General features: G+C 42.4%; 4 protein-coding genes across 5 annotated transcripts in view; 3 read left to right on the top strand and 1 right to left on the bottom strand.

Moving 5' to 3' along the window:
* The first annotated feature begins 13286 nt into the window (after window positions 1-13286).
* Window positions 13287-66791, top strand: ZC3H12C (zinc finger CCCH-type containing 12C). Its single transcript, XM_030199381.1, is given in 6 exon segments — window positions 13287-13475; window positions 25552-26312; window positions 47743-47882; window positions 52895-53129; window positions 61727-61833; window positions 65015-66791. Coding segments are annotated over 6 exon segments (2823 nt in total). The 3' UTR covers window positions 66406-66791.
* Window positions 66792-107463: 40672 nt separating this feature from the next.
* RDX (radixin) lies at window positions 107464-196047 on the top strand. 2 transcript variants are annotated; one of them, XM_030200277.1, is made up of 14 exons: window positions 107464-107719; window positions 125527-125605; window positions 141672-141755; window positions 150374-150469; window positions 164123-164397; window positions 170690-170773; window positions 171077-171223; window positions 172327-172423; window positions 175678-175841; window positions 176297-176427; window positions 180829-180989; window positions 181422-181514; window positions 182104-182346; window positions 193634-196047. In XM_030200277.1, exons 2-14 carry the CDS (start codon window positions 125594-125596, stop codon window positions 193796-193798), a joined length of 1752 nt encoding a protein of 583 aa, XP_030056137.1. In that variant the 5' UTR covers window positions 107464-107719; window positions 125527-125593; the 3' UTR covers window positions 193799-196047. The 2 variants fall into 2 exon arrangements, with proteins under 2 accessions (XP_030056137.1, XP_030056138.1); XM_030200278.1 differs by lacking the exon at window positions 107464-107719 and adding an exon at window positions 107783-108010.
* A 5976-nt stretch (window positions 196048-202023) lies between these two features.
* On the top strand, window positions 202024-242701 carry FDX1 (ferredoxin 1). The gene is made up of 4 exons (XM_030199382.1): window positions 202024-202284; window positions 226220-226344; window positions 234887-235016; window positions 242120-242701. Exons 1-4 carry the CDS (start codon window positions 202121-202123, stop codon window positions 242232-242234), a joined length of 534 nt encoding a protein of 177 aa, XP_030055242.1. The 5' UTR covers window positions 202024-202120; the 3' UTR covers window positions 242235-242701.
* A 37742-nt stretch (window positions 242702-280443) lies between these two features.
* LOC115469595 (rho GTPase-activating protein 20-like) overlaps window positions 280444-288358 on the bottom strand; it is a 24420-nt gene continuing 16505 nt past the window's right edge. Inside the window, 1 exon segment of the mRNA XM_030202390.1 lies at window positions 280444-283291. Within this exon segment, the coding sequence (XP_030058250.1) occupies window positions 281397-283291 (1895 nt within the window). The 3' untranslated portion in view covers window positions 280444-281396.

The following is a 288358-nucleotide window of genomic DNA, read 5'->3' on the forward strand; positions in this document are numbered from 1 at the left end:
AAACATCTGGAGAAATTTGATTCTTTGTTCCATAAATAGACTCCATAATATACAAATGTTGAAGGTGCCTCCTTATCTTGCAAAAATACAAAGAACTTGTCCAATCCTCTTTTGAGGATTGTAACTCTTGGGGCGGTGGGAGGGATTTTGTGCCTAATCACTCCTTCCATCTACAGAAATCTCCTGTGAGAAAGAAGCAGGATTAATTCATGAACACAAGCTTAGGATTGCTTGGGGTATCTACAAATTGTCTGTTATCCTGTCATGAAGAAAGATACAAGAGTTACTAATGTTATGTGACAGATTAGCAAGCACTGCTGGATCAGATGCAGTCTTGATGTAGACTGGTTCAGACAGTAATCAGCGGTCACTCTTTTGCATATTATTTCCCTCAAAACAGATTTCAAGAGGGAGGAAGTGGTGTCACCGCATGAGATGGCAGCCTAGTCCTTTCGCTCCTTACCCACGCCAATCAGCAAGTAAGGCCTGGGCTTGCCGCGTGTCGCTGACGCACCTTTCCCAATCCGATTCCAATTCTGCCTTGTTTTTGGTGGAATCACGGCTACCTCCCTCCCAAAAGAAGGGTATTTCCACTGAGCTTAAAAAACTACTTTCATCTATACAATCGGACATAAAAGCTTCCAAAGAAGAAATTCTAAAATGTATTGAAATGCTCAGCACTGACCTTCATGAGCTTGGGGGGAGAGATTAGGATATCCAGCTGAAAATGGATGAGCGTGGGGACTCACTCTCAACACATACGTCCAAAATCCAAGAGTTAGGAAAACAGTATGATGATCTTTCCTATAAATTAGACGATTTGGAATACAGAGGACGCTGAAACAATCTCCATTTTCGTGGCGTACCGGAGGGTGGGGTGACAGAGGATATTCCGGCCGTTGTTAAAGCTCACTGCGTTACCCTGTTGGGGGTCTGAACTGAGTGCTGCACCGATTGAATTGGAACGTGCTCACCACTCGATAGCCCAGCATACAGACGGGAGACCAAGAGACATTGTAGCACGATTCTTTAAATAAGTGGACAAAGACGGTCTTAACACGTGCTTGCCAGATGCAGGATTTGGAGTACAATGGCACTCGAGTGGCTGTGAATCAAGACATCTCTCAATTTACGTTGCAACAGCGGAGGGGGTTGAGACCAGTATTGGAGATTCTGAATAAGGAACAGATTCACTACAGATGGGGGTTTCCATTCTCCCTAAACTTCATTTGGCAAGAAAAGAATCATCGCGTACATTCACTGACTGGAGCCTGGAAACTACTACAGACGGCTGGGTTGGTTACTTCATTGATCCCTCAGACAAGGCTGGCTCCCGCAACTAAGGCTAAACTCCAGAAATGGCAGAGAGTTTCAGACTGTTCTAAAAAGCGTTTGTAATATGATGATGTTGTCTTGCTGGACTGGAATTGACTCTGGAGGCCTTTGTAGGGGGGGAAGGCTTTTGTTTTCCCTTTCCTCCCCCCCTCTCAATGGGGGTCCGAGGGATTTATGTGTGAGTGGAATAGCGGAATTTGGTTTGGTTTGGGGTATAGGCGTAGAGTGAGGGTTTGTAACTGGATGTATGTTGAGATAGGAGAGGAATATGTTTGGACGGATAGGGGAAGGGGGGTGGTATGTATGGAAGGTGGGGTTCTTAGAGATAGGATGTGTTGGGTTGGGATTGAAGTATCATGGGCTGATAATTTGTACTATTTGGGGGAGATACTACTTGGAGTTTGTATGTAGGGGGTGGGGGGATGTTTGAACGGGGCTGCTGGGAGAGTGGGGGGTCGATTCCTCATTATCCCATTCGGGGGGGGATCTATCTTCCTCTTGTTTGGTGTGATTTATGTGGGGGGGAGGGATAGAAGGGTGGGAGGGTATTGGGGCTTGGGAGGAGATGGGGAGGTGGGGTACAGGGCTTATAGATATTTAAGGGTTCCCACAGGGTTAGAGTTCCAAAAATTGTACATTGCTACAACTGTTACTTATGTGCTCTTGTTCTCTTCTAATGACAGCTGATTTAAAGGTTTTATCTTACAGTATTAAAGGTCTCAATATGCCTCAAAAGCGTCAAAGGTTTTTTAAGGAATTGGCACAGCATAGACCACATATAGTCTTTTTTACAGGAGACACACTGTTGGGTCCACGAAAGACTTCTTTCTTATGAAAGCTATCCCACAGCTTACGTGGATTCTTCTAGGAGGAGGGAAGTAGCTATCTTGGTCCGTGCATCGTTGCCAGTTCGGATAATTAAATCTAAACGGGACCTGGAGGGGCGATTCCTATTCTTACACACTAATATCAACTGTAGTGTCTATTTATGCACCTAATGAACACAGGGGGGTTTCTTTGCCCATTTGAGGGATTCTCTTTCTTCCTTTATGCAAGGTTCTTTGACCATTGGTGGAGATTTTAACGCTGTGGTAGATTCTGCTAAAGACCGATCAGGAGGCTTCACGGTTGCTGACAATAAGTTGTCAGCAGATTTGACTTTTTATATATTATCTAGACTCTTTAGATATATGGCGTCTTTCCAATCTGCGTGTAAAAGACTACACATCTTACTCACCAATGTATGATTCCTACTCACGCATTGACTACATTGTTTTTAGATACCAAACTGGTGGAGAGTGGGCCAGAAGCTGGTATCAGTAGTATAACTAACTATTTCAGATCATGCACCGATCTGGGTGACGTTGCCTTGTCTTATGGAGGAGGTTAAAAGTAAACTTTGGACTTTAAGTACTACCTTGTTGAGGGAGGCCAAAGTGGTAGGAGGGTATAAGAAAGTGTTGAAAGTGGATCTGGACAATAACAGGGATTCATACCCATCCGTGGAGATAGTTTGGGATACAATGAAGGCGGTGTCCCAGGGGTATTTCTTGCTAGTAAGCGTGTGCATCTACAGAAGAAGCAGTTGGCTAGCTGTTTAGAGAAAATTCAGTATTGGGAGGCTATTCATAAAGAAAATGGTTTGCCAGAGGCACTGCAGGAATTGCGTAACCTTTAGGCTCTACTTGGGTCTCCATTTACTCTGAACAACTCAGACTGCTGCAAGAGCGTTATAAGATACATTCATATGAATTTACTAACAAAGTGGGGCGTGCTCTTGCATTTCGGTTGTAAACAAAAAGTTGACTGTACGATTGTACACTTTTGAGGCAGTGCAGGAAAGATACTAACTACATCTTCCCAGATACGCTTACATTTCCAGGAATTTTATCAATCTTTATACTCGCAAGAATCTCACCCAATTCCAGAAGCTATAGCAGAGTGCTTAGCCTCTTGTCATCTGCTCTCGCTTATCTCTGAGCAAGCGGCGGACTTGGATAGGTCAGTGACTCCACTTGAGGTCCATCAGGTTATTAAGGATTTACCGACACAGAAATCTCCTTGGTTAGATGGCTTTCTGAACGAGTTCTATAAAAATTGCTTTAGAGATGGCTCCGCTACTTTCAGACCACTTGAACCACCAGTGTTCGGGGACGCCTTTGCCGCCCTCTATGATGGAGACCTGGATAGCAGTGATACCTAAACCAAAGATCATACTCAGTTCTTAATGCAGATGTTAAGATACTAGCTAAAGTTTTAGCGAATCATTTGGCGTGTGTATTGCCATCTCTTAATTCACCCTGCTCAGGTGGGGTTTGTGGCTCATAGGCTATGGATAATATCCGGAGGACTCTAGACTTGCTGTATCTCTCTAAAAGAGACAAGATCCCCATGTGCCTTCTCAGCCTTGATGCTGAGAAGGTGTTTGATAGTCCACTGGCCATTTATGTACCAGGCTATGCAGTGTTTTGGGATAGGCCCAGAGTTTCTTGGCTGGATTCAAGCTTTTTATCACTCTCCCCAAGTGTTTATCTGGATCAATGGGGGCAACTCTGCACTCTTCCCATTATTTAGGGGCACCTGACAGGGCTGTCCTTTATCTCCTATGCTTTTCGCGATGGTGGTGGAGCCCTTTGCTGCGTCAGTGCGGTTGAACTTGGATATATCTGGTCTTTGTTTTGCTGGCCGAGATAATAAAATGGCTGTCTTTGCTGATGACATATTGTTGTTTTTAACTCGGTCATTGACGTCTTTTCCCAACCTCTTGCAGGCTATCGGCGCCTATTCTGCCGCTTCTGGATTTAAGGTCAACATGAATAAATCAGAGGCCTTGAATATCATTTTGCCTGCACGAGTAGTGGAGTCTTTGAAGTCCTCCTCATTTCATTGGACCACAAAGGGGCTATTCTATTTAGGGGTGTACTTATTTTCCACTAACTACTCTGGCTTAATTAGAGCAATCTCTGTGGACTTGGAGAGATGGCAAGATTTGTCCCTATCCTGATTTGGGAGGATAGTGACCATTAAAATGAACATACTGTCATGCTTGCTTTACCTATTCCAGATACTCCCGCTGAAGATGTCGAGGGGGTACCTCTCTACATTACAAGATCGCATTACTAGATTTATCTGGACTGGCAAACGCCCGAGGTTACCAATGATTGTTAAATGATGTTATACAATGGTGTTCCTTAATGCCACAAGGGTACCTGTAGCCATAGAACTTAGTCCAGCTCCAGCTAACGCGCTTCCATCTGTTTCCCCCACTGGTTCTTCCAGCTGCATCCAAGCATAGAGTAGGAAACACTGCCAGGTCTCCCTCAATGACAGGGAAACGCAAATCACACACTTCATATCTACCTGCATGCTCCTTGGCAGGAAGGAGAAACTGCTGGGATGAGAAGGGGCTACTTGATCTTCGGGACTCAAGGAAACCCCATTTGCACTCCTGTCCCTTAGCCCTGGAGACGCCGAAGAAAGTCACTTCCTTTCCGGCGCAACTCCATATTCTTCCAGCATCAGCTGGACCAAGGCAGTCAATCCACTGGAGGCAGGAGGAACTCCTCTGGTTTTAGGCCATCTCTTCTTCCCCATTATATCGAGAAATATTCCAGTCAGCGCTTAGAGGTAAGAGAACCGCTCCCAACACTGCTGCCTACGGTGCCATCGTGGATCAAGCAGGCAGACACTGCATGGAAGTCGCTATTCCCTTTAAGCTGCGCGGCTGTGCAGCAGTTCTAGCTCATTGTGCAGCTGACAGTACCAAGACCTGCTCAGACTATCTTCCTCACCGCCTTGCCACCCACCGCTACTGTTGCTGCTGCTTCCCCAAACCAGCAGCAGTGACAAAACAAGACAGCCATTACATGACCTCTCTGTACCATACCTTCAGCTGCTGATCTGCCCCTTCCTACATCACTTTTTGTTGTGGGTCGGAGCCAGCAGCCATGGGTATGGTAGAGTGAAGTCACTGTGTTCTGCATGTGCAAAAGGAACATGTTTTTGTTAGTATTGACTGCGGAATAGATCAGTATTAATCTGGCTTATTTAGTTTTCTAATAGGTGTATCTGAAGTGTTTGTTGTGCTTTTCCTAGGTAGGTCCTTGTTGTGCAACTTGTAGATGTTACTGCTATTTTGGTATGTTGGAATTTCTCTGTAGGTCCTGAGTGACATATGTAGTGTTTGTATTACTTCACACTATGGCTGGCATTGGATTTACACCACACCCTCCTTAGTAATAGCTCAAGGCAAGTTACATTCAGGTACAGTATTGGGCTCATTTTCGAAAGAGAAGGACGCCCATCTTTCGACATAAATCGGAAGATGGACGTCTTTCTCTCAGGGTCGTCCAAATCGGTATAATCGAAAGCTGATTTTTGGGTGTCCCCAACTGCACTCCGTCGCAGGGATGGCCAAAGTTCAAGGGGGTGTAGCGAAGACGGGACCTGGGCATGCCTAACACTTGGACGTCCTTGACCCCTAATGGGAAAAAAAGAAGAACGTCCCTGACGAACACTTGGACGTTTTCACCCGGACCTGTTTTTATTACGACTAAGGCACAAAAAGGTGCCCGAAATGACCAGATGACCACCGGAGAGAATCGGGGATGACCTCCCGTTACTCCCCCAGTGGTCACTAACCCCCCTCCTACCCTCAAAAAAAAATCTTTCAAAATATGACGTTCCAGCCTCAGATGTCATACTCAAGTCCATGACAGCAGTGTGCAAGTCCCTGGAGCAGTTTTAGTGGGTGAGTGCACTTCAGACAGGTGGACCCAGGCCCATCCCCCCCCCTTACTGTTATGTTTGTGGCGGAAACAGCAAGCCCTCCAAAACCCACCAGAAACCCACTGTACCCACATCTAGGTGCCCCCCTTCACCCTTAAAGGCTATGGTACTGGTGTACAGTTGTGGGTAGTGGGTTTTGGGGGGCTCAGCACACAAGGTAAGGGAGCTATGTACCTGGGAGCAATTTCTGAAGTCCACTGCAGTGCCCCCTAGGGTGTCTGGTTGGTGTCCTGGCATGTCAGGGGGACCAGTGCACTACAAATGCTGGCTCCTCCTACGCCTAAATGGCTTGCATTTGGTTGTTTCTGACATGGACGTCCTTGGTTTCAAAAATCGCAGAAAATCAAACGACCATGTCTAGGGATTTCCATCTCTAAGGATGACCAAATTTAAGGATATGGACGTCCCTGCCAGTATGTTCGAAATGAAAGATGGGTGTCCATCTTGTTTCAGAAATACCCCACCCCTGGATAGGGACGTTTTGTGAGGACGTCCAAATCGAAACATGGACATCCCTTTCGAAAATGCCCCTCTATGTATTTTCATGTCCCTGGATGGCTTACAATTTTTTTTATATCTGAGGCAGTGGAGGGTTATGTGACTTGTCCAATATCTTGAGGGACATCAGTAGGATTTGAACCCTGGTTCTCAGCCTGCTGCTCTACCTGTTAGATATGGCTAATACAGATAAATATTCCTTTGTTTGGCATTTTAAGATTGTGTCAGCCAGAGGTGATGGTTCTTTTGGCAGGACAGTGGTAGAGGGAGCTGTGTCTTCTGCTTGCCCACAGGGATAGAATTTTAGATCAGTCCACACTGACAGAATGTTCCATCAGGATAGAAATGAGGGTGAAATTTGTTCATAGCTGCTAATTTCCTTGATTCTTGCTAGACCAGTTCACATTCCTCAAACCAGTGCAGCTCCCACATAGGAAGATGGTGGCTTTTGGGGTCCTCTTCGCGTTTTGTCTTGTTAATCTGTATGTCTGAGGAGACTACTGGTACTGCAAAAAGTTATTTATTTTTGGTTGGGGGGAGGTATTCTCAGGGTTGTATAAATATAAATAAATATCTATACAGATTATGTATAGTTTTCTGTTTATTGACTTGTGCGTACTGACAATTTCCAGACTGTACTATTCCTTACACTGATGTCTGCTCTGCCACCTCATAGGGTGACATAACCTGTTGGTCTTGACTGGTGTAGCAGGAATTGAGGAAAGAACAAAATTTTACTTTGCTGGCTATTCTTATCTTTCCTTCTCATCCTTATTGTTGATTATTTTTCATCCTTTTCCACATTTTTCTTTGGAAATTTTCTTTTTTTTTTTTATAAATTGATGGAGACGGAACCCACGGGGACAAACTTTGTCCCTGTGTCATTTTCTACTCTTATCTTCCCAGCCAAACATTAATGGACCCCCCCACACACACACACACACTATTGATCAGCTCTACTCATTACCCCCTCTTTATAAAGCCACTCCTAATTTCTCCATCTACTCACACAGTACTCTGACCAAGCATGCCATGACCAAAAAACTCCGTTGTGCAATGCTTTTATTATGCACTTTTAAACCCAAAATTTTTGAAATTGCCATAGTTATTGATAAATTTCAAAACTATACATTAGACAGTTTTTAGTATAAATTCCGAGGGGTCTGTTTACAAAGCAGCGCTATCGGCTGACCATGCGCTAGTGCCGACACATCCCATGCAAAATGGCTTACCACCTTATTTTCGAAAGAGAAAGACGCCCATATCTCGACCCAAATTGGGAGATGGGCGTCTTTCTCCCGTGGGCGCCCAAATTGGTATATTCGAAATCCAATTTTGGGCGTCTTCAACTGCACTCCGTCACGGAAACGGCCAAAGTTGATGGGAGCGTGGCGGAGGTGTGGTGAAGGCGGGACTGGGGCGTGTTTATCGGCCGAGGAGAGATGGGCATCCTTGGCCAATAATCGAAAAAAGAGGCGTTTTTCGAGGCCTCCAGAGAGATGACTTCTCATTTATCTGGAAAAAAAGACCCCCACGAGTTAGAAGGGAAGTCATGTATCAACCAAGAGAGCGAGGAGGGATGGGGGTCCCCTCTGTTGCTTTGTACTTCCAGGCAGCACATCTCAGAGCAATAGCTGCTTGGTTTACAGGTACGGAGAAATGAAGTATAAAGATAGAGCGGGGCTGGATGGGCCCCTTCCCGCTTAGGGCTATACCATGGCTAGCTAAACAGGAGTTGGATGAGCTAATCAAAGGATGTCCACCACTGATGCAGTGGCCTCTGCTTACCTGGAGTAAGGTTTGAGAACAGTTTTTTCCGGGGTGTAGTTTTTTTCGGCACATGTATCTTAGATTTGCTCCACATTTTGCACCAGGGGGGCAAGATAGGGCGTATTGTAATTGGGAGGATATGGGACTATGTACATTAGGCCAAATGTGGGAAGAGGGTAAGACGATACTTTTTGAAGAGTTTTGCAAAGAGCATGGGCTATCCCCCCTACAAGCCTTCCAATACTACCAAGTGCAAGACTTTATAAAGCGGAGGGCAAGGGAAGAGCTTAGTTTATCGGAAACCAAGATAGAACTGGGAATGGTGAGGGGGGAGGAAAGGGCAGTATATCAAGACTTTATGAAGCGCTACTTTTATATTCCAACCCAGTAGAACACTATTTAGCTAAATGGAATGAAGCCCTGGGGGAGATATTCCTGCTAGTTTCCAGCAGTGGAAACTAGCATTTAGATCTCTGCTTAAAGTCTCGATCTCTAGTACCATGATTGAGAATGGACATAAAATATTATACTGCTGGTACTACATTCCACATCGCATTGCAAATATGTTTAGGGGAAGTTCAGCTACATGCTGTCGGCAATGCGATGCAATAGGAGACATGTTCCACATTTCACGAACATCTTCCGCACACTAGTACAGTGAGTGATAAGTCACTTGGATTACTGTAACACCCTGTACGCAGGTTGCAAAGAACAGACCATTAAAAAACTCCAGCCCAGAACACCGCAGCCAGACTCATTTTTGGAAAAACTAATGCGAAAGTACGAAGCCCCTAAGAGAGAAACTGCACTGGTTCCCGCTCAAGGAACGAATTGAGTTCAAGATCTGTACAACCGTTCACAAAATCATCCATGCAGATGCCCCACTCTATATGTTAAACCTAGTGGACTTACTGCCCAGAAACGCCAAAAGATAGGCCCGCAAATTCCTCAATCTGAACTTCCCCAGCTGCAAAGGAATTAAATACAAACAGTCATATGCCACTACTTTTGCGTACAAAAGCACACAGATTTGGAACGCATTACCCATGACCCTGAAAACCATGGACAATCAAACCAACTTTCACAAATCGTTGAAGCCACATCTCTTCAACAAAGCCTACAAAAGACATCCTTAATGAAACAAATCCTCCCTTAAACCACTCAGATTCATCAAACACCTCTCACACGACCTTACCTAACACCTTCCCTTCTAAATCCTCATCTACCTTCAGCCTACTATTGACTGTATTTAAGATCATGTAATGACTACATTACATTAACAATCTGTAAGCCACATTGAGCCTGCAAAAAGGTGGGAAAATGTGGGGTACAAATGCGATAAATAATTTGGTGGGCTTGCACACACACTCAAACATACTGGGCTGCACTATTGAAATTCTTGTCTGAGGTTACTGGGGTGACCTACCCAATGAAAATGGACCACTGTCTGCTACAGTTTAAACCTAAAGAAATCCAAAACCCAATACATCAGTTTGCTGGACAACTATTTGTGGCAGGCAAGCTGGTGTTGGCAGCGGCCTGGAAACAACCGTCGCTGCCAGGTCTTCAGAAAGTCTTGCAGAAACTGGACTATATCTGCCTAATGTCAAAACTTACAGCATTACGGACTGGCTGCCTAGTGCAACATCAAAAGGTTTGGAAGCCTTATGAACGATGGTTATCCTCACAGCACACTCCGGGACAGTAAAGTACAAGATAACATAGAGTGGGATAGAGCGGCCTGGGGAGGGGAAGGGGGAGGGGGAGGGGGGGTTCTTGAAAAGAAAGAGAGGAACCAGCAATGTGAAACTGATTTGGAATTTTGATTAGCAATGTGGTTGTATTAGAAATGTTTTACACTCTGGCATGTTTATGTATGAAAATAATAAAATATATGGTTAAAAAAAAAAAAAAGAGGCATTTTTAGCGTGAATTTGGGTCACTTTTTTGGACCCTGTTTTTTCACGAACAAGTCCCAAAAAAGTGCCCTAAATGACCAGATGACCACCGGAGGGAATCGGGGATGACCACCCCTGACTCCCCCAGTGGTCACTAACCCCCTCCCACCCAAAAAAAACCAACTTTAAAAACTTTTTTTTTTCCAGCCTATATGCCAGCCTCAAATGTCATACCCAGCTCCATCACAGCAGTATGCAGGTCCCTGGAGCAGTTGTTAATGGGTGCAGTGGACTTCAGGCAGGTGGACCCAGGCCCATCCCCCCTACCTGTTACACTTGTGGTGGTAAATGGGAGCCCTCAAAACCCACTGTACCCACATCTAGGTGCCATAAGTGCTATGGTAATGGTGTAGAGTTGTGGGTTTTGGGGGGGGGGGGAATTTGGGGGGCTCAGCACCCAAGGGAAGGGAGCTATGGACTTGGGAGGTAACTTTTTTTTTTTTTTTTTTTAATTGTTACAAATGCCCCATAGGGTGCCCGGTTGGTGTCCTGGCATGTGAGGGGGACCAGTGCACTATGAATCTTTGCCCCTCCCACGACCCAATGCCTTGGATTTGGTCGTTTTTGAGCTGGGCGCCTTCAGTTTCCATTATCTCTGAAAAACGATACCGCCCAGCTCAAATCCGCACAAATCTGATGCATTTGGCTGGCACAAACTGTATTATCGGAACAAAGATGGACGCCCATTTTTTTTTTTTTTTTCGAAAATACGGTTTGTCCCGCCCCTTCACGTACCCGTTCTCGGAGATAGACACCCATGGAGATGGGTGTTCACGTTCGATTATGCCCCTCTTATTAAAGCAGAGCGCTAGTGTGATGTTTGTTTCATATTTGTTTTGTTAGTCCATTAGAAAATTTAACATTAACTGAAGTTTAATTTCTTTTATTGGTGTTCAGTACAGAAATACACAACAGCTCACAACATAGCAACAGACATTAATAAGAAGCAAAGCCAGAGCTCAGCCTACCAAGAAACAAGGTTAACACTCAGTTATGAAAAGAGAGAAAGAAAAGAGAAGAGGGAAGGGGAGCTGGGGGATATATACATTAACTGAAGTTTTGCCTGGTAGAGAGATTCAGCATTTGAAATGTGTTTTAACTGTTGACTCATCTGTTAAAGTGAATGCATAGAATTGCCACTTTTGTTTCAATTTGTTTTACCCTTATGGATAAAATCCATGTGCCACTTCATGAGATTTTTTCTTTTTGATGGTATTTATAAAATGCATGCATTGTTTACTGTTTCTCAGGGCCATTCAGTGCAGTATGATAATGTACTCTATGGAAACAAGTGCATATAACCTTTCAGCACTAGACAATAATATTTTCGCATTCCTTAATACATTTTACAATATTTTATTTTGGTCCTAAATCCTCCTATTTTATTGCACGACTGTGTTTTATTTTGGTGATGGAGCATTGTGGCTGCTGCCTTCTAGAAATAACATTTTTTTTTTAAAGTTTGATTTTCTTGTTCAAAATGGGAAGCCTGTGGCTGATTTTTATTTAACTGATTAGCTCTTTTAGATACCCACCCAACTTTTACTACTTTAGAATAATTTTTCTTTGTTTTGTGAATTAGAAACAGTGAGCAAAAACTGAAGTCTGCACCAAGCCAGGTGTTTCTTGTTGGCAGCCTGTTCTCTAATGACTCTGGCTCTCATACAGCAGCTGCCTACTAGCCTCCTTTGTATTGCCCATTGTTGCTGCACACTCCTTGTTAATGCACATGCTGCCCGGGGCAGATCCTAAGAATGACATCAACTTGCTTATCTAGGAAGCCTACAAACCTGACGCAGGGCCTTGCATCTGCCCTGGCCAACTAATTGTAAAGTAGCAGACCCATGATTGGCTGGCTTTCTGTTCTGTAATAGATTAAGCAAAGACATTGCCCTTCCATCTGTTCAACTATTCATTGTTCTACTTGTCTGCCTGAGAGTCTGCTGCTGAAACCCTGATAAGGAGCTGCTGCCAGAGCTGCTGCAAGAAACTAAATATCACCGTTTTCCTCCTAACGTGAGTATTGTAAAAAATCTCTCCTTGATTCTAGGACAGAAATTACTTATTTTTCTCTCTGTAAATTAAAATATACACATTCAAAATATTTTAAACTGCATGCTGGATAAAAATGATCATAACAACTGAAGTTCATGGATGAATCTGGAGTGATTTTTAGATCCCCCCTCCCATACTATGTATGTAGAAAAGGTCATTAACTTTTGCAGAAACTTTAAAAGAGGTTGTACAGCACAACCATACTGCTAGTAAAGGACATGCAATGCGTCCTCAAATTACAATATTGGTTTAATTCTGTTCACTTTGTGTAATGGGTTAGGCTTTTTAGAGGCTTGGTTTTCTGTAAGTTTTAATTTGATGACTTAAGACATTGGAGCAGGTTGAGAATGTCATGCCAGGATTGTCTGAACACAAATTTGGAAATATAAAGAAATCATATATTTTAATTTGTTGTAACTGCTTTTGAGCAGTCTCAGGTGACCAATAAATTGAAATATAACTGTGAAATTATAAACATAATTTATATTGTTTGAGGCAAAACCTTGAAGCCACCAGAGACTTTCACACAATAGAAATGTTGAATTACTTAAAATCAACATGTTCATCTAGCTTTCAGTGCTCTAGCAAAAATACCTTTTTTGCCTCTTTCTGCAAAGATGGTTGAGGGTAGTTTTTTTGGAACCATTTTTACTTCTAGTGCAGATTGCAGATTTTATGTAAATGTGCAGCACACATGGTATAGTAATATACTACTTATTGTAGGATAGGCAAAATTAGATCATATTTAAATATGTGCCAGTATTTCAAGACTCTTGGGGTGTGGGGGGAACTGAGGGAGAAGGAGAAAGACAAAGACCCTCGTATCAGTTAGGAGGGAAAGAGGGCATAAAAAGGGTTAAAAGAGGTTTGCATTTCTACCACATGCGCTATTGTGTGAACATATGCATAAGTCTATTGAAAGTTTTCAGAAGATGGGCAGGCCACCAGTTGCTGGTCTCCTGCAGTTCCAGTAGACATCTGTTGCCCCAGAACATTAACCAATCTGTTCAATGGAACATCCTTCCTTTGTTAGATGGCTATGCAGACAACAGCACTCACTAGAATACAGTGGTAGCTAAATACACAGAAACTGCAGCATTGTGTGATTATTACATATTCATTATTTTTATTGCATTGTTTCTGTGCCATGAACAAGGAAATGAACATTTTGGGAAAATATAGACTAACTTGAACCTGTGGGATAGGATCTTCAATGCCATTTTATCACAATGTACAAAAGCCCTGTACATACGCCTGGCATGTAAAATTTTTACAAAACAAATATGATTTGAAACAAGGTTGGAATGCATATTTTTCCCAATCTTAGTTCTGTGTTGTAGTAAAATTAAGGCCATCCTCCTATAGAGGACTTCATGAAGATGGGCATACCTGTGCTATTCATTTGCCAAAATGTATGCATATCTGCTCTTAGCCATGTTATTGTAAGTGACCGACTGTCAATAAGTAGCAAGAGGTTTTTTTTGTGTGTGTTTTCTAACTTCTTCCCTTCTCTGAACTTATTACCTAAAAGCAGTAAATAAGTGTAAGGGACTGTAAGTTTTTTGTACTTGTAAAATCTATTCACTACCTACAAATTGCAAAGATAGTTAATGGGCATCATTGTATTTCCTTGCAGTGTTTAAGCATAATTTTTGAAAATGCCAAATATTACAATTTTTTAGGAATGTTGGTTTTAAAACTTGCAGTGATTGCTCTTGAAGAAGGCTGTTCAAATGAAGTACACATTTTGGCATTTATTTTAGTTTTCAGTCTTATATTCTTTACTGCTTTAGATGTAGCAGTTTAACTACTTCAGCAGTAAAAGCAGCTCTTCTAAAAGCATTAGGGATGTCACTGCTTCACGAAGCTATTGTGAAGCTAAAATAACATATATGAAAACATTTGGTATTTTAGTTGCTTTAAAAAAAAAAATCAAGGTAATCTTTTATGTAGTAATAAAAATGAGATTTTAATTGAGTGATCTTCAAAAGATGCAGCTGAAAAGTAATATGAAATACATCAGCCTCAACTTGAAGAAATATATTGGTGCTATCCTTAGAGCAGTTGTTTATTTGGGGTTTAGCACCGATTTTAATCTCAGCCCTTTTAAACTAGAGAATTACTAGTGAAAAGTGCTGCACTTTCAAACTTGAATGCTAGCTGATGACCTTTACAATAAAGGATGAAGCATCAATCTTGGGCATATTCCTTGTACATTTTGCTCGGCTGTTAAACTAACGCTGCCAAAGCTCTGGTAGCATTAGTGCAACACCTGAGCAAAATGTACAAGGAAGATGCCCAAGATTGATGCTTCATCCTTTATTGTCGAGGTTGTACCTCATGAACTAGCGTTCAAGTTTGAAAGTACAGCACATTTCACTATTAATTTTCTAAGGACTGTGGATAAAATCTCCTTTGCGGAGGAAAAAATGGTAATGGATAAGTATGTCTCACACTAATCTTAGCGCTTTTTACAAAACCACACTTGCGATTCACGTGCGGCAAATGAGAGGAAGCCCACAGGAATTGAATGGGCTTCCTGTCATTTGCCGCACCGGGAATCGGTATCCTGGCTTTGTAAAAGAATCCCTTAGTACAGTGGGCATGTTAATGAGTCATACATATTTATTTCAGATGCAGGAGAATACACAAAATTTTAGCACAGTTCCTTCCTGCTTAGCATAGAGTCTTCATTTCATTCCTATAGGCAGTGTACCGTGTTTCCCCGAAAATAAGACACTGTCTTATATTAATTTTTGCTCCCCAAGACCTGCTAGGTCTTATTTTCAGGGAAGGCCTTATTTTTTGGGGAAACATCGGGTCGCTCCCAGAACTAACCTCTTAAACGCTTCCTTTCACCATTCATCTTCGCACTCGCAGCAGGGCAGGCCACTCCTTCCTTCCATGTCCCGCCCTCGCCTGACGTAATGTAACGTCAGGCGAGGGTGGGACACGGAAGGAAGGAGTGGCCTGCCCTGCTGCTTGCTGCAAGTGCGAAGATGAATGGTGAAAGGAAGCGTTTAAGAGGTTAGTTCCGGGAGCGACTAAGGGCAGGGGGAGCCGGCGATCTCGGGTGGGGGGGGGGGTGACCCCGATGTTTCCCCGAAAAATAAGGCCTCCCCTGCTAGGTCTTATTTTCGGGGGAAGCCTTATATTTTCAAATTGCAGCAAGACCTCTACTAGGTCTTATTTTCGGGGAAACACGGTAAAAGGCGAGTGTGTGGTGTGGTTTTTTTTGTTTTGTTTTAATGCTTCCAGTTTACTTCAATGGGTAGTTCAATAGGAAGGTTAAAAAAAAAAATCTCCCAAAAAAATTGAAATTCTGAAATTGGGAGCCTATTGAAATGAGGCTTCCAGTTGGGGGGGGGGAATGCACAGACCCGAGTCCTAGGGTCCAGATTCAAGGACCAAGACACCCTTACTCATTCCACTCCAACTCAGCTAACTCATCCACCCAGCCCACCCTTACTTATTCCACTCCAACTCAGCTAACTCATCCACCCAGCCCACCCACACACCAGTGGATATTGATGGTGAGAGTGAATGGGTAGGATTTTGAATGGCAGTGGGGACTTGAAAGTTAATTTACACCTTCACTTCCACCTCTGACTACTGAAGTTAAATTTAACTTCGATTATAACTTTACTTCCATCTTAATGCACATTTTTACTATTTTTTCAGTTGAATGAACTGAATATTGTGTACTATGTATTTTGTTGTTTCACTTTGGATACAGGTACTGTGGATGTGTTAGAAAAAAATATGCATCAGCAGATTGATTTTTTTTTTTTTAATAGTGTTAATTCCAGTCCTAGTGTTTATATAATACATTCAGTTTTACAAAGCTGTGCTAGTGTTTTTAGCTCGCAGTAAAAATCAGCTGGCGGTAAATGCCAAGACGCCCATTATATTCCTATAAGGCCCCCTCATTTTGTTTGTTGGTGATGAGTTCATAGATGTGACTGTTTGTGTTTGCTTTATCAGATCATTTTGCATTTGTGATAACTTTATTGGACCCATAACATATTTATTGGAAATGAAAAAGTGTATTCTGCTATAACTGAATATATTTATTAATTAAAATCAATGTAAGTTAGATCATTTTGTCATATGAAGCAGCATCTTGCTTTTCAAAGCTGGAAGAAAGAATCCTGAGTTCGGAGAAGGTGTAAACAAGCTTTAACTAAAATCTAATTGTTGGCCCTTTAAAGTAAAATAAACCCATTGTTAATGGCAACTGATAGGAAATGCAAGGTATCTGCAGATGCCAAAGACAACTCTTCTAAGGAACAGCTGCAGCAAGTTTCACTCGGCCAGTCCCGAGGGAAATGAGCTGAACACAGATGCCATCAAGTGTATGTAGAACCACAGGATTTGCATGATGTCTAGAGGCTGAGAATGGAACTATTTATAGACAGACAAATTTGAAAACCCTTTCATGTGGAGTGCTAATTGAGGGACGGTAAGTATTTCCCCATTATTTTGATGCTAGATTGTGACCAGCAATATTAAATCTTCATGTCTCTCTAGTTATATTTTGTATAACCATCTTAAAGGTAAGCTTGTTCTCTTCTTAGTTGCTGTTCTGTTTGATAAACTTATGATGTGAATTACTCTTTGTAATGTGCTGCTGTGCACTTGTATAAAGAAACAGGTTAGGAGACCTAAGTAATTCAAATGACTGCTATATTTTTCACATAACTAATTCGAAATTACATTTAGTATTGCACTGCATTTTATCAGCATATTTATTGGAAAGATGTACTTTATATGAGACATTCCTAAACTTTATGGGCAATTTTTAGATAATGGAATAGTTTATAATTTCTTATCCCAAAAGAAGGGGAATTACTCTTCATGTCCAGGGGTATTAAGATATTTCATAACAAATAGGTTTAAAAGAAAAATGTTAAAATTTTTAAATATCCAAAAATAGGTTCTAATACTTAAAAGAAAATTACATCTACTGTTAAACTAATCTGAAGCATATTATCTTAATGCTATCGTTACCGTAACATGTAAGTTTACCTAAACTTTTTCAGGCAAGATTAAAATTGTTCTTCATTTAATATACATCCTCAAGTCAGAGCAGATTGTAGTAGTTATGGAACAATGATGACGGATCTTCCAGATTGGTTTGGCAGTCGCATTGTTCTCAGAGGGTAAGCCAGACGCACTTTAAGTCTGTCTCTTTTCATGGGCTTTTGTTCATACTAAATTATTCTTTCACTGTGATAGCATGCATGATGGCATGTTAAAGTAGTGCATCCTAGCAACTAAAGGATTGTTGCTAGGCAGCCTGGCTTCCAATAGGTTTTTCTTAAGATACACTTTTGGTGGAAGTGCTGCTGAAAGCCTGAATTAATTTAGAATTGTCTATCCTTTTATTGGGATGTTTAGTGGCTAGTTGCAAGGGATGGCATACATATTCAATACCATGTTGTCTTTAATAAAAATTAGATTTTTTTCATAAAATCTAACATATAGATCCTTCACTGATCTATTGCTTCAGAAATCTTATGCCACTTAACTCATGTCATCTACTTAAGGTAACAGATATATTTTAATTTAGCAATATCAAAATAAAAATAAGATTGGCGCAGTTTAAATTTCTACCTTACAATTAAATTGTTTTTAGCTTTGTAGTGCCATACTTCAAAGAATCCAAGATTGTGTTCAAGCCACTTGTACCTAAAAGTCTGAAAGATGGGACAAGCTTTTGTAGCTAATCATTGAAAATTTGGTCAAACATATCAGTGGTTTGTGGTAAATTTCTAGAGTACTGTCAGTTATATAATGTGTGTATAAGGTTGCAAGCAACGTGGCCACGTCACACCATTTTTGCAAAAACGTCATTGGCTACCAGTACAATACAGGGCTAAATTTAAAACTCTGTGTCTGATCTTCAAGGCACTTACAGGACATGGCCCTGAGTACCCGAAGAATAGGATGATCCTCCACACACCGCCAAAGACACTAAGGTCCTTCCAAGGATTATCACTAACCACACCCTCTCCAAAAGACACTACATGATGTAATACCCATAAGCAAGTCTTCTCAGGAGTAGCCCCAACACTATGGAATGCACTGCCTGAAAGGCTGTGCTTAACACAAGACTCTCTACTTCAGGAAGCAGGTGAAAGCTTGGCTCTTTGACCAGGCCTTTAACTAACTTTTTAGTCTAACACACAGAAGGAGTGACTCAGCCTGCACATACTGCAGCAGGACATGTTCATCCACTCCTACCCTAGCTGAGATTAATATTTAACCATCTCTCTGACCTCGTGCAACTTTCTTTAAATCGGCCACCTTACTTTCTTACTCTCTTACCTATCTATATGTTACATCTTTGCTTTACCCTTCACTGTCAATTAAAATGTTCTATTACATATTGTGTTGACATTGTAAGTAGTATACCATGCCATACTTTATATTGTTTGAATATTTTTACTGTTGTAATTGCCTATTGCTTATGTTTGATCTATTCTTATTGTACACCGCCTTGAGTGAATTCCTTCAAAAAAGCGGTAAATAAATCCTAAATAAAATAAATTATTTTAATTTTATTTATAAAAACTTGCACTTGTCTAGGAAATCGACATGTGTTATGCTTTAAAATTACTAAAGGTATCCTATTCACTTTTATTTCTGGGTCTTGGCGCAAATAGAAATTTGTCAGTATGGAAAATAAAACTATTTGTGTCCTCTTATTTGCCTGAGGATCTATTTTGTTCTAGGACATGGTTATAAATATAGGGGCCGTTTTGCTAAATTGCGGTAAAAGGGGCCCTGCACTAGCAGTGGTGGCCATTTTTGTCGTACGCCAGGTCCCCTTTTACTGCAGTGGGTGAAAATAGCCAAAAATGAAATGGTTGTGCAGCAAGTTCGCACTTGTGCAGCTATTTCAGGGAGGGGAGCACTTACCAACTCCCACTGAGTTTTCAGTAAGGGCTTCTGTGCTAACCTGATGGCAACCAGGAGAGCATTCGATGCTTCGCGATTACTGCCGGATAACTCCCTGCAGCAATATTTTCCCCCTTTAGTAAAAGGGCCCCATAGTGCTGTGTACTGAAATGATTGACTTCATTGTAGTGTGCTGGTCTCAAGGTTAAGTTTTTAACCTTGGACAGACTTTCAATAATTGCTATTGCTGTATGTATCTGACATTTCACCCTAGAAATGGTGTGGTAATGGAATTGCCTTGTTTTGCATTCTGCCTCTTTTTATAAGATTACCTACAGGACTTCCACACTAGTTTGTTTTAGTACGTTTTTAGGATTTAGTTCCTGCCTTTTTAGTAATTCAAAGTGAATTACATTCAGGTACAGTAACTATATTCCTGTCTTCAAAGGGCTTTACATTCCGTGTCCATCCGAGACAGTGAAGGTTTAAAAAAATTCCCAAGGTCATAAGGTGTGTTAATGGGATTTCAATCCTGGCTTGATTTTTTTTTTTTTTTTTTTTAGGTTTTATAAGTAAGACTGATCACTACAAGCTTTTAGCTTTCAGAGCTTTTGAGACTAAATGAATTGCTAATTTCTAAAGTAGAAAAATATGACCTATAAAATACCCATACAATTTTGTTTTAGCACTCGTCAATTAAATTAAAACATCCTTATCCTGTTATGGTTTATGACCTCTGTCAGCAGATGGAGGCAGACTTGAAGATTCTGATGACATTGATAATGGCAGGTGGTGAAGACTAGTATTTATTTATTTTCCTCCAGCAGATGGTGCAGGTTGACTGGTTAAACAGGCTAGTTCAGAAGAAATCCTTTCCTCCTGAGGTGCAGTCCACAGCTTAGAGTACTTTAGGTTGAGCCTTGGCCTAGCATTGCTCCCAGAGACTGGTCCATGGACCTCTCTCCAGTCTAGTGCAGAGGTGTATTTCCTTCCAGGGCCTCAGGCTCTATCCCATAGGCTTCATGTGTGAGGCCAGTCTGCGGTAAAATTAAGGGGCCTGATCCCCGAAGGATGAGTAGTTTTCCTCTCTCTCTCTCTCTCTCTGTGTCTCTCCCCGACTTTGCTTTATCCTTGGGATGCCTCTTCCCCCCCCCCCCCCCCCCCCCCAAAAGAAAGAGGAGGAGTATATACTTTTTTTTCTGTCAGCTTTGCCTGCCTGTTTCAAAGGGGTTTTTACTTTAATTTAAAAAAGGTAAATTCTTTTAGCAGGTGCCCTCGCAATCCTCCTTGATGCAACAAAGACATCTTGTAGAGGTTGAGAAGCAGGCTCCTGCAGCTCCTCTGAAGCTTATTTTCGTAGGAATGGTGGCTATTTTGTTCTCAGACTGCCAGAATCAGGCTCGATGAAGTTTGCTTCAGAGTCCTTTGGAATTGAAGGCTACAGGGCTCTTTTCTTCCTTCACAGGGGAGGGAGTAATTTTGCTTCAGGGCCGTTGGAGTTTCCCCTGAGGGTAAAGTTACTTGGGGGCCCTAGCCTGATCGGTAAACCCAGCATGGGTTTACAAGCAACCCAGGCTGCTCGGTGAGGGCTCTGATCATGTATGGGGGTTAGTCTCACCTCTGTCCTCCATGGAGGACATGTGACTTCTAGATATAGAAGTTTCCTCCTGAGGGATGCCTCCCTGGACAGAGCAGAGCAGTCCCTGGAGGAAGACGTCTGGTGGTGAGACTCTCATAAGGAAGAACTGGCTTCCTTACTTGAGCAGGTCTCTTTGGCTCTCTTGCTCACCTGGGAGGAGTCTATAGATGTATATTTATGTTAATAAGACTTGATATACTGGATATTCCAAAGTGACAGGATCTAAGCAGCCTACATTAAAATCAATAACATAAAACCATAAAGTACCACCATCAGGTACAGGACATAAATTCACTCGAAGAACATGACAACAAGTCAGGCACTGTATACAAGGTTTCGACACAGAGCTGCTATAAACCTTAGCTAAAGGCCTGCTGGTAGTAGTATTTTTTTTTTTTTTTTTGAGTGTTTTGAATTTAGAAAATGATTCTTCACTTTGAATATTTCCTGGCAGATTATTCCAGAGCATAGGGGTCAAATAAGAGAAAGCAGACTGGCATGTAGACTCATAATGTATCTGCTTAGGAGTAGGAAGAATGAGTTGGTTAGCATCCAAAGCCCAAAGGTAACATGATGGAGTATAGGGGATAACTAAGGTTGACAAATAAGTAGGGTCATCTGTGTGGTAAATCTTATGAGCAAGTGTGAGAACTTTGAAAATAATACGATATATGACAGCAAGCTAGTGTAGGTAAGAAAGTAATGGTAATGCATGATCAAACCTTTTGGCTTTACAAAGAAAATGTGCTGCGCAATTCTGTAAAGTTTGAAGTCTCTTGACTTGTACAGAAGGAAGATCAGCATAGAATGAATTACAGTAATCCAGGCGGGAAGTGATAAAAGCATACAAGACAGTGTGTGAAGATTTCAAGTCCAGGATAGAGTGGACTGATTGCAACATATGAAGTGTTGAAAAACCAAGTCTGATTACTTCCAAAATTTGCTTAGTTAAGGATAATTCAACTTCATAATGTTTCACTACCATTTTGAAATTTCTGTTATAAGACTTTGTATTTCGAATTACTATGTAAGCCGCATTGAGCATGCATTGTGTGGGAAAGCGCGGGGTACAAGTGTAATAAATAAATAATTGAGAATTGAAACATACGCCTAGGTAGGGAAAGGAAGGTGCTGGTTGAATTGGAAGATCAAAGAGAATCAGGGAATTAGGCTGAATGAATGAGCCAGAGGGGATCCTGTTCTTGAAGGTCTCCGTAAACCACCCAGGGTCTTCCCGTTTTCATCGAGCCTTCTCGTAAATGGTATTAACATAGTGGAAGATTCCAGATGGGGTTCTCGGGAATACTAAACTCTATGGGCAGACTCTGGGTTAATCCAAGCTGACTCTGAAGTAGAGTTGAGGCTGGTGACCTCTCAAATGACTCAGCTGCTTGAACGCCTGGGCTGGACAGTGAACTAAGCCAAGAGTCAGCTAGTACCCTAGGTTAGAGTACCTTGGAATTCTTTTCAACACCAAACATGGTATGGTGTTTCTACACCGAGAGTGCATGTTCAAGTTATGGGCACAGAAAAGGTCATTTGTGTAGCAGTGTGCCCTGGGTTTGGGACTGTTTGCAGCTTCTGGGCTCCATGGCAGTGACGCTCGATGTAGTGCTAATATATGACATCTGTTTAGTAGTCGCTGTTGTCATGCTGGTCTCCCAAGCCCCAACAATTTGAGATTTAGCTCTGGGCTAACAGGAGGCATATGGTGGGACTGTCTCCAAACCATCTTATTCACAGGTACCCTGGGAACTCTCCAGATGGGTTGGCACTTACCACAGATAAGGAGTCTGCTGGGTTGGGGTGCCCATTAACTGTTGCATGGTTTATGGGCATGGGTCTCCACAGGAACCCACCTAGAATATAAATCGTCTGAAACCCAGGATAGTTCACATGGCACTTAAGCATTTCACATTGAAGCTGATCAGACAGCTTGAGGTGTCAGGCAAGTGCACAGGGATCTTCTTATTGTCAGATGGACTCAGCTTGTCTTGAGATAGGGGTGGGGGAGTTATTCAAGCCAGCCCAAAGAGCTGATACACCCAGCAGTCGGCTCTGCCTGATCTGTGAGATCCAACAGCTAGCATTGCCATCAAGACTTTGTGCCCCATATATGATGGTCCAGTCCCCTTCTTGGCCCTAGTGAAGGTATCTGAGTTGCAAGCTCTGTCTTGCAGGGATCCCTACTTTTCTGGTTCAGATGAGGCTGTCTCTCTGTGAATAAGACCCTTCCTGCGAAAGGTGGTCTCTCCCAATTTCATGTGACCCTAGTAGAGGGCCTTCCAGTTTTTTGAAGTGGAGACATTCTGAGGCCTCAGAAACTCTATAGACTTGCATCAGTATTTGAAGGTGACCAATTCCTTCTGCTTGTCAAACAGATTTTTTTTTGTACTGTTTCAGAATCTGCATAGGGGACAATCAGTACCTAAGTCTTCTGTGGTGCATTAGATTAAGCTACCATTGAAGTGGATTATAACATTCATGGGAGAGTGGTTCCAGTGGTCCTCAAGGCCCATTTCACTCAGACTCAGTGTCCTGGGCAGAGGTATGAGCTTTGTTGCACCTGAGTATACCTGCAAGGTGTGGCGTAGTTATTACTATATTCCTTTATGAAAAAACAGCACCACGGGCCTTTAAAAATGGAACACAGTTCTTTAATGAATGAGCCTTGACAAAAAGACCCGACACGGGCCGTGTTTCGGTGACTAGCACCTGCGTCAGGGGTCTACATAGAATACAAAACATAGAAATAATATATTTTTAAAATTTTTTTAACATATAATGAATAAAACCAAAGATTAATATTTAGACTCATCAAGCATACATATATAAGCCTATATAAACACCTAAAGCATTTAATATTTTAACATTGCATTTAATATTTTAACATTCTCATATATTATTATATAGTAATTTGAAAATAAATGGATAATTAATCAAAACAAAAATGGTAACTCACCACAGTGTTTGGACTGGTCTAGTAAGATAAGGAAGATTACATTTATTCACACCCAAATTTCATTGATTCTTGTTAGACTAGATTCAAGGCCTGACCTGGAAGACTGTCATATGGGATCTCTTTTGGGCTTAGCCTATTGTCTCTGTGTGGTTTATGTAGCTCATGGGGATTGGTGTTTCATGATATATCCCACAATGGTTTCAATGTTTAAATTGGTGTATGGCAAGGTGGGCATGAATTTGCTTCAGCAGCAGCATACTGAAAAATTTCAGGCTGCACCAGCCCTTAAATTGGTGGTGTCAGGTGGGGGGTGGGGAGGGCGCCTCAACCTGTTGGTTTGAACTAGCGGAATTAAAGGAAAGGAAATTAGCAGGTATGAATACATTTCTCCTTAAATGTGCATACTGGACATATATAGATGTTTTTAATATATGAAAATGGTGTGTTAACTCTTCTAAAATAATTTTATATAGGACTCGTAGGTCAGTGGTTCTCAACCCAGTCCTCAGGGCACACCCAGCCAGTCATGATATCCACAATGAATATGCATGAGATAAATTTGCATGCACTGGCTACTTGGTATGCAGATCTCTCTCTCTTGCATATTCATGGTGGGATATCCTGAAAACCTGATTGGCTGGGTGTGCCCCAAGGACTGGGTTGAGAAGCACTGACTTAGTCCCTTCAGAATAAAAGATTTTTAAATATTTTTTACTTTAATGTATATGTACGTGGTATACTTAACCTCTGGGGAAAGTGTGTCTGTTGAGGATCATGCTGTTGCTGTGTTTTAGGTGCTCATTCTGTGTACGCATGTTGGCAGTGTTGTGAAACCAAGGACAAGCACAGGAGCCTGGGCATAAAATGCTCCTGTAGATTTACACCCCAGCAAGACCAGATACTTGATCAAGAAAAGGAAGGGGTTTCTTTTGCTGCTTTCAGCTAATCAGATTTTTCAAATTGAGTTTTATTTCTGTTGACTAGAACTATTTTGATAATTTATGCTATACAAATTAGATTTGTGTATGTTTTGGTTAAATTGCACTTATTTATTTACTGAGATTTATTAACTGCCTTTATGAAGAAATTCACCTAAGGCGTTATACAGCAGTTTAACATAAAACGTATAGTCCTGTTAATAGCATAAACAATAGTAAAATGACCGAATATAAGAACACAGTCAATAAGGTAAACTTGGAAATTGAAACCTAGTAATAGGGCTAACATGACGGTTTCAAAAATATCCTCATTTAAGAGCACTACAGAACAATCATATATCTTAGCCCCTCAAAATCAGCAGTCCAACGGACCTTCTCTTCTGCTAGTGATCTACTCCCCATCGACTTCAGTTCGCTTCCTACTTCTCCTACTGGTTGATAAGTGATTTAGTTTGTTACAAAACAACTGGTACTTGCTTACTCAGAATAAGTAGTTGTCATTCATTGCGTACTGTGGTTCATATGCCACAACTAACGTCAGTTTTAGCAGAGGTGTTTACAAATGGAGAGCCTGCAACTAGTCTGTGAACAAGAAGGACTTAATACAAATGGATATTTCAGGCTGTATTTTGACTATAAGTTGAAACAATGTCTAACAGTTCTGTCATCCCTTTACAAACCTAAAACATTTTTCTTTTGCCCTAGGAATAGAGAAAACACTATCAGTAATACTGGAAAAACAGCAAGACGGAGTCGAGTACATGCAGCAGCTTCATGGGCTTGAAGGACCATTTGGAAGAAGACCTAGGCCATGTTTATGTGGAAAGCACTGATGCATGCACAAGTGCAAATGTGCCTTGGCCCATGGTAGAGAAACCAACAATGGATAAAGTTAACTCCAGAAAGGTGGATGCAGATAAAGATGCTTCTGAAGAGACTAGCAGTTCTAGTTGTGAGTCAGAAGAGAGCACAAATTCTGATAATGAGCCTGAACAATCGGGTGGCATTTCAACTGAACCAAGTCAGGTAACTAAGGCTCACAGACAACTGTGCAGGTCTCGGTGTTTGGAGCCTCATATACTGAAACATAAAATATTACAGGATTTCAAGACGGAGGAAACATATGAGACACTTAAAGAAATAAAGAAGCCACTCGATGTGGTAAAAGAATACCAAACCAAATTGGAATTTGCACTTAAATTAGGTTACTCTGAAGAACAAGTTCAGCTTGTGCTTCATAAACTCGGTACAGATGCTTTAATCAATGACATTTTGGGTGAACTTGTCAAACTTGGAAATAAGAGCGAAACTGATCAGCCTATTAGTGGCAGTAGCAATAGTACAGTAATGCGGGAAGCATCTTCCATAGAGTCTCAGAGGTCGGAATCCCCCATACAAGAAGAGGTGATAGATGACTATGATAACCTGAGACCAATAGTCATCGATGGCAGCAATGTTGCAATGAGGTATGTGCAGAGGCTAGATGTATATTCAGAATCTAAAGGAATATCTTAAACATAGTCTTCTGTGGAAAAAAGAATTTTTAATTTTTGACTTTGCAGTATATCCTTTAAAAATAACAGGAATCTGGTTTGTATGAATCTATTGAACTCTGTAAACTTTGGGGTGTGGTATGATTCTAAGCAGTTTTCACATCTGTATGATGTAAAGAATAAGAGCTGATTTCTAATTTCTAGAAGTTAACGGTTGCAGATTTTTTTTTTTTTTGAGATTTGTCTTGGTATTAAAATGCTTAACCAAATGACACACACATGCTACTTCTCATGAAACTTTTGCCCCCAGCTGTAAATTATATCCATGCAAAAATAGGGCATACAAGATCAGAACAAGTGGGGAATGTTTTGACCTAGAAGAGAATGCGAAGGGAGAGGTCTGATTTGCAAATAATAAAATGAAACAAAATATGATGATGATATCAAACCACATCAGATGTGACTGCCCAATTTCAAGATGGCTTCTACAACTACAGGGTATCACTGTCCCACAGCAAATAAATACTAATTAGCAGTACACAGAACAAGTGTTAAGAAACTTGCAGTTCAGTCAGTAGGTTTCACCCCTTGGGTGTGAGCTGAGGACACTGAACCTTATTGGCAACAGAATGTTGTGCCGTAGTTTTACATATTTGACTATCTGATCTGAATGATCCCTTGCACGTCTTAGAGAGAGTGCAAAATTTTGTCTTGTTTTCTCGCTCTAGGAAGGCAAAATGGCTTTCATACCTTTATTAGAAAAGATGTGACAAGCATCTGGTTTATTCAGACTGAAAACTGCATGGAGCACTGTCACCATATCCATTTGTAATCACAGATTCATAGCACCTCAGACATCATTTTCAAAAAAAGGTTCACTGACCTGTCAAGTTCAGGTGCGAACCTGTTTGGAGAGAGTAAAAACAGTGGACCTTGTCTATTGGACCACCACTTCTCCCATCTCAGAAGGATTAGAGTCAGTTCCACACAGAGCAACCTTTACCTAATGAACATTTCCAAGAGTTGTCTGTCCCAGATCCCAATGATTGAAATTTTAAGCATATGAGCAGAGATGCTGTATGTTGTGTACTGCCACCTGGTGTAAGGTGGTGGCTGGTTGATTTATTTATTTATTGATTGCATCCAAAGTAGAGAATGACACAGGGATGGGGACAAACTTTGTCCCTATGTCATTTTCTACTTTGAAGCCTGTTAATGAACTGGACTGTTATTTATGTTTGAGTGATGCAGACAATGATGTTTTGCAAAAAAACTAGCAAAATTTGCATGGGGGATGCTGTATATTCTGCTACCAGCACATCTTCTAAGAAGACATTTTCTATTGAAGGAAGGATTGTGGAAGACAGGAGAGCTAGACAGTGCTTCACAGGGGGTATTTCTCCCCTTTAGGGCATACAGAACGGGTTGTATTTTGTACCCCTGGACATTTTAACAGGGTGGATTAGGATTCCTTGGGGTCATAGAAATCATCTATTGTTGGGGTTGGAAGGGTAGAGGGTGGTGCTGAGGAGGGTTATTATAGCTGCTCACTGTTTATTATTGTTTTCTACTTGTAATTTATACACAATAGTTGCACAGCATATTGTTCCTTTTTATATTTTAATAAAAAGATTTAAATATAAAATCATAATCGAGGCTTCTGCAGATGGGGACAGAGAGAGAACTTGCAGGGATGGAGACAGAACCCACAGGGATGGGATGGGGACAAACTTTGTCCCCCGTGTCATTCTCTAATCCAAAGTTAATGGTCAATCTTGGTGAGTCTTTGCTATAAGATTTTCTTGTTGGGAGAGGCTATTTTTACAAATTACTGGCCCCCAATAATTTTTGACTTCTTGTTCCTCTAGGTTGTCAAGGACAGTTGCAAATTATGGCTTTAAAAAAATTACTTTAACTTGCCTGGTCCAAAGGATAAGTCAAGGGTTTTATACATCAGGGGACACTCATGTCAAAAATCATCTTTTTATGCCTGTGATTAGTTAAACCTGTTACACTTAGGGGAAGTGACAGATTTTTTATATGGGTTTGGTTCCCAAAAAAGAATCCTAGACATAAAGGAACATATATAGAGTCATATTTTCAAAACACTTAACTTACAAAGTTACATAGAGAGGCATTTTCGATATGATGTCTAAGACTGACTTTGGATGTTTTGCTCAGAATGTCCAAAATTCAAGTGGGGTATTATAGCCATTTTGGGGGAAAAAATAGATGTTTTGGTGTTTGGAAAATGGCTATTTGCTAGATGTTTTTGTGCTCTGTGCGTTTATATTTGGGTCTATTTTCAGGGGGGGGGGGACATCCAAGTGAAAAATGCACAAAATCAAGCCATTTGGATGTAGGAGGAGCCAGCATTCTTAGTAGGATGTCCACACAGACATCGCAGAGCAGTAGGACACCCTAGGAGGCACTGCAGTAGACGTCTCACCTTTGCCCCTTAGTTGTATGATGAGCCCTCCAAAACCCACCAAAAACTTACTGTATCCAACTATACACCACTACAATAACCCTTACGTCTGCAAGTGTCACCTATATGTGGGTACAGTAGGTTGTTAGTGGGTTTTTTTTGGGGGGGGGGGCTGACACATTCCACCACAAATGTAACAGAGTGGATTATGAGTCTGGGTCCCCTTCTCCACAGTGCACTGCACTCACCACTGGGTGACTCCAGGGACCTGCCCGCTGCTCTAAGAGGACTAGCCATAACATTTGAAGCTGTCATAGGCAGGTATGTACTGTTTCTTTCACCTCTTTGAGGGGTGGGAAGGGGTCAGTGACCACTGGGGGGAGTAAGGGGTCATCTGGTCATTTAGGGCACTTTTTTGTTGCTTAGTCATTATTAAAACAGGTCTAGACCAAAATATCTTAGTTTTACTCCTGGACGTTTGTTTTGTACCATTAGGGCTGAAAAACGTCCAAGTCTTAGGAATGCCCAAATCTTGTCCTTAATATGCTCCCTTGAGATTTGGACACATTGCAGACAAACTGCATAGATAAATGTCTGCAAAATGGGTTTTGAAAATACCGATTTGGACGTTTTGGTGAGAAAAACGCCCAAATGCTGCTTCATACCGCTTTTTAGACGATTTTCTCTTTTGAAAATGAGCCCCATAGTCAATAAGATGTCTAAGATTTCCATAAGCACCATCCTCCTAAATCAAGGAGGTTGTTTGGCTGGCTCTTCTTGATCTCAGTGAGTCTTACACCCTCCTAGATGCATAAGTTCAGTGACTTGCATGTATCATATAGGAATGCAACTCTTCTAATAACGTGTTTCTTTGGCATAGGCTCAATATACAGATCTTCACATATCATCTAGCAGTTGTTGCATATCTGTGTTTCTCAAGCCGTTCCTGGAGTAGCCCTTAGCCCGCCTTGTTTTCAGGGTATCTGCAATGAATATGTATGAGAGAGATTTGCATACACTGCCTTCATGTCATGCATGTTCGTTGTGGATATCCTGAAAAGTGTATGGGCAAGAGGGACACTTCAGGTACAATTTAAAAAATGCCAGCCTATCTTCAGAGACTGAAATTGCATGTTTTTCTTTACCTATGTGATTGACCAATTTAAGGAAACATCTCAAGCAAAAACAAATTAATCCAAGAACAGTTATTTTATTTAGGTGTTACAGTTATTAGGTTTCTTCATTAACTTCAAGTAGTCTCTTATCTCAACCAGAGTTTAGTTTATTAGCTTTCTACACTGCTATTCAGTTTATAATAAAGATCAATCACATAAAATACACAAAAAATCCACAGTTCAGAGTCTGAGATGAACACACAAGAGTCAGACTGATAATGGATCACAGAAAAAGAAAAACAAGAAAATGCTGTCTTGATCCAGCCAGCACTTTCCCCATCATTGTTATACGCCTGAGGGAAAAAGGAGGTTCCAGCCTACTTTGAACTTGGTGACAGGCAATTCTGGGGTTTGATGCAGAAAATTTGCATTAGAGCCATGCACTTGTGCTTTTGTTAGACGTGCAAGGGAAATGCCCAATTTTGCTTGACTATGCAGTGACAAATTATATGCAAATAGGATCTGTGCCAAAACCTGTGCACTAATCGGAATATACCAGAAACCTTCCCCTGGATTCTATAAAGGTTGCTCAAATTTGGGTGCTCCAGTGGAGGAGTGGCCTAGTGGTTAGAGCACCAGTCTTGCAAATCCAGAAGTGGCCGGTTCAAATCCCGCTGCTGCTTCTTGTGATCTTGGGCAAGTCACTTAACCCTCCATTGCCTCAGGTACAAACTTAGATTGTGAGCCCTCCTGGGACAGAGAAATATCCAGTGTACCTGAATGTAACGCACCTTGAGCTACTACTGAAAAAGGTGTGAGCAAAATCCAAATAAATAAATAGTGGCTTTAACAAGCACTTAATTGACACTAATAATTGCACTTTTCTATATCTATGGGTGCCTAAATTGGATCATGTGCAACTCAAAAGGGGATGTGGTCATGGGAGAGGCGTGGGAGGGTCAAGGGCATTCACAAGACTTAGGTACAATGTAAAAAAAAAAATTGTAGATCTGCATCCAACTTGCATGCCAGAATTTAAACCAGGTTACTGCAGACATAAGTCCTCATGCCCAAAGTTGGGTGTGGAAGTCCGTGTTATGTACTATTCAATAAAGGACACTCATCCCAGAGTGGCCTTTATTGAATATTTCTATGCTGGGATTTTTCCCGGTGCCTAACTTTTAGTGGTATTTATAAAATCTGGCCCATTGCACACAAGATTCTGCGCTAAAGACAGCTAGTGTTGGGCACATGTCTGAGCAGAAAAGCATGAGTACACATCTGCACATATGCTTGAATGCTATGCATAACATATTTTGTGATGCTGATATTTATGCACAGAATATCATTCAGCTCATGCACAGGTGTTGCTGAATTTTTTTTCTTTTTCTGCTCAGACCTGTGCATGGCTGTCCAAATGTCAAAAGAAAGCACAAAGAGCCTTCAAAATCAGGACAAAAGTTCCTTTAATCACACAGCTTGGACAAGTCTTGGACTTTGTTCTGTAATTTGAGCCCTCTCTGTGCTCTGCTGTAGTTTCCCTCCCCATTCTCTCTTCCATCACACTCTCTTTATTGAGGCCATAAAAAGTTGGCAAGTTCCATAGGCTCACATGGAAAAGAGCAGGCATTTAATGATACTGCAGAAGAATGAACTAACTCTTCTACATCTCTTCGGATTTGGCATTGAAGCTCTTGCATGGTACTCAGCCTTAGTCTTTTGCAAACTTTTCTGCATCAAGGCGGAATTGCTGCTAGCATCGTTACCATTGATTTTGATATTCTGTGCACTGGTGTCTGATGCACGTGTTTGTGCAGGGGTTAGCTTCTGTACCAAGTATTTTTCTCCATCAAAGCGCCCATAGAATTTCACAGTGCTAACCCTCTGCTACTGTATGCACACGCTTTCTGCACCAGCTGCTCAGATAGCAGATTTCGTAATAGGGTATTTGAAAGGGTGGGAGCTAAACAAGGAAATGCAGTGTAGTGAGTAGTCTAAATTGAATCCTTATTGGGGAAGGAATTCTTAACAAATTTGTTAAGAACAATGCAGCCAAATGGAAGTATGGGGAATCTGAAGATTAGTTTAAAATTGAATACCAGAATAGAAGGCTCTGTGTTAGTAATAGTATCTTAAACTTAATTGGAAAGAAATTGGGAGCTGATGATGTATGTACAGCAGGGATTGTCCTTGGTTGTAGTGTTCTGTAGTAATTGTAGCAGCTTTACAGACATGACCTTAATACAAACACAACAAATTACAGTAGATACAATTGAGGATTAAGGTATGAATTAAAATTTGAAGTTCTTTAGCCCCAAGAAAAACTTTGCCTGATGTCAAATATGTTCTGTAAAGAACCAATACTTATGAACAGCGACTTGAGCATTAAGAGATAATGAGGAATCCAAATGAAAACCTAATGTAGTATATAATGAAATGGGATAATCTTGAGTAGAGGGGCTAATTGAGGGAAAGGCTGCTTCTTGACTAATCTTAAACCTTCAGGCTTCAAAGGGACTGTGCTAGATATGATTTGGGCTATTACTTATCTCCCCAGTGATTGGGCCTTTTGACATCGTAATCACAACAAAATTGAAAATATAATCAGCGGATAGCACATACGAGACAAGCCTAATAAAACCTTAGTCTGAGTAGATTCAAATTTCCCAAAGTGTGTAGTACTGTATTTGCTCCAAAAAAGAACTGTGAGACTCTTTGTGGTTCTTTCATTCTAGTTTGACCAAAGGCTTTTCCTAAATCCTGAACCTCAAACCAGGCCTAGGGATCTTATATATCAAATGCAGGTAGAAATGTCATAATAAATAAACGAAACAGGCAGGTACAGGTGGGCAGACTGGCTAGGTCAAAGATGTGCCCATTTCTTTGAATAGCTGGGTTCCCTGATCCCTTCAGGAGTGGGGGTAACAAAACTGTCTTAATATAGACAACCAGATAGGGATGTTTGACATGAGCAAACAAGTCCTTCATCTTTTTTTGAGATGATAGGGTTTTGAACTGGATTGTATGTCATGGGATGGACTTTAGAGTTGCATACTTGTCTGGGAAAGACAGCATCCTGATAGTTGGTCAGTCATCACCTTCTAGAACATGGACAGATTCGTCTTCTGGTTGGATTTGTCCAGCTAGATGTTGTTGGAACAGTCCTAAATAGAAAGGTTTAAGTCTTGTTTACATTTGATATCCCACATACTCTGAGTACAAGCAGGCATGATATTCTCATGTAGGTGATGTCATTCACAGAGCCCACTGCAGACACTACCATAATGCACTGTTGCTTTAAAAACTTTAAGGCAGTGCCCCCACCACAAATGCGCGGGTTCCTTCCCATCTGACACTTAAACAAGGGACCAGCAGTCTAGTGTTTTCCACGAAGCAGAGAGATTGGGTTTCTAATCTTTTCAGCACACCAAAATTTACCTTTTGGTGCCTTTCCTTTTTCAGGGTATTTTTCCTCATATTCTTTTTCTTTATTAATATTGTTCAATTTATTGAGCTTTTTTTCCCCAAAATATTTTTCACATTTTTCTTTCTTGGCCTTTGGAGCTTCTAAGCCCTTTTGCCCAGGAAGTATCAACCTTTTTCGGGTACGAAACTACTTGAGTTTCCTTGGCCATTAAGCCTTTTGATTCATGATAGGGATCACCTTTGGTCACCAGAAATCAGATAATGCCAATGTAGCCCTTTTAGCTTATCAAGCTTTGTTAAATGCATTGTTGCATCAGTGAGCTGTTAAAAAAAACACATTATTATAAATATCAACTCTTTTTGTATATGGTAGTAAATGTGGTAAGTTGTCTCATTTAATTAAAACTGGAAGAGGATCCACAAGGATTTTGCAGCTGGCTGCTGGTATGGATTGATTTACCACCTCAGATTCGGAGATAAATCATATTTTTACACAGTTTTTGAAGCAAAATAGTTTTTGCAGTTAATGGCAAATCATTTAGTGAATGTTTGGCCCTCCATCAATGGAATTCTCCCAAGTGGGTTTTGTCCAGGGTAGAACAACAACTACAAATATTTTTAGTTTTGTTAGAAGCAGTACAGAAACATAAGTTGTCTTTTATACTTATAAGGTTTGACGCTAAAAAAAGCGTTTGATCACATATAATGGAGTTTCCTTTTTAAGGTTTTATCAGCGTATGGAATTGAATGTTTTTTCTCAGATGCAGTGCATGTTCTGTACTCTTAATTCCAGGGCTGTTATGTGGATGAATGAGGTTGTTTTCCAGTCTTTTCTGGTCTGTTGGGGTACTCATCAGTGTTGTCCCTTATCTCCTTTAGTATTTGTTTTGACTTTATATTCCCTTATTTGAGAGATCTTAACGACACTGGCAGTTGCTGGGATGATCTTCAAATCACTGGAGTTTAAACTTTCCAAGTTCACGGATGATTTATTGGTGCTCCTGACTAATCCCCAACAATCACTGGAGACGTGTTTTAAGGATTATAGGGTTCCAATTGAATTTGCAGAAATACCTAGCATTGGCTTTTTCAGTACAGATACACCAGGGTTGGGTAGGTCCATTTCCTTTACAGTGAACTAACGGTTCTTTTCGGTACTTAGGGATTCAGCTTTCTATGAAACCATCAGATCTTAATTTTTCCCATTTACTTGGGTTACATGACAGGATAAATCTTTTTTAATATGGTAGAATTTCCAAGATGACTTTTTTCCTTTGCAGATGCTTCCTCTGAAACTGTCGAGGAAGGATCTCTGCACCCTATACTGGCATCTCTCTCATTTTTTGCTAGGGAGGTAAGAAACCTAAGCTCTCTATATATAATTGGGTAATTTGAAGCAGGGTGGGCTAGGTTTACTGGATTTATATCAGTATAATTAGGCTTGTCTTGCTCGACATTTGGTTTTTGGATAAAGAGGACTATGCGCCTGTGCAGGTAGAGGCAGAATTGTTCGCACCTTGGCATTTTAAATTTTTGTTTTAATTGCCTGTGAAGGTTCTTCCTTCAGTCTTGAGGGGCAGCATCTTATTAACTCCTTTGAAGAAACTTTGGCTTGACATGTCAAAACATTGGGGATTATCTCCTCATATTTCTGCTGTTTTGCCTATTTGGGGAAATGCAGAATTTTTACCTGGGTTGAAGAATGGAACCTTTCGTAGGGGGGTAGTGTTGGGGTTCTCGTTTCTGGAACATGTATTATGTCCAGATGGCTCTCGTTGCCCTATGGGATTTGAGGAGGAAGAGCACTTTGGTTTAGTTGGCAGATGTCTTCACCTATCATCAACCATGCCATTATGTTTCTACCTTGGACAAAGCTGCACTCATTGCTCAGCATAGGGTTAAGATAAATTCCTTCCTGGCTATGCGTCTGTATCTGTACTTTTTAAAACAATTTAGAATCTGTCCTCACTTTAAAAAAATAAAAAGCTTTGTTGTTGTCTGAGGTGGGGTGCGGATTTGCATAAACCACCTGAATCAGTAAATTTGGGTACTAGGTTGCAAGAATCCCCACTTTGACAATAGCGGCGGAATAGGGAATGTCAATTTAGGGGGGTGTCTGTTTCTATGCTGCTGCCAGAGCAAGTCAAGCCACAGTTACAAGGGCTTTGCCCCAGGTATTTGCTAGTTCAGTAAGACCACATTTAGGGATCTTATTCTACAATTGCTTTGAGTTTATACACCTTGACCCAATATTTTTGAGCTTTGAGGTAATACCACTTTCTCCGAGGACAAGCAGGCTGCTTGTTCTCACTGATGGGTGACGTCCACGGCAGCCCCTCCAATCGGAAACTTCACTAGCAAAGTCCTTTGCTAGCCCTCGCGCGCCCGCGCGCACCGCGCATGCGCGGCCGTCTTCCCGCCCGAAACCGGCTCGAGCCGGCCAGTCTTCTTTTGTCCGCACTCGGTACGGTCGTGTTTTCGCCGTGTCGAGCCCCGGAAAGTCGACCTCGCGCGTCCAATTTATTTTGAGCGTGTTTTTTTCCTTCGGGAAAGTTTCTCTTAGTCGGGAAGTGCTCCGGAAACCCCCCGCCGGGTTTCGTGTAAATCCTCCCCGTACTTCCAGCTTTTTGCCCCGGTAAGTTTTCTTTCGTCGTCGGGGTAGGCCTCTTTTTGGCCTCGGTCGAGATTTTTCTCCCTCTAAATTTTGGTGCTTCAAATTTCGCCATTTCGGCTTTTGATTTCGCCGGCGTGATTTTTCCGCCCATGACATCGAAGCCTTCCAGCGGCTTCAAGAAGTGCACCCAGTGCGCCCGGGTTATCTCGCTCACTGATCGACACTCGTCGTGTCTTCAGTGTCTGGGGGCCGAGCACCGCCCTCAGAACTGCAGTCTGTGTTCCCTGCTTCAAAGGCGGACTCAGGTAGCGAGACTAGCCCAGTGGAACGTGTTGTTCTCGGGCTCTTCGTCGGCATCGGCACCGGGATCTTCGAGTGCATCGACGTCGTCAGCGTCCAGACCATCTTCCTCGGCCGCCCCTGCATCGAGTGCATCGAGGCATCGGGCCTCTGCATCGGCGCCGAGACATCGGATAGCTGCATCGACGTCGGTGGTACCAGGACCTCGTCTGCTGATGTCGTCGGACGGTGGTGCATCGGGTGGAGTGCAGGTGAGGGCTGTCCATTCCCCTGCTGGTGGCGGTGAGCCCTCGGGTGGGTCTCCGCCTACCCTGAGGGCTCCTGCGGTACAGCCCCCCCGAGATCGACCTTCTTCAGTCTCGGCCCCGAGGAAGCGACGGATGGATTCGACGTCCTCCTCGTCGGTGCCGGGGAGCTCCAGTGACATGCTTCGGAAGAAATCGAAGAAGCATCGACACCGGTCTCCTCCCCGTGTCGGCACCGAGAGCTCTGGGTCGCCGAGGGATTCGGCACCCAGCAGGCATCGGCACCGAGAGGACCGCTCACCCTCTGTTCAAGAGGTGTCGATGCGCTCCGCTCTGGACAGCCCGGAACAGCCTCCACGCCCGGAACAGGTACTGACGTCGACGCCTGCATCGACCTCTCAGCCTTTCTCTGCAGCCACTCTAAACGAGAGCCTCCGGGCCGTTCTCCCAGAGATTCTGGGAGAGCTGTTGCGCCCTACCCCTCCGGTACCGGCGGTGCTTGCGCCTCCGGTACCGTCGAGCGTGGCGCCGGCTGGCCCATCGCCCAGGTTGAGGTCCCCGACGTCGGTACCGCGTGCGGTGCCGACCGCGGCCACCTCCCAGGAAGGCTCCCCGACCACGTCGGCGGAGGGAGCTTCGCCGATGCGGGCAAGGGAGTCTACCTCTCGACGCCCCCATCGTGGACGGGGTTCCACGGAGTCGAGCAGGGCGAGGTTGCAGACACAGGTCCGGGAACTCGTGTCTGACACCGAGGGTGAGGCCTCGTGGGAGGAAGAGGAAGATCCCAGATATTTCTCTGACGAGGAGTCTGAGGGTCTTCCGTCTGATCCCACTCCCTCTCCTGAGAGACAGCTTTCTCCTCCCGAGAGTCTGTCTTTCGCTTCCTTTGTCCGGGAGATGTCTACGGCCATCCCCTTCCCGGTGGTTGTGGAGGACGAGCCCAGGGCTGAAATGTTTGAGCTCCTGGACTATCCTTCTCCACCTAAGGAAGCGTCCACTGTTCCCTTGCACCATGTCCTGAAGAAGACATTGCTTGCGAACTGGACCAAGCCATTAACTAATCCCCACATTCCCAAGAAGATCGAGTCCCAGTACCGGATCCATGGGGACCCAGAGCTGATGCGCACTCAGTTGCCTCATGACTCTGGAGTTGTGGATTTGGCCCTAAAGAAGGCTAAGAGTTCTAGGGAACATGCTTCGGCGCCCCCGGGCAAGGACGCTAGAACCTTAGACTCCTTTGGGAGGAAGGCCTACCATTCCTCTATGCTCGTGTCCAAGATCCAGTCCTACCAGCTCTACACGAGCATACACATGCGGAACAATGTGCGGCAGTTGGCGGGCTTGGTTGATGCTCTTCCCCCTGAGCAAGCCAAGCCTTTTCAGGAGGTGGTCAGGCAGCTGAAGGCGTGCAGAAAATTCCTGGCCAGAGGAGTTTATGACACTTTTGATGTTGCGTCCAGGGCCGCTGCTCAAGGTGTGGTGATGCGCAGGCTCTCATGGCTGCGTGCCGCCGACCTGGAGAATAGAATCCAGCAGCGGATTGCGGACTCGCCTTGCCGTGCGGATAACATTTTTGGCGAAAAAGTCGAACAGGTGGTAGAGTCTCTCCACCAGCGGGACACCGCATTCGACAAGTTCGCCCGCCGGCAGCCTTCAGCTTCTACCTCTACAGGTAGACGATTTTTCGGGGGAAGGAAGACTGTTCCCTATACTTCTGGCAAGCGTAGGTACAATCCTCCTTCCCGACAGCCTGCGGCCCAGGCTAAGCCCCAGCGCGCTCGCTCTCGTCAGCAGCGTGCGACTCAGCAAGGCCCCGCGGCTCCCCAGCAAAAGCAAGGGGCGAGCTTTTGACTGGCTCCAGCAGAGCATAGCCGACATCCAAGTGTCAGTGCCGGGCGACCTGCCTGTCGGAGGGAGGTTGAAAGCTTTTCACCAAAGGTGGCCTCTCATAACCTCCGATCAGTGGGTTCTCCAAATAGTCCGGCAAGGATACACCCTCAATTTGGCCTCAAAACCTCCAAATTGTCCTCCGGGAGCTCAGTCCTACAGCTTCCAGCACAAGCAGGTACTTGCAGAGGAACTCTCCGCCCTTCTCAGCGCCAATGCGGTCGAGCCCGTGCCATCCGGGCAAGAAGGGCTGGGATTCTATTCCAGGTACTTCCTTGTGGAAAAGAAAACAGGGGGGATGCGTCCCATCCTAGACCTAAGGGCCCTGAACAAATATCTCGTAAAAGAAAAGTTCAGGATGCTTTCCCTGGGCACCCTTCTCCCCATGATTCAGCAAAACGATTGGCTATGCTCTCTGGACTTGAAGGATGCCTACACACACATCCCGATACTGCCAGCTCACAGACAGTATCTGCGATTTCAGCTGGGCACACGCCACTTCCAGTACTGTGTGCTACCCTTTGGGCTCGCCTCCGCGCCCAGGGTGTTCACAAAGTGCCTAGCTGTGGTAGCAGCGGCGCTTCGCAGGCTGGGGGTGCACGTGTTCCCATATCTCGACGATTGGCTGGTGAAGAACACATCCGAGGCAGGAGCCCTGCAGTCCATGCAGATGACTATTCGCCTCCTGGAGCTACTGGGGTTTGTGATAAATTACCCAAAGTCCCATCTTCTCCCAGTGCAGAAACTCGAATTCATCGGAGCCCTGCTGGATTCTCGGACGGCTCGCGCCTATCTCCCAGAGGCGAGGGCCAACAACTTGTTGTCCCTCGTCTCGCGGGTGCGAGCGTCCCAGCAGATCACAGCTCGGCAGATGTTGAGATTGTTGGGCCACATGGCCTCCACAGTTCATGTGACTCCCATGGCCCGCCTTCACATGAGATCTGCTCAATGGACCCTAGCCTCCCAGTGGTATCAGGCCGCTGGGGGACTAGAGGACGTGATCCACCTGTCCACGAGTTTTCTCGAATCCCTGTATTGGTGGACGATTTGCTCCAATTTGACTCTGGGACGTCCCTTCCAAATTCCTCAGCCACAAAAAGTGCTGACCACGGATGCGTCTCTCCTGGGATGGGGAGCTCATGTCGATGGGCTTCACACCCAAGGAAGGTGGTCCCTCCAAGAAAGCGATCTACAGATCAATCTTCTGGAGTTGCGAGCGATCTGGAACGCTCTGAAGGCTTTCAGAGATCGGCTGTCCCACCAAATTATCCAAATTCAGACAGACAATCAGGTTGCCATGTACTATGTCAACAAGCAGGGGGGCACCGGATCTCTCCCCCTGTGTCAGGAAGCCGTCAGCATGTGGCTCTGGGCTCGCCGTCAAGGCATGGTGCTCCAAGCCACATATCTGGCAGGCGTAAACAACAGTCTGGCCGACAGGTTGAGCAGGATTATGCAACCTCACGAGTGGTCGCTCAATTCCAGTGTGGTGCGACAGATCTTCCAGGCGTGGGGCACCCCCCTGGTGGATCTCTTCGCATCTCAAGTAAACCACAAGGTCCCTCAGTTCTGTTTCAGACTTCAGGCCCACGGCAGACTGGCGTCGGATGCCTTCCTCCTGGATTGGGGGGAGGGACTGCTGTATGCTTATCCTCCCATCCCTCTGGTGGGGAAGACTTTGTTGAAACTCAAGCAAGACCGAGGCACCATGATTCTGATCGCTCCTTTTTGGCCGCGTCAGATCTGGTTCCCTCTTCTTCTGGAGTTATCCTCCGAAGAACCGTGGAGATTGGAGTGTTTTCCGACCCTCATCACGCAGGACGAAGGGGCCCTTCTGCATCCCAACCTCCAGTCTCTGGCTCTCACGGCCTGGATGTTGAGGGCGTAGATTTTGCCTCTTTGGGTCTGCCAGAGGGTGTCTCCCGTATCTTGCTTGCTTCCAGAAAAGACTCCACCAAGAGAAGTTACTTCTTTCATTGGAGGAGGTTTGCCGTCTGGTGTGACAGCAAGGCCCTAGATCCTCGCTCTTGTCCTACACAGACCCTGCTTGAATACCTTCTGCACTTGTCTGAGTCTGGTCTTAAGACTAACTCCGTAAGGGTTCACCTTAGTGCAATCAGTGCATACCATTACCAAGTGGAAGGTAAGCCGATCTCAGGACAGCCTTTAGTTGTTCGCTTCATGAGAGGTTTGCTTTTGTCAAAGCCCCCTGTCAAGCCTCCTACAGTGTCATGGGATCTCAATGTCGTTCTCACCCAGCTGATGAAACCTCCTTTCGAGCCACTGAATTCCTGCCATCCGAAATACTTGACCTGGAAGGTCATTTTCTTGGTGGCAGTTACTTCGGCTCGTAGGGTCAGTGAGCTTCAGGCCCTGGTAGCCCAGGTCCCTTACACCAAATTTCATCACAACAGAGTAGTCCTCCGCACTCACCCTAAGTTTCTGCCAAAGGTCGTGTCGGAGTTCCATCTGAACCAGTCAATTGTCTTGCCAACATTTTTTCCCCGTCCTCATTCCTGCCCTGCTGAACGTCAGCTGCACACTTTGGACTGCAAGAGAGCATTGGCCTTCTACCTGGAGCGGACACAGCCCCACAGACAGTCCGCCCAATTGTTTGTTTCTTTTGATCCCAATAGGAGGGGAGTGGCTGTAGGGAAACGCACCATATCCAATTGGCTAGCAGATTGCATTTCCTTCACTTACGCCCAGGCGGGGCTGGCTCTTGAGGGTCATGTCACGGCTCATAATGTTAGAGCCATGGCTGCGTCGGTAGCCCACTTGAAGTCAGCCTCCATTGAAGAAATTTGCAAAGCTGCGACGTGGTCATCTGTCCACACATTCACATCTCATTACTGCCTGCAGCAGGATACCCGACGCGACAGTCGGTTCGGGCAGTCAGTTCTTCAGAACCTGTTTGGGCTTTAGGATCCAACTCCACCCCCCGAGGGCCCTGTTTGTTCTGTTCCAGGCTACACTCTCAGTTAGTTGGTAAATTTTTTAGGTCAATCTCAGTTATGTCCTCGCCGTTGCGAGGCCCAATTGACCAATGTTGTTGTTTTGAGTGAGCCTGGGGGCTAGGGATACCCCATCAGTGAGAACAAGCAGCCTGCTTGTCCTCGGAGAAAGCGAATGCTACATACCTGTAGAAGGTATTCTCCGAGGACAGCAGGCTGATTGTTCTCACCAACCCGCCCGCCTCCCCTTTGGAGTTGTGTCTTCCCTTGAAGTGTATTGTCTTGCTACATACTGGACTGGCCGGCTCGAGCCGGTTTCGGGCGGGAAGACGGCCGCGCGGGCGCGCGAGGGCTAGCAAAGGACTTTGCTAGTGAAGTTTCCGATTGGAGGGGCTGCCGTGGACGTCACCCATCAGTGAGAACAATCAGCCTGCTGTCCTCGGAGAATACCTTCTACAGGTATGTAGCATTCGCTAAATATGTATGTGTCCCCCTGTGAACACAATCTCCAGCATTTGTACCCCATTTTTGGAAACCTTGTATTTATGTAACCTCACTAGGGTTTACATAGAAACACAGAAAATGGCAGCTAGTAAAGATCATATGACCTATCCAATATGTCCATCATACAACTACTGAGCTCTGCAATACCTTCCTTTCCCTCAGAGGTCCTCTGTGCTTGTCCCATACATTTTTGAATTAAGATAGTCTTAATCTCCCAACACCTCCACTGGAAGGCTGTTCCGTACATCCACCATCTTTTCTGTAAAGAGATATGTGTATGGATTACACCTAAGTCTACCCTCTTTCAGTTCATTCGCTGTACAAGATGTTGTGCCCCCTTTTACTTTGTGTATCTGTTCAAATACTGTTGCCTACTGTTTCTTTACCTACTTTATTCCCAGATCTCTCTCCCATTTAATTGTGTGCACTTGTTCTGTGTAGGCATATTAGGATACTGCAAATCTTTGTCATCCCTTGATTTATCTACAAGGTCATTATCACATACTTGAAGGAGGCCTTCTCCAAAAATTTGGGGTTATTTAAATTAAAACTAGTCACTTATATGAAACCTATTAATTAAATGCTAGACAATCATATCAAATATTTTTTTATTTATTACAAATGATTAAACATAGACACATGAAACCATTCATTCATCTCCAGCCTGTTTAGAGGGCTAGGTTGTTGATGAATGAAATGGTTTTATGTGTCCATGTTTAATGATTTGTAATACATAAGAAATATTTGATATGATTATCTAGCATTTAATAGGATTAAATTTTATCTACCAGACCCTTGACCATTCTTCTAGCGTTTGGAGAGCCCTTCTCATAGTTTCTACTCTCTCCAGGGTATACACTCTATTGGCTATCTTCATGTCATTATGAACAAGACCAACAAACAAAATTGCCATGCCAGTTTAGCACAGGAGTACAACCCAATTAAGGCCATGAAGAACAGTGTCAACATTTCTGATCTCCAGTTTTTTATGTTCAACAAAGGACAAAATATTCCTTCTTCCACCCTCCACCCAAACCCAAGTAATAAACTAACACAACACAACACAACCCACTCAAATGTTATCGGCAGTGATGATGGCCCAATGTAAAACAAAAATGAGTAAATGGAGAAAAGGAACTTTACTCAAGGATGCAAACCTTTTCCCATTTGGAAAGAATGCCCAAATAGGATGCTCTTATACCCTCCATTTCTCCTATAAAATGCACCTTGTTAATCCAGTGCAAAACTAGGAGGAATAGAGGAGACTTCCATTGCTGTGCCACCAAAAGTCTTGCTGCACTAGGTGCATGAGTAATAAAAACATGTTGCACAGAAGTAAAGGTCATAACTATACGACCAAACAAAAACTGCCAGATCCCATGGAACAGCACAACACAGCCAAAATGAAAGGCGAGCCTGAATTGCCTCCAATGCTTGCAGAGAAGTTCTTTGTCCATGACTTACAAAATTGCTTAACTGTAATAGTTGGCTTACAGTAGAACAATAACCACAAAAACCACCTTTCTCCCCACTGGGACTTGTCCTTTCTTTTTTCATCCTTAAGCTTGACTGGATGGGAAACTGAGGAGCTCTCAGGCCACAACTGTGTGTAAAGGCCAGTATCTCTTTCTGAGCAGAATTTTTAAATTGAGATAAATATCTGCTAGATTATTGGGAAACTGAGTGTTGGTTTTTTTTTTTTTTTTTGGGGGGGGGGGGGGGGGTTGCATTATTGCTGTTTGTCTAGCAAATCAGTGCCAAGATTAGGTTTTGTGTTATAGTTCAATGTAGGCAACTATTTTTGTCTCAGCATAATGACATTGCTTTCTGGATTTCTAACAAAATCATGCCAGTATACTACACCAATACCAAAGGAAGAGGCTTAGCTCAGGAAGGTCTATACAATCTACAGGCATGACTATATAATGCCTTATTTGCACAGTGAAGCAGAGTGCCTTCATTTCCTCAGAAGCATGAAAATTTCTACACTAGATACTTGGGGGGGAGATTCAGTGCAACTGTGCAACCTTCTGTTCTATCACAAAAGTTTTACATTTTACACAAAATTTATTAGCAATGACTGGAAAGAGGCTTGGGGAAAAGGTTGTCATTATAGACTGGTTACATTTGTGACCAAACTGGATACATGTATACTGGGTTCCAGAAGGAGCTATGGCTGGGGCTCTGGATGCGGCAAGTAGACTAGCTGTTGGAGAGAGGGGAGTATGGGAAAAAACCCACACAACCTCCAGGTAGAAACAGTAGACGACTCGTGCTGTAGCTTAATACAGCAGAGCTTCCCAAGCATGTCTCGACACCACAGCCATTTGGGTTTTCTGGATATCCACAGTGACTGTGCTTACGAGAAATTTGTATATGATTACAATCTCCAGGCAGAGACATGCATTGTAGTGCAATCTGTAAGGACAGTAACATTTTGGGCAGCAGCACAATTTGTTGGTGTGTGCCATCGCCCATACACAAACATACACAGTCATTAATAGTGATGGTGAATTGCAGAGCTAGATATAGGCATGCAGAACTGTAAACACTAGCATGTGCTCAATTCAACAATTGTTTATTGATATATCGATATGAGAGCATACAAGTCTTAATTGCAGACAAGGTACGTTCTAAACCCTGGACAGAGGTCGGTTCCTTATATAGGGAATTTGGCATCTTGAGCACAAAAGGATCAAAAGAATACATAAAAAGATTCATTATTACAGGAGCATAGGTTAGTTTTACTAATGACTGCATTGTCTCCGTGATAGTCTCCTTCACCCCTTGATCATCAGATTAGCCATAATATATTGGAGTCATAAATTGCTCCCAAGTTAAGATACAAATGGCTTACAATGTTTTTTTATCCTAACACCTAACAGCTTACCCTGCTCTTCAAAGTTAAACAATGAAGTAATACTCAGTAACAACTTGGTCATACTGACTAAATTCAAACCTACTATTAAAATATATTTCTAAGTTAGAATATTTTCCACAGTTCTTCCCCTCTGGCCTGTACTCTCACTACAGAGAGTTATGGACCACTTATGGATTCTATTAAAAATTTGCCAACTTCAAATTCAGTATCAACAGCTAGTTCTGGTATCATCATATTGTGGGACTGAACAGCATACAATTGAGGTGCTGTGGCTGTAGCCATACATTTAAGGACAGAAAGACACAGGCATCAGCAGCGAAACAATACCAATCACAATTATTATTACCAGTATTTGAATTATTTTTCTCCCCCATGAGCCTATATCAGGTATCCAGCCAAACAACCAAGACCAATTCCAACCTCCAGATAAGTCACCCTTTGGAATGTGGACCAGCTGCGCAGAGTTCTTCAACATCTGGTAGTTGTCATCGGTGTACACACAGCACTTAGTCATTCACCACTCCACAGACTCCCCCTTGGGCTGCCAGCAGATAGTCCAGTGCCATCCTATTCTCTAAGACCATTTTCCTAGTTTTGCTTAGCTTTTAACTTTTAATTCTAATGAGGTTTTGGTTAAGGTGGAGTCACAAGGAGAAACCTTCTTTGTTTTGTAAGTTTTGAGGAAAATAATTTTTATTCTTTAAACCTAACAGCTGTTAAAACATTTAAAGGCTTGAGATGGTACTGGGGTTTTGATGATGGTTAAAACTAGGTAAATGGGTGGATTCTTTTTTTGCAGTTTCCCTTTTGTCTTTTATTTCCTGTTCTGGATTGTTAATATGTGTATAGTGGAATGGTATTTCCTTTGGACTCCCTCATAATATTGTGGTTTGAGGCTTACGGGTCTGTAATTTCCCAAATCAACCCTGGAACCGTTTTAAAAAACCGTTGTTATATTGGCCACCCTCTGATCTTCAGGTACTACAGACAATTTTAATGACAGATTACTAACAACAGATCTGTAATTTCATGTTTTGAGTTTTCTGAGGACCCTTGGATACATGCTATCTGGTCCAGGTGATTTACTATTCTTTAATTTGTCGATTTAGATCAGTACGTCTTCCCAGTTCACTGAGTTTCGGTTCCTCTGTATCATCACACTTGAAAACCATTTCTGATACAGGTAGATCTTGCATCTTCTTCCATAAAGACCGAAGCACAAATTCATTCAGTCTCTCTGCTGTGTCCTTGTCCTCCCTGAGTGCCCCTTCACTGTTCATGATTTAACGGTCCCACAGATTCCCTCGCAGGCTTTCTGCATCGTTTCTCTTGATATTCTCTTTTAGCCACCTTTATCAATGCTTTGCATCTAACTGGCCAGTTCTTATATTGTTTCTTCTTTTATGTCCTTTTTCCATTCTTTGAAAGATGTTCATTTGGCTCCAATAGCCTTCTTCACTTCACTTTTTAAGCTTACTGGTTGTCAAGGATCATATTTAAAATTTACTAATGCAAGCTCACAATTTTATTTATTTATTAGGATTTATTTACCACCTTTTTTTATGGAATTCACTCAAGGCGGTCTACAGTAAGAATAAATCAAATATAAGCAATAGACAATTCGAAGTATGGCATAGTATACTACTTACAATGTCAACACAATACATAATAAAACATTTTAATAGACAGCGTAGGGTATCAGCAAAGACGAAACCTATAGATAGGTTAGAGAATAAGAGGAGTTAAAAAAAAAAAAAAGGGGGGACTAATTTAAAGAAAGTTGCACATGAGGTCAGAGAGGTGATTAAATATCTCAGAGTAGGAGTGGATAAACGTTGGGAAGGGATATCTATCAAATATTGAATAAATCACCAATGCACAAAAAATCGGTCACTGCATCCCCTCACTACCCTTTTCTGAGGACTGAGCATAACAAGAAAACCCTTGCTGGGGGGCCCCTATCTTAGGAGCCAGATCTCTGTGATTGCAAATGGAATCCCAGCTTTTTCACTTGAATCATGTCACATATTGATTATTGACCTTGGCACTAATTAATAGGCATCTTAACTTCTCAGATTAATCATCTGAAGTTTCAATAATCCTTGGAAAATAATCTGATTGATCTAAGGTTTTTACAACATGGTCTATCGTACCCCAGCCATTCTTTATTCTTTTATCTACCCTAACCCAAAACACAGATAATGTTGCTATCCTTGTAGACCTGTCTGTGAAACACACCAACACTGATGCATAAACAATCTTAACTTGATAAAGAATGTCCAGTTGCACCCGTTAGCCATTTCCTTTAGGTCCAACCTAGAAAAGCATTTCTTAAGGCATTGGACGGCCACCAGAGATGACATCACCAGTGTCATCCAGAGGAGGAGGGCTGCCATGCAGTGCTAAATTGCCTCTGAGGCTGTTGCTAAGGTAACTCCATACAGCTGAATTCCAGCATATCTGTTGATCCATATAGTAGTTGAGGAATAGCCTAGTGATTACAGCAGTGGGTTGAGAACCAGGGAAAGCCAGGATTCAAATCCCACTGACTTTCGTTGGGACCTTGGGCAAGTCATTTCACTTTTCACTGCTTCAGGGGACAGGAAAATACCCACTGTATCTGAAGTTCAACTCTTTGAATTAGCAAAGATAAAGCTGAACTAACCCCAAATATAAATGTTTGGCGGTTCTTGTAAATTGCGGATTTGGGGATTTGACATAAATTATGTGATTGTTAAAGTTTTATGTTGCATGTGAACGTCAAATATTACAAAATTAAAGTTGATTACAAGCATTTTTGAACATTTTGGTTTTGTTGAAATGCACTTAAAGTATATTATTATAAAAGCTCAAGGACTATTGTACTGTATGCCTTGGTAACTTAAATGATACACTGTATGACTGCTGTCCATTTTGAAAGCTTCTAGCTTCATAGTATTTAATAATGCAGCACTAAATTGAAACAACTCAATAGCACTCTTTATACTCATTTATCGCAGTTTAATGAAAGAGCAGAAAACAATTGTAATATAATTCTGTTATGTTTCAGTCATGGGAACAAAGAAGTGTTTTCTTGCCGAGGAATAAAACTGTCTGTAGATTGGTTTTTGGAAAGAGGTCATAAAGATATTACAGTGTTTGTACCTGCATGGAGAAAGGAGCAGTCAAGACCCGATGCCCTCATCACAGGTAAGCATGGCCTGTTTTTAAAGACCACTTTATTCTAATGTGTTTTCTTGCAACAACATTGCAATACAAATTCCTAGGAAGTATAGAAACCTCAAAGGGAGATTAATACTGGATCAGATTCATCCAAAGTATAGAGTATTCATCACAATTTTGTTCCATTCCTGCCTTTTTGCAGGTGCTTTCACGAGTAAGTCTGATTGTACCTTGATGGAGATTTGTTTCAAGTATTTAAATGTCTGTATCATATGTCCCCTGTCCCTTCTTTCATCTAGAGTATACAAATTTAGGTCTTTCCATCTCTTCTCATACATCTTTTGGTGCAAACGTCATACCATTTTTGTCACCTTCCTCTGGACCACTTCTAGTCTTTTTACATCCTTTGCAAGAAACAACTTCCAAAACTGAACACAATACTCCAGATGGGGCGTCAATTGTACAGGAGCATCAGCACCCTCTTTCTTCTGGTTACGCCTCTCTCAATGCAGTCTAGCATCCTTCTGGCTACGGCCACCACCTTGTTGCACTGTTTTTTGTTACTTTAAGATCCTCGGACACCATCACCCTGTCTATGCATATCAGCCTCTCGCCTTCTAGGACATACAGCTCCCTTCGATTTCTACTCCCCAAATGCATCACTTTGCACTTGGGTCCAATGTTTGGCAGTTAAAATTTAATGCATTCTTCTAACTTTTGCAGATCCTTTTTCATGTTTTCCACTCCCTCCGAGGTATCGACTCTTACAAATCTTAGTATCATCCACAAAAAGGCAAACCTTCCTTTTAACACTTTGGCAATTTTGCTCACAGATATATTGAACAGAATCGTCCCCAGCATTGATCCTTGAGGCACTACATAACTCATGTTCCCTTCTTCCAAGTGAATTCCATTGACCACTAGCTGCTGGTGTCTGTCAGCCAGTTTCTTCTTTTTTTTTAATATTTGTTTTATATTGAAAATTTTCATATTGAGAAGCAATTCTTACAGATAATACAAGAAAAAAATGGCAGATTAAATATAAAATGAAAATTACAGACCACAATTAGGAGGATTCTAAGAATAGAAAGACAATAACACAGGACTCTGAATAAGAAAAATAAGGAATTCTAAGAGTTCTTTGTCAGCCAGTTTCTAATCCAGTTCTCCTCTTTGGTGCCTAACGTTAGCCTGTCAAGTTTATTCAAGAGCCTTCTATGAGGAATCGTGTCAAAGGCTTTGCTGAAATCCAAGTAGGTTCATCTAGCACACATCCTCTATCCACTTCTCTTGTCACCCAGTCAAAGAATTTGGCATGATTTACCTTAGATAAAACCATGTTGCCTTGGATCTTATATCCCATTGGATTCCAGGAAATTCACTATCCTTTCCTTCAGCAAGGATTCCATTTCTTTTCCAATAACTGAAGTGAGGCTTACTGGCCTGTAGCCCTCAGTGATAACTTTCCACCTCAGTTTGTTAATTTGAAATCCACTTCTTTCAGTAATTCTATGCACCTTATAATAAATAATTATTAAAATTTATATAATAAATAATAATTAAAACTTACACCTCCTAAAGACACTAAATTCTTTTAGGGAGCTCTCACAAAATGTCAAAACTTCTAATCTCCCATAAATGATAAATATACCGCAAACCTCAGCAGTATCGCTCACTGATTCATGTCTTAATTCAGCAAGAATTACATACACCTCCTAATCGGTGTGTGGTAATAATTTTCTAATATCAAATTTTAGACTTAAATATTTATATCTTTGTTTTCTTTTATAGTTTGTATCAAAAATATTTCAACTTTAATCAATTCTTATAATTTCAATAGATGCTTAAATTGCAATACTCATCTCAAAGATGTACTTCTGCTGGGAAAATGTGTGGATTGATTAATGTTGACATTGTTCTAAGCAGGGGGGTATGCCTTGATACTGCTGAAAAGCGAAACATAGTCACTTTCCCAACCCACTCGTGTTGCAACTATTCTTCCAGGAGATACTCAGGTGCAGGTCCAAGGAGACCCTACTACACTCAAAGGCATAGGGGTCCTCATATTTGCTCTTCCTAGTCTGCCCAGGGCCCTCGCTTCCACCCAAAACACCAGAGCACTTAGAAGTCATAGTCAGCTTCCCAGTCAAAACAAGAGATGAGTTTTTGACTAGCTCCGAGAGTATAGCACAGTAAAATAACCGTTCCAAATGACTTAACAATAGGAAAGATGCTGAATTTTTTTCCAGGAAAGGTGGCCCCTTGTAACCTTCATTGTGGGTTCTCAAAATAGTCCATATGGATTCTACCCTTCATTGGCAAAGACCCTCTCATTCAGATACATCCCAGCAACCACCAATATCGCGTTCTGCCTTCTATCAGCTCTCAAGGTTTTTACAAAGTGTCTAGCAGTAGTTGCAGCATCACTATGCAGACTGGAAGTCCGTGTGTTTCCCTACCTGGAAGATTGGCTAGTAAAGAGCACATCAAAGGAAAGAGCTGAAGAATCCATGTCCATCTGCTTCCTGTCCAAAGATTGGAATTCATAGGAACCCTGCTAGACTTGGTTCAGGCCCAGTGCATAGATGCCCTAGTCCGCATTGCACTTCAGATACGCCAGAACTGGCAGGTCCCAGCTCGATAGATGTTGACATTGTTGAGCCACATGGCCTCCACTGTCCATGTGATATGGCACATCTCCATTTGAAACTGGATGAATGGACTCTAGCTTCCCAATGGTCACAGGCCACTGGAAACCTGGCAGATATTACTGATGTCACTCTTGCGCTGCAGGAGTTGCTTTTTTACTGGACTGTTTGACCCAATTTGACACAGGGACTTCCATTCCAAATTCCTCCTCCCTGCAAGATATTGACAACCGATGCATCCAACCTAGGTTGGGGAGCCCATGTAGGAGCGTTCCACACTCAAGGTCACTAGTCCTCTCAGGAGACTCAATTGTGCGTCAATTTCCTGAAGCTATGGGCAGTATGGAACTCTCTAAAGGCTTTCAGAGATCAGATCATGCACAAAATTGTTCTCATCCAAACAGACAACCAGGTTGCAATGCACTATATCAACAAGAAAGGAGGCACAGGATCGTACCTCTCTTGGGTCAGAAAGAATTTGAGTTGTGGACTTGGGCATACAAACACAGTGTAGTGCTCGGAGCCCATGTCAGGGAAGGACAGGCTGAGCAGGGTGATGCAACCACACAAGTGGTCACTCAACATGAGCATAGCCTGGAAGATCTGAGAGTGGGGCACCCCCTCGGATCTCTTTTCCCTTTATTTGAACAACAATGTCCCCAGGTACTGTTCCAGACTGAGACCATACAACAGACTCGGATGCTTTCCTCCTTCCTTTGGGAACAGGTCTTCTGTATGCATATCCACCCATACCTCTGTGGAGTGGAGGAGTAGCCTAGTGGTTAGTGCAGTGGACTTTGATCCTGGGGAACTGAGTTTGATTCCCACTGCAGGTCCTTGTGACTCTGGGCAAGTCACTTAACCTTCCATTGCTCCTGGTACAAAAATAAGTACCTGAATATATGTAAACTGCTTTGAATGTAGTTTCAAAAACCTCAGAAAGGCGGTATATCAAGTCCCATTTCCCTTTCCCTTCCCTTTCCCTCTTTTAGCAAAAACTTTGCTGAAACTCAAAACAGGACAGAGGGACCATAATCTTTATTGCTCCCTGTTGGTAGAGGCAGATCTGATTCCCTCTACTTCTTGTGTTGGCCTTCAAAGATCTGTGGAGGCTGGACTGTTTTCTAACCCTCATCACTTCTGCATCTCAACCTCAAGTCCCTCTAAACCTCACAGCTTTAAGTGTTGAGAAATTAGTAATTGACTCTCTTCACTTGCATGAGGGTGTCTCCTATGTCCTGCTTGCTTCCAGAAAAGATTCTACTAAAAGGTCTTATGACTTCAAATTGGTTTGCCATCTGGTATGAGGCAGGGCCCTAGATCCTTTTTTTTTCTGTTCTACACACAAATTCTTGAGCACCATCTGCACTTTCAAGTCTAGCCTCAAGAGCAATTCTGTCAAGGTTCACAGTATAATTGGTCCTTACTATCGATATGTGGAAGGTAAGGCCATCTCAGTACAGCCTCTGTTTGATTCATGAGAGGTTTGCATTTATCCAAGCCCCAGTCAAACCTCCCACAGTGTAGTGGACTCTCAGTGTTGTTTTCACCTAGGTAGAACCACTCGATATCTACCACCTGAAGTTTTGACCTGGAAGGTTTGATTCTTAGTGGCAGTCACTTCAGCCTGCAGAGTCAGTGAGTTTTAATCTCTAGTAGCTGATCCACTTTACACAAGATTTCATCACAGCAATAGTTCTTTGCACACATTCTAAGTTCCTTCCTAAGATTGTGTTGGAATTCCATCTTAATCAGTCGGTTGTTCTGCCAACATTACTACTACTATTAAATATTTCTATAGTATTCTTCCCAAAACCTCATGCCCATCCTGGCTAAAACGCACTGTATACTGTTGGACTGCAAGAGAACCTTTGCCTTCTATCTGAAGCAGAGTAAAGCTGATAAAACAGGCCACCAAGCTTTGATCTGATTGAATTTCTGTTGCAATTTCTTTCTTTGGAATATATAACCCAAGTTATTAGGCAATATGGAAGACTAAAAAACTTGGATATGAGCAAGTAGACAGTAATTTTTGCACCTGAAATTAATGAATTCTGCAATAAAATAAACAGTAACCTACAATTATGAAAACTTTCAGCAGTTTTCATTAGATCCTAGTGATAATGTATGGGTAAAGGGCAAATGACCACACTTTTTCTTTATTGGATGCCTACCTGCATGCATAACGTCCATAAGTATCCTATGAATCTTTTAAAGCTTTTAGGTAGGGGGTATCATCGGAATATACTTCTAGCATTTCACCAACAGTATGATGCTATGTAGTGTGAGTGAAACAAAATCAAATTTCCAGCTGCAGCTATGTAGACTTTGTTTTACAAATTTATATATCCTTGACCTAATTTGTTGAACTGTTACCTTTCTTCATATTAGATCAAGAAATCTTGCGTAAACTAGAAAAGGAGAAAATTTTGGTGTTTACTCCATCTCGTCGGGTTCAGGGACGGAGAGTCGTGTGCTATGATGACAGATTCATAGTGAAATTGGCCTTTGAATCAGATGGTATCATAGTTTCTAATGACAACTACAGAGATCTTGCAAATGAAAAACCTGAATGGAAGAAATTCATTGATGAACGGTTACTGATGTATTCATTTGTCAATGACAAGTAAGTAATTAGTGTAATTTACTGAAAAAAAAAGAGGGTGAGCAAGTCTGCTGTTGACTCATTTGATAAGATTGTTTAGTCAATCAGGCACTAACTGGATAATTCTATAACAGCCCACCTAGGTTAGGAGGGTAAGAAGGCACTTATGTGTCTCAATAAAATAGCATAAATCCTGCAGAAACTGAACCTAGATTGAAGGCACAGGCATTACACCTTCTCGAGAGCAGGTATAAATAGATGCACATTTTTATGCACACATCATGACATCACCCATTCTCCACCTAGACTCTGTCCCAGAACAGACCTGTACCAAATGCATGTCCAAGTGCACATGATCTTGCCATTGCATGTACTTATACAATGCTGCTTATAAAACTACCCCACATGTAAATGTGTATTTTGACATACATGCTCAAAAATAACTATAAAATCACCCCTAAATGTAGCATTGATCTGTTTTCTTTTAACTCTGTATAGATACAGATTTTTGCGTTCTAATGTCTCTGCCAGTCTTGCAGACAGTTTGTTTTATCAGAAGCATCTGTACATCTTGGTATTTCACTCTTAAAATAGTAAGATTACTCACCGGAGCAGTTTGGTGAAATTGCCTTAATTGCTATAAATGGGAGATTTCTTAATTGTATCTACATATTCACTTCTGTTATAGCCATTTACATAGTGTGCCCAGGAGGGAAGAGCTAGGATGACTGTATTATATTAATTTGTTTTAGTGTTGGGGCCAGGTAATTTGATCATTAGGATGGGTGTCTGTTAAGTATGAGAATTGCTTGGTCACATGCTCACTTAGATATGATTGCAGCTTGCTCCTTCCCAGCACTTTCTAAAATCATACATATGGGTACCAACTACATAGATAAGTGGTGAAGGGGAAGTTCTGAAAGCCAAATTTAGGCAGAAAATTGAAATCATTATTATTAGCATTTGTATAGTGCTACCAGATGCACACAGCGCAGCACTCATCCAGAGCCTTTAGGGCAGCAGCATCCTAAGAAATTTTCCTGTTCATGTGCAGAACCCCAGAGGCAGTCAAAGCTCTGGTATCTCAATGTGTGAATAGATGATAGTGCAGGGAAAGAGGGATTTAGATTGTGTTAGGAACTGGGCAACATTCTGGGGAAAAGGGAATCTGTTCCAAATGGAGGAGATCCACCTTAACCAGGGTAGGACCAAGCTGCTTGTCCTACCATTGAAAATTTGATCGCAAGTGGTGGATAAGAGAAGTGAGAGAGCAGATACTCATGATTGTATGGTTTGGAATAATGTATCTTCAAAGTTTTGCCAGTGTCTTTTGAAGTTCATATATCCTGCTTGAGAGGTTATGGTAAAGGCTGAAATAACCCAAATATATTTAAATAAAGACTAGACAAATAACGGATTACAAATTATCCCATCAACTGCTACACAGATTGTAAATGCAACCAAAACATACTTGTCTGTATTTAAATGCCAGAAGTCTAAAAACATAAAATTGGAGATTCAGAAGGTAGGGCACTAAATGAAGAAGTAGATATAATAGGCATCTCAGGGATCTAGTTGAAGGAGAACAACCCTATGGGACCACTAATTCCAGCATACAAATGTATTGAATGAGAAGGTGGATTTTCTTTGTGAAGGAGTGGTGTTATATGTTTGGGAAGACAGAGAATCAAAACAGGATGAAAGTCCTGCAGAAAACAAAATAGTCTGGAATCTTTATGGATAGAAACTCCATTTGTGATAGAGAAAGAATGTAGTGGTCACAGAAATTCAAATAAAGAAGACTAACAAGCCTAGTAACATTGAGAGATTTCAATTAATGAGATATGCTAGAGAAGTATAATTTCTAGATGCCATAAATGACTACTTCATGGAGCACCTGGTCCTGGAGCTGACAAGAGGGGAAACTACTTTATATCTAGTCCTCACTGAAACCGAGGACCTGGTGTGAAGGGGATACAGTGGTGGAGCTGCTTGGCAATAGTGATCGCAATATGATTAAATTTGACATACTCACAGGAAGGAGGACACTAAAGAAAATTACTGCTGTAACATTTAATTTAAAAAAGGAAGATTATGATAAATTGAGAATTAAAATATACTAAGAAGAGCAGTTACTAGGGTCAAAACTTTGCATTCACCATGGCCATTATGTAAAAAGACCATCTTTGGAAGACGAGAATAAATTTCATCCATCCAGAAAAGGTTGCAAGAAGACCAGGTGACTGCCAGTGTGGTTTAATAGTGAAGTGGAAAAGGTAGGGAAAGCCAAAAGGACATATATTAGATAATGGAAATCAAATCCTAATGTGGAAAATATAGATGAGAAGCACTAGCAAGTTGGATATAAGATAAGGCGGGTAGGCAAAAACTTTAAGAAGCTTAATGTAGAGGCAAAACCTAGGTAGATGACCTTTAACATGGACAAGTGCAAAATGATGCACATAGAGAAAATAATCCCAATTGCTGATATGAAATGCTGGATGTCAAGTTAGAAGTCACCAGCCAGGGAAAGACCTTTGAGTCATTGTGGATAATGTATTGACATTTTCGGCCTGGTATGCAAATAGGATGTTGGGGATTATTTGAAAAGAAATGGAGAATAAATAGAATATCGTGCTCTGTTGTACTTCCATGATTCCGTTGTACTTGAGTATTGCGTTCACTTCTGGTCACCCCATTTCAAAAAAGGATATAGCAGAGCTAGAAGAGGTTCAGAGAAACAAAGAAAAAAATGTAGGCAAATAAGGAACATATGGCTTATCCAGTCTGCCCATCCTTCCTATCTACTCTCCCTATCACTCCCTTAGATATCCTATGTATTCGTCCCAAGCTCTCTTGAATTTGGATACTGTTTTCATCTCCACCACTTCCACTGGGAGGCTGTTCCACGAACTTACCACCCTTTCTGTGAGGAATTATTTCCTCTGGTTATTTCTAAGTCTACCCCCTTTCACCTTCATACTATGCCCCCTCATTTCATAGCTTCCTTTCAGTTGAAAGAGACTTGCCGCCTAGATATTTAAATGTGTCTATAATACCTCACCTCTCCCACCTTTCTTCCAAAGATCTTGTCTGTCCCCATACCTTTTATGACAGACCACTGACCATTTTAGTAGCCGCCCTCTGGACCAACACCATCCTGCTTATATGTACATAATATTCTCAGTGAGGTCTCACCAGAATGTCTTATACAGGGGCATCATCACCTCCTTTATCCTACTGGCCATTCCTCTCCCTATGCACCAAGTATCCTTCTAGCTTTCGCCATCGCTTTGTCTACCGGTTTGGCCACCTTAAGATCATCACATACAGTCATACCCAAGTCCTGCCCCTCTCTTGTGCACAAAAGTTCTTAACCCCTTAAACAGGTTTTTGAAACCCAAATGCCAAATGCATGACCCTGCATTTTATTTTATTTTTTTTTACATTAAGTGTAAGCTGCCAAATTCCAGACCATTCCTTTGCTTTGCTAAGCCCCTTCCCCATATTGTCCACACAGTCAGGGGTATGTACCCTATTGCAAATTTTGGTTTCACCTGGAAAGAGGCAAACCTTACCATAAAGCCCTTCAGCAATATTTTCTTACAAACATGTTAAAAAGAACTGGCCTAAGAACCAAACCTTTCGGCACACCACTTTCTTTTCCTCAGAATGAGCTCCATTTACCACTACCCACTGTTGCCTAGCACTCAACCAGTTCCTAACCCAGTAAGTCACTTTAGGGCCCATACCAAGGGCACTCAATTTATTAGTCATCTATGCGGAACCATGTCAAAGGCTTTGCTAAAATCTAAATACACCACATCTAGCGCTATTCCAACTCTCTGGTCACCCAAAGAAATTAATCAGATGTGTCTGACAAGACCTGTCTCAAGTGAAACCATGTTGCTTCAGGTCCTGATTCCAAAAACTTTACTATTCTCTGTTTTAAAAATGTTTCCATTAATTTACTTGCTTCTGAAGTCAGACTTACCGGCCTGTAGTTCTCAACCTATTCCGCTTTTGTGGAGAGGGACCGCTCTCGACTCTAAAGAAGCAGCAGAGCTGCTAGAACTTCTTCAGTACCCTGGGATGTATGCTATCTGGCCCCATTGCTTTGTCCACCTTTAGTTTAGCCATTTCCTCAAGAACACAGTCCTCTAAACGTTGTTCAGAGACTACTACCACCCCTCCCTTCCTATTTGTTTGTCTTCCGTGGTCCTACTCCCAGCCCTTCAGCTGTGAACATTATTTAAGTAATTGTGCCTTTATCAGCTTCTACATATTCCTCCCTTTCACCTTTAGAGTATCACAATGCCACTTTTGCATTTCCTCCTATCACTAACATATCTTTAAAAAATGTCTTGTCCACACCCCCCCCCCCCCCCCCCCCATTTTACCATATTGGCTGTTTTTTCTTCCATATGCATCTTTGCTTTCCTGACTACTTTACTAGCTTCTCTTAGCTTTTCCTCTTAATTTTACTTCCTTACAAAAAGGTTTGTTGCCCTTGCAGTAGCTCTGTTTTGCCCAATGCTTTCTAACTTCTTCCAGATGTTCTCATCTAGACAGCAATTCCTTGAGGTAATCCCCCATCTGAATAAAGTTAGTTTTTTTTTTGAAGTCTAGAACCTTTACTTTTGAATGAACCCTCTCCACACCTATCTTATTATTAAACCACACCATTTGGTGATCACTGGATGGCACCTATAACATCAGAAACACTCCTCATTATAGTAAGCATTAAGGGCCCGATGCATAAAGCTTATCGTGCTGTTAATGTTTGGTTTAGACTGGTTCTATTATTATTATTAGCATTGTATAGCGCTACCAGATGCATGCAGCGCTGAACACCTGATACAAAGAGAGAGTCCCTGCTCAAAAGAGCTTACAATCTAAGTAATACAGATAAACAAGACAGTTACGGGTGAGGGAAGTAATGGGTGAGAAGGGAGGAAGGGACAAGGGGAGGGCAATTGTGGCTAGGAGCTAAAAGCAGTAGTGGAAAGGTGGGTTTTCAGCATAGATTTGAAAACAGGTTCTAGCCAGTTTAAAGCAAATGTTATTTTGCGATTAATGCAAAAAAGGGTTTTCTGTGGCTGTAACATGTGTCGTTTGTTAGCCACCGAGAACCCCATGCAGATGAGCTCCTTAGTATTTTAATGAGCATTCTGAGCGATGCAAAGCTCCAGAGTGCCTAGCTGTAATGAGCTAATTTTATGGCTGCTCTGGAGCTGTTGGAAGAGGAAGGAAACGCGAACAGTCACACCCCCTGGACTCAACACTGGACCCCCCCGCACCCTTCCCGGCACCTCCAACAAAATTCCCTGGTGATGGTGGACCTCAGACCCCCCCCCCCCCCCCCCCCACTGCCTTCTGACCACCCCCTCCCCAGAAAATAACCTTGGTGGTCTAGCAACTCCTCTTCCTCCTCCCCTTCCTAAGTATTTAACCCTGCCCGGTGCCATTTTGAAAACAGCAGTGCCAAGGCAGAAGGGAAGGAGCTGTTGCTTCTGCCCAACTCTTTTTAAGGTACCAAAGAGGACAAGGGAGGAGAGAGTTGGGTCGCTAGACCAAAGTCATTTGCTGGGTAGGCCGGGGGGGTGTGGTCCACTAGACCACCAGGGATTTTTGTCAGTGAGGTCTGAGAATTTACCTGGGAATTTTGTCAGGGGTGCAAAGGGGTTGGTGTGGGGGGTCGGGGTCCGGTGCATCAGAGATGTCAAATGCATTTGACAGCACGGGCTTTCAAACAGCGAGCAATTCACAAAGGGAGATCTGTGCATCTCATTTGCATGCGATCTCCTTTGTGCATCGCTCACTGTGCAACTTGCTAAAGTTTAGCGAGGCAGCCCTATTTGTGCATCGGGCCCTCAGTCTAGTATGACCCCATCCTGCATGGGTTCTATTACCAACTGCTGGAATAGTTCCCACTGTAGAGAATCCAGGATCTCCCTGCTTCTAAAGGATCTTGCAATAGGGATACCCCAGTCAACACCTGGCATATTAAAGTCACCTATTAGTAGTGCTTCCCTTTCATAGCTATATTTTGAATGTTTTCAATTAAGTCTCTGTCCATTGTAAATACATTTGTCATTCCCTCTTTCCAGATTAACCACAGTTCCTGCAATTGTATAGCTTTAATATTATCTTTAACATATAATGCCACTCCCCCACCCTTCCTTCCTACCCTGTCTTTCCTGAACAGATTATAGCCCGTTATAACTATATCCAGTCATGGTTCTCTGTGAACCATGTCTCTGTGATTGGCTCTAAATCCAAATGAGCCATCACAGCCTCAAGATCTAAAACCTTATTTCCCATACTTAGGGCATAAGTATATACTGCTTTCCAGATGTTGCCTCTTTTCCCCATTTGTGTAGAGGTATTTAATTTACTTGGGGGCTTTGATCACCCTGCCCAAATGATTCTAGTTTAAAGCCCTGTTCAGTAGGTTAGACAGTCTCCTACTGAAAACAATTCTTCCCTTCTTTGACAGATGGACACCATCTCTGCTCTGCAGCCCTTGGAAAAAGCATCCCATAGTCCAGGAAGCCAAAATGCTCTTCATGACACCATGTGCACAGACACATACTCATCTCCAGGATGCAGTCTTCTCTGCCTTTACCTTATCCTCAACAGGGAGAATTGATGAGAATACCACCTGTCTGCTTCACCTTCTCTCTGAGCCATTAAGTCACTTTTGATTCTTTCAGAGGGGTACCTAGCAGTATCATTTGTGCCAATGTGGATAAGCAACATTGGATAATAGTCATTTAGGCTTGATGAATCTTGGCAAGCTCTCTGTAACATCTTAAAATGTTGGCACCTGGTAGACAGCACGCCTCCTGGGACATCATGTCTGGTCTGCAGATGGACGCCTCTGTACCCCTCAGAAGAGAATTGCCAACCACCACTACCTTTCACCTTGTAGCAGTCACTGATCCAGCAAGTTTGGGGATTTCAAGCTCTGATTTCTTCTCTCTGATGCTCTCACCTCCTCCATTTCCAGGGCTGCATATTGGTTCTTCAGTTTGAGGGCAGGTGGAGTCATGGTATCAATCCTGCAGGATCTTATGATCTGAATCCAGTTGTCCTCTTTCAGCACAGCTGCTTCTTCCTTCACTGCTGGAAATCTTTTCATGAAGCATTTCATGAATGTAGTTCTCATTTTTGCAGATGGTTCTCAACCTTAACACTTCCTTTCTCAGGTCTCTTACTTTCGTGAGGGCTTCAAGGGTTACAAAAATAATGGCCCCACCTCCGTTAAAAGCTAATGAAACAGGTTAGGGTTCTTAAGCTTGAAAGAGAGACTGAGAGGGAATATGATAAAAATTTATAAAATCACAAGTGGTATGGAATAGTTAAAATAAAAAAAAAATAATTGTTTAACCTTAGAAACAACACTATAATACAAGAGGATGTTAAATAAAACTAACAACCAGAGGTTTAAAAACAAATCGTAAGAAGTTTTTTTTTTTTTTTTTTTTCATGCAGCACACAATTAAGCTGTAAATGTTTTTGCTAGAGAACGTTTTCCTGACAAGTAACAAGTTTAAAATTATATTCTTGGGGGAATTCCACGCTAAAAAAATTTTTTGAACATTTAGTGCACACTTTTAAAATTCTGTATGCTTTATTTGTAATTTTTGTGCTGAATTCCTACAGCAATAAGTCTGGTCTCTTCTAGGCTTGAAATTCTTCCCTCCCAGGCTTTTCCCTCCTTGGGCTTAACCCTTCCCAGCAATATCACTTTCCAGGTGCCACTCACCCTAGCTCATTCTCTCACCCCAATTTAGCTTGAACCCCCTCCCCCTCCTCTGGTAGGTTCAGCCTCCTTCCTTTTCTTTCTTTCTCCATTCTGCCTCTCCCGTTAACTCCCCCTCCCCAGCAAGATTACCAATTTAAATAGCCCCAAGGTCTCTCCCCTCCACCAGCACATCCCTCCCTCCCCTCCCCCCTTGAAAAAAAGAAAGAAAGAGAATAATCATAGAGCAAGAGTTGGAACGGCTGTACATCAGGTTGCATCATTATCCTGGGTTGGACTTGAAGCTACATGGTTAAAATGAGATATCTGACCCAGGATGGTAGAGGATGACAACACCCAGTGTACAGTTGTTCACTACCTCCTCTTGGGGAAGGTGTTCATGAGAGCCTCCAATTGGCACAGAATTCCCTCAAAGGAAAAAAAAAACAGGTTTGTACAAGTTCTTGGGGGGAAAAGTCCATAGAAAAAAATTAGCCAGGTGGACTTGGGCAAGCTATTAAATGAGCTATAAGAAATAAATCTACCTTTTCAAATCTGCTGTGTAGTTGTGATTTTCAAGTCTTTATCATAATGTGCCTTATTTTTGCAAACAGCCAGCCCCCTACTGCTATTGCTTTTAATTTCTCAAGTTCACTTTATCTGAATTAGTGTACTTAATTTGGCTTTGTCCTCTTAATTGAAAATATTGCCTATTTTTTTCTTTTTATGAAACATTGCTCTCTGTTGAATGCTTTAGAATAAAATGTAGTAAGTGACCTATATAATTTCATGTTTGCTGTAAAAGATCAATCAGTCGTAAATCTGACCTCTAAAAGCCTTCATTTTAATTCTTTTCATTGACATTCTATAGATTTATGCCTCCTGATGATCCTCTTGGCCGTCATGGTCCAAGCCTTGATAATTTTCTAAGGAAGAAACCAGTTGTTCCTGAACATAAGAAGCAACCATGCCCATATGGTGGGTGACCTGTTTTGAATAATTTTACTTATGTTAGCTTTGTTTTTGGCATAGAGAGGAGCTGTGAAACACTAGGGCCTATAGTTGCTAGTTCTGTCACTCATTGTGCAACCTTGAGTAAGTCCCTAACGTTACTGTACTCAACTTCTGGATACAGAAAAATAATGTACTTTATATTGAACAACATTAAGATAACTTAAATCTGAGATTTTTTTTAAATTTGATTTTATTTTTGAAGAGTCATATATCAGGATAGGTAATGTAGCCTGAACCTAGGATATGAAAGGAACCTGATCCCAGTTCCAGTAACCCAAAACATTAGTAGTGAGTTTATTTCTTTCCACACTATGATGTAGGCTGGATTATTTGTTCTTATCAGTACCCCTTCAGTAACCTTTTGCCAAATGTAGATTTGTTTTTGCTAGTATACTCTTTAAAGATTTGCACACAAGGCAATGTCCTATACAGGCTGCTTTGATCTTTGTTTTGTCATACACAACATGCATCTCAACTTCACTCTTTGATAAAGTATGCATTTTACAGTCTCGTGAAATGAGCCATTTTCAAATTTATTTATTTTTTTTCAACTTGAAATTTTCATCAAAGTTTAAATTGGGGGTTCTCAACCAGTCCTAGAGGCACACCCATCCAGTCAAGTTTTTAGGTTATCCACAGTGAATTTGCATGAGATAGATATCAGATCTGTATTATGCATATTCTTTGTGGACATCCTGAAAACTTAACTGGTTGGATATGCCCCAGGGGCTGGATTGAGAACCACTGGTTTAAATGATATAGCTGTATTCATAACAGGTGCTCCATGACAAACATCATTATCCCATTACATAGAGCTATGTAATATCAAACCTCCAAGTTAGTTAACTATAACATCCAACCTTTCAGTCCCCCAACCCTAGCTATCAAAATATCTCAAAATTACATTCTATCATTTTTCAGATTTACGCAAACAGCCGTGATGGAATTTAATAACACATTTACAAGGAAAATTCAACTTGAATAATCCCCCCAAGCTGGTGAACCTGAGAACACATTTCTAAAAACTGTTTCCTTCTCTTCTGAATCGTTCGCGCAACATCTGAATAAATTCTAATCACACAATTAAGAAACTTCACATTCTTTTTCAAAAAGAAATAACCACAATATCCAGTCTTTACCTAGTCCAAATTTGAAGCTTACTGTGTCAAAGTTGCTAGTAAACCTCCCTGAACATTGCCCTCAATAAATCATGTCACAGAGAGCTCGTTAAAATTAGTATCTTGTCCTGTTGTGCTAGTTGTTCCATAGTTTGCTTTACAAAAGGAGATAAATAATAAGCTTTAGCAATAGTTAGACAAGACTGTTCAGGTATATTCAAAATTTTAAAAAAAAACTGTTTCTTCAAAGTCATAACAGGAGCAGTTGATTATAGTTTGGAAAAATTAGCAAATCGAAGAGACCTCCAACAAATTATTTTCTAAACTTTATATTTTATGATGTACTAAAGTATTATCAGCAAATAAAAACAGAATGGTGGTGGCCAGAAACTTGTATTAACATCTGTAATAGCATTTTGCACTCCCTTTTCCTTAGATTCCACTCTTATGTTCAATCTGTGTCAAAGCACCCATTTGGGACTGAATGTAAGAATCTAATGTCTCGAACTTGGTGAAAATAGATTGGTCCATTTTTGCCAAAGTTGTCCCAGATCACATCTATTGTAATTAAAGAAGGTTTCAGGAGACAAGCTAGAATTTGTTCAGTTCTCCGTCCACCTGTTTAGACCCCAAATCCCAAGAGCTGCATTCTATCAAGTCCTTTGATCCACAATGCCACTGGAGGCAGATTGAACTCAACCTTCATGCAGCAGGAGTTGTCCTGGCATCAGGGTATCCAGACCTACATATAGATTTGTGCTTATGTTTTATTTTTAGAATAAGTTGTTCTTAGATTTCAATCAGTCTCTCTCTCTCTCTCTCTCTCTCTCTCTCTCTCTCTCTCTCTTTTATATCTTGATGTTTTATTTTGTAAATTGCCTTATGTGTTCTGGAAAGGGTGGTGTATTAAATCCAATAAACCAGTAATAGCTCAGGGCAAGTTACATTCACGTATAGTAGATATTTACCCTGTCTGTAGAGCAGGAGTTTTTAACCTAGTCCTCGGGGCACACCCAGCCAGTCAGGGTTTTCAGAACATCCCCATTGAATTCAGTGGAGATATCCTGAAAACCCCGACTGGCTGGGTGTGCCCCGAGGACTGGGTTGAAAACCTCTGCTCTAGAGGGCTTACAATCTAGGTCTGTACCCTAGTCAGTGGAAGGTTAAATGACTTACCCAAGATCACAAGGATTTGAGCCCTGGCCTCCCTTGTTTTCAGCTTGCTGCTCTAAACTTTAGGTTTTTCCTGGGGATACTGTAGAAGAAGCATTCACAGCCTCTGGAAGAAGAGGTCCCAGATGCACAACAGTTACACTTAATAGCCAAACATAATACCCATTATTACAGAGTCCTGAAAGGAGAACTGGTGCATGGCCCCAGGTTGAAGACATTCACTATGATGACTGATTTAAGTGATTTGGAAGGTTGTATAAAATTGGAGAAAATGATAGGGGCCCTTTTACTAGGCAACAGTAAATGGGGGCCTGCACTAGTGTCGGCACTGAGGCCCCCTTTTACAACAGTAGGTAAAAAGCTGTCTTTTATTTAAAAAAAAAAAAAAAAAAAAAGGATGTGTGGTAATTGAACCACTTGCCGCACAGCCATTTCAGGTGGAGCACTTAACCGCCATCCATTAAGGTGGCAGTAAGGGCTCCTGCGCTAACACGGTGGTAACCAGGCATCATGAGGCACTGCCCGATTACCGCCGAGTAAACACCGTCACTAGAAAAATAGAAAATATTTTTGTAGCGCTGAAAATGGCGCACACTGGGATGGGAATTACCATTGGGCTGCTGCAGTAGCCCGGTGGTAGTTCCTGTTTGGCACACGGTAAGCCCACGGTTGGCTTACCACTGGCTGCTTAGTAGATGGGCCCCATAGTTAAGAACCAAGAATTATGGCATTAGAGTCTAGCAGACCAGGATGCCCAAAGGAGCAGAAAGAAACTGTTGGGCTGGGCCAAAAAATAAAGCTAAAACCATGGTGTACTGAAAATTATATGACACTTTTGTCATCTTGTTTTACAGGAAAGAAATGTACCTACGGACATAAGTGCAAATACTATCATCCAGAAAGGGGTAATCAGCCTCAGCGATCTGTAGCTGATGAACTTCGTGCTATGTCTAGAAGCACAGTGGCCAAAGCTGCAAGTGAAGGAGGACTGGTAAAAAGTAATAGTGTTCCTTCAAGTATCAAAATTGATAGCACTTCTGATGTAAAACGTACTGCTCCAAAGAGGCAATCTGATCCTAGCATAAGGACTCCAGTCTACCAAGACTTGGAAGAGAAGCTTCCCACCAAAAACAAGTTGGAAACCAGGTCTGTACCTTCTTTAATTAACATACCAAATCCTTCAACTGCAAAACCCCAAAGTACTGCACCTTCAAGCAATGGCATTCCTTCTGCAGTCCATTTTCCACCTCAAGAACAAAGACAACAGGGACAATATCCCCAAATAATGATGGGAACCAAAAATCATGGAAGCATGCTTTATGACCAGTACCCAAAATGTGATTCACCCAGGGACGTAGGATATTTGTCTGTAATGAATGCGTATTCACACCTTAGTATTTCTGGACCACGAAGTCCTGAAAGACGCTTTTCTTTAGACACAGATTACAGGATTAGTTCAGTGGCCTCTGACTGTAGTAGTGAAGGAAGCATGAGCTGTGGCAGCAGCGATTCATATGTGGGTTATAATGATCGGTCTTATGTTAGTTCTCCTGATCCACAATTAGAGGATAATTTGAAGTGTCAACATGTGCAGCCTCACAGTCGCCTTAATTCACAACCCTTCATGCCAAGTTATCATGATTCTTTAACCAGAGTGCAAAGTTATGGCCATGAGGAACCAAAGCATCATAAGCCTCCATATACCTACATGGCTGTTCATCTGTCGCATCCTGTTGTTGGTACATGCTCTAGTTGCCCCAATGATTATCCTGTTTCTCAGGGTTCACCACATTCCAAAAATATGCATATGGGGAGATCCCTAGTATCCACGAGGATAGAGAGCATCTCGGATTCTCGTTTGTGTGAAAGCTCTCCTTTAAGACACAGGAAACCTTATTCAAGCCAAGATGGGATTGGAAGTTGGGAAAGGCACAATTATGGTATTGATGTATATGGTTATCGCCAGACTTATTCCTTGCCTAGTAACCCTTCACAGCCATGTTATGAACAGTTTGCCTTCCAAAGCTTACCGGAGCAGCGAGATCAGATATGGAGGATACCTTTCTATGGAGGACCACAAGAACCTCAGAGATATCAGGATACCCGGGAAAAGGTTTACATAAATCTTTGCAACATCTTCCCAGCTGATCTGGTGAGGATTGTTATGAAAAAGAATCCTCATATGATGGATGCTCAGCAACTTGCTGCAGCCATTTTGGTGGAAAAATCACAGCTAGGGTATTGAGAGATGATGCATCTATGTGGTGTTCATTATTTTTCTGGTGTTCAGCTCAAATGCTGAGGGCAGTTTGCTACAGTAGCATTTGTGATCTTCTTCTCAGCAAGAAGATTTATAGTAATCCATTTATGTGAGAACTGTATCATGAATACTTAATCCCATGATTCAAGGTATCACGTTATTTTTGCATTCTAATTTGAAACATTTTAACCTCAAATTCTTGCAAAGTTGTTTTTCTGACTAGTTCCATTCAAGCTTCAGTGAAGGTATCTGGCTTGTTTCCTTATTTTGGTATTTGAAACTTTGGTTTACATATAGCACTTTTGTATTCTTGCTTACTCCACCTGCTTATTTGCTTTGGGTACTCTTCCAGCTGCAAGGGCCTGACTAATTTAAAGTAAGTTAAGAGTATATTAGTAAACCTATATTTTCAAGTCAAGTTTAATTTGTACATTTCACAGCAATTAAGTTATTTATTCTTGCATGGACTACTTTGTGCTATATAATCATTATTTATATAAGACAAAGTTTTTAATATAGCACTGATTTTATTTTCATTTTTTATTTTTATAGTCATGGAAATTACTCATTGGTAAAATGGGTAGTAGATTTAGTTACTTACCATATGGCACTTTTATGTAGTTTTGTTTTAATATGGTTGACTTGAGAGCAGATGCAATCAATATTAAGGTAACAAAAATCAATTATGTATGTTTAAGACAAGAGTCTTATGATGGGGGGAGGTTATAGAATTATCTAGTTTTCCCATACTTTTAATAGAATTGGGCTTTGAAGATTAAAATTCCATTCTGCTGTTGGTCACATCGTGTAGACGTTCCCATATTGATACATCATTATGCTGGATACAATGAATTTACAAGATATATTGATATATCTTTAGATATAAATGAACATTTTTAATTTTATTAAACATACCATTTTAAAGTAGCCCCAGCCTTTATTGAGACTGGTCAGAGACTGTTCTGTTTGAAAGTATGTAATATTTAATTGATGATGCACTAAAGTAATAAATGGGGATTTAAGTACTAATTTAAACAGTTCTGTAAGATACTGTAGACTTTCCTTGAGGGCTTTTTTTGTTGTGGGGTGGTGGGATGGTAGTGTTGTACTAGAACTAATTCTTGCCATTAATACTTTTCAGTTTAAAAACTGTCAACTCTGTTTCAGAAAGGGATATTTCTGGTACTTGTCGTGGGTTTTGTTAGTTGCTCTTAAATATTGTAGAAGTCTTCTGTAAGTTTTACAGTTTGTCATTGATAAGCAGTGGGATATTATTTTTGCAGCTGCTCATTGCCTATAACATTAATATACTCTGAAGTCCCTTTTTGCCTGTTAGAGTTCTCTGAAGACACTCTAGGTCCATGGTTTGCAACCCAGTCCTCAGGGACCACCTGACCAGTCAGGTTTTCAGGATATCCACAATGAATATGCACAAAATGTGGTCCTGCACCTGCTCCATTGCATGTGTTCTGTCCTTGCAAAGTATTCCTAACACAGACAGTTAGTATAAAGCAGCATATAGAACATCACTATGAGAAGACTCAGAACTCTTGAACCAAAATCATCTTTAATGCAGTAATTAAACAAGGAAAAATAACTTAGTTCAGATGTACTGGACAAGAATTTTTGCCTCGCAAACTTGGAGTCTGTTCTTCAACCAGCTCTCTCTCGGGCAAAAGAGACTGGGAGAATTTCAGCCACAGGGTAAAATTTATATTGGTGAAATCTGGATAGAGTCACTGTAGCTTGAAGGGATCATACAGCATAAGCAATTTCAATTCACAGAAGAAACATGCTGCAGATTAGAGTTGCCAGACAGTGAAAAATTTCATGCTGGGAAAGTATTTTAGTTGAGTTTTATTAGCGCTTGCTATACCGCCTTTGCCAACTCAGCAGATTAAATTGGTTTACAAAAAAAATCAAAAACAAGTCTAAGTAAACAGGAACTACAATATTTTAGAAAAGATAAAAGCCATCCATACAAGCTACAATCAGGGGAAAGACTGGTTCAGGGCAAGGGAAAGGAGAGGGGGGAAGGGAGAAGAGGGACAGGTAAGGTACTTCTGGAAATGAAATCGTCCAAAAGAAAAGAAACCCAGGGCTTCTTTTACAAAGCCGCACTTGTGATTCTCGGTGCGGCAAATGAGAGGAAGCCCATTCAGTTCCTGTGGGCTTCCTCTCATTTGCCATGCGGGAATCGCTAGCATTGCTTTGTAAAAGAAGCCCCCAGTTAGTTGGTACCTAAATAAATAAAGTAAAAAGCCAGGTCTTTAAGGCTTCTTTAAATTTATCGTATGATGATTCACATCTAATTTCTTTTGGAAAAGAGTTCCAATGAAAGCAGGCGGAGAAAAAGAAAGCACAGTGACATGTGAATTCCAAGCTGGCCTTTTTTGGTGTACGGAGAACCAAATGGTGATAAGTAGCCCAAAAATAGCAATGCCAAAAACAGCTATGTGAGGAGTGGTGTGGGGGTTCCTGTCCATCTGCCCCTTCTCCGTCTGTCCTCACCCACCCACCCCCCACGGCAGGTAGTCACTGCCTCGCCCATGCTGTGCTTACTTTGCTGCCTCCTCCTCCTCCTCACCCCTCCAGCCTGGGACTTGATGATGAATCTGAGGACATAGGCATGAATAAGAGAAGCTATTGGAGCCCCAGACTGAGGCTTGAAATGCAAAGAGCTCAGTAGCCAGAACTGGAAACAGCTGCCCCCCCCCAAAAAAATAAAATGCACACACGCGCTAAAGGTAACCGAAAAATCCACGACCACTGAAAATTTTACACAACTGACTTTAAAAACCTGCCCAATTGGAAAACTACATAGTTGGCATCTCTGCTACAGATGACTTTTACAGACCCAATGGAGAGAGAGGGAGCAACTTACCCAGCAAACTTAGAGAACAAGGCAAGCCAATAAAAAGAGACCCATAAGACACAGAGAACTGGACGTGCTCTGAAAGAGCCTACTACAGGGAACTACAGGATTACAGGGATTTGAAGTCCTGTTATATGTAATCCTATCATCTGCTTCCATGCAAATGGAGGCAGAACAGCATTCAAATATCTCTTATTCATATTCATTGTGGATATCCTTAAAATCCCACTGGCCAGGTGGGCCCTAGGACTGAGTTGAAAACCGCTGCTGTAAATCACTATTTAATAGTTAATGTTTTTGTATACGTATTGCAATTTGAAAGCAAGGCCCTGAATAACCAGAAAGTACCTTTTGCTGTTGATACAAATTGTATCTTTTTAATTAACATGATTTTATTTTGTAGATCTATTTTATTTTGTAGATCTAGGTGAAAGTGAGGTAACTGGGACTAGTCTTTTGGGCAACATTTTATCCCCTTATTTAAAAAAAAAAAAATGTATGGTTGTCAGATTTAGAATAGGGTAGAAGAAATGTTGCTTGTTGCTTCCTTTAGAAGAAATCTATATGGCATAGTATCCATAATTTTAGTTTTTTTTATTTTCCTAAACCACAAATTTTAGCATTCTCTAATGACAAGCATAGGCAATGGAGCCACATACATGGGCCTTGTTCCAGAGCTTTGAAGGAATTTCTGCTGATTTTTCCTTATTGCTGAATCCATGGGTGCTGTTCCCCACCTTCTACTCCCACAGGAAGAGGATGCTTTTGAACTGTTTCACCGGAAATATTTGCCTCAAGTGGGTTTTTTTTTCTTCCAGTGAATGCTATTTCTTTAACTTCCCTTCCTTCTACTAGTATCCTATTTAGGGTTTTTCACATTCATTTACATTTTTTAACATTGGTTTCTCACCATGGTAGCCCTGTCAAATATTTTCTTGACCTATGTTTTCTGTGAAGATTTGGTTTTTCTAACCATAGCCAAGGAAAAAACCAGAGACTTTTAGGAGTTTCTGAAATGCTTAAAGAAGTTCTCTCTCATAAATCATCAGATCAAGTGCTATAAGTAACTTGGGACCAGATTATATCATTTCAGCTTCTGCATAAGGGTGGTATTGAGTGACCAGTGTAATTCCAGCTCAAAGCTGGGTCTCCAAACCTAAGGAGAAGGCTGAGAGATCTGTCCATGGCTGGGCTGGTGGCCAGATCTCATCAAAAAAGTTCAGCCAAATCAATTCCTTGAATTAAGGATAAGCCCAGCTTCCACCACTTTCCCTAAGTCACTTCAAAGGTCTGAAAACCTTGGCACAGGAATTGAAGCTGGCAAGCACCAAGACTGAAATCAAGACATTAGTGTTCCTCCTTGGTACTCATAATGTGATGTGGCAATACCTGACGGACGCACCAGATCCCTGTTTCAAGGTAGAGTCATGTACTTTTCTTCAAACAATATCTCCATACTACATCTTCAGTTTGTGTTGCCCTCCTGCCAGAAGGATTTGAGGATGTTCATATTAAAAATACAATACACACCAAACAAAAAAAAATACATTATAAGACAATAATGCATTAACAATATCAAAACTATATCAATAGTCCTCTATACCCCTCTTCTCACCAGGAGTTGGGATGATAAATAACAAACCAAATCACTTACCCATAGTGCACCTTAACCATCCCTCTTCAGTCCTGCAGTTCCCCAACCCATTCTTATCCCTAGCAACACTCAGAGCAAAGGCAGACAAGATTATCTTGGAGGCATTAGATTAACATCTTGTACAGTGAGTCCACCTGCATTTTGACAATGGGTGGTGTTGAATAATTTGCCTCAGTGATATAATCAGAGTGCCAGATGCATCACTGTAGACACTAGGCACAGGCTGCACTTAAGTCTCGTTGCCCTTGATACAGTGAGCTTTGCTAGTTTCCTTTCAGTCTCTGTCCCTAGAAAATGTGTTGTGTTGTGTTTTTGTTTTTTCGCTTTTTATTTTTCTATTTTTTATCAAATCTGGGTTATCCCCACTTTTTGTACTTTGGCCAACCTGTTCATAAAATTTAAGAAGAGTTAAATTTGGGGGATTCTTGATGAGTCTCTAAATCTGGCATATCTGTGAAGAGTAGTACTTGAACATGATTGATTTCTATATATCCTGAGTCCTTTCAAATATTAACCCCCCCCCCCCCCCCCAAAAAAAAAAAAAAAACATTCTTCCCTTCCCAGCTAAAGATGTTTTCTTTCCCACCTATGTGCAGAGGATGACCAAGGTGTAGCCCCTTTAAAGGACTCAAAAGAGCCTGTGACTCAGCCTACTGAAAGACATGGATACACTTAAGGAGTTGGAGGTAATGTCTGTTCACCCTCCTCATGTCTTTGGGGCTCCCTTGAAGAACACTCAAATATGGTGCTTTTGTTAGTAAGCACTATAATGCTTGCAGATTTGAACAAGGTCTAGCTAATTCACCATATTTATACTAATTGAACCCACTTTCAAAAAGTGTAAGATGTATGCCTCTCTCACCAGGTTTAAGTCTCTATAGTTCATTGGGAAGTGTCTGTTTAAAAATGCTGGGTTCTTATGCATAACTGAATCTTAGATCAGTATAGTAAGTTACTTGTACATTTTGGAGGATGACATGGAAATTTCCGCTCTCATCCTAGAGGAAGTACCCTCATTGCCAGAGGAGAGGAGTATGAGATGCATCCAGTGCAGTTGGCCTGTGCTGATAAAGAGTAGCCTTTTTGTTGGAAGCAGCACTTCCAAACCTAAGGCTCAAGGACTCATCAGCATAAACAAAGAAGCCAAGAACCCCATTTGACCACCTAAACCAGTGTTTAGTTTTTAGCTTACATTTTCAGTTTTTAAGGCGTGTTCAGGGTCGATTACAAATTGAAGGAAATGCAAAACAAAAGTTGTTTACTATTTATGTTTTTATAATTCAAACTGACAAAAACTAAATATACATTACCTCCGGCAAGGCCAGTACATCAATAATTTTGAGTTGACTGGGTCCGAAGTAAATAGTGAGCCTTCTATTTTGTATGTCAAATAATTTACTTGTAGGTAATGAAGGTGTGATCTCTCGTACACCATTAGCCCCTTTTAGCCTATGAAAACTGGTTCCTCTGAGTTACTGAACATAAGAATTCCCAAAGTAGATCACACCAAAACACCATTTGGCCCAGTACCTTGTTTACAACAGTGGCCAGTCCAGGATAGGTACCTGGCAGGATCCCAAAAAGTAGATTCCATGCTGCTTACCACTGGGGAGAAGCATTGGATTTCCCTGTTTACATTAGTAATGGTTTTTGAATTTTTCCTCCATGAACTTGTTAAAACCTTTTTTAAGCCCAGCTATGTTAACTTCTTTTACTGCTTGCTTGCATACATACTTATATATTATTTGTATACCACCTGAAAGTTAATTAAATCTATTGAAGAAGAAAGCCTTTTAAACCCTTTTCACCCTGAACCACAAGACACATCTCTTCCAAAAGGTCAGCCCCAATACTGTAAATATCTAAATAAAATTAAGGAAATAGCCAGGTCTTTAAAGCTTTTCTAAAACTGCCATCCTCTTGCAATGAATTCCAGAGCTTAATTATGCTTTGAAAAACACTTTCTCTGAGATGGTTGCAAGCTGATTCCTTTTGGAAATCTCTTCAAATTGCTCAAAAGAGCATTGAGGCTCTCCCTACTTTATTGTAACTTATCTAGAGCACTTTTTGTGTGTCTTCTTGCAAATTCTCCCATTTCAAATTGTGCTCGCTGAACATACAACCCATCCTGGACTTGAGGGATGATGTAGATGAGCTACTTTCCCAGTAGAGAATTGCACGGGGACAGAAATTACACCCATACCCACCCATACCTGCTAAGATCCATTCTATTCCCACTATTAATCTCCTCCATCCCCACCCATATTGCAGGAGTCAACACTATTATTTACTTGCAGCCATCTATTTCTTCCCAACCCCAACAGTCTCCCATGGTTTTTTTGATGGTATTCACTTTTCAACCAATGAATGCTCCAACTGTCTGTCTGTCTGTGTCTCTCTCTCTCTCTCTCTCTCTCCCCCCCCCCCCCCCCCTCTCGTACTGGTGCTTCAACTACCTCTCACTGCATTCCAAGCCTTATTCTGGAGTTACTATTCATTTTGATTACACTCCCACGGAAATCCTATGGCAACTTCTTCCGTATCCACAGGAATCCCTTGGGATTCCTGGAATCCTCATTCCCATGCAGCTCTCTACTTCCCAGAGCCACTAGTTTCAGCAAGAAAAATCATTCTATGTCACCCTCATTAAGATGAGGGTAGTTCTAAATCCTCTGAAGTGTTGTGAAGACTTTTGGAAATTGAGTGGCCAGTAAAAATGTCCTGGCTCAGGCAGACACAGCCAAGCATTCATCTTCCTGAACAAGTACAGAAACATAGAAAGTGACACGAGGCCACTGCTATGTTCACCTTAGAGATCCTCTGTGTTTCTTTTACTTTCTTGACTTTAGATATCACTATCAATAAGACTTGTATACCGCTATATCCCCTGTAGGGTTCAACTTGGTTTACAAAACAGAAGTTAGAAAGTATACCAAATAACACCCACACCCCCAATACCTCCTGCTTCTATATTATTTATTTGTCAAATAGGAACATTTTAATTTTTTTCTAGAAGATCGGACAAGATGATTCTAATCAACTATAAGCAGGCAGGCTATTCCATACTGAAATTATAAAAAAGGGATATAAAGTACTAGAGATACGCAAGTACCGAATGCCTCGTATGCAAGGAGGTTGAAACATTAACGAACTATAAAACCTGGATGAGAAACAACGTAAAGAAGGTTGCAGTAAATCATTTAGTAATTGAGGTTAATCCATACACCAGACACTGAGGCTCATTTTCAAAGCACTTAAACTTACAAAGTTCCATAGGTTACTATCCAGCATATTTTTGAAAAAGAAAGATGCCCATATTTCGACCCAAATCGGGAGATGGGCGTCTTTCTCCCGTGGGCGAACAAATCGGTATAATCGAAAGCCGATTTTGGTCGTCTTCAACTGCACTCCATCGCAGGAATGAACAAAGTGGATGGGGGGCATGTCAGAGGCGTGGTGAAGGCGGGACTGGGGCGTGGTTATTGGCCGAGGAGAGATTGGCGTCTTTAGCTGATAATTGAAACAAGAAGGGCGTTTTTGACGAGAATTTGGTCCGCTTTATTTGGACCCTTTTTTTTTTCAGGTCCAAGTCCCAAAAAAGTGCCCCAACTGACCAGATGACCACCGGAGGGAATCGGGGAACACCTCCCCTGACTCCTCCAGTGGTCACTAACCCCCTCCCACCAAAAAAAACCCCACTTTACAAACTTTTTTTTCCCAGCCTGTATGCCAGCCTCAAATGCCATACCCACCTCCATGACAGCAGAATGTGTTCTATCCTCTGACAGCCTTTCCCTGGTTCTGATGTGGCTCTCGGGTGAGTGTGACACCTTTTCTGTTATGCGCACTGCAGAGTCACATCAGCAATGCATTGTGGTGGGTGTGTAGGGTATTGGGCTCCGTGATTCCACTAGCTTGTGTTAAATGCTCACGATGTTGGTAGTTGGTAGGCTCTACTCTCATGGTGCTTTTCCCTCTGCTTACTGGGTCAGGGTGTGCCCTGTTTTGTTTCCGGTAGTCCATGAGGTAGTGGCCATTTTTGTACGCCAGTTTTAGCTCCCTTTCATGTGATACCCACGTTACTGAAAGTGGGCATTGTACAGCATTCTGCCAGCTCTGACTTACTGCTAATCTCAGTACCATGGAGACTCTTTGCCAGTGGGGCACAACCTCTGATCTGCAGTTAACTGTGAGTAAACATGCTTATTCCAATAAAGGAATAAGCATCCCGAAGACCAGTATTGAGAGTAAACATTATTTTTTCTGACACAATAGTATTTATTTATTTATCTGTTTGTTGCATTTGTATCCCGCATTTTCCCACCCATTTGCAGGCTCAATGTGGCTTACATTGTTCTGTCATGGCTATCGCCATTCCAGAGTAAAAGATACAATTGGTAATTACATAACGAACATGGGAGACATAGTGAAAATTAAGCAATCAGGTATAAAGAGATTACATTTGGAATAACAGATAAAGCGGTAATGCATTAAAGTTCATATGATGGATCGTTGTGGTATGCTCTGTTGAAGAGGTAGGTCTTCAGTGATTTCCGAAAGTTGGTTAGGTCGTGTATTTTTTTCAACACTGACCCAAATAAGCCAGTGTCACTTAACTTTCCCAATAACAAGCTGTGATGTACGTCAAAAGCTGCTGAGATGTCAAATTGAAGTAGAATGACTTGCTGACCCAAAATTTTTTTTCACATAAGATGTTAAGATTAGTAGTAGTAGTATCTCTGTGCTATGTGCCGGAGGGAAACCAAACTGACAATAGCGTACGCATAAAACTCTTTCCAAATAAGCTGCAAACAGTTTACTTACAAGAGTTTCCATCAATTTTGTAAAGAAAGGAATATGGTCTAAAACTCGCAGGAAGAGAAAGATCCAAACTAGGTATCTTAGGAAAAAGCGTCAAAACTATTCTTCCCATATCACCAGCTAAAAGACCTAACCTCAGTAGAGCATTAACAGGTGAAGTTAACTAACCCAACAAATAAGTAGGACATTCATCCAAAGAGCAGTGAGAACGTGACAGTTTTCTTAACAAAGATTCCACATTTTCCTTCATACCCACAGAAAGAGAGTTCCAACATTGGTCCACTTTTATTTCATAAATATCTAACTGACTAACCCCCTTCTCAAGGTCTATTTGAATTACTTTATGATCAAAATAATCATCCAGTTGTTGTGCTGGAGGAGAATGAGGCTGACCAGAATTATTTAATGATAAAGGGCTGGTTCCCATCCTTACCTGCTCCACTAGGAGGCTGTTCCACACATCCACCACCTTTTTCTGTATTTATTTTCATAGACTACTTCTGAGTCTATCCCCTTTAACCCTCAACTTCCTTTCAGTTTACAAATGCCTGCCTCCTGTTCATTTATACCATGGAGTTATTTAAATGCCTCTGCCATATCTCCCCTCTCCTGTCTTTTTTCCAAAGTATGATTATTTAGACCTTTGTCACCATATGCTTTATGGTGACCACTGATCATTTTGGTAGCCACCCTCTAGACCTGTTTATATCCTTTTGAAGGTGTAATCTCCAGAATTGTATACAGTACTCTAAATGAGGTCATATCAGAAACTTGTACAGAGGCGCTATCATCTTCTTTTTCCTGTTGAGCCACTCCTCTCCTCTCCTTATGCACTCACTCATCCTTCTGGCTTGTGTTGTCACTCTCATTTTGAGCACTTGAAAGCCTTTATCCTAAAAGGCCAGCCCTCAAAGGTCCAAAGATCTCTATATGGATAACAGATTGCATATTTGTCTGCTCATTTAGTTGACCATGGAAACTAGTGGCTGACTGTGGGCTCTGCAGCACTCGGGATACTGTTGTTTATGCCTAGAAAGCTCTGAATATATCTTTTACGCAAATATGACATGGATTCACATGTTCCATGTGTGGCTCATTGCATTGCTGTCATCTTGCAACACTTAAGCAGGTAAGCAGTTTTGCATTTTCATTTTCCCTTATGTAATTAGTATTCCTTTTTGAGTTTGCTAAGACATATCTATCTGTGTTTAGCAGCATTGGTGTATTCATGTTCCTGAAACAAAAATATTCATAGTAAACTTAAAATAACGGTAAAGTGCTGCCTGAAAATTATGTCCAAATACCTTTTGAGTAGGATAAAATTTACACCACTTGTGCAACACTATGTGTTAGAACAAGTAGGATTTGGGTATACATAAATGCCTCTAAAGGCATTGTGTGTGTTTTGATATATCCAATAATCTGAACCATGTTCAGCAAACTTTAATTCAAGAAATGTTCTTTTATACAACTTGTATTCTGGATTTTAAGGTGGTTTGCATTCTTCAGTCCCCTCAAGAAAAAAGGTGGACTGCTATTCATAATAAGCTAGTGCAAGGTTGTTTGGAAAAACAATCCATCTACTTGTGAAAAAATCTTGATTTAGTTGGTCGTTATTGGTAGAACATGTTTTAATGTAGAAAGTGGTATAGCGCTCAAGACATATTTTATAGTGTTTTTTTCCTTCTTGGCTTGCTAAGAGGTACTTCACTTAGTTACATTTCTAACTAGTTTAGGTGCAGCTGTTTTAAAGTTGCAGTAATCATTTTATTTATTTTAGAATTTGTTCAAAATGAGCATTTTTTTTTTCTTGTCGAAGTGACCTTCTGCCATTAGCTGCTGAAGGCCTTTCTGTGTAGGAGAATTCATAGGAGACATTTGTACTGCTTAAAATAATGTCAGAATCTTTATAAAGCAATTAAAGTTGATCTCATTATTTATGCAAGAACTGTAGCAGCTTTTATTATGTATGTGTATTTGTGCATCTTTTAAAGCGAACTGATAGCTGAAAGCATTGAAGCCAATATTCAGAAGAATTATACGGTTAATGACTGAAATTAGCCATAAAACTCTTCTCTTTTAAAACTTTGGAGGCCACTGAATGACCTTTGGCCAAACATTTTGATGTTCGACCAGTAACTATACAGTTATGTAGAGGAGAGCTGAGAACATTCTGGAGAATGCCAATAGTTAACCAGAATGTTCTAATATTAGCACTTTCCAGTTAAGTGTTTGATTTTTGGGCCACAAAAAAGGCTGTTCTAAAATTAACTGGATACTATATCTGGTTATGTTTAGGACTATATATTTATCTGTATAATTCGAGCAAATATTCATGCAAAGATTATCCAGTTATCTTTAAGCAGATATTGGTCTGCTGAATATCTGCACCATTATTAAGCTAAATGGTCTTATCTACTTTGTACTGGAAAAAAAAACCTGTATTTGCTTTGATGTACAAAAAATAATCATTTGATAGCTTTTAATTATGTGCAATGATATTCTAGTGTAAGATGCTTGATATAGTACAAAGGACATACATTGCAGACCAGTATTGACTTTTCCATCCACTTTAAGGCACCTCTATAGAAGTCCCCTTTTATTTTTAAGAAAAGGCAGAGAGGTCCCATGGAGTTCCAAGTCAGTAAAATTTTATGGTCTTGCAGCAGGTGATTCTGGTCTCCAAATGACTACAGCAACCTTACTTCCTTTTAGAGGAAAGACAAAAGCTACAGGAAAAAAGTAATTTTCAAAAGGGGGGGGGGGGGAGGGACACCTTACATAAATTAGCCTTGTGTGGGGTTTCCATGAATCACCTCTGTCTTATATTTTGAAAGTAAAGTAAGGGGAAAGGTGGTACAATAAATGTGTGTGATGGCAAATGAATGTTTTCATTCTGGAAATTGTATGTTTTGAGGAACATAAAACATACTAGTATTTAAGATGTCTGATACTGGGTATGTCATGAATATGTCTTATTATAAAATGTATATATAAACATTAAAAGTAGGTTTTTTTCCCTTGATTTTGGTTCCTGCTTTCCTCCTCTCCACCTCCCTGCAGATTAAACCTACACAGAAAAATGTTCGGAAAATCCCCTTGACCTTACCCTGCATGCCTCCCAGTCCTCTTGGAACCACTTGCTTCTGCTCATTATGGGGCTGTTTTACCAAATGATGGTGAAAGGGCCGTGCGGTGATGTCAGCATGCGGGTTTGCCACGCACCAAGGCTACCTTTTACCGCCACCAGTAAAAGGATTTTTAAAAAATCTATGCCCCTCCCCCCCCCTTGCTAGGCTGTTTAGCTGTTGATGCTACATTGTGCAAAATATTGGTGTGGCCATGGCCCCAAAGGCCCACCCCATTCCGCTGCCTATGGAGAGGGCAACTGCCAATCTTGAGTGCATACTGCCAATATCATGAACTAAAACATTGTAGTGCATACTATCATCAAATAGCATGCACAAAAAAATAAAAGATGGAAAACAAAAATGACAGAAAAATGAGGAGGGAGAGGAAAGCCTGGCCAACAATAGCATCTATATGGTTATAGCACACTATTGCAAAACTGGATTAGTTTGCAGAGTAAGTACAAAACCTAGGTACTTTCCTTAGGTGTGCCATAACCTTGTAAGTATGCTTTATCATGTTTAATAGAGCTATTGAAAAAGAATATCATATTTTCTAAGAATTTTAATATTTTTAAATAACTTTTTAATTTAATGAAACTTGTATAAAATATTTCAAAAGCAAATTTATACTAATACAATATTTTATTGATATATAGATGTAAATATCAAATGTAATGAATCTGTGTAATATGCATATTGTGTAGGTGCATACATAGTATTATGTATTTCATGTCTGTTACTTAAATAGTGAATACACATCTTAAAGAACTATGTTAAGATTGTTGCTTGAGCTTTTATTTGTGCCAGTGGTTGCTAGCCATGGGGCTTGTTTACTGAAGTGTAGTAAGAGTTTGCTTTAACAGTCTAAATTAACATACAAAGGCACACTTGAGGTGGCATTAAGTGCCAGCAAACTAAAAACTAACTGCACACTTGACACCGCATGTTAATTTTTGTCCATACCATGCCCAGTTCCAGCTCCATCCCGTGCTAGACAGTGCAAGATTTTTATTACACTAGCAGTTTCAACATGCAGTAATGGTTAGCACCAGCCTGCACTAATGGTTACCACATGCTAAATCCTATGCTAACTTCTTGTCACACTTCAGTAAACATACCTCTTGTCATATTTGTCAAGTAACATACCACCTAGTTTTTTGTTATAAATATGTATTCTGACCCATCTGTGTTATTTTAGCATCTACACAGTCATACACATGTGATTGGCAAAAATGATGATTTTTGTAATATAGCCTTAATGGTGTGGGTCACTTTTCTTACTGTTAATGCTTTGTCCTTCTACTACCACCTTCTGTTCACATGATATTTTCTTCTGCCTTATGTTGAAGCAATATTTATAAGAGATCTGCTTTATTACATTTGATTGAAGCTCTGAAAGGGTCTTGCCAGCTTGAGCCTTCTGAAGTTAGGGTCTGCTGGTACAGTATATTGTAACTGATTCTTGTTTTTCTTAGCAAGAGGAAGGAAAATAGGCAGTAGCTCTCTACAGTCTTAACATATCTAGACATTGCAGTGCCCTAACTGAAGAAAGCTATCTGGTATCTGAAAAGAAATAATTGAGTGAAAGCCTTAATCGGGCATAACAAATATTCTGAGACAATAGTTTGTGGAATTGATCAAATGCTAGCAGTAGGAGTGAAGGTGTCTGAGACTCCTTGCCATATCAAATAAAAATGTAACTGGTTTACAATAGTTATAGCAGCATATTGTTACACGAAATTGCTGTGTCTGTATTACTGTGAATATTAAAAGCAGAGCATTGTGGAATATTAACGGAACATTGATCCATGTTTAGAAGTAATAACCAATAAATGTTTAATTTGTTACTACTTTAATAGATCATTTATTTCCTTTCTAAGTTTTGTAATGCTGTTGAGCCATGAAAAAAAAAAAAACATTGCTTCTGAAAAGAGAGAGTTATAGTGTAAACCATACATGGTAGCAAGTGTGCATAAAATCCATTTGTTAGGTCTTTTCAACTAGTCTTAGGGGGTAGTTCTATAAAATGGCACCTAAATGTAGGCACAACAAAGAAGCGCACTTAGTGCCAATTCTATAACGGCATTAAGGCGTTCCTAGCCCGCTTTGGTGTACCAAAACATAGGCGCAACAGTTTACCCCAGGTCAATGGCAGGAATAAGCTGGTGTACCTAAGAGCGCCTTGCAATGCGTGCATCTGATACAATTTTGTAAGGTGCAGCATAGCTAGGCAGAAGCACCCATGTCATGCCTATGCTCTACCCACTGGTACAGCCTATTTGCTGTTATGCACCATGGGCTAGATTCTATTTATAACACCTAAAAAATCAGCACCAAGAAAAATACACCTAGGCATATTCTATAAATGATGCCTGAAGTTAGACGCGATTTATAGAATATTCCTAAATTTAGGCATAGTTGCCCAGCACCCATTTCGGCTATATTTAGTCACGGCCACTTAAGTCAATTAAAACCTGGTATAAATGCCGATGCCTAAGTTACACACGGAACTGGCATATTCTATAACACTGCGTGTAAATTCTAGGAACACCTACGTCCCTCCCATGGCCACACCCCTTTTTCAGATCTGCGTCTTAGAAATTATGCACATCACTTTATAGAATACACTTAGAAAGTTGTGCATGTAAATTCTAATTAAAGCTAACTAGTGGCAATAGTTGCTTGTTAAGCGCTTGGCACTGATTGGCTTTATTAAGCCAATTAAGTTGAACCCCCAACTCAAATTGCACTACATAGAATTTGGGGGCATGTGTCTAGCGCACCAAGTTTATAGAATAGCACCTAGCATATGTGTATAAATAACAATTTGTGATATCGTTCATGCATGTAAGTACACCTATTCTATAAATTAGTATGTGTAATTAGTGCCTAAAATTAGGCACCTTTTATTGAATTGTCCTTTTAGTTTTTTATAGGGAGCCATATAATTGTCCAATTAAAAATGAGTTTTATAGTTATAATTATATATACATACACATAATATATATGTATTCTTAAGGAGAAATATCTAAGTTTTATAGTTGTAATACACACATAATAGCTATTGTAAAGGAGAAAAATCTAATTTGTACAGTAATGACTTTTTCACATCCGTAAATCAGTTGTCTATATTACTGATTTATGTTGGTCTGTGTTGTGCAGCACACAACTGAAATAATATATATTAATGCTTATGTACATCAAGGTACATATAAATTGCATATTATTTAACAAGGACTTTCTGTCTTTATATGTGCTCAGCACTGTTCCTGGAATATTTTACAGTTTGTGTTCTCTACCACATGTAGGTTAAATCAGTGTTTTCAAGCTGGTCCTGGAGTATCCGTTCCCTGTCACCACATAGCCAGTTTGGCTTTCAGGATATCCAGAAAGAATATGCATGAGAGAGATTTGTTTGTAATTTTGTGGATATCTTTAAAACCAGTACCCCTGAACCAGCCTGGAAAACACTGGGCTAAACGTTTTGTGTTGTTTTAGGACTAAAGCAATAGGCATTATTCAAAAAAATTATATATATTTTCTTTGCATACAGCATGGGGAAAGTACTTTTTCATTTAGCCGCAGAGCCTTATACAGTCTTCCATTCCTCCAATTAAGTCTAACCAGTGGTGTTACCAGTACTTTGCTAAAAGAAAATTCTGTTTTGAACTTGGAAATAAAGATTAACAAAAAGCTGTGATTCTAACTTTTTATTGGATTAAGTACTAGCCTTCAAGCGTTCTGCTCCCTTTAACTCCAGTGCTTTTGCAACTTAATTGTTGATCTTTTATTTTTTTTTGTATCGAAAGGGACTAATATGCAATTGTAGTGCATTATTAATGTTTTCAATAAAAACAGTTACTGTATATATCATGCAAAATCTTTTCTAGATTTGGATTCAAATTTGCTCCAAATTTTTACTTAATTTCTTTCAAAACATATTTTTTAAACAAAAATCTGCCATGTTTTTATACTTCATATAATACAGTAAGGTAAAGCAACCTTAGATCGTACGTAAAACTTATGGGATACTATGGTTTGTAAGCCATTAGTTTTAGATACTTTAAATTTTTTTGTATTTAAGAGATGATCATATTTAATAGACTTCTTGGACCAGTAATGTAGCCTAAAGGTTTATGGGAACTTTTTGCTGCATATAATTCCCATTTCTGATTTCAGTATTGTTGTACAATAATATATGTGTATAAATATATGTAGTATGTTCTTCCACTGCCAAATGTTTGTTTTTGTGCATCTATATGTGGTGCCACAACTGAAATGTGCTACAACAGATTTATTTCAGATTTTAACCAGAAATCTTAAACATGTACCTGAATTCTACTGTTAATAAATAAAGAAAAAAATGCTTACTCTTTGTTTTTTTTTTAATTGACTTAAGAAAATACTTGGAGCATCTCATTAATAGAACTTGTAGGTAAGTTCGATTTTCAGATCTCTTCTGTGATTAATTGTGAAACCTTATGTTTAGCATGTAGTAAAGCAAATCAAGAAACCAAGTTTGGTTACCTGTGGAGAGAAGTGCTGAAATCAGTAGAAGACATAAGAATATAACAGTAGCCATACTGGGTCAGGCCCATGGTCCATCTAGGTCAGGCCATACTGGGTCAGGCCAATGGTCCAATATCCTGCTTTCAGCAGTGGCCAATCCCAGTCACGAGTAACTGGCAGAAATCCAATTAGCTGCAGCATTGCATGCTGCCAATCCCAGAGCAAGTGGTGGCTTTCCCCATGGCCATCTTAATAACAGACTATGGACTTTTCCTCTAGGAACTTGTCCAAATATTTTTTAAACCCAAATACACAAACTGCTGTTACCACATCTTCCAGAAACAAGTTCCAGAGCTTAACTATTCTTTGAGTGAAAAATATTTCCTCCTGTTTGTTTTAAAAGTATTTCCATGTAATTTAATTGTGTCACCTGTTGTTTGTACTTTTTTGAGAGAGTGAAAAATGGATTCAATTTTACCTACACCACTCAGAATTTTGTAGACCTCAATCATATCACCCCTCAGCCATCTCTTTTCCAAGCTGAAAATACCTAAGCTCTTTAGCCTTTCTTCATTTGAGAGGAATTCCATCCCCTTTATCATTTTGGTAGCTGTAATTTGAACCATTTCTAATTCACTATATCTTTTTTTGAGATACGGCGACCAGAACTGAATGCCGTACTCAAGGTGAGGTTTTATTTTATTTTATTTTTGTTACATTTGTACCTCGCTCTTTCCCACTCATGGCAGGCTCAATGCGGCAGGCAATGGAGGGTTAAGTGACTTGCCCAGAGTCACAAGGAGCTGCCTGTGCCGGGAATCGAACTCGGTTCCTTAGTTCCCCAGGACCAAAGTCCACCACCCTAACCACTAGGCCACTCCTCCATCATAAAGCGATACAAAGGCATTATTATATCTTATTTTGCATCCCTTTCCTAATAATTCCTAGCATCCTATTTGCTTTTTTGGCTGCTGCCCATGTCATGTCTATGCTCTGCCCACTGGTACAGCCTATTTGCTGTTATGCACCATGGGCTAGATACTATTTATAACACCTAAAAAATCAGCGCCAAGAAAAATACACCTAGGCATATTCTATTAACGATGCCTAAAGTTAGACTTGATTTATAGAATATTCCTAAATTTAGGTACAGAAAGCACAGCACCCATTTCCTGCGGCTATATTTAGTCACGGCCATTTATGCCAACTAAAACCTGGTATAAATGCCGATGTCTGTTACGCACGGAACTGGCATATTCTTTGGCATTATATAAAATCCCCTTTCCCTTTCACTGTGAGAGCATATGGGGAAAGAAGGAAGGAAGGTGGGTGATTAACCCCTGTAGCAAGTTTGGATTCCGGCTGCTAACCAACACATTAAAACAAATTGGTTATGTTTCCTTTATTCAGAGGGATGTTTGCCATAGCAAGAAGGGTCATGAGACAGATCACTGACAATCAGATGCCTCTTTTCCTCTCATGAGCTACTTGCCTGACAAAGGGAGCCTACAAGGTTATATAGGCAACAACAGCTTACATCAGAAGGTCAGCTAACCATTCTATTCAAAGAAATCAATGTTAGCAAAAATACGAAAGAAAAGGGACTTTGACCATTAGCTAAAAACAGGTGGTTTTCAGAACAGAAAAACATATCAAATACATATGTTTCCTCAACCGTTGATAAAAAAAAAACAATTACTAATATCTTCTTATCTAACTAAAACATTTTATATGCTGCATGTGAACTGAAAAAGAAAACAATTATCAATAGTATGGCTTATTTAAAGATATGCACCTTGCCTTGAGAAGCTTATTCTCCTTCATGGAGCCTCTCAACTTCAAGCAATTTGGTTCACATCAGGGGCGTAGCCAGACCTCAGCAGGAGGGGGGGGGTCCAGAGCCCGAGGTAGAGGGAACAGTTTAGCCCGTCGCTGACCCAACCCCCCCCCCCCACGCCACTTTTGACCCCCCCCCCCTTCCTGCCGCCGCCAGGTACCTTTGCTGTCGGGGGTCCCCAACCCCTGCCAGCTGAAGTCTTCAGCGCTGGTCTCCGGCACATTCGCTGAACTGTTTCTGTGAGTCCTGATGTCCTGCGTGCACACGTGCAGGACGTCAAAAGTCAGGACTCGCAGAAACAGATCAGTGAATGCGCTAAGAGCTGCACATTCCTCTCTGGCAATTTTCTAACATTTTTCAGTCTAGAAATGTTGACCCCCAAATTTTCCAAGGCCACAATTTCTTCCTCTTGTCCATATGATATCCTCTAGGACTCATTTTTGACAACATCCATCATAAGGGTCTTGTACCGCTACATAGTACCTTTCTTTTATTACATTGCATGGGCTAACCTGTTAGAAAACTTACTAAAGCTAATTACTTTGTGAGCACTTAAACAATGTCCTACAACCAAAATACATATTACAACTACTTCCTAATTTCAAAAACGTATCCCTAACTCCAAAAGCTACAAAATAAGCTATAATCCTTATACAATCCTCTAATGTCATCTATGAGTTTCATCTGCACTGTCTGGAAGGTAAGTACAATGGTCCTCTCCAATTAAGGCGCATACTTTCTTCTTAAGAGGGCAAAACAAAATCATGCAGTTATGTTACTACCTTTAACAATTGTTATCTCTTCTGATAGCTATTTCTATCCATTAAGGGTACAGTTCAAGTTTTCTCAATTATAAGGGGCAAATTGTCTCCTCATTTTGACAATTCTACCAATCTCATTCACTGTTCACATTCTAGCATTCCATTATGTTCTCAGCCTTTATATCCCACATGTCAACACAAAATCAAAATGGGTTACATAGTAAACTTACGGAAAAATTAATTCTTACCTGATAATTTTCTTTCCATTAGTCCCAACAGATCAATCCAGAGACTTGTGGGTTGTGTCCCTCTACCAGCAGGTGGAGATAGAACCTCCGAGGTTTGCTATATGTGGACCTGTGCAGCCAACTGGACCTCAGTATGAACGATACCAAAGCAATGGAATGGACATAATAGAAAACTCTACTGACATTGTCAGACCAATTGCCCAACATACTTCTACCACTTCTATATTTATTTACTTTATTTTATTTTTTTAATCTAACAAAGGAACATTCAGTACAACGGAACCTGAAAAAAACTAACCAACTGCAACAAAACCGCAGACAGTAAACCCGGCGGGGGGGGGGGGGGGGGGGGGTCTCTGGAATGATCTGTTGGGACTAATGGAAAGAACATTATCAAATAAGAATCAATTTTTCCTTCCGTGACGTCCCACAGATCAATCCAGAGACTTGTGGGATGTATCCAAGCAGTCCTCAAGTAGGGCAGGACACCCCCAACCCGGCAGAAATCACTGACGAGCCAAGCACCGCATCCTGCCGAGCTGCCACATCCACCCGATAATGACGAGTGAATGTATGGACCGAAGCCCATGTAGCTGCCCTGCAGATATCTTCCAGAGAAACCAAACGGGACTCTGCATAGGAGGAAGCTTGAGCTCGTGTAGAATGAGCACGAACTTGCAAAGGGGCTTGCCCAATGCCACATATGCCGAAGAGAAGGCCTCCCGCAACCAACGGGCTATGGTGTCTTGGGACCCCATATGACCCTTCTTACTGCCTCCAAAAAGAGCAAAGAGATGGTCAGAAAGACTAAATTCATTTGTCACCTCCAAATACCTGAGAAGAGCCCGTCTTACGTTGAGGCAGCGAAGAGCCCGGAATTGCTCAGGGTAAACTTCCCGGCAGAAGGCCGGCAAATGCAGGGAAACGAGAAACCACCTTGGGCAAAAATAAAGGAACTGTCCTAATCGATACCCCACCTCTGTAAAACGCAGGAAGGGATCTCTGTAAGAAAAGGCCTGCAACTCTGAAATTCTCCAAGTGGAAGTAATGGCTACTAGGAAAATCACCTTCAAGGTGAGATCCTTAATCGTAATCCCCGATGAGGGTTCGAAAGGAGGACGCTGAAGCGCTTTGAGAACTAGATTAAGGTTCCAGGATGGCAGAACTGGCACATGAGGAGGGCGCAAACGATTTAAGCCCCTCAAGAAACGAACCACATCCTGGTGGGAGGCGATGGACGCCCCCTGAAGCCAGCCTCTAAAACATGCCAGAGCTCCCACCTGCATCTTAAGAGAACTCAACGAGAGTGATTTTTGTACAGCCTCCTGAAGAAATGCGAGGATAACCGATATTGAAGCTGAAGCCGCACACCACGAATCGAAGGTACGCCACACCCTAGCATAAGCTATCGAGGTGGATCTTTTCCGAGCCTACAGCATCGTAGCGATAACCGCGTCCGGATACCCTTTTCTTCTCAACCTTGCCCTTTCAAGGGCCAGGCCGTAAGACCAAAGGGGGAGGGATCCTCCATCGTAACTGGCCCCTGCAGCAGGAGACCATCCTGCGCCGGTAGCAGAAAAGGACGATCGAACAGAAGCCTGATCACCCTTGCGTACCAGGGTCGTCTGGGCCAATCCGGGGCCGCTAGGATCACTCGACCGGGATGACTGGCAATGTGAGTCAGTAACCTGCCCACCATTGGCCACGGGGGAAAGGCATAGAACCAGGCCCCTGGGCCAAGGTTGAAGAAGGGCATCGATGCTTTCAGAGCCTAGCTCTCGTCCCCTGCTGAAGAAACGGGGAACCTTCGCATTGAATGCGGTGGCCATTAAGTCCATCTTTGGCATCCCCCAACGGGTAGTTATCTGATCGAAGGCCAGCGGGGAGAGCGTCCACTCCCCAAGCTCCAACTAGTGGCGACTGAGAAAGTCCGTTTGCACATTCTGTGACCACGTTATATGAGCTGCTGTCAAGAAAGAGATGAGTCTCTGCCCAATGGCAGATCAGAGCCGCCTCATGCACTAGGGGTGCACTCCTTGTGCTCCCCCCTGACGGTTTATGTAGGCGACTGCCATCACATTGTCCGAAAGAACTTGACCTGGGCAATCACAGAGACAGAGACTCCCGAAGGGCCAGATGAATCGCCCGTACCTCCAAGCGGTTGATGGACCATGACGCCTCCGTCGAAGTCCAAACATCCTGGGCCGTCTGTTGCAGGCAATGAGCCCCCCAGCCAGACAGTGACGCATCTGTGGTCACTATCTTCCAGTCCGGGGTTGCCAGAGGAATGCTCAACACCAAATTCTTTTGAATGAACCACCAGTGCATGATTGTGTGAAGACGGGCCGAACATGGCACCTGAGCCTCGTAATCCTCCGAGAGCGGAGACCAACAGCTCAGAAGGTGCCACTGGAGGGGGCGCATGTGAGCTCTGGCCCACTTTACCATATCCAAGGTGGAGGCCATGGAACCTAGAACTTGTACATAGTCCCAAGCCGTTGGGTTCGGAGTTTGAAACAGCACTCGTAACTGAGCCTGTAACCGCTGTGCTCGAGCTGAAGGAAGAGAAACTATCCCTGTTTGGGTATCGAAACACAGCCCCAAGTATTCCAGCGTTTGGGAAGGCATTAGGCTGCACTTCGGGATGTAGATCACCCAACCAAGCAACTGAAGCAACCCGACCACTTTGTCGGTTGCCTGCCGACTCTCCTCAAAAGAAGACGCCCGCACAAGCTAGTCATCTAGATAGGGATGGACGTGAATCCCTTCCTTCCTGAGATAGGCCACCACTACTACCAGGACCTTGGAAAAGGTCCAAGGTGCTGTGGCTAGGCTAAAGGGCATCGTTTTGAATTGAAAATGATGACCGATCACTGCAAAGCGAAGAAAGCGCCTGTGGGGAGGCCAGATTGGAATGTGTAAATAGGCCTCTCTGAGACCGAGAGAGGTCAAAAACTCCCCTGGCTGTACTGCTGCGATCACCAATCGGAGGGTTTCCATGCGGAAAAGCCGAACCCGTAAGGACCTGTTGACGCACTTGAGATTTAAGACGGGTCGCCAAGAACTGCCCTTTTTTGGCACCACAAAATAAATGGAGTATTGATCGCACCCTCTTTCTGCTGGGGGTACAGGCTGGATGGCACCCAGCCGTTGTAAGTTGATGAGGGTGTGTCGAACAGCCCGCACCTTGGAGGGACATTTGCCAGGAGATTCCAGAAAAGAGTCTACTATCGGACGAGTCAATTCTAACTTGTAGCCGTCTCTGATAACCTCCAAGACCCATTTGTCGGATGTTACCCTGGTCCACTTCACCAGGAATAGGGACACTCTGCCCCCAATAACCGGCTGGATATGGACCAGGGCCCCATCATTGGGCGGACCTGGCTGTGGGCTGGTTTCTGTTACCGGAAAGGAAGGCCCGCCTGTCACCTTAAAAGGGCTGAGGCCTCTGAGAAGACCTTGCTCTCTGAAAAGAGGCCCCGCGACCTGGATGGTAACGCCGTGTATGCCTAAACTTAGGTCTAGGTTCCGCCAGTCGTACAAATTTGGACCTGTCCTCCGGGAGGCACTGGCCCTTAGTCACCGAGGTCCTTCACAGTCTGTTCTAAGTCTGTCCCAAACAAAAGCTTTCTTCTTTATCACAATCTTGATATGCCCAATAGTGCAGTATTTATATTGTCCCATATTAAAGTTTGATGTTACAGTTATTGTCCAACATCTCTGATCTTCCACCAGAATTTGCATAAACTGCATTTCTCAATACTGGGACAATGAATCATAAACTTGTTGAGGGTCCAGTTTTAGTGTCCATTAAACTTTCTTTAACCTCAATGTTTTCCAAGATGTAGAAATGAAACATAAAACCCGACACAATTGTGTTTTGCCAACTATGGCATCTTTAAGGGTCGTTCATTCATCCCGTACTCATGATTGCCATGCAGCTCGTCTTCCTCCGGCTCCACGATCAGTAGAAAATGTATGGCAAATCCATCACATCCCTCGGCGGCACCTTGAACAGAAACGATTCCTGCCTAAAGGGCTACAGCCGAGCGAGGGCTGCCCAAAGCCCTGCGCTCTACAAGCAGCGCGATCGGTTCTGCTGGACGTCTGGATTTCCCTGCTTCCTCCAAAAGCTGCTGCTGTGTCTTGAGTTCCTGTGCTCAGTTCAGGAAGGGCGCCATCTGTTGCATGCATATATATATATATATATATATATATATATATATATATAATTTAAACCAATAAGCAAAAATGTTCTAAAAAAGGAAAAATCTAATTTCCCTTAGCTATTAAAAAAAAAAACATTTTCCTACTTAGATTATGCACCTTGGCACTCCATTGTTAATTGAGAACCTAAATTAAATCCTAAGATTCTGAGAAGACATTTCATAATTAAATTTTTTTTATATCTGTCCTTAATGTAATAGACTTAGGAACATCCAATAGAGTATTGTTAAAATATAGCAATTTAGCCTTTTGCAGAACTGTTATCTTTTCTCAGAAATATTCCAGTAATCTATACTTACTAATATTCTGAAGCTATATTCCCTTTCTAATTCCTAACATACAAGAAATACAAAGTTATGAAAATGTGTCTGCATGACAAGTAGTAATATGGGCTTTGGGTAATCTTGTGCATAATTTCCTATTGTAGCTATATATTTTAATTGTTATAGCCTTTTGTTATGCTGTAAACATGTTATTTCCTACTAAAATGTAAACCATGCTAACTGATCCTGTTACTTTGTAAGCCACATAGAACCAAACCTGATTTGGATAATGTGAGAGATAAGAATAAATAAGTGAAAATGGAAATTTATGCAACAGGTCTCAGAAGGAAAAGGAGATGACATTTAATATACCATCTTTCTGTGGTTACAATCAAAGTGGTTTACATATTATATATGGGTATTTATTTTGTACCTGGGCAATTAAGGGTTAAGTGACTTTCCCAAGGTCAAGAGAGATCACTATTAAGTTCGTGATTAGGCAGTCACCTAGGGTAGCACTTCTTTTCGGCAGCAGCATAAAGCAGCTCCAGTCAAGGCAAAGCAATAGGTCTATCAACTTCATAATCCTAAAGAATCATCAATGTATACTCTTACTAGTGGGCACTTTCTCAGTTATGTCATTTACCTGGGTAAATGACACACCATCATATCAATTAGCATCTTATAATATCTCCTTTTCTCTAACAACCATTGCAGAACAAAAGCAAAAATCTGTGTTACTAACAATGAGAACTTGAATTTAACTTTCTAGCTGATCATAAAATCTTATAATAGACATTTCTCTCTATGACTACAGCATTTGGCACAGGCATGAAAACTAAGAGATGTGGTTATGTATGAGGAGTGGCCTAGTGGTTAGGGTGGTGGACTCTGGTCCTCGGGAACTGAGTTCGATTCCCACTTCAGGCACAGCTCCTTGTGACTCTGGGCAAGTCACTTAACCCTCCATTGCCCCAGGTACAAATAAGTACCTGTATATGTAAGCCGCATTGAGCCTGCTATGAGTGGGAAAGCGCGGGGTACAAATGTAACTAAAATAAAAAATTAATTTCACAAAATATACAGAAACAGTTGAGAGACTAAATAAATATATAATCCAAAAAAGCTTTCCTAAGCTGATTCAAAGTAAGAAATACTTAGGGGCCCTTTTACAATGTGGGCTTACTGCATGCTAATTTAGGACTACCGCCGGCCCAGCGCAGCTGCCGATGGTAGTTCCGGCTTGAGAGTGCGCCATTTCCAGAGTTATCTTGCCACATGGCCATTTTGTGGGGGGGCGGGGGGGGACTTTTGACCCATGGCAGTAAAGAGGGTCCTGGCACACTTGGAAAAATTACCCCTGCCATTACCGCAGGGTCCTTTTTCCCCACAGCTTAGTAAAAGGACCCCTTCGTGTTTATTCTCAAAAATTCAAAATTTCCAAAGACACTCAAATATATAAAAGATTTTAAAAGCAGTGCCATTTTCAAACAGCCTGACTCACAACCGTGTTCAGAGCATTTAAAAATTGGGCCTCACATGAACACCCGGTGACCCTGATAAAACCAGTATATTCTGGCAAAATGGATCCCATTGGATCAGTTAGAACACTTTAATTAAAGAACTAGAATTTCAAATCAATATTTTAGCTGTGACAAGGCACTTTATTATTTATTTATTACATTTGTACCCCGTGCTTTCCCACTCATCGCAGGCTCAATGCGGCTTACATAGTAAGAAGAGAATACAATCTGTAGTATCATAATCAACAAAGGAGGTATGTGATAGAACAAATGAACAAGGAGTAAATGGGATAAGAGAGAGAGGATGGGGAAAGGTAAAGAAATGGAACAATAAAGGAGAAGTTGGGGAAGAGCATGTAGGTGAGAAGGATTGGAAGGAGATATTTCACTTTTAATTCTTTTACTGAGAAGATTTCTCTGTCATGAAATTTTATTTATAGCATGTAGCTCATTGGAATGTGAAGATTTTCTTGAACAAGGAGGAGGGTGAACAGTGGAGTGCCGCAGTGTACTGGGACCAGTGCTGTTTAACATATTTATCAATGATATGGAAATCGGAACTATGAGTGAGGTGATCAAATTTGCAGATGATACAAAACTATTCAAGGTTAAAACACGTGCGGACTGTGAAATGTTGCAGGAAGACCTTAGGAAACTGGAAGACTAGGCATCCAAATGGCAGATAAATTTTAATGTGGACAAATGCAAGGTGCTGCACATTGGAAAGAATAATCCGAATCATAGTTACGTGGGGGTCAGCACTCAAGAAAAAGATCTGGGTGTCATTGTAGATAATACACTGAAATCTTCTGTTCAGTGTGTGGTAGTGGCCAAAAAAGCAAATAGGATGCTAGGAATTATTAGGAAAGGGATGGTGAATAAGACCAAAAATATTATAATGCCTTTGTATCGCTCCATGGTGCATTCGCATGTTGAGTATTGTATTCAGTTCTGGTCGCTGTATCTCAAAGATTCAAAGAAGAGTGACCAAAATAATAAAGGGGATGGAACTCCTCTTGTATAAAGAAAGGCTAAAGAGTTTAGGGCTCTTCAGCTTGGAAAAGAGACGGATGAGGAGAGATATGATTGAGGTCTACAAAATCCTGAGTGGTGTAGAACGAGTAGAAGTAAATCGATTTTTTTACTCGTTCCAAAAGTACAAAAACTAGGGGATACTTGAGGAAGTTACATGAAAATACTTTTAAAACAAATAGGAGGAAATATTTTTTCACTCAACGAATAGTTAAGCTCTGGAACTCTTGGCCGGAGAATGTGGTAACAGCGGTTAGTGTATCTGGGTTTAAATAAGGTTTGAACAAATTCCTGGAGGAAACGTCCATAGTCTGCTATTGAGACAGACATGGGAAGCAACTGCATCTGTAACGATGCACATAATTTTTAGGAATGCCCACAATCCACCCATGCCCCTCCCATGGTCATGTTCCTTTCGAGATCCATGCGGTCCGATTTACACACACCACTTTATAGAATACGCTTAGTAAGCTATGTACCTAAATCCTAATTAGTGCCAGTTAGTATGATAATTGCTTGTTAACATCCAATTGGCACCAACTGGCTTGTTAACTAATTAAATTCCATGTGCAAATTGGCTAAGCATGCTGATTTGTGCACAGAACTTTAGTTGCTGTTAGAATCCGGGGGAATGTGTGGAAGAGAAGAGCTAGTCAAAAAATATATTAAGGTAAGTAAATACGAGGTATTCCTTTTATTCTTTGTTTCTGTTGATTAACCTTTATTTCTATACATTTCTGGTGAGCACTAAAGTTATTAGTATACTTTAGGGGTATAAAAGTTTGTTTTTTTTTTTTTTTTTTTAAGTAATTTTGTTTAGTTTGCCTTATTGTTTTCAAGATTTTTTTTTTTTTTTTTTTTTTGGGGGGGGGACAATGTTGTCAATAGTGCGTCCCATTATTCAAATAGGGATCACGAAGCTGCGTGTGGCAAAAGGAGGCCTGCACTGGCAGCATGTGTTTTTGACATGCGCCAAGGCCCCCTTTTACTGCAGCAGGTAAAAAGCCAGGTTTTCTTTTTTTTTTCAAGAAATGGGCAAGTGAAGCACGTTGCGTGGCTATTTCGAGAGGGATGCACTTACTGCCACCCATTGAGGTGTTGGTAAGGGCTCCCGCGCTAACCCGGAGGTAACCATTACCGCTGGGTACACACCGGCGCTACAAAAATTGAAAACTTTTTGCAGCGCCGGAAATGGCGTGTGCTGGGGGGAGGGACCTACCGCCAGGCTGCTGTGGTAGCCCGGCGGTACTTCCCTTTTAGCAAGCGGTAAGCCCGCATCAGGCTTACCGCTGCTTCGTAAAAGGGCCCCATAATGTACTATTTGAAGAATAGTGTATGCTCTTGTACAATAATATGTACTATTGACAACAAGATGAAACATGACATTTTAGTTTTTCCTGTCATTTTGGACTAAAAATGACATGAAATGACTTGGGAAGTGTCAGTAACATTTCCCATGTCATTTCAAATGAATGCACATCCTTAATATACGTATGTGTTTGGTGTTAAAATATCTTTCATATCCACTAGAGGGTATGCTGCTGATTCCTAATTTATGTGAACAAGATTTTTCTTCTACGTGACTAATATGCATGTCAGAAGCATTATCATTCTTAGAGAACATTTTGTCCCATTCCCAGCAGCTTTTTTAAACAATGCATGATTTGATGATACACACTCATATTTATGTATTTCTCCGAATCTGTTGTCCATAGGAGATTTTTTTTTTTATGCAGGTTCATGTAAAGTTGCCTGTTTCAGTAAGTTGGAGATCAAGTAGAAATACTCTACGATCTATGTAAATATTATTATTTATATATTTTACAGCAGCCTTATTTTATTTGGATGTGAAATGACAGTAGCCAATCCAGTTCACAAATACGCTACCTGGTCAAAATGGCCCCGACAAAAAAGCTACAAACAAAAAGAGCTCCCGACATAATAGTCCCTGATATAACAGCCACTGTCAAAACGGCCTGCCCACAATATAACCCTTGACAAGTTAGCCCCCCAACAAAAGGGCCCAATCAGGCTGCCAAGAATATGGGACTGCATTTTTTTCCTAATAATCTTACCTTGCCAAACAGGACAAGGTTGGTAAGACTATGAAAATGATGACAATATTTTTTTTAATTAGCATGTTGATAGAAGAATAGTTTCTTTAAATAGCAGAACAGATCATGACTACCAGTTTGTAGCTATAGAATTTTGTTTATTTATATATACTTTATGCAATTGAATAATGGTAGGAGTCTTTATCAGCACTCTGCCAGTGGGCCCAAGTACATGTCACTCATTCTCCCTTATCTTGTAGCACCCTGGCCAACCTATTAACTAGTACACTTGCTTACTCATAATCCTCATTTAAGGTTATTTTCTAGTCATTTGTAAAAGCTCTCAGACTCTGTCCTTCTTGTTCTGATCACAGACACAGGGGTTCTTTTACTAAAGCTTAGTTTGAGTTACCTGCAGCATAGCCCATAGGAATAAGATGGAAATGGGACTTGATATACTGCCTTTCTGAGGTTTTTGCAATTACATTCAAAGCGGTTTACATATATTCAGGTACTTATTTTGTACCAGGGGCAATGGAGGGTTAAGTGACTTGCCCAGAGTCACAAGGAGCTGCAGTGGGAATCGAACTCAGTTCCCCAGGATCAAAGTCCATTGCACTAACCACTAGGCTACTCCTGCTGCAGATAACTCTAAGCTAAGCTTTATTAAAAGGCCCCCATAATCTTTCCTCAAAGTAGTGCCTTTGCAGCATTCCAGTGTTTCTAGGCCCACAACCTCATTTGTTATTTGGCTGAACCTTTTCCAGCCTTACTAAATACATATGGAACTCCATATCCTGGTACATATATGAGCTCATCCTCCAAAGTACAAATATTTAGCCATGTCCCCAAATCTCAGCTTTATCAGACCATTCTGCAGTAGAGAATATAGGCGAGCTTAAAAACACTTTCTACTACTAGCATCTAATCCAAATTCACATAAACACCATACACATATGTCTACTTTGCCTCAATAGGATTTAACACTCACCAATCATCTAATTCCAATTCTGACATCATGAAATTTACCCCTTTTCTGCTATTATCCTTATGCACAGCCCTTGAAGGCTTGCACTTTACCCTCAGTTCAGCAGTGATATTAAAGTCACCTGCTACTACCTTTTAGTAGTCATTAAATTCCATTAACCTGATCTCCCCTCTCCATCTTTTAATAGTTAAGAACATAAGATTAATGAGATAAAGACAACATAGATTTAATCAAGGAAAACCTTGCCTCGCCAATCTACTACATTTCTTTGAAGGGGTGAATAAACCTGTGGCTTAAAGGTGAGGTGAGCCGGTTGATATTGTGTATCTGTATTTGGATAAAGGTTTGGTGAGCCGGTCGATATTGTGTATCTGGATTTTCAAAAGGCATTTGACAAAGTACCTCATGAATGACTTCTGAGGAAATTAGAAAGTCACTTGATAGTAGGTAATGTCCTATTGTGGATTAAGAACTGGTTGAAAGATAGAAAACAGAGAGTAGGGTTAAATGGTCCATATTCTCAATGGAGAAGGGTAGATAGTGGGGTTCCCCAGGGGTCTGTGCAGGGACGGCTGCTTTTTAACATATTGAGGCGTATTTTCAAAGCACTTAGACTTACAAAGTTCCATAGGTTACTGTAGAACTTTGTAAGTCTTAGTGCTTTGAAAATGAGCCCCATTATGATCTAGAGATGGGAATAACAAGTGAGGTAATTAAATTGGCTGATATGAAATTATTCAAAATCATTAAATCGCAAGAGGACCTTATGAGACTGTGTCTGGGCAACCAAATGGCAGATTAAGTTTAATGTGAGCAAATACAAAGTAATGCATGTGGGAAAGAGGAACCCAAACTATAGCTATATAATACAAGGTTCCACATTAGGAGTCACCACCCAGGAAAAGGATCCTAGGTGTCATCATTAATGATATGGTGAAAACCTCTGCTCAATGTGCAGCAGCGGCTAAGAAAGCAAATGTTAGAAATTATGAAAGGAATGGAAAACAAAAATTAGAATGTTATAATGCCTTTATATCACTCCATGGTGTGACCACACCTCAAAAAGTGTGTGCAATTCTGGTCACAGAATCTCAAAAAAAGACCCTTATATAGAGGAATTAGAAATCATACAGAGAAGGGTGACAAAAATGATTAAGGGGATGGGATGACTTCCCTACAAGGAAAGACTAAAGTGGCTAGGGCTCTTCAACTTAGAGAAGACAGCTGAGGAGAGATATGATAGAGGTCTATAAAATACTGAGTGGAGTGGAATGGGTAAACATGAACTGCATGTTTACTCTTTCCAAAAATACTAGGACAAGGGGGCATGCAATGAAGCTACTAAGTAGTAAATTTAAAACAAACCAGGGAAACACATTCACTCAATGTATAATTAGACTCCAGAATTCTAAATCTTCCTCAGGAACCCGAGGGGCCCTTTTACTAAGCTGCGTACACACGTCAATTTTGGCAGGGAGGTTCTACAGAGCTCCATTTCAGAACTAAACCTTCCTCAGGAACCCGAGGGGCCCTTTTACTAAGCTGCGTACGCGTGTCAATTTTGAGCTACCGCGTGGCCCAGGCTGTAATTTCATTTTTTTACAGTCATCCGCTACATATGCTGGAAAATTTTACAGCATGCGGCGCTACTGGGCAGTAATTGGCATTGTACGAGCGCTGATGATTACCACCCAGTTAATGAGTGAGACCTTACTGCTAAGTCAATGGGTGGCGGTAAGGTCTCAGGCCCAAAATGGACACGTGCCATTTTGCCAAACATCCATTATCAGCCCAAAAAAAGGGCCTTTTTTGCAGGTGCACTGAAAAATGGACCGCGCATCCAATACATGCATCTATACTAGCGCAGGGCATTTTTCAGCGCACCTTAGTAAAAGGACCCCCTATATCACTGATGGCTGCAACTGATAATTGGTGTTCTACATTCACCGCATCCAATATACTGTGTTCTTATAAGATGGTGGAGCTTTACGTGATAGTCCGCCTGTGGGCTTATTCATTTTTTAAAAGTGCTCCAATTAATGAGGGTAATTTGCTATGTTTGGGTAAACTGAGAACCACCGCTATACACTAAGACAACTTTTACAAAGCAGCAGTAAGCCCAGCCAGGGTTTACCACATGCTAATCTGGAGCTACCACCAACCCAATGTGGGCACCAGTGGTAGTTCCAGCCCCAGTGTATACCATTTCCCACACTGGGGAAAATAGGGCTGTATTTTTTAGCACAGCGGTAATCGGGCAGCACCGTTTGCTACCCAGTTACCACCGGATTAGCACGGGAGCCCTTACCGCCACATCAGTGGGTGGTGGTAAGTGCAATCTCTCGCATGGCCACAAGGTAAGAGCAATCTTAACCACATGGCCATAGCTATTTTCAGCCTTTTTTCCCACTGTGGTAAAAAGGGGCACAGTGTGTGGCAAAAATGACCCTCACCACTAGCGCAGGCCCCTTTTTACTGCAACTTGGTAAAAGGACCCTTTAATATCTATTCATAGTGTGGTTTTCACTCTCTGGCCTCACACATTAGTATGACTGCCTGGTTTAGAAAACTTTCTTTATATTTGACAGTTCATATGAAAAGCATTCCTGGCTGGTTCACTGGCTGAATGCTGCTGTTTGTCTTTCAAGACTTAATACAATCATGCCTCTTATCTGCCATTTATAAATGATTTACTCTGAGCCATCTTTTTATTTTATTTGCTATATCACTTTTTTTTTGGATAAGCTCTAGTTAACAAGCTATTTTAAAAGATAAAATACCACAGATAAGAAAAACCAATTCATTTGCTTAAATAAGTATTCCTGTTGCAAACTCAAATTAACAGACCTATCATGAGCATATTAAGTCATAAATATAGAGGAAGCACAGTGCTGTGTGATTATAAAGTATCAATATATTCATTTTTAATTTTAATTGTAATGTTTACAAGTTTTTCAGGTGCACAACCAAGTAAACATACTTGTACAGAGAAACTGATCACAAATCAAAAAGAAAGAAAACAAGAATTTCAAAAGAAATAGATAGGGGGTTCTGTTACCAAGCTGTGTTAAGTGCTAGTGCACATTTACTGCCGTTTAAAAGGGCTTACCATGGAATGCAAGTCTGAGATTAGCATACAAAAAAATATTTTCATTTTTATGGTAGAAGGGGCATGTTGGAAATGATTGGCATAAGAGCCCTTACCATCTACAAAATAGGTGTTGGTAAGTTTTACATGCTGATAGCAACTACCTGTGGCCATTATTATTTTAAAAAATGGAAAATCAGCCATTTTACTGCTGTGATAGAAAGTGGCCTTAGCGCGTGGGACAAGGATACACCACAGCCACTTTTTCCTGTACCTTGGTCGAAGGACCCCACAATGGGGTAAATACCATAAGCAGCACTAGTCCACTAATTTAAAGGACCCAGTACTACAACGAAGAAAGTAAAAAAAAAAAAAAAAAAACCCAAGAAACTTACTAAAGCATTTTGGCTGAGATTAGTAATCTATAAACCACTATAGAGCCCAAATAGAGGAATGTACCCCAGAATCTCTCTTAGTAACACACAAGGTGGTCAGATGCTAGAGTTCCCCCTCCCCCCCCCAAAAAAAGCATGTTTAGAATTTTAGGTAGAATGAAGCCCCCAAAATTGGCGGAGTAACAAAAATTGCCTCTGTTGTTTCTGGGTCTCACAAGACAAAGCTGGGAAAACCAATAGCTTAGCACTGATAAATTGCTTTTCCCTATTCGTAAAGTAATATTTAAGGAAAAATAGTCTCTATCAGCACTATTAACCAAAGTCATCACCAGGAGAGAGACCAGACTATCCCAGCAATTCTATTAAATCTAAAGAGTCCGCTGTAATATATCCTGACTCAAGCATCCCCTATGTTTCTTAATTGGTGGATAGTAAACCCAGATAAAACAAAATCTTGCTGAACTTGTAATATCATCCACCAATCTTAACATCATACAAACATCATACGCTTGAGGCATCCACAGCACCAGCAGAGGCTGCATGTGGAACTTTACCTAAGGCAGAACATCCAGAGTTGCTGCCATAGAACTGAGAATCTGAGTCTAATCCCATGCCCACGGGCAGAGATGAGAAAGAAGCCTGAGAATTTGCTGTTTGAGCTTGAGCTGATGTTGCTGAGGCAGGAAAACCTTCCCTGCCTGGGTATTGAAGCACACTTCCAGAAACTCCAGGGTCTTTGAGATGACTCTTGCTGTAATTCACCACCCAACCCAGTGCAGAAAGAAGTGTGTGTGTACTGCGAAGGCTCTCTTGAAAAGGTGCCTGAATTAGTCAATTGTCCAGGTTAAGGATGCACCTGGATCCCTTGCCAGTGAAGAAAAACTACCACCACAACTTTTGAAAATGTGCAAGGTGCAGTGGCAAGGCCAAAAAAGGCATGGCCTTGAATGGAAAATGATCGCCCAGAATCACAAACTGGAGAAATTTCCTGTGAGGAGGCCAAATTAGGATATGAAAATAAGGCTTCTTGAGGTCCAAAGAGGTGAGAAACTTGCCTGGCTGGACCGAAGCTATAACAGAATGAAGAGTCTCCATGTGGACGTGCAGCACTTCCTGAGACTTGTTCACCCCTCTGAGATCCAGAACAGAGTGAAAAGAGACTTCTTTCTTTGGGATGACAAAATAGATGGAATATCGATCCGTACCCCTCTGTGCCGGAGGAACGGGCTGCTTGGCCCCCAGTTGCCTTAGAGGCTTTTAGTTGTCACTACCTGACTCTTTGCAGAACTGCTGCAAGAGGTCAGCATGAAAAGATCTGTGAGTGGCTTTGAAAATTCTAGCTTGTAGCCATAGAGAATGATATTGAAGACCCACTAGTCTGCACTAATGGTTGTCCACTCCTTGTGAAAGCGGGAAAGATGCCCACCTCTGTCTATGTACAAGGAGTGAACCTCGACCCTGGCATTGCGAGGGCTGCGAAGAGGGAAAGGTTCTTCAGGAAGTGGAAAAGGGCTTCTTGCCTCCTTGCAAGGAAGACTGAGACTGAGGAAAGCTAGGTTTTAGAGCAGAAGCAGTAGCCTTTCCTGGTCTATACCTCCATTCTTTTCAAAAACAAGACTTAGTTGCCTGCAGATGAGTCTTAGGCTTGTCCTCAGGTAGCTGCTGGACCTTGGAATCTCTCAAGCCTTTAATAATCTTCTCCAAATCCACACCAAAGAGTAGTTTCTCCTGAAAGGAGACAAGATTTGGATGCCACATCAGCAGCCCAATGCCTCAAGCAAGCCATACCCTTAGCTGACACCCATAGAATATCATAAAGAGCATCTAACAAATAGGATAACCCCGCCTCCAGGGTAAGGAAAAAATCTAGATGCCCTGCATACAAAAGAACAGCAAATTGCTGCCTGAGCATTTAATGCAGCTAGTTGAAAGGCACGCTTCACGGAAGGCTCAAGCTTGCGGTCATGCATATCCGTTAATGCAGTGCTGTCTTCAACAGGGATAGTGGTATATTTAGTAACTGCTGTAATAAGGGCAACCACCTTGGGCAGAGAAAACTGCTCTAAATCAGAAGGCAGAAGGGGATATAATTTGGACATAGCATGAGCCACCCAGAGGTTAGAATCAGGGGTCTCCCGCTGAGCTGCAATGAGCTCCTGCATAGCCTCATGAATATGGAAATACAGGAGGTCTCTTAGTATTCAGCATAATAGATGGAGCAGGACCAGAGGACTGAGAAGCAAGGGCAGAAATGTTTAAAGCCTCCATAGATTTTGTGATCAACAGAGGCAACTCCACTCTCAAAAACAGCCTAGCTATAGTAGGATCATCACCCCTATCTGCCACTGAATGTCCATGCCAGAGCCATCAGCAGAACTAGGACACTTAGAATACATACATAAAACCTCCTCTGAGTCCCAAGAAGGAACATTCTCCAAATCCTGCGAAATGGAAAGTTTTTTTGTTTCTTAGGAAGTTGCTCCTCTAAAGCAACATGAGGGGTAGCAGAGGCAGCTTCAACTTTAATAAAAAGGTCTGATGTAATATAAGAACAAATTCAGGCGAAAACGGCATGGCAGAGACTTCTACCCCTAACAAAACCAACAACCCAGGACATGGTAGTGGGCAAGGAACCCGCTGCCAAAATGGCCGCTGAAGCTTTGCGAAGCACAGGAGTTGTTGACGATAAGCCCAGCAAAACCACCATCCTAGCAGGACCGGACTGAACTCCCAGAGACGGAGTACTGATGACCAAAGTAGGCAAAAGCGGCATGTCCACAGAAGTAAAGCATGCAGGAACCGGTAGCCAAGAGCTTACCCTTGCAGTGCGCACAAGACTTAATAGGCTTAGACATAGAGAATAATAAATATACTCACAGAAAACAGCCAGTCCTATGACCTCCAAGGCACTGAAGTCCCACAATCCTCCCACAGTACAAGCACTCTAAATAATAACTGCAGTTGCTGCCTTTTTTTTTTTTTTTGTAGATACAGGCAGGAGAAAAAGAGAAGGGAAGGCAGAGATAAAGAGGTAGAAAGTGGAAATGGGGGGGGCAGGGAGGGATATAGACCATTAGGTTTACACCTGAGGCATAGGATATTCTCAACTCAAACTCAACTGAACCAGCAAGAAGGAAAGGAGGCCACACAGAAGTCACCACAGCGCACAGCTGTTATTCCGTCTGTTGGAGATAGAGAATACTGGCATGGTTGCTAAGCGCAGGAACTTATGAGGCACAACTCATTAGATCTCTATCTCCACCTGCTGGCGGATGATCACAACCCATTTGTCTAGACTGATCCTTGGGGCATATCGGAAGTATATTATGAGGACATTAAAAAAAAAATCTCATACATATTAATTCTGATACTGAACTGGGCTGTGGCCCTTGAGAACCACGTTTACCCTCCTTTGCCATAGGATATAGGGTACAGTTTTGAGATATTTTCCTTTAGGTATCCAGTGATGCCTAATCAATCTGTGTTTTAAAATGGCATAAAGCAAAACAGAAAAATCATGGCATTTGTGAAAAGTCAGAATTGGATTAAGTACTGGTCTTCTAAGAATCAGAGAGAAAGATATCAAGACCTAAAGTGGCCAACCAGTGAAGGTGGTGGAGGTCATCACTTTGTCTGATTTTGGACATGCTAGAGACAACTGTGGAGGGCATGATAGCAAGGGGTTTAAGAGGAAGCTGTGGTTGGTTTGCACTATGGGAATTTGTATGTTCATTTATCCAGGATGGTAGAAAACCAGAAGAAGAATCTTACCTGGTCAGACTGGATGTGCCATTTAGGTTTTATCTGTTGTTATCTACAAAGTTACTTCAAAAAGTTTAACATTAATAAAAAATACCATATTCTTTTTCCTTTCATTGAAGAACAGACATATACTTTGTTTTGGGAGGCCTGTCTGTACCCATTCCTATACAACTCTGTAAACAAGGGAAATCTGTGTCAATCATGGGTTAATGTTAGTCTGATACAGACAAAGAGTAAGCTTAGAGAGGCTTTTAGAAAACACGGAAGAAGGTGGTAATAATAGATTCTCATATTTCATTTGAAGAAACATACAAAATGCAATCATTTTAGAGTTAAAAAGAAAGTAGATTGAGAACTTTATGTAAGACCAAATAAAGTGACATGTTGAAGAAGATCAACAATTCTTGCCAGTAACTCCAGAACTGGAGCATCCCTTCTCTTCACGTCAAAAGGAAAAATCCAAAAATTAACATGACTGAAACAATAAATATTAAAAATAAAATTCTGCTAGGCAGTGAGTAAGGAGAGAGCTTCTTCAACTCAGGACCCAGGCTGTAGCTTTAAGGAACAGTTATTTGAAATTTTAGAGGAAATGTGTGATTAAGGGGGTTATTTTAGAAGCATTTACATGTGCAGATTGCATACATGTATAAATGGCAACTTCAGAAAGGCACCATTTTAATGTAAAGATCCACACCCACTAGAGATTTTAAGAGGGTGTGGTGAGGTATGGTCTGTGTGTGCCTTGGGTATGACAAAAATCTACATATTGTCACAGCTAGGGAACACTCTGCATGCATTCTCAGGTTCCCTTCTTTGCCTGTACCATTCAGGGAAGTGTTATTTTAAAGAGAGAACTCTGCTGTGACCTGGGAAAATATTTGAGTAAACCACTGTGCAGATTTTGGGAGGGGGGGGGGGGGGGGGTCCTATGTTTTTTAACTGTGAGAATGTCTGTATCTCAAGCAACTATACATGTGACTAGAGCCTGTCAATGACTCTGCAGCTTGGGTTTGAAAGCTAAAAGTGAAAGAATAAAATGAAAGCTGGTGAAGAAGATTTTGTATACAGTGGAGTCTCAATTATCCAATGTAAATAGGACCGAACCATTGTCAGATAAGTGAAAAGTCAGGTAATATGAAAAACAATGGACTCTAAAAAAAAAATGCAAAAGCAAAGGCACAGAGTTCCTGATGTTTTCATGAGCAGATTGGTAATTCACCCATAAGGATTGGGAAATGAGCTGCTGGAAACTATTATGAGAACCCACTCTCCCATGCATCAGATGTTACTGTTAGCCATGGCAGGCAGAGCTCACCGGTCCCAGTGGCCCTTGCACCTACATCAGAAGGAGCCAAAGGTTCTCGAGGATGAAAAAGGAGGCAAGTTTGGAGGAGCCGGCAGCTGGAACCTTAGCGCTGACTGCTATTGATGCAGGTGGCGGTTTAGTGACAAGAGTCTTCTACATCTCAACAGGTACCGTTGATGGCTATGGTGGCAACAGCAGAAGAAGGAACTCTAACAGAACTTTTGTTACTTTCATGTTTATAAACCCACCCCACAGTGCATTCTTTACATGCAATTTGGGAAGCCATAGCTGATCTGGCCAAAGCATCAGTCCCTCCTGTGAATGTGCTGTCCCAAAATGTTACTTTGGTACAATTGCAAGCTGAAAAGATAGCAGCAGACATGGAAAAAGTGGTTAGCTGTGTAGCTAACTTAAAGAAGGATATAAATAACTAAGTCTGTTCAAACTTTATTCATTAAAGACTTGATAAACAACCAACATTTAGAGAACATGCTTAAAATAAGGAATCAATCACAATGGCTTCCTTCTCTGTATAATCACTGTGGAGCTTCAAACAACTCGCATTAAAATATTATGTTTGCTCTCACAGTCCCTCAGTTCTTAAATTCTCAAATCCAACCCTTCATTGCAATAATTTTTCTCTCTTAGTGTCCTCAGTTGTGCACATTACCAAGATTACTGAATGGCAATGGTTCCTGCACACCTTTCTTCATCGGTACACTTTAAAGTGTACCGATGAAGAAAGGTGTGCAGGAACCATTGCCATTCAGTAATCTTGGTAATATGCACAACTGAGGACACTAAAATAAGGAATCTGCATATACAGTGGAGTCATGATGACATCACTGGGGGGGGGGGGGTCTGTTGGATATCCTAGATGATTGGATTAGCGGAGGTTGGATAATTGAGACTGTACTGTATTGCAGTTTAAATGTGTTTAGCGGCGTGCACATGCTTTTATTAGAAATCTTGAGTAGAGAATTGTATTTGCTGTGCTAGTCCACTTTGATGTAATAGTCAACAAGGAAATTTAACCCTTATTTCCACATATTCCCAAATCTAAAATATTGTGAACTTTCTAACAAAGAACCCAAGAAATTACAATGTAATAACTGATTAAAAAAACTGTTCCATTTGAAGCACCTGGTATTGGTCACTTATGGAGGGAAGAGACACTGAGGTATATTTTCAAAGCATGTACTTACAAAGGTACATAGAAACCTATGGAAAGAGTTCCTAATGTGTGCTACGGTGTTTGCTCACCATGGAAATTTAAGCCTATTCTATAAAATGTAGGCGTATTTTTTTCCAAGCAGAATTTTCAGTTACCAGATATAGGGCCCTTTACTAAACCGCGTAGGTCCCTACATGCGCCAAAATGGACCGTGTGGCTCTTGCGGTAGTTTCATTTTTAATGCGCATCCAATACATCTGAAAAATATTTTTGTATTTTCTGGTACGTGTAGTGGACACGCGCAGGTCATTACCACCCAAATTCTTTACTGCTAGGTCTATGGCTGCCAGTAAGGTCTGAGACCCAAAATGTCTTTTTGGGGAAAAAGAGGCCTTTTTTTACAGGTGTGCTGAAAAATGATTCTGCTTGTGCCCCAAACCAGCGCCTACACTACCGCAAACCATTTTTCAGCGTGCCTTTGTTAAAGGACCCTATAGAATCTAGCGCACGTTAGTAACTCTAATTCTGTTTGGCACTCTGTACTGAAAATATAGTACCTTAATTTTTACATTAGGGCATTGAGCACCTCCATACCACGACTAGAGGTACCCAAAACTAGAGATATACATCAGCTACAGCAGGTGCACAATCATACTCAAACTATGGCCTTTCTCCCATCCCAATGCGCCTGTTCTTTAAAGCAGTGGATTGAGGACCGGGATTTAAATCTTGGCATGACAGCCATTGTGCTCTTGGATGTAATTTATGTCTTGTGAGTCAAGTATCAGACTTAGATTGTAAGTTCTTTGGAGAAGGGACTTTCGAATATTAATTATAATAATGTTCTATGTTGCCATGAGCACCATTTGCAAAGCTGGGCTAAAAAAAAAAAGATTCAGCATGTATTTTTCTCATCCCTGGGTGGGAGGATATACCTCAGTAGAAAGGCATTGGGAGGTGGTGGGCCGCAGTCCACGTCCTACTGCCTTCCTAGTAGTTCCTACTGAGCCTTCGTCCTGGATCTTGTGCCAAATTTAATCACGCGCTCCTCTGTGCTTGTTTTTCACGCTCGTGGTGCAGCTGCTGTGTAAGTTCTGGAACACCATTGCAGAGCTGACGCTATTATTTTTTTTCCCCCCTAGCACAAACACTATTCTTCCTATCATCCCCGTCTCAGTTTCTCCCTGATCAGTCAACTTTTCAGTGTTTTCAACATTACAGTTCAGGGACTTGATAAACTCTGCTGAGCGTTGCTAATATTGCCGGGCCATGGAATTTTAAGCCTTTCCATGGCGCCCATTATCCCGCAGCCATGGCTCTCCTCGACCTCCCTACACGTCGGTACATATATAACGGGCGCTGCTGCCGCGCTTCCTGTCGGCTTCGAAGGGGTCAGCGCTGTGCCCCCGCCTTCCTGCCCGCCTCCTGAGCGCCATATTGTGTTGTGTAGCTGTCAGGACCGGCGGCGAAGCCTAGCTTTCCTCTAGCAGTGGAGGAAGTATTTTCTGGCTGGGAAAACGGGGCCGACCACACACATCCTAGGGAAGAGGAGGAGGAGGAGACGAGGGTGGCGCTGCTGCTGCTGACGTAGAGCTCTTGCTGTAACGGATTTTAGGCCGGCCGGAGCTGTCCCTTATTTTTCTTGCAGGTAAGGTTGAGCTCGTGCGTTGCCCTTCCCCCGACTACGTGGCCGGAGCGTGTCCGCGTGGAGGGAGGGCGCGAGGGGGGCTGCAGGCCCCGGCATTATAGCCAGCCTGATTTGAGGCTGGACGTGGCAGTGGCCTGAACCTCAGCCCTGATCTCCTGAGCAAAGGAAGCAGAGTTGCGCCCCTCTTCAATCCCCGGGGGGATTTAGCCAGTGAGCCTGTTGACTGTTCCTCCCGTACCGTGAGAAGACATGACATGACATGACATTCCTTCTGGAAACTACTTAAGAAGGGTTTGTGTCCTGCTGGTTGGTTGGGAGCGAAGTGTAATGGTTTTGTGTTAGTCGAGCAAAAACTGGGAAAGTGCCATGCATTTATTTGATGTAAGAGTTTAGGGGAAAGTATTTTGCTGCTGCTTTTTGACCAGAGAACAGTTAAAAATCAGACACCCATAGTTACGCTACCGTTAGTTGTTGAGACTGCATCAAATATGTAATCTGTAAAGCACGGTATACGTCTCCTATCAGCTATGTATAAACTGATAAATGTAACGCGGCTTAGGAAGTGGGCAGTGACATTTCCATCCTCCCCCACCCCCAGTCACCCACCCACCTCCAAAATACTGGCTGTAACACTGCAAGAAACCATCCTGGGCTGCAAAATTGGAAGAAGACCTGCTTAGTAGTGGACGCAATAGCACTAATAGTTTTCACTGGAGAACCGCAGTTGGTATTTTTCTTCATCCAGTGTTTTAAGTTTCATGCCCGATCTTTGTTTAATATAGTATGTTTCGCAAAGCAGATACGCATTCTTTAACCAAAACTTTGTGAATCAGCCAGGAATGGACAAAGACCTTGGGAGTTGCTCATGTTCAGCAGCAAGGGGTTATTTTAGGTCTGTGTATGAGAGCTAAAACTATGTAATCAGTTTTATTGCTTATCACTTATGAGAAATAAAGTTACTTATAGTCTAATGCTAGATAGTTGGAAGGTTGTTAAGAAAAAAAAGTTACTTTACAAAACAAGATGGTTACCATTTACACTGTTTTTTTCATAGTCTGTACACTAACGTCCCTGTTATCCAGCTTCAGGCTATAACACCCTTGTTTCTCAAAATAAATGTTTGATATGTTTTCTAGGCATTGCCTTTTCAGATGAGTGAGGTTCCCTTATGCCCCTCTTAGGTCAAGCTTGCTAGTAGAATGTGGGATTGTTCTTTTATGTTTGTGCCACACTTGATACACCTATCTGTAGATACAGTCATTGTATCTGCTCTTATCTATGAATTCTGTTTCAGGAGGATTTGGGCTAGTACTGTGGGTTTCTTATTGGGATGGGGATAGTAGAGTTGATAGCCAAATCTTCTCAGGCCCAGACTCTGTCTCTGAGTTGGGAATGGGTTCTGGAGGACCTTTCTTTATGCTTGAGGAAACAGTTGATTCAGAAAGGCCAGTATAATAAGCCATGCGTTAGAGCTGTGTGCTGAAGCTCAGCACAGTGTTTTCCTAATGCAGTGTAAAACAAACAAAAATTAAGTTAATGCTTGATGCAGTAAACAATTCATAATAAAAAATGTGTATTGATATGGAAGTGTATTGTAATTGCCATGGAAACATGGGTATGTTCTAGTGCATCAAGCATTCATTGGCTGTAGTTATTTTTTACAGAGATTGTACTGGAACCTGGAGGAGCCTTGCATGCACCTACACTGCATAGGCGAGTATCAGGTTATGCATATTAGATGTGCATATCTGGAATGCCAAATGTATATTCTGCGCATAAATATTAGTGTGATACGATGTGTTATTTACACATCATTTCACATCTGTATCACCTTCCCCTTTAACACACTGGCCACACAATCACATTTGCATCTCTTCCCCTATCCACTTTTTTCTTTTGCTAGATTATCCCTCTCCTTTTCAGTTAAAAAAAAAGTTGCAGATAGTTTATATTGGCAGAAATTTCTCATTAATATTAGCCACAGAAAAGTGAGCAAGCTTTTTGCTCCTGAAAACAAGTACTAAATCTCCAGCATTAGAAAGCTTTCAGGTCTTGTGCACAGTTCTTTGCATCCAGGTTTTAAAGCAAATTGCGCGCACTAAGCTCTTTTGTACACAGGATACCCATTGCACAGTAAACTACACAGAACTCGTGTGCGTTAAGCCTCCTATGCATTATTGTATTGGCATTTAAAGCTTTAATAAAAAGCATACACTGAAGGAGAACCAGCTCTATGTTTTATACTTAGGCAAACATACTTCTGGTCTCTACCCAGGACCCTTATAATCTCAATCTATCTGTTCTACATTCCTGTTTAGATGCACTTGGTCATTGGCTTTTCCTCTTACCATCTTGTGTTAAAGCCTTCTAAGTCAGTTGTCTTTTGGACCACTGTCTGTTCTTCATTCCCCCCCCCCCCCCCCCCCCCGGTTCCCTCTCTTCAGAGCTCTCTGTTGAAACTGGTTGACACTGAAATATCTGGATGTGATCCCTCACCCATAGTTTTTCCTTCAGTTCCCACATTTCTTCAGTTATGAAATCCTGTTTCTATTCTCTTCGTCTTATTTGTTCTATGTGCAATGACCTGGATAATTCCTGTGCTACACTGTTCTGCTGCCTTGTTTCTTCCTGTCTTGATTAACTGGTCTTCCTAAAATTCTTCTCAAACATTTCCAGACTGTTTAGAATACTGTAGTTCAGTTCCTTTCACATGCCCATGGATCTGACTGTCATGCCTCTCCTGGCGCACCACCTCTGGCATCCCATTCCGTTTTTTGTCCACTTCAAGATCCTCACCCTAACATAGGGTTCTTAACCCAATCCTCGGGACACACCTTGCCAGTCAGGTTTTCAGGATACCCACAATGAATATTCATGAGAGAGATTACCTCCATTGTTTGCAAATTTATCTCATGAATATTTATTGTGTGTGTCCTGAAGACCTGAATGGCTAGGTGTGTCCTGAGGACCTAACACAGAAGGTACTCTATACCGGAACTCTGTATCTTTCTTCAGTCATCACTCCTTATACTCCATCTTGTTTATCGTTTATTCAGATTTGATATGCCGCCTTTCACATAACAACCAAGGTGGTTTGCAGACTATCAGATACAGAAAATAAGAGAGAGGAACTCCATCAAATCATAGGACAGAAAAAAAGGGGTGGGAGGAGAAGGAGACAGGACAAGACGCTCCACTGATCATAGCACATCATGTCAGCCATCAGAGCTCTGAGGAAAAGCTAAAGAGGAAAGATTAGAGCGGCAGGAAACTTTGTATGTGATCAGAACGAAGACCTTGAGGAAGCGAGTTCCAGAGAATAGGGACCCTGAAAAAGAAGGCAGAGTATGGGTAGACTCGAGGCAAGATAAATGGACTGGAGGTGGGGCTAGGCATTGTGTAGTGGCTGAGTGGAGGGTGCCGGAAGGGGCTCAGGGGACTAGAAGTGAAGCAAGATGGGAGGGAATCCCTTAGTGTAGAACCTTATGTTCTACTGTTAGAATCTTGTGCTGAATGCGAAAAGTAATCGGAAGCCAGTGATGCTGAATAAGAGGAGGGGTAATGTCATGGCGGTGAGTATTAGTGAGGATATGGACAGCAGTGTTCTGCACAGTTTGAAGACGTTTTAAGGAGCAGGCTGGGAGACTAAAAAAAAAAAAAGTTACAATAGTCCAGGCGGGTTGCAACAAGAGAGTAAATAAGGGAAATGTATGCAGAATCGTCAATGTAAATATGAAGAGACCGGATTAAGTCTGAGGCAGAAACAAAACAGGCTCTGTCAATAGAAGATCTTGTGTTTTATGTTCATCAGTAGCCTACTGTTTATCACTTCCTCCAATCCATTGCTTTTGCCTGGAATCCTCTCGACATTTGATGTTCTTTTGTACTGCTCCTGATTTATAGAATTCCCTTCTTATCAATCTTCTTACTGAACAATCCATATGTTTTAGCCCTCCCTAAAAGCCCACTTATTTACCTTCACCTTTTCAAATATTTAGGTGACGAGAGGATCACACTGACAGCACACAGTTTGCAAGAATAAACAAGGATGTGTTTGGTTTTTACTCTTGTTATATATCCTCTGTCCTGTCTAGTTTTATGTAGTTTTTTTTAATTGAAATTTTATTTTACACATATATAATCAAACGTTTAGAAAATGAAAAATATAAATATAAATATCTTGAAATATATTCAAGGCAAAAAGAATATCAAAAGTAAAAAAACAAACAATAGTCCTATTGAAATATTAGACCACGAATTACAAAAAGGAGAAGAGGGAGAAAAAGAAAAAGGGAGCCAAGTAATTAAGAAACTTATATCAGAAATGACAAACTAACTTGTAACCCTAAAAAAGCAATGATTAATTTTCTACTTCATTACTGCCATGAGCAACATTGACCAGTTTTTGAGTCCAAAAAAATCCTAATCTGTTCTGGAAGTTGAAAAACCTCTAACTCCTAAATATTGAACACATTTACATGGATATTTCAGCTGGAAACTAGCACCTAGGCTTCTAGCTTCTTGTCTCATCTCCAAAAAATCTCTTGGGTTGCCCAGCCATTGACCTAACGGTAAAGACTCGCATAGTATCTGGGTGGTAATGACCTACGAGCGTCAAGTGGCACTTGGCGCGCGTCCAAAAATTATTTTGCACCATTTTGGCACGCGTTGGGTGTGCGTAGACACTTACACGGGTTAGTATAAGGGCCCCTAAGTTTGTTACGTATTACAGAAATAGAAAGCTACAAGAAGGAAAATCTGCATAGTATGTTTGAAAGTATATTTAATTCAGCTCTTCAACATTTTCCTAATTCTTCAATATGTAGAAATGAGAGAGCTGAGTTGCTTAGATTTTGACCAATATTAAGAGTCAAGCATAGGCTGCTTCATCTTCAGGCAACGGCTTAAACTCCAAGCACCAGCAACTAGAAATTGAGACCTGGCACCTAAGATTAATGTGTCAGCAACAAGAGGTATAGGCAGCAGTGTCTAAGCCTGGACTGGCTAATGACACAAAAGGAGGCAGTAAACTAGTTGAGCAGAGGAAGACAGAACTAGTAGGAGCTATCAAATGACTGAATTAAAAACGAAAATGTGCAAGTTGGAGATAGGGGGTCTAAGAGTCTGATAAATATAGTCCTAGTCATTATCTGACATGTTTTTAGCACTATATCTACATCATAGGCTAGTAAACAATTCAAAATGAATCTGGACCTTTGGAATTGAAACAACAAAAACCAAAATTTAGTTAGGTTTAAAAGAAGTTAAGAGAGCAATAAGGAAAAATAGGAAGGTTTAACAGAAAGGAAAACAAGGGGATTTGGGGTGTTTCTGAAACTAAATCAGTGATTTTCAAACTTTTTCATCTCATGGCACACTTACAAGGTGCAAAAATTGTCAAAGCACACCATCAGTTTTTAAAGATATTTTATCATTTAACAAATGAGTATTAAGATTGTGTTTAAAGTTCAGGGGCCCTTTTACAATGTGCCAGTAAGCCTAGCGTGGGCTTTCGCACGCTAATCTGGAGCTACTGCTGGCCCAACGCCGGCTCCGGCAGTAGTTCCAGCCCCAGTGTGCGCCATTTCCTGTGCTGTGGAAAATAGGGCTGTAATTTTTAGCACAGTGCTAAACTGGTGGTAATTGGGCAGCACCTCGCGCTACTGAGCGCAGGAGCCCTTACCATCACCTCAGTGGGTGGCGGTAAGTGCTTCCTCGCATGGCCACGCAGTAAGAGCAGTTGTACCGCATGGCCCTGGCTATGTTCAACCTTTACCTGCTCCAGTAAAAAAAGTCTGCAGCACGTGCAAAAAATGGCCCCCTGCCACTAGTGCAGGGCACTTTTAGTACAGCTTGGTAAAAGGACCCCTCAATAATTGTAAACATTGTGTTATCTTTATAGCCACAAATATCATGCATTCAAAAACAATTTTAAAGCAAATTCCCCCCCCCCCCCCCCCCCCCCCCTTCCACCCATCATCCTCATTTAAAAATAAATAAATCGTGAAATCTGTGCTTGGTGATTTTTTTTTTCTAGCCCCCCCCCCCTTCATCCACACTCCATCCAGCTTTACTTCAGCCCCCCCCCTCCTCACAACCATCCAGCTAATTTTCAAGCCCCACTCCCTAGCCATATACTCCAGAACTCCTCCCTTTGCACCCATATAAACACGCCCCCTCCCTGCACGTGCCCCTTCCTGCTTCCACACTCCATCCAGCTTATTTTCAAGCCCCTCTCCCTACCCATATACTCCAGCACCCCTCCCTGTTCACACATACACCCTTTCCAGCCCCCTCCTGCGTGCATGCACAAACTCGCCCCATCCAGCCCATGTCCCTGCGTGCACACCTTCCCTGTGCACACACACGCCCCATCCAGCTCCCCTCCCTGCACGTGCACACACGCCCCATCCAGCCCCCCTCCCTGCATGCACATCTCTCTATATAATGAAGTAAAATTGAAAATCACAAAAATAGCTTTAAAAATTATTGCAGCAGGTAGAAACAGCAGTAATAAACTATTTTGTGCTCATTTTTCTAAAGTGTTCTATAGAATACAGTAATAGCCAAATTTCGTTGAGGATATCCTGTTTCTTGTTGGGCTCATCTGTTGAAATCTGGATTTTAGAGCCGCAACAGCTCACTTTACCCAGAACTGATGGAATTCCACAATAAGGTCTTTTAAGACCATATTTTTCCATCTTCTGGCATCAATGTTTATTGACCATTTGATGTTTTCACATATTTTATATAAAGACTCCTGAAGCAGGCCAGTGGCCGAAACGCGGTATGGTGTCGAGCCTTCACCGATAAACTTTCTACCATCGATTGAAGTCTCTAGTTAGTCTGGTCTATTTCTCACTCCTTGTGCACTGTTGTCCGTGAGCAGCATTTAATGTAGGATTTGATTTTCTTTTCCAAGAAATAAGTCCAAATACCATGTGGATTGTAGCAAATAATCCATAAAGCAAATGTACATTAAAATGTAAATATTTTACATCTGAACAGAGGATAGTCTCCAGTAGGAAGAACTAAGTAACTTCAATCTTCAAAGCATTGTGTAAACAAAGGGTAGTTTAATTCTGTTGTCTAATTCTCCAAAATCAAGGGCTGGCAGGTCTCCCAAGACAATGGGGTATGATTCTTGCTGCAGAAGCAAGCAGGCAAAAGGGTAAAGCAACAAGTATGTACTGTCTGCTATCTTCATGTGTTGACTAGATGAGTCTTGGGGCCAGGGTGGATTGAAGTAACATTTTGCTATTGCTGGCAAAATGTCACTTCTGTAAGCTTGAATCTGCCTCAGTATCTCTATCAGCTTCAGTTCATGGAAAAATCTCATATTTCCTTGGTTAGGGAATGCTGGCCTAGAGCACATTGTGCATTATTGATTTATAAATGTGAAGAACCACATCTACTAGATTTTTGAACTGTCTTTTAGATTGTAAGGGCAACTATCTTTGACGGTCTTTTACTAAGCCACATTAGCATTTTTAGCTCCTGGTAGAAATCAGCTGGCGGTAAACGCCGAGATGCTCATAGGCATTTACCACCAGGATTCCTAAAAGACTCCCTTAATGTCTGCAATCATGTGATAAAACAAAGTATCATTCCTAATTTTTTGTACTGTAATTGTAATGTAAAGCCTGTAAAACAAAGGGTTACAGTGTACAGCACAGTAAAATAGAAGGTTAAATTTAATGTAGAATAAATTGTGGGTTGAAGGGAGCAAGAGTAAGTGACAGACAAAGCAGTTCAGTGGGGAATAGTAATAATGGTGAGGCTTAGTCTGCATATACCAAACTGATATGCAGACCCATTGCTGCAGGGGAACCAAATAAAATTGTGATTAGTGGTACAGTTTTATTGAATCCAGCAATTCATGCACAAAACATTCCAGCATGTACAAGCCTGCTGTTTCAACAAGGTCAGAATACTTTGGAATAAAAAAAAAAAAAAAAAGACAAAAAACAAACATAAACCTACTTCCTCCCCACCACCCAAGTAACACTCATGGAGCTATCTGGTCACCCTTCTGCAACCAAAACAAGAACAGGACTGTCTTCGGTCATTCGGTTCTGATCAGACTGAAGAATAGCTCTGGTTAGCTCTATGCAGGAGTTTTTACACCTTATTTTGTATACACAAACAGCTGCATAACAGCCTTCTGAAGTACTGCTGAATAGAGCTTTGTAAATACAGCCCCTCTTTGCTGAGATGAAAACAGAGCTGAAAAAATAATTTGTTTGAGCCCTTTTGTTGCTGTCATTTAGTATGAACAGCTGCCAAGTATGCAGTTTTATTCAGTTGCCAAATGTGGAGCAGTTCCCAAAGCTTGCGTTGTAACTAGCTATAAGTAAACAACAAAGCTTAAATAGAAAACATGACACTAATTAACCATGCACTACAAATCTATTTATACTACAATTGGTGATCCATTTGTTTGTGAATTTTGGCATTATAAGAATTAGTCAATAAAGGCCAGGTGTAACTTAGAATATTAAATAAGTTGTGATTTCTAAGTGAAAATGTTATTTGAACTGGCATGTGGCAATAGCTAGAAAATGCAGGCAAAAGACTAGCTGTTTCATCTTTTTTAGTTTTGGCACATATAGCTTTTTAAAAAATATTTATCAAATTAACTTGCTCATTAGTGTCACTTATTTTACAGCTTAATTAGGCACTAAATAAAATCCATTTTCTGTGACGTGATGCCAACAGATGTGGATAGGTTAGCAAAAGTTTAAAATGTGTACAGAATTTTCAAACCTTTTGCATAAAATTTTGAATTTGTGTACAGAATTCCAGGAGTAGCTCTTTCTAGATTTTTTTTCTCTTATGTTTGATTGGAACATCTGTTCACCACTATGAATTTTGCTTCTTCCCCTGTGGATCCAGTTTTCTCAATAGTAGTGTGGGACTCTTTGTCCATTTTTTGACCCATTACTGTATCTAATTAATTCCAATCTAAATTGTGGTATAGTGCCAGTAGCTGGAGTCAATTTAACATCCAGAGTTGGAGGAAGCCTAATTTGTATCCTTCTACCTTATGTCATTTTTGCCCCATTACAAATTACCTTTTGTGGCCAGACTGGTTGAGAAGACTTTATTTCAACAATTATCAAAATGTTGTGAAGTTAATATTTTCTATGTGAGACAATTCAGGTTTCGGTTAGGGCAGGACAGAGCACAGAATCGGCATTGATGGCTGTGTTCAATGAAATTCTTAATCATATGGATGCAGGAAAAACCGCCAATCCAAATCCCAAAGGGTTGTATAAAGTAATTTATTTATTTATTGCATTTGTATCCCACATTTTCCCACCTCTTTGCAGACTCAATGTGGCTTACAATACATCATGAATAGTGAGAATGCATGAGAAAGTATACATTTAGTAATAGCAGAGAATTTTTGGTAACATGATAATGATAGAACATGGAAGTTTTTTTAACAAGCAGACATATTAAGAGATATTTAGGAAATGTATAAGAATTATAAAGAAAATGTACATTTAGTAATAATAGAGGATCTTGGGTAACATGATAATGAAGAAACATGTTAGTAGTTTGGCAAGCAAATATTGTAGGGGCAATTCTGGATGTGTGTACAGAAATTCATATTTGTTGATCTTTGTTGTATGCCTTGTTGACGAGATGGGTCTTCAGTAGACTTCGGAAGTTGGTTTGTTCATAGGCCGTTTTTAGGTTTTGTGGCAGCGTATTCCAGAATTGTGTGCTCAGGTAGGAAAAGGTTGATGCATGTGTTAGTTTGTATTTAAGACCTTTACAACCTGGGAAGTGAAGATTAAGGAATGTACGGGATGATTTTTGGGCATTTCTGGGTGGTAAGTCTATCAGGTCTGACATGTAGGCTGGTGTGTCTCTGTGAATAATTTTGTGAACTAAGGTGCAAGTTTTGAACGTGATACGTTCTTTGAGTGGGAGCCAGTGCAGTTTTTCTCGTATAGGTTTGGCGCTTTCGTATTTTGTTTTGCCGAATATGAGTCTAGCTGCAATGTTCTGAGCTGTCTGAAGTTTTTTGATTATTTGCTCTTTGCAGCCAGCGTAGAGTGCATTGCAGTAACCTAGATGACTGAGTACCATTGATTGTACCAGGTTGCGGAAGACGGTTCTTGGGAAGAAAGGTCTTACTCTGTTTCCACATTGAATGGAACATCTTCTTGGTTGTGTTTTTCGCGTGACTCTCAAGTGTTAGGTGTCGATCGATGGTAACTCCAAGAATTTTTAGGGTATCCGAAATTGGAAGATTCAGTTTTGGTGTGTCAGTGGTTATTAATTTATTTGTGTTGTATTGCGAGGTATCTTCACTACAGGGGTAGTGTATACATTTCGACCTACTAGTATATGGGCCACTTGAGGGTCAGGATTATTGTCAAGAAGTAAAAATTTGGTCTCATCAATGTTTGTGTAAATTCTTTTCGATTAAATGCCAACAAGTTTTTTTTATTACAAAACATTTTTTTTTTAAATTAACAAATCCAATCCCTTTCCCTCCCAATAACAGCAAATTAAATGGTAAGTGCCACCAAACAGTCTGCAATATTACAAACAAAATTATAAGTTTATCAGCCTACTCCATGCAGGGTGTGAGGCAAGGTGAGCCATAAAGGTTTCCATCGGTCTTAGAATGCTAGTCCTTTTGCGGTGTTAAGATCTTCAATTTGAAGACATTTCAAAAGTAATTGGTCAGTCAGATAACTGCACCATTACTGTAATGTTGGAGGAGCAGGTTGTAGTCAAAAATACAAGATAGTTTTAATACCAAACAAGATTGAGAGAGAATAAAAACTTTTCATGCCTCGCTGCATTGGGTCTCCAAAAACATAACGGCCGAACAGAATAAGAGGATCCACAGTGACTGTACAATTCCATAAAGTGAGTAAATAATCATGTAAGGCCTTCCAGAGACAGGGGTCTCATCAGTATTTAACTTCAGATGATATTGTAACATCCAAGAACTGCTTATCCGACATTGCTGCCTGGATGTCCAACCGCCACCTGAAACTGAACATGTCCAAGACCGAGCTTATCGTCTTTCCACCAAAACCCACTTCTCCTCTTCCTCCACTTTCTATCTCAGTTGATAACACCCTCATCCTCCCCGTCTCATCTGCCCGCAACCTCGGAGTCATCTTTGACTCCTCTCTTTCCTTCTCTGCGCATATCCAGCAGATAGCCAAGACCTGTCGCTTCTTCCTCTTTAACATCAGCAAAATTCGCCCTTTCCTCTCTGAACACACCACCCGAACTCTCGTCCACGCTCTCATTACCTCTCGCCTGGACTACTGCAACTTACTCCTCACCGGCCTCCCACTTAGCCATCTATCCCCCCTTCAGTCTGTTCAGAACTCTGCTGCACGTCTCATATTCCGCCAGAACCGATATACTCATATCACCCCTCTCCTCAGGTCACTTCACTGGCTTCCGATCAGATACCGCATTCAATTCAAGCTTCTCCTTCTTACCTACAAATGCACTCAGTCTGCTGCCCCTCACTACCTCTCTACCCTCATCTCCCCTTACGTTCCCGCCCGTAACCTCCGTTCACAGGATAAATCCCTCCTCTCAGTACCCTTCTCCACCACCGCCAACTCCAGGCTCCGCTCATTCTGCCTCGCCTCACCCTATGCTTGGAACAACCTTCCTGAACCCTTACGCCAAGCCCCCTCCCTGCCCATCTTCAAGTCTTTGCTTAAAGCCCACCTCTTCAATGCTGCGTTCGGCACCTAACCCTTACCGTTCAGTGAATCCAGACTGCCCCAATTTGACTGCCCCGATCGGACCGACCGTTCACTTGTCTATTAGATTGTAAGCTCTTTGAGCAGGGACTGTCTCTCTTTGTTAAATTGTACAGCGCTGCGTAACCCTAGTAGCGCTCTAGAAATGTTAAGTAGTAGTAGTAGTAATGTTATGAACAGCTGATGAAATCAAAGTTATAGATGAATATATTGGAATCAAAACAGTGATATGGTCAGTGTAACAATATTTCCTTAGCGCCTGCAGCAGATGAATCCAGGAACTGGTGAGTTATGTTCATCTACCAGCAGATGGAGATAGGAATAAACAAGACTGAAGGCAGTGATAATAGACGGCCAGCTATCAGTTAGTATATCTCTATATCCAGCAGGTGGTGGATGGCTTCTCGCCAGCAACTGGATTCAAGGGCCTTGAGGGTGCTCCTAGGCTGGGTGGACAGTTGAGCGAGGGGGTGATTGGCTGAGGGTGCCAACTTTGGGCGCATATCTGGTGGTCAGGTCCCTGGTGCACCCCTCTTTACCCTCCTCCCAGGCTGAATTTGGGCTAGGCTGCTCAGATTCCCTTCCTCCCTCACAACTTTAAAAGAAAAAAAAAGGGGGGGATCTTTAGTGTGCACGCTTTCTGCCTGAGCTCTGCCTTGTTCAGAGAGCCAGAGTGTTTCCTGCTCAGCTCTCCTGGGAGGTCCTGCTGCATTGGAGGTCGGCAGCGTAAGTGCCTGCTCCTTTGTTCTTCTGTCCTTGGGCAGTCCAAATGGTGGCAGAGACAGTTAAACGCTGTTCACGATGTGGGAAATGGTGTTTGGCGGCCAGTTTGTGCAGCGCTGAGTCTGGCGGGGTAGATGGGTCACTTCCCTTCTCTGATAGTACGCTTTCTCACACTGAGTTGCATGGCGCGTGTGCCATTTTTTTCTAGCGCCGCTGAGGCAGTTCCTGCTACAGTTTCTATTTCCGCTGCTTCCCCTGTTGAGGGTGAGATGGGGGGGGGGGGTCCAGGATGCCTTCTGGGCCTGGATTTGGGATGGCTACAGCAATGACAGGCTCAGGAGAGTTTTTTTTTTCTCTTGTTTGTCCTCCTTATGCATCAGGCCTATGTTACTAAATGGGCCCTCCCTCAGGCGCTTGCGGCTCTGGCCCTAGGGGCCCCAGTGGGGATCAGTATCTGCCAGCTGCTTCTTCCAGGGATGACCCCAACCTCAAAAGGAGGCAGATAGTCTCGTCTGAAGAGGGGTCTTTGGTCCCCATGATGGCTGCCCCAGAAGACGTGGAGGAGAACGAGCTTCTCCATGAGGACATGGATTACCCCTTGGCAGTCCGGCTCTTTCACAAGGAGGAACTGTCGTCCCTTATCTCTCAAGCCTTGGAGGCTTTGAATATTGTGGACCCGGAGGTTGCTGGGTCAGCGGTGATTAATCGTAAGATGGCTAGTACCCGGCGGCTGTTGAGGGTTTCCTGGTTCATGAGGCTATCCAGGAACTCATTTCTGCATAGTGGGTGGATCTGGATGGTGTCTTGAAGTAGTCAAGGCCATAGTGCAGCTTTATCTGGTGAGCGCTGATCGAGTGGAGCAGTTTTCTCTCCCCAAGGTTTACGCCTTGGTAACACGGGTCACCGAGAAGACTACTTTACCGGTAGAGGGTGTAGTGTTGAAAGACATGCAGGACTGGCATCTGGAGGTTTCCTTGAAGTGCTCATTTCAGGTTGCTGCTCAGGCCTCTATTTGTATTTCTTATGTGGCTAGAGCTTTTCTTAGCTGGCTTCATTCGGTACTGGAGAATGACCAAGAGAAAGATCTGTCTGGGGCTCCTGGGTTCTTTCAGATGGACATGGGCCTCGCCTATTTGACAGATACCTTATATGATTTGGTCCAAGCTTCAGCCAAACTGATGGTGTTGGTGGTTGCCTCTTGTGACTCTGTCATTGGTCGGCGGACATGGCTTCCAAGCAGTGCTTGATCAAATTGCCTTTTCAGGGTAAATTGCCATTTGGGGAGGACCTGGAGAAGATTGTGAAGGGCCCCTTAGTTACTAATGGTGGTTAGAGCACCGGTCTTGCAATCCAAAGGTGGCCGGTTCAAATCCCGCTGCTGCTGCTTGTGATCTTGGGCAAGTCACTTAACCCTCCATTGTAAGTCACTTAACTCCCCATTGCCTGAGGTAAAACTTAGATTGTGAATCCTCCTGGGACAGAGAAATATCCAGAGTACCTGAATATAACTTGTCAGCATTTGTTGTCTAGGTATGGTCCCGGGTCCAGTCCGTAGAGGCAGTGGGTTTTCAATAATGCACAATCCACACGGGTTTGGATAGAAAGTATATTGTATTTGCTTATATAGGCTCACAGCACTTAGTACAGGTAAATATTGCAATGCCGTATCTGGGTGTGTGTTTAGATGAGAATCAATGAGAGAAAAGTAAGAATGGGGGGGGGGGGGTGCAGAGAAAGAAAGAAGAGCTTAAGAAAGCAGAGCCATGTGCTCTGAGACAGAAAGCTTTGGAGTAGGGCTGAAGGAGAAAGGGGGGGGGGGGCAGTACCAGGGGCTCTGGTAGCTGAAGATGTGTGTGTGTGTGTGTGTGTGTGTGTGTGTGTACAGAAAGAAAGAAAAGAGCTGAGCAGAGCCATGTGCTTCTTTATATACCTTAGGAACAGAAAGGGACCAAATAACTTTCCTTCACAGCCAAACTCCAGTTTAATTTCCTGATGTAAGGAAGGTGAGCATTTTCACAGGTTCTACTCTTTGAAGTCTCTAGTTTTGGAGCCTCTCTGTCTGGCTTTTTGTTCTCAGAGAGCCCTGCTCCCAGATGCCCAGAGAGGACAAAGGTATGTTAATAAGGGGCAATCAAGAAAACACAGGGCTAGCAGGTAGCTGGGCAATATTTGGTCCATTTGCCATCCTCAGTGCTTCCTGCGGGAGGGGGGGGCGTTATCAGAAGCTGGTTTCATCAATCCTGACACAGGATACCTCACGCCATTTCCTCAACTTGGCCACTATCAAGTCTGTTTCCCTTTAAGAGCAGGTTCAAGGCTGGTATTCTGTTTTATAGTCCCAAAGAAAGGAGGAACCTTCAGTCCATTCTGTATTTGAAGAGAGCCAACTCTGCTGTTCAGTTCCCCATTTTTGGATGGAAACCATGTATTCCATGACATCTTCAGTCAAACAGGGAAAATTACTGATCCCTCTTGACTTATCTATTCTATATGCTCTAGAATGCCATAAAGGAACCCCCACGCCACCCTATCAATGGCCTTTTTGGCATCAAAACTGATTTAAAAGTGAGGGGGGTCTCTCCAGAGCCGTAAGAATTCTCATATTAGAGATCATACAGCCACAAGTGAAACTGACCTGGGGTTCTGCCACTACAGAAGAGAGCACCAGGGCCAACCGGTTGGCCAAGATCTTAGCCAAAAGTTTAGCCTCATAATTTGAGTGAGATGTGGCGGTAGGATTCTGGTCTGTCCAGAGACTTTCCTGGTTTCAATAATACTATAATTTGCACCAAATTAAGGTGACTGGGCAAAGAACCCTGGGAAATGACAGCATTGAAAACTGAGATCAGGACTGGTCCAATTTTTGATTTTAATAATTTATAAAACTCGCTCCGCAGCCCATTGGGCCCTGAAGCCTTACCCAGTTGTCTCTGTTGTATGGCCCATTCTACTTTCTCCACTCAGATTGGCATATTCAGCATAACTGCATCCATCTCCTAAATCTGAGGTAAATCTATGCTAGATAAATTTCACCATCCAGTGCAGAGTCTGCAGGAGAACAGTAAAGCTTAGCGAAGTAGTCCTTCAAAATGCCATTAATGAGTTGGTCAGTATGCACAAGCACCCTCCTGAAGTCCCTTAAAGTGTCTATTTTACTAGGTCCTTTACTATGACTAGTCGGGCCAAAAGACTACTGTTTTAATTGGCGAACCTGTAAAGACATATTTTATAGTAATTCATTGGTTTCCTGGCCTTCTCATGAAGAAGCTCATTAAGCGCCTGTTGAGCCCTCCAGCAACTGAGTCCTTAACACCTAGAGTCTGACGAATCCCACACTGTTGTTGGAGACTAGTCACCTGGTGCTCTAGACAAAACATCTCATGATGTCCTTTTTTTTTTTTTCTGAAAGCTTGAATAACAGATTCTCTCCTCGCAAGAGTGCCTTTGCAGTCTGCCAATACAGTACAGGGCCATCCACTTTTTCTCTACTGGTCTCCACAAATGATTACCATCTAGAGAGCAGAAATGGGTAAAATTTGTCCCCCCCCCCCCCCCCCCCCGAAAATTTTTTTTTGTTATTCCAGTGGTGGGTGAGTAAAGGAGGAACTGAATCTCAAGTACATCCAGACAGCGACAACAAGACCGAAGTCAAGGGGACTATGTATTAAGAATCTGGAGGTGGGACTTCTCCACTATGTACCTGTAGGCTTCCTCTATAAACGTCTGTGTGCCTGAGCTCCTCAAAGTCTGCTATTCTAGCCTCCAGAGATCAGACCTGTTAAGTGCTAAGAATTCTTTGCATGAGTACACACATATGACTTCTCACCAACTGGGAGATAATCAAATGTGTGACACTTGGTGCAAAAGACTGGATAGCCCCCATGTGAGCTGCCAAGGATGGTCAGATTGTTCAGCATATAAATTTATAAATATTTGATCTGGTTCTACTATTATATTTTTGGCATTAACACTGTGACAGCGTCTGGCTGCACTTAAAATCAATTTTTTTCCTTTGCCTCCATCTGCTGCTTTGGACTACTTTTTACTAGTTCAGCAGGATTTGAGAGAGGAAATTATCAGGTATATGAAAACTCGCCTTCAAACTAGGAGTCTATTACTGATCTATACAACATACCTACACTTTCATCTGGCATATTTAAGGAGATAGGGGCCCTGTACGTAATATATGCATTTGTCCACTTCAAATTTCATCTGCTGTTTGGATTCACGGTCTTCGGTCTCCTGGGTCCTTCCTTCAGTTTTTCACGGGTCGCGTGTGTTTTGACAGCTTTGAGTGGTTTTGTCATCTGCAAATTTAATAACTTTACTCATCGTACCAATTAGAATTGAGCAAAATTACCTGATATTTCAGAAAAAGGTAAAAACCTTTTTGTTGGGCAAATTGTAATCTTTTACAGTTATGATAGGTGTTGTAGTAGATTAATTTTATAATGTTCTATTACATGAGGTTTTATAAATTTCTGTTTTTCTGTAAATTTTGCTTCATTTTTTATATTGTGCACCGCATTGAACCCTATTTGATGGAAATTAGCGGTTTGTAAGAGCCACATTAAGCTACATTGTTCAGGCAATAGCCACACTGGTATTTTTAGATATTTAGATTATTACTAAGGAAGGGAGCCATGCTGGATGTGATCTAGTTAGTGGATCATGTACATCCATCTACCGTACAAATGAATTTGATGCCCCCTTTCTTTGTCCAGTACAGGTATCTTACAAGTGGTTAGACTCTATGGCTGGCAGCTGGAATACATTTTTTCATGGTGTGGGCAGGGATTCCTGGGTAGACTGGATGGATTGGTTTGTTTGTTTTTCTACTGTCATCTGTTATGTTCCTATCTTAAAGATGCTTTTGGGAGAGTTTCATGTCCTTGCCATAGTCTATTTCCGGGGGTGGGGAGGTACTCTCCCCCCCCCCCTTGATAGAATCTAATTCTCTATAGCTATGAATCTTTCTTTCTTTCTTTCTTTCCCTTTTCTCTGTTCTGTGACCTTTGTATGAGGAACAAACTTTTCTTCCTCCTCCATATAATTAATCTAATTACTTATAATTACCAGAGGTACTGATGTTAGGTTTTGAAAGTTTGTTATAACTTTACAACTAATGTCTGATGCTGTGATGGTGGGTGAGTAATTAAAGACAATTCTCTAATTCCTGTAGATTTTTTCTATAATATTTGATAGAATTCGTAAGAGTTTTAGCGAATAGCAAACCAAATTGTGCAGCTTAGTACAAGCATGGTACTTTTAACTTGTATATAAATCTACTATGATGATAAACTGACTGTGATTTTTTTATTTCAACAGAAGGAGAGAGGGGATTTTGCAGTAGTGTAATATACCATCACAGAACTGAAAGGAGTTAAAAAGGAAAATGCCAAAACCGGTGAGTGGATGTTGACAATTTGCTGCTAAGAGCGATAAGCAATATTTGCAATATATGCACCTGTTAATATCAACCTAATAATGTTGCTTTGCTTTGTAATGCAGTTTATCATGTTCAAATGTTTATTTCCCTCTTCCAAGTACATTGTTTTCTTACTAATAGGGTGCGACAATGTGGCTGTACCAAAGGTCTGTTCTTGCCACAAATCTGGTGATCAAACATAGGCAGCAATCATATGGGAGCCTGACCGAGTACAACTTTGGTTAAGCTCTGTTGTACACACTTTTATTAGTGACCAGCTTCTAGCAGACCCAACTTCCAGCATGAACAATACAGTCTACCTGTCCTTGGCCCATCTTCAGACACTGCAGCCAAAGGCTAGGCAACTCTCCTAGAGGATGGCTTCTTCCTGCTGTAGGCCTCCCTGTCCTGTTTCTTCTCTACGGTTTTATCTCTGACTATCTAAGCAGACTAGCAATGCTTTTTTTAAAGTGACCCTGTGAGGGAGTGGAGTGAACTTAAAGGAAACTGGGTTTATTCTGAGCGCTCCATCACATAGGGGTCTTTAGCTACAGTTCAGTTGTACAAGGTAAACAGACGAGACACCCTAAGACCTATAATGTGGATGGTTAATGGTTGAGAGAACCAGTATCTTTTAATTAGTCCAATAAAATAGTGTTGTCTGCAATTTGTTAATTGACCCTTATGTCTAAGTACACTGGCCGTAGCTAGAAGGTTGTTAGACTGTATAGAGAGAGGTGTGACCAGCAGAAGAAAGCTGGTGTTGATGCCCCTGTATAAGTCGTTGGTGAGGCCCCACCTGAAGTATTGTGTTCAGTTTTGGAGGCCGTATCTTGTTAAGGATGTAAAAAGAATTGAAGCGGTGCAAAGAAAAGCTACGAGAATGGTATGGGATTTGCGCTACAAGACGTATGAGGAGAGACTTGCTGAACTAAACATGTATACTCTGGAGGAAAGGAGAAACGGGGTAATATGATACAGACGTTCAAATATTTGAAAGGTATTAATCCGCAAACGAACCTTTTCCGGAGATGGGAAGATGGTAGAATGAGAGGACATGAAATGAGATTGAAGTGGGGCAGACTCAAGAAAAAGGTCAGGAAGTATTTTTTCACAGAGAGAGTAGTGGATGCTTGGAATGCCCTCCCGTGGGAGGTGGTGGAAATGAAAACGGTAACGGAATTCAAACATGCGTGGGATAAGCATAAAGGAATCCTGTGCCGAAGGAATGGTTCCCAAGGAGCTTAGTCGAGATCGGGAGGCGGGGCTGGTGGTTGGGAGGCGGGGATAGTGCTGGGCAGACTTATACGGTCTGTGCCAGAGCTGGTGGTGGGAAGCGGGACTGGTATGGGAGGCGAGGATAGTGCTGGGCAGACTTATACGGTCTGTGCCAGAGCTGGTGGTGGGAAGCGGGACTGGTGGTTGGGAGGCGAGGATAGTGCTGGGCAGACTTATACAATCTGTGCCAGAGCCGGTGGTTGGGAGGCGGGGATAGTGCTGGGCAGACTTATACGGTCTGTGCCAGAGCTGGTGGTGGGAAGCGGGACTGGTATGGGAGGCGAGGATAGTGCTGGGCAGACTTATACGGTCTGTGCCAGAGCTGGTGGTGGGAAGCGGGACTGGTGGTTGGGAGGCGAGGATAGTGCTGGGCAGACTTATACAATCTGTGTCAGAGCCGGTGGTTGGGAGGCGGGGCTGGTGGTTGGGAGGCGGGGATAGTGCTGGGCAGACTTATACGGTCTGTGCCCTGAAAAGCACAGGTACAAATCAAAGTAGGGTATACACAAAAAGTAGCAAATATGAGTTATCTTGTTGGGCAGACTGGATGGACCGTGCAGGTCTTTTTCTGCCGTCATCTACTATGTTACTATGATACAGCAACCACAATTTTTTTTACTATACATAAAGAAGGAAATGCTTTTCTGGTTTTCCTCCATGCCAGGTTTTCCTCTTCATCATTATGGGAGGGAATCGCTTTCCTCTTCTCATCTGGGTTCTTCCATTTCAGCTGGTCGAATAATAAGATAGGTGTGGAGAGGGTTCGAAAGTGAAGGTTCTAGACTTAAAAAAAAATAACTTTATTCAGATGGGGGATTACCTCATGGAATTTCTGTCTGGGTGGGAACATCTGGAAGAAGTTGAGAAGCAGTGGGCAAAACTGAAAGGCTCTATTGTAAGGGCAACAAACCTTTTTGTAAGGAAAGTAAATGAAAATAAGAAGAAAAGGAGGCCACTTTGGTTCTCAAAAGTAGTAGAGGAAAAAGTAAGGGAAAAGAGGTTAGCCTTTTATAAACTACAAGAGATTGCAGAGAGGAAGACAGGCGATAATATCTAGAGAAGCTGGTAGAACAGTCAGTAAAGCAAAGATTCAAGTGGAAGAAAAAGCAGCCAGTACACTAAAATGAGGGGACAAGGTATTTTTGAGATATGTTAGTGATATAATGTGGGGTACAAATGCAATAAATAAATAAAATAGGAGAAAGTGCAAAAGTGGCATTGTGAGGCTCGAAGGTGAAACATAAGTACATAAGTAATGCCATACTGGGAAAAGACCAAGGGTCCATCGAGCCCAGCATCCTGTCCACGACAGCGGCCAATCCAGGCCAAGGGCACCTGGCAAGCTTCCCAAACGTACAAACATTCTATACATGTTATTCCTGGAATTGTGGATTTTTCCCAAGTCCATTTAGTAGCGGATTATGGACTTGTCCTTTAGGAAACGGTCCAACCCCTTTTTAAACTCTGCTAAGCTAACCACCTTCACCACTTTGAAGATAAGGTGATAAGTTGATGAAGATAAGGTGGAATTGCTTAACAAATATTTTTGTTCTGTGTTCACAGCTGAAGGGCCATGAGCAGGACCGCAGAAGACAAACACAAATAGGAATGGTGGGGTGGTAGTCCCTGAATGATTTTCAGAGGACTGTGTTTGTGAAAAGCTGGCTAAACTAAAAGTGGACAAAGCGATGGGGCCGGATGACATACATCCGAGGGTACTGAAGGATCATAGGGAAGTTCTAGTGGGTCTGCTGGCTGACTTTTTTTCAATGCTTCTCTAGAGTTAGGAGTAGTTCCGGAGGACTGGAGAAGAGCAGATGTGATCCCTCTCCACAAAAGCAGAAGTAAAGGTTGGGAACTACAGGCCAGCAAGTCTGACTTCTGTTAGTGGAAACGCTTTTAAAATGGAGAATAGTAAAGTTTTTGGAATCCAAGACCCAAGGCAACATGTCTTCACTAGAGGCAGGTCTTGTCAGACAAATCTGCTTAATTTCTGTGACTGGGTAACCCGAATTTTAGCAAAACCTTTGATGTGGTTTCACATAGGTGACTAATAAATAAACTGAGTGCCCTCGGTATGGGCCTTAAAGTGATTTGACTGGGTTAAGAACTGGTTGAGTGGAAGGTATCAGAGGGTAGTGCTATTCTGAGGAAAAGGATGTTACCAATGGTGTGCCACAAGGATCGGTTCTTGGGCCGGTTCTTTTTAACATTTTTGTAAGTGATATTGCTGAAGGGATGTCTGGTAGGGTTTGCCTCTTTGTGAATAATACCAAAATCTGCAATAGGGTAGACACCCCTGATAACGTGAATTACATGAGGAAGGACTTAGCAGCTTAGATTTAATACTAAAAAATGCAGGGCCATGCATTTGGGTTGCAAAAACCCAAGGAACAGTACTGTTTAGGTGGTGAAGAACTTTAATGTACGAAAGAGGAGGTGGACTTGGGTGTGATTGTATATGATGGTCTTAAGGTGACCAAACAGGTAGAAAAGGTAGTGGTGAAAACTAGAAGGATGCTTGGGTGCATAAGGAGAGGAATGATCAGTAGGAAAAAGTTGACGATGCCCCTGTATAAGACTCTGGTGAGACTTCATCATTTAGAATATTGTGTACAATTCTGGAGACCGCATTTTAAAAAGATATAAATAGGATGGAATCGCTCCAGAAGGTGGCTACTAATGGTCAGTGGACTTCATCATAAAGTGTATGGGGACAGACTTAAAGCTCTCAATGTGTATATTTTGGAAGAAAGGTGGGAAAAGGGAGATATGATAGAGACATTTAAATACCTGTATGGCTTAAATGTACAGGAGGCAAGTCTCTTTTCAATTGAAAGGAAGATCTGGAACAAGGGGACATAAAATGAAAGTTGAAAGGGATAAGAGTTAGGCCCAGAAGTAACCTGAGGAAATACTTCTTCACAGAAAAGGTGGTTAATTGTGGAACGGCCTCCTAGTGGAAGTGATAGAGATGAAAACAGTATCTGAGCTCAAGAGAGCTTGGGACAAGTACATAGGATCTCTAAGAAAGTCATAGGGTGAATAGATGGAATGAATGGGCAGACTGGATAGACCGTATGATCTTTGCCTACATTTTTCTATCTTTCTATGGTCTAGCTGGTCATGGTGTGACAAACAGAAAAAAGTGAATTGGAAATGATGCATCACAAAAATAACATAAGTTGTACTACACTGGACCAGACCAGAGATCTATTAAACTTGGCACTGTGTCTTTGACAGTGACCAAACAGGTCATAAGGAAGTACCCAGCAGATCCCAAAGAGTAGATTCCTTGCTGCTCAATTTCATGTCTACCTGGTTAATAATTCTTGGACTTTTCCCCTGGGAACTTGTTCAAGCCCCTTTTAAATCCATCTATGCAAGATGACTTGACTATGTTCTCTGGCTCCAAATTACACAGCTTGATTAAAACATCAATCCTATGTTGAATATTTCATTGAGCCCAGCATCCTGTCTCCAAGAGTTGCCAGTCTTGAATGATATCTCATTCTCATTGAGCCCAGCATTGTGTCAAGAGTTACCAGTCTGGGTCCCAGTTGTTTTTTTTTTTTTTTTTTCTTTTTCCAAGTTTTTGAGGAAAAGCTGAAAATTCTTCTGTTGTAATCTAATCATCTTTTGTTGTTGGGACCTTGTATGTATGTATGACTCAGAAAATCTCTTGCATATTTTATCCAAGCAGTCCCTGGAGGATTTGTATTAGAGGATTCAGTAGATTCTCTTTATCTTTGGGAGGAACTGTGTAGTGGTCTGTTATCTGACTCTGCCATTAAAGTAAAAGTAATGTATCTCCATTTGAGGATATTTATTTACCTTTCAGGTTGGTCTATTGGATCAAGATAGAGGTCTGAAGGGCATTGGTAGTGTCCAAAGCTCCCAGTGAAGTTTTGGGAGCCTATTCTTTGGTATTGCTTGTTGGTAGACCCTTAAGGTAATTTTATCAGAGTTAGGCCCAGATTGTTTTGGACAAGTGGCCCCTTGCGGTCATCTGTGAGGTATATGACCTAGATTTGGCTTGGCCACTGAAGATGCTTTTGTGAAGTCCCCCTGCTTGTCCCTCCAAAATGTAGCAGCAACCTTGTTGGGGGGGAGGAGGGAAAAAGATGCTGGACCTGGTTGAGGAGGGGAAGAGGTCTCTTAACATAGGCGTCACCTGCAAGATCTTGTATGTGTCCCCAGTTCTGTTCCAGGTTCAAATCACATGGCAGAATATCGTCAAGACGTCTTTCTCCTTCATTGGGGAAAGGGACTTCTTTATGCGTATCCTCCAATACCTCTCATAGAGAAGACTTTACTGAAACTCAGTTAGGACCAGGGAACCATGATTCTAATCGCTGTTACTGGCTGAGGCAGATCTGATTTCCTCCTTTTCTGGAGTTGTCCACTTAAGATCCGTGGAGATTGTAATGTTTTGCAACCCTCATCATGCAGAATGAGGGATCTCTTCTACATCCCAACTTCCAATCCCTGGCCCTCACGGCATGGATGTTGAGAACATAGAATTTGGATCCTTAGAGGGCATCTTGAGGAAAGACTGTACTAAGAGGTGTTACTCATTTAAGTGGAGGAGGTTTGATATCTGGTGTGAGGGCAAGGTCGTAGATCCCTCAACTGTCCTACACAAACTGCTTGAATACCTTCTACACCTATCTGAGTCTGGTTTAAAAAACAAATCTGTAAGGGTTCATCTTGGTGCAATTAGTGCTTATCACTGTGTAGAAGGTAATCCCATCTCTGTACAGCTACAGCCTTTGTTCGCTACTAACAAAGCCCCCTGTCAAACCTCCAACTTTGTCATGGGATCTTAACATTGTCCTCACCCAGCTGATGAAATCTCCTTTTGAGCCCCTAAATTCCCATCATCTGAAGTATTTGACCTGGAAATTTGTTTTTTATGATGGTCACTTCAGCTTGCAGAGTCAGTGAACTTCAGGCCCTATTAGCTGATCCACTGTTTCACCACAATAGAGTAGTTCTTCACACACACCCTAAGTTCCTTCCTAAGGTAGTGTTGGAGTTTCATCTTAATCAGACAATTCTACCAATATTTTTCCCAAAACCACATGTCCATCATGGTGAAATTATACTGCATACTTTAAATTGTAAGTAAGCCTTAGCCTTCTATCTGGAGTGGAATAAAGCCGATAGACAGTCCACCCAGTTTTTGTTTTCTTTTGACCTAAACAGGATGGGGATAGCCATCTGCAAATGCACAATTTCCAGTTGGCTTCCAGATTGCATCTCCTTTTACATATGCCCAGGCTGGGCTGACTCTCGAGGGTTATGTCAAGGCTTATAATGTCAGAACCATGGCTACATCAGTAGCCCACTTGAGATCAACTTCCATAGAGGAAATTAGCAAAGCTGCAACGTGGTCATCCTTCCACACATTAACATCTCATTATTGCCTTGAGCAGGATACCTGACATGACAACCGGTTCGGGCAATCAGTCCTGTAGAATTTGTTCATTGTCTGGAATCCAACTCCATGCTCCCCAGGCCTAGGTTTAGGTTTGTTCTGGTCCAGGCTGCACTGCCACACCTAGTATGTCTATGGTTTCAGGTTGATTATATTACAGGCTTTGATTTTTTTTGAGTCCCTTTTGCCCTAGTATTGTTTTCGGTGAGCCTGATAGCTAGGGATTCCCATCTGTGAGAAAACAGCCTGCTTGACCTTAGAGAAAACAAAGTTACTCACCTGTGGCAGGTGTTCTCTGACAACAGCGGGCCAAGTATTCTCACATACCTTCTCACCTCTCCTTGGAGTTATATTTTTTTAGCTTTATAAAATGACTGAGGAACATGGGTGGGAAGGCACTAGCACATGCGTGGTGAGACACTGCTAGAAACTTCTAAGTATTATTACTAGTCGGCATCTGCGCCATCAGATGACATCACCCATCTGTGAGAATATTTGGCCTGCTGTCCTTGGAGAACACTTGCCACAAGTGAGTTAACTTTGCTTTCTGGGTGTTCAGTCAGCATGATCAAATCAGGATATTGTCTGTTTTCCCTATTAATTCAAAGAAGAGTACGTATCTGGGCTCAACCATTAGTTGCATGCGCAGCTTCTACAGAATAATACTGCTTCAAGCCAGTAGAACCAGCCCTATCCTAAGAGAGAAACTAAGGGCTTTGTAATAGGTGCTTTTCATCCTGAAGAAGTTGGGAAAGGACCATATGTCATCTTGGACCTCGGGAATGTTAAGAAAAGTTCACAATGGACAGCCTAGCCTTCATACTGAATGAATGTGAGTAGCTTTTGATACCTAGTGAATGCATAATGAATGTAAGTATCAAAGATACTTATATTCATGTATCAAGTCATCACAGTTTCTAAATAGTCCCTTTCAGCCTTAGAGCAAATAAAGCTAGCCATTAGCTTTCCTGTGAGGTTAATCAATATCTCTTAGGTTTAGTTATCTCCCCCCCCCCCCCACCCCTTGGCACATCTCCAAATTTCTAGTCAGTTATCCCAATTAAGAGGGAGACAAAATTGTCTCTCTGGGGTATTTTCACTAGCAAATAAGTAACTTAACAGATTTGCATTTCATTGAGAATCAAACACAAAATAGTAGAAAAATTGTCAAATAAGGGCCTTTATATTAGTTTAGGTATACTTGCTGCCTTTGCAACTTTAAATAACTAAACACCTCACTACTAAGATGCACACAGTAGGCCAGCCACGAGATTGGGGCTATTCAGTCTTTTCAATTGTGTCACATATATGATTCTTTCCCAGTTGGTTAGATGTTGGCTTTCGAATAACTGATCTCTGAAGGCTAGAGTAGCAGACTTTGAGGAACTGGGGCAGATAGAGAAGTGTATATAGAAGTCCCACCTCCATTGCATCCAGATTTAGCTTGTGAATATTCATAGCACCATGCTGAATTCAAGAACTGCAACTCCTCATTTGACTACATATACCTAGAAAATCCTCAGCTGAAGACTTCATGGCAAGTGAGTTTGAAGATCAAATTTGGCCACCTAGAATAGTATGGAAAGCATGTATGATGCTTTTCAAACTGCATCAAAAGCATAAGCAGCTGCCATTGCACCTTGTAGATTAGCTTGGTTAAATTCCCTGTATCCTCCGAGAAAGTGTTCACCAAAGATCAGCAGACATTTGCTGCACAAGAGAACGTCTTTGGTGAATAGGTAGCGGAAACAGTGGATGGTATAATGGACCACTCTGCAACATTACAAACACTGGGGCTGCTGTAATAAAGTGAATGAAGCTTTGCACAGAGTGTAGTTTGGATTCTCTACTCAATTTTAGTATGGCCTCTCTATGCAGAAAGGAGTCTAGCACAGAAGAAAACTGTGCACAAAGACTTGTGTAGACATCAACTTATCTAAATCTAATGGTAATGAAGATATTGGCTATTAAAGTCGGATGGAAAGAAGTACATAGAAGATATGAAGTCTGAATGCATGGTTTTGTACCACTGGAGTCTTTAGTGTGTAGTCTATTGAGGAGCAAATATTTAGCTCATTCTTCGGCTATCATTAGTGAGGATTTAATTTCTTTTGTGTAGCTTTTTTGTTTTTATTGAAGGGAATAAATCAACTTAAAAAAAAAACAGGGTTTGAATAGCTGAGGTGATTGTATACCAAATGCAGGGCTGAGCGTCTGACATTTCACAGTCACTCCCTTGACTACATTAATTTTATATGATCTGTTCCTGGAGGGAATTCTGTGGAGGCACCAGCATTGTCGGCTCTTTTGTATTCCTCCTCACCCGCTAAGATTGCAGTGGTAAAAGGAGGTAGTGAATGACTTGGCCATGTCCTCCTCTGACAGCCTAAGTACCACTGTTCATCTGAACTACGGGGCTGTAAGCAGGACCACTTGGGCCTAGGACAGCAGAGGAGGAGAATGCAACCCGATGCATAGTTGTTCAGTTCCTCCTCTTGCCACTTCATTGGGGCAAGGAAAAAACACTAGACAAACTGAGGTTGGTAACACAAGGGTGGGAGTGGGGAGCAGCAGAAGCAAGCTGAGGGAGGTGTGCCATGAGGAGAGCAGCAGAAGCAAACAGGAATTGGAACATGCCACAGTGGGGAGTAGTAGTTGGTAGAGCAAATGGCAAGGTTGATCATTGGATCCAGGTTGGGGGCAGGTGGTTGGCACATGGAGGTAGGAGTTATTGGAGAAAGCTGGGGGCTTTGTGCTAAAGGGTTAGTGGTACAAGCTGGGGGAATGTGCCATTGGGCATAGGGGATCACTTGAGCAATGGGATGGGTGGGGCTCACTGGAGCTATCTGGGGGGTATACCATGGGGGGTGAGGGTTGCTGGAGGTTCTGTGCCATGGAGTTGAGGGTCAGTGGAGGTTACTGTAGCAAGCTATATAATTGATAGAGAAGAGTGAAGAAGTTGGGGTATGTGTGTGAGGAGGGGAGAAGCTGAGGTGGGACTATGTGCCAGGGATGGAATGGTGTGGTATATGCTGGGGGGGGAGAAGACATGGGGGTATATGTTGAGGGAGTGAGACAAGGAGAGGTGGGATTATATGCATTGGTGGGAGACCTTGGGGAAAACACAGGATTGGAAGTTGAAGGAAGAGAAAACTGAGGAGGGGGAGGGCAGGGGAAACTGAGGGGTGGAGAAAGAACTGGCTTTGGAACAAGAGTTGAGGAGGTGGGATCTAAGAGAGGGAGGATATCAAGTCTTATGATGGGGGAACTCTGCAAAATTTATAATTTTAAATTTTTTTACACAATTTTCCAAGGAGTAATATCTTTCTTATACACAATGTTCATTCCAAATACCCATAATAATGTGTACTCTTATAGCTCCCGATACAGTATCTGCACAAAATATTGATTCTACTGCTATCACATGCCTAATGTATATATGCTTCCATGACAGTTAGTGTGTTCTTCTTGCACTTTTTTGTACATGGTTTATTTGCATGTTTTGCTACATTTCAACAAACCAAGTGAAATAAAAGAAAAGAATAAATGCAAGCTAAAATGGAGGACTAGTGCCTCAATACAAACTGAAAAGAAATAGATGCTTACAGATGGCTTTATGCAGGATGCTAAGTTTAATCTGTCTGTTCAAGGCCTTTTTGAGAGAGAACCCGAATTCTATCCTAGAGGCATGTCTAAATGGTTTCAGTTTATCTTCTCTATTTTTGTTCTTGTGAAAAATAATTACAAGTTTCTCCCAACAAGTTTTTTTCTGGAGTTGATGTTTCTTCTCTCTCTCCCCCCCCCCCCCCCCCCCCCCAATTTTTTCTTTTCTTTTATTGAAGACAACCCCTAGTTATGGAGTCTGTCACACTGGCATTAATGATAGGCTTGTTTAAAAAGAAAGCAAAGTTGTTTACCCGATAGTGAACCTTCTCAGAAGGTACTTTTATGAGCAGTTATACACAGACATCCTCCTTCCACTGGGAATTTTCTCTCCTGTTACTTATCTTTACTGGAAATAAAGGCAGCTGTGGGGCTTCTGCTGTTTAGGTACTACCACACTTTCTCAGAAAATGCTTTGTTCTCAAAAAAGCTCAGTAAGTTCATTTCATTGTGAGACCTGTGATATGCCATATTCAGAGAACACTTTATTACAGATTGGCAGCTTCTGTTTTTCTGTAGAATCTGAGTGCATTTCAGGACCTGCCCTTTATGCTCTAATCCTTAATATTTAGGGCTGGTTTTCTGTGCTCACAATATCATCCCTATTGTGTTGGTGTTTTCTATTACGAGGGCTCTTAGTCTGCTGTGATGTTGCAAGGGCAGCAAAATTCGGGATGAGATTTTTGTGACAGGTAACTGCTAAAGAGTTTAGCCTACAGACTGGCAGTGTAAAGACACCTCCACCAGAAAGAAACAGAGAAAATGGTGGTATACTATATAGCCTACCCAGTGTGCCCATCCATTCCAAGTATTAAGGAGTCCCTTCTCTCATTTAGATAGTCTGTCCTATGCGTTCTTTAATGCAGAGAAAATCCTCATCGCCACTGTCTCTACTGGGATGTTCCACACATCCACCATCCTTATACCATCCTTTCTGTAAAATATTTTTCTTTAGATTACTCCTGAGTCTCTTCCCTTACGCCTTCACCATATGCTATCTTGTTCCAAAGTTTCCTTTCAATTGAAACAGGCCTGTCTTCTATGCATTTGTGCTTCAGAGCTGTTTAAGTATCTGTCATACTTCCACTTATCTGCCTTTCTTCTAAAGAATACATATTGAGATCTTTAAGTCTGTTCTTATATGCTTTACACAACAAAGACTACTGACAATTTTAGTTTCATCTTCTGGGCTGGCTGCATCTTGTTTATAACCTTTAGGCAATGCATTGTTCAGAACCACAGCTCTCCAAATGCAATCTCACCAAAGAATTATACAGAGATGCAAATCAGGACTTTTCGCACCTGAAACAATTTTTCAGACCCTGGTTTTACAGGAAAACGGCACTGATGTGACCCGGGACCCTGCTTTTACAGCCTTTGTTTATCCACTGTTTGAGGGGTTACCATTGTTATCAATATTATTTGACTTTTCACCTATCCAACAGTGGATCAGTCCCATTTATGTTGGAAAATTGAGACTTTATAATAATAGAAATAACCAATACAAAATAAAAATTCACTTGCAAACTAAATGTCTCTGAAATAAGAAGGATTTCAAGTGCTTTCGAAAAAGCAGATAAGATGTTTTTTTTAACAGATAATGGAAGAATATTCCATATTGGAACAGCATGAAAGAGAAGAGCCTTCTAAAAATTTCTTAAAACGCATACTGTTAAAAAAGCAGGGAAACTTAACTATTATCAGGCATTCAAGAATTTTGCTTGCCACAAGGATCTTTTTATTAGATTAGTCATGAAGTGGTACTAGTCAAAAGATAATTTTAAATACAAAACACACCAATTTAAAATACTAGTCTTGCATGAACTGGAAGCTGGTGAGGTTTCATTAGCAACAGAGTGGCCCTATGAAATCAATTAGCTGCCGTATTCTGGAGGAATAATAATGGAAACGCCAGAGTATAATGAATTACAGTAGTTTGTTACTTTGTTCTAGTAATATATAGAATGATCTTCAGAAAAATAAGACAATATGCTTAAACTTGAAAAAAAAAATTAAAACAAATTATTCATCTGCGGCTTAAAATAGAGAGGTGTCTGTTATTATGCCCAATACTTTAGCAGACCAATCTATAGACACATATTCAGATGGATTTAAAGGAAGGGTGCTGGAATGAAGTCCCAAAAAAACAACTAAACCAAAGTACCTTAGTTTTAGTAGCATTCAAGCTTAACATATTTGTAAGAGCCCAATTTTTTTCCTAAAAGCACAGTTCACTAACTTAGTATATGTCAGATGTATTAGTCCCTGTTCTTTCAGACTTACAAAGATGTTATGTGTATGAATAAAGATGCTTATCACTCTTCAGTTGAACTGAGCCTAATGAAGTCATTAAAAAGGAGAGACAAAACGGGAGAGCCTTGTGGAATACCACAAGGTGATTTCCAAACAGGAGACTTCTCTATCTTTCCTAACACTGTTAATTCCTAGTAATCAGAAACGAAATGAGCCAATACTAGACACATCCTGATATACCCAGCTCACTCAATTTGGCCAGTAACAGTTCATAATCGACTGTATCAAAGACATCTGAAATAACAAACTGCAAAGAACTGTTTACCTAAATGAAATACTTTCTTAACCTTGGATAGCAAAATAATTAACAATGTCCCAGTGCTATGCAGTTTCCTAAAACCAACTTGAATAGGGTGCAAAATATTAATTTCTAAGAGGCCAATATTCAAAGCGATTTAAGCGGGCAGCCTCTCCTGACCACTTAAATAGCTTCCCAGCACCTAACCAGGGATGTTCAGTGGCACTCGGTTAATATCCCTTGAGACCGCTCAAACAAAAAGTGAGCAGGTCAGGGGCAGCACTGGGGGCGACACTGGGGAGGAGCCCCAGGTTATGCGGGTGCCGGCAAGCTCTTTTAAGCTTGTTACAAGCTCTGGACAATGTGGGTCACATTATCCACTTGTGAAGAATATAAGGCCTGCTGTCCTCGGAGAATATCTGCTACAGGTAAATATCTTCACTGTTTTGAAAGATGGAAACTAAATAGGATGCTAATACATTTGGGATCTAGGATAAAACTGAGTGGAGGACTGGCCTAGTGATTAGGGTGGTGGACTTTGGTCCTGGGGAACTGAGGAACTGAGTTTGATTCCCACTTCAGGCACAGGCAGCTCCTTGTGACTCTGGGCAAGTCACTTAACCCTCCATTTCCCCATGTAAGCCGCATTGAGCCTGCCATGAGTGGGAAAGCACGGGGTACAAATGTAACAAAAAAACAAAATAATAAAAATACCTACATTCACGTTTACCTAACTCCATTTCCACACCATACTTTGTTGTATTTCCAGTTCCTTACCACAGCCAGTCAAGTCACTGTTGTAGGGTTTTTCAAGTTACTCATTGTTCCAGCTACTTGCTTTCGTTATTTAGGGGGTCTAGTTTGACTCACAGCTTTGCTTTTCTAAGCACATTTCTGAGGTCCTTCAACTTTGTTTTTCGACTCTTCTCTTCTTTTGATCTGTACCCTTTTGTTTATTCCAGTGGCATAGCCAGACTGCCAATTTTGGGTGGGCCTGAACCCAAAGTGGGTGGGCACAAAATTTTCTCTCTACCCACCCCCCCCCCCCCCCCCCCAGCAAAATTTAGTCACACTCAGATGCATTTGTCACACAGGGTAAAGTGCTGCTTTTCAGTGCATCCGATTTCAGACAATTTATTTAATAGCCTAATCCTTTTCAGTGAGCTTTCAGAGGCCAAAACCTCCTGCCTCAGGTCAGTATAATGCTGTTACGGTATCTTCTCCTGACCTAAGGAAGGAAGTATTGGTCTCTGAAACTTTATTAGCACCATATTACTTTATCCTAAATTAAAAATAAAATTATTTTCTTTACCTTTGTATGGCCATTTACTTTTTCTCATTGTGTTGCTCCCAGTCTCTAGATTCTGCTTTCCTTCGTTTTCACTTAACTCTTCTGCCAGGGTTTCCTGGCCATTTGTAATTTTTTCTTTGCTTTCTTCAATATTTTTCTGCCTCTCTCTGTGTCCAGATTTAATTCATTCTTACTATCCATTCTTTAATTTCCTTCATCTACATATGGCTTTTCATATTTTTCTCACCCTTGTTCTCCCCATGCCCCTTCCTCTTATTCTCCAATCTTTCACTACTCCCCCTTTCCATGCAGCAGCTCTCCTCTTTCTCTCCCCATCCTTCCAGTGTCTCCCCTCTCTCTCCCCATCCTTCCAGTGTCTCCCCTCTCTCTCCCCATCCTTCCAATAGTCTCCCCTCTTTCTTTCTGCATCCTTCCATCCAGTGTCACCTCTTTCTCTCACCATCCTTCTACCCATCTACCCTCTCTCCTGATCCTTCCATCTATTGTCTCTCTCCCTCTTTCTCTGCCATCCTCCCACCAGCCCCAGCTCCTATTGCCGGCCACTGCTGCTTTTCCTGATGAGCAGCAGGGCCGGCGCTACAAAAAGAAGAAGCACTCAGCTGACTGAGCTGAGCGCCAACGCAAACGACGACTCACTCGATGAGAAAAAATGTTTTTTAAAAAATGCGGCACCGCAGGCAGCCTCTTAGCATTGGATGCTGGCTCTGCAGGCTCCTCCCGTCTCTTACATCACTGCCCCTGCTTCGCTCCAGGGGCAGTGACGTAAGAGACGGGCGGAGCCTGCAGAGCCAGCAGCCTGCAGTGCCGCGTATTTTTTAAAACATTTTTCTCGTCGAGTCGTCGTTTGCGTTGTGCTTCTTCTTTTTGTAGCACCGGCCCTGCTGCTCATCAGGAAAAGCAGCAGTGGCCGGCAATGGGAGCTGGGGCTGGTGCGGGCCTGAAGGAAAAGTGGGTGGGCGGGCCAGAGCTGAAATTGGGTGGGCCTGGGCCCTCCCAGGCCCACCCGTAGCTACGCCCCTGGTTTATTCTTGACTTTAATTCTCTACATACTGCTCTTCAAGCTGTACTCTTTTCCCGCTTAGACTACTGTAATGTGGTCTAAGCCGGTCTTCCCCTCTCTCAGATTAAAATACTTCAAACACTTCAGAACTGTGTCATATGCTTTCTCTGTAAAGCCAAGCATTATGATAGAGCTTCACCTTTAACTTAATAAACTTCATTAGCTCTTAACTTCCTGTTAAATTCTGGTTTCTCTTTAAAATTCTTTCTCTTGTGCACACTGGTGTCCCTGTTTACCTTGCAAATTTAATTACCTCCTCCACCCCTTCTCATAGTCTCAGATCATTTGATGCTAATAGACTGTTATTCCCAGGCCTAGAAGTATTTTATATGAATCTACCCATCATTCAGCCTTTTTCTGTTTGGTTCCCACACTTTGGAATAACTTACCCGGTATCCTTTGCAGTGAATGCTTTTTTACTAAATTTAAAATTCTTCTTAAGACCCATTTCTTCAAAGAGGGTTTTTGCCTGATTTCTGTTTCTGCGCTTGAGTGGGATCCTTTTGTGGGTAGTGTGCGCTCTGCTGACTGGACTAGTGTGAGTGTTCACTGTCCTATTATGGCATCCCTGTCTGATTTTATCTTGAATGGGTTATCTTTTTATTATAAACCACTTGGACCCTCCTTTGTTGGAATTGGCGGTATATCAAATTTTTTATTAAACATAAACATAAATGTTGCATACAGACCTTAATATGTATGATCCGAGTACAACAATTTTGTTTGGTTTTGCTTTCATAGATTAATGTTCGAGTTACCACAATGGATGCAGAGCTGGAGTTTGCTATCCAGCCCAACACAACTGGCAAACAACTCTTTGATCAGGTAATCTTTTAGTATATGGAAGCTTATTATAAAGGAATAATTTAGAGGACAGTTTCTAAAAGTTATTTACCTGGGTAAATGAGCTATTTGGAAGTTGCCCACCCTCCTGTGCAATGAATGAGCAGAGGTTTTCCTGGAGGCAGGGTTAGGGTGGGGATTGTTACAGAGCATGTAGTCCCTGTATTATCAAAACTACGCTTATTTTAATTGGGGAAAATATAGTGCTTGTGTAAAAAGGCCTTGTGGACTTTGCAACTTTGCGGGTAGTGTAGAATTCCCTTTTGTATGTGCTAATCAGCTTGCAGTGCCTTAAGTCTGCAGCAGAAAAAGCAGTTGTTGGCAGGTGAGAGAGGTAAAGTAATTTATTTGGAGTGAGAGTAATATAGTCCTGACAAGTAGGTTGATGCAGAAAGCTAGTTCAGCTAGAAGTGTGCAGTTAACCACAAGGTATAACATGTACATTACTGGGTGCACAATGCACAAAGGGGTTCAGTGTAGAAGTTAACTTACATCATATATATGACTGTATAGTACATTCATTAAAATGAATTGTAATAAGGCCATTATGTATTATTCCACTGTGCACAGAAGTTAAAGGGATTTTACTGCTGGCTTTTTTTTCTTTTTACTGCCACAGTGCACATAAGTAAAAGGGGATTTTACTGCTGGCTTTATTTTTTTTTTTTTACTGCAATCATAGCAAATACATACAACTTTAAAAGATAGAACAGGAAGGTAACAGCTCTGTGAGCACGTCTGACGAAAACAAAAGTACTAGCACACATCTGTGCATGAACTTGAATGTTTTGTGCATAAATGTTAGCCTTGCAAAACTTTTCCGTGCAATAAATTTTTTTTGAGACCAATATTTATGCATAGAAAACTTTCCACTTCATGCACAGAAGTGTGCTGGTACATTTGTTTTCTTCAGATGTGTGCTTAGTGAAGCTGCCCTTACCACCGATTCAGCAGATTTTCCCTGACTTTAGCATTCAAGTTCTACGTGCTTTGAATTTGCATTCATTAGTTTACTGTTTCACTGCAGAATATTTTCTTGTCAATCTCACAGTAGAAGTTCGCTCAGCCATTGGCATTGGCTCTACTGTATTGCTTTCTGTATTAACCTCAAGGACACGTTGGATGATGTTATAAAATCTTTGTAGTTATGAACTAGCTTTAGATTGTCAGGGCACCACTTTATTTTTCTTTCCATTTTGTAATTTATAGGGAGAATCATTTACCATAGCTTCTGATCCATATCAATATTCTAGCTTAGTGTTACTAATTTGTTGTGTGCTTATATACTTTACAGTGTTAGCAATTATAGAGTTAAAAGTAAGTCTCTTCAGAATATGTTCAGGACTGACAATTAGACAGACTAAGCATTTGCCTGGGATGGCAGTTTCTGAGGGCTGGCAAAGAGAAGCTACAGTCAAGGCAAAATCAGTAGTTCCTGACAGCTTCATCAATGTGTGCTTTTACCCACAGTGGATATGGGTAACATAGTAGCATAGTAAGTGACGGCAGATAAAGACCTTAATGGTAGTTTTCAAATAGTCCATTTATCTGGTTAAATAGCTTTTGGAATTTCCCTCGTATATTTGAAAAAAAAATAATTATTATAATGTCCAATTATGCATTTTGCTGGATCATTCTGGGAATGGTAGTGTTGGGGTGACCATGATAATTGACTTTAGCCTCGTCCTCCTCCCCCCCCCCCCCCCCCCCCACCCCCCCAGAGATTTTCATAACTAAAGATTTACCCAGGGCAGCTAAGATCCTCGTACTTGGCCATCTTTAGATTTGTGCCTTTTGGTGTACCAGATGTTACCAGAATCCACTAACAATATATCCTGCATTATCTATTTTTTTGTTTTGTAGCATAGTAAGTGATGGCAGATAAAGACCTGAATGGTCCATCCAGTCTGCCGAACAGTCATATTCATTATCAATTCAAGATTAAATCAACAATGAACGTGATATTATATACTTGATCATGGTCTTTCTTTGGTGTTACTGGGACATAGACTGTAGAAGTCCTTATGTTCTAACTACTGGAGTTGCTGTCTAAGCTCACTTCCAGCCTATCCGAATCTGTCTTGTCATTTGCAGGACACAGACCATAAAAGTCTGCCCGGCACTGTCCTCACGTTCCAAATACAAGTAGTTTTATGAAAGCTACTTGTATTAAATCACACACCATTTATCATATTTAGGTAAATCTACTAGTTCATGCTTTTGAAAGATTACATGTTTGTTTAGGAGGGACAATTGCAGATTGTACTTGGAAGTTCTGTCAGACTTGATTACATAAGCTAATGAAACTTTCCTGCTTTGTATTGTCTCTAGTCATTTGTACCCCGCGCTTTCCCACTCATGGCAGGCTCATTAGCATAAAAGCTCAGGATCTTTTTTTAATTTTTTTTCTTATTTAGCCACCAGTCCAGAGACATGTATTTATATTCCTTTCCAACCAGCAGATGGAGGTAGAGAACAGAGTCAATCCTGTGACATCACCAGTATAAGGGCTGGTGTAGACTAGTGAAGCTCAGTGTTTCTGTGCCTCCAGCAGATGGTACAAGTAAGGCTGTCGTGCTAGGGTAATGAGGTAGGCCCAGCTTCCTGGGGAATAGACTGCAGTCTACATCCAGCAAGGTCAAGCCCACTGGGACCTCAGCTGTTAGGGTTTGGGAGAGCCTCAAGCTTTGGTCCACAATAAAAAAAAACATAACTGAAGGAAAGTATGAGAGCAGTCAGATGGTAAGCCCTTAGGCAGCAAGGGGCCTTACCGGACAGTGCCAGGTCCCACATGTTCATATGTGTTTTTCTGAGTGGTAGGTGCTTTGGGGGAGGTACTCTCTGCAGTCAATTGCTTGTTTCCAGTGTTGGCTAGGAGGAAGTACACAGTAGCAGGCATGTGAGCGCCATGACTAGCTGCAGCCTAATCTTGCCCCTAAAGCCAGTGAGAAGATCATAGAGGGAATTGTCCTGAGCCCTGGCTGAGACTTGTCACTGCTGAGTTAGCTAGACTCAGTGGGAACAGTGGCCATTTTAATTCTTACATGCCAAAGCACAGGGGACAACATGACAATGGAAGTTAGTGGTTTGTGTGTGTGTGGGGGGGGGTCCCTTGGGCCTCACCCCCTTGTAATAGAGTTACTGGCTTTGCGGTGTCCTAGGGCTTCTCAACTCAGTCATCAGGGCACACCGAGTCAGTCAGGTTTTTCAAGAGATCCACAAGACAGTTGCCTACCAAGGAGTTTGTGTGTATTATCCTAGTAGGAGCTTGAGATCAGAGATGGCGATAGTCTTTCTCTTGATTCAGTTGTTCATGTTAGACATCACGACATAAGACTTGCAGCTTTCTCTATAGCAGGGATTTCATTATGGAATTGTTGAACGGGCAGTTACATTTATGTGCAGAGGCTTTGCAGTTTAAAGTCTTTTAAAGTCTTTTAAAGTCTTTTAAACACTTTGTTGTTTGAAGCTTTTACATAAGAAAGATTGAAATGATATATGCAACTTTGAGACAGTTTTTCCTGATATTATGAGATCTAGCACTTTGTTTAATTTTTAAGAGTGTTTGTTTTAATGTTTTTAAATTGTTATTTTATGTTTTGTTTTTTTGTGCGCTGTTTTGTTTTAAGCAATACAGAAATGTGGAAAATAAATAAATAAATGGAAAATATCTCGTATGCATATTTTTTGTGGATATCCTGAACAGCCTGACTGGCTGGGTGTGCCCCAAGAACTGGGTTGAGAAGCACTATCATGGGGTCTGACATGATGATCCTTTACCAGAGCCTGTGTATGCAAGGTTCTGGATGAAGATATGGGCAGGAGTGTGATTCCTCTTTTGGGTGATACGCATCCCACTGGGGCCCCTGGCCACTGTGAACAGGGCTCCCATCCCCTTAGAGGTTGAGAGAGGCAGTGGAAAATTCAGTAAACAGTGGCCTGATTCTACCATTGGCTCCGATTCTGGAGTTCTTCGATCCAAGTCAGTAGTATGATTTTTTTGACGTCAAAGGAATTGGAAGGAGTAGTGGTTAATTCTCATAATTAGCACATACTGGTTGCAGGAATTAAGTAGCCTTTTCTGTTGTTGTTCGGTCATATTTATACTGTGAGGTTTGGTATAGACCTTATTAATATTATTCCCTATGGGCCCCCTCTCATTTATTTGTGGATTAAAGATGTTATTGTTTGATTACCTGATTTCTTGTAATTTTTCTGTTTTCAAGTTTGTAGTTGCTTGACTGTATATGAAAATTATCTGTAAGAAAGTAAAACACTTTTCTTAATTATCTTATATATTTAATATTTTAATTGTTAATTTTTTATATATCCAGTGGCAGCATACAGATGGCTACCAACTGGATCCCACTTCTGTGCTCTCGTAACTGCTCAATAATGCCAGCCTCCGTTGATGTTGATATAAGAGGGAGTGTGATAACCTAGAAGTCAGGTGCTTGAAATATCCATAATTAGTCCTTTTGCCACCAGCTCCAAATTTAACATTGACACGGTCTGGTTCCAAGTATGTGCTATAGTATTCTGCTTTTGCCCTTTTTATTTTATGTTTCTACACTCTTAAGGTTGTCCTCCACATCATTTTATTTGTATGTGATTTTTCTTTTGACAGTTTCTTTCTAGTTTTTTACATAATTTTTTCATCTCTATGAGGTCAGTGTTAAACCAAGGACGTGTTTGCTTTTTACCTGTCTTCTTTCTTAAACCACATTCTTATCCTGGAGAAGCAGCACTGCATACCTTGGCCTGCAAGCTTGCTCTGGCATACTACCTAGAATGCACAAAACCTCATCTGAAATCCTTCCAGCTTTTTTGTCTTTTTATTCTAATAGACTAGGGATTCCTATCAACAAGCGTACAATTTCTATGTGGGTGGCTGACTGTGAGGCATATTTTCAAAGCACTTAGCCTTCCAAAGTTCCATAGGTTTCTATGGAACTTTGGAAGGCTAAGTGCTTTGAAAATATGCCTCTGTGTTTCCTACATGTATGCTCAGGCTGGGCTGACCTTGCATGGCCATGCCACCGCTCATAACATACAAGCGATGGCGGATTCAGTACCCCATTTTCATTCTACCTATATTCAGGATGTTTACAATGTGGCTACCTGGTCTTCTGTCCATACCTTTACAACTCACTACTGTCTGGAGCAAAATTCCAGACAGGACAGGCATTTCTACATAACCTTTTTTTCTGTCTAACGTCCAACTCCACCCTCTGACCCATTTCTTTCACCTGGTTCACAGTCTATTTTATAATAGTAATAGCTATGCTGTGACTCTGGTAGCTAATGAGTCCCATGTGTGAGAATATCATGCCTGCTTGTCCTTGGAGAAAGCTAAGATATTTACCTGTAACAGGTGTTTTCCGAGGACAGCATATATTCTCACAACCCGCCCACCTCCACTTGAAATTGTCATCTTAACTTTATCACCGTACTACCAGACCCACGCTCGTGTGTCGGGTGGGAAGGCACCCGCACATGTGCGGTGGGGGCACTGCCTTAAAGATTTAAAGTGGCAGTACATTTTGGCAGTGTCTGCACCAGGCTCCGTCGGATGACCTCATCCATGTGTGAGAACATAGGCCTGCTGTCCTCAGAGAACACCTGCTACAAGTAAGTATCTTAGCTTTATCAAATCAAATTCCCCCCCCCCCCCCCCCCCATTTATCTTTAGTTGAAACATACAGAATTAGTTGTTGAAATTCCAAAGTTGGATCTGATAATTCTGCATAAAACTGGGAATCTTCCCAATCTAGTAAAACCACATTCCTTAATGCCATTAGATGATTATTCAAACATCACTTTGTAAAGCACGAATAGCTTTCCATTGTAAGGAAGTTAGATTAATAAAACTAGGTTTTAATGGCAAAAACACAACCAAGCAGATGTTCCACTCAATGTGGAAATTAAAAAGAGTAAGACCTTTCTTCCCAAGGAACGTCTTCCGTAACCTGGTACAATCAATGGTACTCGGCCATCTAGACTAATGCAACGCACTCTATGCTGGCTGCAAGGAGCAAATAATCAAGAAACTTCAGACAGCCCAGAACACTGCAGCTAGACTCATATTCATTAAAACAAAATATGAAAGTGCTAAACCCCTACGAGAAAAGCTACACTGGCTCCCACTTAAAGAACGCATCACGTTCAAAATATGTACCCTAGTTCACAAAATCATTCATGGAGATGCCCCGGCCTACATGTCAGACCTGATAGACTTACCACCCAGGAACACTAAAAAATCATCCCTCACATTCCTCAATCTTCACTTCCCCAACTGTAAAGGTCTAAAATACAAACTAACGCATGCGTCAACCTTCTCCTACTTGAGCACACAATTCTGGAACGCGCTGCCGCACAATTTAAAAACGATCTATGAACTAACTTCCACAGACTACTGAAGACCCACCTCTTTAACAAGGCATACCACAAAGATCAACAAATGTGAATTCCTACACATATATCCAGAATTGCTTTACGATATTTGCTTGTTATACCACTATCATGCTTTATCATTATCATGTTACCCAAGATCCTTATATAATACTAAAAGTCTATTTTATTATATATTTCCACCATTCATGATGTATTGTAAGCCACATTGAGCCTGCAAAAAGGTGGGGAAATGTGGGAAACAAATGCAATAAAATAAATAAATCAATCAATCCGCTTAATGCTTAATGTTGCATTGTCAGTTATTTAAACACTATTATTGCTGGACCAGGTGGCCCAAGAGGAATCTACTTTTGATCTGATCCTTGGCAATCTATATTCCACTTCCTCATTAATGGTCTGATCTTGAAAATAGACTTTCAACTTCAATTGTCTTATAAATTTGATTCAAGCTCAACATATGTATCAAGAGTCATGTGTGGTTGGAACACAAGAAAACCAGTACTGCAAGAGGGACTTCTATCGTTAACTGTCTTTAACTGTCTTGAGGACACGTTGAAAACATTCAGTTCCTGAGTTGTATATGTTGATGCCCCCTGTTCATCTTGTATTGGTTTGAGCTTGGCATTGGGCAAGATGTATTTGCATCTGGAAGTCTCAAAGAAGATTCTGGTCCTCCTTGAAGTGCCCTGCTTTCCCGTTGGTCTCCTCATTCGGAGGGTTCTGATGTTTTTCTTAGGCTAGTCTCGGACTTGAGGGCTTTCCTTGTATGACCTGTCCTGCAGCTTTCTCAGGAAGGGGGTTTTCTTAGACTCCCCAGGACTGGGTGGTGGTCACCATGGATGCCAGCCTGGTGAGTTAGGGGCACCCAGCGCAAGACCACTGGTTCAAGCAGGAAACTTTCTGGTCCATCGGTCAGCTGGAGAACAGGTCCATTCGTCTGGTGCTCAAGCAGTTTCTCCCATTCAGGGGGAAGGCAGTCTGAGTGAGGTCTGATAACGCCACAGCAGTAGACTACATCAAAAAAACAAGGGAAGACTAGGAGTGCGGCAGACACCTTGGAAACCAGCTAGCTGTGAAGCAGGGCGGAATGACACCTGGTGGTGGTCTGAAGTGCATATTTCCGGAGTGGAAAATGTGCAAATGGATTTCCTCAGTCATACAGTGTTAGGCTTGGTGGAGTGGGAGTTGAGCCTAGAAGTGTTCCAGCTCCTAGTGTCCCACTGGAGCTGGCTTGGCCTGTGATCTGATGGCCTTGAGTTGGAATACAAAGTGCCCCTTCTTCTTCAGCTGCCAGAGGGAGTTTGAGTTGTCAGAAGTCAATCCTTGGTTTAGCTGTGGCCACATTGGGAGCCACCCTGTGTTTCATCCTTGGTCTGTCATGGAGCCCTGAACAGGGCGGCGATCCACCCTTTCTTTCTAATATTGGTGGCACCAGACTTGCCTTGTCCCTGGTGTGCAGATCTTCTTCACTTGATTGTTGACCCATAACTTCCCCTTCCCATGGGCAAGGGAGTGGTGGTAATGAAAGATTCAGATCCATTTTGGCTTATGGCCTGGCCCATGATAGGAGGTGATGCTGAACAGAGCACCTGGTACTGGTTGTTTCCAGCCTTCAGAAAGCCTGTAGATGCCCTACTTCTCTGGCCACATCAGTTCAGGACCCATCCTAGAAGACTGTGGCTGCAGGATCCCTGAGATTGTCTTACTCCTTCATAGGTTGAGGAAATTGGTGATTACATAGCAGTATACATAGTTCGTTTGTTAGAAGGACCCAACCTGTATGTCTCGACTGGTGCAACAGGATTCAGCGAAAGGAAGTTAAAAGGTACGGATAAATTTCTCCTTTTCTTAAAAGCAAAGGTTGGTTTTAGTTCAGGGGCATATTTCCTTCAAAACCATACTGTTGAGAATGTCATTCATGAGATCACAGGCTGGCATTATTTTGCATGTATGCAGGCAAGATATATAAACAAATTGCTAGAGGAGTTGGGTGGTATAGCAAGTTGGAAAAAATTGTAGCTGTATTAATGTCCTCTTGTGCTTTTTATTTCCTTTCCTTTTGAGTATACAAAAAAGGGAAATTAATTTTCCAAAAGAGGTGACAATGTATAATATACATATTTTATGAAATTCATTTGTAGCAACTGTTTTTGCTCTTTTTTTTTTTTTTTCTTTTTCTTTTGGAGGTGGTAAAAACAGTGGGACTACGTGAAGTCTGGTTTTTTGGGCTACAGTATGTGGACAGTAAAGGGTATTCAACATGGCTGAAGTTAAATAAAAAGGTAACAAATGTGTTTATTTTCCCTTGTATACCATTCCTTGCTTGGTCTATATCCTATCACTTCTCTCTGCTGTATCCATAATCAAAAGATTAACTAATTTCAATGTCTTATGTTGAATGTATGAGCAGGAATGCAAGTGTGATCATCTCTGGGAAAAGGTGAGTGACCAGTCACCAGAAACAAAACAAAAATTGGGTTTTAGTGAATTCTTTTAGAGCAGTTTGTAATACAACAGTCAAAACCCTATTCTTTTTTAGAGAAGAAGAAAAAAAAGTTACAGAAAGTCAAATTTGACTTTTTTCAGACTGCTTGGTTGATTTCTCATGTCATGTTATGAATCCATATTCTCAGCATTTTGGATTTGCTACATTAGTCACCTTTCCCAGAGACGTTCACAAATAACATGATCTTCCTTTTGGACAGTCTCAGGAGCAATGTCACGCCTGCCTCTGGCGCCATCATCTTCAAAATGGCAGTGCCCTGCCCTGTGCAGTGCATACTGGAATGCACTGGATGGGGTCAATCTGCCATTTCAGGAAATAATCCCCTTTTACAGCAGACCGACCCCACATGTGGGGCAGGGTGCTGTCATTTTGAAGATGGCAACGTCTGTGGCAGGAACGAGTGGGCATTATTCCTGCCTCTTTTAAGGTAAGGGCCCTGAACGGGGTCCAGGAGGAAGAGGGAAGTTCCTACTAGATGACAGGGACTCTTTTTGTTTAGGGATATTTTTTGGAGGGGGTCAGAGTGGGAAAGGGGTTGGTCATGTCGGGCGGGGGGGGGGGGGGGGTTGCTTGGGACCTCTGCAGAAAGCAACCTGGAGCAGGATGGTTGGTGGTGAGGGAGAGAGGATGCCGCTAGACATCAGCTCCTTTCAGCTAACCCTTCTGTGCTACCCTGGAATGGACAAAACGTCCTTATTTTTTTTTTTTTTTAATTAAAGACTACATGTTTGCAGAATTGTTAATCACATTACTATGCATTTTAATGTAATACGTGCTAGTGGTTTCATGTGAGTTGACAACCTGCTCTGAAACCATTTCTGCATTGCTCAGCCAGTAGAATCTGCAGTAAAATCAAGTTAAATCTGTGGTAATGTTTTCTGCATGGGTCCCACTGTGCAGAATGAGGATGGAAGAAAAATACCCCGCACAGGCAGGCTAGTTCTCGGTAAAAAATAATAATAATAAAATTGAGTTTTAAATCTCTTAAGACTCTATCCAGCTCATTTTCGAAAGAGAAGGGCGCCCATCTTTCGACACAAATCAGGAGATGGGCGTCCTCTCAGGGGCACCCAAATCGGCATAATCGAAAGCCGATTTTGGGCGTCCCCAACTGCTTTCCGTCGCCGGGACAGCCAAAGTTCCCGGGGACGTGTCAGAAGGGCGTGCTTAAGAGATGGGCGCCCTCGGCCGATAATGGAAAAAAGAAGGGCGTCCCTGGCGAGAATTTGGTCCACTTTATTTGGTCCCTTTTTTTTCAGGTCCAAGTCCCAAAAAAGTGCCCGAACTGACCAGATGACCACCGGAGGAAATCGGGAATCACCTCCCCTGACTCCCCTAGTGGTCACTAACCCCACCCTCAAAAAAACAACTTTAAAAACTTTTTATGCCAGCCTCAAATGTCATACTCTGGTCCATCGCAGCAGTATACAGGTCCCTGGAGCAGTTTTAGTGGGTGCAGTGGACTTCAGGCAGGCGGACCCAGGCCCATCCCCCCTACCTGTTACTCTTGTGGTGGAAAATGGGAGCCCTTCAAAACCCACCCGTAACCCACTGTACCCACATGTAGGTGCCCTCCTTCACCCCCTAGGGCTATGGTAGTGGTGTATAGTTGTGGGGAGTGGGTTTTGGGGGTGGGGGGTTAGGGGCTCAGCATCCAAGGTAAGGGAGCTAGGCACCTGGGACCAATTTGCGAAGTCCACTGTAGTGCCCCCTAGGGTGCCCGGTTGGTGCCCTGGCATGTGAGGGGGACCAGTGCAGTACGAATCCTGGCCCTTCCCATGACCAAATGCCTTGAATTTGTTTTTGAGATGGGCGCCTTCGGTTTCCATAATCGGCGAAAACCGAAGGCGCCCATCTCTAAATGCGGCGATCTCAGCATTTAGGTCGGCCATCTTTAACGTTGACCTAAATGTTGAGATTTGGGCGCCCCCAACCGTATTATCAAAATGAAAGATGGACGCCCATCTTGTTTGATACGGTGGCGCTGTCCTCGGAGATGGGCATCCCTGGTCGAAAATGCCCCTCCACGGGTCCAGACATCCTGCATACTGAAGTCAGAGAGAGAGTGAACTCAAAGAATGCAGTCAGTGTGCAGATTATCTACCTGTCATCTGGTACTGCTGAATTCTGAAGTGCCACCAGTCATATGCACTGCTATACAGGCACAGTCCCTTCTCTGTAGAGCTTAGTCTAGCCTAATGGAATCACAGTGTTTGGGAGTGGTAGGTGTGAATATTGATGCTCCTAAGAGATCAAGTACCAGCAGCAGCAGTAGTGCAGAGGAACAGAGAAGACCATCTTCAATCCTCAATAGTCCACCAGCCAAGTTGAGGAGCGTGCAAACAGTTGCAGCTTCCAGTGTAAATCTGAAAGAACTAGTTTTCTGTTTCCCATCACCACATAGGGTGAAAAGAAGGCAGAACTAGTTCAGTGTGTGTATGAGTGGGGGCAGGAGGAGCCAGGAAACCAGAAGAAGGTACAGCCATTGGTAATACATCCAGGGCCAAAAGCACCCCACAGGTACAGCAGATAGTGCCTTTCATCTTCTGCTCTGTCCTCAGCCTTAGTGTTTTTTTGGGGGGTTTTTTTATTTATGAAATGTAACTAATTTAATCCAAGCAATTCCACTTATACAGAAAAGTGTTACTAGGAAATCATAACCTCTTATAGACACATTCTAAAGGAAAATAGTTAACACTCAAGTCCATGATGTTAGGATCCAAGACTTAATGAGAGGAAAACATAAGAAAAATTAATTAAGGATATTATATACCTGAGGTACTTGAGCTGGATATCAACCATATAAAGAGCTCTACTCAAACTCCTGAGACTCTCTTAGTTGCCAAGGTTCAAAGAAAACATATTTTACAGCATTATATCTAATAATACATTTACATGGATATCTTAGGAAAAAGGTTCCACCTATCTGCAGAACCCCAGGTTTCATTTTTTAAAAAACTGCTTACGCCTACGTTGAGTATCTCTTGATACATCAGGAAATAATTGAATCTTAAAGCCTAGAAACAATTTCTCTCTATTTTTTTAAAAAAACATTCTCAATAACCATTGTTTATCAGGAGATAATGCCACCAATGTAATCAGTTGCTACGGTGGCTACTTCTGAGTCTGAAATGTCCAATATAGCGGAAACATCCAAAGATTCTTGCTGGTGCACCACTGCTTTCCTCGGCAGATAATAAACTTGTGTAAAAGGAGGAAATTTATCTTTTTCGTTAATTCCAAAATTTCCTTCATGTAACTCTTCATCATTTCGAAGGGCCTAACTGTAGGTACCCATGGAAAGTTTAAAAAGCAAAGATTATTACTCCATGCAAAATTTTCAAGTCTCACATTTACTTCTCAAATTAGTCAAATCTTTAACCAAAGAGGTCTGTAGATTTTGAATACTAGAAAAATCTTTATCAATTTTATTTACTTGGGGGAACAACTCCTTCGCTTCTGTTTCAGTTTTGTCTATTCTCAGTTCTACTTGAGAGAGCTTCTATGTGAGAACACCAGTTTGTGAAAACAAAGTGTTACCTAAATCCGAAATTAAGGTCCATAAGGAATCTAATGTTACCTAAGTAGGCTTGTTTTGCAAGAATTCAGGGAAGGATACTACCGTAGATTCAGAAGTGTCACTTATCATTTTGAGTTCGGGAGTTCTTCGCTCCCCCGTTTTGCTCACAGCAAAGTTGTTTTCCCATGGGTGAGCACCCAATCCGTGTCCTCCAGTCTCCCCCCGACGTAAATGAACCTCACTCATTATAGCGCCCTGCATGTTTCCCACAGAAGGCACCATTGACTCAGAAAGGGGAGAACTTGATCCTCGTGACTGCGGGGGAGGAGCTCTCCTGTCGGAGCTGAGCAATGTCTCAAACTTAGGGGACACCGCCGTTTCCTGTGAGCCGGCAACTCCAACGGGTCCACTCCCGACTTCTGCTCCAGCCCCAAACTTCTCAGATGACGATCCATCGGACCCTACAGTAGGGGATTCGGGTGGCTGGGAGGCTCAAGCAGCCACCTTTCCCCGATGTTTATGCATTTCCAAAGACAGGGAAAAGAAGTCAGCAGCACCTCAGGCACATTCGGCCATCTTGGATCCAGCCTTAGTTGCTCATCAGCAGCACCAGCAGCCCCTGCTGCAAGTAAAGGCCATAGTGAACTTGGCCATGAGCACACAGCAGCAGGACGTAAACCACAAAATTTCATGGAAAAGTTAAGAGAATTGACTACGATTAAATGTACTCCTGCAGATAAAGAGGAGATAATGTACTGCTATCTTTATTTGCTGCAAAGCCTGAACTTAAATCAAGGTATACCAAGAGCATCTACCAAAACCTAGAGGAAAAAGGAGTATTGCTGCAAAAAGCAACCAATTCAAATTAACATCCCTGATTTTTAAAGATCCAAGTAAAGAAGTACATGAGGAATAACCTCGGAAAACAATTGAGTTACTCTTAATTCTCAACTGACTTTTTGTCCTCACCTAAATTCTGTTGTTCCCTCAAGCTTTCTAGCTTTTAGGCATGTTTACTCCCTCTGTAGTTTTCTAGATGAAACTGCCTGTGCTACACTACTTTACCCATACCGGAAATAGTTTTCAAGGGTGACGATTAGGAGGAGCTGAAAGAAATCTCGGTGTGAACCTGGAAGATGCACTGAGCCAAATTGATAAGAAAGTGATAAATCACCTGGACCAGATGGTATACATTCCAGGGTACCAAAAGAACTCAAACATGAAATTGCTTATCTGCTGTTAGTAGCTGAAGATTGGATGGTGGCTAATGTAACGCCAATTTTTTTTTTTGTTTTGTTTAAAGGGTTCCGGGGTACTCCGGGAAAGTAGACGGTAAGCCTGACTTCAGTGCCAGGCAAAATAGTGGAAACTATTATAAAGAACACATAGAAAAACATGGTTTAATGGGACAGAGTCAGCATGGGCTCAGCTAAGGGAAGTCTTGCCTCTTCAGTTTGCTTCATTTCTTTGAAGGCGTGAATAAACATGTGGATAAAGGTAACCCAGTTGATGTAGTATATCTAGTTTTCAGAAAACATTTGACAAAGTTCCTCATGAGAGAATCCTAAGAAAATTAAAGAGCCATGGGATAGGAGGAAATATTCTGTTGCGGATTAGGAATTGGTTGTTGCAGTGGTTCCCAAACCTGGTCCTGCAGGCACCCCAGCCAGTCAAGTTTTCAGGATATTCATGAGAGATTTGCATGCACTGCCTTCACTGCATGCAAATCTGTCTCATGAATATTCATTGTGGATATCCTGAAAACCTGACTGGCTGGGATGCCTCCAGGACCAGGTTTGGGAACCACTGGGTTATTGTACAGGAAACAGATGGAAGGGTTAAATGGCCATTTTTCTCAATGGAGGAGGGTAAATAGTGGAGTGCCGCAGGGATCTGTACTGGGACCGGTGCTATTCAACATATTTGTAAGTGATCTGGAAATCGAAATGATGAGTGAGGTGATTAAGTTTGCAGGTGACACAAAAATATTCCAAGTTGTCAAAATGCATGCGGATTGTGAAAAATTTCAGGAAGAACTTTGGAATCAGGAAGACTCGCAGATGAAATTTAATGTGGACAAATGCAAAGTAATGCATATTGGGAAGAATAATCCGAATCAGTTATTTGATGCTAGGTTCAACCTAAGGAGTCGGCACTCAAGTCATTGTAGACAATATGCTGAAATCTGCCCAGTGTGCGGCGGCCAAAAAAGCAAACAGGATGCTAGGAATATTAGGAAACAGATGCAAAATAAAACCAAGAATACTATAATGCCTCTGTTTCGCTCCATGGTGCAACCTCACCTTGAGTATTGTGTTCAGTTCTGGTCGCCATATCTCAAAGATATAGCGGAATTAGAAATGATTCAAAGAAGAGCTACCAGAATGTTATTGGGGATGGAACTCCTTCCAGATGAGGAAAGGCTAAAGAGGGTAGGGCTCTTCGGCTTGGAAAAGACAGCTGAGGGGGGATATGATTGAGGTCTACAAAATCCTGAGTGGTGTAGAATGGGTAAAGGTGAATCGATTTTTCACTCTTTCAAAAAGTACAAAGACCAGGAGACACTTAATGAAATTAAATGGAAATACTTTAAAAATAAATAGAAAATATTTGTTCACTCTGAAATCGCTGCCAGAGGATGTGGTAACAGCAGTTAGCGTATCTGGGTTTAAAAATGATTTGGAAAAGTCCATAGTCTTTTATTGAGATGGACATGGGGGAAGCTACTGCTTGCTGTGAAATTGGTATCTTAGAATGTTGCTACTATTTGGGTCTCTGCCAGGTACTTGTGACCTGGATTGGCTTTTACTGGAAGCAGTGGGCTAGATGGACCATTGGTCTGATCCAGTATGGCTGTTCTTATGTTTTTAACTCATGTCACATCTAGATTGAACTATTGTAACATCTATGCTTGTCTTCCTGCTTCTGTGATAAAGTGACTTCAGTCTGTCTAAAATACATCTATTAGGCTTCTGACATACACTCGACCACATGACCATGTTACTCCACTCCTTTTACTTTTTTTTTTTTTTTAATGAAATTTCCAAATATCAACCAAGTAAATGCTTGTATAGCAAAGTGATAGAAACAAGACAATAATAAACAAAAGATCACATTTCAATAATCTAAATATAAAGAAATGTCACTCAAGTCCACAAGAATTGATCCAAGACTACAGAAAAGAGAGGATCTCAATAAAAAGAAACTATCAAGAAAAAAATGTAACCTGAAGTGCTGGAGTATACATCATGAAGAATTAAATAGCTATTGAGGTAGCACCCTGGTTACCTAGTATATGTTTAGCCACTAAAAAGGCAGAGAGGTGAGAAGTCTCAAAGAAAACATACTTCACAGATTGGTATCTAACAATGCATTTACAGCGGTATGTAAGAAAGAAAGTGGCGCCGAGCTGATATACATTTGGTCTCATCAGTAGTAACTGTTTATGCCTTTTTTTAGTATCTCTGGCTACATCTGGGAAAATCTGGACTTTTCAGACCCAAAAAGATCTTATTTATGTTCTTAAAGAACAATTTCATGAGCCAGCTTTTGTCTGGTGCCAATGCTACAGAAGCAACCAACGTTGCAGCTGTGGTGGCCATCTCTGTATCTGAGAGTTCCAAAACAGCTGAGACATCCAAAGGAACTTCATTTTATGTTGTTCTGACTCTCCAGCGAGTTAGATGGTAAATAATACACCTAAGTAAAAGGTGGTAAATTCTTTTCAGCTACCCCCCCCCCCCCCCCCCCAAACATCTTTAAAGTATTTCTAGGTGAAGCTGTTAATGCATATGGAAAATTCAGAAAGCGCAGATTAATAAAATTTCCAGACTTCTCAATTTTGCTCCTCATACTTCCAAGGTCTTTAACCATGACTGTTTGTAGTTTTCTGAGTCTCAGCAAAATCAGATTCAAGCTGAATAACTCGAGTGGACAAAACTTGCAAGTTTTCCACATTTTTTTCCACTTTCAATTCAATCTCAGATACTTTTTTCTGCAGGCTGAAAATTTGGGGACATAAAGCCTTCCCTAAATCAACATTTAAGTTCCAAAGGTTATCCAGAGTCACTTCAGGTGGTCTCTCTAACAGAAAAGAAGAAATTGGCATTGCAGATACCTGGGATAATAAGAATTACCATCTAAATCCTGCCGAGTGGCTTCAATCACTTTTCCACTGGAAGTTGAAACTGGCATGAGATCTTCCGGAGGAGGGATTTGAGGTAATCAAAACCCTCACCTCAGTTGCAGCGACTGGCTAAATAGGAGCCTTACACAGCCCCGCACTAGTAACACTTCCTGGTTCCCAGGCAGTCTGTCCCAGAAGCGGTGAACTGCTACTGCACAGGTGTTGAGGAGGAACTCTTCCGTCGGGGCTGAAGTTGGTTTCCAGCCTAGAAGAAGTTATAGGCTCCCCTCTTGGCCCAGACAAATCAAGTGGGCTACCTCCTGACGTTCCTGTAACCCCCGAGCTCCGTGCGAAAACATCCATAGGGCTGATGTTTGAGGCAGCAAGACACTGGGAGGCTCTAGCAGCTGGTCTACCTCATCACTTCAGCATAGCGGAAAAAATACTGAGGCCACTAACAGCACGTCAGGTTGGTGCGGCCATCTTGGATCTTCCTCACTTCACTGCTTATACAACATTATTGGCTGCCATCAACTACAGGATTCAGTTTAAAATATTAACACACACAGTTCTCCACCGTTTGATTCCATCCTATCTCTTTTCTAATCTCTCCTTACATACCATCTCGAGCCCTGTGCTTATTGTCTAGACATTGTCCAACTATACCGCCCGTTTTTTGCTCTTATCTTGAGATAAGACACACTGCATTGTTTTGCATAGCACCTTTTTCCTGGATTGCTTTTTCATTCTATTACGTAGCTTCCCACTGTTCCAGAACCTGTGGGATAGTTGTGTCCATCAACCAGCAAGTGGAGATAGAAAACTGAGCTGAGACATATCTCTTGGCATCCTCCAGCTCCTCAGTATTTTCTATCTCCAGCAGGTGGATGGACACTTCTCAGCTCCTGGTCCAGTTGGTCAGCTGGTCCCCAGTTGAGCGTTGGAGATGGCTTTAATCTGCAGAGTCATATTTTGGAGGTTGTCAGATCCCTGTGTGTGGTGCCCTGAAATTACTTCTTCCCTCCCTTCACCTCTCCCCGGTTTCCTGTGGAGCTCTCCTTTTCCAGCGCAACCATTTAAAAAAAAAAGGAAAGAAGTTTGCTGGAAAGCGTGGTGAGACTTGTGGAGGCTGAGCTTGAGGGAGCAGCTGGCAGTGGTAAGTCCGACTGAACTTTGATTCTGAACTGCTTGGAGGGCTGCAAGTTCTGCTTGGTGAAGGGGAGGGATCCTGACTCGCCCCTTGGGACGCATTGTGCTATGCTGGTGACAGGGTGAAAAGCAATTCCTGTGGAGGCAGCTAAGCCAAGGTAAAGACAGAGGAGATCTGGAAACACAAACACATTTGTCTATTCACTCCTCTACCTCTCCAAGTAACAGTCATTTATTGACCCCCCTGATAAGTCCCTTTCTTCCTTTCTCACTGACTTTGACTCCTTTCTTTCTTTCCTTCTTTCTTGAACCTTCATCTCCTTCCCTCATCCTTGGGGATTTTAACATTCATGCTAATGATCCCTCTGACTCTTATGCTTCTCACTTAACATCATCTTTCAATCTTCAACTGTGCTCCACTACGCCTGCTCACCAGAATGGCCACTGTCTTGATCTTATGTTCTCCAACTGCTTACTCTCCAGTTTCTGTGCCTCAGTTCTTCCCGTCTATGATCATCATCTGATAACTTTAATACTTAAACACCCTCCTCCCCCCCCCAGTCCTGTCCAGTCTCCCCAATACATTTAGAAATCTTCAGGCTATTGACTCTTCGACTCTGTCCTCCAGTGTTTCAAACCTCTTGTCAACCACTATGTTATCCAAGTCTGTCAATGAGGCTGTCTCTTCATATAAAACTATTCTCTGCTCTGGATACTCTTGCTTCTCCCACTCCCCGTTCTGTAAGGTGTACTAAAGCCCAGACTTGGCTGACCTCAAGAATCTACTACCTGCATTCCTGTGCCCAATCTGCCGAACACCTTTAGCTGAAATCCTGTGCCCGTGCTGACTTCATACATTTCAAATTCTTGCCGACCTCCTTGTAGTCTGCTCTTCCACTTGCCAAACAGGACTACTACATCCAGTTGACAAACACTCTCTTGGCTCAAGCCCTTGACATCTCTTGGCCACATTGAACTTTCTCCTCAAAGTGCCTTCACCTCCAACTTACCCTTCACTTTCTTCCCAGACTCTGGCTGAGTACTTTCATGACAAGGTTCACAAGATTAACCTTGAATTCTCAACCAAGTCACCTCCACCTCTCCTTCCATTAGTCCATTCTCTCAACCCTCCTTCAACCCCTGCCTCTTTTTCTTCCTTTTCTGAAATCACTGAAGAGGAAACTGCACATTTTCATCCTCCTCCAAACTGACTACCTGTTCCTCTGATCCTATTCCCACCCAGCACTCTCTCTCCATTTGTCATTCCTTCTATCTGTCACATCCTTAATCTTTCACTTTCTACTGCAACTGTTCTTGATGCCTTCAAACATGCCATAGTTACACCACTCCTCAAAAAATCCTTCATTGGACCCAACCTGTCCTTCCAACTATCGCCCCATCTCTCTTCTCTTTCGTATCCAAGATACTGGAATGTGCTGTTCACTGCCATTGTCTTTGCTTTCTTTCATCTCAAGCTATTCTTGATCCACTTCAATCTGGCTTTCGCCCTCTTCATTCAACTGAAACAGCCCTTGCTAAAATCTTCGGCCTGTTCCTGGCCAGATCCAAAGGTCTCTATTCTATCCTCATCCTTCTCGATCTGTCTGCTGCTTTTGACACCGTTGATCATTGCCTACTCCATGGTACTCTCTTCACTTGGATTTCAGGGCTCTGTTCTCTCCTGGTTTTCTTCTTATCACTCCCATCATAGTTTTAGTGTATATTCTGGCGGATCCTCCTCCACTTCTATCCCAGTATTAGTTGGTGTACTTCAGGGCTCTGATTGGGACATCTTCTTTTCTCCATCTATACTTCTTCTTGGTGCTGTGATCTCATTCCATGGTTTTCAGTATCACCTTTATGCTGATGACTCCCAAATCTACCTCTCCACACCAGAAATTTCAGCAAGCATCCAGGCCCAAGTATCAGCCTGCCAGTCTGACATTTCTATCTAGATGTCTTGCTGCCTGAAGTCTCACCGCCATCTGAAACTAAACATGACCATGACTGAGCTTCTTATCTTTCCCCCTAAACCCACCTCTGCTCTTTCCCCATTCTCTGTCTCTGTGGATAACACTCATCCTCCCTGTCTCATCAACTCGTAACTTTGGGATTGTCTTTGACGCCTCTCTCTCTCTCTACACATATTCAACAGACTGTTAAAACCTGTCATTTCTTTCTCTATAATAGCACCAAAATTTGCCCCTTCCTTTCTGAGCACACTACTTAAAACCCTTATCTACACTCTTTTCACCTCTCGCTTAGACTATTACAACTTGCTTCTCACAGGTCTCCCACTAAGCCATCTCTCTCCCCTTCAATCTGTTCAAAAATTGACTTATATTCTGCTAGTGTCGCTATGCTCATATTAGCCCTCTCCTCCTATCACTTCACTATCCATTTCCGTATACAGTTCAAACTCCTCTTGTTGGCTTACAAGTGCATTCACTCTGCAGCTCTTCACTACCTCTCCACTCTTATCTCTCCCTACACTCCTCCCTGGGAACTCCGTTCATTGATTAAATCTCTCTTATATGTCTCTTACTCCATTCCTTTTATCTTGTTGCACCATATGTCTGGAGTAGACTTCCTGAGCCAGTACGTCAAGCTCCATCTCTGGCCGTCTTCAAATCTATGCTAAAAGCCCACCTTTTTGATGCTGCTTTTAACTCCTAAGCCCTATTCACTTGTACAGTACCCATGTATGTTTTATCATTCCACCTTAGTAATTCCCTTATCCCTTACTTGTCCTGTTTGTCTTGATTAGATTGTAAGCTCTCTAGAGCAGGGACTGTCTCTTCATGTTCAAGTGTACAGCTCTGCGTACATCTAGTAGTGCTATAGAAATAAGTAGTAGTATAAAAGGGCAGGCTAAGAAGTCAACTGAAGTGGAAGAAGAATGCAGCAGAAAGACTCGGGGAGAGGAATGAACATTTGAGCTTTTAATCCATTTGGAAACATGAATATACTGGACTCCAGGAGAGGGAAAGATTAGTGAAGTTGAATTTGACACCTAGAGTAAAGGAACTATTTATTGACATCATAGAAATGGATTGAATAAAACAACTGTGCAGAAAAATGGTTACTGATGAGGTGAACGGGGCCAGATGAAAAGGAGAAAGATAAGCCCATTTGGGGGGGGGGGGGGGGGGGAGGAGGGTAATGTATTGGAGAACAAAAAAAAACATTTGTGAGCAAAGGTGTTCTTGATAAACGAGTATCTGAAAACATCAAGATCACCAAAGATAATGACAGGGTAACATTCTATATTAATGGAGGAAGACCTTAAATTCATGTGCCCCAATAATAAATTCAGAGTAGCAGCTGAAATGCAAAACTGCGGAGGTATGAAGAAAAGAGATCAAAATAAAATCTTTATAGAGAGAATCCAAAACAGTTCTACAGGGATCAGGAGAGAGTATTAATACAGTGAAACTACCACCAACTAAAGCTGAAACAACATTCTGGATAAACTTGTACAAGAACACTGTAGAGTACAACCAAGAAGCAGAATGGCTGCCCTGCATTTAGGAGAATTTGAAAAGGTAAACTGTAGTTACAGAATGGCCTGAATTAACAACAGGATTGGAAAGCAAGTTAAAAAGAGCCCCAAATTGGAGTGAGCAATTTTGGCTCAGTGTTTCACTAAGAACTGCCAGACCACAAAAATTAATTGGTCAGGCAACCAGTCTTTACAACCAGAATGGCTAATAACGGGAAGAACACATCTTCTTCCAAAGGGAGAGCAAATAATATTCCCAAAAATTACAGACTCATAACTTGTCTGCCTAAAGTCTGTAAGATGTTTATTGCAATAGAAGCTAACAGAATATAAGTGATATCAACACCAATATCATTTTGACAACAGAGAAGAAGAGAAATAAGAGGGCAGCATATGGAGCCAAAGTGCTCACTGTACTAACCATTAGGCTGCTATTCTACTCAACTTAGTTTCCAGGCTGCCTTCAAAGAAAAGAGGACTTGCTATATATTTGTAGCTGGTATTCTCCATGGATGACAGGATGCAAGTCTTCATGTACTCTCTCACCTCCCCTAGGAGTTGCCTCCTAAGATAAACTATTTCATGTGATGGCATGAGCTGGGAAGTCACATGTTTGCCCTGTAGTGCTTCTTAGAGTTTCAAGAAAGTGTTTCACAGCTGAAGAAGCTTATCTGCAAGTAAGTTGATCTGTCGGATGACATTAACCAGAATGCAAGAACTTGAATTTTGTTGTTCACAGAACATCTGCAACAGGTAAGTAATTTGATTTGTCCAATATGGAGGGTGTTGATATTAGTTTAGCTCATCAGATATTACTTTACTATGTCGGACCTCATGTATGTAAAAATGTTTCTAGTTTTCTGCTTAAAAATAAAAATTCTTATAAAATTGTTTTCCATGTCTTATATGATGAACTTTTCTAAATTTAAAGAAATCGCATTCATAAATGATCCATTATTATTTGGATATCAGTATTTATGTAGTCCTGCTTTCTAACCACTTGGCTGTACCCATTTCTGCTTTATTATAGTGGGGCAAAATGGTATAATAGTTAATAGGTTTCATTGGGTTTTGTTAATATGGAAATTATAGATAATGATTTTATTCAAACTGTATTTTTGTTTGTTCTAAGGTAACACAGCAAGATGTCAGAAAAGAAAATCCTTTGCAGTTCAAATTTAGAGCTAAATTTTTTCCTGAAGATGTATCTGATGAATTAATTCAGGAAATAACCCAGAGACTATTCTTCCTGCAAGTTAAAGACGCAGTTTTAAATGACGAAATATATTGTCCACCAGAAACTGCAGTGCTATTGGCATCTTATGCTGTCCAAGCCAAATATGGAGATAACAGCAAGGAAGTTCACAAACCAGGCTATTTAGCTAATGATAGACTTCTACCTCAACGGTAAGCAAGAAAGAGGGAGGCCTTGAGTGGTAAAGCATTTTTTTTCACTCAGCCTGTGGGAAAAATGTAGTAAAGAGGCCAAAATTTTATATATAATTAGTAACAATATGAAAGAGTCGGAGGTGAATTGAGAGATTTCACTCACATTTTTGTATAAAGAAATTAATGGATTTAGAAACACTCATTATTCCCCACCAAAAGATGTAATAAATATTTATATATACATTGGGCCAGATATTCGGCCTGGATGGCCAATATCTGATAAGTATCCTTTGACTTGGGAGATAAAATCAAGATCTCCAGTACTCCACATTCCTTTTATCCAGTTTCTGAGCCCCTATCTCTACTTAGATATTAGTAGCCAGTGTTTTGTGGATAGCATGCAATTAATTACATATATAGGTCGTTATCTTCCAGACTGGTCTAAACATAGACTGTTTATACCCTAAATATTCTGTAATAGATGTTAATTGCTTGATATTATAACTTAACATATCAAGCAATGTCAGTAACTGTAAACTGTTCAGTAATTCCTAATTGCCTGTTTTATGAGTCCAGTCATTACTATTAATGCTGATCCTGAAGGTATTGGGGTGTTGTCCAGATACCTAACTTAATTTTAATTTATAGGTTACTTGCATCAGCTCCATGTATGTTTGTCAAACGCCTAGTTGTGGTAGTTGCACATCTATATAACCTGGGAGTTCATATATTTCTCTCAAGTGTTGTCACACTCCAAATAGTTCTATTCTTTCTGGACAAATACTTCTATTTCAAATACCAAACATCAGACAGTTCCATATTCCTGACAAGGGACCCGTTTCACCATCTAGCTGCCTCAGGGGGAATATATTTTACACCTGTATTCCTGCATCTCAACTCTTACGTTTTGTTGTTCTTCACTGAGGTGTATCTGCATGGTTTTTTTTTTTGGCTCCGAGTAGGGATGTGAATGTATCTTATGCATTATCTTTATTTCATTTCTATTTCGGGTTTGTGTCTTTTTTTTTTTTTTTTTTTAATCTTTATATTGGTCTTTCACCTCCTCTCTTTTTTTGTGTGTGTACTATTACTATCTGGACAATTGGTTGATCACGAGCCCAACTCAAGAAGGAGCTCAGTGTTGCATACACATAATCATCCATGTGCTGAAGTCATTAGTAGTTAAATCTTGTTTTGTTACTTTAAGATATATTTGTGCAGTAAGATCTTACTTGGATAGGGCACTATTATTGCCCCAATTTACAAATTTTTAATTGAATTGATTGTTGTAAGTCTTTATGTAACAGTTTTAATCTCTTGCCACTTAAATGTTTTCTTCAAACTATTTGAAATGTTGCAATTAAGTTGGTCATTCTCACGTGCAAACATTTGGTTAAACCATTTCACTCTTGAAAAAGTCATTGGGATCCTTTTACTAAAGCATGGTAAGTTGTGCAGTTACTATATATTTACCACAAAAATTAACATGTGGTAACTGCAGACAGTGTGCTCATCTGCTCTCTATTTAATACGCAGAGCACACAGTTAAGACACAGCCACCACATTGCATGTCCGGGCTAACAGTGCGGACCATCTGCACTATTGGCCTGGCTATGTAACACAGTAGTGTGTTTAAAATGCTATACAGCCACTGCACCAGCAGTTCCCAATTTATTCCCTCCCCCCCCCCCCCCTCCTGTTCGGTAGAACAAATCGAACACCACAAACTCACCCGCTGACTCCCAAGCCCTGCCTTCTGACACTGAAATCATATCCTTTCCCCTTCCCCCCACCCCCCCCCCCACCCCTCGACCTACTGGGAGCAGCACTAGTGGTCAGATGGGTCCCAGGCGGCAGCAGTTTTCTCCTCTCCAATTTTTCTCATCGAGAGCCTTTGAGGTTTTGGAGATCTACTACACCTGCACAGGCTACAACTCAGGCTGTGTACACACTGCTGTATCTGCCATTACATACGTCTACATGAGTAAAGCCAGGCAATGCTCGAAGAGAAGCTCTCAGGGCTACTGTGTATGCAGCCTATACAGGCTTACAGGATGCTTGTGCCAGCCTCAGCCCAGCCAGTCGATACATCAGGGAGATTAATGGTAGAGGTTCTGCACACAGTCTCAGCATCGACCATCAGAGGCTCCACAAACCTGACTGACGTGTGTGTCAACATCGGCAGAAGAACTTTCTCCAGCCTCAGAGACTCATCTACCTTGACACACCTTGATGCAGAGCTGACGCTGTAGTTGACACATTCTTCCATGTACTTCCCTAAAACAGTACTTTGAAGAGTCAGACTCGGATCTCTCCTGGGAGACAGCAGGACCCACAGGACCTCTCAGCTGAGGAGTTCTATGGCATATCATCTGATCCTTCTCCGGCACCTGAGAGATGTAAGCTTCCTCCAGAAAATATATCTTTTCCTAGCTTCGTCTGTGAAATGGCCCAAGCCAACCTTTCAAATTGGAGACACAGGAAGAACCTTGTTCAGAAAGATTCTAGATTGGCTCTTCTCCTAGAGAAGGAATCACTTCCACTTCATACAATTATGAAAAATGCTCTGATTAAAAAAAACTGGGAGACTCAACTAACAATTTAAGTTGCTCCAAGGAAAATTGATATAATGTACAGGATACAGAAATGCACTGGGTTTGAAAAACCTGTTGCCCCCATCATTCCTTATTTTGGAATCTGCTTTAAATTATACACACAGTACGAGATCTCGTGCTTCCCCCCTCGCAGGTCCAACATCTCTCCATCCCCCCTCCCCCCGCAGTCCTTTAAATGCATGGCAGTTGACCAGCAGAGGCAGCAATTAAACAGGCTGCAGCCAGCTGGCCCCACTGGATCCTTTCCTCTGCTGTATCCCACCTCTCTGATGTAACTTCCTGTGGGCAGGATGAGGCGAAGGAAAGGTTCAGGCAGGGAAGACTAGGGGCAGCCTGTTTATATTACTACCTCTGTCAGCCACCTGCCACATGTTTGAAGAACCATTTGGTGGGGGGATATAGAGATGTTGGGCCTGCATGGCATGGGGAGGGGGGGATAAAAACATATAAACATAACAGCAGATAAAAGCCAAATGGCCCATCCGCTCTATCCACTATCTTCTCTCTCTAAGAGATCCCACATGCTTTCTTGAATTCTAATAAACATTGTCTTCACCACCTCCTCCAGGAAGGACTTTCCATATATCCACCACCCTTTCTATTTTAACTTTTTCCTTACATTACTCCTGAGCCTACAACCTTTTGACTTCATCCTATGCCTTCTCATTTTGGAGTTTCTTTCAATTGAAATACTCTCCTCCCCGTTTATCAATACCATTGATGGAGAGATACTGGACCTAGGATAAATGGAGGGAAGAGAGAAAGACTTAGACCAAAAAGAGGGAGGGGAGATATGCTGGACTTGAGTGGGGTAGTTGGAGCAATGCGAGAGATTGGACTGGGGTGGGGAGAGATGCCAGACCATGGGGAGAGGGGTTCAGGATGCGAGAGGAAGAGATGCTTGTCCCGTGGTGCGGGGTGCATGTGGAAGGGAAGAGTGAGGGGAGAACCTGAACATGGGGAGGGACAGGGACACAGAAGAGATGCTGAGCATGGAGGGAGCACAGGGGCAGGACACAGAGGGGGGAGATGCTAGACAAGACAGATAAAGGGACACAGAGACAAGATGGATGGTGGACGGAGACAGAAGTGTCAAAAGGAGACAGAGAAAAGCAGAAAAGGGACACTGGGACCAGACCAGAGCAGTGCTCAAACAGCAAAGATAGAAAAATGTATTTTTTTCTAAATTTATTTGTTGTAATATGTCTGCTTTGGGAATTGTGCATCTTTGATATCTTGAATTTCAGTTTCTATTTCTATTACTATGACATGGTGTAGGTCTGAAATGTGTTTTGCTTTTTGCAGAATTAGTTTTACTGGAGCTCTGAAGAGGCTTCCTTTTCTCCCCTCTTCACCCCCCCCCCCCCCCCCCTCCCAGTCTCCACTATCTTAGGAGAGATGGTATTATAGGGGACCCATCTTAATTTTCTACGTGGGGCCCATTCAGTCCTAGCTATACCACTGGTTGGTGTGTATGCCTGAATAATAGTTGTGTTGATGGAGGTTCTTTGTAGACTAATAGATATTAAGCATTCACCCTACATTGCATTTCATTACAGTTCTTGCAAGGTTCTGCTTAATTATAAATGCAACACCATTCCTTCTGGGCCTTTCATTTCCTGAGTAATATACCATGTGATCCTTTCCTTACATGGTCTAAGAATCTCCAGCCTAGAAGTCTGTGGGGGAAGGTCCAGTTCTGCTTAATTATAAATGCAACACCATTCCTTCGGGGCCTTTCATTTCCTGAGTAATATACCGTGTGATCCTTTCCTTACATGGTCTAAGAATCTCCAGCCTGGAAGTCTGTGGGGGAAGGTCCACAGATGGACATTTGGACTAGGGTTGCTGCAACTCCTGTTTTTGGATTTCTATACCAAGTGGACTGTGTGCAGCATTGACTTGCATGCCAAAACAAAGCTAGTGTCGGGTCTCACAATAAAGTTCTGCTATCCCTATTCTGGAGACCCTGGTGCTTTTTTTTGTTGTTGTTGTTCTTATTTTGTACTTTGGACGCCGTCTGTGTTTACTTGCATATTCTGTGTTCCAATATGTAAGACATCTTTCCTGCTTCTTACTCTAATTTCACATGTAGCTACATCAGCAGTCAGGATATTTGAGGGCTTTGTTCCAACTGCATCAGCAATGCTGGCTTTATTCTGAAGTCTTCAGCTCTTCCCCAGTAGTCTGTTGAGTACCTGCCAACCTGAGTGGGCTCATCTTCCAGCAATATATCAGTTTTTATTGTAACTATCCATTGAGTCTTCATGGCAAGAAATGGAAGTAAATTGCCAGGCCTTTCTTAAGCGCTGTTAATGTCAATGTTGTTGCCATTGTCACAGAAATATGATCCTCCACCGCCAACACTGTCCCATACCAATGCTGCCCGCATAGCTGGTTTATCTTAGTCGAGCACCTGAGACCTGTCCACCTTGGGAGACCCTGCCAGTAGTTAACCTACCAGTGACATAGTTCTGAACATCACTGATGCATGCAAGCCCACATGGAGTGACGAACTGCAAACCAACTTATCGGTAAAGTACAAATTACAAGGAATCTGACAGAACTTGCAAAAACACCCATAAGTACATAAATATTGCCATACTGGGACAGACTGAAGGTTCATCAAGCCCAGCATCCTGTTTCCAACAGTGGCCAATCCAGGTTACAAGTACCCCTCCTCTATAATGCCCACTTCTAAGAATTCATATTGCAGGGGCTCTCTTGGCAGGCCTAGAACACAAAATATATTTGGGGGAGGATAAGAAAAAGTAGGCCATTCTTTAGTTTTCACCAAACTGTTAGAGGAGCAATGCACACATTGTGGACAATACAAGGGCCTTTTGCCACAAATGGTCATCATTGATTTATATAGGTGTGATGGATTTGGAAATGATTGAACATTTGCTTAAGTAGCAAGTGAATGTAATTTTTGTTCCATTAAAGTTGCAGAGACTTAGTAAGATGGACAATTTTATGACCTGACTTTCTGTAAATCATTCAGCGCGAGGTGTTAGTCTTGTTTTACTATAGTACACATTTAATAGTGTTCTCAATAATCTATTTAAATTTCTAAGATTTTACTCGCATAATTGAGCTGCGATGGGCCATATCAGGATAAATTGAACTGTCAGTTCTCCAGGTTGGGATATGTTCATCCAAAGGGGTGCTACGGTGTATGCTCATTGTTTTAGAGAAATACATAACAGCTGTGTGAATTTTCAGCTGTAGCTCCATTTTTTTTTTTTTTAGTAGAATAAGATTTCTATGGCGGTCAGACATGTGAAATTGAGGGGTTCTGGAAAGTATGATATTTAGAGCTCCTGTTAACCATGTGAACAGTGATATTCAGCAGCACTGTAACAGAAATCCTGAGGTTACTGGCAAACATAAAATGATTTACCCATCAATATTTTTGGTAGGTTGCCAAATGGTCACCAGGCTTCAGCTCTGCTGGTCTTTATTTGCTGTTGAGTTACCAAACATGTTTGGAATATGTATTATTTCTTCCTATTGGTTAGAGCAGCAAGCTGAGAACCAAGGAAGCCAAGGTTCAAATCTAGCTGCTGACAGCAACTGATCTAGATAAGAATTTACATTCTCTTTATATCCCAACCAAGCCAGTTTCTAGTATGTATTTGTGTAAGACATGACTAAGTTTCTGTGCAAGTTCATTTTGTCCCTGTCTGTCTTAGTGTACTGGAACAACATAAACTGACAAAAGAGCAGTGGGAAGAACGAATACAGACCTGGCATGAAGAACACAGAGGCATGTTAAGGTACTTAATTTCTGCAGCAGATGCAAATTTCTATTTTCCTGCTTAGTTTTTGTTTTCTACCTACCTTCATCGCCTCACCTCCCAAGACTCCTGAAAACTGGGTAAATGAGGCTGAAATCAACTGAATATAACTGATGTATATACATTAATGTCAAAAGCATAACAGTAAGTAAAATATTAAATGACTTCAAAGATGATGTAAAATAAATCAAAATCTATATCAACTAAATAGCTTCAGTTTATGATCACGAGCATTTTTTTTTTAAACTAAATAGTGTTATATCCTCAACCTGTTTTCCACAGGGAAGATTCTATGATGGAATATTTAAAAATTGCACAAGATCTGGAAATGTACGGTGTCAACTATTTTGAAATAAAGAATAAAAAGGGAACAGAATTATGGCTTGGTGTTGATGCATTAGGTCTTAACATATATGAACATGCTGACAAGTAAGTAAATAAGTTCTATTTTTGCATTCACATTGGCATCATGTACACAGTTCTCTCAAACAGATATAAAAGGTAGGTAAGCAGAAAACATTTGGTACTATTTAGCAAAATGTTTTATTCTCTGAGGACAAGCAGGATAAGATATTCTTACAATTGGGTGATGTCATCTGCCAGAGTCCATGTGGCAGTGCTTACCTACTTGTAAACTACAACTTTTGAAAGCATGCACCACACATGCATGTACTTTCCCACCTACTGCTGTCGCACAGAATCTAGCCAGATATAGCTAGATATAGATATATATAGAGGGAGAGGGAAGAGGACAAACAGAGAAGGTAAATGAGTGGGAGTCTGAAGGTGACAGGCAGAACATTTTTAGAATGCCCAGATCTTTAAGTCTGTCCTTGATGTTTTCAAAAGTATCTGATCAGTTTATTAGTTTCCTTTTAAGTGTCTTGATAGTCATTGATGCAGTGCTGTGGTCCCAATCCCCCCCCCCCCCCCCCCCCCCCCCCAAACACACACAATGATGTCAGCTTGGTCTGCTATGTGTTGTCTGTGTGAATTGATCCTGGTCTTTAATATTTGGTCTGTCTTCCCATAGCATTCTTCACATTTTCTGCTTTAATATATACTACTTGGGAGGAGGAGCAAAACTGGGATCCTCTTATGTTGAATATCTTTTCCTCTGTGGGGTCCTGTGATATGTGCTGGCACAGTTTGTAGCGTGGTATATGGTCGGGCTTGTCATTCTTCTCTGTTAAGAAGGATTTCACTAATTTTTACTTCAGATTGGGTTGTGGTTGGCCAGTATTAGCAGAGCAGAGAATCTCAGTATTTTATCTTCCTGGAGTACTGGCTGTATGTTTTGTATGATTTTCTTCAGTTTTTTCAGTTCTGAATTGTATGCCACGACAAAGGGTTACATTCTCTTACCAGAAAGAAGCAAAGAAACCTGGATTCTCTCATCCAGTCAAACAGATCACCACCAGCTGGTTTACTGTTTGGTGGCTAAGGAATATGTGATCTTTGTGGCATGTACAAATAAGGTTGAGTGTGTTTACTATTTTAAACATTGAAATTTCTTTTGTGTTTTTTTCAAGGTTGACACCCAAGATTGGTTTTCCTTGGAGTGAAATCAGAAATATTTCATTTAATGACAAAAAGTTTGTCATAAAGCCTATTGACAAAAAGGCTCCTGTAAGTAGTTAGATTGTTCCTCTCTGCTGCAAGATTCCCGTTGTCTAGTATCATCTCTGTCATTGGTCCTCTTATCTTTTCCTGCCTACCACTTTCTCTTCCACCTCTACTTTCAACATCTTACTATTTTTCATCTGTATTGCTCAGTTCTTTATTTCCTGTAAATTGGAGTGAACTTTTACCTTGTTGTAACATGAAAAAAGATAGTGAGACTGGCAAATCTGGTTTAGACAAACGACGAACGCTAAGTGCTTTTTCTACATAATTATTTGGTATAAAAAATTTAACAAAGTTGCACATTTCACTAAATGCACTTCCATATTGCAAGCCAGTACAGTTGTAAATATGTACAAAAGTGAATCCTATGCAAAAGTGTACCTGATTCAGTATAACAGGACCAGTACTTGTTATATACACCTTTATGTATTTTAACACGCGTAATCAAGTCCATAACACTTGGTGGACAATAAAATATGACTAAGAGGTGGATAAGGAGTTAGTTACAAATTATACATCGCCAAAATGTTACTTACTATGGAACTAGAAGAATGCCTTGTAATCAGGGTGTGGAGTTGGAGTAAGTAAAAACGTACAGACTCCAACTTCAGTTTAAAAATAAAATGTAGAGAACATGGTAGCAGGTAAAAACTGTATGGCTTGTCCAGTGTGAACATTGGTTTTCCTGATTCTCGGGCCCAGATGCTCAGAACTCTGGTGCTGTAATGAACAGCGCCGGAAAATACCAGCCCGAACACTGAAGAAAAATTATCGCATAATGCTCATAACATGCAAATTATATACATGCTGTTAGTGTTGAGCATGGGACGTTAAAGCTGGTGCATGCCCAATCAAGAGGAAGCAGCTATTGTCTCTGGAGTGGAAACCCTGAGCAGAAAGTAAACGACAGCAAACATGTAAATATATAAAACTATAAAAAAGAAAAAAAACATAACACTGTAGACGACATCAAAAGTAAGTTGCAGAAATTACAGAGCTGCACACGGGGGACCCCTGAGAATAAGTAAAGATCAGCTGCCCCCATCCCTCCCTCTATTACCATGGACTCCTCTATAACTCTGCACACTCACTCTAACGTCTGCTGAAAGCTGTTGGTAGGTTTTAGTTGTTAGGGCGGGAGGAAGGGGGAGGCTTTATAAACTGTTTTTCTGAGCATTGGAGGGAATCACTAAAGGTCTCATTTACATAGCATTTTAATATGAGCCATTTACATAGATTCTTCTATCACTGCTTCCGTGAACGATAAAAGCAGCACCAAAACATTTTGTGCATTAGGCACACAATAACATGTACGCTAAACTGGCTAAAACCAGTCTAAATGAAACGCAAGCCCGGTTAGCCTTGAGGATCAGGGCCTCAGTCTGGTGCTTTATCCATTATACCATTCCTATACTCCTTGCACTCTTTCCTCCCATCCTTTGGTGTCATTTTGATTCTCTATAATTATATCCCTCCTGTTTACACAAGGTCTTTAATCTTCCGTTGAGAGAGAGAGAAATTAGAAATGACCATTGAAATAAAGTTTAAAGGTTTTTGTATACAGATCCTCTTAACACAAGGCAGCAGTGATGATTCTGCACAAATTTAATAAGTATTTCTTCTGCATAAACATAAGAAGTTTTGGGGTTTTTTTGGAGAGAGTTGGGTGTGGGTTCTGTTTCTAACATAGACATCCAGACATATTTTCCTTAGCAGATTAGCTTACTGGTGAGCCGATGATCAGAAGCAAACGCAGGCGCTAGAGGCTGTTAGTGCCATACTAGCACCTGCGTTTGCTACAGCCCCATGATCAGAGCCCCCGAGCGCATGAAACAACGCGCTCGTGGGCTCTGAATGCAACTAGCATGCAAATGCATGCAAAACAGGGCTGACACCTATGCATCCCCAATGATCAGCGACCACCTATTCTTCTGACCTTTCTTTCACTGGTTCAGGGTCAAGTGGTGCTTGTGTTGTCTGAATTTAGCATATTGGAATGTTCCACTGCACCACCTATTATACTAATGTTATCGGAACCTTCAAAGTCATCCTCCAATAGGGGGACATAATATCCAAGATAATGACTCCATCCAAATCCCTGGTCTCCTAGTTGATCCCTAAAGGACTCACAGAGGGATCACCTTAAAAATCAGGAGTGACCTGTCTCCACAGATGGGGTTAAGTAATTAGAGCTTTACTTTTTCCTCCTTCATTCCAGGCTTAGTGCATTCTAAATTTCATTAAAACAGAGCTTACACACACAGGAGAGGGATGACTGCCAGCCCAAGTATGTGGCATTGCACCAGGAGCTGAGAGCAGAGGGAGGTGGGCCTCTCGAGATGCTTGGGTCCGTTTCTTCATACGAAGACAGACTACAAGCGGCTGGGCTATGGTCGGACCCAAGGCACTGGATACACCAGGCGTGGGTATCTGTACCTGAGATGGTCCGGTTGCACCGAGTACACCGTTTGAAGCCGCTGGTTGTCTTCGATGACATGGAAGAAAAATGGGTTCGGCAAACTCAAATGACATGATTATGCCACGAAAGAAAAAGCAATAAAAAAGGGAAAAACTCGACCGCGCGGCCCAAAGGCCGGCCGCGTCGAAAAAGAAAGGAAACTTTAAAGGTGGACCAAAAATAAGAAAACTACAGGAAAATTACTTTTTTTTTTTTATTCTTTAAAAAAATAGAAAAGAAAAGCGAAACTCAGTCGCGAAGAGTAGTTCTTTTCCTGGGCCTAACGGATCACAGAGGAAACACTGCCGCACCTTACCGCGGAGAAAAAAGAACTAAAGAGGCACGCTTACGTGGCGGGTGGGAAGCCGTTCGCGATGCCCGCGCGACAGAAATCTCTGGAAAGACTTGTTTTGATTTTGTTTGCAAACTTTTGTGCCGTTTCCTGGGCCGCCGCAGACGTCGACCCACATGTGAGAACGATCGGCCTGCTGTCCTCGGAGAATACTTGCGACAGGTAAGTATCTTCACTTTGCGCCAGGAGCTGAGAGCAGCAGGGAGTTGGGACAAAATGTGACACCCCACTTTGGGCTCAGCCCCCCCCCCCCCCCCCCCAAAAAAAAAAAAAAAAAATTAGGGTCTGGCTATACTTTTGTAAGGAGTTACTGTTTTCCTGTTATCCAACTTTTCAGTTATTGGTAACAAGTCGGCCCTGTTTGTCAGATAATCAAGACTGTATTGTAGTTCTTGTTACTAGTTTCGATTAGTTACCTGCTCTAAGATAAAGCTATTCTTTATTCAGGATTTTGTTTTTTATGCACCTCGTCTGAGAATTAATAAACGTATTCTGGCTTTGTGTATGGGAAATCACGAACTGTACATGAGGAGAAGAAAACCTGACACAATTGAAGTACAACAAATGAAGGCACAGGCCCGAGAGGAAAAACATCAAAAACAGCTGGAGAGGTATGAAATTTTTGTAAGATCTCCTTTACTAGAAAGATCTATTCTAAAGCTCTGTACAGGATTAAAATTCAGAGGCAGTTCAGACTTGGGCATTCTTATCTATTCTCACAAGGCAAACTAACTTCAAACTTTGTGGTGCTGGTAGAAAACAGAACAGCTGTTCAAAAGGTGGCACCATAAACAAGCCTCCAGAAAAAGTTTAAAAGAGATTAAAAACGAGGGGGGAAACGACTTGAAGGGGATTACGGGGAAGACAGGATGTTGGAGGGTGACAGGCTGTTTACCACTTGTCCAGTGATGGTCTTGGCTACTGAACATGACTTGACAAACTGGCTCTCGCTTGAAAAATAATGATTATCTGTGGTCTGTTACATTGACTTTGAACTTTTATGCAAACATTTGCAGTGAAATGTTGATCCATTCATTCTTAGTATATGGGAAATCCTGTTTCCTAGGGCACAGTTGGAAAATGAGAAGAAGAAAAGGGAAATAGCAGAAAAGGAAAAGGAAAGAATAGAGCGGGAGAAAGATGAACTGATTGAACGTCTGAGGCAAATTGAAGAGCAGACTCTGAAGGCTCAGAAAGGTAAACTCAGTAGATACTGTTGCATTGAAGATTTGTTGTGCTGATACCATGGACAATATGCTTTCAATGAAAAATATATAGACTCACACACTCTTTACAGCATATAGAAATTTATTTCTGTGACCACGTGTTCTGCCATGTACATCAGTAACATAATTGTTTAAATCATCTCACAAAACCTTACTTCTGTCTTTAAAACAAAAAAGCAGAAACTGGTTCGATTATCAGGCTAGTTTTCTGTTCTGCAGGGTTAAGCTCTTAGGAGGAGGGAAGGAAGTCTCAAGTGTTGCACAGCATTAAATCCAGTTAAATAGGTGTTAAGTGCTCACATATTAGTTTCTGAATGGCATAGTAGTTTCAGAGGCTTCAGCCTCTGGTCAAGGACCATCAATTAAATAACTGGGCTACATATTGGGGGAGGGGGAACGGATCATTTGTAAATGAAGGCTGTTAGTAGCATAGGTAGCCGTGACGGCTCTACCTCGCCCACAAACAAGGCATTACCTATTTTGCCCCAATGCTCAGCGAGCAGCGCACCAAGCATTGACGCTGCTCCCGCAGCAAACTACTCCAACTGAGAGCTGGTGTTAGGGATTGCGGAGAGCATTGGGGTGGAATGGAGAGCCCTGTCCAGTTTAAGTATTGCCGTACTGGGACAGACTGAAGGTCCATCAAGCCCAGCATCCTATTTCCAACAGTGGCCAATCCAGGTCACAAGTACCTGGCAAGATCCCAAAACAGTACAATACATTTTATGCTGCTTATCTTAGATATAATCAGTGGGTTTTCCCCAAGTCCATCCTAATAATGGCTTATGGACTTTTCTTTTAGGAAGCTAACCAAACCTTTTTTAAACCCCACTAAGCTAACTGTTTTTACTACATTCTCTGCCAACGAATTCCAGAGTTTAATTACACATTGAGTGAAGAAACATTTTCTCCAATTCATTTTAAATTTACTACTTTAATTACACATTGAGTGAAGAAACATTTTCTCCAATTCATTTTAAATTTACTACTTTGTAGCTTCATTGCTTGCCCCCAAGTCCTAGTATTTTTGGAAAGCGTAAACAAGCGATTCACGCCTACCCGTTTCATTCCACTCATTATTTTATAGATATATCTCCCCTCAGCTGTCTCTTCTCCAAGCTGAAGAGACCTAGCCACTTTAGCCTTTCCTCATAGGGAAGTTGTCCCATCTCCTTTATCATTTTCGTCGCTCTTCTCTGTACTTTTTAAAATTCTACTATATCTTTTTTTGAGATGCGTTGACCACCATTGCACATAATATTCGAGCTGTGGTCGCACCATGGAGTTGATACAAAGGCATGCTTGAAGGCCCCCAAAAAGCAATCAAGCACCAACACCTCTTCCCCCCTCCCCCAGGACAGCGACACATGGGCAGGAGGTCTGATGGACCTCTAAACAACCAACACCCCCCCCCCTGACATGAGGGCCTGGGGGGCTTGGAGGTCTGGTGCATCTCCAATCTCCCCCAGCACCCAAAAAAGAATCCCTGGTGGCCCAAGTGGGCTGGCACCCCATCCTCCCTGGTGATCTAGCAGAGCTGTTCCCCCCCCTCCCCCCACTCCTCTTCAGTGGAGAAGGGAGTACCACACTCGTTCTTCATCCAGCACCGCCTTCAAAATGGCGGAGCCCTGCCCAGTGCTCCGTACCATATAAGAGAGAAACTCCCCGTGGGGCACTCCACCTTGTTGCATTCATGGCCTAGCTGAGGCCAGCTTCAATTGAACTGAAAACCTAAAGGAGCAGGAGGACACTGCTGAAGAGTTCAGGGTAACAGTCTCTGGTTCAACAAGGGGAGTAGCAGTTAAAGGTTCCAGGTTCAAATTGGAAGTTTGCAATACATTGCCAGAACTCTCAAAATTAACATCTGAATGACTGATCCACTGGACCACCAGGTGCTCACATCTTTTTTTTTTTTTTTTTTTTTTTTTTTTTGGGGGGGGGGGAGTGGGTAGTCCCAGTGCACCACCAAGTTTAAGTATTATTGAGGGGGGGGGGGGCAGGAGAGGGCCCGGGGGAGCCTGGGGTCCACCGGGCCTTAAGCTCTGACCTGACAAACTAGGTTTGACAGGTCAAAGCTTTTCTCCTATGTTTTCTGGGAATGTGCTCAAGGCACAGTTTGCCTGCAGTCGTCCCTCATGCTCAAAGCCGTGACCGTGATTAAATTTGCATGTCATTAGCATTGAGCATGAGGGAGCTGATCATCTGCACTGATCAGGCAGTAAAACACAGACACTGTTCAGAGCAGCACTGGGGTTTTGAGCATCTGCAACATAGTGAATGACAGCAATAAAGACCTCAATGGTCCATCCACTCAGGGTGGTACCTTACAGGTTACTTTCTCATGCCTTTGGGGTTTTTGTTTGTTTGAAGGATAAGTTCTAGATGTAATCTACTTGGATTTCAGCAAAGTCTTTGATACGGTTCCTTACAGAAGACTGATGAATAAGCTGAGAGGGCTGAACTTAGGACCCAAAGTGGTGAACTCGATTGGAAACTGGTTGACTGATAGGCGACAGAGGGTGGAGGTAAATGGAGTCCACCTGGAGGAAAGGAAAGCGAGTAGTGGAGTGCCTTAAGGGTCTGGGGCCTATTCTGTTTAATATATTTGTGAGAGACATTGCTGAAGGGTTAAAAGGAAAAGTTTGCCCTTTTGCGGATGACACAAAGATTAGCCAATAGAGTGAATACTCTGTAGGGAGTAGAAACCATGAGAAGGGATCTCCAAACGTTGGACGAATTGTCAAGGGTCTGGCAGTTAACATTTGATGTGAAGAAGTGCAGAGTGATGCACTTGGGGTGCAGAAGTACAAAAGAGAGAAACCAGATAGGGGAGAGATTGGTATGCTCGGCTCAGGAGAGGGACATGGAGGGGGGATGGTATCCGGGTATCTCAAGGTTACAAAACAGTGCAACAAGGTAGATCTGCGACCAGAAGGATGCTAGGCTGCATAGAGAGTGATTATAATCAGGGGAAGAAGGAAAAGTTAATGCCCCTGTACAAGTCTTTGGTGAGGCCCCACTTGAAGTATTGTGTTTTTGGAGGCCGTATCTTGCTAACAATGTAAAAAGACTTGAAGTGGTTCAGTGAAAAGCAACAAAAATGGTAAGGGGTTTGCATAGCAAGACATACGAAAAGAGTCTTTTTGACCTGAACATGTATACCCTGGAGAAAAGGAGAAACCGGGGTGATATGATACATTCAAATATTTGAAAGGTATAAATCCACAGACAAACATTTTTCCAGAGACGGGAAGGTAGTAGAAATAGAGGTCATGAATTGAGATTGAAAAGGGGCCGACTCAGGAATAATGTTGGGAAGTTTTTTTGCACTGAGAGGGTGGTAGGTACCTGGAATGCCCTTCCACGGGAGATGGTGTAGATGCAAACAGTAATGGAATTCAAAATGCATGGGATAAACACAAAGGAATCCTGTTGGAAGGACTGGATCCAAAGAAGCTTAGCAGAGATTAGGTAGCAACACCGCTAATTGGGAAGCAAAGCCGGTGCTGTGCAAGACTTCTATGGTCTGTGCCCAGATCATGGCTCGTGGCTGAAGATTTGGATGGGCTGCAGTGGAGTTTTTCAGGGGCTTCAACAACTTCAGAAATTTAGAACAAGGAGAGTGCCGGGCAGACTCTACGGTCTGTGCCTTGAAAATGGCAGGACAAATCAAGATCAGGTATGCATATGAAGTATCACATCGTGCCATATATAATGAGTTTCATATTGGGTAGACTGGATGGACTGTACAGGTCTTTATCTGCTGTCATCTACTATGTTACTACATTACTGGGGGGGGGGGGAGGGGGGGATTTTACCTGCTGTGCAATGCAGATTACATTTTCCCCATGCTTTTGTTTTTTGGGATCTTGCCAGGTATTTGTGACCTGGATTGGCCACTGTTGGAAACAGGATGCTGGGCTTGATGGACCTTTGGTCTTTCCCAGTATGGCAATACTTATGTACTTATATGTGTACCCGGCAGTAATTGGGCACTGCCCGGTTACTTCTGGGTTAGCATGGGAGCCCTTAGCACCCCCCCCCCCCCAAATGGCCGCGCAGCAAGTGCTTTACTTGCCGCACAGCCATTTCCTGCAGAAAAGAAAGACCTACCTTTTACCCAGCTGTGGTAAAAGGGGACCTTGCTGCGTGTCAAAAATACACACTGACGCCAGCGTAGGCCCCCTTTGCCACAGCTTGATAAAAGGGGCCCTAAGTTAGTCCAATAAAGTTATCTTATTTTCTTTTCTATGTTTTGATTTATTTCTATTTATTTCAATTAAAATTGGACTAACACGGCTACCACATCACTTCTACTAAATGCAAATTATAAAAAATTAGTTTAACGGCGCCTGCAATGTGCTTTGGACAGAGCTAGAAGAACAGACTCGGAGGGCTCTAGAACTGGATCAAGAGCGAAAACGAGCAAAGGAGGAAGCAGAGCATTTGGAAAAAGAACGTCGATCTGCAGAGGAAGCAAAAACAGCCCTGGCAAAACAAGCTGCTGACCAGATGAAGAATCAGGAACAACTGGTAGGGAAGTTTTTATAGAAAAGCAGAATTCTAGCAAGAATTGAAAAAGCTTAAATTTTGATAGTACTGCAGTTCTACACTTATTTGGGTAGCTGCAACTTAGGTATATTAGCACATGACACAGTAGGATAACACACAGGCTGAAAGGCTAAGTCAGCTCTCTTAGCTTCCTTTATACTACCAGACTATGCAGAATTTTATGTCGCTGTTTTTCATGCTTTACTTGGGGAAAGATTGTAGTCTTAGTATTTGAACTGTGTGTTTCCCTTTTTATCAAGTGGCGAGTTACAGAAGCAGTTTGATCTATGCATTCTGGGTCAAGAATGTTTTTATTTTCCTGTAGTAGTTATGTTACATTAATAGTTACATTAACTCTTTTGTACAGCTTTATAAAAATTAACTCATAATTTTTAATTTCCTTTCTGTTTTTAGGCAGCAGAGCTTGCAGAATTCACTGCCAAGATTGCACTGCTTGAGGAGGCCAAGAAAAAGAAGGAAGAAGAAGCATCAGAATGGCAGCACAAAGTAAAACCATTATAGCCAGTTCATTTTATTTATTTATTTATACCCCACCTTTTCCCACAAGATGCAGGCTCAAAGTGGCTTACAAGTGACGGAAAAGGCTAGTGCCAATCCAGTGAACATACAAATACAATATTAAATAGATAAGTAATCAGATTAGAGATAAAGGAGTCCAAAATGGTCCATGCAAATGCTGTTAAACACCCGTGCAAGCTCCAAAGGTTGAGGAGGTGTTGACTCGTTGTGATAGATAGCAGCAACTGTCCACTCCGACCCCCAAGACAGGGAGAGCTGCAAATCCATCTCTCTCTCATAATCTTCGTCAGAAACAGCCAACTAGAAAGCGGATACTATCGAACAAGACAGTTAATGCAGGCGATATAGCCACATTGATGTGGGAGTTTGAAGAGTTCACTTTAGGTTATGATTTATCCATAATATAGGAGTATAGTTTGATTCTTCCTGTATGCAATAAATTATCTGGAAACAAATATAGATCTGCAGTCCTGCATATTGGGCAGTTTAGAGCTATATGACAGGTATTTGCAGTGTGGCATATATAGCAATGTTAAGTTGTGTGTCCTTTATTTAGGCCTTTGCAGCCCAGGAAGACCTGGAAAAGACCAAAGAAGAACTGAAAACTGTGATGTCTGCACCTCCCCCGCCACCCCCATTGCCTCCTGTTACTCCAACAGACAATGATCACGATGAGCATGATGAGAACAATGCAGAAGCCAGTGCTGAACTGTCTTCTGAAGGTGTACTGAATCACCGAAGTGAGGAAGAACGTCTGACTGAGTCTCAAAAGAATGAACATGTGAAGAAGCAACTACAGGTAATAAAATTGTATTAACGACAGTGAATTGTGAGAAAAAGTTTTATTGATTTTCTAGCCACATGTATGATTTTAAACACCACACATTTTTTTTGTCACCATTGCTTTTATTGCTCATTGAAGATCACCAAATGAGGTTCTGTGTGTGTGCTCATTTTCGAGCGGTGAATTAAAATAAAGTCCCAAAATTCCAGGCAGAGAAGATTGTAAGAAATTGCATAGATCCGCACCTTCACAGTGCTCCAGTAAACCTAGGATTCGCACGTTATTTCGGCACATGCGATTAGTCAGGTTGGTGATCTCTGCTTGCATCGAATCAGGCTTCATGAGGCATTGCTGTGCATCCTGGACATTGTGTCCCACCATGCGCTTTTCTAGCAGCTCTAATCTAGTGTTGGATCTAGAGAGCAGAATGGGTATTTCTGCTTGCTCATTTTTAATTTCGGCAGTACTGATAAAGTTCTTTTGCATTAACTCATGCAAAGTTTTATAACATCTGCCAGCAATTCCTATGAGTTCGGCTGGTCTGGTGGCAGAGCAGTCGGCTCCGGCTTGACACGGTCCATTTTTGGTCACTTGGACGCTAATTGCATTACAGATGAGGATTCATTTTTCGGGATTTTAGAAGCCATGGTGCGCTAAGATGCAGAGTAAGATATAGTATGGGCCAAGATTAACTTAGATAGCTGATATATATTACAAGAGATTCTAATCAACATCCATTCCAAAGCAGATCACGTGGAGGGGCATAATCGAACGCGAACGCCCATGTGTAAGGACGTCCATATCCGAGAACGGGTCCGTGAAGGGGCAGGCCAAACTGTATTTTTGAAAAAGATGGACATCTATCTTTAGTTTCGAAAATACGGTTTGTGCCAGGCAAATGCATTGGATGTGGGCGTTTTTTGAGCTGGGCGTTTTTGTTTTTCAGCGATAATCGAAACCGAAGTGGGCCAGCTCAAAAACGACCAAATCCAAGGCTTTGGGTCGTGGGAGAGGCCAGGATTCGTAGTGCATTGGTCCCCCTCACATGCCAGGACACCAACGGGGCACTTTTAAAAAAAATAGGAAAAAACATTAAATTACCTCCCAGGTGCATAGCTCCCTTCCCTTGGGTGCTGAGCCCCCCAAATCCCCCCCCCCCCCCCAAACCCACTCCCTACAACTCAACACCATTACCATAAAACGTAATGGTGAAGGGGGGCACCTACATGTGGGTACAGTGGGTTTTGGGGAGGTTAGAGGGCTCCCATTTACCACCACAAGTGTAACAGGTAGGGGGGATTTGGGCCTGGGTCCACCTGCCTGAAGTGCACTGCACCCACTAAAAACTGCTCCAGGGACCTGCATACTGCTGTGATGGAGCTGGGTATGACATTTGAGGCTGGCATACAGGCTGGAAAAAAAAGTTTTCAAAGTTCTTGTTTTTGGTGGGAGGGGGTTAGTGACCACTGGGGGAGTCAGGGGAGATCATCCCCGATTCCCTTCGGTGGTCATCTGGTCATTTAGGGCACTTTTTGGGGACCTGTTCGTGATAAAAAAAAAAAAAAAAGAGTCCAAAAAAAGTGACCTAAATTCTCGCTAAAAACGCCTTTCTTTTTTCCATTATCAGCTGAGCGCGCCCATCTCTGTTCGGCCAATAACCATGCCCCAGTCATGCCTTCACCACGCCTCTGACACGCCACCGTCAACTTTATTCGTTTCCGCAATGGAGTGCAGTTGAAGACGCCCAAAATCGGCTTTCGATTATACCGATTTGGGCACCCATGCGACAAAGACGCCTATCTCCCGATTTGGGTCGAAATATGGGTGTCTTTCACTTTCGATTATGAGGTGGATAGCGCGCACACAGACCCTTAACTTTTTTTATGTACAAATAAGGTAAAATTATGTATAATCATACCTGATAATTTTCTTTCCATTAATCATAGCTGATCAATCCATAGACTGGTGGGTTGTGTCCATCTACCAGCAGGTGGAGATAGAGAGCAAACTTTTGCCTCCCTATATGTGGTCATGTACTGCCGGAAACTCCTCAGTATGTCGATATCAAAGCTCCATCCGCAGGACTCAGCACTTAGAGAATTACACCCACGAAGGGACACTCTGCCCAGCTCACCACCGCCGAAACGGGGGAGGGGAATTAACCCAGCTCATCCCCACACAAGTGGGGGAGGGGAATCCGTCCAGCTCATCCCCGCGGAGCGGGGGAGGGACACCACACCCGCCGATGCGGGGGGATCTGGCTTATCCTGCAACCGCAACCGTGGGAGGAGCTGACTGACCCTAACACCGCCGAAGCGGGAGGGGTACAAAGCTGCCCTACAGCCGCACGAAGCGGGAGGGAGTGCCGGCAGAATTTATGTCTCAATCCAGCCCCGTAAAACGGAGGGGAGAGGAATGCAGCAGCTCACTGTAACACAAACTCGTCTCAACTCTTGAAGAATCCAAGTGAAAGAAGAACTTGAACACGAAGTCCTCCTGAAGTAACTGAAGGCTAAACTTGAACCTAAAATTCAACCAGAATATAAACAGTACAGATATCTGGGAGGGGCTATGGATTGATCAGCTATGATTAATGGAAAGAAAATTATCAGGTATGATTATACATAATTTTACCTTCCATATCATCAAGCTGATCAATCCATAGACTGGTGGGATGTACCGAAGCAGTACTCACCCAGGGCGGGACATAGAAATCCCTGACCTCAACACTGAAGCTCCAAACCGGGCCTCCGCCCGTGCAGCCACAGTCAAACGGTAATGCTTGGAGAATGTATGAGCCGAAGCCCCCGTTGCCGCCTTGCATATCTCTTCCAAGGAGACGGATCCGGCCTCTGCCATCGAGGCCGCCTGAGCTCTCGTGGAGTGAGCCTTCAGCTGGATAGGCGGCACCTTCCCCGCGGCCACATAAGCCGCTGCAATGGCTTCCTTGACCCATCTTGCCACTGTAGGCTTAGCAGCCTGCAGACCCTTACGAGGACCTGCAAACAGGACAAACAGATGATCCGATTTCCGGAAATCATTGGTCACTTCCAAGTATCTGATGATGACTCGTCTCACATCCAGATATTCAAGAGCGGAGTACTCTTCTGGGTAGTCCTCCCTACGAAAGGGAGGGAGACAGAGCTGCTGATTCACATGGAAGCGAGAAACAATCTAGGGCAGGAAGGAAGGCACTGTGCGAATAGTCACTCCTGCCTCAGTGAACTGCAGAAAAGGCTCTCGACATGAGAGCGCCTGGAGCTCGGAAACTCTTCTGGCTGAAGTGATAGCCACCAAAAAGACTGCTTTCAACGTCAGGTCTTTCAGAGATGCCCTCGACAAGGGTTCAAAAGGCGGCTTCTGCAAAGCTCTTAGCACCAGGTTGAGATTCCACGCAGGCACCACTGAGTGCAGAGGAGGGCGCAGGTGATTAACTCCCTTGAGAAAGCGCACCACATCTGGCTGCGAAGCCAGGGAAGCACCCTTCAGGCGGCCCCTGAAGCAAGCCAGAGCCGCTACCTGGACTTTAAGGGAACTGAGCGACAGGCCTTTCTCCAGACCTTCTTGCAGGAACGCCAACACTGAAGAAATTGGAGCAGTGAAGGGAGAAAGTGAGCCTGCGTCACACCATGCTGCAAAGATACGCCAAACCCTGGCGTAAGCAGTAGAAGTAGAGCGCTTCCTCGCTCTCAGCATAGTGGCGAAGACCTTGTCTGAGAAGCCCTTCTTCCTCAGACGCTGCCGCTCAATAGCCAGGCCGTAAGACCAAAGGGAGAGGGATCCTCCATCACCACGGGACCCTGATGTAACAGGCCCTGCTCCACTGACAGCCGCAGAGGATCGTCGACTGAGAGCCTGATCAAGTCCGCATACCAGGGACGTCTGGGCCAATCCGGACCCACCAGGATTACCCTGCCGGGATGCTTTGCCACCCGGTCTAGCACCCTGCCCAACATGGGCCAAGGCGGGAACACATAGAGGAGCTCTTGTGTCGGCCACTGTTGGAGAAGAGCATCTACTCCCAGGGATCGAGGGTCCCGTCCTCTGCTGAAAAAGCGCGGCACTTGGCAATTGGCCGATGACGCCATCAGAACTAGGCTCGGCTGGCCCCAGCGCTTCGTGATGTCCAAGAACGCCTGAGCAGATAGTTGCCACTCTCCGGGCTCCAAGGTATGGCGACTGAGAAAGTCCGCCTTGACATTCATGACTCCGGCAATGTGGGCCGCTGAAAGCTGCTCCAGGTTCGCTTCCGCCCACTGGCAAAGACTCATAGCCTCCTTGGCTAGAGGGGCGCTCTTGGTACCTCCCTGGCGGTTGATATAGGCCACAGCCGTGGCATTGTCCGACAGGACCCGTACAGGCTACAACACCAGTACCGGGATGAACTCCAATAACACCAACCGAATGGCTCTGAGTTCCATGAGGTTGATAGACCACTTGCCTCTGCAGGAGACTAGAGCCCCTGCGCTGTCCTTCCCAAGCAGTGGGCTCCCCAGCCCATCAAAGAGGCGTCTGTCGTGACGACAATCCACTCCGGGGTCACCAGAGGCAATCCTGCAGACAACTTGTCTGTCTGCGTCCACCAGCTCAGCGCCTTGCGCACTGCTGGGTCCACGGGAAGGCGCACAGCATAATCCTCCGACATCGGAGTCCAGCGCAGCAGCAGAGATAGCTGTAGTGGTCTCATATGAGCCCTGGCCCAGGGCACTACTTCCATCGTGGCCGTCATAGAGCCCAACAGCTGCACGTAGTCCCAAGCCCGAATAGGAGAGGCTACTAGGAACTAGTCCACCTGAGCCTGAAGCTTGACAATCCGATTGTCTGGCAGGAACACTCTGCCCACTTGGGTGTCGAATCGAACTCCCAGATACTCCAGGGACTGAGTCGGGCGCAGCTGGCTCGTCTTCCAGTTGATGATCCATCCCAGGGAGCTCACAAGAGCAACTACCCGGTCCATAGCTTTGCCGCACTCTGCATAAGAGGGGGCTCGGATCAACCAGACGTCCAGATAAGGATGGACTTGTACTCCTTCCTTTAGCAGGAAGGCCGCTATGACCGCCATTACTTTGGAAAAGGTCCGCGGAGCAGTAGCCAACCCGAAAGGGAGGGCTCTGAACTGGAAGTGTCGTCTCAGGACTGTAAAACGCAGAAAGCGTTGGAGAGGAGGCCAGATGGGAATATGCAGGTACGCTTCCTTGATGTCCAAGGAAGCCAAGAACTCTCCTGCCTTCACTGCCGCTATAACAGAGCGGAGAGTCTCCATGCGAAAGTGCCTCACTTTCCAGGCCCGATTGACCCCTTTGAGGTCGAGGATAGGCCGGACAGAACCTCCTTTCTTTGGAACCACAAAGTAAATGGAGTAACGTCCCTTGCCAAGCTGACTTTCTGGCACCGGAACGACCGCACCCAGGCGGATCAGATTGTCCAAAGTCTGCTGCACTGCCACAGCTTTGACCGGAGACTTGCAGGGAGAGAGTACAAACCCGTCTCTTAAGGGTTGGCAGAACTCTAGCTTGTAGCCGTCTCTGATGACTACCAGCACCCACGCGTCTGAAGTTATAGTGGTCCACTCGCCCAGAAATGAGGACAGCCGTCCTCCAATCTGCACTGGGGCGTGGACCAAGGCCCCATCATTGGGTACGAGACCCTGGGGGAGGACCGGAGGGAGCACCTCCGGGACGGCGGTCTCTGCGAACGGAATGCTGCTTGGGGGAGAAATTCCTCTTGAAGGAAGAGGGGGCAGAGGAACCCGACTTGCCCGGGCGGTACCGACGGGCTTCCAGCAACTGTCCTCTGGAGGTACCGGGACGAGTACTAGCCCGAGCCCTGACCTCTGGTAATTTCTTGCCCTTAGACGTGCCGAGATCGGTCACGATTTTGTCCAGCTCGACCCCAAAGAGCAGCTTGCCTTTAAAAGGCAATCTAGCCAGGCGGGATTTAGAGGCGTGGTCAGCAGACCAATGTTTCAGCCAAAGCCACCGCCGCGCAGAGACTGTCTGAGCCATGCCTTTAGCTGAGGCTCTCAAGACATCATACAGCAAGTCTGCCAAATAGGCTAAGCCCGATTCCAGGGCCGGCCAATCAGCCCTCAAGGAAAGATCCGAGGGGGAAGCCCGCTGCACCATAGTCAGGCACGCCCTGGCCACATAGGAGCCGCAAACTGAGGCCTGCAAACTTAAAGCAGCTGCCTCAAAGGACGACCTTAAGGCCGCCTCCAATCTTCTGTCTTGGGCGTCCTTTAGGGCCGTGCCACCTTCCACCGGCAACGCCGTTTTCTTAGTCACCGCAGTGATTAAAGAATCCACGGTAGGCCACAGATAGGCCTCACGTTCACTCACAGCCAAAGGATAGAGGCGGGACATAGCCCTAGCCACTTTAAGGCTCGTTTCCGGGACATCCCATTGAGCCGCAATTAAGGTGTGCATGGCATCATGCACGTGGAAGGATCTAGGCGGGCGCTTCGTCCCCAGCATAATGGCAGAGCCAACAGGGGCTGAGGGAGAGACGTCCTCCGGAGAGGAAATCTTCAAAGTGTCCATGGCCTGTAACAACAGGTTGGGCAAATCCTCTGGGCTAAAAAGCCGCGCTGCAGAGGGGTCATCCGCTCCATCCGAGCGGGGATCTATCTCCTCCAAGGAATCCGCAAAGGACCGATGGGAGACCTCAGACACGCTGCCCTCATCTACATCGGAGGAGACAAAGTCCTCCAAGGCCTGGAAATCAACCCGAGGGCGTTTACCTCTGGGAACCTCAACCTCTTTATCAGAAGAGGGAGCAGGGGCAGCGTTTTGCATGAGGAAAGCCTGATGCAGCAGCAAAACAAACTCGGGGGAGAACCCCCCAGACTGTGCACTTCCGCAGCCTGGGCAACAGCCCTAGACGCACTCTCAACCGGCACTCGCAATAGTGGGGGAGAGACATGCTACGCATCCCAAAATGGCGTCCGGCGCGAAACTCCGCGAAGGAGCCGCGCGGGAAGAACGGCGCTTAACTTTAGCCGCTTTGTGCCGTCGCCCAAATTAAGGGCGTTCATGGCATTAATGTCTCCAACCTCAAGGGCGGCCCACGAAGAAGCCGTCCGAGCCGCGTGGCCAGCCAAGATGGCGGAGGCGAGGAGCGGGGGATGGGCGTTTATGGCGGGAAAAAACCGCCACGCCGGAGGAACGACCGGGACATTCATCGGTCACTAAACTGTCACCCATCAAGGGCGAATCAGGTTGTAAAACCCCCGCATCCCCTCTAGAAGCGATCCGGGGAGCGACCCTTTGCGCCCTCGCCCTCCGACGCCATATGCCACGAGGAGAAGAATCGGGGAACCCCCTGCCCGCTATAAAAAGGTAAAATTACCTGCTTGCCGCTCCGAGCTGTAACGAACTGGTGTCCCAGTGAGTAGCTGCAATGAACGTTTAAAGAAACGTCGAATTAAACGCCTTTAAAGACGTTTAAAAATTTTTTTTTTTTTTTTTTTTAAACGGAGCCAGCGGGAGGGGGGAGAAAAGGAGGGACCTGGCACCACCAGGTTTGCACTTGCTCAAAAGAGCCCTCAACCCCAGGCCTCAACAAAACCTAAGGATTAGGCTTGGAGGCCTAGCCAGAGCTGCTGCTGTGTGTGACCACCACCTGCTGAGATAGAGAACATACTGAGGAGTTTCCGGCAGCACATGACCACATATAGGGAGGCAAAAGTTTGCTCTCTATCTCCACCTGCTGGTAGATGGACACAACCCACCAGTCTATGGATTGATCAGCTTGATGATATGGAATTAATATATATATATATATATATATATATATTTTTTTTTTTTTTTTTTAATGTATACTTTTTCTGGCCTTTTTTGTGTAGAATGGTTCATCCTTGTGGTTTGTAATATTGCACCTTTCTATTATTTTCTGTTATTTTTGGTGGGGGTTTCCTCAATTTGCTCCTAATTGAGAAAAAGCAAGCAAGGAAAAACTTGCCTGGCTCATACCAAAAAGGCTTTCCCCTCTCCCTCAGGTTATCAATAGAAATCAAACAAAATAAAACATGGAAAAGAAAATAAGATGATACCTTTTTTTATTGGACACAATACATTTCTTGATTAGCTTTCGAAGGTTGCCCCCCTTCATCAGATCGGAAATAAGCAAATGTGTTAGTTGGTAGTATATATAAGTGAGGCTTCAAAGCATTTCAATGACAGTCTAGCAAGGTGGGGGTGGGTAGGAGGTATGCATGGGTACATCAAAGCATTTTATTTCATTGATAGTCTAACAGGATGGGTGTGGGTAGTTGAGAGGAGAGTGATAAACAGAGAAATACAACTTTATGGTTTATAATGGGCTAGAAAACCCAGATCCTTGTTAAGTCCTGTCTGTTGGGTGTCAAAATATTCAATCATTCTGACTTCAAAGGTCTTACGTTCCTGTATTGTTTTAAAGTTACCTTTCAAGATTCTTACTGTGAAATCACTGGTGCAGTGAATTTCTAAAATTTCTAAACAAAAAAAAAAAGCGTGAAAGGCGAATACACGTGGAAACCTAAGCCATACAAATTTTCATGCAGATTTTCTATGCATTAAGATTTAGAACCTGCTGGTCAGCAAATATGTAGGTTTCTAGAGCAGGGGTTCTCAACTCAGTCCTTGGATGTAACTAGCCCATCACAGTTTCAGGATACCTACAATGAATATGCATGAGATAAATCTTCATGCACTACCGCCATTCTATACAAAACTATTTCATGCATATTCATTGTGTGTGTCCTGAAAACCTGACTGGCTAGGTGTGTTCCAAGGACTGGGTTTAGAACCACTGTTCTAGAGGAGAGAACATGAGAAAAGAGAAAAAGTTCCAAAAAGTGTCATAAAGCACTATTTGGTCAGATTTCTTCTCAAAACATCCAAATTGGTAATTTCAAAACCTGTTTTGCAGACATCTATCTGTGCATTTTGTCTGCAGTGTGTCCAAATCACAAGGGGAACGTTGGGGCGGAGGATGTTTTGAAGGCACGATTAGGGTAGGCTTAGGGTGTGCCTAACACTTGGAATGTTTTACAGCCATAATGAAACAAAATGAAAACGTCTAAGGCAAAAGCTTAAATGTTTTGGTCTAGACCTGTTTTCAGAATGAATAAGACACAAAAAGGTTCCCAGAATGACCAGATGACCACTGGAGGGAATCAGGGATGACCCCCTCTCATCCTCCAAAACATGTGAACAAAAATGGTACTCGCTAGCCTCTATGACAGCCTCAGATATTACAGCCAGGTACATTAGAGCAGCATGCACATCCTCTGAGTAGTGTAGTGGTGGGTGCATTGTAGACCCAGGCCCATACCTCCCCCTACCTGTTACATTTGTGGTGAAAACTGTGAGTCCTCCAAAACTCGCTAAAAACCCACTGTACCCACATATAGGTACCCTCTTCACCCATAAGGGCTATTGTAGTGGTGTACAGTTGGTAGTGGTAAGTTTTGGAGGGCTCAGCAGACAAGATAAGGGAGCAATGGTGAGATGAATACATGGGCGCATTTATATAAAGTCCACAGAAGTGCCCCCTAGGGTGCCTCATTGCTCTCCTGGGTTGTCTGGGGGACCAGTCATATTAACATAGTAGATGACAGCAGAAAAAGACCTGCATGGTCCATCCAGTCTGCCCAACAAGATAAACTCATATGTGTATACCTTACCTTGATTTGTACCTGCCTTTTTCAGGGCACAGACCGTACAAGTCTGCCCAGCAGTATTTCCCGCCTCCCAACCACCAGTCCCACCTCCCATCACCGGCTCTGGCACAGACCGTATAAGTCTGCCCTCCACTATCCTCGCCTCCCAACCACCAACTTCTCTTCCCCCACCTGCTCCGCCACCCAATTTTGGCTAAGCTTCTGAGGATCCATTCCTACTGCACAGGATTCCTTTATGCATGTTTGAATTCCGTTACCGTTTTCATCTCCACCACCTCCCGCAGGAGGGCATTCCAAGCATCCACCACCCTCTCCGTGAAAAAATACTTCCTGACATCTTTTTTGAGTCTGCCCCCCTTCAATCTCATTTCATGTCCTCTCGTTCTACCGCCTTCCCATCTCTGGAAAAGATTTGTTTGCGGATTAATACCTTTCAAGTATTTGAACGTCTGTATCATATCACCCCTGTTCCTCCTTTCCTCCAGGGTATACATGTTCAGGTCAGCAAGTCTCTGCTCATACGTCTTGGAACGCAAATCCCATACCATTCTCGTAGCTTTTCTTTGCACCACTTCCATTTTTTTAACATCCTTCGCAAGGTACGGCCTCCAAAACTGAACACAATACTCCAGGTGGGGCCTCACCAACGACTTGTACAGGGGCATCAACACCTTCTTTCTTCTGCTGATCACACCTCTCTCTATACAGCCTAGCAACCTTCTCGCTATGGCCACCGCCTTGTCACACTGTTTTGAATGCTGGCCCCTCCTACATCCCAATGACTTGGTTTTGTACATTTTGCACTTGTACTTTTTTTTTTTTTTAAATAGCCCCCCAAAAAAGTGCAAAGCAGAAAACCTTGTTCGAAATGGTATTTTTGAAAAAAAAAAACCAGATGTTTTTCTTTTTTTGAAAATAAGCTTATTTCCTAGTTGGATTTGGGACATTTAGCGCAAAACATCCAAAGTTCGACTTAGATGCAATATCGAAAATGCCCCTCCGTGTCAAACAGGGCAGACTGAGGTTTGCAATGGATTTGGGGTGAAAGTTCTGGTGTGGAATTTTAGAACTGGGCATCACCAGCAGAAGATGTTTGTTTTTGTTTCAGCTAATATCTGGGAAAGAACTTTAGGGGCCCTTTTACTAAGCCGTGTAAGCGTCTATGCGTGCCCAATGAGCGCCAAAATGGAGTTACTGCCCAGCTACTGCATTGCTCTTGTGGTAATTTCATTTTTGGCATGTGTCCGATACGTGCATCCGAAAAATAATTTTTAATTTCAGATGCACGCATTGTATGCGCACCAAGTGGCATTTGATGCTCGTAGGTCATTACCACCCGGTTACCGCATGAGACTTTACCGCTAGGTCAATGGTTGGTGGTAAGGTCTCAGGCCCAAAATGGATGCACAGCAATTTTCATGTTGCTACATGCCCATTTTCAGCAAATAAAATTTTTCAAAATGGCATTTTTTTACAGGTGCACTGAAAAATGATTCTGCGCGTTCCCAAAACACGCATCTACACTATCGCAGACCATTTTTCAGCACACCTTTGTAAAAGGTCCCCTTAGTACTAAAGTAGGATGAGAGACTGGATAACTAGTTGAAATGAACCAAAATCTTTTTTTTTTTTCAACAGGCCTTAAGTTCAGAGTTAGCCCAAGCCAGAGATGAATCTAAGAAAACGCAAAATGATGTCCTTCATGCTGAGAATGTGAAAGCAGGCCGTGACAAGTACAAGACTCTGCGGCAGATCCGACAAGGCAATACAAAGCAGCGTATTGATGAATTTGAAGCAATGTGAGAGCTGTTCATCTTCATGTGTTCTTCATAAAGCTCAACCACCAACAGAGAAAAAGTAGGCCTTTGTAGAATGGAAGGCTTGCATCCCCACCTTGCCAAAGCACTTGTACCAGTTTGACTGTAGTGATTTGAATAGACAAATTAAGAAATGAAAAGAAAAAAAAAGTTTAATAAAAAGGTAATGGAATGTCAGTCTTGTTTTGTTTGTTCACATTGTTTTGGATTCTGCCTTAAAGACTGATTTGAACAGTAATGGCTCACGCGCACAGGAAATAGTTGTTTTTAAGAGCTGGAGGATTAAGTCTGATTTTTTTTTTTTCAAACTGAAGTTGTCTCCAGAGAACTTTAAAGTAATTTTGCCTTATACACAGATCTAGAAGTCTGACCTCCCTGCCCCCAATATTATTCTTTAAAGCAGAGGTGTTTGTTTTGTGTCCTGTCATTGCTGATGGTTTTCTTTGATTGCCTGTTCACAAAGGTCTAGTTAGCAGCTAGCTGTTTCAGCACTGTGATTGGTGGAATACTATCTGTAAACTTTAAACTTTTATTGAGAAATGTGGACATATGTATATATCATAGGTGGGAAAGGATTTGAAATGGTTACCAACCTATTTCAATTCTTTTGAATTCTGGACACCCCTGGACCTTTCTGGCAAGGGAGCATATGAAAACATCAGTCCCAGGAAGGGGACAGTATATACTACCTCAATATCAAACACGTGATGACTGGTCTTTCAAGTACCTGACACACTGCTTAATACTTAAGTTTCACCATACATTGGTGTACTACACCTTAGAAATTGGAGTACTCAGTATTTTCTTTCTTTAACACATTTTATTAAACACAGTCTAACTGCCTTTGTAATGAGTATATGTGTATATATGTGTTTGGATTTCTAGATAGTTATCTTCATAGAGATATGTACAGATCTCTTTGTATACCTATATATATAGATAAACACCCATACACACAGTTATAAATTATCACTGATATGGCTTTTTGCTGGAAGGGTGTTAATTGTATATATGATGATGTGTATTCCAGATGTTTCCATAATTTAGCGCACAGAATGGTTGTAGCTTCATTTTTCAGTGAAGTTTGATGCAGTGTGATTCTTCAATGATGTTAAACTCTTGAGTTTGTTTGAAAGAAAGCTCCACTTAATCATGACAGTATAAATGTATATACCCTTTTATATAAAGCTACAGTAATCTATACTACTGGTTTGTGGCACAAATGTTTCTAAAGTGCTGTGTGGTACGTGGAATTTTTCTTTTAACCTCTGAGAAAAGGAAATTGACCCAGAGTAAATCTAGAAAATTATAACATGTAAGAAGAAATTTTCACAAACTGAGTTTTATGATTAGTTTAACTTTGAATGTCTCCTAATTCTTTAAAAGCTGCCCTTATTGTTTAGAAGGGAAAAACCTTACTTTCTCTGAGGATGGTTCAGCTACCTTTTGTTTGGTATATGCAGTCATACAAGCTGGCTGTTATTAAAATTGCCATTTAATTATTTTTCATACATAGTAGATTCACGTTACTTCTGGACAGTTCTTACACTATTTGATTTTTTTATTGACTTGAAAGACACATGGGCATACATTTATGAAAGGAAATTTTAAGTTGCAGTTAAAATATTAGTCTTGTGAGACTAATGGAGGTTGGTTAGCCTTGAAAATACTGGTGTACACGTGCCGCAAACTGTGGAATTTTGTATTTGCAGTACATCGGGCTGTTTCTCACATGTTTCAGGCATTGAATTATAAGCTTTGCATTTTCTCAGTGTTAGAACAATTTGCCATAGCAGATGAGATATTGTGCTTCCAGTGTGAGTATAGGCTATTCCTGAAATAGATGCCACCAGCATTGATTCATCCATTATGCTGTTATGTATGTGTGCTGGAAAACACCAGTTAACTTTTTTTGCTATTCATATATATTTAGATAGATAGATTAGAATTCAGAAGGATTGAGTCCATTTGTTATAAAGTGTAAAATTTATCTTTCCTAAATAAGCCAGATTGATCATTTTATAACATTTTCATAATTGCAGTTATCTCTGTAGCTGCCATTGTAAGCAGTAGGGAGCACTTGTAAGTGTAGACACATTAAGGAAACATTTAATTAGGATTTTGTTAAAGTAATTTTTAACATGACACCCCCCCAAAAAAAAAATGTTTTGTGAAGATACAATTACAGCAGCTATTTTTGACATTTGTTAACAATAAAAGATTACAATTCATTCATTTGAGATCATCTTTTTCATCCATCTTTGCATGCAAACTTTTAGTTATGAGGTTGGTTTTCTTTTTTAATTCAATGCACTGGCAGAAGTGAGCTACTTATTGATCACTTATGCAAACTTATAGATGATTACCTTCATCTAAATAATATTGTTGATATAACAAGTCTTTTGTGCTGGAGGTAATCTAACAATTTTCATTCCTGAAGTTCATTAGTCAAGATTTGCTAGAAGATATTTGATATTTTTTTTATTCTTTTTTACCAAGGGCATTACTTTTTCACTGCCTATTAAATTTATGATTGATCTAGGAGTTAGACTCCTTGACATAACACTTTAAGGTAGATTACACTATTCATGTGTCTGTGTGGTTAAAACTCTGGTATTCCTGATTAGAAATTTCAAGGTTGGTAAATTGCTCCAGTATGAAACAGTCTGTAACAGGGAGGGTCATTTGATACACTAAAGAAGACCAGACACAGAATTTTGTTTCAGTATATTAATCAGTTTTGAAGAATTATGTAATTTGAAGTGGGGCTTAATCACTGGAGTGGAGGAAAAGGGAAACACTGGATGTAGAAGGGTAATCAAAGGAGTGGTGTAGTCAACAGGACACATCCAAAACACAAGGGAGACAAATGCCATCATATACAGGGTTTATTCATAAAATATCAGTAGACCTCGTCACAGCACCATGTTTTTGGCACAAATGCCTGCCTCAGCACAAAAACATCCAGTAGCATGTAGGTTTGTCACAGGAGCACTTGAGGTGGTACAGTCTTGAAAAAGACTCAACACCTTGAGATGGGTTTATAGCTAAAAAGAAACTTGTTCTTCCAAAGGTACTGTGATTGCAAAAAGCTTTTTGTTGAGGGGCGGTCAGGAGATGCAGGGGAGTTGGGAAGTGTTAGGGATCCACTGGACTGCCAGGGGATGTCTGTGCGCGTGGGTGAGGGGTCGGGGTCCAGTGCATCTAACCTGTCAACTGCATTTGACAGCTCGGACTTGCAAATAGCGAGCGATGCACAAAGGGGGATCCGTACAGCTCATTTGCATGTGATCCCCTTTGTGCGTCGCTCATTTGTGAGTCGCTAAATTTTACCAAGGCAGCCTTGTTTTATGACTGTCTTTGTGCATTGGCATCTAAGATGTTTTGAGCTAGACCTATTTTAATAACGACTAAGCCACATAAATGTGCCCTGAATGACCAGATGTCCACTGGAGGAATAAAGGATAGATCTCCCCTTACTTCTTGGTGAGAAATTCAGACAATATGTTTCTAGGCGTTTAAACTAGAAGGTGGAGGTGGCATATAGAGGCAGGTCACTTAGTGGTCATCACCAGCTAAAGACAAGATGTGACAGTAATAAAGAAAGAAATGAAAACATCTTTTTGTCTCATATCCTGCTGTGTTGGTAAGAAATGATTTGCTAAGATTGTTGAGACTGCCACTGAAATGTAGCTGGAAAGCGATGACCACAAATGCTTGCAGTCTAACCAACAAAGTTCATGATCTGCAAGCCCTGATGTTAGAGGCAGACTTAAAATGTTGCTATTATGGAGACATGGTTCAATGATTCCCATGAATGGGGTGCAAACATACCAGGCTACAATCTATTTAGGAAGGATAGAGAAGATGGAGGAGTAGCTCTGTATGTGAGAAACGATATCACAGAGATTGAAATGCCAGGGGCCTGGGGAAAGGAAGAAGCAATTAAGGATCACCTTGAAAAGAGATGATGGAACCTCTGTCCACATAGGTATTGTTTACAGACTTCCAACACAATCAGAGGAACTAGATAAAGACTTAGTTACAGATATCCCAAACTTGGAAAATAAAAGAGAGATGCTGTTGCCAGGAGATTTCAACCTGCTGGATGCAGATTGCAAAGTTCCATCTGCGGAATCAGAAAGAAGTAGAGAGATCCTGGATGCCTTTCAAAGTGCTCTGCTTAAACAAATGGTAATAGAACCCACGAGGGCAGAAGTGAAACTGGATCTGGTACTCACAAATGGGGCTAGTGTGTCTAATGTCCGAGTGGGTGCCCACTTGGGCAGCAGTGATCATCAAATGCTTTGGTTTGATATAACAGCTAAAGTGGAGGGCAGCCACTCAAAGCTCAAAGTTCTGGATTTCAAACATGCTGACTTAAGTAAAATTGGGGAATACCTGAATAAAAAGCTGATGGGCTGGGAGGACATACGAGACGGCAGTGGTCCAGGCTGAAAGGAGCTATAAATATGACCATTAACCTTTATGTAAGGAGAGTAAATAAAAGCAACAGAAAAAGGAAACATATGGTTTTCCAAGCAAGTGGCTGAGAAAATAAAGGCATTCATGAAACACAGAAAAACTCAACAAGAGGAACACAGAGGTATACTGGATGAAACGGAAAGAAGCCAAGAGATACACCTGGTGAAAGCGGAAGAACAATTGGCTAGAAATGTAAGGAGGGGCTACAAGAATTTTTTCAGGTATATTAGTAAAAAGGAGGAAGACTAAAAATGGAATTGTAAGACTGCTATGTGAATAATGATGAGGAAAAAAGCCAAATGTGCTAAACAAATATTTCTGTTCTGTGTTCCCAGAAGGAAATCCTGGAAAAGGACCACAATTGACTGGCAAAGGTACATATGAGAACGGAGTGGATATAGCACCATTCATGAAAGAAAGTGTTTATGAACAACTTGAAAATTTAAAGGCGGACAAAGCCATGGGACAGGATGAGATCTATACCAGGATATTGAGGGAGCTCAGAGAGGTTCTGTTGGATCCTCTTTAAAGATTTATTTAATAAATCCTTGGAGACAGGGGAAGTTCCATGAGATTGGAGAAGAGCAGATGTGGTCCCTCTTCACAAAAGTAGTGAGAGAGAAGAAGCTGGAAACTACAGGCTGGTTAGTCTCGCTTCGGTTATTGGAAAAGTAATGGAAGTGATGCTGAAGGAGAAAGGATATTGAATTTCCTGAAATCCAATAGATTACAATATCCGAGACAACATGGTTTTACCAAAGGTAAATCGTACCAAACTAATCTCATTGAATTCTGGACGTGCGCTAGATGTAATCTACTTAAATTTCAGCAAAGCCTTTGACACAGTTCCTCATAGGAGGCTCTGGAATAAATTTGACAGGCTGAAGTTAGGACCCAAAGTGGTGAACTGGATTAGGAGCTGGTTGACAGACAGAAGCCAGAGGGTGGTGGTTAATGGAATTCACTTGGAGGAAGGAAAGGTGAATAGTGGAGTGCCTCAAGGATTGGTGCTGGGGCCGATTCTGTTCAATATGTTTGCGAGTGACATTGCAGAAGGGTTGGAAGGTAAGGTTTGCCTTTTTGCGGATGATACCAAGATTTGTAACAGAGTGGACACCCCAGAGGGAGTGGGAAAACATGAAAAAGGATCTGCAAAAGCTAGAAGAATGGTCTAATGTTTGTTAATTAAACTTCAGTTCAAAGAAGTGCAGTGTGATGCACTTAGGGAGTAGAAATCCAAGGGTGTTAGGCAGTGAGAGGCTGATATGCACAGACAGGGAGAGGGACCTTGGGGTGATAGTATCTGAGGATCTGAAGGCAACAAAACAGTGTGACAAGGCAGTGGCCATAGCCAGAAGGATGCTAGGCTATATATAGAGAGAGGTGTAACCAGCAGAAGAAAGGTGTTGATGCCACTGCACAGGTCATTGGTGAGGCCATATCTTACTAAAGACATATGAGAAGAGACTGGAAGACCTGAATATGTATACCCTAGAGGAGAGGAGGAACAGGAGAGATATGATACAGACATTTATAGAAACAAATATTTTCCAGAGAAGGGAAAATGGTAAAACTAGCGGCCATGAATTGAAATTGCGGGGTGGTAGATTTATGAGTAATGTCAGAAAATTCTTTTTCACAGAGAGGGTAGTTGACACCTGGAATGCCCTCCCGAGGGAGATGGTGGAGAAAAAAAAAACCTGTGACCTGCCTTGTGATTTCAGCAGGGAAGAGCAGGTTAGGATGAACAGCACAGCTGCTGCCTGCTTGTGGCTGCAGACATGTCAAGTCACATGCATTTATAGCCCTTCTCCAGCTCACACGCATTTGTGCCGCGATCTCATGCATTTTCTCCTCCTCACTTGATGATCTACTTCTTCCTTGTCCCAGACTACTGGGCAGCCCAGTGCCTGACACAGCTGTCCCTGGGCGCCTGGACTCTTGGATCACTGCTGCAGTCCTCTGGTACTCCTTGCATTTTAGCAGGCTCTCCCAGACTTGCCAGGTCCTGAAATCTTACAGGGCCTCTCACTCAATTTTGCTGGCTTTGACCTTCCCCCTTCTACAGGTGCATGGATCAAGCCAGTCTGGCCATGAGACACAAACCACTGCTCCAGCCTTCTACCGGCCCAGGCTCCTCCTACCAGGCTCGATTCTGCCTCCTACTGGTCTCCCTGAACACTGCCAGACCTGGATTAGAGTGCCATGGGCTTGCACTCTCTCTGTCACTCGCACATTCACTCTCTCACACACACTCTCTCAAACATACACACTCTGAGGAAAACCTTGCTAGCGCCCATTTCATTTGTGTCTGAAACGGGCCTTTTCTACTAGTTTGTTATAAATCGTAATTTGGAGGGGCTGGTTCTAGGGACACCCTAGCACTGTTATATTCATGTAGAGATTTTTTTCTCCTGGTAAAGGACCACTAAAACAGACATCATGTTATGAGAATCGGGTGCTCAACATTCAGAGTTTCTATCTATTTATTTATGACATTTATATCCCACATCAAACACGAATTAGGTTGAAATCTGGGAACATTTAAAATATTTTTTTCCTGTGCCTAGATCAAAATAGAAAGCTGGTTTGTGGGAACTTGCTCCTTTTGTTTTGTGGAATGCAGTGATATATTATAAAAATGCACTTAATATTATTTATTACCAGTATTTACTACTGGTTGATATAAAGCAGCAGTTAACCAAGTTGATGTCATGCTTTTTAATATAATTGTTTAACAGCATTTCTCAGTATTACCCAAATGCAAACACAATTATAATGTTAAGTTTTGAATGTTTCTGAATTCTATTATTCTGTCTCACTGTATTTCCAGTTTCGGCACAGTATGTCATCAGAAGGACAAAATATAAGAAAATCAATGGACTGTATTAGGGGCTTATAGTCCATTTAGTTTTGTTTAAACAAATGAGAGATCGGCATGAAAGAAAACATTTATTTTTATTATTTTGACTTATGAAAGCCACTTGGCCCTGAAACATGCTAAAAACAGAATAATCTATTTGTACAAAAGAGATTAGGTGAAAATGTGATCCCATGTGCACCAACAAAAATTATAACGCCAGCCTTCCCAAAACAGATTACAACAGTAAATGGACCCATCAGTAAACAGGATAGCCTCAGTCAAATTTGGCCATGTATTACTGTATTGTATAGTACAGTGTAGCACAAAATACAGACTTTATTAGTGCTGTTTCCACCAGCTACAATAATTTTTGAAGTTGTTTTAGTGATATCCAGTTTTTATTTCATAATACTTATATCTAGATATCATATGGGGAGCCTTTCAAATAAATTAAAAATGTGTTCTCCACCTTTTAAGGCACTGCTTATCCAAGTGGAACAGCTTTTCACTTTTTACAGATGGACTATTCATAAGCAGTCCCTTATTTGTAATATATATATATATACTACTACTATTTAACATTTCTAGAGCGCTACAAAGTGTACGCAGCGCTGTACAAACACAGAAGAAAGACAGTCCCTGCTCAAAGAGCTTACAATCTAATAGACAAAAAGTAAAGCATTTAAATTTAAAATATTTAAGCAGTCAAGCACAAGAGAACAGTCACAGATATATTTTTTGCTATTGTTTGTTTTGGGTGAACTAGTGTGGCGGCAATATCTCCGCCTCCTGGCTTCAGCCTATATCATAGGCTATATAAGCTCCCCGCCCCGCTTTAACTAACCTAACCTCTTTGGATTATACAACCAACCCCTATTTACTGAGAAGGCGGAGCGTTACGGGAACTTTAACCAGGTGGGAAGCTGGCTGACACAGGCAGCATATACTGAGCCACGGGAGATGGCTGTCAGTACCGCCGGTGTCGTGCGACTTCTCTCCGCCTGTCGCACGTTAACAACATGTGGTCCTAGTCTTCCGGCAGCTCTGAGACCGGGCCGTGGTTGGCGGGCGTGCTGGGCGCTAGGGGTAGGCCCTTCTTGTCATGTTCCCAGCCGGAGCGTCAGGTAAGAAGGCGTTAAGCTTTACGCTGTCCCCGTGAGAAGGAAGCGCAGTAGCGTTCTTAAGTCACGGCACGCTTCTATGTTATAGTATTTCTACCATGGCGAGCAGGAAATTATTCCCTGTGTCGGAGGCTTATTGCGACATGTCACCTGGGAAGCCGGTTCAGGACTGTCCATAATGCTTTGCGGAGCGGACGAACGGCAGTGATTATAGTTTTGCAGACAGTTTCAGTTACGAACTCTAAAGGTTAAGTGTTGTTCAAACTTTTGCCACACTGCCTGCTGGGATACGTAGTCCTGATCTTTGCCTTTTGTGACTGATCAGGCAGGCCTTATTGCATTTTACCATGGGAGGCTGAGTGAGAGCCCTTATTCTACTAAAACTTTGACTATGTCTGCGAACCTATATTTTAAATTAAAATGAAGTTGTAAGAGTTGTGGCAACGTGTGTAGGATCAGCAAAAAATATTGATGGAATTTGGGTGATTTACTTAAGATTTATGCTGATGCTGAACAGATTTTGCCCATCTAAGCCTTTTTATTTTATGTAATCCATTTATAACCCGCCTATCCAAACATCTAGGCAAGGTACAATAAAACGCTCATTAAAAAAAAGCACAAACAATGCATAATCTCATAAGTAACAAACTCCTAAAAGATAGTAGCTGTGAAAGAATGCCCTTGAGTACCTTGGCTTCTGACCTCCCTCTTTGAGATAAATGGTGAGCAAATGAAGCTGACTTGGCACTAGTGTTACATGAACTTGTTTCTAGATGTTTCATCATGAGAGAGAATGACTTGAAAGATTGGGAGTGCAGAGAGGGGCAGGGGGACAAAAATTTCACCCATCCTTGGCCGTTCTCACAAAGATCATTCCATCCCCACAATTGCTTCCATCCCAACCTGTACCCATAGGAGTCAATGCTATTATTTACTTGCTCACTGTCCTCGGCTTCCTCCCAACCCCAGTGGTCTCCAGTGGGTTTTTTTTTGGGTGGTATTCACTACTCAACCAGTGTGTGTTCCAAGTCTCAGTGGTGGTCTGGCTGCTTCTCTGGGCATTCCAAACCATATTCTAGAGTTGTTGGAGATTTTGACTACACTCTCATGGGAATCCCATGGACCACACCCTTCTGTTATCATGACTTTCTAATATTGGTTTAGGGGGTGTAGTTCTTGAATGGTTCTTTTCCTATTTGACCACTCTTTCACTGGGCACACTGGCTCACAATCTGTTTCCCATCAACTCGTAGTGCACCTCAAGGCTTGTCTTATTGCGTATTTGTATTTTCTGTGTATTTGCTTCCAGGCGCTAAGTGTGTGATCGTCTTTTATTTCTGTCCATGCTCGTTCGAGTTTCCTGGTTCATGTTTTTAGTTTAACAGTTGCCAGTGGACTGAGAAAAAAAAAGTTAAAGAGCAGTGGGGAAAATGCCAAGTGTCTAGCGATAGTAGCGGTATACTTATGCAGATTAGGACTATGCGTTTCCCTGTCTTGATCATTGGCTGGTCAAGAGCACATCACAGGAAGGGGCGGTCAATGCGCTTAACTGTTCAGGTGTTGGAGCTCCTAGAGTTTGTCATAAACTACCCCAGGTCCCACCTTCTCCCAATCCATCAGCTTTTCTCCCAAAAGTGAGGGCAGACACCTTGACAGAATTAGCCTAGTGGTTAGAGCACCGATCTTGCAATCCAGAGGTGGCCGGTTCAAATCCCGCTGCTGCTCCTTGTGATCTTGGGCAAGTCATTTAACCCTCCATTGCCTCAGGTACAAACTTAGATTGTGAGCCTTCCTAGGACAGAGAAATATCCAGTGTACCTGAATGTAACCTTGAGCTACTAGTGAAAAAGGTGTGAGCAAAATCTAAATAAATAAATAAACAGCAAGTAGGTTACAGCTCGGCAAATGTTGAGATTGATGGGCCACATGTACTCAACAGTGCATGTCACTCCCATGGCACGGCTCCATTTGAGAGTGGCCCAGTGGTCTCAGGTGACTGGAAATCTAGCAGATGAAATCCAGATTCTGCCAGAGTTAACAACAGATGCATCTGACTTGGAATGGGGAGCTTATGTAGATGGGCTTCACACCAAGGGAACTCATTCTGCTCAGGAAATGGATCTTCACATCAAGCTTCTCGAGCTCATGGCCATTTGGAATGCTCTAAAGGCTTTCAGCGATTGGCTACAGAACCAAATTATTCTCATACAAACAGACAACCAGGTTGCAGTGTTCTTTGTAAACAAGCAGTGAGGTATAGGTTCTTACCCCTTGTCAGGAAGCAGTGAGAATGTGGCAGTGGGCCCCACTTCGAGCCATAGACCTGCTAGAAAAGGAGAGCTGCCTTGCGGATAAACTGAGCAAGGTTTTTGAACTGCACGCATGGTCTCTCAACACAGACGTATCCTGCAAGATCTTCCGAGCATGGGGTGCCTGCTCAGTGGATCTTTTTTACCACTGACCTCAACAAAATCCCCCAGTTCTGTTCCAGGCTCAGATTACACAGCAGACTAGCGTTGGATGCCTTTTCCCTACATTGGGGAAGGGACTTCTGCCAGGGTACTTGTGAGCTGGATTGGCTACTGTTGGAAGCAGGATAGTGGGCTAGATGGACCATTGGTCTGACCCAGTATGGCTATTATGTTCATATGTTCTGTATGTGTATCCTCCGATACTACTACTACTACTATTACTACTATTTAACATTTCTAGAGTGCTACAAAGTGTACGCAGCGCTGTACAAACACAGAAGAAAGACTGTCCCTGCTCAAAGAGCTTACAATCTAATAGACACAAAGAGAGAAGCCTTTGCTGAGACTTGGAGCAAGACCGGGGGATTATGATCCTGATTGCGCCTTACTGGCCGAGGCAGATCTGATTTCCTCTTTCGGAGTTGTCCTCTGAAGATCCGTGGGGATTGGAATATTTTCGACCCACATCATGCAAAATGAGGGCTCTCCTGCATCCCATCTTCCAATCCTTGGCCCTAATGGCCTGGAATTTGAATCCTTGGAAGTTGCATCAGAAGGCGGGTTCCAGCAGAGAGAAGTCCTTGGAGCAGGCCTGTGAAGATCGCTGTCGGCTCAGCTGGTGGGAAGAAGTGCTGGACCCACGGAGAGGGAGGGGGCACTGGAAATGTGGGAGAGGGCTGCTGGACCCACTGAGAGGGAAGGGGCACTGGAAATGAGGGAGGAGGCTGCTGGACCCGAAGGGGGAGCTGGAGAGAATGGAGAAAGGCACTGGACCATTGAGGGGGAGGGAGGGGTTAATATAAGAACCTAAGAATAGCCATACTGGGTCAGACCAATGGTCCATCTAGCCCAGTATCCAGCTTCCAGCAGTGACCAATTGAAGTCACAAGTACCTGACAGAATCCCAAAGAGCAGCACGATTCATGCTATTGACCCTATGTCTTTACCCATATCAATCTCAATACCAGACTATGGACTTTTCCTTCAGGAACTTATCCAAACCTTTTTTCTTTTAAACCCAGATATGCTAATGTGGGGACTGTGCCGATGACTGCAAATTTAACGGAGCACCAAGTGGGGGCATTTCCAGTATTTTCTATTGCAGATCATGAATTAACACACTGTACCTGCTCCCAGTTAATGTGGAAGCAATTAGTGCTTCCTATTTAGGAAGTGGTAAGTGGTCCCACATTAACTCCACATTAGTGTTTAAGGATAGCTTGTTAACTTCCAGATGCCTTTCGTGCCCACTCCACCCTTGCCACTCCTCCGACACCAAAAGCTCTAAACACATGATTTATCACACAGTAACTGCTAAATTACCACAAGCCCCATAACACAGCTCTGGATTTACTGTATGATAAGCCACACAATAATTGCTAAACACAGTTCAGCAGCAGGAGTCCCTAAACATCGGTGCCATCTTGTCTTCTCAAGCTGGGCAACCTGCTGTAAAATTACCTTCTGTGTACTTTTTCAAAACTTTTACCTTTTCTCTCTCAGGCTGTAGGTGCAATGTTTCTGCACAGGAACAGAACAAAGATACAATGGCCAAATTCTATATATGGTGCCTGAAAAATTGGTGCCAAAAAATTTTATAAACCATGTCCAAAGCTAGTCATACTTCATAAAGTATATACATGTGCTGTTCTTGCACCTAAAATTTTAGGTGCATCCATTTAGGCTATCTAAAATGAGGCCTAAATACCTGCACTTAGGCGCAGATCATGTGTATTCTGTAACAGTGCACATAGTTTTAAGGAACACCCATAATCTGCCTATTCCACGCCCATGGCTGTACACATTAGAATTCACATGCTGGCTAGAGGGAAGGAGGAGAGAGATGCTGGACCCATAGTGGAGAAGGCTGGAGGGAAGGGAGAGAGAGAGGCACTGGTCCTGTGGTGGGGGGGGCTGGCGGCAGGGAGAGAGGCACTGGATCCGTGGGAGGAGGGCTGCTGGAGGGAAGGGACAGAGATGTTGGGCCCTTGTCCGGCTGCTGGACAGAAGGGAGAGAGGTGCTATGCCCTCGAGAGGGGGGGAGAGAGAGAAGGGAGGGGAAGCGGCACAGAGTGGCAATGCCAGACATGGGAGGAGGTATATGGATATAGAGGGAAGACACTAGACATGGGAGAGAATAGGAACACAGAAAGGAGATGCTGGACTTGTGCTGGGGGGGGGGGGGGGTGCACAGAGAAGTGGTGCTGGACATGGGTGGAGGAGATAGGGACATAGAGTGGTGGTGATGAATGTGGAGAGATGGGCACAGAGAAGATGCTGGACAGGGAAGTATATGAGACACAGAGAAGAGAGATCCGGAACATGGGGAAAGTCAGATGGATGGTCAGCATGGAGAAAGAAGAAATGTTAAATGGGCAAGAGATCTGGTGAGTGAGTTGAGAAGACAGGGAAACAAAAACCAGAGCCTGGGACCAACGTGATTTGAAAAATAAAATGGACAACAAAAGGAAGAAAAAAAATGTATTTTCTGTTTTGTGATTAGAATGTCAGATTTGAAATGTGTATCCTACCAGAGCTGGTGTTAGATGTAGCTAGGGCCCAGGGCAGAAATTTAGGAGGGGCTCCAAAGCTCATTATCAGGCCATGCCTTCTTCAGCTTTCAGCAGACTTAAAGCTCTCTCTGGCTAGGGGGCAGTTGTCCGAGTTGCACCCCCCTAACACCATCTCTGACATATGCAATTTTGCACGGTATAGGAAGTACATATCTTTCTATTTCTGTGATGTGGCTTCTTGTGGCTTTAGGTTAATATATGTTTATCATTTTTGGTCAGCTATTCTGTATTTGGCATTTATGTTGTGTGTGTATGTAACTCAGGTATTCTGTTAGCATGAATTTTCTATGTAGCTGTTATGATTGTGGTCATAACCCCTCTCAAACTTACCTTTTTCCTGGTGGTCAGCTTCTTAGCTGGCGTCTGTTTCCTGTGTCTGGCCTTTCTGAGCTAGCGCTGTCTCTCTATGCTCTAATTGTTTCACTATACTGCACCTGTGTGTGTTGCCTGAGTTGCTCTACCTCTCTTTGGGTGTACTGGCTTCAAGTGCTTCACGGTGCTGCATTGGTGTGGGTTGGGCCTCTCTGGGTTTCAGTGTGCTCTCTGGGCCAGTGTGCTGTTGCCTGGGTCTAGGGAGTGTGACATCATCAGGGAGGGCCTTGATAAGGAAGTGGTGGTGTTTCCTTCAGAGCCTTTGCAACGGTGGTGTTTGCTTTAGGTAGGGTGGTGCAATGTGCACTTCTGACTTTGTGTCTAGTTTCCCTGCTTGCTTTTGCTAAGGTCCAGGTTAGTGTTAGTGCAGTGTGCACTGGTGTTTGTGTGTTTAGCTTTCCTGCTTTTCCCTCTTGGTTTTGGAAGCATTGCTGTGTGTAGGGCTTTGGAAGCTCTGTTGCTGATAGAAGTACTTCAGGGTTTGGTGTTGTTAGGAACATTGCAGAGTTTGCTGTTAGAAGTACTTCTGGTGTTTGTGCTATTGGGAGCATTGCAGTCTTTGCTGTTGGTGTTTGGTGCTTTAGAAGCACTTTTGGCTTATGTGTTAGCTTCCCTGCTTTTTCCTTGTGGCTCCCCTGTCTTCCCTTTGAGTGCTAGGAGCTCTTCTGGTTGCTTGCCAGAGTAGTGCTTAGGAAGCACCTTGTTAGTTTTGTATCTAGCTGGCTAGAGCAGTGCTTAGGTAGCTTGTTAGCTTTGTGTTTAGCTTGTTAGTGTAGAGCTCTGCTTGTAGCTTGGTGCTTAGTAGCACCTGTGTTAGCTTTGTGTTTAGTTCCCTGCTCTGTTAGTTTAAGGCTTAGGAAGTCCCTTTCTTGAGCAGGGCTTAGGAGCTCCTGTTTAGTATAGGGCTTAGGAAGTCCTTTTGTCAGTTTACTGTTAGGAACACTCCTGCTGGTTTTGGGCTTGGGAGCACGTAGATCAGTTTAGGTTTAGGAGCACTTCTGTTTCCAGTCCTGGTCCCTGTGTCATCCAGTATCCAGTAAGTCCTGCCGGCTACTCGAACCCAGGAGCTCAACTCCTGGGGGGCTTAGTAGCTAAGTGCAGGTGAAGCTGTGTGGACCAGTTCGGTGTTCCAGTCCTGTGTCCTCCAGTCCGGGGGATTCCAGTCCATGTGTTCCGGTTCGCTGGGCAGTGCCTGCAGTCCCTGCCGGTGTGCTTGCCCAGTGTTGGTTGGTGGGTTTTGCCTGCTGCTGTCACTCCTCGGCAGCAGCCCAAGGGCTCACGTTTGCTCCAGAGCCCGGCCCCGCGGGCTCTGAACCTGAGAACCTGACAGTAGCATTCTGTAGTAATTTAGCTTGTTCAGTCTTCCTGATAGTGGAAGGGATATTTGTGAGGGGAGGCAGGGATTTTGTTGGTCCTTGTTCTGTATTGTTTGTGAGTTATAGAACGACAGTTGTACAGAATATTTTTTTAATACTTTAATAAAATGATATATACAATCATAACTGTTCAAGGATTGTGTGGATGGGATCAGACAGCGCTCACAGGGATGGGGACAGAGCATGCAGGGACAAACTTCGTCCCCGCATCATTCGCTTTACTATGCCATTGATAACCTGTTTCTGCCAGCCTTATAAGCATGATATTTTGATCCACAGTTTTGAAGGCTACTGAGAAATCCAGCAATACTAGTATCTGAGGTAGATATCCCATCACGGTTTCTGTGCAGATAATCAAGAAGGGACACAAAAACTGTGTTCAGAGGTAGTTCTAGCCAGTTGCTTTGAATTAGCCCATAACATAGGCAACCGAGACCCTTGGGCCCGGAGTATTAATTACAATGTATAATAATAACTCGAGACACATGGTAATTTCTTAAACATGGCAAAACTTGGCCGCAGCTTTATTTTAAATCCAAACAACTTTATAAACATAAACCCCCAGGTATACCCAATCCAATTAGCTTGCGGCTTGGTAGCCGACCCAGTCCGCCGTCACAGCAAGACTGACCAATCGTAAACCGAGCTCCCCGCCGTACAGCAAGGGATCTCAACCATAAGCGCAGCTATCCCAGCTGTCTAGCTTATACCATCAGGCTTGGGTACCCTGCCAAAGCTGCGACAAATATACATAGTACAAATTCATAATCACTCGGGGAGGGGGGGCCGGATGTTGGCTGGTGCTCGGACGCCGAGCTCAGCCCAGGGGTTTTAAATCCCCCCTTTGTCCCAGCCCCTCACAGCGGGGAGCACCTGCGAGGCAGGGTCCTGACCTCTCCCCTTCGCTCGCTCCCCGCTGCCTCGGGCATGCGGGCCCATCGGTGCATGGCGCCATGTTAATGTCGGCTCCGTGCACCGAGGGCACTTTGCCTCGCTTGTTGTTAAGTTTAATACAGACTGTCTGTTGTAAAGGTTTTGCCAGGAAAGGAACGAGCTTACTGTGAGGAGCCCCTACTCGCAGCTGTCCTCTTTACAACACAGAGTTCAAGAGACTTCTCCCCTTAGTGATTCTTTCTGACTTAAAAAAATTGTTTTTTAAATGTTTTACTTAGTATTTACTTGCAATTTGAATACTTTTATTTTGGCAGTTAACATAATATTGTGTCGTCCTCAGGGGGTGCTCACTCACAGTGATATCCAGGTCTGCAGGTTGTGGCTTGTAATGGCTGCTAGCCCTTGGTATATCTAGCCCTGGGTTATCTATAGACTAAAAGAGAATCCTCCCTGTGCTCTGCTGTTCCCATCAATTGGTCCCACCCCCTCTCAAGTTCCAACCAGTTTTTAACCTTCAAAGGAATCTACCTGGGGAAAACAAACAAACCAATAACTCTCAATTGTTACTGAAACTCTTTATTGTACAACAGCATTAGGGTCTCAAATACCACAGGTTTCCAGCTTCTTTCCATGCAAAAGAACAAGAAAATAAAGATCAATTCCCTACAACAATTTACTTCCATTCACTTCCAAAGATGCTAGGCAATTGTAATTTGCAATTTTCCAGGCAGCTTCAAAATCCTGTGCCAGATTTTCAGGCCTGTCTGCACTTGCTGTCTCCCCTAAGCAGACTCAATACTAAGGTGGAATTATTTCTCCCTTCTCTTTTTGCCATTAAACTGCAGCATTCCTGGGAGTAACCACCTTCTGCATTCACCAACCCTCTCTTTTGGGAATAGTGAATCAACAGAACTCCCACAGTCATTAGCTTAATTAACTGCAGTATTCTAAAGAAGGCATCAGTCTGCATTCACCAAACTCATTTTAACATTGTTCTTCCCATTTATTTTCTGGGTTTATTTCAGTCTGCAAGTAAATCCTTTTACCATAAGCTGACATAATTTCTTCCTTCTTTACATTTCATAAGGCACTCTTCTGTACTAGCAAACCTAAAGCTTTCTCTCCCAGTTTGCCTTATGGGTCTGTTTCAGCAAGAAAAAACATTTACCAGGGTTTCTCTGCATAAGGCAACTTCCTTTCACAAAGGATATTTCTCTTTGAGCAGGGACTGTCTTTCTTCTATGTTTGTGCAGCGCTGCGTATGCCTTGTAGCACTATAGAAATGCTAAATAGTAGTAGTAGTAGTAGTAGTCTTTCCCATTTTCCCAGTTTCTCTGGTCCTTGCTTCCAGCTCGGGCAATTCCTTCCTATCCAGTCTTATCATCCTGGGACCACCAGCTCAGCTCCCCAAAGGCTCTGACTTCTAGGTTTCTCTGTTCCCTCCTGTAGCTGGCCCACCTCCCAAGAGACTTACCTTCAGTTACATTTCTTTAAGGAGAAAAATCCAGCAGCCTAGTTGCAGCTGCTTAAGTCTACCTCTGGCTCAGGCAACACCTCTTCCCTGTTAGTAGGTTCACTCGGGCTTGCCTCTCACCTCTCACCCCCAGCTAATGCAAGAGAATCTCAGCTCAATCCTTGAAAGACTTCCATTGGGGTTCCTCCTTTCACTTTCTTCTGGGACCTCCTTAGCCCAAGGATTTGCATCTGATTTTCACCTTCCTTTTGCTGAAGTCTTCTTCCCTGTCAGCAGCCCCTTGATATAGGGGCAGCAACACTGCTTAGAGAGGCATTCAGCCCCATCCCTCTTTCCTGCAAGTGCTGGAAACACTAAACTTCCAGCCACCTGAGGGAAACCAGGGCTCTAAACTAAACTTCCCAAAGTTGCTGCTGTGGGTTGCCCAAGGCAGGTTCCCTTCACAGTGCACAGGCTCTCCAATCCCGACTGTTCCTGCTCCTCCCCTTTGCTTCTGCCAGTTCACATTGGCTTCTTCTAGGACCAAGAGTGTGCAGATTTCAGGTAAGAGTGTGTTTCTGTTGGGTTCCCTATATTTCCCCTGTCAGTAAGGAAATGCTGCTTTACTCTGAGGTTTTTCTCATTCTTTATCCACTTCTCAAAGCAGCTCACCTGATCTCAGCCATCAGGCATTTCAACCTCAGAACATAAAGAGGAGACTCACATTTCACCTAGTGACACTTACTGTTGCAACACAGCAGGGCCAAGGAGAAATATGATTGATCAAACATAGTTCATACATCATGAAATTTTTATTTTATTTTTTTCAATCTTTTGCTTTTTAAACTTTCACCTCCTTTTTAAATTTCTGTTTCATTTGTAGTTTTTTTTTTCAAGATATGTTTACTTTTCATCCTTTATTGTATAATGAAGATCAAAGATTCCTTCTGTTGTGTGCGTGACATCTGTAGAAGTGGAAAATAGAAAATTTGGAAGCTTGACAAAATGTTTAGGTACCTGAGCAAAATTAGTTTTCCTTAAACTTTTTTTTTTTTTTTTTTTTTGGCTTTGCTTTTTTTAATTGAAATTCTTTCTTTCCTTATCTTACTAGACCAGTCTGGATTTGACAGTTTATATTCCCTTTAACAGCAGATGGAGGCAGAGACATCAGTATAACAGCTAGGATTCCAGTGTTTCTCTGCCTCCACAGATGGTAGGCAGGGCCGGTTTTTTGTGTATTGTGGCCCCTAAGCTATAACATTTTAGAGCCTCCCCCCCCCCCCCCCCCCCGAAAGTAGGAAGTAAATTTGGGGGTTAATAGATTCTATGCTTGTGAAAAAGTGTACATAAAATGCTACATTACATACAGGCATTTTATTAAAGTAATAGGAGTAGAGGCTGACCACAGACATAGACAGCTCGGGAGATGGTGTCTGGTCCTTTGTGCAAGCAATTAATAAAGTGTTTTCCAAGCACCATCTCCCGAGTTGGCTTTGTCTGTGGTCAGCCTCTACTCCAGTTGGTTTATTTGGATTGTTGTGGAGGTTTCTTCTGTTTGCTGATTTTATTACAGTAATGTGAGGCCCTAAGCCAGTGGTTCCCAAATCCTGATCTTGGAGACACCCCATTCAGTCAGGTTTTCAGGATATCCGCAATGAATATTCGTGAGAGAGATTGAGCAGGGTAGTGCAACTTCACATGTGGTCTCTCAATACAGGCATAGCCCATAAGATCTTCCAAGTGGAACGCCCCTTTGGATCTTTTCTCCACTCATCTCAATAACCGTTCTGCTCCAGGCTCAGATCACGCAACAGACTAGTGTCAGATGCCTTTCTCCTTCACAGGTCTCTAGTTACCATGAGAGGTTCGATGTTGTCAAAGCCCTTGGTCAAACCTCCTACTAACCCAGTTGATGAGAGCTCCTTTTGAGCCACTTGACTCCTGTCATTTGAAGTATTTGACCTGGAAAGTCGTATTTTTTGGTGGTAGTCACTTCAACTTGCAGAGTTGGTTAGCTTCAGGCCCTAGTTGCTGATCCACCTTACACAAAGTTTCTTCACACACACCCTAAATTCCTTCCTAAAATAGTGGAGTTCCATTTTAACCATTCAATTGTTCTTAGATTGTAAGCTCTTTGAGCAGGGACTGTCTTTCTTCTATGTTTGTGCAGCGCTGCGTATGCCTTGTAGCGCTATAGAAATGCTAAATAGTAGTAGTAGTAGTAGTTCTGCCAACAGTTTTCCCAAAGCTGCATGCCCATCCTGGTGAAAGTGTACTGCATGCTTTTAGATGGCAAGCAAGCCTTAGCCTTTTATCTGGAGCGGACTAAAATTCACCCAGCTTTGTTTCTTTTGACCCAAACAGAATGGAGGTAGCCATCGGCAAAAACATTCCAATTGGCTAGCAGATTACATCTCCTTCGCTTTTACCCAGGCTGGGCTGACTCTAGAGGATCATGTCAAGGGTCATAATGTCAGCTATGGCTATGTCGGTAGCCCACTTGAGGTCAGCCTCCATTTGAGGAGACTTGCAAGGCTGCAATATTGTCTCCAGTCCAACCATTCACATCTCACTACTGCCATGAGCAGGATACTCAGTGTGGCAGTTAGTTTGGTCAGATAGTACTGCAGAATTTGTTTGGTGTCTAGAATCCAACTCCACCCTCTTAAGCCCAGTTTTCTTCTATTCCAGGCTGCACCTCCACAACTAGATTGAATATAAGGCCTCAACGTTTTTGAGTACCTATTGGCCTAACATTGTTGCTTTCAGTGAGCCTGGTAACTAGGGATACCCAGATGTGAGAATACCGACCGTCTGCTGCCTTCAGAAAAAGCAAAGTTACTTACCTATAGCAGGTGTTCGCCGAGGACAGCTTGCTGAGTATTCTCACATACCCTCCCACCTTCCTAGGAGTTGTATTTCTTTAGCTATGTTTACTGAGGAACCTGCACTCGTGGATGTAGTGGGACACTGCTAGAAATTTCTAGTAGCTATAAATGCTGGGTATCATCTGCACTGGGGTCTGTTGGATGACATCACCCATATGTGAGAATACTCTGCTTGTTCTCTGAGAATACCTGCTACAGGTATTCTGCATCATGGGTGACACTTTGCATATTGTAAACTCAGTTGTGTCAACTCAGCTATATTTAAAGATCCTTCAAGAGGCCATGTCTCATAATTTAAACCTGATGACAAGTCTTCTATAAAGACACCATCTCGATACATATCAGATCATGCAAAATATTCTAAAATTCTAACTAATGTTATGACAAACCAAAATTAAATTTTTGATATCTCCTCACTAAGGCCAACACACAATCCCCTCCACTGCAAATCATTGTACACAAGCATTTTTTTTTCCAAAAACACTTGGTGCTGTTATGTTAAGTTCTAACTCAAAGGACTGTGAAAAGGCAGCAGTATAAATAATACACTGGGCTCTAAAACACTAATACACCATCTTGTGAGAAAACAGAACAAATGGGACTGCTTCAAGGTCTCTATACAGAAACTACTGCTTGCTGAATAGCACACCTTATTCACACACGCAAAACACAGACAGACTCTCAAGGGGGCCCACAGGTCAGTAATAGAGAGATGAAGTCAAGAAAACTGAACTGGAGACCTCTAGAAGTCAGACTCCCTCACCCTTTTTTTCTGTTCTCACATCTTTTACCCCTGTTTTTACTTTCCTTTTTTTGTGTGATAGTTTTATTTTTCCTGTTATTGATGGAGTTTTTCTTAATTGGTAGTATGTAAACCGCTCTGTTCTGCCTGTCAGGGCGGTATAGTAAATTGCATTAAACTATAAATTATATTAAATCAATAATATGACTCTAACTTGCTGTAGAGAAAACTCTTATTTTTTAAGGTAGAGCAAGTATAATTAACTCCACTTGAACTGATCATTCAGCTTGATGGAGGACTTCAGATACTTGGCTTACTGTTGTATATTTTTAGCTGTAAATGCCAGGCAAGCTTCTTCACCCTATTGATTTATCTTTTAAAGTAGTTTTTGATAAAGTTTTTAAAAATATTTTGTAACTTTTAATCTTTTTTTTCTATATAGTTTATTAAAAATATGTATAAATGTCTTCCCTTTCAGGAATGCTATAGCTTAAGGATACTGAAGGAATTGGAGGACGAATAGCTTGACATGTTATGCTAAGGGATGGCAGTTTGACTCCTGAAGAAGCAAGCCGTAAAACTGAGGCGCTCTGTAGAGCAAACCGAAGCAAGCCATACCCATTTAAAAATAAGTGTCCTTAAGTTATAGCTCAGACATCAGCGCGTGGCTTGGGCAAGCCTTCCTGCATCAGCCCCCTATTTATTTATTTATTATTTATTTATTGCATTTGTATCCCACATTTTCCCACCTATTTGCGGGTTCAGTGTGGCTTACAATACATTGTGAGTCATGGAATTACATTGATTACAATATGGTTATGGGTTATATTGAGAAGAGTTATGGGAAGACAGTCGAAGTCAAACATATTTTGGGAAAACAAGTCAAAGTCAAACATAGTTTGGGAATGGAACAGTAGAATGTAACAATGGGGAAGTGATCGGCGATAGAACAATGGCGAGAGAACATTAGGGTATAACAGTTCCATCTGTGGGTAGAGTTTTAAGTGTGGTGAGAATAAGGGGAAGAGAGATCAGAAGAGAGTGTATTGCCCTATCTCTGTTAGTGCGTAAGGACTTCATATGTTTTGATTCTTGCCATAGCTTTTCTCGAAGAGGTGAGTTTTCAATAGTTTGCAGAAGTGGGTTAATTCATAAGTCATTTTCAGGTTGCGTGGTAGTGTATTCCAGAATTTTGTGCTTGTGTAAGAGAAGGTTGAGGCATGCAGTGCTTTGTATTTTATGTCTTTGCACTTAGGGAAGTGGAGATTGAGGAAAGTTCGGGATGATCTTTTGGCATTTCTGGGTGGCAGGTCTATTAAGTCAGGCTTAGCCCTTTATTCCTTCAAGGTTTAAGTGGCGGCTCTCGTTTTAGAGGTAGCCTTGATGGACTCTCTGGCTGCGCAGCTGGATGTTAGTCCTTTTTTCTGTCGGTGGTCAAGCAAATTTGGACCCCATTGTAAGGGATTGGGTCTCTTTATGATCTGTTTGGTTCTGTGGTCACTTTATGAGCCGCTTTTTGCATCTGTGAAGCATATTTCACTGAAGGATTTGTGTTGAAAGCTGTCTTGTTAGTAGCCATCTGTTTAGCCAGGAGAGTATCCAAATTGCAAGCCTTTTTCTGCAGAGAGAGCCCTATCTTTCCTTTTCGGCTGACTGTCTTATCAGGATGGTACCATCTTTTCTTCCAAAGTGTGTGTGTCTCTCTCTCTCTCTTCTCCCCCCCCCCCCCCCCCCCCCCCAATAACTGGTAACTGAAGTAGGATTAATTAAATATAACTGATCACAGGGTCTCAGTAGAGAGGGCATTCTCAACTGCATTCCTGATCAGGCTTTGCTGCCACAAAACTGGGTTCATGGCTTTAACATAGGCTTCCAGTTAGACAATTGCATTATTACAGAGTATTTATTTCATTGTGGTATTAACCTCCAATATAAGCTGTTTAATTTGCTTCCCCATGGCAAGTGTAATTGAAATATTCAGAGTTTCTTCAGCAAAATTGCATCTAGTTTCAGTGGAATATAGTGACCAGCAGAGGTCAGCAGCAGCACAGCTCAAATTTCTCCAAGTTCTTTTAGCAGTCACCTGTGTTTGTTACGTTTGAAATGTAAACTCTTTCCATTTAAACTGTGGTGCATATTATGGGCAGTGCTCTTGATTTTCTCCGGCAGATCGAGGTACATTCTGTGATAAAAGGTTTGAAAATTTTACTGCCCAGCTTTTGAATTCTGTTTTTGAATGTGGTTATATTAACTTAATATGCCCAAAATGTTACATTATTGAAAAAAGGTTTTATGTACAACCTAGGATTGTGTTTTTAGTGCAATTTATACTGAAAACATGAGGCGATACTAATCTAAACTCTAATAAGAGAAAAAGGTAAACCAATTTAATAAATTAAGAGAAAAGGTTCTATTTTTGATTATTCAACAAAAAGGTTAAACAGTAGTTTTCCTTATGTGAAAAAGTATGTGAGCCCATCGCTCTGCAACTGGTTGCACCTTCTTGAGCTGCAGTAAGCCTGTTCCTCTATTAGATCCTATATCACACTTGAGTTGTGTGGCCCATTCTTCCATACAAAATACTTCCAATTTTGTGGCATGTGGAGGCTCATTTTCAAAGAACATAGACTTACAAAGTTATATAGGGGTTCATTTTCTTTTTTTTCAATTTTTTATTTATACAGTTTTATACAATTAACACCAATAGCAACAGGTCAAATTTCACAGTTGATTAATACAACTTTGGTATTCTTACTTCGTTGTAACTATAAACAATGATTGCTAAGCAAGATATAAACCCCATCTACCCTCCCTCCCTATTCCCCCCTGCCCCTTAGAGTGTCTGTGTAATTGGTTCTATATGTTCACACTTGTAGATAGCCAGGTGTTAAAGAGGTCCCATATCTTCATGTGGTGTGCCAATTGTCCTTTGCGCATTGCGGTGAGTTTAGACATCAACTGGATGTAATTCAGTTTTTCCAGCACAGCTGGCAGGTCTGGTAGCTGAGGTTTCTTCCAGGCTGCCGCCAATACCAGCTTGCCCACTACAAACACCTGTGTGGCAAACTGGTGCACATGCTTTTTGACTGCTGGCGGTCTAAAATGTAGAAGACAATAGTCCATTTTCATCTGATATTGAATGGTTGTCACTGATTTTACAAAGTCCAATACCCTTTTCCAGTATCAAGCTGCATGAGTACAGGACCACCAAATATGATACATATCCCCCTCCATCCCGCAGTCCCTCCAACATAGGGCTGAACCCGAGTTATACATTTTAACCAGGCGGCTGGGAGTGTAGTACCAGCTATACAAGATTTTGTGCCCGTTTTCTACCATAGCGCTGGATACTGAGACTCTTAAGCAATGATCGGAAGGCCAATGCCCATTGCGTTAGGTCATATGAGGCCCCAAGTGCAGTTTCCCATCTATGCGTATAGTGCTCTACCGGATAGGTACGGGCTAGTAGCGCTTTATAGAGCCTGGAAACACCCTCTCTCCCTCCTCCTCCCGTCAATCCTTTTTCCAATTGTGTTTCTTCCAGACTGAGTTCCTCCGCCGCTCTACGGCTAATAAAATCTTTTGCCTGGCAGTGTTGGAATGCTTGCAGCGGGGAAAGTTTATGTTCCTGGCAAAGTGTTTGGAATGATGGTGTCTGGCCTTGTTCATGCATTTGTCCCAGCTCACAGAGGCCCATGTTCTCCCATTCCTTGTATGCTGTGTCTATTCTACCCGGGCCAAAATGTGGGGCAAATCTTAAGTATGTGTGCTTAAAGTATATTCGCTCCGGGAAAAATTGCTCCCTAATCTTACACCAAATAGTGAGTGGCCACTGGATAATTGAAGGGCTCTTTTTAGTTATTTCCTTAAGCTTATGTATCGGTAGCCAGGGTATTGCCCGAAGTGGGTATGGATCTAGCCAGCTCTGCTCTATACAGGTCCAAATTTTCCCTGTTTCTTGTAGCCAAATTGCCAAAATGCGCAGGTGAGCTGCGTAGTAATAGTTGCGAAAGAAGGGCACCCCCATGCCCCCTCTGTCTCTAAACTGATACATTGTCTCCCGCCGTACCCGTGGTGGTCTCTTCCTCCAAATAAAGGAGAATACTCTACCCTGTAGACCGCAGAAGAAGGAGTCCGGAATAGATATTGGGAGGGCCATAAATAGGTACAAGAGCTTTGGAAGAACTACCATTTTTAAAGCATTAATCCTACCTATCCAGGATAAGTTCAAGCCTTCCCAACGCTCTAGCTCCTGGAACAAGTCTTGCACTTTATTAGGGAAGTTATTATTAAAGATATCTTCCAGGCGGCGTGGTATGTTAACCCCTAGATATCTAATGTACTTGCTGACCCATCTATATGGAAACTGCTCTTTCAACAATTTTAGGTTGGTACTATTTAAGTTCACGTCAAGAGCTTCTGACTTCTCAAAATTGATTTTAAATCCGGAGACAGCCCCATATGTCTTTATTTCATCCCCTATGGCCGGGAAAGCTGTTACAGGATCTTTTATGGTAAGCAAGATGTCATCTGCAAATAATAAGATCTTAGTTTCAAATCCCCCCCCCCCCCCCCCCCACTTCAGGCCCTTGATGTCTGGGTTGGCTCTGATTTTAGTTGCCAAAGGCTCCATCACCAGGGCAAACAGCAATGGGGATAGCGCGCATCCCTGCCTAGTGCCTCTATGGATCTGGAAAGGTCGAGTTAAAGTTCCATTAATGCGAACAGTTGCCTCTGGGGTCTTATATATAAGGTGTAGCCATTCTGCAAATTTCCCCCCTATGCCCACTTTCTTCAAGACCGCGAAGAGGAATGGCCAACTGACCCGATCAAAGGCCTTCTCCGCGTCAAGCGACAGTATACATAGGGGTGTTTGGTGATTTGTGCCCCCTGCAATATTTGCAAGGTTCGCCGTATGTTATCAAATGTTTGGCGGTGTTGCACAAACCCTGCCTGATCTTCATGTATAAGTAAAGGAAGATATTCCTGCAGTCTGATGGCCATGATCTTAGAGAATATTTTATAGTCTACTCCGAGCAGAGAGATCGGTCTATATGAACTACATAGTTGGGGATCTTTTCCTGGTTTTGGCAGAACTGTAATTGTGGCCAAATTCCAGGATATAGGGGTTCATTTTCAAAGTGCTTAGACTTACAAAGTTCCATAGGTTACTATGCAACTTTGTAAGTCTAAGTGCTTTGAAAATATGCCTCATAGGCTACTATGAGGTGTATTTTCAAAGCAGTTAGACTTGCAACGTTCTATATTAAACTCATGGAACTTTGAAGTCAAGTGCTTTGAAAATGGGAATACTTTTAGAACAAATAGGAGTAAGTATTTTTTCATTCAATGATTAGTTGAGCTCTGGAACTCGTTGCCAGAGGATATGGGTAATGGTGGTTAGCTTATCTGGGTTTCAAAAAGGTTTGGACAAGTTCCTGGAGGAAAAGTCCATAGTCTGTTATTGTGGCAGACATGGAGAAGCCACTGCTTGCCCTGGAATTGGTAGCATGGAATGTTGCTATTTGGATTTCTGCCAGGTACTTGTGACCTGGATTGGCGGATGGACCATTGGTCTTACCCAGTATTAGCTATTCTTATGTTTGTGCAATTGAACAGTAACTAGTAGATTTTGGGGTTTAACTCTGAAGCTGCTTTTGAGGTCAAAACAAGTTGGAAAAGGCCATGCTAGGAACATCCCCAAATACCTCCCCCTCCCCTTTTTTTTGGGCATCGACTGGTCTGGGCCCTGCCATTCAACCGGATATTCCCTCTTCTCTGGTAACTGGAGGGAGTGGCTCTGCCTGTCTTCTGACATTACAGCTCCTGGCTCTAATGATTTGGGTGAAGTTTTATCTTGCCTACAGAACATTAGAAAAAAAATTTCTGTTCTATCAAATTCATCCACAGAGAATTTGTAGTACCTGCAAATGAATTTGCATATAACCAAGGATCTGCTAAAAGGCAGGTTTTCTTATAAAAACATTCTAGAAAAAACCCTTCTCATACTTAATTTTGAATCTACCTAAAGAAAACGTTGTGGGCGTGATGGGAGCCAAATCTGCAATATTTTATTTATATTATGTACATCTAGCTTCCTCCCAGCTTGCTATGGGTTGACTCCCAAATCACCCTGATCCACTCAGGGCCTCTGCTCCTATTGCACAGCACTCCCACCAGATGCCTACCAGGTGCTGATGAGGTCTTGCAGTCCATTTGCATATTCCTACCAGGTGGTGTGCATCAAGACACCTTTATTTCCACAGGGGTATTTTTTTGCCCCCTATTTCAAACAGCTCCACTACACTTTTTCTTCTTGATACTGACATTTTCCTATCTCAACCCACTGCATACCTCGGGACCGTATTGCTCACTTCCTGTTTTCATCACATCACCATCCCTTTTGCCTCCTACCTTCTCAGCTCTCAAGATTCAACATTTCTTTTTTCCTTTTAGACAGAATGGAGATGATTGAATGAATGCATCTTGTCTTCATAGCTGTTGCCATGCCTCTCCTACTCTTCTCCATACTCTCTTGCTCCTCCTTTGTGCTGAGAATATCAATCCCAATCCTGGTCCTCCAAATCACTTTTCACCCTGCCTTTGCAGGTCACAATGTCTCCAGTATTAGTTCTGTTCCTCTTTTTCCCCTTCTCTGCCTTTCTCATGTGCCCTGTGGAATGTCTGCTCTGTCTCTAATAAGCTTGTCTACATCCATGACCTTGATCTCATACTCTCCATCTGCATGCTTTAATGGAGACTTGCCTTTGCCTTGTAGACCCTGCTTCAGTTACTGCCTGTATCATGGAGGCTACCTTTTTCTCCCTTACACCTTGCCCAGTTGGCTACAGAGGTGGTATCGGGCTGGTACTCTCACCTTCTTGTAGATTCAACCTCTTTCCAGCTCAGTCACTCAACTACCTCGCCGGGTAACGGTCCTTTATCGACCCCCCCCCTGGTAAGTCCCTTTCTTCTTTTCTCACTCACTTTGACTCCTTCTTTTTCTTTCTTTCTTTCTTTCCTTCTTTCTCGAACTTCTCCTTCCGTCATGCTTAGGGATTTAACATTAATTCGTTCTAATGGTCCCTCTGATTCTTAGGCCTCTGAGTTTCTTACTTTTAACATCCTCATTCAATTTTCAGTTGTGCTCTACTACCTCTACTCACCATAATGACTATTGCCTTGATCCTGTCGTCTCCAACTGCTCACTCTCCAGTTTCTCCACCTCATTTCTTCCCCTCTGACCATTATCTGATAACTTTCATGCTTAATTCCCCCCAACCCCACCAATCTCCACCAATACATTAGGAATCTTCAGGCTATTGACCCTTTCACTCTCTCCATCACTGTTTCATCTGTTTTCTCATCCACTGTTATGCAAGTCTGTCAATGAGGCTGTCTCTATAATACTAGTCACTCCTCCCATTCTCCATTCTATAAGGTGTATCAAACCCAGCCTTGGCTGAGCTGCAGAATCTGCTACATATGTTCTGTTCCTGATCTGTTGAACACCTTTGGCTAACATCCCATGCTAATTTCATACATTTTCAAATTTTTGCTGACCTCCTTTCACTTGTCAAACAAAGCTACTGCATCCATTTGACAAACTCTTGGCTCCAACCCTCACCATCTCTTTGAGGAGAATGTTCAGGGTGGAAAGTACCTTCACCTCCACCACTCAATATGGCCAAAACTGAGCTGCTTATCTTCTCCCTACCGCCCTCTAGCCACCTCTCCTTTCTCCCATCTTCTGTTGCTGTGGATAACACTCTCAGCCTCCCTGTCATCAGCTCCTAGCCTTGTCTCTCTCTCTCTCTCCTCTCTTCTCTCTCTCTCCTCTCTCTCCCCCCCCCCCCAAAAAAAACATCTCTCGCTCTCTCTCCCCCCCCCCCGCAACTTAGTCTCTGTTAACATTAACCTTCTCTTCCACTGCCAACTCTAAATTCCATTCCTTTCATCTTGCTGCATCATACGTCTACAATAAACTTCCTGAGTCAGTACGTCAAGTTCTCTCTGGCCAATTAGAGGTCCTTAGGACTGAGTTTCCCTTTGTATGGGCGAAAAAGGCTATTAAATATTTGGGCATACAGATAACCCCACAACTAGAGGGGCTATATGCAGCTAACTTCCCCCAGAAAGCAGAAGAACTTTTTCAGGAGTTAGACAGATGGGAAGGACTTAATATATCTTGGCAGGGGCGCATACATGCTATCAAAATGATGTTGCTTCCGAAATTGCTGTACTTATTTATGGCAATTCCGATCCCAATTCCCGCAAGTTTTTTTTACAAAGCTTAATCGCAAAATGTTTGCATATATCTGGAGGAAACGCCCACCACGAGTAAGGCGATCTATGATGTTTCAAACATGGGAGAGAGGAGGTATGGGAGTCCCTAACTTCTACCTATATTACCAAGCAGCCCAGATTCGGGTCTTGGCAGAGTGGTCACCTGGGGCATCTAAGAAATGGCTTCATTGGGAAAGAGCATGGCTGGGCAGGCGAGAAATAGAAGATATTTTGTGGATACCAAAAGAGGAACTGGTGCCCATAATAAGAGCAATGCCTATTGGATTGAGACATCCTTTATGGACTTGGTATCAATTGAGGAGACGTCTGTTTCCGGAAAGAGTGTATTATCGGCAAACAGCAATACGTTGGGCAAAAGGGTTTTCATTGGGGAGATCGGAGAAGATTTTTGACAAATGGGCCCAAGCAGGGTTGCGCACACTAGGGCAAACATGGAAAGATGGAGAAATGATTGGCTTTGCAGACCTCCAGGAGGAATATGGTCGGATAGAGAGAGATCTTACCTATTATTGCAATCTGCGTAGCTTCCTTAAGAAGAAAGCGCAGGATGAATTAGACCTAGCTGAAACAGATCTGGAACTTGCGATCATTAGAGGAGGAGGCAAAGGAGGGATAACACGTATATACCTGGCTTTGCTGGGACAGACTGATCCTCAGGTACTATATCAAAAGAGATGGGAAGAGATACTACAGACTACCTATTCCACAATGGTTTGGAAGAGTAATTATAAATATTTACTTAAGTCATCCATAGCACAAACGGTGAATGAAAATGGTTTTAAGATGTTTTATGGGTGGTATTACACACCAGACCGACTACAAAAGATGTTCCCGGAAACATCAGGTCAATGTTGGCGGGAGTGTGGCCATAGAGGCACATTCTTTCACATTTGGTGGTCATGTGGGAAAATAAAAGAATACTGGAAAGAGATATTGCAGCTGGTTGATACAGTTATACAAAGACAATACCCATGGAAGGCAGAACACTGCCTTCTGCATTTTAAACCAGCTGAGATATCTGGCTGGCAACACAGACTGGCGACTCAATATTTTGTGGCAGCAAGGCTTGGACTAGCCCGGGCATGGAAGCAGGTGCAACCACCAACATTACAAATAGCAACTGGGAGAGTTGAACACTTATACCAAATGTCAAAGTTGACAGCCATGCGAAGAGGGTCCATGCGGATTTTCAACAAAATATGGACACTTTATGAACAGTATAAAGAACAATCAAACACACCACTGGGATAGGGAGGGAGGGGAGGGAAGGTTAAAGTTGGAGATAAATAAGCTTGATGTAGAAGAAATATGTTACTGAGCAGCCGATTGTTGGTTATTTTGTATTTGAGCAATCTTTAATAAAATATATATTAAAAAAAAAAAAAAAAAGTTCTCTCTGGCCGTATTCCAATCTAGTCTTAAAGCCCACCTTTTTGAGGCCACTTTTAACTCCTAGTCACCTGTTCAGTACCCATGTCTGTATATAGTGATGGTCTTGGAGTGACACAGAGCAGGATGGAATCATCCAATCCACTGGTTCGGATATTGGGAACCAGTGTGGATAGCCATGCTGCACTGAGCAAGAAGCCGGGCGTTAAACTAATTCCTTCTAAATTAACAGTGTCTGTTGTGAGGTCTTAAGATAGTTTTGGGAGTGTATCCAGACCTGGTGTAAGGAACCCCTCTGAGTTTGGACTTATGGTTGGGAATGAAGGAGAGTTATGGGGGGGGGGGGAGTGGGGGATAATATATGAAAAACAGAATTTATTTATTTGGATTTTGCTCACACCTTTTTCAGTAGTAGCTCAAGGTGAGTTACATTCAGGTACACTGAATATTTCACTGTCCCAGGAGGGCTCACAATCTAAGTTTGTACCTGAGGCAATGGAGGGTTAAGTGACTTGCCCAAGATCACAATGAGCAGTAGTGGGATTTGAACCAGCCACCTCTGGATTGCAAGACTGGTGCTCTAACCACTAGGCCACTCCTCCACAATGTTCAGTTGTCTATTTGAAGCTGTTACTGTTATTTGTTGTCCAATAAATATAACAAAAAAATCAACCTGAAAGCTGAATTATTCAAAATGTTATTCAGTTGGAGTCTTAAAATATTCTCTAGTGAACTGTTTTGGCACCCATATGAGGAATTTGGAAGTGTAATAGTATATCTATACAAAGAATGGAGCTGTCTTTCAGTTTGCCACTTACTACTTATGATCTGTTACCATTTCCATATGCTACAGCAGACTTTCGACAGAATAAGTACCTGCATGGAGCATAGTCATCTGACGTAATATCATGTGCCAAACTTCCACCTTGTGTTTACATGACTAAGGAGTCCTTTTAGTAAGCTGCGGTGAAAAGTGGTTTGTGGTAGTGTGGGTGCATGGTTTTGGCTCTCGCTGGGCCATTTTTTACTGTGGTTGGGGGGAAAAAGTCTTTTTTATTGGGAGCAGTAAATGGCTGTGTGCTAACATTAAAAGTAGTGCATGGCTATTTACTGCCTGAGCCCTTTCCGCCACCCATTGACCTAGCGGTAAGGGCTAATGTGCTACACGCGTGGAACTCGTACAGCACACACCGGTGTGGCCGCGCTGCTGATTACCACCAGGAACACGCCCTATGGTAGAAAATAGAAAAATATTTTCTACTGTGGGAAACAGCATGCGCCGACTTCGAAATTACTGCTGGGTGGGTGCACAAAGACTTATTGGATGTAAATTTCTTTTAATTGTTTTTCTATAAAATAATTGGCCATTTTTTTTATCAGTTCCCTTTTCTAAACTGGAGATCTGTTCTAATTATCATGTTTCATGTTTTGGTGGAATGTACTGAAATTTTTATTTTTATCTATTTTATCCAGTTCAGATGATAAAGTAACTGTGCATTTTATAAATCGTGATGGGGATAGACTTACTGCTGAAGGAAAAGTTGGTGAGAGCCTGCTAGATGTAGTTGTTAACAAAAATCTGGACATTGATGGATTCGGTAAGTGTATAAAGCTTTATACTTCTTCTAAAAGTGAAGTATTTTCTTCAAATTCACAGTAAGGCCTTTAAACTTTTCTGCTTTCAAGTGCAACAATTCCACAATAAAAGAACCATGGATTTCAAAGTACAAACAGAACATTGTATTTAAAAATGTTTAATCTGGAACACTGATTTTTTTTGTTTCAACTTTTTTATTGTATTATCGTAATAGCAGACCGTTATACAAACACCAAAATTAGTACATATACATCACAGTCAACTAAGTATAACATCAACAACATTTTTGTACTAATTTCCCCCCCCCCCTTTTTCCCCCTCCCCTCCCCTCCCCATTCCTCCCCTCCAATAAGCTGACATATTATTGTGAAATTATTGACAAAAGAAAAAGAATAACATCATTTACATAATAAAGTATAATAATATCAGCCTCCATTGTCTTATGTGTTTTCATTTGTTATCCTTTGGTCTCAGCTGTATAATATAACCAATATCACATCTTGATCAAAAGATCCCCCTCCCCCCCTATTAACCTATAAATGAGTCTTCTGTTATCACAATTGATACCCAAGAATATTACAGAGTGTTAAGAATTCGACTTCTCCCTCTGTGAGTCATCCCATCCAAATAACACCCCCAAATTTTTAGAAAGCGCTCTTTTCACTTGTATGTCCCTTTTGCCTCTCTCGCTTCCCAAGTAAGCAATTGGTGTACCTGGTTCTGGAACACTGATTTTTATCCAATAGAAACCTTTTACTGTGAAGCTTGCAGAATCACTGGGAGCTGGGAAAATAGAGCTGTTCATAAGATTGTCTCCGAGTGGTAGTAATTCACTTTAAAACAGAACAGATTGAATCGCGTATCAATGCAGTGTCTGTATAATTAAATTGTAACTCATGGCAAACATACATAAATGGATTAGTGGTGTCCCAATTTTATTACGAGCTTAATAATTCATGAAAAATATGGAAAGATCAGCATATGCTGGCACAATTTAAAATTGACTGGAGCAGCAAATTAAAGCTGAGAGGGGTGGCGGCAGCATTAACAATAGATCAGAGCATAGGCAAGAAGAGACAGGGACAACAGTGGCAGATCAGGACCTGGGAGAGGAAGAGGGAAGAGCCGGCAGCAGTAGCAGATTGATTGAGTGCTGGGGAGGCGGTTTTGTTCGTTGGTAAGCCACAAATCTACTATAATAAAATGCACCTCCAACGTTCTGAAGTTGACTCCGTGGCTTCAGTGAAGGGTTCGTAACATTCGTCTGTCACATCTCTCTCTGCCCCGCCCTCGCGTCAAAACGTGATGACATCGAGGGCGGAACAGTGAGAGTGAAGGCAACGCTGCACAGTTGACAGGCATCGGTACGCGACATCGAGGGACCTAGGGAAGTGTATGGGAAGAAGGGAGGAGCGTCAGCAGAAGGGGTCATTTTGTGTAGTTGCCAGGCAACGGTACGCGACATTGAGGGACCTTTCAGAGGGAAATGTATGGGAAGAAGGGAGGAGCATCAGGAGAAGGGATCATTCATTTTGTGTGCAGCACGCAGGAGAGGAACATCGCTGGAATGACAACAACATTGGCTGCTTTAATTTTCTGTATTTCCAGTGTGGTAATATTTTCCTCTATTTGCAGTGTGGTAAGAGAGAGGGAGGGGATGACCCTGGAACTTGGAGGGAGGGAGGGGGACGACTCTGGAACTCGGAGGGAGGGGTGGAACCCTGGCACACACTCATTCTCACACACACACTCTCTCACAGACACAGTCACACCCAGTCTCACTCTCGCTCTGTCACACACACAAACTCGCACATTCATTCTCTCTCACACAGTCACTGTCACACACACTCTCTCAAACATACACACTCTGAGGAAAACCTTGCTAGCGCCCGTTTCATTTCTTTGGGAAACGGGCCTTTTTTACTAGTAGTAAAAGAAAATGTGAAAAATACCTTGTCCTTTGACAAAATTACTAAAAGGAAAATGCAGTATAGTCAGGTCACTGTATTGGCTTGGTGGTTATGTTCCTCATCACTATGTGAAGGGACCCCAATAGAGTTTCCAGCTCAGGTCTTTCACTTTCCAGGTCATCTGTGGCTGGGGATGCAGTGGAGGCAGCAGTTGCATCCCCTGGAATGGAGGAGGGAGCCATATTCGTTGCACAGGAGTGACAAGTGTCGCTGCAGTGACTGGACAAAAGTAAGCTGGGATTGGATTTAGAAAAATTGAAAGGAGAAAAACTCCTTGGATAGTTGAAGATATTACTACTTATTTCTATAGCGCTACTAGATGTGAGCAGCGCTGTACACTTGAACATGAAGAAACAGTCCCTGCTCGACAGAGCTTACAATCTAATTAGGACAGACAAACAGGACACATAAAAGATAAGGGAATATTAAAGTGAGGATGATAAAATAAGAGTTTTGAACAAGTGAATAAGGGTTAGGAGTTAAAAGCAGCATCAAAAAGGTGGGCTTTTAGCTTAGATTTGAAGACGGCCAGAGATGGAGCTTGACATACCGGCTCAGGAAGTCTATTCCAGGCATATGGTGCAGCAAGATAAAAGGAATCTGGAGATAAGACAAATAAAGATAAGACTCATGGTACCAGATTAAAGTCCTGGTTCCTATTGTATGCTCAAAAGGAGCAATGTCAAAATGAAATTGGGTCACCAAATTAAAGGTTCCCTTATGTTTTAACATTTGATGCAGGTTTTAGATTATTTCATAAATTAAATGTCAAATATATGAAACATTTCAGATTTTTAAAAAACAAGCCAGGATTCTATCATTTGCATGCTTCTTTCTAGAGGTTTGATGGTAATCAATAGAAATAAAACATGGAAAAGAAAATAATAAGATACCCATTTTTTATTGGACGTAACTTAGTTTCAACAATTTTTATTGATGATACATCTCATAAAACACTCGCCTATTCCAATATGCAGTTCAACGATACTTTGGAACAAAGCCTTCCATGTGCAAGTCAATCAATGGTTGGATCATCACATATTTCCAAGCATTAACCCCCCCCCCCTTTCCCCCCACCCCTCCCGCCCTTACCTCACAACTATATATTAACAGTATTTTAACAGTGTTTATTATATCATGGCTATAATCGTATGCCTCCTATGCCATAGAACTCCCTCCCCCGAACAAAACAACTTTATTGGACATAACTTAATATATTTCTTGATTAGCTTTCAAAGGTTGCCCTTCTTCGTCAATTCGGAAATAAGCAAATGTTGGTAGATGACAGTATATATGAGCAAAACATCAAAGCATTTCAGTGACAGTCTAACAGGATGGGGGTGGATAGGTGAGAGTCAGGGAGACAGGAGAGCAATACAATTTTATGCTTTGTAATGGGCTAGAAACCCCAGATCTTTAAGTCCTGTCTGGTGGGTGTCAAAATATTTAAACATTTTGACTTCAAAGGTCTTACGTTCCTGTATTGTTTAAAGTTCCCTTTCAGGATCCTTACCATGAAATCACTGGTACATTGTTCTGGTTTTGTAAAGTGCTGTCCCACAGGCGTGACGTCTTTGTTTGTACTGGCATTTTTCATATGATATCTATGTAAATTAAATCTCTTCTTTAGCATCTGACTTGTTTCTCCAATGTAGCAGCCATCATCACACTTTTTATGCTGAATGATATATACCACATTGGAAGATGAACATGTGAAAGATTCCCTAATGTTGAATATTAAAGTTTTGATGAAAGAACATACCTTTACTTAGAAGTTGGCACACAGTAATGGAGGATTAGTTGCATACATTTTATAGCATATTTTAGAACATGAATATTGTATGATGCATTCTAAATATGCTTTTTATGGTTAGCAATATCGAGCTTCATTTGCTAGGCAGCATTTCAATGCAAGTTGGACAAGATGGAAAGCTTATTGAAATCTTGCAAAAGACCAGCAGAATACTTCTGTTGAGAACAGTTTGAAAGAATGTTTGTGAGACTGGTACTGCTGCATCTGTTCCTGAATTTAAAAGTATGTATCTTCATGGAAAGCAATTTTGTACAAAAGGATCTGAAAGAAAAATGTTGATTTCATTCCCTATTTCTCATTTGCTGTGATTTCTGCTAATAGCCGTGTTGAATGTATAAATCCACCTGACCTAACAAAGAACAGTGCTGAGAAATAGGTTAGCATCATCCAAGCAGAATTTCAGGTTTACGTGTTTGGTTGGCTCACAGTTTGTCACAGAGACATGGATGTAGCATACATCACTTCATTCAGAAATTGTCACATTCGTTTTGAGTGGTTTTGTGAAATTTTCTGATACTTTTGCAGGTTATGCCAGATGTAGAGTCTCTGTAGAATGCATGGATTATGCGCCAAACTGTCCTAATTATACATTAGGATTGTCTTCCAATAGAAATGTAGAATAGTGGGCCAATCATCCTGCAGCTAGAAGCATAGCTTGCAGTGTAAATTTTGGCAGAACATTTTGTACTTTTTGGCCAGTCTGGAGGGTGATTCAGGGATGGAAACAGATTTGAAGTGCAGGCTGCATTTGTCTCAGGAAGACCAGGTTAGTGTGATGGTTTTGTATTGGGAGGGGTATTCCAGTCGTGAGATTGCTACAAGGGTTCGATATAGTCTGGGTACAGCCTTTATAATTGTAAAAGAGCATGGGGAGACTGGTAGCTTGAAGGATAAGTGTCTATATGGGTGTTCTAAGAGGTTGACAAAGGATCATGTGTTGCTCAGGATGTCCTTGAGTAACAGGAAGCTCACCTCTTCTCAAAGAATGGAGGGAGAGGATACTTGGTTGGTGTTTGCACTTCAGCTCTGAGGAGATAATGCTTGGAATTTGGACTGGGAGATTGGAGAGCAAGGACCAAGCCACTGCTGGCAGATCACCAGAGAAAGAGGCATATGGTATGGACAGGGAAGTGCTTCAGTTGGAGCAGGAAAGGGGTAGTGGTTAGTAATATAGTACTTTCTACATCCTTGGTAATCTTGGAAGAACATTTGTGAGAAGGTTCCTAGGAGAGGAATATAAATCTCGGGCTCGTCCTCCGTCTCCAAATGAATGTGAATAGCAGCCATTTCCTGTACAAAATCTGAGAAGGAAATGCATTCAGGTGGAAACAGGAGGGGAGGGTTCAGATGGGATACCATAGAACTTGTCCTCTGAGAAGTACCGTGGATCCTCATCAGACTCCCACGAGCGCTCCTCATCGGTTTTAACAAAACTCCTCATGGGATGGCCGAGACAGAGGCTGCCTTGGAACAGAGGACAGCATACTCTCTTCCCTCCCACTATAACAATAGCCAACACTTAACAATCAGTCCAACTTTTAAGTTATCTCCAAATCTTTCATCAATGTATTCTTGTTGTTCAAAATAGTACTTTCAAACATTTGGTGACCTCAGCTGTGCCCCTTGACAATGTCTTCACACCTTAGCAAGATTATCACCAACTACCTCATCGGTGCACCTGATTTAATGCTTTTAGATTTTTTTCCTTAATTTTACTTTAAAACAGTTAAACCCATATTACACTCATCTTATTATGAAACGTCCCCAGTTTCATAATAAGATAAGTATAATATGGGTTTAACCTTTCCTCATACTAGAGGAGTTCCATCCCCTTTATCATTTTGGTTGATGTGAAATCTGCCAACTCTGCTGGCTGCCATCCATCCCCAGACCACCACTTTTGTTGGATGCTTAACCGAGAGAATATAAACAGTAAAAGTGACCATCCCAGACGACCTACTGGTCAGTGGGGGTATGATTTTTTTCAGATAAAGGTGGCCCCTTGTAACCTCAGACCGGTGGATTCTCCAAATAGTCTGTCTCGGTTACGCCCTGCATTGCCATCAAAGACCACCAAATTGACCACCAAGAGCATCTCTCGTCAGCTTTCAGTACAACCAGATACTTGCAGAGGAATTCTCAGCCCTTCTGAAGGCCAATGCAGTTGAGCCTATTCCACCAGGGGAAGAAGGGTTGGGATTCTATTCCAGGTACTTCCATGTGCCCAAGACAATTGGGGTGGTGGTGGGGGGGGGGGGGTGGGGGGAGGAATACGTTCTATCCGAAACCTAAGTGCCCTGAATAAATAAATCCCTAATCAAAGAAAAGTTCCGGATGGTTCCCTTGGCACCCTTCTCCCCATGATTCAGGAAAATGATTGGCTATGCTCTCTGGAATTAAAGGATGCTTACACTCCCATCCCGATACTTCCGGAAGTATCTTCAGGTTCGACTGGGTACACATCACTTCCAGTACTGCGTGTTGCCTTTTGGCCTCGTATCAGCTCCCAGAGTTTTCACCAAGTGTCTTGCAGTAGTCGCAGCATCGCTGCACAGACTGGGAGTCCATGTGTTCCCCTCTCTGGGCGATTGACTGGTGAAGAGCACTTCGAAGGACAGTGCTCAGAAGTCCATGCAGAAAACTATTCAGGTGTTGGAACCACTAGGGTTTGTTTTAAACTACCCCAAGTTCCATCTCCATCCCATTCAGCATTTGGAATTATTGAAGCCCTGCTAGACACACAGCAGGCAGGGGCTTTTCTCCCTGTGCCAAGGGCAGACACTCTTGCCAGTCAGGTTCGAGCTAGCCAGCAGGTCACAGCTCGGAAGATGTTGAGCTTGTTAGGCCACATGGCCCCCACCGTCCATTTGCGCCCACGGCACATCTTCACTTGAGAACTTCCCAGTGGACCCTAGCTTCCCAGTGGTGTCAAGCCTCTGGGAACCTAGCGGATCTGAGTAACACCAGAGTTGGTTCAGGGTCTTCTTTGGACAGTTTGATCCAGTTTGACTTTGGTACTTCCATTCCTAATTGCTCAGCCCCAGAAGGTTCTGACGATGGATGCATCCCACCTGGGGTGGGGAGCTCATGTGGATGGGCTTCACACCCAGGGTGCTTGGTCTACTCAGGAATCGGATCAACTGCCTGGAGCTGCAGGCAGTCTGGAACACTCGAACGGCTTTCAGAGATCGGCTGTCCAACCAAATTGTCTGTTTGAATAAGTACAATCAGGTTGCATTGTATACACCAGTTTTTCCCAAATCTGGTCCTGGAATACCCCTTCACAGACAGGTTTTCAGGATAGCCACAATGAATATGCATGAAAGAGATTTGCATATAATGGAGGTAGTGTATGCAAATCAAGCAGAGGTACATAAGCATTGCCATACTGGGACAGACCGAAGTCCATCAAGCCCAGCATCCTGTTTCCCACAGTGGCCAATCCAGGTTACAAGTACCGGCAAGATCCCAAATCAGTACAATACATTTTATGCTGCTTATCCTAGAAATAAGCAGTGGATTTTCCCCAAGTCCATTTTAATGATGGTCTATGGGCTTTTCTCTTAGGAAGCTATCCAAACCTTTTTTTAAACCCCACTAAGCTAACTGCTTTTACTACATTCTCTGGCAAAGAATTCCAGAGTTTAATTACACATTGAGTGAAGAAATATTTTCTCCAATTCATTTTAAATGTACTACTTTGTATCTTCATTTATTAAAGGAAAAGTATTCAAGCATTTAACTAATCCAATAGTTTTTTCATTTGGTACACTTTTTGGAAATGTTTTAATTAAACTTTGTTATAACACAGTTTGGGTGTGGTCTTAAGCATCCCCATACTGGGCCCTTTTAAGGAGTGGGGAGGTTTGGAGGGAAGGGAAGTAGGCAGACTTGGGCCTTGTGGGTGAGTCTGGAGCCGGGGGGTGGGGGTTAAGCTGGGGGGGGGGGTGCTCTGCTGGGGGCAAAATGGGGGGTTTTGAACAGGGAAATTAAGATTACATATAATTGATTTATACGTTTAAAAAGATTACATATAATTGATTTATATATTTAATAACTTAGATGTTTTTATGACCCATGATTATTGTAATACAATAGATTGTGAAAAATTCCCAGGGTGATAGAAGATCTGGGAGGTCTTTTCTCATTAATGTTGTAATTGAGTAATTTTGTGTTATTTCAAACTTTCATTGTATCTTCTTGCAAGTTGGTATTAATTTGCCTCGTCTGTTTTTTTGTTGTTTTTTTTCATTTCTATTATAAATATATCTGAGCCATTATATGTAAACTGCCTCAACTCATGCTCGAAAGAGGCAGCATGTCAAATTAATAAACGATATACAATATGACAAATCAAACCATTGGGATATGTATAGAAATTTATCTTCAAAATGTGATACATATTGAACAGCTGTACTTGATGTCATAGCTGCCCCCATAGCTGTAGCATATATTTACAAATAATACTTTTACCTAAATGCAGAAATATTTTTGCCAATTTCACACTTGAAAATAAGCAACAGTGTGAAATGGTTGGCTGCTTAAGAGTCATTTACGTAATCTCCAATGCATCAAGGATATTGGCATATAAAGCCATGTGAATTTAAGTATTTCCTAAGACATTTGTAAACTTATAATCTGTTTATCAGTCGGTGATCATGTTAATTTTCTCTTATGGTCCTTTTCTTTTTAAAAGGAGAAAATAACATGTCTTGCTATTTAAGAACCATTTGATTTCTTGTCTTTTTTTTTTCCTGTAGGTGCCTGTGAAGGAACTCTGGCCTGCTCCACTTGTCATTTAATCTTTGAAGACCATGTATTTGAGCAATTAGATCCAGCTACTGATGAGGAAATGGATATGCTAGATCTAGCTTATGGGCTTACAGAAACGTAAGGGACTGTCTGAACTATGAAAATGTAGAGGAATGTTAACTTTGCTGAATTGCTCAGTTTTCTGCTCTAACCTGATGGTTTTATTGTAGATTTTTGCATGCTTTCCCAATTCTTACAGTTTCAATTTTGCATCTAAAGTTCACAATTTGAATCGCAGAACAGATTGGATTTAAAACAAATTTTGATGCTTCTAATCAACTATGTACAATTTGTATTTATATTACCATCGTGTTGGTGATAGCCCCTGATTTTGTTCCTTTCACATGAGGATTGTCGTGGTAATAATTGGCTTAAATAAGAGGTAAAGAAATTTGTGGATACTTGAAAATGTAAACTTATGGCACCAAATATGTGCTCCAGTTCTGACTGAGCTGGAAAACTGAAGAAACTAGATGAAAATTGCCTGGCCTGTCTCTCTTACCCACACCGTAGCTCTTCCCACCAATCAAAAATATGGTCAGGTGGTTGGTCTATTGAGCTATGCATCAAGAGTTTCTGAGGATTCAGTTCTATGCATCTACCATGTTAGTCGATAATGAGAGAGTAATTTTATCTGTGAATCATGAAACAAGCACTTCAGTGCAGCTCTTGTGTATGTATTAACAAATACTACAAAGTAATCTTGATACATGTTCAAGAACTATTATAGATGTTTGAGAACAAATTCATGTAGCCTGAGAACATATAGGAATAGATGCTCCTCAAACTCGCCTTCAAGAACTTCTTGTGATAATATTGGTAGAAAGGCCCAGCTGTAACGAGCATGCTGAGGTTCATAGACAGACTCACAGTTTGTCGTGTGTCAAAAACCCGCAGTAGAAAATAATATTCTATTTTCTACCAAGGGGGCGTGCGCTGAACGGTTACCGCGTGGGTAACGCATGAGCCCATACCTCTGTCAATGAGTGGCATTAAAGGCTCAAGCCGTAAATAGACGCCTGCTGGTTTAAATTTTGCAGCATGTCCATTTCCAAGCCAAACCCCCCCCCCCTTTTTTTTTTCCCAGACGCAGTGGAGAAATGGTCCAGGGCACGTCCAATATACGCGCCCACACTACTGCAGGCCACTTTCTGGCACACCTTTGAAAGGGCCCCTTTAGGTGCTAAAGTAATTGGGCACCATTCTGAATATCTGGGAGCCAAACATGCCTTGGCATTGAATATCCAGGGTCAGGTCAGCCCTCAGCTGTGAGCAACTGAGGTGCTGCTTACCGCTGCAGGCTGCACGCTGAGGTGTGTTTAGTATCATCTGTTTTTAGCATTTCTTCTGTTTTGCTAGTCATGATTTTCCAGATGTATATTTTAGAAAATGTGTAAGGCACACTGTTCTGTGAATCTGTAGACAACTGTTCCAGTGTCGGCTAAACTTTTCAGCAGTCCATTTTTTGGTAATCTCTAAGTTGTTTTTGCAGATCTGACCAGTTTTCTGCAAGTCTATCGGATTATTATCTTGATCTTCTAAATCTTGCTTTGGAATGTAACTTTAATTTCTTGCCAGCATTTCTAACAGTTGAAATCACTGATAGGATTTGTTTTTTTAGAGATTTTCAGAGAATGAGCAGGCTTCTATCTTCTCATAAGTTGGTGACGCTGATCCGCGTCGCCTGGTCCGGCTTTTGCCATAGTAAAAAAGAGCTTTGTGGAGCATGAGCCATGTGTCCTCTCACTTGCCCGGTTCTTGAGAGCTATTAAGTGTCTTCCAGCTATTTTTATTCATTTTTCTCGTGGCTCCTTCATTTGGGCCTTTTTCAAACCTGTCTTTTATTTTCCTTAGTTTTATTTTGCCCGAGTTTGTTTTCTTATTTTTCCATTGTCATCAGGCCGTTTTTAGCCCTGACATTGATCAGGGTTTTCCCTTTCTTTTTTTTTGTGCCTTGCCCCTTTTTTTTTAGGCACCATTGAGTCGTTTAATTTAGCTGACAAGGTTTTCCCGTCCATGTCCACGAAGACTTCCAGTGGTTTCAAGAGACACCCATTCTTGGTGTCTGCAGTGTCTTGGGCCTGACCATAGCCCTACTACTGTGTTCTCTGTCTTTGCATGAAGAAGAGGACCCAGGTTTTCCGAGATGCTCAACGAGAGAGAATTTTTTGAACCAAGTCCAGTTCCTCAACTTCGGCATTGAGGTCGGAGGCGTCGGCATCAACATTGATCATTGCACCGACATTGGGAGCATTGGTAAGCATGGCTGCTTAGAGATCCTCCACCTGTCTCAAGGCCTCCTGTTGTGCAGGCCCCCCGGGACCCGTCCCATCATCGGACCCGACCCCGAGGCAATGCAAGGCTTCGACGTCCTTGTTGGAATCGAGGAGCCTTGGTGACACTCTTTGGGCGAAGGCCAAGAAGCATCATAATCGATCACCCTTGACACATGGTGCTGGGAACTCTGGGGCATCGAAGGATTGAGCACCCGAGAAGTGTCAGCGCAGGGAGAATCGCTCTCCAAATAGGAGGTGCCGATTCGCCTGTCTCCAAGCAGCCGAGATCCTGCTTCCGCGTCGACCCCAGCAGTTCTGCAACCTGCACCTCAACCAGCACCCCAGCTTTTCCCGGTGTCATTCCTTGATGAGTGCATCCGAGCCTTGCTCCCAGAGCTGCTAGATGGCCTTATGCAAAGGGATGTATCAGTATCAGGGGTGCTTGTGCCTGCCATATCTCCCGTTGCGGCCCCCTCTGGCCCTCTGCCTGCAGTACGGCCTCTAGTGCCGGCACCGCTTGCAGCCCTGGTGTCGACTGCCGCCTAAGCCAGTTCCTGCTTAATGTTAGTGGAGGAAGCTTCGCTGGAATTGAGACGGGAGCCAGCTTCTTGATGCTGCTCTCGAGGGTATGGTTCCTCGGCATCGAGGCAGGTTTAGTCTTGGCAATCCCATAGGGAGATACTGTCTCATACCGAGGAGGAGCACTTATTGGAAGATCTCAGATACTTCTCCTCAGATGAGTCTTATGGGATCCCCTCTGAACGCTCCCCTCCACCTGAAAAGAGACTGACTTCACCGGAGAGCATTTCATTTCCATCTTCTGTTAAGGAAATGGCTGATTTCATTCCATTTCCTTTGGAATTGGAGGATGAGCCCTACACAGACCCTGCTTGAATACCTTCTACACTTGTCAGAGTCTGATCTCAAGACCAACTGTAAGGTGTTTTTAGTGGAGTCTGTGGTTGTATGGTCCGTTATGATAACCACCTAGTCTCAGAGAAGGCTGTAATATGTGGGAATTCTTTCTCTGTTATTTCTACTTACCATAAGAAATATACCATTTGGACAAGTGGGGCAATAGGGTTTCTGCCTCCTTACACCCACCCCAAGATATAGTGGACTAGCCACCCCCAAGATATGGGGTGGCAGAGAAGACAGAGGCTATGTTCCTTCGGAAGAGAAAGTCTTTATTCCTTACCAATTTAGATAATAACAAAGCAATCAGGCAATAACAAATAGCAATTTGTTATGAGAGGGAGATAGTGACCACCGCTGTAAAGATTTACTCACTGTTGATCATCTCAGCATCTCCCTAAATACAATACAACAGTGACATATACCTTTTTGTACAATGGATTGGGCATTAATTCCCTCCCAAATCATACAGCTTGCAACATCAGCTAAGTTTTGTCTTACTGCATTGTTTTACATAGAATAGAACACACATCTGAATGTTATAGAGCACAGCATCTTATAACAAGTCCAAGGTTTCTTTTACAGGAGATTGTAGCCGTCATTTTGCCAAAGGAATTTCTCCAAGACCCAGGTCTTATCATTGTTTTGTCTATTAACCTCAACACATCTTCACTTTCAAACTGTGTATACATCCTTAGTTTCCTTGTGATGTAGAGTCAATGGCACCAACTCTGTCAGGGAGGGGAAGAGCGCTCCTTAGATCAGCATGACCTCGAATTCACAGCTTTCAGCAGAAAGTACAGAAAGATGCAGCTCTCAGGCATTTTAAGTTTGAGCCTTTAGCTATGCAGTTCATGGGTCATAACTACTACTATTACTACTATTTAGCATTTCTATAGCGCTACAAAGCGTACGCAGCGCTGCACAAACATAGAAGAAAGACAGTCCCTGCTCAAAGAGCTTACAATCTAGTAGACAAAAAATAAAGCAAACAAATCAATTAATGTGTAGAGGAAAGAGGAGAGGAGGGTAGGTGGAGACGAGTGGATACAAGTGGTTACGAGTCAAAAGCAATGTTAAAGAGGTGGGCTTTCAATCTAGATTTAAAGATGGTCAAGGATGGGGCAAGACATAGGGGCTCAGGAAGTCTATTCCAGGCATAGGGTGCAGCAAGACAGAAGGAGCGAAGTCTGGAGTTGGCAGTAGCGGAGAAGGGAACAGATAAGAAGGATTTATCCAGGGAACGGAGTGCACGGGAAGGGGTGTAGGGAAGGACGAGTGTGGAGAGATACTGGGGAGCAGCAGAGTGAATACATTTATAGGTTAGTAGAAGAAGTTTGAACAGGATGCGAAAACGGATAGGGAGCCAGTGAAGCGACTTGAGGAGAGGGGTAGTATGATTAAAGCGACCCTGGCGGAAGATGAGACGGGCAGCAGAGTTTTGAACCGACTGGAGAGGGGAGAGGTGACTAAGTGGGAGGCCAACAAGAAGCAGATTGCAGTAGTCCAAACGAGAGGTGACAAGGGTGTGGATGAGGGTTTTGGTAGAGTGCTCAGAAAGAAAGGGGTGGATTTTACGGATGTTGTAAAGAAAGAAACGACAGGTCTTGGCGATCTGCTGGATATGAGCAGAGAAGGAGAGAGAAGAGTCAAAGATAACCCCAAGGTTTCGAGCTGAGGAGACAGGGAGAATGAGAGAGCCATTAAAAGAAATAGAAAACGGGGGAAGCGGGGAGGTGGGCTTGGGGGGGAAAATGAGAAGCTCGGTTTTGGTCATATTTAATTTCAGGTGGCGTTGAGACATCCAGACAGCAATGTCAGACAAGCACGCTGAAACTTTGGTTTGGATGCAAGGTGAGGTATCAGGGGTAGAAAGGTAGATTTGGGAGTCATCAGCATAGAGATGGTAGGAAAAGCCATGGGATGAGATTAATGAACCAAGGGAAGAAGTGTAGATAGAAAAGAGGAGGGGACCAAGAACAGAACCCTGAGGTACGCTGACGGGCAGAGGGATAGAAGTAGAAGAGGATCCACCAGAGTGAACACTAAAGGTGCGGAGGGAGAGGTAGGAAGAGAACCAGGAAAGGACAGAGCCCTGGAATCCAAGTGAGGACAGGGTATCGAGAAGTATGCTGTGATCGACAGTGTCAAAAGCAGCGGAAAGATCAAGAAGAATGAGGATGGAATATTGACCCCTGGATTTAGCCAATAATAGGTCATTGGAGACTTTAGTAAGCGCAGTTTCGGTTGAGTGGAGAGGGCGAAAACCAGATTGTAGTGGGTCAAGAATAGCATGTGAGGACAGAAAATCAAGGCAGCGGCGGTGAACAGCACGCTCAAGTAATTTGGAGAGAAGGGGAAGGAGGGAGATGACTTGTCAGTAGTCAGAAAAGTGCAAATCAATTCATAGGGTTCACCTTAGTGCAATTAGTGTTCATCATTAACGTGTAGAAGGTAAGCCCATCTCTGGACAGCCTTTAGTTTGCTTAATGAAAGGTTTGCGTTTGTCAAAGCCCCCTGTCAAACCTCCACCAATGTCATGGATCTCAATGTTGTTCTTTCCCAGATGATGAAAGCTCCTTTTGAGCCACTGAATTCCTGACATCTGGTACTTGACCTAGAAGGTCATTTTCTCGGTGGCTGTTACTTCAGCTCATAGGGTCAGTGAGCTTCAGGCCTTAGTAGTAGATGCACCTTATACTAAGTTTCATCACAATAGAGTAGTCCTCCATATGCACCCTAAGTTCCTGCCAAAGATGGTGTCTGAGCTCCATCTAAACCAGTTGATTGTCTTGCCAACATTCTTTCCCCGACTTCATACCCATCCTGGCGAAAGCAGCTTACACACCTTGGCTTGCAAGAAAGCATTGGCCTATTACATGGAGCGCACAAGGCCTCAGAGACGATCCAGCCCAGCTTTTTGTTTCTTTTGATCCCAGCAGGATGGGGGTCGCCAGATGGCCGACTGGTCAGGAACTGCAGCATTTCAATTTGGCTGGCAGACTTCATTTCCTTCACTTATGCCCAAGCTGGTATGGCCTTGGAGGCTCATGTCATGGCTCATAATGTTAGAGCTGCGTCATTAGCCCACTTGAGGTCAGCCTCCATTGAAGAAATTTGCAAGGCTGCAACATGGTCTTCAGTCCACACATTCACATCACACTACTGCCTTGAGCAGCATACCCAATGCGACGTCTGTTCAAATCTGTTTGGGGTCAAGAATCCAACTCCACCCTCCTAGGCCCATTTTATTCTATTCCAGGCCGCACCTTCATTCAGATTGTATATAGTTTCAGGTTAATCAGCGTTATGTCCTCACCATTGCAAGGCCCAATTCAGCAAAGTTTGTTGTTTTGGATGAGCCTGGATGCTAGGGATTCCCCACTTGTGAGAAGATAAAAGCCTGCTTGTCCTTTGAAAAAACGAAGAGACTTACTTGTAGTAGGTATTCTCCTAGGACAGCAGGCTTCAGATTATCACAATCCTTCCCACCTCCCCTTGGAGTTGTCTCCTTTGTTAATTTTACTTTATTTTTTGCTTTAGTATTAAAGTGAGGAGACCATGTTCACACGATGGCCGGGAAGGCACTTGCGCATGCGTGGTGGAACACGGCTCTTGCTCCACAAAGCTCTTTCTTTTTTTTTACTATGGCAACAGCTGGACCGGGTGACGCTTGTGACCGGCACCCACTTGTGAGAATATAAAACCTGCTGTTCTTTGAGAATACCTGCTACAGGTAAGTATGTTCACTTTTCCTATCATCTTTTTCTGCTTTGTAAGAGTGAGTATCTTCATTTTCAAATGCTCAGACAGCTGCATAGTGGATCCTGTGGTTGTTGAAAGTAGACAGAAAAAACATCTCAAACTGAGAGGTTAGAGGGGTCAGAGTGTTTGTTCAACCATGGGATTGTCTTCACCAGATTAATGGAAGGCCTAATGAATCACTAAGCTTGATAATGCTCTAAACAGAATATTTGTTTTTCATTCCAGATCCCGTTTGGGCTGTCAGATCTGCTTAACAAAGAAAATGGCAGACATGACTGTTCGAGTCCCCGAGGCTGTTGCTGATGCTAGACAAACTTATGATATGGGCAAAAATGCCTAAATTAAAACTAGATAGATGTTTTTATGATATTTGACTTTTTTCTTTTTTTTTATGACTGTTATAGCTATATATGTGTAATTTAAATGTAAAATCATACCTAATGAAATAAGTTTTCTTTGTGATTGTAGAAATGTTAATTCTAATGTATATTACTTTGACTTAAGTAATGCACTTAAACATATTTGATTTTAATTTACAAAGTATTTTGTCAGATGCAAAATGTATCCAGAGCATAAAATATACTCAGTCTTCTGAATTCTGGAAAAAAGTGTACACTGTAAATGTTTTTCCTTAAACCATGCTTAACTGTTTTCATAGGATATCCTAAATCCTAGGATCCCCTTTTTGGGTAATATAGCTAATTAACTGCAGATAACCAATGCGAGCAGAAGGCTATCTTCACCCAACCCAGATTTCTGTATTCATGCTGAATCCATGTATTAAACAGTTCCTGATTTTAAATTGTTTGCATTTGTCATTTTCATGTGTATATGTCCTCAAGTGCACTAATGCCCACAATTTTTATTGTTCTCACCTTGTAACAAATATTTTATTTTTATTTCATACAGAAACATAGGCTGTATGGTATTCATTGTCATCCATATCTGGTCTGACCATCCATACCAAATACTAAGCTCTGTCATCCCTTCCTCTCCCTCAGTGATTCTCTGTCCATGTCCTGTATTTTCTTAAATTCAGATATCCTCATCTCCCCTACCTCTCCTAGAAGGCACTTCTATGTGTCATCCATTGTTTCTGTAAAGAAATATTTCCCTAGATTAGTCCTGAGCCTACTCCCTTCACTTGTTCCAGGGCTTCCTTTCAAGTGAGAGGCCCACCTCTTGTGCATATATACCATGGAGGTATTTAAATCATATCACCCTCCAATCTTCCTTCCAAAATATTCACCTTTAGATCTTTAGGTCCCCATGTATTTTAATACCACTGCTATTTCAGTAGATGCCCTCTGGATGAACTGTTTCCTGTTTTCATCCTTTTGCAGGTGTGGTCTCCAGAATTTTTAGGTTGTGAACCACTACTACTACTACTTAACATTTCTAAAGCGCTACTAGGGTTACGTAGCGCTGTACAATTTAACATAGAGGGACGGTCCCTGCTCAAAGAGCTTACAATCTAAGAGACAAGTGAACGGTCAGTCCGATGGGGGCGGTCAAATTGGGGCAGTCTGGATTTACTGAACGGTAAGAGTTAGGTGCCGAAAGCAGCATTGAAGAGGTGGGTTTTAAGCAAAGACTTGAAGATGGGCAAGGAGGGGGCTTGGCGTAAGGGCTCAGGAAGGTTGTTCCAAGCATAGGGTGAGGCGAGGCAGAATGAGCGGAGCCTGGAGTTGGCGGTGGTGGAGAAGGGTGCAGAGAGGAGGGATTTGTCCTGTGAACCACTATTTTGTTTTTGATTAAGACTGTTGATTAAGATTGTATATCAAATATAACAACAATTGTACACAGGACTCCAAATGCAGTCTTACCAGACTTTTACAGAAAAAACTATCACCTCTTTTTTTTTTTCCTGCTGGCTAAATTCCTCTACCAAAGTACTTGAGTATTCTTCTGGCTTCTGCCATTTCCTTTTCTATCTATGTGGCCACCCCTAGGTCCCACTTTTCTTTCATTCACAGAAGTACTTCTCTGCTTATTGTATACAATTCCCTCAGGTTTTTGCAGCCCAAATGTCTGACCCTGAATTTTTTACCATTAAGTTTTAGTTGCCACATTCTAGACTATTTTCAAGCTTTGCTAGATCCTTCAATGTTATCCACATCTTCAAGGGTATTTATCACATTACAGGTTTTGATAGAACTACAATGTTTGTACATGCTCGTTAAAATTGGCTATACCACCCTTTCTGAACAAACAGGTCAGGGCGGTTTACAAAAAAGCTAAAAAAAAAAAAGTACAAAAATAAAAATCACCGAAAAAAATTCCATTATGACAGGAAAGACAACAACCAAACAAAAAGCACTCAGTAGTTACAGTTAAATAACAGTTGAACCCTAGTCAAGAGAAAATCACTGCTGAGATGTTCCAAAAACAGCAGCGAAATAATATCTGAGTCAAGATTTAAATTTTGTAAATGACTGTTCAGAGTGGGTAAGATAGGTTGTTCCAGATCTTTGGGCTAAGAAAATAAAAAGTAGTAAAGGAAAAGATGAAAAAACAAATGAGTGACACTATAGAAATGCTTAGCTTTACAGAGAAAATGAGCAGCAGAGTTATGAAGTGTCCTAAGTCTTTTTAATTGAGAATTAGGAAGACCTACAAAGAGAGAAAAACTTTCCTGACTGTCCTTTAGCAATGAAATCAATGACAGCCTGAACATCATGAACTCCTGGGCAAATTCATTCCAACTGAACACTGAAAAAACACACTGCCTCATCCTCTCATCTCAACATAACAAGTACAAACCCACAACCATAAACACCCTAAAACACACCCTCCCTACCTCAGACAGCCTAAAAATACTCTGCATCACAATTGACCTCAACCTTACCCTTGAGAGCCAAGTAAACTCCGTAATAAAGAAAATGTTCTATTCAATGTGGAAACTTAAAAATAAAACCTTTCTTCCCGAGGGAAATCTTTCGAAACCTAATACAATCAATGGTCCTAAGCCATGCAGATTACTGCAACACGCAATCTATGCAGGATGTAAAGAACAACTCTCAAAAAAAACCTCCAGACCGCCCAAAACACAGCTGCCAGGCTGATATTTGGTAAATCACGTTTCGAAAGTGCTAAACCCCTCCGAGAAAAGCTGCACTGGCTCCCAATCAAAGAACGTATCATCTTCAAAATCTGCACCTTTGTCCACAAAATAATCTACGGCGTAGTCCCAGGATACATGACAGACCTCAGATCTACCAACCAGAAACAGAATCAGACCATCACTATCATACCTAAACTTACACTACCCAAATTGCAAAGGACTTAAATACAAAACAACTTACGCATCCAGCTTCTCCTACGTAAGTGCACAACTATGGAATGGACTCCCAAAAATTGTAAAAATAATTAATGACCATCTAAACTTCAGAAAATCACTAAAAACCAACCTCTTCAAAAAGGCTTACCCCATCGATCCAACGTAAATCCCAACACCCAGCAATACAGCACAACCAATGTTCCTTGTCATCAACAGCAGATGAATCCATTAACTGATGGGTTGTATCCACCTACCAGCAGGTGGATACCAGTTAATGGATTCATCTGCTGTGACTAAAGGAAAGAAAATTATCAAGGTAAGAACCTAATTTTCCCATCGTAAGGGACAATATACAATCTTCATCCCCTTCGACCTTCAAGGTGCCTGACACACACCTATCTCATTTGACCACAATACAACCTTGTATTTATTAACCGACTGGTGAACGCCTTTACAGTATTATGTAAGCCACACTGAGCCTGCAAATAGGTGGGAAAACGTGGGGTACAAATGTAACAAATATTGCTTACAAAAATGTTGAAAAAAATTAGCAAGAACTGATCTATTTACCATTATCCTGTGAAGCCTCCCACTCAACCAGTTTCTAACCCAGTCAGTCTATTTAGAAGCCCAAACCAAGAGAGTTGCCTTTGTAAAAATTTGAGTACACCACCTTTAAAGCTTGTCTCCCCCCTCCACCATTGCTTGATTTTTTCAGGACTGAGGTGGTTTATGAATCACATGCTCTATACTCTATGCTTTTTAATGCTTTTTTGGTTGTAGTCTTAGTTTTTCCTAACTTAAGCCTTTCTGTATATGAGCCTCTAGGCTCTAGAAGCTACTGAATCTAGGTGTTTCCTCTTTGCTATCTGAGATTGACTATCATAGGTTTCTTGGAAAAGGTTTCATGTGCTTGTATCCTAGCTAGACAGTAGAAACTCTGAGTTTGTACTTTTGATTTTTGTGACATTCTTCAGATCCTGAGAAGGGACTAAAGAGAGAACTATTTAGTTCCCACCGATCGCCTCACTATTTGGCCAGAATGTAGGCATTTTTGAAAGCCTAGTTCCATATCATCATGCTGATCAATCCATAGACTGGTGGGTTGTGTCCATCTACCAGCAGGTGGAGATAGAGAGCAATCCTTTTGCCTCCCTATATGTGGTCATGTGCTGCCGGAAACTCCTCAGTATGTTCTCTATCTCAGCAGGTGGTGGTCACACACAGCAGCAGCTCTGGCTAGGTCTCCAAGCCTAATCTTTAGGTTTTGTTGAGTACCTGGGGTTGAGGGCTCTTCTTGAGCAAGTGCAAACCTGGTGGTGCCAGGTCCCTCCTTTTCTCCCCCCTCCCGCTAGCTCCGTTAAAAAAAAAAAAAAAATGTGGACATCCTTTAACGGCGTTTATTTCAACGTTTATATCAGCGTTTATTGCAGCTGCTCACTGGGACACCAGTTCGTTACAGCTCGGAGCGAGAAGCAGGTAATTTTTACCTTTTGTAGCGGGCAGGGGGTTCCCCGATCGGTCTCCGCATGGCCTATGGCGTCGGAGGGCGAGGGCGCAAAGAATCGCTCCCTGGACCACATGTGCGCATCTAGCGGGGATGCGGGGGTTTTAAAACCTGAATCACCCTTTTTGGGCGTCAGTTTGGAGACCGGTCGGTGTCCCAGTTCTTCCTCCGGTGCGGCGGTTTTTCCCGCCATAAACGCCCATCCCCGCTGCTCGCCCCCACCATTTTGGCCGGCCACTCTGCTTGGATGGCTTCTTCTTGGCCCGCCCTCGAGGTGAGAGACGTTAATGCAAAAAAGCGGCCAAAGTTAAGCACCGTTCTTCCCGCGCGGTTCCTTCTCGGAGTTTAGCGCCGGACGCCATTTTGGATGCGCAGCATGTTTCTCCCCCGCTCTTGCGAGCGCCAGTTGAGGGTGCATCTAGGGCCGTGGCCCAGGCTGCAGAAGTACACAGTCTGGGGGGTTTCTCCCCTGAGTTCATTTTGCTGCTGCATCAGGCTTTCCTTATGCAAAACGCTGCCCCTGCTTCCTTGTCCGATAAAGGGGTTGAGGCCTCCGGAAGCAAACACCCTCGGGTGGATTTCCAGGCCCTAGAGGACTCTGTCTCCTCTGATGTAGATGAGGGCAGCGTATCTGAGTTCTCCCAACGGTCCTTTGGGGATTCCTTGGAGGAGACAGGTTCCCGCTCGGATGGAGCGGATGACCCCTCTGCAGCGCGGATCTTTCACTCAGAGGATTTGCCCAACCTATTAGTGCAGGCCATGAGCATTTTGAAGATTTCCTCTCCGGAGGACGTCTCTCTCCCTCAGCCTATCCTCGACCTCAAAGGGGTCAATCGGGCCTTGAAAGTTCGGCACTTCCGAATGGAGACTCTCCGCTCTGTTATAGCAGCAGTGAAGGCAGGGGAGTTCCTGGCATCCTTGGACATCAAGAAAGCTTACTTGCATATTCCCATCTGGCCTCCTCATCAACGCCTTCTGCGTTTTGCAGTCCTGGGCTGACACTTCCAGTTCAGAGCCCTCCCGTTCGGGTTGGCTACTGCTCCGTGGACCTTCTCCAAAGTAATGGTGGTCATCGCGGCCTTCCTACGAAAGGAAGGAGTACAAGTCCATCCTTATCTGGACGACTGGTTGATCCGAGCCCCCTCTTCTGCAGAGTGCGGCAAAGCTGTAGACCTGGTGATTGCTCTTTTGAGCTCCCTGGGGTGGATCATCAACTGGGGAAAAAAGCCAGCTGCGCCTGACTCAGTCCCTGGAGTATCTGGGCGTTCGTTTCGACACCCAAGTGGGCAGAGTGTTCCTGCCAGACAATCGGATTGTCAAGCTTCAGGCTCAGGTGGACCAGTTCCTAGTAGCCTCTCCTCTTCGGGCTTGGGACTATGTGCAGCTGTTGGGCTCTATGACGGCCACGATGGAAGTAGTGCCCTGGGCCAGGGGTCATATGAGACCACTACAACACTCTGCTGCAGCGCTGGACTCCAGTGTCGGAGGATTACGCTGTGCGCCTTCCCTTGGACCCAGCGGTGCGCAAGGCGCTGAGCTGGTGGCTGAGGACAGACAAGTTGTCCGCAGGAATGCCTCTTTTGACCCCGGAGTGGATTGTCTTCACGACGGACGCCTCTTTGACGGGCTGGGGAGCCCACTGCTTGGGAAGGACAGCACAGGGGCTCTGGTCTCCTGCAGAGGCAAAGTGGTCTATCAACCTCCTGGAACTCAGAGCCATTCGGTTGGCGCTTTTGGAGTTTCTCCCGGTACTGGCGTTGAAGCCAGTACGGTCCTGTCGGACAATGCCACGGCTGTGGCGTATGTCAATCGCCAGGGAGGTACCAAGAGCGCCCCTGTAGCCAAGGAGGCCATGAATCTATGCCAGTGGGCAGAAGCGAACCTGGAACAGCTGTCGGCGGCCCTCATTGCCGGAGTCATGAATGTCAAGGCGGACTTTCTCAGTCGCCATACCTTGGATCCCGGAGAGTGGCAGTTATCGGCTCAGGCGTTCTTGGACATCACGAAGCGCTGGGGCCAGCCGAGCCTAGATCTGATGGCGTCATCAGCCAATTGCCAAGTGCCGCGCTTTTTCAGCAGAGGACGGGACCCTCGATCTCTGGGAGTAGATGCTCTTCTCCAACAGTGGCCGACACAGGAGCTTCTCTATGTGTTCCCGCCCTGGCCCATGTTGGGCAGGGTGCTAGACCGGGTGGCAAAGCATCCGAGCCGGATAATCCTGGTGGGTCCGGACTGGCCCAGACATCCCTGGTATACGGACTTAATCAGGCTCTCAGTTTACGGACCTCTGCGGCTGCCAGTGGAGCAGGGTCTGTTGCATCAGGGTCCCGTGGTGATGGAGGATCCCTCCCCCTTTGGTCTTACGGCCTGGCTATTGAGCGGCAGCATCTGAGGAAGAAGGGCTTCTCAGACAAGGTCATCGCCACTATGCTGAGAGCGAGGAAGCGCTCTGCTTCTACTGCTTACGTCAGGGTTTGGTGTACCTTTGCATTGTGATGTGAGGCAGGCTCTCTTTCTCCCTTCACTGCTCCAATTTCTTCAGTGCTGGCGTTCCTGCAAGAAGGTCTGGAGAAAGGCCTGGCGCTCAGTTCCCTTAAAGTCCAGGTTGCGGCTCTGGCTTGCTTCAGGGGTCGCCTGAAGGGTGCTTCCCTGGCCTCGCAGCCAGATGTGGTACGCTTTTTCAAGGGAGTGAATCACCTATGCCCTCCTCTGCGCTCGGTGGTGCCTGCGTGGAATCTCAATCTGGTGCTAAGAGCTTTGCAGAAGCCGCCTTTTGAACCCTTGTCGAGGGCATCTCTGAAAGACCTGACGTTGAAAGCAGTCTTTTTGGTGGCTATCACTTCAGCCAGACGAGTTTCCGAGCTCCAGGCACTATCATGTCGGGAACCCTTCCTGCAGTTCACTGAGGCAGGAGTGTCTATTCGCACAGTGCCTTCCTTCCTGCCCAAGATTGTTTCTCGCTTCCATGTGAATCAGCAGCTCTGCCTACCCTCCTTTCGTAGGGAGGACTACCCAGAGGAGTACTCTGCTCTCAAATATCTAGATGTGAGACGAGTCATCATCAGATACTTGGAAGTGACCAATGATTTCCGGAACTCGGATCATCTGTTTGTGCTGTTCACAGGTCCTCGTAAGGGTCTGCAGGCATCTAAGCCTACAGTGGCACGATGGGTCAAGGAAACCATTGCAGCGGCTTATGTGGCCGCGGGGAAGATGCCGCCTATTCAGCTGAAGGCTCACTCCACTAGAGCACAGGCGGCCTCGATGGCAGAGGCCAGGTCCGTCTCCTTGGAAGAGATTTGCAAGGCGGCAACTTGGGCATCGGCTCATACCTTCTCCAGGCATTACCGCTTGACTGTGGCTGCTCGGGCGGAGGCCCGGTTTGGAGCTTCAGTGTTGCGGTCAGGGATTTCTATGTCCCGCCCTGGGTGAGTACTTCTTCGGTACATCCCACCAGTCTATGGATTGATCAGCATGATGATATGGAAGGTAAAATTATGTATCATACCTGATAATTTTCTTTCCATTAATCATAGCCGATCAATCCATAGCCCCTCCCAGATATCTGTACTGTTTATATTATGGTTGCATTTCAGGTTCAAGTTTAATCTTCAGTTCCTGTTCAGGAGGACTTCGTGTTCAAGTTTTTTCAATTGGATTCTTCAGGAGTTGAGACGAGTTTGTGTTACAGTGAGCTGCTGCATTCCTCTCCCCTCCGTTTTACGGGGCTGGATTGAGACCTAAATTCTGCCGGCGCTCCCTCCCGCTTCGTGCGGCTGTAGGGCAGCTTTGTACCCCTCCCGCTTCGGCGGTGTTGGGGTCAGTCAGCTCCTCCCGCGGTTGTGGTTGCAGGATAAGCCAGATCCCCCCCGCATCGGCGGGTGTGATGTCCCTCCCCCGCTCCGTGGGGATGAGCTGGACAGATTCCCCTCCCCCACTTGTGTGGGGATGAGCTGGGTTAATTCCCCTCCCCCGTTTCGGCAGTGGTGAGCTGGGCAGAGTGTCCCTTTGTGGGTGTAATTCTCTAAGTGCTGAGTCCTGCGGATGGAGCTTTGATATCGACATACTGAGGAGTTTCGGGCAGCACATGACCACATATAGGGAGGCAAAAGGATTGCTCTCTATCTCCACCTGCTGGTAGATGGACACAACCCACCAGTCTATGGATTGATCAGCAATGATTAATGGAAAGAAAATTATCAGGTATGATACATAATTTTACCTTCTGCTACAGGCCTTGTGAGGAAAATCAGTGCAACTGTTAAAGATGTTAAAATCTGTGAATATTGATATGAATGCAAGAAAAGTAAAATAAATCCATCTAAATTTTAAAAATTAAGGGGGGTCTTGTAATAAGGCTTGCTGGCATTTTTAGCACACACAAAAAGCTAAAGATGCCAATGTATTCCTATGGACATCTTTAGTGTTTAGTGTGTGCCTATTTTTAACGCACACTAAAAACGCCAGCGCGCCTAAGTAAAAGACCCCCTAAATTAACAATTAGCATATGTAATTTTGTACTTAAATAAAAGCAGGCTAAAGCAGGAAGAATGCTACAGTTATAAAATATAGCCATATTTTCTAACTTACTTCAAAGTTGTAGACAATAAGTACCACACATAAGATAAACTAATAAATATCAAATACTGAAATAGATCCATAAATTCACATGTGCTAAAATACAATTGTCAAAACTTCTTTACCCTGTCAGGCCTCCCTAAAATGATGTTAGCTTCAGGTAAGGCACTGCTATCCCTGTCACATGGGCAAACCTTTATATTTATGAGCAAAGTACTTATAACTAATGCCCCAAAAGCCACAGATAAAGGATGGATTAGCTGAAATGGCAGCTTTGATTATGAGTCTCAGGCCACCCTACTGATAATCAAAGAGCCCTTGCTGACTTCCTAGTTCATCTGACCTTCATGAAAAAAAAGTCTAAAGGACAACTAAGGTTTTTTTTGTTTGTTTGTTTAATTTTAAATTCCTTTCAATAGTAAAGGCTGGAGAATTAAATCTCTGACCTCAAGCCCCCAGTTCCAGGCTGATTAAATAAATCATTCTGTCAAATGTATATTAAATGACTGAAAATTTTTATTTTTTTTCTTGTATGAATAAGATACCTAAGGTACAAAATTACTAAGGAGGGGCAAAAATATGGACATCCAACTCTGACTGTAGAAGGGAAAGGTATGTCCATGTCCAAAAAGATGGATGTCTGTATGTAGACTTTCAACTGGGCATGTTCAAATTACAGAAAGGAGTGCTGATTGAGCAATTCTCCACTAGATGAAGCCACGGTAGGTAATTTTCTATCCTGGGGGGCTCACAATTTGTAATTTTTCCTTTTTTTAACAGCTACCATAGGATTCAACTTATTTATAAATGATCTGGAAATCAGAATGACAAATGAAGTGACTGAATTCAATCACTTTTAAAACAAATAGGAGGAAATATTTTTTCATTCAAAGAATGAGACTCTGGAACTCGTTGCTAGAGGATGTACAGCAGTAAGCATAGCGTATCTGGGTTTCAAAAAGGTTTGGACAAATTTGTGGAGGAAAAGTCCATAGTCTGCTTTTGAGATAGACATGGGGGACGTCACTGCTTGCCCTGGGATTGGTAGCATGAAATGTTGCTACTATTTGGGTTTCTGCCAGGTACTTGTGACCTGGATTAACCACTGTTGGAAGCAGAATACTGGGCTAGATGGACCATTGGTCTGTTTTAGTATGTCTGTTCTTAACCTCTGGCTCTTACCATGCTGCTCTAACCATTAGACAAGTGGTTCCCAAACCTGGTCCTGGAGGCACCTCAGCCTGTCAGATTTTCAGAATACCCAAAATAAACATGAGAGAGCTGCATGCACTGCATGCAAATCTCTCATGAATATTCACTGAAAATCTGGGGACCACTGCATTCCTTCACCTAAATGTCTATGTGGTCAATTTGTAATATGGATGCTCCTCTGCTTCCACAGACATCCATCTCTCTTGTATTGCCCCATTCATAGTTTGGATGTTTCAGTTTGTAAAATGGATGGTTGAAAGTATATTTCTCATTTATTTTAGAACAGGCTGGATTTGGGCAGATCTAGCTCTAAAATACATGAGCGATAGACATCATATTCTGAGTTGGGTGCCCTTTCTGAAATGCCCTTCTACATGTATTAAGTCTTTTCATATAGACTCAGGAAGGCAGAAAGCCATAATAGATCAGGCCCTTAGTCACAAAAATTGCAGTTTAATTGTGATAACTATAAACAATAGATTATAAAGCTGAACTATTATCAGTCACCTGCTTCAAGATTCACAATTTATATAGGGGTCCTTTTTACTAAGCTGCAGCAAAAAGTGGACTTATTGCACCCTTATGTAGATTTTTTTTTCCCCTTCCAGTAAGGCCATATTTACTGCAGCCATAAGAATGGCCTTTTAATCACACCTTTTTCAGTACTAGCTCAAGGTGAGTTACATCAGGTATAATGGGTATATCTTTGTCCCTGCAGTGTTCGCAATATGTTTGCACCTGAGGCAATAGAGGGTTAAGTGACTTGCCCAAGATCACAAGGAGCAGCAGTGGGATTTGAACCTGGTACCTCTGGATGTCAAGATTGGTGCTCTAACCACTAGGCCACTCTTCCACTCCACCTTCTGTATTTTGTTGTATTAATGGCCATGCGCTAATTATGCCATTAGTGTGCAGCCATTTCAAAAGTTTACCATGTGAGCACTTACTGCCAACTCATTGTCGGTGGGAAGGGCTCATGTGGTATTCCTGCATTAACATGGTAATAGACCTGTGCTGATTAACACAGCACTGCCCACTCTGCCCCCTCAAAAAAATTTCAAAATATTTTTTAGCATGCAGTTAAGAACATAAGCATTGCCATACTGGGACAGACTGTTTATTAAACCCAGTATACTGTTTCCCATAGTGGCCGATCCAGGTCCAAATACCTGGCAAGATCCCAAAAGGACCCACAGATGATAAAGCAGGAATAACATTATTATAAAGGATTTCTTTAATCTCTCAATCACATCAGTGTCATATTTCTTGTATGGCAGCTACTATTGAGTTTGAAGATTTGGTAATACATAATTCTGGATGCGCCTGCAACGTTTGCAGTTCATTGTCTTGTCTGAAAAAAAAAATTCTACAGCCAGATTGAATTTTCAGAAACGGGCACTTTTTAATACATAAGAAATCAATCATCTGGGAAAGTTCTGTTCAGTAACATATGTCCTCACTCTGAGACATGGTGTGACTGTATTGGATTGAAACGGACGCTACCAAAGATAGATCTGAGCTACACAGTCTGCCAAGAGCAGATAGGTCTCATTTTCAAGACAAAATAAGTTTTTATATAATTTCAAACAAATACAAAATCAGGGATCTTCCTGTTTCAGTGATCTGATGCACATGAATATCTAACATAAATGGTTTAGCATATTCATTACCAGATTCTGATATACCACTTTCAGCATCAGTACACAACAAAGCAGTTTACAATACAATGGGAGCACAAAGGGATTAAAAGCAGGACAAGGAAGCATGGCTGCTGAGAGTAATGGAGAGAGGCATAGGAAGGAGGAAGAGAACAGAGGGTGAAAAGGAGAACTTGGTTAAATTGCACTGTGCAGACAGGCCACTGTTTATTTAGAGGTACTTAACCAAGCAGTGCTGGGTTTACCTGCCCAATTCCTAGTGGTCTAGTGAGGAAATGGCTATGAGCCATGCCCACTCGCTCCTGCCTTCTTAAAATAGGTGCTTCAACCTCTAGTGCAAGGATTCTCTGTCCTGGAGACACACCTAGTTAGGTTTTCTCAATATCCTCAATGAACATGCATGAGACAGAATTGCATAGAAAGGAGGTAGTGCATGCAAATTTATCTCATGGATATCATGAAAACCTGACTGGCTGGATGTGTCCTGAGGACTGGGTTGAGAACCCCTGCTCTAGCGGCAGCTTCAGTACTTCTGAAGCCATGGAAAAATCCTACAGAGCATATAACTCAGAAAAAAAAAAATCTGATTTAAGATTGAGAGAGGAATTGATGCAAACACCAGCAGGTCAATATTGAGCCTGTGACAGTTAGCATTTATATAAAAGCTGATCACCACCAGCTAATTTAGAGCTGTATGTTTATTGTGGAGGAGTGGCCTATTGGGTAGCGCACCTGTCTTGACGTCCTGAGGTGGCATGTTCAAATCCTACTGCTGCTTCTTGTGATCTTGGGCAAGTCACTTAACCCTCCATGGTCTCAGGTACAAACTTAGATTGTGAGCCCTCAAATGGACAGAGAAATACCCAGCATACCTGAATGTAACTCACCTTGAGCTACTACAGAAAAGGTGTAATAAATTGTCAGGTCATATCTGGCTCAGTGGCAGTACCCAGAAGCTATGCAGGTATGACTGATTAATCCATTCCTGCTGCTGTTTTAAGTAGCCCAACTTGCCCAGTTAGCAATGTGAGCACCAGCACTGATACATGCCACCACCTTCTCTTACATGATCACGCAGTTGTAGAATGCATTACCTACAGCCCTGAAAGCTATTGACAAAATAACCAACTTCTGCAAATCTCTGAAGACACATCTCTTCAACAAGGCCTACAAAGAGAACCCATAGCCTTACAAAATTACCTCACCAATTCACCCAGTTATTAAAGTCCACCTTCTATCCTGCCTAACACCTTCCTTCTTTCTTCCCTCACTTAATCTTTGTACGTTACTAATTGTATCTGATATCATGGAATGATTATGTCATAACCAAACTCTGTAAGCCACATTGAGCCTGCAAATAGGTGGGAAAATGTGGGATACAAATGCAATAAATAAATAAAAAGTGCCTGCAGGGGATATTCAGCAGCTTGCCCAATTAAATGCCATGGAATATCCTCTTCTGCCTTCTCAGTGTGATTTAATTGGGCAGGGCCCAAATCTTTTGCTACAGCTGTCCGTGTTTAAACTGTGGCTGATATATATTATATGAAAGTTACATGGGAGAATATCTTTTTTTTTTTTTTTTCAATATTCTGTTTGTAAATTTAAGTAATTTTCCTCCACACATTATTGAACTCTAATTCCCCCATTTCCTTCAATCTCTCTCTAATTTCCTACATTTACCTTTTTTCCAACACTTCCTGTATATAACAAGGAGAAACTTTTCCATGGCAAAGAAAAGTATATAAAAGAGGCCACCTCATTCAAAGAAGATACCATCAAATTGTTGGAGTCTATTGCCATTAACTTTGGGTCATCGCCTTCCAAATCAGCAACCTTGTGTTAACGATATCTATCAATGATTTCTCATCAATTTTGCACCTACTCCAATGTCTGATTGGGAAACCTGAGGCCCCTCTCTCTCTCTCTCTGCCCTGAGTAAGTCATAGGCTTACCGTTCCGATAATTTTGGCACCCACTCATGTCTGCTTTTTGTTACTCGTACAGTTGCTCCTCTCTCGCCCTGCTTTAGTTTTAGGATCTGACCTGGCTTGCAGACCTTTTGCAATCTTTCTGTGTCTCTGCTAAATACTATCTGCTGCTGCCCCCACTTTCTGGTGCTTTACTTCTGTATATTTATTTGGTCATATTCTTTCATCACTAAATTCAGGAAATCTGTTGCCAGTGGCCATGAGCTGGTTTATCTATGATTTTACTTGCAATGCTTTCTATGTGCCAATCAGTCTGAATGTCTCTCTTAGGCTCTACTGCCACCTGCCTGAGTTTTGTATACACTATCAGTGAAGTCTAAGCAAGGGACTTTGCTTCTAGTTTCAGCTCACTAATTCTGCTTAGTTCTACATTCAGTATACACCATGCATGTTCAGTGGTAGCAGAAACTAACTTGCTCTCTTGTTCGTAAATTTCATCTAAGAACTTTACCTCATTGCATTTCCTCATGTGACATTTACCTAGTCAGTATTGGGGTAATTGAAATGTTACAGTCCATGGGGTTGGTTTACTAAACTGCAGTAAAATCTGGACTTAAGGTGGGGTAACGCAGGACTTTCCCAAGTACTAAGCCCAGATTAAATGTGGCATATTTTAGGGCTTTTTATCCTGTAGTTTTAATTCAGGCCATGTGCTAATGTTTCCATTAGTGTGTGGTACCTGCAAAGAATTAATGCAGAAGGTGCTAAGTGTTATCCCAACCCAATTCTTTTTTTTTTCATGCCTTTTGGAATTGTGTGGTGGCTCGTAAATTTTGGTCTCAGATTTATAAGTATCTGGGGAGGACACTGAACTCAACTGTACCCCTTTCCACAGCTGAATTATTATAATTACGAGATGTTTTCTCTCCAGAGAGGAAGCCATCGGAGATTTCTTCGTAAGGCGACACTTCTGGGCAGGAAAGCAATTCTTAAGGTTTGGACCACCTCCACTCCCCTGTCCTTTTGGGGGTGGCGAAATTTACTACATCAACATGTTATGGAAACGCAGAATGAGAGGCATGTCCTTTAGATGCAAGAAATAGTTTTTGTCCATCTGGGAGCTTTATATTTTCTCCCTGGCTCCTAGGACAAGCAGTTTTATCTTAAACTCTGTAAAATGTTTTGCGACTCCAGTTCCTGGCTTTGGGGGGAGGGGGTCTCCCAGGGATCTTTGTTTTCCTTTAGAGGAGGTGGACTCTCATCTGCTGTTTGTTAACCTTAGATTCTTAATGGGGGAGGGCTATAAGAGTCCAAGCTGCTCCCCCCTAAATTAGACTTATCTTAGTGTAAAAACACTGACTTGCTACCTTAAGGGTGGTATGTTAGTTACTATCTTATCTGAAAGTGGGAAGGAAGGGATGGGGGGGGGGGGGGTAAGGGGTTGGAATAGGTGATGGGTCTTAGACCTTGTATAGCAGAGTCATTTTACAGTATAACAACTGTTGGTATTGTCTCTTTGCAACTCCTTCTGGTTTAGGAACAGAGGGTAGAGGGAAGCTATGGTAGGGAAGAAAGGGTTATATTTACGAAAATGTTTGGTGACGGAAATTTGTATCCTATATTTCCTATTCTGTATCTGTTTCAACTGCAGTTTTGTTTATTTATATTAACAGAGCATATGCCCTTACATGTCATCTGTGTTATCCAGTCAGTACGCATTAATCATAACATGCTAGCTAGATAACATAGGAGCACCAACTCTCCATCCATGACACAACCCTTCCTTAAAAATATCTAAAATATCAGCAATGCAAATAAACAAAATACTGCAAAACCCTTTAACACATCCTGCAGTAGCCTGTTAGCATGTGTTAAATGCATGTTAAGGGCCAGATTCTATATACAGAATTTTCTATAGAAAATCCATTTGGAAAACATTTCCACCTAAGCATATTCTATAAGCGCCACCTAGATTTAGGCGCAGTATATAGGATACAGTTAGTTGATATCCTAGTGCCGAAAACTACACACCTCCATTTACACCAATGAAAATGTGGTGTAAATCCTGGCACACAGATTTAGACGCAGAAGGCCATATTTTATAACAATGCATGTAAATTTTGAAATGCCCATTTCCTTGCCCATAACCGTGCCCCTTTTTGCCTGTGCACATTAAAATTTAGGCACAGTGCGTAACAAAATACGCTTAGGGAGTTGAACGTGTAAATTCTAATTATTGCCAATTAGTGCTCATTATTGCTTCTCAAGTGCTGTTAACAATGCTGAATGGTTTGTTAAGCCAATTAAGGTACGTGCATTGTTTCAGAATACGCTTGGATTTTGTCGCAGATCACTGGGCGTGCTATATAGAATCTGGGAATAAGGGTTTAACACTCTTTGAGCCCTGTGGCACTAGCATTTCTAGCACACGCCTAAAATTAGTGCATGCTAAATGTTAGAGACACCCATATATTTCTAGTGCACACTAAAAACGTTAGCACGCCCTTAGCACTGCTTAGTAAACAGGGTCCTTTAAGTGTTTGGATAGATAAGCATTTGGCATGATTAAATGACAGTTTGAGAACTGTGACTGTTGCTTTAAATGTAACTAAAGGAGAGTTATTTTTCAGTACCTCACTGAGGGGCTCTTTTTTTATTTATTTATTTTGAACATTTATACCCCACTTTTTTCCACAGTCGTGCGGACTCAAAGTGGCTTACAATGTGCAGAATAGGCCAAATTACATTGGGAGAATTACATGTCTTATATAACCTCCCTATCAACCCACTCATTACGTTTACCTCACCCATTTCTATTCTTCTATCACCTTCTCCCACTACTCCAACCAGAGTTACACCTAATCACACTGACCACCCTTCAACATCTTCAGTCCTTCTGTGACTGTTCTCTTGTGCTTGACTGCTTAAATATTAAATGCTTTACTTTTTGTCTATTTAGATTGTAAGCTCTTTGAGCAGGGACTGACTTTCTTCTGTGTTTGTACAGCGCTGCGTACACTTTGTAGCGCTCTAGAAATGTTAAATAGTAGTAGTAGTAGGATGAAGAAAAGGGGAAAGGGCTAGAAAGACGGAAAGTAAGATGAGGTGATACAGAAGTAGGCAGGCCAAGACAGGCCAGTCAAAGGTGGAGTCCAGGCGCTGAAACGACACTGAGTGACTAGAACAGCTTCCAGCAAGGCAATCCAAAAGATGGCAGATGAGATATCCCAGATCGACCAAGAAAAAAAAGCAGCATGCCACGAGCAGAACCGTGTGAGGCAGGATGTGATGAGAGTCGAAACAGCAGGCTGCAGAAGGTGCCGAAAGCAGCTCGTCAACCATCCACTCCAGCTGCTCAGACGATGGCTGCAGCAGCCAGGAGACGCAGTTCCAAATGGCCCTTTGGATGTTTTTTGTTTGAAAATAGCCCTTAAAGAAACATGTACTGAACACAACATTCTAAAATAGGGCGATTTTCAAACCAAAAAGATAGATGTTTTTCTGATTCAAAAATGACCCTGTTTGGCACTTGATTTTTGGATGCATTTTGAAAAATGTCCAAAATCTGATTTGGATGTCATATCGAATATGCCCCTCATGGTGCTGCTAAGTGGTTTATAGTAAAATATAATTCACTAGTAAAAAAGGCCCATTTCTGGAACGAATGAAACGGGCGCTAGCAAGGTTTTCCTGGGAGTGTGTATGTTTGAGAGAGAGAGCCAGAGTGAATGTGCGGGTGTGTGATAGAGTGAGACTGTCTGTGTGACAGTGTGTGTGTGAGAATGAGAGTGTGTGAGAGGGCCCCCTCCCCTGTTCCTAATGCCCCTCACCCCGTTCCCTCTCCTCCTTTTCCTCCTCCTTTCCACACTTTGGGTTCCTTAAGGCTTTCAAATGTCTATGTACCCCCGTGGCCCTAACGCCCAGTATCCGGATACCCCACCGCTTTCCTCCTCGCCCCTCCCCCAAGATGTAATACTTTCACGTCCTTCATTTTTTTTTTTTAAAGTGTCCTGTCTACCCTGTGTACAAATGCCCGGCATTCAGATTGTGTTCCTCTCGTAAATTTTCATTTCTTTCATTCATTCAGAACTTCCCCCCCCCCCCCCCCCCCCCCCCCCCCCCGAACACTTTTGGTTCTTTCAGTCTTTTAAAACTCTCCTATGTACCCTGTGTGGTAATGGCCAGCATTGAGATTGTTTTCCTGTCCCAAATTTGCATGTCTTTCAGTCATTCACAACTCCCCCCCACCTTCTCCAGTTTAACACTTTCGGTTCCTTCAGTCTTTTAAAACTCTCCTATCAACCCTGTGTCCTAATGGCCAGCACTCAGATTGTTTTGCTTTGCCAAATTGTCTGTCACTGATGTCACTGAGGTCAGTGCCTGCCTGCCTAGCAGACTACTTCCGGCAGGCACGGTCCCAAGCACATCCTGTTGGAAGTGAGAATTATTATATAGGAAGTGATAGGAAAAAGAAATTACTTGCTATTAGAAAAGGAGAGCAGAGGAAGTAGACAAGGAGTAAGGGAGATGGATGGAGGAGGGGAAAGACAAAGGATGAGAGAGGAGGAAAGGTGAGAAGAATGTAGAATTTTTTTGAAGTGAGGGCCCAGGTAACTAAAGTGGAAGAGGCAGTGTTGAGCCAAATTTGAAGTGGGTCTAGCCAGTCCCACATGATAATGCCCTGTTGACCCTCAGCAACTAGATGGCTGTACTGCTTTAGACCCTGTTTACAAAGCCACGCTAGTGGCTGCTGAATGGGCTGTGTCAGCATTGCCGTGTGGCTCTGTAAACAGGGGAGTTATTTTGTCTATTTTCTTTCATATTTTTATTGTATTTCACTTCTTTTTTTTTAAATGATATTAAATGATTTTATTGTGAACCGCCATGATGGTATCTCTCCCTATGGCGGTATATCAAATCTTTGAATAAACAGACAAGGAGTTCTCTCAGTCTTGGGAGTGATCAAGCACTCATAGCGCTGGCACCTATTCCATTTTAGATAAACAGGCTTCAGTGATGCCATCTGTCTGGTCAACCTTATTTCATCTATGTTATACTTTTTAAAAACTGTTTATGTGTACATTGCAAAATAATTGTCAAGTAACAACTTCTTCAGAAAACGGAGACAAAAAAGAAAAACAAATACACCTTGTCTCATTTTTTTAAAATATTTTATCGTTTTTATACATAGTAAACAAGTATAAACTTGTAAAGAAAAATCCACTATTACAATTAAAATCTAAAGATATTATTCATAACACAAATTAAATATTATAGCTTCATTTAAAGTCCACAACAGGAGTCCAAGATTCCTAAATAGGAGAAAACAGGTGGTAAACTTTATAAATCAAATTTTGAGATACAGACGAGTTTCTATTCAACTTTACTTAACTAGGAGCTCCCTTAGATGTTAAAAAAGATGACAATTGGTCAGGATCAAAAGAAACATATTTCACGGCTTGATAGGAGATTAAACATTTGCAAGGATATTTAAGGTAAAAAGTTGCGCCAAGTTGAAGTGTCTCCTGTCTCATCTGTAAAAACTTTTGTCGTTGCCTTTGCATTTCCCTCGCTAGGTCTGGAAAGACACGAGTTTGCAAACCACGAAAGGTTTTTTCTTTATTCTGAAAAAACTTCTTTAAGATCCAGATCTTGTCCGAAGGTAACGCTACTGTGGCCAACATAGTAGTTGGTGTTATCTGTTCTGAATCCGACATTTCAAGAAGGGCAGAAACATCCAATGGTTGCGCATTCTGAATATTATTCCTTTGTAAAGGATCTAAACCCTTCACAGGTATATAAAAAACCTGTGAAAAGGGTGGCATATCTTTATCTTCTATCTCTAGAATTTCTCTGAGGTAATTTCTTAGCATCTCCCGAGGGCAGATAAATGGTTGTCGTAGAAAATTTATAAAGCGTAAGTCTCATTTTATCCACAATAATGGGGGGAGGCAAGTAAGTAAAATTGCAAAGGAAATACAGTAAGGAAAGGAGAGGTAGGAAGACTTAAAGCATCCTACAACTGGCACATCCTAACTAACTTGAAGGAACATCCAATAGGTTGCTGCACTTGAGTAGCCCAGTCAGCATGAAGCAGTGCCTGCCTGAGCTTATCATAACATAACATAATAAGTGACGGCAAATAAAGACCTGAATGGTCCATCTAGTCTGCCCAAGCATAAAGACACAATTTACTCCCCCACCCCCTTCAGCAGTTCTCTCTCCCAAAGTCTCAAAACGCTCTTTCCTTGAAGAGGTTGACAGGCTACCAATCCACAGCAGTGCAGAGCCCCGCAGGGAGAACCATAGGAGGAGTAGAGGGAGGGACCTGGCCACCTGAGCTTGACCCCTCCCCAAGGCTTAGGGAGACCCCCGTGGGCCTCAGCCTCCAGACACTGCAAGAGACACAGAATAAAGTTACTCCCTACCCAGAACAAAATAACATTTATATGTTAGGAAAAACATAATTGAGATTGATCAAAGAGAACATGCTTAGTATTACCATATATCTAATTATACATTTACAGGGAAACTTGAGAAAGGATAAAGCTCCAGTTTGCAGAACTTGAGGCCACATATTTGGAAATGCCCTAACCTTGCAATTGAAGAACAGTTCCTCTTTATGCCTAAAAAGAATAAAAGCCTAAGGATCAAATCACAATCTGATTTGAAAATAGACATCACAATCATAGTAGCACATGATACTAAAGCTGCGAGGATTAAAAAAGAAAAAGCAGCCACATCCAAATGATTGGATGAGATCTGTGAAAGCTCCAACTGTCCTGAAGAAGAAGAACCCATAAATGGACATCAAGGAACTATTTTTTTTTAAACATCAGTCATAATAGGCAAATTAACAAATTGAAGATTTATTTTTATAGAAATATTTTCACATTTTTCAAGTCTCCTATGGAGTATTCTCCTTGACCAAGTAATTTTCATCCTGTGTTAATTTAACCCTATTTATCTCCAAAGTATCCAATCTGGCCTTACAATGAACTCATCAGGCCCTTCAGTGTTCAGCAAATCAGAAAGCGTTTTAAGTGCAGAGAGGGCCTTACCATTACCTTTTATTGTAGTCCATATAGTTGGGGGAGGGGGGGGACAGGGAGGGTAATTCTATAAAGAAGACACTAATATTTATGCAGAAAATATATGCACAAATGATCAGAACCACCAACATATAAACTCATATGTGTGCAAATGACACAAATCCAGCTATGCACCATTCTGTAACTATGTTCATACCTTTGAATACAGAATATTCTCCAATTAGCTGCTCATTTATAGAACTCATCAACAAAGAAAAATAGGGTAATAAAACACTCTCTCCACACGGTAAGTTCCAATGTAATAATAATCAAATAACTACTAATGTTCTAACTCACACCAGGAGGATATCATAGATATTAATACAGACCTGCAAATAGGTTATGGGGCCTCTTATGGGCCATCCCATTTCAAGCTCTCCAACCTTCAAGGTCTTTTAAAGCGTAATCATTTTATCCTCAAAGAATGTAATGAAAATCTTCTAAAAAATATATCTACATTTTAATTGTTCTCAAAAGTTTTTTTACAACACATATAATCACAATTCTGTATCAACGATATACATGAGCGGTCTAAAAAAAAGCACTTAGCTCAAAGTTGCAGCTGCTACTTGCTAAGACAGATACCACTTGACGCCCACATGACGAAAACTCAACAGCTTCACAGGCATTTAGCAAACAACCCTGCCTGCTTCAAGATCCCTCTCATAAATGACCATAAGAACAATTTAAAATTAAAGGGCAGCATTACTCAGGTGCAGTTTATAGAATACGCCTAGCGACCACGCCTACGCCTAAATCTAGGCACGTCTATTTCCGCCAAGTAAAATGGTGTAAATTCCGGCACCTAAGTTAAGCGTGGGGTAGGTGTATTCTATAAACCTGCACATAGATTTTCAGAACGGCCACAGCCCACCTGTTCCCTGCCCATGGCCATGAGCCCTTTTTGGCAGCGGGCATCAGAATTTGTGTGCACCACTTTACAGACCACATCTAGCAAGTTCTGCACGTAAATTCTAATTAATTAACCCTTTAGTGTCCAAGGTTCCCGTAATAAGCCATATGGGTACAGATTGATGGAACCTTGGACACTAAAGTGTGCCAACTAGTATCAATAATTGCTTGTTATGTGGCAATTATTGGCGCTTATTTATTTATTTATTTATTCACAACATTCCCCACATTTGCCTGAAATAGACTCAAGTTCAATGTGGCTTACAAACAAACCATAAAGTGAATAAAACATAATAGTGTACAGAACATAACACAAATTACAATAAGTTCAAGAAGCAAATTAATACATGTGCAGGAAGTAACCAGGGATTTAGACTATCTCAAGGACAAACAAATAATTAAGGGTGGATAGGTGAGAGCATAATTAGGCAGGACTAGATGGGAAATGAGATTAAGAAAAGGCTGTGGGTAAAATTCAAATAGAATTCTTTGTATTCAGGAAGGCCAGACTGAAGAAATGTGTTTTTAGAAGACTTCTAAAAGTTAGACAATCATCTGTAAACTTGATTGATTTAGGAAGAGAATTACAAACTTTGGTGCCTTGATAGGAGAAATTAACAGAGTGAATCGTTTTATATATCACATTCTTACACATAGGGAAATTTAAGACAAAATATTCTCTAGATGATGAAACAGTATTACGAGGGGGTAGTTCAATAAGATTGATTTGTTAAGTAATTAAATTGCACTCACCAATCCAGAATTTGACCAGATTTGCTTGCGCAATTTCAGTGGCGCTATATAGAATCCAGGAGTATGTGTGGAAAGTTTAAAATAATGGCATTTATGTATGTATGTACACACAGAATACACAGCAAAACAGGGAAACACCTCTACGTGAAATCCAAGAAGAAAGAAGTAGAGAATGTGACACAAGCTTCAACACAGGGAGCATCTGTTGCAATTCCTTTATTACACCAAACAGAGCCCCAACACTACTACTTATCATTTCTATAGCACAACTAGACGTATGCAATGCAGTACACTTGAACATGAAAGAGCTTACAATCTAATCAGGACAAACAGGACAAATAAGGGAATCAATAAGGAGGGAAAGATAAAACATACAAGGGTACTGTACAAGTGAATAGGGGTTAGGAGTTACAAGCAGCATCAAAAAGGTGGGCTTTTAGCCTAGATTTGAAGAAGACCAGAGATGGAGCTTGACATACTGGCTCAGGAAGTCTACTCCAGGCCATGTTTTGACAGTAAAAACCGTCTGCCTCAGGGGTCAAAAATACAATATCTGTTGTTGAATGAATTAGAAATCAATGGTGCCCAAAAGGAAACGCAATTGCTACAATGGCGATTTTGGTGCCAGCGCATTTTTTGTACACCTTCGGAATCTGTTTCCGGTGACTGGCATTGAATATCCTGTTTATTTTTAGCAGTTTAAAGTTGCACTGAGAAGTTGATATTCAAAGATAGTTGGTTATCTTTAAACCGGCTAAAGATATACCAGCTATTTAAAGGGCCCACTGTGGCTGCTTAGAATAGCCGGATATAAATTGAATATTCAGGGATAACCGGCTATATTGCACGATATAGTCAGTAATTTTCCTATGTGCTAACCGGGGATATTTAGCCAGTGATAACTGGCTACCACCCGCTGAATATCGCCGGGTAGCCTGTTAAGTGCTATTTAACTGGTCAGGTGCCGCTGGGGGTGGGGGGGTGGGGGGGCGTATTCAATGCATTTCCTTTTTGGCACCATTGATTTCTAATTCATTCAACAACAGATATTGTATTTTTGACTCCTGATGAGACAGGCAGTTCTTACTGCTGAAACATGGCCTCAGGTCTCTGGTGCAATAAAGGAATTGTGGCAGACACTCCCTGGTGTTGAAGTTTGTGTCACACTGTCTACTTCTTCTTTCTTCTATATGCACACACGCATGGGTAATTCTGCGTAAGCTCTATTCTGCAAATGCACACTTGACTTACATCGGTGGAGCATTGTTGTGGCTCACATTATGAAATTTATTTATTACATTTGTACCCCACATTATCCCACCTATTTGCAGGCTCAATGTGGCTTACAGAGTGTTGTTATGACATATTCATGAGGGAATAGTAGATATAGTCAGTGGTAGGACGAAGATATTTAGAGAAAGAGAAGAGGGTGTTAAGTAGGGTGATGTAGGAGGTGTAGTTGGTTGTGTGAGTGGGTTGTGTAGTGATTTGTGTTTTTAGAGGTTCTTTTTGTAGGCTCTGTTGAAGAGATGTGTCTTCAAGGATTTGTGAAAGTTACTTAGATTGTCCATGGTTTTTAAGGTTGGGGGTAGCGCATTCCATAGCTGTGTGCTTCTATACGAGAAGGTGGTGGCATATGCTTGCTTGTATTTAAGCCCTTTACAGCTGGGGAAGTTCAAGTTGAGGAATTTGCGGGCTGATCTCTTGGCATTTCTGGGTGGTAGGTCCACTAGGTTAGACATGTAAAGAGGGGCATCTGCGTGAATGATCTTGTTTACGATCGTGCATATCTTGAATTCGATGCGTTCTTTGAGTGGTAGCCAGTGAAGGTTCTCTCTTAAGGGTGTCGCACTTTCGTATTTGGTTTTACCAAATATGAGTCTGGCTGCGGTATTTTGGGCTGTCTGGAGTTTCTTGATCGTCTGTTCTTTGCAGCCGGCGTACAGAGCGTTACAGTAGTCCAAGTGACTTAGTACCATAGACTGTACCAGGGTACGGAAAATGCTTCTCGGGAAGTAAGGCTTGACTCTTTTGAGGTTCCACATCGAGTAGAACATCTTTTTTGTCGTGTTCTTCACGTGGGTATCAAGAGTGAGGTTTCGGTCTATGGCAACTCCGAGAATCTTCAGGTTTTCTGAAATAGGAAGGGTGCAGTATGGTGTGGTAATAGTGGAGTAGTTGTTTGTGTTATATTGAGAAGTGAGTACTAGGCATTGAGTTTTTCCAGCGTTGAGTTTTAGACGGAATGAGTCTGCCCAGGTGTGCATAATTCTGAGGCCTTGGTTGACCTCGTTGGTGATTTCGGTTATATTGTGTTTGAAATTCTACAATATGGGGGGAATTCTATATATGGTGCCAAAAAAACACAAGCTTAGTGCTATTCCATAAACCTCGCCTAAAGTTAGGCACATAGAATACACGTAGCTCCCGTCCCTGCGATTAAATTTAGTTACAGCCATTTATGCCAACTAAAACCTAGTGCAAATGCCCATGCCTAACAGGCGCGGATCGGGCATATTCTATAATGGTTCACATACATTTTTGGAATACCCAACGTACTATGGGTTCTTCCTAATGCCCAACCACTGACATCTAGGCCAGCTTTTTCTTTCACAGAAGTACTTACCAGATTTCTTTCCATTGACCATAAATCCATATAATATTTCTGTCTTGATGCCATTTCAGATTCAGATGACTCATAGCTATTTCCAGCTGTCTGATTCATGATTTGAATCCGCTCATTGGTTTTTGGCGAATCAATTTGAAATCGAAACATTGCCCCCAAAAATCAATTTTTTTCTCATCACCTTTGCACAGCATGCACGCCTCCTCTGCCTTCGCGGTACGCCACATTCTCATCTTCCACCGCAGCACCTCCGCCCCTCACGCCTTTGGATTGGAAGGATGCAGTAGCCCACCCCTCCATGGCATCCACATTGCCACTTTCCCGCTTTCCCATGCGGCACCCCTCTCCCCCACGAAGGATGTGGTTAGCTGAGCAATGATCACTGCAGCACTCTTGGATTCCACTGCCCCCTGCTGGTAACGAGCTCTGAGAGGGCTCACAATCTAATAATAGAAGGTATGTGTGCAGTCTGTGCACTGTGCACATTTGTTACTCCTCTGTGTGCTTGTGTACTGGTATTCTAGCACCAGTGTAGTATGTAGGCCTGCCTAAATAATGCATGGTGGGCTCCTTTTACTAAGCTGCGTAGGTGCCTACGTGCACCCAATGTGCACCAAAATGGACTTATCGCCCAACTACCGCGTGGCTCTTGTGGTAATTTCATTTTTGGCGCGCATCCACTACATGCGTCTGAAAAATAATTTTTATTTTTGGACGCGCATAGTGGATGCATGCCAAGTGGCATGTAATGCTCATAGGTCCTTACCACCCAAATTCTTTATCACTAGGTCTATGGCTGGTGGTAAGATCAGAGATCCAAAATGGACGCGTGGCAATTTTGATTTTGCTGCATGTCCATTTTCTGGAAAAAAAAGGCCTTTTTTTTACAGGCGCGCTGAAAAATGATTCTGCGTGCACTGAAAACCCGCGCCTACACTACTGCAAGCCACTTTTCAGCACGCCTTTGTAAAAGGACCCCCTAGTTTGTATCCATTCCTGACAGTCGCTCAAGACCATCCCATTTGGAGAGCCAGGACTCAAAAATTCTTTATAACTGTACACTATTTTGTGATTTAATAAATATTCTTTTAGGGAAGCTGTTGTGTGCAAGTCAAGTTGGCCATTGTTGTAGCTTGTGTCTTTATTTATTTATTTATTACATTTATAGTCCACATTTTCCCACTAATTGCAGGCTCAATGTGGCTTACACTAATCTGTAGAAAGGTTACTGTGCATGAAGTACAATTAAACAGTTGATAATAAAATGTATTGTAAAATAATTTCTATTTTCTACCACGTGGCGCTAACCAGGAAGTAATCGGCAGTACGCACGTGAAGATTACCACATGGTTAACGTGTGAGACCTTACCACTAAGTCAATGGGTAGTGGTAAGGTCTCAGGCCAAAAATGGATGTTCACTGATTTTTATTTTGCCGCACATCCATTTTCAGCAAAAAAAGGCCTTTTTTGCAGGCACGCTGAAAAATGGACCTGCACACATCCAATACACACGCCTACACCAGCGCAGGCCATTTATTGTTCTGAATATATTGTAACCTGCTTAATTGTTTGAATATAGAGGTTTATTGAGTGAATGGGATGGACTGCTTTGTTTGGAGGTAGGGGTACTGGAGGAGACGTACCCATAGAGCATAGCTGCTATTGTCCTTGATAATGTTAGAGTTCTATTAAAGAATAGAAAAGGGCTTAATGCAAAGATGATGTCTGTTATAATATTAGCAGAAGACTGATTCAGCTTAACTGAAATTGAGGGGCCAATAGCTTCTAATTGAAAAATCAATTCATATGAGCAAATCGAATTGAAAAATATTTGACTGAATTGGACAGCACTACTCATTACCTTTCTCTATCTCCAGTCTGAGCATTTGGATTAACTATTCTGGTGCCAATGTTTAAACTGGGGGTTCAGTATACTGAATGTCTTTATATACTGCCTTTCAGCCAGGCCAACAGAGCAGTTTACATTTTGCTGAAAAGGATGTGCAGCAAAATAAAAATCAGTGCACGTCCATTTTTGGCCTGAGACCTCACACGTTAACCATGCGGTAATTTTCACTTGCGTACTGCCGATTACTGCCTGGTTAGTGCCACATGGTAGAAAATAGAAATTATTTTCTGCTGCGCATTGTGGATGCGCATAAAAATTAGAATTACCACCCGGGGCACACGGTAGCCGGGCAGTAGTTCTAATTTGACACATGTTGTATGCGCATAGGCGCCTACACATCTTATTAAAAGAGTCTCTTGTGCCCCAATGTGAGTGCTTAAGCAAGTTAAATGACTTCATAGAAAACACTAGCTAGTGTAAAGGTACACTCTGACATGATGTGTACTTTGCAGTGGGCATACATGGGGCATGGGGGGAGTTTGAGTGGAGGCACATTTTATTCCTCTTATTTATTTATTGCATTTGTATCCCACATTTTCCCACCTATTTGCAGGCTCAATGTGGCTTACATTATGCCGTAGTGGCGATCGCCATTATCGGAATGAGAAATACAGAGTGGTATTGCATTAAAGTTCATAAGTGACAGAGTACTTTAAGCAGTCAGGTATAGAGAGTTCATTTCTGGACTGAGAAGTAAAGTGGTATTGCGTTACAGCTCAATGGTGACAGAGTAAATTAAGCAATCAAGTATCGAGGGTTCAGTTTTGTCCAGTTCTGGCATGTTTCATTATCTGGAATTTAGGATAGATCATTGTGGTATGCCTTTTTGAACAGGTTGGTTTTTAGCGATCAGACTGTTATGACTGTTGGAAGGGCTTGTACTAGTACTGCATAAAGATAAGTAGACACCTACAACTGGCTTTATAAAATAACCTTAACAGGCACTTTGACTAGGCACCTCCGTAAAGAGTTATCTCCAAAATGCGGATAATGGTAATGCTATGCAACATGATATGTATAATTAATTAGAGTCTGGTGGTTTTTCCCCATTTTAAATCTATGAGAAAAAATGCTTAGTAAATCTGAACCTATATTTATGAAAAGAATAACGTTTCTCCAAGTCATGTTTGTCTTTATCCTGTACCATTATCGGAGTCATAATACAATTTCATATAAAATAACATCATTACTTTATAGCTGTGATATATCAAGATTAATCATCTTGAAGGGCGACGAAAATGATAGTGGGGATGGGACGACTTTCCTATGAAGAGAGGCTGAGAAGGCTAGGGCTTTTCAGCTTGGAGAAGAGACGGCTGAGGGGAGATATGATAGAAGTGTATAAAATAATGAGTGGAATGGATCGGGTGGATGTGAAGCGACTGTTCACGCTATCCAAAAATACTAGGACTAGAGGGCATGAGTTGAAGCTACAGTGTGGTAAATTTAAAACGAATCGGAGAAAATTTTTCTTCACCCAACGTGTAATTAGACTCTGGAATTCATTGCCGGAGAACGTGGTACGGGCGGTTAGCTTGACGGAGTTTAAAAAGGGGTTAGATAGATTCCTAAAGGACAAGTCCATAGACCGCTATTAAATGGACTGGAAAAATTCCTCATTTTTAGGTATAACTTGTCTGGAATGTTTTTACGTTTGGGGAGCGTGCCAGGTGCCCTTGACCTGGATTGGCCACTGTCGGTGACAGGATGCTGGGCTAGATGGACCTTTGGTCTTTCCCAGTATGGCACTACTTATGTACTTATGTACTTAAACATTGATAGAGGGATGTTTATCCAAGGATACCTGCAAGACTCAAATCACTTCTCATCTGAACATAGAAGTTCTTTTACTTAAGTACAGAAACATTTTGCACTTCTCATTAGTTGCAAAAACTGCAAGTGCATAGCCTGTGCGGTAAATACAGGGACACATTCAGTATCTCTGCCTTGCATTTATCACACAGGACATATATTTAGCACATGGCACTGTGTTACAAGCAACACCAGATAGTGGAAACCATACAGAAATAAATAAATAAACCACAGCCTGCCACAGTGTGGACCCCTCATACACATCCCCCCAACATCTGATCCTGTTCCTGACCCCTTCTCTGATCTGATATTCCGAAACCCCCTAATCTGATCCCCAACCCCCTGATCCAATGCCTCTGATAAGCCCTTCCCCTGAATCCAAGCCCTGCTCATACGTTCAAAGAAGTCTTCACCCTCAGCTCCTGACACTCCCGGACTCTCTACCATCTCTGGGACTTACTTGGAGGTGACTCTTGGTGGTCCAGTAGGCAGGATTGGGAGTAGTTTCCCTCTGCTCCCACCCTGTCTGGTTACGTGCACCAAAATGCTCACCATGACCCCTAGCAGTAGTTTTGTGGTACTACCAGTAGGAGTTGTGGAAGCAATTTTGCTGAAGAGCTCAATGGGGGAAGGGAAGATCACGCCTGTTTCTGCACACTGGACTACCAGGGATCACTCCAGGTAGGCAGAGGTTTGGATGGATGGGGAGAGGTTTCCTTGGGTGCAAGTGGGTGGGTTTGGATTGAGGGGAGGGGCTTATTAGAAACATCAAATCCAGGGGTTTGGGAGCTTAGAGCAGGGGTGTCAGGGAGTTTGGAGATCAGATCAAGTAGGGGTGTTGGGTTGGGGAATGGCAATGGGTCTGTGGCTGCACTACTACTTGAGGAGGTACTGACCCATGCACTAAATGTCACAGCTAGCCACTCCTTCAAACAGCTCATGTCATGGCCAGCTCCTGCTTCTAGCCCTGGCAAGAAGTTAGTGCAAGTTTTTATACCATACTGCTGGCTTTAACACATATTAGAACTGGTCCACACTAATGTTTACTGAATGGTAAAACCCTTGCTAGTTACTTCACACAGCTTAGTAAAAGGTCTCCTTAGTTTAATTTATCTTAAACTTGTCTCAAACTCTTCCACTGATGTCGCTACTTTCAGGGTGCTTCAGTGACAGATATTTTTGACTCAAAATGGTCAGGATGGAAGAAACCGATAGAATAGCTTAAAAATGTTATATTTGTCATTTCGTGTTACAATATACAGAAACAATTCTTGCTATGTCAAATGTTAAAAAAAAACAAAACAAATTAAAGTGATTAAGTTGAGACAAGATGAAGTGTGTGATGGGATGGAACTCCTCCCATATGAGAAAGGACTAAAGAGGTTAGGGCTCTTCAGCTTGGGAAAGAGACAGCTGAGGTGGGATATGATTGAGGTCTACAAAATCCTGAGTGGTGTAGAATGGGTAAAGGTGAATCGATTTTTCACTCTTTCAAAAAGTACAAAGACCAGGGGGACACTCAATGAAATTACATGGAAATACTTTAAAAATAAATAAGATGAAATATTTTTTAATTCAAAGAATAGTTAAGCTCTGGAACTCGTTGCTGGAGGACGTGGAAACAGCAGTTAGCATATCTGGGTTTAAAAAAGGTTTGGACAAGTTCCTGGAGGAAAAGTCCATAATCTGTTATTGAGATGGACATGAAGTAAACAACTGCTTGCCCTAGGATTGGTAGCATGGAATGCTAATACTAATTGGGTTTCTGCCAAGTAGTTGTGACCTGGTTTGCCCACTGCTGGAAGCAGGATACTGGGCTAGATGGACCATTGGTCTGACCTAGTATGGCTATTCTTATGTTCTTATGAAGGGGCTCAATTTTCAGAGATTAAATTTCTTATGCCTCCTTTATAATGAATTGGTGAATTTATTATTCAGATCTGCTTTGCATTTGGCACAGTAGCATCTGGCAGCTCTATCTGCCTTCTTCATTAGTCATAAGCAAGGTACATCATGCAACGTTCACTCATCTCTATAGAAGGTTGATGGATGGACAATTCTTCATTAGCTTCTACAGCTGGCCAAAGCAGAGATGTGCTCTTATCAGTAAATGGAACAAACTTAGCATGAAGGTTAAAAAAAGCAAAAACAAAAACAAAAAAACAGGAAATATTGATATTTTAATTAGTACCAATGAAATGTGGCAGAAGTACATTAATTATTCTAGGCTCCTGTTATCCATCTGTTTTTGCCTTCTGACTAGCAAAGCTTCTGTCATCCTCCTCAGTTCTAGCTAACACCCTCAGACTTGCTTCCCTATTCAGGTTTCTACTTTCTAATACCCCTGTACCACTGGTTCTCAACCTGGTCCTCAGGACTCATCAGGTCAGTCAGGTTTTCAGGATATCCACAATGGAATATGGATGAGGGATCATTGCATACAATGGACATAGTGCATGCAAATTTATTCATACATATTCATTGTGGATTATCTTGAAAACCTGACTGGTATGGTATGTCCCAAGGACCAGGTTGAGAACTCCTGTCCTATATGAATGCCAGCTCAACCTTGTGACTTTAGCAAACATTTTAAAAAATCCAGTTCAATGCCCCTATTGAAAGCAACAGAAACCCAGCATTTTTTGCTGTCCTAAGTTTATCCTGGCACCCAGTTAGTGGTCTGAAAATCGCTGCTAACCTGGTAAGTCCCAGCTCTGTTCTCACTCCACCTCCCAGACCATACCGGCATTAACCAGATAGTAGGCATCAGCTTAGTTATTTCCTTTGACCTATTGGCTGCTTTCGACCTAGTCAACCACTCTCTTCTACTCTCCTGTCTCATCCAGATCGGTCTGTTGGGGAAGGTCCTGAGTTAGTTCACCTCTTTCTAGACTGATCAGATGCTCATTGTCACTCATTAATCTGTCTCCTCATTACACCCTATCAATTGTGGTGTTCCACAGGTCTCAATTCTCTCCCTTATCCTTTTTAATATTTTCCTTAGCTCCCTGGCCACCCACATTCAATCTCATAACATGAAAATATTTCTTTATCCAGATGATATACTGCTGATTTTCCGATGCTTGCCAATCCAAATCAATCTAACACAGCGGTTCTCAACTGGTGCATTGCAACATGAGTGTGTTGCAAGCAACCGGGATATGTGTCGCAGGGCCGGTACACAGTAGCATTTTTAAAAAGTTTGCAACAGTCTTTGTTCTCCCTGCTCCTACTGCCGAGGCTAGCACTGTTCCAGCTTCTTCTCTCAACCACTGCCCCACCCCAAGCCCACCACTGCTTCCCATTTCTCCCTCCCTCAAGCCCCTTGGTCCATCAAACCTGATTTGCTGACACCTGTAGCATTAACATGCTGTCTGGGCCGGCACCAGATCCTTCCCTCAGCTGCCCCCCCCCCCCCCCCTTGCGAATAAAGGAAGTTGTGTCAGAGCAGCAAAATGTGGCAGAGGGAAGGATCCAGTGCCAGCCCAGGCAGCACATTAATGCTGCAGGTGCTGGCAAAGCAGGTTTGACAGACCTGGGGGGGGGGGGGGGGAACAGAAGAGAAAGCAGTACTGGACCCTGGGGGGGGGGGGGTGGGTTGAAGAAAGGAGGGGTGAAGAGCTTTGAAGAACAGAGAGGGAGGTTGAAAAAAGGTGAGTGGTGCTGGACTTGGAAGGTGAGGGGGGCTTTGAAGAATGGAGAGGGAGTGGTGCTGGGGGGGTTTGAATGAAGGAGAGGGAGTGGTGCTGGATCTAGGTGGGGGGGACTTTGAAGAAAGCAGTAGTGCCCAACTTTGGTCATGAGGACTCACTCCTGCTGAAACATGGTGTAAATTCTCCTGCCCAACTAATAGCAGTTGGGTGTGCAAATCCAAGAATTCCATAACAAGGCACATAATTTCTGGGAACACCCTGACCTGCCAATGCCCCTCCCATAACCATGCCCTCTTTTGAGTTGCACATCATAAAACGTAGACACAAATGTTACAGAACAGCAACTAGGCCAGATGCATGCACAAATCCAAATTGATGCCAATTATTCATTGTTGACACCTTAACTCATTAATTTGCACACACATCTTCCCTGTGCACCCAACTTTGGGCAACCTATAGAGAATCTGGGAGTTAGCTGCCAAAGGCGGGCTACTTCTTAAGATGTTTACAATTGTTTATTTTACTACCACTTCCCTCATACATGTCCACTCCACAAAAAGACAAACTTTTCTCCAAAGCCCTGCAGAAGATTGCTCACAAAGGGGGTCCTTTTACTAAGCTGTGGAAAAAAGGGCCCTGCGGTAGCACCAGGGCCCTTTTTTCCGCAGCCAGTAAAATACCCCACAAAAATGGTCACATGGTGAGAGAACTCTTACTGCATGGTCATACAGCAGGAAGCCCTTACCACCACCCACTGAGATGGCGACAAGGGCTCCTGTGCTAACCCAGTGGTAACTGGGCACACGCGGTGATGCTTGGTTACTGCCAGTTTATCGCCATGCAAGCCATTTCTGGGGGTTTTCTTTTTCCCTTGGAAATGGCGCATGCTCGGGGTGCGACTACCGCTGGCGGCTGCGTTGGGCTGGCAGTAGTCCCAGAAGAGCGAGCAGTAAACCCGTGTTGGGCTTACCGCCGCTCTGTTAAAGGCCCCCAAAATTATTAGGCAGAATGAGCCCTAGGACCAATCTCTGAACACTCATCTTTCTTTCCCCCCTCCCCCCAAGAATGAACTTCAATCACCATAATTCTGTGGCCTCAGGAAGTGCAAAGTGATGCTTGTGGGAAAGAGGAACCCAAACTATAGCTACGTAATGCAAGGTTGCACATTAGGAGTCACAGACTAGGAAAGGGATCTAGGTGTAATTGATGATACGTTGAAACCCTCTGCTCAGTGTGCAGCAGCAGCTAGGAAAGCAAATAGAATGTTAGGTATTATTAGGAAAGGAATGGAAAACAAAAATGAGGATGTTATAATGCCTTTGTATCGCACCTCGAATATTGTGTGCAATTCTGGTCAACACATCTCAAAAATGATATCGTGGAATTAGAAAAAGTACAGAGAAGGGCGATGAAAATGATAAAGGGGATGGGACAACTTCCCTATGAGGAAAGGTTAAAGCTGCTAGGGCTCTTCAGCTTGGAGAAAAGACGGCTGAGGGGAGATATGATAGAGGTTTATAAAATAATAAGTGGAGTGGAACGGGTAGACGTGAATCGCTTGTTTACTCTTTCCAAAAACATTAGGACGAGGGGGAAAACAATGAAGTTACAAAATAGTAAATTTAAAATGAATTGGAGAAAATATTTCTTCACTCAACATGTAATTAAACTCTGGAATTCTTTGCCAGAGAATGTTGTAAAAGCAGTTAGCTTAGCAGAGTTTAAAAAAGGTTTGGATATCTTCCTAAAAGTCCATAAGCCATTATTAAAGCGGACTTGGGGAAACTACACTGCTTATTTCTAGGATAAGCAGCATAAAATGTATTGTACTGTTTTGGGATCTTGCTGGGTACTTGTAACCTGGATTGGTCACTGTTGGAACAGGATGCTGGGCTTGATGGACCTTCGGTTTGTCCCAATACTTGTGTACTAAGGAGAGTGATACTGCATTGGCTGTGTTTTTCACCTCTGTCATCCACTACAAAATAAAATATGAACAGTCCTTTAAGATCAGTCATAAGTAATACAACAGACAAAAGTAGAAAAGGTAGCTCAAATCCATGACTCTTACCCTAGCTGTCTCATCAACCGCTTTGTCCAATTTCAGATGTTAAAACGAGTTCAGCCACTCACTTCTAGCCCTGGGTGATAGCTTTTTGGCATTTTATTAGGATTATATCTTTCTTCCTACCTGGATGGCCCTCAACCATCCCTTCTCTATCCACATCAAAGTATGGAGGTCGTTCATCCATTCTGATGATAGCTAAGTGACCTGTGGAGGAACCTAAGGGCTTGGAGCTAGGCCACCTAGGTTATAGAATTGCCCTACACATGATCTCAATGAACCTACTAAGCAGTAAATTTAAATCAATTCGGAGACAATAGTTTTTCACTCGAAGTGTAATTAAACTCTGGAATTTGTCAACAGAGAACGAGATAAAAGTAGTTAGTGTAGCAAGGTTTAAAAAAGGTTTGGACAAGTTTCTACAAGAAAAGTCCATAAGCCATTATTAAGCTAAACTAGGGAAAACCCATTGCTCATTCCTGGGATAAGCAGCTAAAATCTGTTTTTACTCTTTGGTGATCTTGCCATGTACTTGTGACCTGAAACATGATACTGGACTTGATGGACTTTTGGTCTGACCCAGTATGCCACAATGCTTATGTTCTTATGTATGTTTAATTATTTATTGCATTTTTAGCAAGCCTATCAACTAGGTAGGTAACACTGGAACATACATAGTACAAAAAATATATAAACAAACACATACAACAACTCAAAGGGCCACGTTTACTAACTTTTTAGTGCGCACTAACAATTAGTGCGTGCTAATGCTAGTGACACCCATAGGAATATATGGGTGTCTCTAGCATTAGTGCGCGCTAAAAGGTTAGTGTGCCTTCAGTGCAGCTTAGTAAATAGGGCCCAAAGACTTAAGCTTTTTCTTAGGAAGACTGGCCACTGAAGAAACAGTGTTCTGAGACCATAAACTCACGTGGCGTGCTTAGACCTGACTCATTTTAGCCTGAGACATTGTGAAATACTTTCCCACATTGTTTAAGATCATTGAGGCCTCTTTACATTTACAGATGTTTGGAATGGTGATTTAAAAAATTTTTCTTACACTCCTTTTCTATAGGGTTCTCTGACTGAGGAAGTGGAGGACAGATCTGAAACAGCCTGACGTATCTTATATTGATATATACATACTTTCATTTTTATTACTTGGCTCAATCTGATCTTAGATTACCATCATTTGACATCTTGGCTTTATTTAACAGACTTTAAATAACAGAGATATTAGGATGTATTTATATTATGTTAATATATTTTAATACACTTCACAAAAAATACAAACACAGCATCACCAGTGCCTTAACAAAACCAAATAAAACAGAACTTACAAAGTTAGCAGCAATTTCTGCAAGTACAAAAATACACATTTATTTAATGCATATATATAATACCAAAATTTATCATGACATTATCCAAACACATAAAGCATTTTATTTAAAGAATGTATTTTTAAATATATTAAATGATTGAACTGGATTATAATAAAATAACATGTTTCACTTACTATAATACATAATGCAATTTACAGCAACGTATAAATATTTATAAACTATTCACAGACTGAACATTAGCAAAACACTGAAAGAGCACATTAAAGGGAAATACACCTTCAGCAATGTAACTGAAAGTCTCAGCATCTTCATATATTTCCTCACAAATTGCTACAACATGGTGGTGACAGCATTTAACAGAACTGTTTGTTTCTTGAAATCAATGTTGTACAAAACTTATTTGGAGGCCAACAGTTACAGATATAACTGCATTACAGCTTTGAAGGCTAGAGTGTCGTTCAGTGTCACACTGACAACACATAGGACAACACTAGTGCAAAGCTAAACATGACATCTTTATCCAATTTTAATGTAACCTTACTATATACTGATTTTAACATACCAAAAAATAATGAAAAAGAGAATATGATGTGCAAACGTTTGACACCCTGCCAGTTGATTCATGACGACTTTTAAAAAAGTTGTTAATAAGGCCCAAAAAGGCGTTTACTCATTAGGCTTTCAGGGGCCTTTTTACTAAGCCGCGGTAGGCTCTATGAGCGTACAGCGTATGTCCAAATGAGACTACTGGCGTTAATTTCAGATTTGGCATGCACCCATAACATATGGATGAAATATTTCCTCCTACAGTAATCGGCACTTGGTTTGCGCCGACTACTCACCAGGTAGCGTTAAGGGATCGCGTGGTTTCACTTTTACTGCAGGCCCCTTTCCCATCTCATTAAAAAAATCCCTTTTATGTAGCAGTAAAAACTGGCCCAGCATGCACCCAATAAACGCACCTGCAGTATCGCAGGCCACTTTTTACCGCGGCTTAATAAAAGGGCCCCTTAATTAGTCAAGTGAAGTTAATTCCATGGCTGAACAATTACTCTGACCCTTCTAACTTCTCAGATTGTGATCATCTACAGCTTCTGCCTACCGTACTTCAATCAACAACAATCATCTACAGCGTCTGCCTACCATACTTCAATCAACAACAATCAGGCTTCTCTAAGCAAGCTGTATGTGCATCTGAAAATGAAGATAATCCACACTCTTACAAAACAGCAACGTGCTCTTAAAAAAATCTTTAAATACTTCTAGCTAGCAATTTGTTAAGAAATGGAGGTTAAATGGAATCAAAGCAAGGTCTAGACGATGTAGAAAAATCTCATAGAACTGTCTAAAAACTGGTCAGATTTGCAACACAGAATCTACAGATCACTGAAAAGGTTAGCTAACACTGGAGTACTTCTCTATATGTCCCTAGTACAGTGTCAGTTACATAACAATGATCTACATGGGAGAGTTGTCAAAAGAAACCTCTTCCACAGCATCATCACAAAAGTAATTGTCTAAAGAATGCAAAAGAAAACCTTGATGAATCTGAAATTTTTTGGGACAAAGTGCTTTGGACTGATGAATTGCAAACAAACTGCTTCGCCACTACCATATAGGGGGTGGAGAAGCAGAATCATTTAAAGAAAACATCTTCTCAGTTGCTAAGGGTGGGGGGGGGGGTGATCTATTATGCTTTGGGGGTTGTCTGGCAACCAGTGGTACAGGAAACATTGTGTGAACAGAAGGGAGAATTAATTCAACTAAATATTTATAAATCCTACAAGCCAATGTCCTACACTCAATAAAGAAACTGAAGCGCGAAGCGATTGGAAATTTCAGGAAGACAACGATTTGAAACGTATCATAAAATCAACCATGAAGTACTTGCAGGAAGAATGATGGTAATGCTATTGAAAATCTGTGGGGAGATTGCAAACATGCAGGTGCAAAGAGACTTAAGAATATGCGCGACCTGAGGGGAAAAGCAGCCTGCAGGGGAAGGCAATGTGGCAGACTGTGGAGAAGAGCCGCCTGCTGTGTCTGTTCCTCCAGGTCCTCCCCAGTCTCCAAGAAGGGCCTGGCGCTGGAGTTTTCTCTCTCCTGCTCCTGTCTGGACAAGATCATCCGTCAAGAGCAGGAGAGAGAAAGAGACTTCGGCGACCCTCCCTGCACCCCCCCCCCCCCATCTCGGCGGCCCTCGTACTGGATGCCTTCAAAAGGATATAAACAGGACTACTACAATGGTCAGTGGTCTTCAACACAAAGCACACGAGGAAAAGTGGAAACAGGAGATATGATATAAACATTTAAAGATTTCCCAGGTATAAATGCACAGCAGGCTTGCCTCTTTCAATGGAAAGGAGGATCTGGAATGGGGGATCATAGGATGAGGGTGAAAGCAGGATAGACTCAGGAATAATCTAAAGAAAAAATTCTTTACAGAAAATGTGGTAGATGCATGGAACAGCTTCCCAGTGGAGACAGTGAAACAGAGACAGTGTCTGAATTCCAAAAAAGGACAAGTATAGAGAATCTCTGATGCGTCTGCACATACTAGATAGGTCATATGTTTTCTGTTTTTATGATTCTATCTCTCAGTATAATTCTGAATTTGGTGGAATGCAGTGTTTTGATGTGAGAACTATATGTGAACATGCTGGACTGTCAATTTTGCGGTATCACATTTAAAGAAAAAGCTTGAGGAAGTAGCATAGTGACATGACTGCTGCACGCCAGCAGTAACAATATTCAATATCACAGGATATTAAATACTTTTCAAAGGATAGAATATAATCATTTTAAGATACATTACACAAAACCTGGTCAATTATGTTAAACCCTGCTGAATGTTTATTCATTTGAATGCATCATATACTCATTCTCATTGTCTTTGATGTCCATGAAACCCCTTGTGGAATTACTTTTACAGTCATGATAGTTTCCCATATATTATTATGCTATATTTTGCTTGCTGTATGGGAATAGATTCACCTTCCAAACCTATAAAAAAAAAAGCTGAATGTCCAAAACAATGAAGAAAGAATGATATATTCACAGGTCTTGTACAAAATAAGAATAATATTTGCAAATTGTTGTGCACAACGCAAATTAAGCATCTCTCCCTTAAGTGCCATTGAACCAAAGGCAATGTTTCGATTGGGGATGCTTCTAAACATAAGACCCCTCTGCAAAAAAACTTTGGTCTATTGCCTCAAACTCTGGATTACTGCAGCACTCTGTATGATGCTCCATTTTACTGGCCACGTTTTTATTTTTAAGAGACTTATGAAGGTCTGGTTGGAAGAAGTAATCTTCACCTCCTTTTGTCAGTTGAGAAGAAACACAGAAATGATTTTCTGGCTTAAGGCTTGCAATTTTACACTCAGAGCTCATGTTTGAAGGCAAGACTTTATTCTTCTTGAACTTTGTGGCATGGGCACCTGTGTCTTTGCAGACTGAAGTCTTTTTTATGCTGTCCTTTGCCAATTGTTCAAAGTCATCACTAGAAACATCTGCTTGATTGTGAGAACTCTGAGGCTTTGAATTTAGAAGTTGAGGTCCATCTAAACAGAAAGAGTTGAATGGTGGTCTTTTGCTCATCTGAACTGGGAGAGAAACATTCTGCCCATAAAATACTGTCTGTGGGATGTGACTAAGGTCCTTGTCTGCTAAAGATAGCTTATTGCTATTGGGGAACGTTGACTGGCCTGAAATTGAACTGCAGCTCATATTCTCTCCGCCTTTATCAGCAATGTTTTGGTTGTTCAGTTGTTGGGTGGTATTCAGTCTCTTATCTTTAGTGCCCACTTGACAGAGGAGTGAGCTTTTTACCTTCTTTTCCTCCTGACTGAGAGACAAATTGCAAATCCCACCTTTCAGCATTGCATTAAGCACTTCTGTCGGCACAGGGCTTTTTGGTGCATCTTCTTTCTGTTGACACAGATGGTCTTCTAATACATTAAAATACTCTGTATCCGCTTTGCAAACTGTTATTTTAACACAGTTACTACACTTTTCTTCTTGCCTGGATGCTTTTTCCTTTTTTTTCAGAGACCACTTTTTCACTGTGCATGTGCCATTTTTTAGCCAAGTGCTGGGACGGAGAGCAATAGGGCTTTTTTGTGCCATGCATTCTAGACTGTCTTTTCCCATGCCAACTGCATTGCTGCTGCTGCTGGCTGGCTTAAGAGAAGAACTGACCTCAGAACTCACATGCACACTAGAAAACGGACTGGACATCATAAGATCGGGAGAAAGTTCCCCTTGTCTTCTTTGTGAGCGAAAAACAGAATCCAAGGGAGATGCAACCTCACTGGGAGTAAACACAGAATAGTCAGAGAACTGGGAGAAAGCACTGTCCAAGGAGCTCATTGAAGAACCTGATGGAGAAGTTCCAGGAGAAGATAAGCTAGAGCAGCTGTTTCTGGAGCAGATGTTTAACCTCACTGGGGAGGGTGGCTGAAGTTGATTATTCATATCTTTCTTTTCAGCATTTTGATTTGTTATGCTACACCTACTCACATCAATTCCCAAGGTCACACTACGGTTAATAAGTTTTTGCCCCTCGACCTGTAATGTGCGTAACTGCTTGAGATAATTTTCCTCTTCATGTGACATGACAGCATCACAACTTGTCTTGCGTGCTGCATTCTCATGGCAATCATTCAGCTGTCTAAGCTTAGAAGCCAGGAGAGCTATGGTGGGTTCGGAGCAACGTCGGTGCCGCCTCAAGCCTCGGAATACATCTGACACTGTTGTCGATGAATAGCCTGAAGTATTTGAGCAGAGGGATTCGTTTTCTGACTGTTCGTGGGACGTAGATTTATGGTGCAACCTAGAAGAAATCTCCATTGGTTTTGACCTAGGTAGCACCTTAATCTGAACTTCTTCTTCAACCTCATTCTGGTCCAAATCACAGTCACTGAGGGTCAACACTGAGTCTCTGCTTCTGTTGTCCTGACCTCGTTTTTTGTTCAAGTCACCAAACGTAGAGTCGGTATCATCATTCAGCTCATTCTCCAGGCTGTCATAGGAGGAGTCTATCAGTTGGAAGGAACAGATATCTACAAGAGAATGAAAGCACAGTTTCAGCTTTTAGCCAAATTCCAATTCTACGGATTGAATGGATACTGCTACTTTTTAAATTTTAAACACTTATTTAATTATCTGTATAATATTTTCCCTTCACTGTCTTCGTACATGAAATGTTATGCTCTAGATAAGGAAATAGATAACTACTGATTTATAACGAAAAAAAACCATTGACCATTCCCTCAATAAGGAATTGATGGCCATATAAAAGTTATGAATTAGGTTCAAAGCACTTTCAACATCTGATTAATTCAATGTTCATTCTGCCTCTAAGACTTCCCTTTTGCAAAACCTTGCAGCTTTCCACATATAACCAGCCTAAAACTGAATGGAAGATGCACTTTTTACCAACAATGTCAAAACTGGCCATGCTTTAAAATTATGGTGTGTAATTATATTATTTACTAAGCTACGATAAAAGTGCACCACAGTTGTAAAATGGCTGATTTTCTATTTTTTGTATTAATGGCCATGCGCTAATGTTGCCATTAGTGCGTGCCCATTAAAAAATGACCACGTGAGAACTTGTAGACACCCATTTTGTACGTGGTAAGGGCTCACGCAGTATTCCTGCACTAACCAGTTAGTACCCCATGCAGGAACACTCACTCTGCACAGACATGCCCTTTCATAAATACATTTTTGGTGCATGATTAGCATGCACACATTAGGCAGTTATCACAGGATATTTGAGCATGTGCAGCAGCACGCCATTTTAAGCTGCCTAATGCTGCTTAGTAAAAGGGCCCCAAAGTGATCAGACAGATGGACATTGAGAAGAAAACACTCCTCCTGATAATGAGCTCACACCAGTCAGCATTTTTTCAAAATGCTGGCTGTCGTGGCAAAAAAAAAAAAATCCAGATATTTAGTAGCAGTAGCCAGATAATATCTGCTGCTTAACTTCCAGACGCAGCAGTATCCGGAGAATAGCGACATTCAGCTGCCATCTGAATAACTCATTCGGATAGATTCAGGACAGCCTTTTTGCTGTCTTAAGGTATTTGAATAGCCATCTGGATAGCTGGGCTGAAAATTGTTGCTACCCAGGTAACGCTAATCTCCGCCCCAGCATTATACAGATAGTGCCGAGGTGTTCTGTAAAGATTTCAGGGGCAGTATCTGGATTATGCCACTGGATATCTGCCTCAGAGGGACTTTCTAGGGTACAAATTATACAGTGCTGCATGGCTTGGACCGTCTTGATTGAATCAAATGCTGTATATTAAAGTACCTCCCCCACAACAAAAGTTGCTTAGCATTTCTTCAAAAGCATGGACATTTGAAGCAGGGGAAAACTTTTCCCTGAGGCTCCCTGCATGCCTCTTATTTCCAATCAGGGAATAGGTTTATCTTTTATAACCCTGTTCAACTGGAAGATTTTCTTTGTGATAATTTGCCTATGACTCAGGCCCAGATGCACTAAACCTTAACGACCTTTTAACGAAGAAATTTTCAACCATAGCATGCATTAAAGGCCATTTTCCGACGATGCTAGCAGCTAACGAAAACGGAATGCAAACGAGTAACTACCATTGAAATGTGGACAATTCGGGATGCACTAACCATACCGACGATTGCACCGAATCATTTACCGTGATAAATTTAACGTGAGGTCAGAGTTGTCGTTAAGGCCTGAGCTGTCATCTCCCCGCTGCCCCCTGCAGCATAAAAATCCAAACTGGCATGTTTAAAGACAAAATTGAGATAAAAAACACAAACACGTGGCTCCCCGCTTTCCCTCTGCATAAAATAGAAAATGAAAACAAAATCAAAAAAGGATCAGGAGGGGGCAAAGGCGCTCGTCAGGAGCGTCCTGTATGGATGGCCTTGCCCTCCCCTCCCCCGCGTATTAAATACAAAATCAAAACAAAAATCAAAAGTTTAGCAGCCCCGGCCCCCCTCCCTTCCTCATTCTCTCTTTCTCCTTCTCCCACAGCTCCGCCTCCCGCCATCCTCCGCCCAGTGCCCCCCCCTGAGGTCATCGCTGCAGCTCCCCCCCTCCACTGGACCCCCCCCTCCGCCTTACCGGGCCCACGCAGCGCCTCTCACCTCTCTGTGAAGGCAAGAAGATCATCTGATCCCTGCGAGTCTTCAGGAGGATGTCTCTCCCTCCCTGACCTGGGCCCGCCTCCCCGTCTGACGTAAGTAACCTACGTAGGTTACATCACCTGGGCTGGCACAGGCAGGAAACAGAACAAACTGGACTAGGATAAACTAACAGACTCAACAAGGCAGGACAGAGGTAACTAAACACAATGGACAACATAAGAACCGGATCCAGATGAGGCAAGGAAAAGAAGGCAAAGGGCCAGAACTGGAACCCAGACAGGACAAGGCAAAACATGGAAGTAGATTAAAACTGGGTCCAGAAATGGGCAAGAAAAAGGACTAGTCAAGGACTGGATCCGGACAGGACTAGACTGAAAGAGACAAGACAAAGCACACCTGGACAAGCAAGACAGGGTAGGAGCTAGGCAACAAGAATAACAGAAGCAAGACAATAACCAAGACAGGAACAGGATTCAGGATTCTCAAACAGGCTTGGGTGGAACAGGATTCTCAAACAGGCTTGGCTGGAACAGAATTCTGGAACGGGCTTGGCTTGACTGGAACAGGATGCTGGAACGGGCTTGGCTGGAACCGGATTCTGGAACGGACTTGGCTGGAACTGGATTCTGGAATGGGCTTGGCTGGAACTGGATTCTGGAACAGGCTTGGCTTGGCTGGAACCAGATACTGAAAGGGACTTGGTTTAGCAGAGAACTGGGACAGACCTAGCTCAAACATAGAGCAGGAGCAGAACCTGGCTCAAACACACACAGGAACAGAACTTGGCAGAAACAAAGCTCAAGAGCCAAGAAGCAAACATGGCAGGCAAAGGATTAAGCAGACTAAGGGAAGACAAACAAACAAAGAAAGAAACAATGTGCTTACAGTGAATGATACATACCTGTAGCAGGTGTTCTCCGAGGACAGCAGGCTGATTGTTCTCACGACTGGGTGACGTCCGCGGCAGCCCCCACCAACCGGAAAAGGCTTCGCGGGACGGTCGGCACGCAGGGCACGCCCACCGCGCATGCGCGGCCGTCTTCCCGCCCGTGCGCGACCGCTCCCGCCAGTTGAATGACAAGCAATAAAATATGAACACACAACTCCAAAGGGGAGGAGGGAGGGTAGGTGAGAACAATCAGCCTGCTGTCCTCGGAGAACACCTGCTACAGGTATGTATCATTCACTTTCTCCGAGGACAAGCAGGCTGCTTGTTCTCACGACTGGGGTATCCCTAGCTTTCAGGCTCACTCAAAACAAGAACCCAGGTCAATTGGACCTCGCAACGGCGAGGGTACAACAGAAATTGACCTACGAAGAACAACTAACTGAGAGTGCAGCCTGACCAGAATAAATTCGGGTCCTGGAGGGTGGAGTTGGATTTACACCCCAAACAGATTCTGCAGCACCGACTGCCCGAACCGACTGTCGCGTCGGGTATCCTGCTGGAGGCAGTAATGTGATGTGAATGTGTGGACAGATGACCACGTCGCAGCCTTGCAGATCTCTTCAATAGTGGCTGACTTCAAGTGGGCCACTGACGCTGCCATGGCTCTAACACTATGAGCCGTGACATGACCCTCAAGAGCCAGCCCAGCCTGGGCGTAAGTGAAGGAAATGCAATCTGCTAGCCAATTGGAGATGGTGCGTTTCCCGACAGCGACCCCTAGCCTGTTAGGGTCGAAAGAAACAAACAATTGGGCGGACTGTCTGTGGGGCTGTGTCCGCTCCAAGTAGAAGGCCAATGCTCTCTTGCAGTCCAATGTGTGCAACTGACGTTCAGCAGGGCGGGTATGCGGCCTGGGGAAGAATGCTGGCAAGACAATTGACTGGTTAAGATGGAACTCCGACACCACCTTCGGCAGGAACTTTGGGTGGGTGCGGAGCACTACTCTGTTGTGATCAAATTTGGTATATGGAGCATGAGCTACTAGGGCTTGAAGCTCACTGACCCTACGAGCTGAAGTAACTGCCACCAAGAAAATGACCTTCCAGGTCAAGTACTTCAGATGGCAGGTATTCAGTGGCTCAAAAGGAGGTTTCATCAGCTGGGTGAGGACGACGTTGAGATCCCATGACACTGTAGGAGGCTTGATAGGGGGCTTTGACAAAAGCAAGCCTCTCATGAATCGAACGACTAAAGGCTCTCCAGAGATGGCTTTACCTTCCACACGATAATGGTAAGCCCTAATCGCACTAAGGTGATTCCTTACTGAGTTGGTCTTGAGGCCAGACTCTGATAAGTGTAGAAGGTATTCAAGCAGGTTCTGTGCAGGGCAAGAACGAGGTTCTAGGGCCTTGCTCTCACACCAAACGACAAACCTCCTCCACTTGAAAAAGTAACTCTTTTTAGTGGAATCCTTCCTGGAGGCAAGCAGGACCCGGGAGACACCCTCCAACAGACCCAACGCAGCGAAGTCTACGCCCTCAACATCCAGGCCGTGAGAGCCAGAGACTGAAGGTTGGGGTGCAGTAACGCTCCGTCGATCTGCGAAATGAGAGTCGGAAAACACTCCAATCTCCACGGTTCTTCTGAGGACAACTCCAGAAGAAGAGGGAACCAGATCTGACGGGGCCAAAAGGGCGCTATCAGAATCATGGTGCCGCGGTCCTGCTTGAGCTTCAGTAAGGTCTTCCCCACCAAAGGTATGGGAGGATAAGCATACAGGAGGCCGGTCCCCCAATGGAGGAGAAAGGCGTCCGACGCTAGCCTGCCGTGTGTCTGAAGTCTGGAACAGAACAGAGGCAGCTTGTGGTTGGTCTGAGAGGCGAAAAGGTCCACCGAGGGGGTGCCCCACTCTCGGAAGATCTTGCGTACCACTCTGGAATGGAGCGACCTCTCGTGCGGTTGCATGACTCTGCTCAGTCTGTCGGCCAGACTGTTGTTTACGCCTGCCAGGTATGTGGCTTGGAGGAGCATGCCAAACTGGCACGCCCAGCGCCACAGCCCGACGGCTTCCTGACACAGGGGGCGAGATCCGGTGCCC

Source organism: Microcaecilia unicolor, chromosome 4 (assembly GCF_901765095.1).
Source record: "Microcaecilia unicolor chromosome 4, aMicUni1.1, whole genome shotgun sequence".
Taxonomy (NCBI): Eukaryota; Metazoa; Chordata; class Amphibia; order Gymnophiona; family Siphonopidae; genus Microcaecilia; species Microcaecilia unicolor.

Coding starts and splice junctions, on each gene's coding strand:
- RDX (XM_030200277.1), top strand. Junction 150,470..164,122: donor GGCTGAAGTTAAATAAAAAG/GTAACAAATGTG, acceptor GTTTGTTCTAAG/GTAACACAGCAAGATGTCAG. Junction 172,424..175,677: donor CTATTGACAAAAAGGCTCCT/GTAAGTAGTTAG, acceptor TTCTTTATTCAG/GATTTTGTTTTTTATGCACC.
- FDX1 (XM_030199382.1), top strand. CDS start 202,121: ATGGCTGTCAGTACCGCCGGTGTCGTGCGACTTCTCTCCGCCTGTCGC. Junction 202,285..226,219: donor GTTCCCAGCCGGAGCGTCAG/GTAAGAAGGCGT, acceptor TATTTTATCCAG/TTCAGATGATAAAGTAACTG. Junction 226,345..234,886: donor TCTGGACATTGATGGATTCG/GTAAGTGTATAA, acceptor TTTTTCCTGTAG/GTGCCTGTGAAGGAACTCTG.